Source organism: Kogia breviceps, chromosome 6 (genome assembly GCF_026419965.1).
Source record: "Kogia breviceps isolate mKogBre1 chromosome 6, mKogBre1 haplotype 1, whole genome shotgun sequence".
In the NCBI taxonomy this organism is placed as follows: Eukaryota; Metazoa; Chordata; class Mammalia; order Artiodactyla; family Physeteridae; genus Kogia; species Kogia breviceps.
This window is the reverse complement of record NC_081315.1, coordinates 73822343-74054880: the sequence shown is the minus strand read 5'-3', so window position 1 is coordinate 74054880 and position 232538 is coordinate 73822343. Positions and strand designations below refer to the sequence as shown.

The 232538-nt window shown below is 39.8% G+C and overlaps 2 protein-coding genes and 2 pseudogenes across 2 annotated transcripts; 3 read left to right on the top strand and 1 right to left on the bottom strand.

Annotated features, from left to right (window-relative positions):
- The first annotated feature begins 5285 nt into the window (after window positions 1–5285).
- TEC (tec protein tyrosine kinase) lies at window positions 5286–158441 on the top strand. Its single transcript, XM_059067278.2, has 18 exons — window positions 5286–5359; window positions 57368–57553; window positions 118859–118963; window positions 121906–121987; window positions 122648–122776; window positions 124589–124635; window positions 125692–125867; window positions 129414–129479; window positions 134082–134136; window positions 136412–136491; window positions 137688–137821; window positions 141360–141434; window positions 142188–142359; window positions 142482–142698; window positions 153296–153360; window positions 156212–156330; window positions 156414–156571; window positions 157759–158441. The coding sequence occupies exons 2-18, from the start codon at window positions 57416–57418 to the stop codon at window positions 157840–157842; spliced, it is 1902 nt and encodes a 633-aa protein (XP_058923261.1). The 5' UTR covers window positions 5286–5359; window positions 57368–57415; the 3' UTR covers window positions 157843–158441.
- On the top strand, window positions 26584–27159 carry LOC131758774 (large ribosomal subunit protein uL6 pseudogene; annotated as a pseudogene).
- On the bottom strand, window positions 60490–64509 carry LOC131758785 (small ribosomal subunit protein eS8-like; annotated as a pseudogene).
- Window positions 158442–175845: 17404 nt separating the features above from the next.
- Window positions 175846–232279, top strand: TXK (TXK tyrosine kinase). Its single transcript, XM_059067284.2, has 14 exons — window positions 175846–176070; window positions 177111–177213; window positions 177912–178117; window positions 180883–180948; window positions 185978–186032; window positions 195077–195156; window positions 196097–196224; window positions 200750–200824; window positions 210785–210956; window positions 221373–221589; window positions 224085–224149; window positions 226169–226287; window positions 227985–228142; window positions 231070–232279. Exons 1-14 carry the CDS (start codon window positions 176006–176008, stop codon window positions 231136–231138), a joined length of 1578 nt encoding a protein of 525 aa, XP_058923267.1. The 5' UTR covers window positions 175846–176005; the 3' UTR covers window positions 231139–232279.
- The last annotated feature ends 259 nt before the right edge of the window (window positions 232280–232538 follow it).

Below are 232538 nucleotides of genomic sequence, written 5' to 3'. Positions count from 1 at the left end.
TCTTTAATTATAGTCCCCTGTTCATTCCTGTTACTGGTAACTTGGGTTTTCTCTCTTTTTATCTCTGACAGGCTTGCTAGGTGTTTGACAATTTTATTGATCTTTTCAAAGAACCAGATCTTTCATTGATTTTCTCCATTGTTTTTCTGTTTTGAATTACATTGATTTCTGCTTTTATCTTTATTATTTCCTTCCTTCTGTTTGGATTTATATTGCTCTTCTTCTTTTTCTAGGTTCTTGGCAGTGGGAGCTTAGATTTTTGATTTGAGACTTTTCCTCTTTTCCAATGTGTGCATTTACTGCTATAAAATTTTCTCTCAACACTATTTGGCTGTGTGCACAAATTTTGATATGTTGTATTTTTGTTTTTATTCCATTCGGAATATTTTTTGTGTTCCCTTAAGATTTCCTCTTTGATCTACGGATTATTTACACGTAAGTTGTTTATTTTCCAGGGGTTTGGGAGTTTTGCTGGAAATCTTTCTTACTGATTTCTGGTTTGATTTTATTGTGATCTGAGAACATACACTGTGTGATTTCAATTATGTTAAATTTGTTGTGGTTTGTTTTATGGCCTAGGATATGATTATCTCGGTACATGCTCCATGAAGAGTTGAGAGATATTTTTTAGAATTCTATTTCAGTTTATATAGGGTGTTTTTGTGTGTATCTTTTTTTAATAGCTTTTTAAAGTGGTTGCTCTAGGTTTTACATTACATCTACATAATTTCTACTGATGTCATCATTTTACCAGTTTGAGGGAAGCATAGAATAGCTCCCTTTCCATATCTTACTCTCCCCCTATTTATAATTGTCCTAAATAGTGACTTACGATGAAAATCTCTTGTTTAAAATGTTTTTATACTTTACTCAATCCATTTTTAAATGACTGACTTTTCCACCAGAACATAAGTTCCACCATAACAGGGAGTTTTGTTGGGATTGTTCACCAATGTTTTCTCAGCTTCCTGCTAATGCAATGATGGGCACATTTTCATAACTGCCACCGTTGAGAAGGAGGCAGCTTCAAAAAGTTCTAGGGATAGATCATTCTAGGTAGAAGAAACAGTAAGTAAAAGGCACCAGGCCAGAATATACTTTCAGTCATACTAATAATACTGAATATAACATTCTGTATAATTTTATCTCAATCCTCATAAACTATAAATTTGTTGATATGTTGGACCCATTTGAAACACTATTTGGATTCTAATCCAAAACATAAACTGGCCAAACCCAGATGGTTTCACTCAGTATTTTCTTCATCCTACCTTTTTATCTGTCTCTTCTAAGTATAATCTGGTTTTACTTCTGTGCCTTTTTTTCTGACTCTGTAATTTAATGTTTTTACTCACTGTTAAATTAACATTAAAACATTATACAAGGAAGTTTAAAAAAAAAATGATCCATAATTCAAACGTTATTTTCCCTGGCAGCTTTGCATGGCTAAGGCTGCAAACTCGAGAGCCATACTACTTTATATTTACATCCTGGCCGTGTGACTTTGGGTAAATTACTTAGACCTCTGCCTCAGTTCTCTCATCTGTAAAATGAGAAGAAGAACTGCACGCAGTTTTCTATTAAAGCTATTGTACCTCATGCAGTTGTTGTGAGAATTAGGTGAATTAATCCAATGCACTTAAAACAGTCTGGCACACAGGAATCCCCTGAAAAACTGTTCATAATTCTTATTTTCAACCCATCAATCTTCTTCCCACATAATTTGTATTTAGTTGCAATCATAGGATATGTAAAGCACTGTGTTCTATTCTTTTTCATTTAATGTTCATAAGTTTTCCCCCACATTTCTATTTATTAACATAGATACTATTTTTAATGACAGCCTGACATTCACACCATTAATATATTTTGCTTAAACATTTCTCTAGCATTGGACATTTAATTATTTTCTTATTATGAGTCATGATCTTATACACATACTTTGTATATGATGCTATTTCTTTCTTTTGAATGATTTACCTAGCAACAATTCCCAGGAGTATAATTTTTGATTTTGTGTCCCACATTTGAAACTCTTTCCTTCCTCTATTTAGTTCCAAGGAAGCAACTAATTTCAGTACATCATGGAAGGAGAGGCAGACATATCATACCACCACAACGAAGTAATCTTCATGTAGAAATAGACTCTATACAAGACTGATAAGGTCTGCATTATTAACATGATTGTTGTCATCACTCATTCATTCAACAGACAATTACTATTCACCTAGGATGTGCCTGTATATAGGCAGGAAGAAAGTTACAAAAGGGAGCCAGAGATGTACAAAAAAGAGTGGGAGAAGCTCCAAACACAAAACACCACATTATTTGCAAACTTTCCATGTTGATGCTGTGTGTCTTCTTAGGCACAACGTGGAATCTATTTCCAAGTTTAAAAAAAAAAAAGGCATTTTCTTTTCTCAAGGAACTAAAATTATATCAACCTGACATTGCTCACCTAAACATAGAAATTTTATAGAAACTGTGTGGATATTCAGTAAGAAGGGAGTTGCTGTCTTTAAGAAGTCATAAATGCCTTTTTTCTGTATCTCAATTTTATTAAAATAAAGAAGGCAGTAATAGTGTTGTTTGAATCTTCTTCTTGGAGGAAGAGGGAGAAACCTTTTTAGGTCCACCACTACATTCCTTCTTTTGAAGAGGCTCAACCTAAAAGTTCAAGTTACATAAGCCTAACTTTGTATTCTGTTTTCTATTAAAGCTATTGTCCGTTTGACATAAGAAACAGTACATATTAAATTTTTTTTAGCCTACTACATCCTGAGTTCAGTTTTACACCTTTTCATCCATGTAGCTTAAGCTCTTACAGTCTCTCTCTCTGACAGTCTCTAACAACACGCTGCTGAAAACCAATGCAAGTACTCTTTACTACATGCTCTGGGGATCATATACAGGTGTTAACCATCTACTTACACTGTTTGACTGGTAATATAAAGAATGCTTTCTTCAGGAAACAGTATAACATTATGGAAACGACCTCAATTATCACTGATAAAGAGTTATGTTGATCTAGATGTTTTGTTTACAAATCAGTCTCTGGTTTTCTTGAGAACTAAGAGTGACAGTAAAGACATGAAGGGCTTACATGAGGATCTGGATTTGCTTTCCTTTCAATCAACCTTTATAAACTTAGAGAGCCTCATTTCCATTAAGTCAGAAATATGAGCCTCCACAGTTGCCTAGCTAACCCAGGAAAAGTGAGTTGGAAACTAGTTCTTTTAATCACCACAGTGTCAGTTAAAATCTTCAGACAGTGACTTTTATGCTTTTTTGGATCAGACCAGTTGATGAAAATTCTAAGTCCTCTCCATTATGCATATATATATATATATATATATGTGAGCATTTTTCTTGGGAGAAAGCCGACTTTATTACCATAATGATGTAACTATAACTTTTTCTCTACACACTCGTTTTGCATCCTTTCAGAAGGTTCCTGACTTCTGCTCCCTCAAAGAACACTTGCCCTGGGGGAAATTATGTTAATTAGTCAACGGAGGCAGAAGAGACTGGGCCTGGGAGGAGGCAGGATCACAAAAGAAAAACTTTACTAGAGTCTTCCTGAGACAGGCCATCATCATCACCTGGGTGAAAGAGGATTTGGAATCAGAAAGCCCTGGTTCAAACCTGTGTGCTCTTCCCATCCTCCTCCTCCCCTCCCAACCCTTTTCCTAAGGAGTAGTATGACTTTAGGCAAATCATTAATCATTAGATTTTTTTTCCTGTAAAATGGAGTCTTGTCAGACTTCTCAGGATTATTGTATGATCAAAAGAGAGATAATATAGGAAGGCACGTTTTTAGGTCTCCAACAAGCATGAAGTAGGATGATGATGATTTCATGTGCCTTTCCCTTTGCTTCATCTTCAGGCTGACTGCCTGGCCTACCATTCAGTACCCAGCTCCACCGTCACCTCCTCCGAGAAGCCTCCAGGACAACTAGATCTGTGGCCTCCCCATCCCCATCACTCTCAACACCATCACCTACTTGATTTTAGTCAGGACACTTCTCACATGTGTAATGGCTTCATTTTTTTACTTGCTTAGTGATGACTGATTGTCCTTCTCCCTGAACTAGACTACAAGCTCCTTGAGGGCAGAGCCCGGGCCTTTAACAGTTCATGGGACATGGTGGACGCTCAAATTTTGTAGGTCAGGAGAGCAGTAGTTTAGAGCAGCGGTCCCCAACCTTTTTGGCACCAGGGACCGGTTTCATGGAAGACAGTTTTTCGGGGGGTGCAGGGTGGGCGTAGAGAGGTGGAGGGGTGGAGGGGTGAGGAGGGATGGTTCAGGCAGTAACGCGAGCCATGGGGGGAATGGTTCGGGCGGCAATGCCAGCAATGGTTCAGGCGGTGGGCGAAGGGGAGCGCCGTTTGAAGCTTTGCTAGCTGGCCCGCCACTCACCTCCTGCTGTGCAGCCCGGTTCCTAACAGCCACAGGCCGGTACTAGTCTGCAGCCTAGTGGGGTGGGGGTGGTTGGGGACCCCTGGTTTAGAGCTCAAAATCAGGAGGTCCACTACGGGGATTTGAATTCTAGCTTTTATATTTATTAGTTGGGTGACACTAGGCAGGTTGTTTTAACTTCTCTGTGCTTCACTTTCTCCATAAAAATGGGGGATTCTGATTAACATATACTTCATAGAAATGTTAATACGGGTAATGTTCTTGAAAGAGTGCCTGGGATACAGTAAGTTACCTAAGGGCAATTTTCTACCCTACAGTGAATGAAGAAAATGTTACTACAGGACTAGGGAGGCCACGTGACCCGTAAGTGTATCAGATACGCTCTGCTGCTTCAGGTTTGGCAGTAAAAAGACTTACTCTTTTGGTAAAACTCGCTGCTTCGCTCCACCGCACCGCGTCACCCACCTGGTTCGCCACCATTTAGCGGAAGGGGAGGTGCGGTCCCTAATTGCGACAAGAGTCCCCGGTCATCCACTGGTGGCACTGCTCGGGTCCTCCCGGGCTGGGGGTGTCCGTGACGTCGCGGGTCAGTTCTCTGGGGCGAGGGGGGAAGGAGGAGGCCCAGCACGGCGTCCAGGAACACCAGGGACGTTCCCGCAACTTCCCCGAAACTCCGACTGGGTCGGGGGAGCCGGGAGGCCCATCCGACCCACTCGGGCCTCCAGTCTCAGAACCAGCAGACCCGTGCGAACCTGTAGCTGCCCGCCTCGGTGTGCGGGGGCGGAGCCATCGAGGGTCTGGCGATCTCTGGGCCGCGCGGGGCGGGACGAGTGGGGGCGGGGCCGGGACGCCAGGCTCGGGACGCCAGGCTCGGGACTCCGCGGCGCCGGCCGGTTTCAGCGTCTCCCGGACTCGGCGCAGCCGGCGCGCTCCAGCCAGGTAAGGGCGCAGCGGGCCGGCGGGGCGGCCCCGGGACTGCGCCACTCCGGCAGGGGACGGGTGGGGACGAGGATGCGCGCGGCGAGAGGAGGCTTCCACAAGCCCAGAGACGGACCCTTGTGGAACCAGGAAGGATTTTCTCTCCTCCGCGCCGCCGTGAGCGAAGGCGCGCCACGCCAGCTGAGGACCTGTCCCCTGCGGACCACGAAGGGACAGGTGCGCGTCCCGGCGTAGCCGCACCTTCCGGTGGCCGCCGCCGCCAGCCTCTCCCGAGGACCACCCGTCCCTTTTCCTCTTGGGTCCCTGGACGCGGGCCGCCCCGCAGCAAGTTAAGCGTTGGGCTCACTTCCCATCTTCCCCGCGGGGTTGATTCCTCCTCTCTGCTTGGGCGGCGGCGCAGTCTTGATTGAAAGTTGGCAGTATCTACAGAGACTTTCCACAGTTGCACGTGTGAGTGCCTTGCCCCACCAGCCTCACATTTTTAATCTGGGAAGTTGTGTTTGAATCTTGATAACAGGGATTCGGTGAATACATGTGTTGGGAAAACTAGGGCCTTGCCTCGGGGGTGTGCGCTTTCCCTTAGATCCTAAATTTCCTTTTGATTTGAATTTTTGGTTTTGTTTTCATGGAAGAATAACACGTTGCTGTATATCAGGTTCGGAAACAATCTCATCTATTGCCATTCTTTGGAAACTGGAAGATTTGATTCGAAGGGTAGATCTCAATGTTAAGTTGGAACAACAGGATGACTGGTGGCCAAGTGGGTTTGAAGCTTATCCAAAATAGTTAAGTGTTTTGAGCATATACCCTGTGTTTTTTCAGTGAGGGCCCATTTTTTTCCTCTTAGGAAATTCTGAGAATTTACTTGCTTCTGGATGATTCTCCCCTGAAGAGCTGGAGAGGAGAAAACAGCCCCAACAAACCAGTGGGTTTCCCAAATAAGTTTAGGATTTAGCAGGTTGGTTTGTGATGCTGGTAGCTCAGCTGGCGAGAATCACATGTAGTATGGAGCGTCATGATTTATATGGAGAAAAGAAAAGTGTGTATATTATTATCATTATGTATTTAAAAATTTTTTTTTGGCTTAGGTACATTTTCATTGTTTAGGAAAAACTTATACTTTCCCAATACTCCAGTTAATCTGATTCATATATTCTCTTGTCAGCTTTAGACGCTTACTGCATTGTTTATGTTAATGATCTGGATTTTTCCCTGAGGTTGTGTACATTTTGGTTTGTAGAACTGTATAGGGCAAGTGTTGCAAACACATGCGAGTCAGTGCAGTGCTCTACCACACATAGGTCCTTGAACTAGAATTTTCACACCTTTACAGATAGGAAAAAATATAGAATATTAATATATGCTTTAGCACTGTCAACCTATTTACCTACTTATTCTGTATCAAGATAGTCATCTTGGGACTTCCCTGGTGGTGCAGTGGTTAAGAATCCGCCTGCTAGGGGCTTCCCTGGTGGCGCACTGGTTGAGAGTCCGCCTGCGGATGCAGGGGATATGGGTTCATGCCCCGATCTGGGAAGATCCCACATTCCGCGGAGCGTCTGGGCCTGTGAGCCATGGCCGCTGAGCCTGCGCGTCTGGAGCCTGTGCTCCGCAACAGCAGAGGCCACGACAGTGAGAGGCCCGTGTACAGAAAAAAAAAAAAAAAAAAAAAAAGAATCTGCCTGCCAATGCAGGGTACACGAGTTCGAGCCCTGGTCCGGGAGGATGCCACAGACCAACCAAACCTGTGCGCCACAACTACTGAGCCTGCACTCTAGAGCCCGTGAGTCACAACTACTGAGCCCACGCACTGCATCTACTGAAGCCAGTGTGCCTAGAGCCTGTGCACCGCAATGAGAAGCCGGTGCACCACAACAAAGAGTAGCCCCGCTCCCCGCAACTAGAGAAAGCCCGCGCGCAACAACGAAGACCCAAAACAGCCAAAAATAATAAATAAATAAAAATAAAAAAATTTTTAAAAAAGTCATCTTGTTTTCTAAGCAGCTGGTTACTCAAGGGCAGGAGCTGTGTTTTATCAAGTCAGAGTGAAGCTCAGAGAATGGCAACCTTTGCTCCCTAAGTTGACCCTCGACAGGATGGCTGCTGGGGTTGTGGGTAGTGTCTGGCCACTTTTTGCTTTTGGGGAAGAATTGCTGGTCTCTCTGCCTTCCTCTGTGTATGCAGAGTGCTGGCAGCCTGTGCCTTGGGCCTCCAGGCACACCTCTGTCTACAGGTTCCTCCGGTTGACCTGGTTGGTACCTCCCTTCCCCAGCCCAGCTCTTCTAGCTCCTTGGTTTTCACCCCACTCCACCCCTTCATGGGATGCCCCTCCTAGGGAGAATCATCTTATTGTTCAGGGCAGGGAGACTTGGTCCACAGAGTTGACAGGGCTGTTGATCCTCAGCCTGGTGCACAGATGCTCAGTTAACTATCTGTTGATGACAGTGTCACTTGCTTCAGAGCCCTTACTGTGCTCTCCTATTATCCAGTCTACACAGGCAAAGTGGAGTAACTGAAGTTGAACCCAGATCAGCTGCTGTGGAGGCTAGCTGCCTTGGTTGCATTAGGGTCATAAATTGGGCATTGGAGTCTGTTAGAAAGGAGTGAAATTGGTCCATGGTCACTGCCAGTTCTAAAATTACCCTGTCCCAGGTGATTATGCCATGAGAATAGCTTTGTTAAAAAGAACCCCAGAGGAGAGAAGCTTAGTAGTTGGCTTTACCTCCAAACTTGCCTCCACCTGGGCTTGCCTTTGCATCTCTGCCCTAGCTCAACCTGTCCTTCCTTGGATTGGATTATAACTATTAACTTTCCCACTATATTTGACTGGTCAGAGCTCAGATGATCACAGCTACATGGTGTAGATGTAGAAAATGACATTTTCTTTTCTTTTTATATTATTATTTATTTATTTTTGGTTGCATCAGGTCTTAGTTGTGGCATGTGGGATCTTCCTTGCGGCATGTGGGCTTCTCTCTAGTTGTGGTGTGCAAGCTCCAGGGCAGTTGGGCTCTGTAGTTGTGGCATGCAGGTTCCAGAGTACGTGGACTCTGTAGTTTGCAGCACATGAGCTCAGTAGTTGTGGCATGTGGGCTTAGTTGTCCCATGGCATGTGGGATCTTAGTTCCCTGACCAGGGATCGAACTCAAGTCCCATGCATTGGAAGCCAGATTCTTTACCACTGGACCACCTGGGAAGTCCCTGACATTTTTTTGTTTGTTTGTTTAGGGAAAAGAAGGATGGAATTTTCCCAAATTGTTATTAGGGAAACAAAGCAAAAGCAAAAAAAAAAAAAAAAAAAGGGGCATAGAAGTCAATATGATTTTTTTTTTTCTTTTCTTCTTATTTTTTTTTTTTTTTTTTTTTTTAGTTTTAAACCTTTAATCCAAGTTGCATTTTTCCCTCTCCAGAAGCAAACACTTGTGATTCTTCGAGTTGGTTATTTTGGTGTTTATTGATTGTAAGTGATACTTATAATTTTTCAGTTTGAAGCATTATATCTGTTGACCTCCTGCTGTGGACGATGATGACTTGGCTCTCTTTCTCTTTCTTCTTCTAACCCCCAGCCTAACAACAGCTTCCCTATTTTCCCATCCTTGCAATAGTTAAACAGTAATTTTGGTTAAATCAATATTCATAGCCAGGCCAAGCACAACTTTTTCTTTTCCTTGGAGTCAGTAATTGCTTTGTTTGTTCACTGACTTAGTTTTTTTTGTACTTATCATTAATTCAACCCAAAACTTTTGACCAGTTTTCTAATTCTTACCGCAGATGAGTCAGGTATTCTGTCAATTTTATTTTCCCCAAAGAAACTGTCCCTGAGCTTCCTGGCTTACTCTAGTCTGGACTGGTTGCCCTCTACACATGGGGCACAGATGTCACCCTGAGGACCTCCCTTTGTCATCCTGGGGGGGATCCCCATCATTTCTCTCTGTATTGGATCTCCTGTTACCTGTAGTACATGCCTTTCTCTTTCTTGTAGACTCCTTTTTTTTTTTGGTATAGCCCATTCTCAAGGAATTTTCTGGTAAAGGATGCACAGGATGTCTGTTTTCCTTCCTATTTATTTTATCTATTCATATTTTGTCTATTCATTTTTCTTTTTAAAAAAATCATCCTTGTTTTTGTTTGTTTGTTTATTTTTTAATTTTTTAATTTATTGCTGCATCGGGTCTTAGTTGTGGCACATGGGATTTTTCGTTGCGGCATGTGGGCTTCTCTCTAGTTGTGGAGCTTGGGCTTCTCTAGTTGTGATGCGTGGGCTCCAGAGCGTGTAGGCTCTGTAGTTTGCAGCACGTGAGCTCTCTAGCTGTGTCTTGCGGGCTTAGTTGCCCCGTGGCATGTGGGACCTTAGTTCTCCGACCAAGGATCAAACCTGCGTCCCCTGAAATGGAAGACGGATTCTTAACTACTGGACCACCAGGGAAGTCCCTCATTTTTCAGTAAGTGCCTGAAAATAGCTGTTTTCCACAACAATTGATAGTTTGTCTGAGTGTAGACTTCTAGGATGGAAAATTTGAAGGCATTGTTCCATCACCTTCTAGCTTGTGGTGTTGCTGTTGAGAAACTCAGAATTGTTCTGATTCCTTAATTTTTGCCTGTAACCTGTCTACAGGTTACAAACCTGCTGTGTCCTTTGTGGAAGTTTGTAGAATTTTCTCTTGGCCTCCACAATCTTGGAGTTTTCATGATGTGTGCTGTAGTATGGATCTCTTTTCATCCATTGTGCTGGGTTCTTTCAATCCAGACATCTACATCTTTCAGTTTGGGAAATTTTCTTGAATTATCTTATTGATAATTTCCTCCTGTCTATTTTGTGATGTCTCTTTCAGAAATGTATTGTTCAAATTCTAGATATTTTGGGCTGGATACTAGATACTTTCTTACCTGGAAAGTTTTTTCCTTCCTGCATAGACTCAGTTTCCCCAAGTTGCTATTGTTTGTTTATTTGTTTGGGTCTCTACATTTCATGTTAGAGGCTTTCCTTGTATTTCTGATACCCTAGGTTGTCTACTCACATCTGAGTGGGGGATTAAAAAGCTTGTTGGCTGGGAACTTAACTGTTGGGTGATTTGGCTGAGTCTTTTATTTGGGGAAATTTTGATGTTAGTACCTCTTGGGCTGGTGAGGGTCCTCAGAAAAAGCTCTTCCAGTCTTTTTCCTGGGCGGTGGGAGGAGCCTGGCTGCCAGAGATCTGGGAACGAGGTGGAAAAGAAGGCTGAATGTCTCAGCATCTGCATGTTCTTATAACCTCTCCACGGTATTTCCAGTAAAACACCTGAGCTGTGCCTGACATACTCCAGCCCAGAGACTTTCTCTTTTTCACCCTCTCTGGGGTAGTTATATGTTCGTGTAATTCCTGTCGGGGAGAGGGTAGGGCAGAACCTCCAGATGTTTTTGCTGGGGTAGAGAAGGGGCCATCACCTGACTTCTCAGAGTGTCTGGAGGGACCTGGGAGATCCAGGTGCTTTCCAAGGAGGCTTTCCATTTTTATTTAATTTTAGATCAGCTCCCGTCCCCCCACTCCCCACAGAGGGTCCAATTGCCTTTAATTATTTAGCATTTTGAGATTCCATGGTATAAATCAGGTTGTTTCTTGGCTTCCCCTCATCCCACCTAAATGTTTTTACTGTTGTCTCTTCTTTCATTCTCCCCATCCTTGTGGGTTTATCCCTTTACTGTCATTTTATTGAGTCTTCAGGAGGGAGAGAAAGTAGAGAGTTTCGTTTCATTTTGTTCATTACTACTCCTTAGTGCCTGGAGTATAGCTTTCTTAACCAGCCTCTGCTGAGAGATGTGTGGTTCAGCCATGGCAGTTTGCTGCCATTTTCCCTGCCTTTACCCAGTGGAGTTGGGGCCCCCGATTCCTTCCTGTACCACTCTAAGCATCCACTACCAATTCATTACAGTGGTCTTGGGAGGCAGAACCTCTCTCCAGCCCTAGCCTGATGCTGTATAGCTTGCTGGTCATAGAGCCCTGGTTCCCACTTCTCAAATTCACCTTGTCTGGGAGGACTCATTCTGTCACCTTGGCCTCTGAACCTTTTACTTTTCCGTAAGCTCAGCTTCTGTAAGTCTAATGTTTTAGGCTGAACGGTGTGGGCCTGGTGTCATTGGTGGCCATGTGGCCCCAATGGAAATATTGTTATTTCCTTCTGGAGGCATTTGTCACATGGTTGCCTTCCCAGCAGCATCCTTTCTTCCCATTGCAAAGCTCATGCCTTTCTTGGAGTGTGCACCAAGTTCCTGTTTCTGGCTGGGCTGAGCAGAGATGACTGACCTACCCTGCTCCTCATGGATGATCACAACTTTCCAACCCTGTTTAACCAGTTGAGTCATTCTTCAGGCTTCCTTAATGCAGTGTGACCTTCCAGCTTTCTATCTCAGTAGCCTGACAACATCAGCATGACTTTCTGCTTATACACAGAGGAATGGTGACAAGAGTCAGCTTCCACTGAAGTAGGAAGAGTGTTGTTTCCACACCATCTTATCTGCCCAGAAAAAGCAAAGCTCTATACCCTCATGATGGCAGCTATGCATTGGGAATCCAGAAAATACCAGTGCTGGCAATTGCTACAGTGGAGCAGATACAGTAGTCATTCTGAAGGAGGACAGAGAAGCATAGATGGTTAGAAAACACTTATTCAGCTGGACCTATTGGATACCATTATGGACAAAAGTTTGGCCAGTGGGAATATCTGCAGTGCTCATTCCTCCCTCTGTGCTTCCACAGGCATCCTTCCCTTTTCTAAACAGAACCTTTGAAGTCATTGCAACCTCTTTTCCCAAGCAGTATAGTTTTTCTCTAATGTGCTAAGTAATTCACGTAAGTTCTTTTTGTCTTCTCAGCTGAATTGTGAACTCTCCCAGGGAAGAGCACATGCCTAGTAAATACTAGATCATTGTACCAGATGAATTTTCCAGATAGTTGTGGACAGTTGGCAGTTAAAAAAAAAAATATGGTCATAATTATCCAAGTTGTATCCAGTAGTCTAAATTCACTAAATTCTTTTTTAAAATTTTGATTATTATTTTTTTAAAAATTAATTTATTTATTTTTGGCTGCATTGGGTCTTCATTGCTGCGAGCAGGGCCTACTCTGCATTGTGGTGTGTGGGCTTCTCTTGCTGCAGAGCACGGGCTGTAGGCACCTGGGCTTCAGTAGTTGTGGCTCGCAGGCTCAGTAGTTGTGGCTCGCGGGCTCTAGAGCGCAGTCTCAGTAGTTGTGGTTCCACGGCATGCGGGATCTTCCCGGACCAGGGCTCAAACCCATGTCCCCCTGCATTGGCAGGTGGATTCTTAACCACTTTGCCACCAGGGAAGCCCTAAATTCACTAAGTTCTTGATTAGACTTTCACTTCTCTTTGGCTGTATGGACTAAAGCCATGGAGTATTATTCAATTTAAGTGTTCCCAAGTGTATTGTTTTTCATATTATTTAGAAATAATCCTCATTGAAAACATCCTTGAAAAGACAACATTAATTGTACTTATTATTATTGTTATTTTCCACCCATATATGTCTTCTTAGCATAGTCTTGTGATTGTCTTGATTTTTATGGCTAAGAAGAGCAGGTTTGGAAGAGGGAGGGAGGTGTGTGCAGATTAGTTTTCTAGTCTGCTAAGTGTTACGTTTCTAAAAGAGGAAGATGTCTTTGGATTTCAGCAACATTAGATATATTTTTCCTTTTGTAACTACATGCCATTTATTTTTTAAGGTTGAGAGCTTTGGAAATGCTTAGCTATAAAGTATAAAAATGAAAGACTTTAAATTGTCATGTACTACATGAAATGCTTATAAAGTAGAACTCCTCATAAAATATCCTACTCCCTGTACCTTTAATTTTTTTGAAGTTCTAGCCTGATTTAATGGGGAAAACTTTTTATGTCTTCTCTTTATCCTGAAAAGAGTTCTAGCAGTGTCTTTCTGTTAGGTATTTCCTTAGAAACTGTGATGTCCTCATGTATCTCCCAGTATTAGGTTTCAACCACAACTTGTGAGAGCTCCACATGACTACCCCCCAAAATAAACCGTGGTTTTTTTTCCCTACAGAGTAGTGATTTCAAAGTTTATTTTTCTGCAAATATAATTTAAGCATGCAGTAAAGTTAGTTTTTACCACCGGGGTTATTTTTGTTTCATAGAAGGCAGTTGGCTTTCTTTTTTATTTTCCTGCTTTGAGTGCTAAAAATGCTTGATACTTTAACCATGCAGAGAAGCAGAAATACAATTTAACTGAGTTATGAATGCTGTTATATATGTAAATTTATGAATGCTTTTTACTTTTTTTCTTTTTTAAGTATTGTCAACTTATTTGTCACATATTTAAACCAGTTATAGAAGCACTGCATTAAAGAATTCTTGTTCATAGGTTCTGGAATCATAGCTGAAGGTTTTTGAGGCTCAGAGCTGGTGATGCAACCCCCTTTCCTCCCCCAGACAAAGGATAGAATTCTGCCTGCCACTGCGATTCCCCAGCTCTCAGTGTGCTCTTTGGACTCTCCCTGCCATCATTTAAAAAAAAAAAAAAAAAAAAAAAAAAAAAAAGGTCATTTTATAGACATTTATTTATTCATTGTTAAAAAATTGAAACAATACTGAAGCTTATAAAAAAAGAGATTAAAAATGACACCAAAACTATTCCAGAGAGACTCTTGGTGAATCCCCTCTCCATCATCTTTATCATCATTTGACTTTCTACAAATCTTTAGCACCTTTCTAGAAGATAATTAACCTAAGGAGCATTGTGTGCAACTGTTTATGTACCTCCAAATTCTATAATCTTTCTATAATCTTTATATAAATATATATATACACATATTACACGTACACACAGTTTATGAGGTTATAATTAGTTCAGGCATAATGTTCTTTGGTAACAATATTCCAAATAGACATTTTCTTGTAAGAAAAATTGCCATTATTAATAGCTTGGTGACAGTCTGTCATGTTAGTATACAATGGTATTTTGAACCACCCCCCAGTTGTTGGACATACTTTTTTTGTTTGTTTGTTTTTGTTTTTAAGTAAGTAGTGTTGCTATATGTTTTTCCCTTTTGGGGATTGTTTCCTTGGGAAATATTTTTCAAAATACCACTCTGGGATTAAAGGATTTCTTGTTTCTGTTAATCAGTGTCAGAAGGACACAAAATAATAATTTGAAAAAGTTTCCATTACCTCTTTTTTGACCTCTTGGATCCACGGTATCTCCTTTATGTGAAGACATAAGGTTTATTTGGAGTTACTGAGGCCATGCCATGTATCTGACCAGTTGTAGGTCAATAATAAAGCCCGAGTAACCCGACATGTTTATTTGCAGAGGCTGTGTTCTTTTGATAAATGTCTATAGCCTCATTTTATTTTGTTGAATGTGTGATAGGAAAAGTTTCCAGGGATCAGTAACAAAACGTGGAGAAATTGTTATGGTATCTGTGAAACTACATTTGCCCTTAGTACCTGGTCTAGGGTTCATGACCCTTTCTGTAAGCCGGGGAAGGCATTATATGTTCAGTAGGGAATTCCAACTCTCCCACCCATTTCCCCATTCCTGGTCTGCATGAGGAAGTAGGAGGGGCAGGGCAACCTGTAACTGGAGAGAAGTTTGCAATAATGTCGTAGTTCTTGATAAAGAACTAGAGCAGAGTGAAATTCCTATTCAGGTTTTTCAACCCTGACATCCTTCTGACTAATGTTTAAAGCCTGGGCTAGATTTTAAAGTTACCTATTAAGTGGTATTGTGTTCCCATGCCTTAGGTTTTCCATCCATTAAACAAAGCATAATGACACCTAATTAACAGTCCACTTCAGAAGGATTCATGGCCTAATGCTTGTAAAGGACTTTGAGCTTTTCCTAGAGTGTTTTATATACATTCATGAGTAATGAGATGGCTTGCTCTACTTAGCAAAGGGCATCTATATTATGCCCATTTTATAGATGAGAAAAGTGAGCCTCACAGAGGATAATGGCTTGTTGAGACTCAGACGGTAGATTTAATGTAATGTCTGTGGAATTTTTCTTGGACTTTGTGGAACAAGTGGAATCTAAAATAAATTTTTCACAAGTGTATGTGTTGGGAAACTAGATTTTACAGTTTTTAAACAGATAAAATCTTTTGGGGGATAGGTTACTCCTTTGTAAGGAGGAATCATGTTTGACAAATTCACTAGAGTTCTTGAAGAACTTTAAATGATTATGGAAGCTAGGGATAAACTGTGATTTTCCAAGTGTTTTTGAAAAGACTCTACACAAAGGCTATTAAAATATATTGAGTCAGTGGGAGGCTGGGAGAATTTTTTTTTTTTTTTTGTGGTACGCGGTCCTCTCACTATTGTGGCCTCTCCTGTTGCGGAGCACAGGCTCTGGACGCACAGGCTCAGTGGCCATGGCTTACAGGCCCAGCAGCTCCACAGCATGTGGGATCCTCCCGGACCGGGGCACGAACCCGTGTCCCCTGCATCGGCAGGCGGATTCTCAACCACTGCGCCACCAGGGAAGCCCAGGGAGAAATGTTTTTAAAAGTCAGGAATAGGGAGGGGACTGGAAGACAGAACAAAGGTTAAGCATAGATGGACATTTCTCAGGTTACAAATGTGAGTAAACTATTTATTACTATTTTGAAAATAAAACATGTAGAAGAGGGAGTACACAGTGTAAACTCCAAGTTTACAGTCAACAGGAACCTTTAGGGACATTAAAAAGCCAAATTGCTGGTCTCAAGTTTATGCAAAATGGCAGGGAAGACGTAAAGAATGCACTTAGGTAAAATGAATTCATCTGTACATGCAGATGGACGTTCTGGTTTTTACTCAAGAAAGAGATTCAGATATTACTATAAACTCTTAACTGAAGACATTGATTCAGTGAAGGATTTGGAACAAAAAAGCTAGTTAAATCTTAGCTGTTGTTACACACAATTCAGAAATGCCACCTTACCCATTTTCATAATCCTTCAGCATCTAAGATAGTTTCATCAATGTATCTTAAAAACATAATGCACTTAGAAAAAAGCCAACATATTAATCAAAGCATAGAGGATTGAGTAAAGTAGACTCCTGTCCAACTCTTTGGTCTAGAAAGATAAACGCTGAGGAGACATGTGGACAGGGTGTGCCCTCTTATACCATGGCAACCTGAGCTCCATGGTACAGGGAGACCATTCATTTGCACCTTCTTTATTCCCAAATAATGCCGCAGTGGCCCCCAATAGTTAGTTGAGCACATAAGATGTGCTAGGCTCCATGCTAAACTCTTTACATTGGATTATCTCATTTAATCCTCCCAACAACCCTATAAAGTGGGCAAGATTATTTTAAACATTTTACAGATGAGGAGCCTGAAGCCCAGGGAGATTCAGGGGAATTTGGTTAGATGGTGGAGCCAGAGTTCAGAACAATACAGTCTGACTCCAGAGTGTACTCTGATAGCTCTCCTGAGCTATTCGCACTGAACTACCCTCTCCTTCTGTTATTTTCCTTCCTGGTCAACAGAGTTGGACAACCTAGAAGAAAACATAAAGGTCTGCTTCAAACAAAACCAAAAGCAACCAGTTCTTCTGGGTATCATTCCATACTCCTTAGTACTATAGATCCTTAGGTGTCTTCAGAGCAGCACTGGTGAATAGAAATATTCTGTGAGCCAGACATGTAATTTAAAAGTTTCTAGTTGCCACATTAAAAAAAGCAAAATGCAACAAGTGAAATTAATCATAATAGTATTTTTTGTGTAGCCCAATATTTTAAAAATATTATAATTTCACCATGTAATCATATAAAAATTATTAATGAGATACCAGAAACAACTCAGGAGTTTGATATGCTCAGTACAATATAATGCAATACAGTGCAATTCAATAGAATGTCTTATGCTATGCAGTGGATAAAGTAAAATGTAGTCCTACCAAACAGTTAATGGAAACATATTTACACCACTTCAGTTTTAAATTTTAAATTAAAATTAATTAAAATTAAATAAAATAAAAAAAATTAGTCCTCAGTTGTACTAGCCACATATCAAATGCTTAATAGCTATTTCTGGTGAGTGGCTACTATATTGAATGGAGCAGCTCCATAGCAAAAGTTATTCTCTGTCTCCAAAGGCCTGGGGACTCCCAGATTCTCCATCCCCACCCTATCGCTTGACTGCTCTCAGCCCCCATGTCATCTTCCCTGCCTACGTTTACAGTTGTGCAGGTTATACACTGCAGAACTCTGGGATGTCATTCACTTGGAAGATCTAGTAGATTTGTTTACTGTGACAGTTTTTTGGAAGATGGAAGTAAACTTTCTAAAGGAAGAGACACTTTTTCCTAGTTCATGCAGAGGCTTTTTTTTGAGGGGGGAGGCTGTGACTGTAGTCCTTTTATACCTTCCTAGCATTCCAGCAGTTGGCCCCAGGCATCGTTCTTATGTACGCTCAGCACTTTTCCAGTGCCCACAGCCTATGGCTGAAAGTAAGGAAGCAGCTTCAGTCAACTTCTCCTCCCCACAAAATAACGTCATGAAGCCATAGTCATTTTTCATGGTAGGTTACCTTGGAGCCATATGTCTTATTCATAATTGTATCCCTAGTGCCTGGCACATAATAGGTGCTCAACACATTCATTGATTTGAATTGTCATCTTAGAGTTCATTCAGGGCCCCTGTATTGTATCCTGAGTTTCCCTTAATGAATCTTGACCCAGGGCTGATTTATCCAAGTGCTGACTTGGCTTTCTCTTTCACCGAGTCACAGCTCACTCTTCAAGCTCACTCTTGTTCTAAATAATAAGTGTCATGATTGTTATTATTACTAATAATAGCTACCATTTATTGATCACTATATGTCAAGCATTGTGCTTAGCAGTTTATGTGCATTATATCATTTAATCTTTCCAAACAGCTCTAGAAGGTAGATACTATTCTATTTTATAAGGAGGAAACTTAGGCGCTGAGCAATTAAGTAATTTACCTGAGATCACCAGCTAGTAAGTGTCAAAGCTGAAATTTAAAACCAGTTCTGTCTGACTTCAAAGCCCTTCTGTGCTTAAGCAACAAGACTGGGCTGCTTTTTTGGTATTTGGGGCCTGACTGACAAGTGACCACACTGTCTATAGTAGACTTATTATTTGTTTGACCAGACTTCCTTCCTCTGGGGAATGTCTCTGTCCACAATCCATGTGGTTTGAGTGGGGTTGACACCAATGCCAGGGATGGTCATGTGACTCAGCTTTGGCCAATCTGAGAAGTGCCTTGTCCATCTGACCAAGTGATTGGTTCAGGGGTGAGCACATGACCCAGGCTCACTCAGTCAGGCTCCTTTTCTGCTCCAGTTTAGGAAAGGAGTCATTCTTTTCCTCTGGGATTTTTTGGCTGCTGGACTGATGTAGCCTAGAGCTCCTGGTGGCTATCTTTCCACTACATGGAGGAAGTTATATGAAGTAGGACAGAATGAACGAGGCTGGCATGCAGTGAGAAGTAGCACTGAGTTGTAGTGAGAGCACAGACAGCATCATTTGAACCCCAGGATTCAGATGTGTCTGAAGCTTCTGGGACTTCTTGGTTATGTGAGCTAATACATTCCTTTTGCTGCTGTTGTGTGCCTAAATCTAGTTATTTGCAATTGAAAACCCTGCCTAATAGACAGACTTTTCAGAAGATATTTTTGTCTTGGATTCCCCATTGCCATTCTCTGTCTACCCTTTGGATGAGCTTACTACATCTTGGGCCTTGGTGCCTACTCTTGTCTGCCCCGTGCCTGGAGGTCTTTGATCCCTGTAAACTCTGTACATGTTCCGCTTGCTTCTTCACTTTCTGGTCTATGAGCCCCTGCCTTAGTGAAGGGAGATACCACACCCAACTGAATCCCTCCCTGACACTCCCCCCAACCTGCTACCCCCATGGCACAGCCCACCCACAGGGATAAGGATTGTGCCATGAGTGGAACACTAGGGAAATCTGTTCTTTGCAGACATTAGAAAATTTACTCATCAATGTACTTTTGAATGTTGATCAAAGACTGTTGAATTCTTAACTCATCTGGCCCCTGACACTGTCTGGGATCTCAGCCAGTTTAGGCTAAGGTATTGCCTCTTATCCCCAGTTTCCTTGGCTCCCAGCCGTTCTGATCAGCTGTCTTCTTATGTACTCTCAACTGCCCTGTGATTCTGAGCTTCCATCCTTCTACTGGCTTCCTTCCCAAATCTTTCCGGTGGCCCCCCTCTGAGGGTATTGTTCCATTGTGAATCAACATTCCCACACCCCAGCCTCTCACAGAATGAAAACACTCCTGTTTCTGCAGCTCTCTCTGCTGTAGCCTTCTCACGGCTTCCCTTTGCTGCTTCCAGGTCTTACCAAAACCCTTTCTCCTTTAGCGTTCAAGCCATTCATGCAAATACCCTTCTGGTTTCTCTCTCTCTTTTTTTTTTTTTTTTTTTTTTGCGGTACGCCTCTCCCGTTGCGGAGCACAGGCTCCGGACGCGCAGGCTCAGCGGCCACGGCTCAAGGGCCCAGCCTCTCCGCGGCATGTGGGATCTTCCCAGACCGGGGCACGAACCCGCATCCCCTGTGTTGGCAGGTGGACTCCCAACCACTGCGCCACCAGGGAAGCCCTGGTTTCTCCTTTTGTCACCAATCTCTTGCTCATTCTGCTTGATAGACTCACCCGGTTCATGGTCTTCTCTTCCAGCTCTGCCATCTCTGCATTCATATGTATAACTAACTTTCTGTGTCTGTGATAAGTTGTGCAGCAGCCTTGAGGTAGTTAAAAGGAGTAGCTAATTGTGGCCAGAGTGGGATATAAGGGAGACTTCATAAAAGAGATTACCTATGATCAGGACCTTAGAAAATGAGTAGGATTTCAACAGGTGCTTTTCTAGGCAGAGAGAACAACTCAAACAAAGGCATGGGGAGGTGAAAGCGTTTAGTTGCTTGAGCTCTTGGAAATAAATGGTAGGATGGCAAGGGGGAACCCAGATGGGATTTGACATGATTATATGTACTTAAGATTAAGGAAGAACCCTAAGGAGGATCCAGTGTGGAGAATGCACGTGAAGGACCAGTCTTTATTATTTTTTATTTATAGTTTTTTAAAAAATTAATTAGTTTATTTTTGCCTGTGCTGGATCTTTGTTGCTGCACGCGGGCTTTCTCTTGTTGCGGCGAGCGGGGGTTACTCTTCGTTGCACTGCACGGGCTTCTCATGGCGGCGGCTTCTCTTGTTGTGGAGCACGGGCTCTAGGCATGTGGGCTCAGTAGTTGTGGCATGTGGGCTTCAGTAGTTGTGGCTCACAGGCTCTAGAGTGCAGCCTCAGTCGTTGTGGCGCACAGGCTTAGTTGCTCCGTGGCATGTGGGATCTTCCTAGACCAGAGCTCAAACCTGTTTCCCCTGCATTGGCAGATGGATTCTTAACCACTGCGCCACCAGGGAAGTCCCCACCAGCCTTTATTATTAAAGGGAGAAGTACTTTGAAGTTTTCAGGCATAGGATGATATTGTAATTTACAAGATTGAAACTCAGTTGGGTTGATTATAAAAAGGAGAAGAGGAGTAATTAACGTAGTTGAAGGAAGTCCATAAGACTGAGGATGAAGAGAGAAGGGAAAGTGGAAGAAAAGGTGGGAGGATTTGCAGAGCAGACTGGTTATGAGGGTGCAGGGAGCAGGGCAGAGAAACGAGGCAGAACATCTGCTGCTTAGGAGATGGGAGAGATTGAGGCCCTGCCTGGTGACAGGTGATTTGAAAGTGTAGGATGCTGGGGGAAAACAGCTGCATACTAGATGTGAATCAAAGTAGTTGGCCTTTTAATTACCTTATGTATAAAGAGTAAGATGTTTATTTCATGATGGTAAAAATGACTTAAATTATGTAAGCTTGGGAATTCCCTGGTGGTCCAGTGGTTATGATTCTGCACTTTCACTGGCAGGGGCCCAGGTTCAGTCCCTGATTGGGGAACTAAGATCCTGCAAGCCATATGGCATGGCTAAAAAAAACAAAGTAAGCTAAAGATGTTTCTCAAACTGTTCTATAGAATACTACAACTCTGGGAGATGTTAATCAGGTTCAAGGGAAATAGAATGAGTTCTATGATCAAGTAAGATTGGGAAATACTGCATTCTGTATGATTCACAGAGCCTATTCACATATTAAAGGTTTAGAGAAATGTGCACAAGGAACCAGTTTGACATTGTTTAACCCAGATTTTCCCAAATATATTTGTTTATTCAGCAAGCATGCAGTAAATGCATACTATGATAGTATAATATGGCCACAGTGATGGCCACTGGTCCTGCAGTAGAGAATAAAATCAGCCCATGTCCCTGCCCTTGTGAGACTATGGTCTGGTGTAATCTAACAGGTTTCAAGTGTTCTGGAACAGCTTGGGAAGCTTTGAGGTAAGGTGTTTAGATATTCTTGTTTGTGGTCTGCAGTGGAGCAGAGCAGATTATCTGCCAGCCTGTCTCTCTGCATCCCTGTCTCTGCATTACGCCAATACCTCCACTTCTTCTCAGAATGTTTCCGGCACCTCCTGCCTTGGGGATGGACAGAGCTGATGACAAGGTAACTTTCAGGTCTGGGAAGTTGGTGACTTGCCCAAGGCTACCCAGCTAGTTAGTGGCAGAACCAGAGCCAGAACCCAGCTCTTTGGATTCTAGGTCTTATGCTTATTCCATTCTTGGTGAGAAGGGACAATTTGGAATGCCTAAAAACTGAAAAAAAATTAGGTAGACTAACTAGGTTGAGTGAGATACTATGGATTATGCCAATTTCATCAATAATAGCAAGGGTGATTTAGATATCACCACTACCACCACCATCATTGCCATCACTAATATTGAGTAATTACTGTGATCCATGTACTGTGCTAAGAGCTTTATATGTATTTAATTTCTACAACACCTCTGCAAAGTAGTAATTATTACCCCATTTTATAGATGAGGAGACAAGCTCAGAGAGGTAAGTGGTGTATCCATGTTTACAAAGCTAGGAAGGAACAGAGCCAGGCTTCCATTCTAGGCTGTTTTTAGAGTCCACATGCTTAACTTCCTTTTATATTAGGTGAGTTTATTTTTTTCTTTGCTTCTAAAATTTCCTCTCAGAGTCAGTCTGTCATTTTTCCCTTGCCATTTCAGCTTGCCTGGCTCTTTCTCTTTGTAAAAACCTGATCTCAGGGACTTCCCTGGTGGTGTAGTGGTTAAGACTCCACGCTCCCAATGCAGGGGGCCCGGGTTCGATCCCTGTTCAGGGAACTAGATCCCACATGCATGCCGCAACTAAGAGTTCCCATGACACAACTAAGGAGCCTGCAGTCTGCAACTAAGGAGCCTACCAGCTGCAACTAAGGAGCACACATGCCGCAACCAAGACCCGGCGCTACTAAATAAATAAAATAAATAGGAAAAAAAAACCAACCCTGATCTCAGAAAGGATCAGATCTTTTATTTATTCCATGTCACGTAGCATTCTTCAAGTATTTAGTGAGTACTTACTATGTGAAGGAAGTATTTTATGAGATGAGGATCCAGTGGTGAATACACAGAGTAGGGTCCTGCTCGTGTGGAACTCACAATCAGTGGGGAGATCACACAATTAAAAAAACAATCAATAAAAATGTCCCATAGTGATAAGTATCATGTAGAAAATTAAAATCCCTGTTTTAATTTAACCAGAGTGACTGGTTATCTATTTTAGATTGTGTGGTCAAGGGAAGACCTTTTTGCGAAAGTGACATTTAGGCTGAACTACGAGTTATAAGAAGTTATTGGTTACAGAGTGAGCAAGAGGGAACAGGTGGAGTGATTTTCTCGCTAGAGGGAACATGATTTGCAAAGGCCTCCCCATGCTGTGAGTTTGCTGTGTGTGAAGGACAGGAAGGAGGCTGGTGTGGTTGATGCATATAGTGGGTCAGGGAGAGAGTGGTACTAGATGAGGTTGGACAAGTAGGTGATGTACTAAGTTAAGAGATTTTTAGTCTAAGTGCAGGGAGGCCATTAGGAAGTTTAAGTAGGACTGAGGACATAAGATGATATATGTGTTTAAAAGTTTGTGTTGACTGATGAATGGAGAAAGGATTATAAGAAGATAAGGAAGGAAGTAGTGAGACCTAGTAGGAGGATGCTACAGTAGTCCTGACAAGGGTTGATGGTGGCTGTATCAGTTATTGCCACAGTAATGCCATGCAACAAACATCCCCATAAACTTAGTGGCATATAGGAATAAGGATTTATTTTTGCTCGAGTCAGTGGGATGGTTGGGTAGTTCTGCCGTTCTGGGCCAGGCTCAGCTGATCTTGACTGGGCTTCCCTATATCTGTGATCAGCTGTTGGTCAGGTAGGTAGCTCTGCCATATTGCCTGGTTCTCCTGATGCGTTTGGCAGGGCCAGCTGGCTGTCTGTCAGCCATCTAGGATGGCCTTGGCTGAAATGGCTGGGACAGCTTTGCTGTCCTCTGTGTGTTTGTTACATCCGTCTAGTAGGCTAGCCTGGGCTTATTCTCAGGCTGGCTCAGTCATAGTCTCATGGTGATCACAAAGAAGCAAAAAGGAAGTAGAAATGAGTAAGCAGATTTTTTTTTTTTTTTTTTTTGCGGTACGCGGGCCTCTCACTGTTGTGGCCTCTCCCGTTGCGGAGCACAGGCTCCGGAGGCTCCGGAGGCTCCGGAGGCTCCGGAGGCGCAGACTCAAAGCCATGGCTCACAGGCCCAGCAGCTCCACAGCATGTGGGATCCTCCCGGACCAAGGCACGAACCCGTGTCCCCTGCATCGGCAGGCGGACTCTCAACCACTGCGCCACCAGGGAAGCCCGAGTAAGCAGATTTTTAATCCTTAGCTTGTGTCAAATTTGCTACTGTCCCTTGGTCAAGGCAAGTTGCAAGAGTACATCCACAGTTAGTATAGGAGGGCATTGCCAAAGAGCAGGGATACAGAGAGGTGTGAAAAGATGCAGAGAGGCATGAAAAATCAGGGCCATTAGTGCAACCAATCTACTGCATTAATGGGAGAAAAGTGAAGTAGAGACTTGAATATTCAAGTTTAGAATATTTTGGAGGTACAGTCTGAAGACCATGCTGATGGATTAGAATTGAGGTATGAGAGAGAGGAATGAATCAAAGATAACTCTTAGATTTTTGGCTGGGCAGCTGGGCAGATGGTGAGGCCATTTACTCAGATAGCAAAGACTAGGTAAAGAACAAATTTTAGAGTACTATCTAGCACTCTGTTTTAGCCATGTTATGTTTGAGATACTTGTTAGATAGCCAAATAAAGGTGTCAGGTTTGCAGTTGAATATATAAATGTGAGGTTCTTGGGGACAGGGCTAAAGATGTAGATTTCAGGGTTAACAACCTATAGATGGTATTTCAAGCCTTCCAACTGGATGAGGCAGCCCCTGAGGAGGAGGTATAGATGAATAAGCAAAGCAAGCCCAGGATAGAGCCCTGGTGCACACCAGTGTTTAGAAGTAAAGCAGAAAAATAGAAGCCAGCAAAGGAGACTGAGAAGGTGCAGACTCTAAGATTGGAGAAAAATCCAGGAAACTTTGGTGTCTCAGAGAACCAAGAGAATCTAAGCATTTCAAGGAGAGAATGGTCAGCTGTGTTTAACACTGTTGGGAGAGACAAGAACTGGGAAGTGACCATTGGGTCTGGCAACAAGGCTGTTCTTGGTGACTTTGACAAATGCAGTCTTAGTAGAATGATGGAGACAGAAGCCCAACTGGAGCAGTTTGAGGAAAGCACATGAATTGAGAAGCAGTGACAGCAACCCTAATCCTGTCTTTCAAGAGCTTTTGTTGTAAAGGGACTCAGAAGTGATATGGTAGCTGGAGGTGAACGTGGGTCATGGCAAAGATTTATGTTTGGGAACGTAAGTGATGCTGCTGTACCAAAGGGGATGATCTAGTAGAGAAGGAACAGGTGCACCGAAGAGGGGGAAACTGTAGGCCAGAAATGTTTGAAATGGCAAGAGAGGATGGGATTGAGAATTTAGAATAAACTTAGTCAGTGTGTTACCTTCTTCAGGGGTACTTGGGTGCTGTGTTTTATTTCTCATTTTGGAATGAAGAGGTATATTTTCCACTGGAACAGTTTCAGCCATCTCCAGGGTAGGGAAGAATATGAGTTCTGTTGTGACACTGGGCAGACTGAATGCCTCTGTATTGGGCTCATTCAGCTTCTGTTGTAGAGGAGAGACCTCTTTGGAACTACTCTATCTCTGTTGGTGGTGTTCAGTTTTTCTTATAATGAGAGAAAAGCTGATAAATTCAGTTTCTTAGATTTTGATATGGGTAGCAAGTTTGGCAGGTCCTGGGCAGAGCTAAGAAGGGAATGTGAATGAATGTGCCACTTCCTCGTCCAGGTTCCTATACCAGTATGACTTGATGTTTTAATCAATTCAGTAAATCCTAGATCAGGCACGTGTTCTGGAATTCCAGCTGAGAGGTAGAAGTTTTGCCTTTTATGCTTTTTAAGCCACTGTTACTTCAATTTGAAAGTATAATGTAAAGCAATTATATTTAATAAATGGTAATTTTAAATGTATTTTGTTTAAATTCAAGTGTACATTTGGTGGTATTGAAGCAACTATTTTCATCAGCCTTCCTGGGGTCTGTGCTTTGTGTGTGGTGGGTGAGGATGGCGGTGTGAAGAAATGCAGTACCCTGTCTTAGAGTGTCTTTACAGCCTTGGAAGATTTTTTGTTCGCTTGCTTTGAATCTGCTTTGCTGTTTCACTCGTTTAAATTATTGGTGTCTACTCATCCAATTCATATTGTGAATTGAGAACCACATCTGTCGCCACTCTGCCTTTTACAGCTTTCTGATTTGGTGGAAATAATACTGAAAAGGACATCTGCTAGGGTCTTAGTAATTCTTATATATAGCAGTCTGAGGACTGTTAATTCAAAGTTAGCAGAACTATCGTGAAGTCAAGAAGCAAGATGTAAATCAGATGAAGTCAGAATCTCAAAATGTAAATATTTCTAGTGTGAAGCTGTGGATCTTTGGAACTGTTGCTGTTTTTCGTTACATTAGGTCTTTCAGGAGGGTATATCTGAAAATACTTGGCCTATCAGAAAGCTGGTACCTATTAGCCTTCAAACATTTTTACAACAAATACATTGATTATTTTATCATTAATGTAATATTTACATTTCTGTCACATATTGGAGAGTAAGTCTTAAACTGAATTTCATTCAACTTTTGTTGAAAATGAGCTTAAAATAGTGTTTAACACTCTTTGCCGCATCTACTGTGAGAATGAAGACCATTCTCAGCAATCAGACTGTTGACATTACATAAAATGTCATTACTTTGAAGGGATGCACAGTTATTGTGAAGGGCCCTAGAGGCACCCTGTGGAGGGACTTCAATCACATTAGTGTAGAACTCAGTCTCCTTGGAAAGAAAAAGAAGAGGCTCCAGGTTGACAAATGGTGGGGAAATAGAATGGAACTGGTGACTGTTCGCATGACGTGTAGTCATGTACAGAACATGATCAAGGGTGTTACACTGGGCTTCTGTTACTAGACGAGGTCTGTGCTTGCTCACTTCCCCATCAATGTTGTTATTCAGGAGAATGGTTCTCTTGTTGAAATCCAAAATTTTTTGGGTGAAAAATACATCTGCAGGGTTTGGATGAGGCCCGGCGTTGCTTGCTCAGTATCTCAAGCCCAGAAAGATGAGTTGATTATTGAAGGAAATGACATTGAACTTGTGTCAAATTCAGCTGCTTTGATTCAGCAAGCCACAACAGTTAAAAACAGGAATATCAGAAAATTTTTGGATGGTATCTCTGTTTCTGAAAAAGGAACAGTTCAGCAGGCTGATGAATAAGATCTGAGTGGTCAGGCTATAGAAACAGCAAGATGACAAATGATTTTCGGACTCGTTTGTGATATTTTTTTTTTTTTTTTTTTTTTTGCGGTATGCGGGCCTCTCACTGTTGTGGAGCACAGGCTCCGGACACGCAGGCCCAGCGGCCACGGCTCACGGGCTTAGTCGCTCCGCGGCATGTGGGATCTTCCCGGACCAGGGCACGAACCCGTGTCTCCTGCATCGGCAGGCGGACTCTCAACCACTGCGCCACCAGGGAAGCCCCTCGTTTGTGATATTTTAAAGATGCAATAAAAGCTCTTTTGATTTGGGGGGAAAAAAAAGATAGTGTTTAACAGATGTAGCCCAAGGATCGTTACCTAATTCTGTACTGTACTCCTGTTTATTGAGTTAACAAGAAAACCTGTCTAGCTCAGCTCAGAGAGAAATGCTTTTATCAGGCTTTATTTACTAAGTTGTTATCAAGTGTTAATCTAAGAGATAGCCAGGTGAGGAATGTTTTTATGATTTCTGCCCAAATTTCTGTTGAAGATGTATCATGTAATATCTTTCATTGTCCTTTATGATCCTATAAACTAGTTTGTCCTTAGAATTTAATGACAGGGAAAGTTTTTCTTTTGATCAACTGGTGTGTATCTTATGATAAAAAATTATTATCCTGTGAAGCATTATGTTATTCTTTGTTCCCTGGATTTTGAGAAGCTCCAAATTTAATGCTCTGATTATCAGTGTGCAGTAGCATTGTAGCATCTGTGCGTTCAAATTAGGGGAATTAAACTATGAGTTAACAAAGAAAAGAGAGAAAGAAACAACATTTTTAAAAGCTTGGACCACTTTTAAAAAATTTAATTATTGTTTTATTTTGTAGTATAGTTGATTTACAATGTTGTGCTAGTTTCAGTTGTACAGCAGAGTGATTCAGTTACACATATATATATATATCCATTCTTTTCATATTATTTTCCCATATAGGTTATTACAGAATATTGAGTAGAGTTCCCTGTGCTATACAGTAGGTCCTTGTTGATTATCTGTTTTATATATAGCAATGTGCATATCTTAATCCCAACCTCGTAATTTATCCACCCCCCCCACCTTTCCCCTTGGTAACCATAAGTTTGTTTTCAAAGTCTGTGAGTCTCTTTCTGTTTCATAGATAAGTTCATTTGTGTCATATTTTAGATTCTGCATATAAGTGATATCATATGGTATTTGTCTTTCTTTTTCTGACTTCACTTAGTATGATAATCTCTATGTCCATCCATGTTGCTGGAAATGGCATTATTTCATTCTTTTTTTAATGGCTGAATACTATTCCATTGTATATATGTACCACATCTTCTGTTTTTTAAAGTAAATTTATTCATTTAATTAATTAATTAATTTTTGGCTGCATTGGGTCTTTGTTTCTGTGTGTGGGCTTTCTCTAGTTGTGGCGAGGGGGGGCTACTCTTCCTTGCGGTGTGCGGTCTTCTCATTGCGGTGGCTTCTCTTGTTGCAGAGCATGGCCCTAGGCGTGTGGGCTTCAGTAGTTGTGACACGCGGGCTCAGAAGTTGTGGCTCACAGGCTCTAGAGCGCAGGCTCAGTAGTTGAGGCGCATGGGCTCAGTTGCTCTGTGACATGTGGGATCTTCCCAGACCAGGGCTCGAACCCATGTCCCCTGCATTGGCAGGTGGATTCTTAATCACTGCGCCACCAGGGAAACCCCTGTACCACGTCTTCTTTATCCAATCCTCTGTTGATGGACATTTAGGTTGCTTCTGTGTCTTGGCTATTGTAAATAGTGCTGCAGTGAGCATTGGGGTGCATGTGTCTTTTTGAATTACGATTTCTCCAGATATATGCCCAGGAGTGGAATTGCTGAATCATATGGTAGCTCTATTTTTAGAGAAACAACAATTTAAAGAGTGTCCGTGCTTCTATTAACCATTTTACTCTGGGAGCATATGCCCCAGAGGGTGTGTGCATTGAGAGATGCAAGAACCTCTCGCTCCCTTGTCTTAGTCTGCCGAGGTTTTTCCATGAGCATCTCATAGTACTGAGTGTGATTTTAGTGGTTAAAGATAAGTTTTTCACACAAACTGCCCCTTGAGTCCAAACCAACTACTGATACTTTATCTGATACTAAATCAAATAACCAAAAATCTGCTTTTCTCTCTGCTAGATTGTTAGATTGTTTGCAAAAAGTCCTTCATAATTCCTTTCCCCGTACGTACTCCACCTTGAAGAATCACCTCCAATTCTGAAGCTGGGCTTGGCCATGTGACTTGCTTTGGCCAATGAGATAATAGCAAAGGTAAATCATTCAGAGACATGAAATGTGTTGTGTATTGGGGCTTGATCTCTCTTACTGCTCTTGGAAGCTTGAGAACTACATGTATAAATCCAGGTTGTCCTGTTGACGAGACCACATGGAAGGGAAGTGAGGTGTCCTGGCTGATAGCTTGCAAGTGCTTGAAATGTGAGTGAGGCCATCCTAGACATGCAGGCCCGAATTGCCCACCCAACAGAATCGGGAGCAATAATACATTTTTATTGTTTTTATGCTAGTAGTTATGGAGTGGGTTTTTTTGGTGGTGGTCATTCTCATCAAAAGCTAACTAATATAACTTCCAGTGCTAGTGGACATTTTTGCTGATGCTATCTATGTTGGACTTATCCAGAGATAATATGGGCATGTCTTCTGGGGAATGTTCAAGGCTAATTTTGATTATATTCAGTTTCTGCTGTACATGCTGATGTGAGAACCAACCTCCACATAAGCTTTGGTTCCACTCTATTTTATTCCTTCCTTTTGGTTTCTAATTTCTTCTTTTACTTTTAATTCTCATCTGTATATTGTTTACATGTTGTACCTGTATTTTCTCTTAAATTTCTTTTATTGAGAATAAATTCAGCTAACATAAAAACCACCATTTGAACCATTTTAAAGAGCACAATACTGTGGTTTTTAGTATTAATATATTTACAATGTTGTATAACCACCACCACTATCTAATTCCAGAAGACTTATATCACTCAAAAAAGAACCCTAGGGCTTCCCTGGTGGCGCAGTCGTTGAGAGTCCGCCTGCCGATGCAGGGGACACGGGTTCGTGTCCTGGTCCGGGAAGATCCCACATGCCGCGGAGCGGCTGGGCCCGTGAGCCATGGCCGCTGGGCCTGCGCGTCCGGAGCCTGTGCTCCGCAACAGGAGAGGCCACGACAGTGAGAGGCTGGCATACCGCAAAAAAAAAAAAAAAAGAACCCTATACTCTCTCCCCTGCCCCCCCCCCATTCTTCCTTCATCCCATCCAAACAGTAATCTACTTTTTTTCTCTATTGATTTGTCTATTCTGGACATTTCATATAAATGGAATCAATACAACATGTGGCCTTTTGTGCCTGGCTTCTTTTCCTTAGTATAATGTTTTCAAAGTTCAGTCATGTTGTACTATGTATCAGTACTTCATTCTTTTTTATGGTGGAATAACATTCCACTGTATGTGTGTGTGTATATATATATATATATATATATATATATATATATATATATATGGGGAGAGAGAGAGAGAGAAAATAAATAAATAAATAAATAAATAAATAAATCTATATATATCTATCACCATTCATCAGTGTATGAGCATTTGGATTGTTTCCACTTTTTGGCTCTTATGACTAATACCACAATGAGCATTAGTATACAAGCTTTTGTGTGAATATCTTTTCAGTTCTCTTGGGTATATACTTAAGAGTGGAAATGCTGGGTCATAGCTTAACTCTGTGTTTAACTTTTGAGGAACTGCTGAAATGTTTTTCACAGTGGCTGCACCACTTTACACTAGTAGTATTTGAGGGTCCCAGTCTTTCCATATTCTTGTCAATCCTTATTTTCCTTTTTTTTTTTTATTATAGCCATTCTAGTGTGTGTGTGTAGTAGGATCTCATTGTGCTTTTCATTTATATTTTTCTAATAACTAGTGATGCTGAGCATCTTTTCATATGTTTATTAGCTTTTTGTACATCTTTGGAGAAATGCCTATTTAAGTCCATTACCTGTTAAAATTTTGTTGTTGTTGTTCAGTTGTAAGTGTTCTTTATTTTCTCCCATTCTGTGGGCTGTCTTTCCACTTCCTTGGTAGTGTCCTTAGACATACAGAAGTTTTTAAGTTGAAGTCCAGTTTATCTATTTTTCTTTTGTTGCTTGTGCTCTTGGTGTCATGTTTAAGAAACCATTATCTAATCTAAAATTATGAAAATTTACAGCTACGTTTCCTTCTGAGAGTTTTTTGATTTGAGTTCTTACATTAAGTCTTTGATCCATTTAGAAATCATTTTTGTTTGTGGTTTGAAGTAGGGGTCTAAATTCATTCATATCTAGTTGTCCCAGCAGCATTTATTGAAAAGACTACTCTTTCCTCATGGAATGGTCTTGGCATGCTCATCAAAAGTCAGTTGACCATAGATATATGGGTTTCTTTCTGGACTCCCAATTCTATATCGTTGATCTGTGTATCTATCTTTATGTAATACCACACTGTTTGGATTACTGTAATATTGTAGTAAGTTTTGAAATTGGGAATGTAAGTCCTCCAACCTTTTTTTTTTTTTTTTTTTTTCCAAGCTTAACTTGGCTATTCAGCATTACTGTATGAGTTTTAGGATCAGCTTGTCCATTTGTACAAAAAAATAAAAAAAGGCAGTTGGAATTTTGATAGAGTTGCATTGAATCTGTAGAGCCATTTGGAAACTTTGTCATTTTAGCAATATTAGGAATTTCAATCCATGAACATGGATGACTTTCCCTTTATTTAGGTCTTCTTTAATTTCTTTCAACAACATTTTTTCAGTGCATAAGTCTCACACATCCTTGGTTAAATTTTGTTCATGTATTTTTTAAAAATTTATTGAAGTGTAGTTGATTTACAATGTGTTAATTTCTGCTGTACAGCAGAGTGATTCAGTTATACATATATATATTCTTTTTCATATTCTTTTCCATTACGTTTTATTACAGGATATTGGCTATAGTTCCCTGTGCTATACAGTAGAACTTTGTTGTTTATCCATTCGATATGTAATAGTTTGCATCTGCTAATCCCAAACTCCCAATCCATCTCCCCCGCTCCCCTCCCACTTGACAACCACAAGTCTGTTCTCTATGTCAGTGGGTCTGTTTCTGTTTCATAGGTAAGTTCATTTGTGTCATGTTTTGGATTCCACATATAAGTGATATTATATGGTATTTGTCTTTCTTTTTCTGACTTACTTCACTTAGTATGATAATCTCTAGGTCCATCCATGTTGCCGCAGATGGCATTATTTCATTCTTTTTTTAATAGCTGAGTACTATTCCATTGTATATGTGTACCACATCTTCTTTATCCATTCATCTGTTGATGGACATTTAGGTTGTTTCCGTGTCTTAGCTATGATAAATAGTGCTGCTATTATTCCTGTATTTTTATTGTAAGGTGTCTCAATTTCTAACTGGATGTACACAAGGTATAAATTATAAATCAATAAAAATAAAATTTTTAATGTAGCTTGTCAGCTATCTAATGTAGCCAGACTTTTACTATAGAAGTCTGGGAGTAAAGACACTAGATTTCTAGTCTCAAAGGTATTATTATTGTTGTTGTTGTTATATTGGTTACATTCTCTTTGCTTTTATTTATTTATTTATAAAGTGGTACTTGCTATGGGACTTTTGCACATTTTAATTTCTTAGTGATTAATAGTAACACTACAAAAAATAAGTTAAAATGATAACACTAGGAGGAAACACTTACATGACTCTTAAGTGCCACGTACTCTTCTGAGTGCTTTATGTGTACAAACTCATTTAATGAAATGAAATACTGAGTGGGGGTGCAGTTTTTTTTGGTTTTTAAAAATAAATTTATTTACTTATTTTTGGCTGCGTTGGGTCTTCGTTGCTGTGTGAGGGCTTTCTCTAGTTGCAGCCAGCAGGGGCTACTCTTCGTTGCAGTGCGTGGGCTTCTCATTACCGTGGCTTCTCTTGTTGCAGAGCATGGGGTCTAGGCACAGGGGCTCAGTAGTTGTGACTCGCAGGCTCTAGAGCGCAGGCTCAGTAGTTGTGGTGCACGGGCTTAGTTGCTCTGCAGCATGTGGGACCTTCCCGGACCAGGGCTCGAACCCGTATCCCCTGAGTTGGCAGGTGGATTCTTCTCAACTGCTGTGCTACCAAGGAAGTCTGGGTGTGCAGTTTTAAAAGTTAAAGGACTGTGTGATTGTGTGTTTGTAACCTTACCTTCTGAATGACATTGAAAAAAAAACAACCCATAATTTTAGCCTAGAGTTCTTAAAAAATTGCTATGGTGAGTAGTTAGTTTTTAAAAATTAAGGTAACAGTATTAATGAACAAAGAGAGAGAGGTAGTATTTGTCAACTCAGCTTTTTTGGACTCTGATATTTATATTATCAGTAGAGAGGTTTGGACCTAGTGATTTCTAATTATTGGAGTGCCCAACTCTCATTTTCTGTAATCAGATAACCTGAATATGAATAACCTGGGTACACCCCTGTCCTCTGTGTGGCATTTGAGAAGGATGTTGCAGGGGAGGGCTCTTTAAGGCATTAGCGAGAAACCCCACTGGAGTGTAAGCTCCAAGAAGGCAGGTCCTGTGTTTTCCCTTGCACTGTTGTATCTCTGTCACAGCACTTGGTATACAGTAGATTTTAAACAAACCTTATTTGGTTGAAAAATGAATGAACAAACAAACACAAGGCTGGAAAGGAATCATTTTGGATTTCGATTTCTTTTTGATAGTGGAAATAGCATTCTCTCCTTTGAGAGTATGTGTGCGTATTTGGATGGGAATGGGGGAGAGGAAGGATTACTGAAGTAGAATATATTTAAACAAATAGAAGCTGTTTTTACTGTTTGTTTTTCTTCAAACTCACCTTGCATTTCATGAGGCTGAGCACTTGCTCCACTGTCTTACTTGGGTGACAATTAACTCAGGCTTTACCCAGCTCAGACATCAGCTTCTCTGATTATCTTTCCACCTCCTACCTCTGGGCAGAGCCAAAGCTTGTATCCATCTGTGGTGTAGCACTTATCACGTGGTTAATGACATCATTAGCTTCTGTCATATATGTCCTTTCTCCTAGGCTGTGGACACCTTACTGGATGTGTCTTATGCTTTATTTTGTGTCCCAGAACCTGATAACATATCTGGCACTTAGCAGATGCTCAGTTAACAGTTGTTGACTGTGTAGATGTGTATCAGTTCAGAACAAAGGTATGGCAAAACCAACTGACTGTGCTTTGCTGTTTGCTGTTTTTAAGAAACTTTACAAGCATTTTTCTGATTTACACCTCACGATACTCCTTTAAGGTTGGTATCATTATCATTTTAAGGAAATAGTCTCAGAGGAGTTAGGTAACTTCCATGAAGTTATACAGCTAATGAATGGCAGAGCTAAGATTTAGAGCCAGGTAAGTCAGACTCAAAAGTTCAGGTTCCTGTAGGCAAAACATTCTCTGACATAAATTGTAGAAATGTTTTCTTAGGTGGTTCTCCCAAGGCAATAGAAATAAAAGCAAAAATAAACAAATGGGACCTAATCAAACTTATAAGCTTTTGCACAGCAAAAGAAACTATAAACAAAATGAAAAGACAACCTATGGACTGGGAGAAAATATTTGCAAACAATGTGACCAACAAGGGTTTAATTCCCAAAATATACAAACAGCTTATACAATTCAGTAACAAAAACCAAACAACCCAATCAAAAAATGGGCAGAAGACCTAGACATTTCTCCAGAGAAGACATTCAGATGGCCCATAGGCACATGAAAAGATGCTTAATATCACTAATTATCAGGGAAATGCAGGTCAAAACTACAATGAGGTATTACCGCACACTGTTCATAATGGCCATCATTAAAAAGTCCACAAACGATAAGTGCTGGAGAGGGTGTAGAGAAAAGGGAACCCTCCTACACTGTTGGTGGGAATGTAAATTGGTGAAGCCACTATGGAAAACAGCATGGAGGTTTCTTAAAAAACTAAAAATAGAGTTACCATGTGATGCAGCAATCCCACCCCTGGGCATGTATCCAGAGAAAACCGTAATTTGAAAAGATACATGCACCCCACTGTTCATAGCAGCACTATTCACAATAGCCAAGACATGGAAGCAATCTAAATGTTCATTGACAGATGAATGGATAAAGAAGATGTGGTACATATATACAATGGAATATTACTCAGCTGTAAAAAAGAATGAAATAATGTCATTTGCAGCAACATGATGGACCTAGAGATTATCATACTAAGTGAAATAAGTCAGACAGATAAAGACAAATATCATATGGTATTACTTACATGTGGAATCTAAAATATGATACAAATGATTTATTTATAAAACAAAAACAGACTCACAGACATAGAAGACAAGCTTATGGTTACCAAAGGGGAAAGGGGGTGGAGGAGGGATAAATTAGGAGTTTGGAATTAGCAGATACAAACTACTATGTATAAAATAGATAAGCAACAAGATCCTACTGTATAGTACAGGGAACTATATTCAATATCTTTTTTGTATGTGTGGTGCGTGGGCCTCTCACTGCTGTGGCCTCTCCTGTTGCAGAGCACAGGCTCCAGACGAGCAGGCTCAGCGGCCATGGCTCATGGGCCCAGCCGCTCTGCGGCTTGTGGGATTCTCCTGGACTGGGGCATAAACCCGTGTCCCCTGCATTGGCAGGTGGACTCTCAACCACTGCGCCACCAGGGAAGCCCTTCAATATCTTGTAATAACCTATAATGGAAAAGAATATGAAGAAGAATCTGTATATATATATATGTATAACTGAATCCCTTTCTTCTACACCTGAAACTAACACAACATTGTAAATCAACTATGCTTCAATTAAAAAAAATAGTTCAGGTTCCTTCTACTAAATCATGCTGCTTAGCCAGAAGTTCTAACATAAGCAGTTGGTGAAATAAGGTAACGGAGGGTGACATAGGGAAATGAATCTTTAGTATAATGTTTAAAGAACCATTGTTTATGTCTTTTGCAGCTCTGTCAGGGAACATTTAAAAATTTTGAGAGTTAACATGTCAAAAGGTATACGCCTGCCTTCTAGATGATTGAATTTTCTGTGTTTAATACTGTAGTAATATAGGGAACAGGTGGGTTTCTAAAATGTTGAGCTACATAGAATTTTAGGGCTAAAGACTACGTTAGAGCTCATCAGCTTCAGTGCATTAATCTTAGAGATGACATCATAGGGTCTCAGAGTTTGTGAGTTTTGCTTTCTGTTGCATTGTCAGCTAAAGGCAGAGAAGGTTCTTCTATACCATGAGGCTCACTTTTACATGTTAACAAGAGATTCGGAATAGTGGCGGACAAAGACCTGTCACATTGAAGAGATAGCACAGGAGAGCTTGGAGGAAACACCATCAGTTCTCAACATGAGAGATGTGTGGGACTCTGGGTTGAGTAAACTCTGAGCTGCCAGCCCCTTCAAAAAAAGAACCTCGTGCATAGGGCAGAATTAATCCTCAGGAACATTTCAGAGGAGAAAAAGATCCTGTTAGTTTTTTGTTGATTTATGGTTCAAAGACAAAGACCATGCTGATTTGAAATGCAGATGGATGTACTTTTGAAAAAGATTTTTCCTGCAGGTCTGTCCAGTGACAATAAGCGAAACTAAATATGGTGAGATGCTTCCGTTACCTTTGAGATTTGGCTTCTGAAGTAGATACCATTGAGACTTAAATAAAGGGAAATCATTAAGCCATCTAATACTTATTGCATACGTATTGTGTTTCAGGCAGTGTACCAGTTGCTAGATTATGCCAAATATTATACTTTCTTTTGCTTGGTTTTTGTTAAGACAGAGTATTCAGAGGGGGGAAAAATACTTGGAAATATGCTTTTGAGAAATTGCTGTGGAACAGAATGGATATTTATATGTCTGTATAACATGTATACACACACATAGATATTAACTAATTTATTTTGTGTGGCTATCTAAATATCAGTATTCTTATTTACGTAAAGTTGATTTTTTACAATTTCACACAGCACTGGAAAAAATTGGGCATCTATTTTATAGAATATAATTTTTTAAATGGAATTTTCAGACACACTGAAATATGTAATCATCTGTTGGCAAAACATGATATTAAGATTTAATGCTTGGGGGACTTCTTTGGTGGCGCAGTGGTTAAGAATCTGCCTGCCAATGCAGGGGACACGGGTTTGAGCCCTGGTCTGGGAAGATCCCACATGCCGCAGGGCAACTAAGCCTGTGCGCCACAACTACTGAGCCTGCGCTGTAGAGCCCACGAGCCACAACTACTGAGTCTGCTTGCCAAAACTACTGAAGCCCGTGCGCCTAGAGCCTGTGCTCTCTGCAACAAGAGAAACCACTGCAATGAGAAGCCTGCACACTGCAGCGAAGAGTAGCCCACGCTCTCCGTGACTAGAGAAAGCCCGTGCACAGCAACAAAGACCCAACGCAGCCAAAAATGAATAAATAAATGAATAAATTTTTTTAAAAAAGATTTAATGCTTGGATATCACCCCCAAAGGAGAACTGTCTAGAGTCAAAATCTTTGTATGGTTAGGGAATGCTTATGTGTGGGAAACATTTGTTTTGGAGAAGATAGTTGAAAGTAATAGGATGATGGTGAAATGAAAGTTCTGTAAAATACTAGATTTGAATTCAAGCTGTTGACAAATTCTGGAAGTTTCATGAAACCATTTCTTTAACACCAGAATGGCCTTGTTTCTTTCCAAAGATTTGTACCATGTGTATCGAATAAACGTTTTTCCCCATGCAAATGTATTTTTAATTCTATAATTGAATCCATATTGGCACATTATTCTAGTTAAAATTTATTTTAATTTCAGCCATGTACTTGGAATGCATTTCATATGTAAAGTGAAGAATATATGTAGTTAAAAGAGTCATTCTTCCATAACTAAGGCTACTGCTTTTCTGTTTAACTTCTTTTCTACACTAACAAAATATGCAAAATTAAAACTCATAGTGGAGAGCCAGTATAAAACTTCTGAACATACAGATGGCCAAAAAACACATTTGTCAACAGCTTGAATAGCAAAGATGCTCAACATCACTAAATATTAGAGAAGTGCAAATCAAAACTACAATGAGGTATCACCTCACACCAGTCAGAATGGCCATCATGAAAAAATCTACAAACGGTAAATACTGGAGAGGGTGTGGAGAAAAGGGAACCCTCATGCTTTGTTGGTGGGAATGTAAATTGATGCAGCCACTGAGGAGAACAGTATGGAGAGTCCTTAAAAAACTAAAAATAGAACTACTGTATGACCCAGCAATCCCATCACTGGGCATATACCCTGAGAAAACCATAATTCAAAAAGACACATGCACCCCAATGTTTATTACAGCACTATTTTCAATAGGCAGGACATGGAAGCAACCTAAATGTCCATTAACAGAGGAATGGATAAAGATTTGGTACATATATACAATGGGATATTACTCAGCCATAAAAAAGGAATGAAATTGGGTCATTTGTAGAGACATGCGTGGACCTAGAGACTGCCATACAGAGTGAAGTAAGTCAGAAAGAGAAAAATGAATATCATATATTAATGCATATATGTGGAATCTGAAAAAAATTGGTATAGACGATCTTATTTACAAAGCAGAAATAGAGACACGGACGTAGAGAACAAACGTATGGATACCAAGGGGGAAAGGGGAGTGGGAGGAGTTGGGAGATTGGGATTGACATATATACACTATTGATACTATGTATAAAATAGATAACTCATGAGGACCTACTGTATAGCACAGGGAACTCTACTCCATGCTCTGTGGTGACCTAAATAAGAAGGAAATCCAAAAAAGAGGGGATATATGTATACATATAGCTGATTCACTTTATTGTACAGTATAAAGTAACACAATATTGTAAAGCAACTATACTCTAATAAAAAAAATTCTGAAAATGACAGAGTGAACACATGCCATTTAAAAACTTTTATTCCCTTTTTCTGATTCAGATTAAAATCAAGCAACTTTTAAGAAAGAAAATTTTCATATATATTATACATGCAAGTGATTATAGAGACAAGAATATTAACATCTACTTTTATTCATGTGTTGGTGTATCTCTAGCCATCTGTCAAAATTCTCTTTATATGTCATATCCGCATTGAAGTGGTCCACCATACTTCGAAGAGGGGTAATTGTTACCTCTTTAGTGATTACATGTTAGTGACTTTTAGGGACTATTAGTGTTCCAGAACACTTTGTACATATCACTTTTATAACCCTCAACAGATTGTATTGTAGCTCTTTGTTTTTAAGTCACTTTTCCCTATGCCTCTCTAGAGCAAAGATCATGCCTTGCTCATCTTTGTAACCACCTCAACGCCTCATGCATAGTTCCTCATACATCATGGCGATGCAATAAATGCCAGAATGAACGATTATATGTGAATGTCTGAAACTACTCCTGTGAACAGATTGGTTTGTGAACTGAACGTGGTGAAAAGATGGATGAGTGAAGAAATGAATGAGGAAACATTTAAGCGAAGGAAGAGAGTTGACAGGGATTAGAGATAAATGAAATGAGAATGAGGTGGTCAAGAATGATGTAGTATATTAATTTTATGTCCCAGTTATCTACTGTTGTGTGACAAACTACCTAAACTTACAGGCACACAACAACAACCATTTTATCACACTCATGGATTCTGTAGGCTAAGAATTGGACAGGGCACAGTGGGAATGTCTACTCCACAATGTCTGTGCTCTTGAAAAACTTGCTACCTGGAAGCAACTTGGGCAATTAAGGTCTGGAATCATCTGAGAGTTTTCTCAGTCATATATCTGTCTCCTGGGCTGGGATGCTTTGAAGGCTGGGCTCAGAAGAAATTCTGCACTAGAACACCTATATGTGGCTTCTGCATTTGGCAGGAGCTTCTCTCAGTATGGTGGCTGGGTTCCAAGGACTGCTCCAAGAATGAGAAGTCCAAAAGAACAAGGCAGGAGGTACTTGGCCTTTTCTGGCTTAGCCTCAGAGATTACATAGTATCCCTTCTGCTGTACTATATTAGTTGAAGGAATCAAAATCCCACTCAGATTCAAGGGGAGGAGTGTCAGTGAATTTGCATCTGTTTTAAAAAAGAGCAGCATTACATATCATAGATGGTCCAGATAATGATGATGATGGGTAGAGCAAAGAACAGGGAAGTACATTGTCAGTTTACTTCATTAGTGATAGGGTATATGAAAAAGGCCCAGTTCCATTCTTTGGCGTGTAGCTGTTCAGTTTTCCCAACACCATTTATTGAAGAGACTGTCTTTTCCCCCATTGTATATTCTTGCCCCTTTTGTTGTAGCTTAATTGACTGTATGAGCATAGGTTTATCTGGGGACTCTCTATTCTGTTCCACTGATTCCAGTGCCATACAGTTTTGATTACCATAAGTTTGTAGTATAGTTTGAAATGAGGGAGTTTTATGCCTCCAGCTTTGTTCTTCTCTCTTAAAATTGTTTTGGCTATTTGGGGTCATTTGTGGTTCCATACAAATTTTAGGATTATTTGTTTTAGTTATGTGAAAAATGCCATTGGTATTTTGATAGGGATTACATTGAATTTATAGATTGCTTTGGGTAGTATGGACATCTAAATGGCATTGATTTTTTCAATTCATGAGTGTGGTATATCTTTCCATTTATTTGTGTTGTCTTCAGTTTCTTTCCTCAATGTCTTATAGTTTTCAGAACATAGGTCTTTCATCTCATTGGTTAAATTTATTCCAGTTGTAAATGGGATTGTTTGCTTCATTTCTCTTTCTGATGGTTTCTTTTTAGTATATAGAAATGCAGCAGATTTATGTATATTACTTTTCTTATACCATATTCAAAAATAAAATCAAAATGGATTAAAGACTTGAATGTAAAACCTGAAACTGTAAAGCTCCTAGAACATATAGGCAGTAATCTCTTTAACATCAGTCTTAGTAGTATCTTTTTGGATATGTTGCTAGGACAACAAAAGCAAAAATAAACAAATGGGACTACATCAAACTAAGCCTTTGCACAGCAAAGGAAACAACCAACAAAACAAAAAGTCAACCCACTGAATGGGAGAAGATATTTGCAAATGAGATATTTGATAAGGGGTTAATATTCAAAGAACTCCTACAACTTGATATCAAAAAACAAACAAACAGCCTGATTAAAATATGGGCGGAGGATCTGAATAAACATTTTTTCTAAAGAAGACATAAAACAAACAGAGGAAAAGATGCTTAATACCACTAATCACCACGGAAATGCGAATCAAATTGTATACAATGAGGTATCACCTCACACCTGTTAGATTGGCTATTACCAAAAAGACAAGAAACAACAAATGTTTTCAAGGAGGTGGAGGAAAGGGAACCCTCGTGCCCTGTTGGTGGAAATGTAAATTGGCGCAGTATAGAAAACTATATGGAGGTTCCTCAAAAAATTAAAAATAAAACTACCATATGATCCAGCAATTCCACTTATGGATATTTATGTGAAGAGAAAGAAAACACTAACTCAGAAAGATATATACCCCTCAGTGTTCATTGCAGTATTATTTACAATAGCCAAGATATGCAAGCAACTTAAGTGTTCATTGGTAGGATAAAGAAGGTGTGGCATATATGTGCAATGGAATACTACTTGGCCATAAAAAGAATGAAATCTTGTCATTTGCAGCAACAGGGATGGACCTGGAGGGTATTATAAAATAAGGCAGACAGAGAAAAGTAAGTGAAATAAATCAGACAGGGAAAAACAAATACTATATGATTTTACTTATGTGTGGAATCTAAAAACCAAAACAAATAGACAAACAAAAACAAAACAGAAATAGACTCATAGATACAGAGAACAAACTGGTGGTTGCCAGAGGGGAGGTGGGTGGGAGGATGGATAAAATAGGTGAAGGGGATTAAGAGGTACAGTCTTCCAGCTATAAAGCAAATAAGACATGGGGAAGTAACATACAGCATAAGGAATATAGTTAGTAATACTGTAATAACTTTGCTGACAGATAGTAACTAGACTTTTGTGGTAATCATTTCATAATGTATAAAAATATTGAATCACTGTGTTGTACACCTGAAACATATAATATTGTGTGCTAATTATAATCCCATAAAAAAGTCACTGGACATCTTCCACAGTAATTAGATCATGACTTATATTCATACTTTAAAAAAATTTATATATTTTATTTTATTTATTTTTGGCCACATTGGGTCCTTGTTGCTGCACGTGGGCATTCTCTAGTTGTGGTGAGTGGGGGCTACTCTTTGTTGCAGTGTGCGGCCTTCTCATTGTGGTGTTTTGTTGCGGAGCATGAGCTCTAGGCATGCAGGCTTCAGTGCTTGTGGTGCATGGGCTCAGTAGCTGTGGCCCGCAGGCTTTAGAGCTCAGGCTCGGTAGCTGTGGCGCACGGGCTTAGCTGCTCTGCGGCACGTGGGATCTTCCCGGACCAGGGCTCGAACCCATGTCCCCTGCATTGGCAGGCAGATTCTTAACCACTGTGCCACTAGGGAAGCCCCTATGATACTTTTTGAATGTAGTTTACAATTTTTATTTGTTACAAGTGATGTATGAGAATGTTTAGTATTTTTATCAGTGTATTTTTATCCTTTTAGAGATCAGGTATGTAACAGCTGGCATTTCAGTTTTGGAAATTTTTCATTAACTGAGCCTCACAAGCCTTAGAAGTAAGGGTGAATAATTCTCTGGTCTAATTTGCCATCTTGTTTTAGTATGCTCTGTAGTTTCAGTTGTGATGCTTACCTTTGGTGAGATTTCTAATGATTCTTTTATAAAAAGGCTGCAATTTGGATATACTCACTTTACCTGACTGCCCACTATTCTTTGGTACTTTGTTAACCTGTACAGAATTTTCTTTTTATTGTGCTTTAGGCTTGAAAAGCTAACTTCTGCTTTCATGAAATTTGAACAGGGGAAAGGAAAGGAAATAGAGGGAAGAAGAGGAGTTATAACAAGGACAAATGTTGCATAGACTGTGGTTTTATTTTTGGCCCCGGAAACCACATATTCCTGTTTGTTGGGGAAGAAATGGTATCACATTACTTTATCATGAGGTTCTGCTGACTCAGGGAATCATTGGGATCATTGGAAGAGCTTCTGTGATGAGCTGGGTAGTGTGGTAATAATATCCTGGAGGAAGGAGAGCCCACCCACCTTTTTCTACTTTTATTTGGCTGCCTTGGTTCATTTTTTCCCCCTCTCTCCCTTCTCTTCCTCCTTTCACCTTTTTCTATTCTCTTCTTTTTTTTTTTTTTTTTCTATTCTCTTTCTTACCAGTTCCAAAGGGTTGGATGACACGGACATGGAAAACCATGCTATTCCCTTAAACATATTTCAAAAGGTTTTATTATGGAAAATTTCAAACACAGACAAAAATAAAGTATAATGAACTTTTCTTGTATGCCTCACTCAGCTTCAACAGTTATCAACTCATGAACAATTTTATTTTGTCTGCTCCCATATCCCCCTTACCAGGTTATAAAGCAAATCACAGACATTATTTTTTCTTTCTTTTCTTTTTTTTTTTTTTTTTTTTTTTTTTTTTTGTGTGTGTGTGGTATGTGGGCCTCTCACTGTTGTGGCCTCTCCCGTTGCGGAGCACAGGCTCTGGACACGCAGGCTCAGCGGCCATGGCTCACAGGCCTAGCCGCTCCGTGCCGTGTGGGGTCTTCCCGGACCGGGGCACGAACCCGTGTCCCCTGCATCGGCAGGCGGACTCTCAACCACCGCGCCACCCGGGAAGCCCACAGACATTATTTTATCTGTAAATTTTTCAGTATGTATCTCTAAAAGATAAGAACTCTTAAAAGTACAATCACAATACCGTCATCGGACCAAAAAACTCCAGAACAACCTAACACTATTTTGTTATCATCAAATAAATCTTACCACAAACTTAAATATCACCAATATACAGTTAGTATTCCAGTTGCCACAGTTGTCTCACACATTTCAACTGTTTCATAAGACTTTTGAAGTCTTTTGGTTCCTCCTCAATCTCACTGTTTTTGTTCTTGAAATTTTTGTTAAAGAAGCTTGCTCATTCTGTAAAAAACCTGAATGCAATAATGACTTGGGTTCTTTATTCCTATTTTGAAAACAATAGGAAAATAATATGTTGACATAGATGAATGTTTCATATTAAAAACAATTTAGATTAATGTAGTAAAGAAACACATTTTGGTGTTATTTTATATATAATTTCCAAATTACTTTTATGTTTTTTCTGGTAAAAGTTGCTGAAAATCACTTTACCTACTTGAGAAACTTGTTATTCATGCCTTGTTTTCACTGGTTGTTTCCTTCTGAGTTAGCAAGAAGCAGAAAGGAAATATTTGCTGTGTATCAGAATTTCCTTCATGGGAGGAGAATTAGTGCCAGAATGTTGTCAAAGTGAATCCACTTACATTTCATAGTAAGTAATAAAAAACAAAACAAAACAAAACAAAAACCAAAAAAACCGCCAAAAGAACACAAACCCTTATGATTCAGACTTTATCATGAAAAATAAAGTGAAAATGTTTATTTTATCTCATATATGGCACCATTTAGATTATAATTGTCAACTCTTTGAACAAAGATGGAATCAAATATTAGTTGTTTTCTTGAGATTATTTTTCTGATGAAAATGCATGATAGAAATAAATTAGTCAGCACAGATCTAAAGAGGGCCATGTTTTTTGAAAGCGTTAGAAAGCTTTATCAGTTTTTGCAAGGGTGTATCCATGAGGTAGAATAAAGATTAAATCACTGTAACAAAGAAACCATCATATGTCATTTCTAAAATAAGATAGAAGTGTGTTAACCTCTCAAAGTAGGGTACCAAGTCTAGGCTGATAGGGCAGGTCTGCTCCCTGAAGTCATTCAAGGACTAGGTTCCAAGAGACTAACACACTATGTAAAGCAATTATACTCCAATAAAGATGTTAAAAAAAAAAAAAAAAAGAACTAGGTTCCATCTTGTTCCTCCCTTGCCCTTGTCTACAGTGATGTCTTGAATGCATAAAGTTGAGTCTGCCATGTGTACTTTCCGGCTGGTGGGGAGGTGAAAAATGCCCTAAATCTGGGGAGAGTAGCTTGTCTTTAAGTTGAAATTGGCACACGCATCACTTCTGCACACATCTGCTTGGCTTGACCTTAGATGGCCATATGTCACTGCCAAGAAGGCTGGGAAGTATCATCTCTAGCCCATACGTCCAGGAAGAAGGGAAGGATGGATGAGGGCAGGGGGCAAAAAGCAGTCTGCTTCAGTGTACTTTAGTAATTTAAGTGTGAGTCATTCTTGACACTTGTTGTGTTATTTCATTTTATTTTTACTAGCTAACTAACTGCAAGATCCTCATTTGCCAGTGGCATTGAGTGTGATGGGAGCAATTCTCCAACATTATTCTCATTATTGACTTTTTGAAAACTGTCATCTTTTGAGTATTTGAAGTTGTTGACTGTTGCATTCCCTTATTCAGTGAGAGAAGCAAAACCTAGTAATGTGGAAGGAATATTTGATTGGGACCTATGTGGTTAATTGATCAGTGAGTAATTTTTATGACAAGTTTTGCTTCTCTCTAGAATCACTTAACTATGAATCACCTATAGAGTAAATATATTTGTTGATGCTTTGAGGTATTGTAAGCATATCGGGTAGGGGTCCCTGGAGGAAGAGAACCCGGCTATTTTAGGCCTAAGCCATTTTGTGATCTAAGCCTGGCCACAATGCTTGCCCTTGCAGAAGAATAGGTCTCAGTAGTTAATGATTTTAAGGGAGCAAAAGAAGGTAAAAACAAACAGCTGTTAGTTACCAGGCCAGGGAGATAACTTAACCATAATATATCAGTTTACTATTTCAAAGGTAAGGATTAGCCTGAAGCACATTCTTGAGCTGTTTAGCAGAATGCACACCCTTTTGAGGGTTCAACCACCAGATCTACTGGAACCTAAGGAATGATGATTTTGACCTTTGCTGACCCTTCTGACTTCAGTCAACTAGTGCGTGGACTCCGTCAGCGTTTCCCCAATTCTATGCTGAATTCTCTTTGCTCCAGCCCCAATCTTGCTGTTTGGGGAGACACCGCTTTGGGAAATATCCTTGTTGTCCTCTTTACTTGCTGCAAGAAATAAATCCTTCCTTCTTCTCTTTGGTTTGGTTCTGTCTTTTGGCTCGATACCCACCAAGAGGCAAGTCCAGTTTTCGGGTAACAGTATTACACATGGTTTCTTTTCTCCATCCATTGTTCTTTTTCTCTCTCTTTCTTTTCTCTTCCTCTTTATCAGCCAGGAGGCCCTCAACCACAATCATAGCCAAGGACCACAGTGGGGACCTTCATTGTGAAACCCAAACTTGTCTTAAAGAGCACATGTTAAATCCGTGCATGTACCTGTATTATATGGACAATAAGAAATGACTATCCTTAGTGCAGCACTGCTCAGTCTATTTCCAGGTTCACTTGTCCCTCAGTACAACACTGTAATCACCCACCATTTGGCAGTGGGCTGGATGGAGACTACATTACCAGGAAAGATGAGGTAAGTCAGCTGGCCTCTGTAACTTTTGCCTTTTGACCTTTTGAGTCTTCTCTTATCTAGACCTAGGTTCAACAGGTCACCAGACAAGGCTACTCAAAACTTTGTAGCATGCTACAATATCAGTTGGTTGAAAGAAGACACAGTCAAGACTTTAATACAGGTTATCCCTGGGTGCCTTTGTTTCATAGGCAAGAAAGACCTGAGGGCTAAAGTGTTACTTTCTTCTACAGGTACAAAGCTGCCTGATCCTGAATAGCTGCAATTCATGATAAATGGGGAGCCTAGAATGTACCCTTTATTCTGATTGAAGTCAGCCTAGCATTTTTTCCTTCTTTGCTTGTGTTTCTGCTACTCAATTCCCCTTTTACAAAATAAAATTGGGGCTTAAGCTGAGAGTATACATTGCAGAAGAGAGCATGGTAAGATTTGTTCCTATATAGTAGCTACCCATTTTAGGTACTTTTGAATTGAAATATAATCTACAGATACTGTTGGCAGGCACACATTTGATTTCTCAGGTAAATGTCAGTCTGATGTTTATTCATGCTAGATTTCCTAAAAATTGCAAACAGGCACTAACTTTGTCGTAAACCTATGCCAAGATGTGTAATAGGCAATGTGTTCTGATGTATAAATTCCATAATTGAGGGCTTTAACTAAACTCTACTAATCTTAGGGCATTAACAAGTATTAGATTGAATTAGATGGTATTGCTGATTTTGTAGGTAAAATATTGCCGAACATCGGCAATTTCATATGGCTCAACCTAGTAAGGTGAGAATTTCAACAACCTTAAATCACTCTTTGCTCCTTCCTGTAAGGAGTTCATCCTTTTTCTACCCTGATAACTAGGCTGTTTGTTTCTTATTTACTATACCGCTTACCATCCTATCATTTGGTAACTCACAGTCACCTCTGTTCCCTTGATTAAAAATGTTATGAAAGGGCCCTTTCCACCATGTGAAGACACAGCAAGAAGATGGCCATGTATGAACCAGGAAGAAGGCCTTCACCAGACACCAGTTCTGCTAACACCACCAGAAATGTGGGAAATAGATTTCTGTTGTTTATAAAATACCCAGTCTATGGTGTTCTGTGATAGCAGGCCAAAATGACTGACAGGACCATAACCACCAGAGAAGGGACCAGAAGAGGCGGTATTGCTGTGGATTTTTTTCTTTTTGAGAATTCTGGAGTGAAGATTTGAAGCAGATTATCGTTAATGAACTGAGAAGTCATTAAGGGATAGTAGAAAAGTGACTACAGGGCAGGCGGGGGGAAGAAGATGCCCAAACTGTTCAACTTATATGGGTTTCTTCATGCTGCCAAGCTTCTTGCCTTCTTGTGATGACAAAAGCAAATTACGAAACAAAGTATGAAGAAGAAGATGAGCAGGAAGAGGAGGTGGAGGAAGAGGGGAGAGGGGGAGGGGAAGGACTGAGGACATTGTAGTAAAATGATGAAGACATAGAAGAAACTTATTTATTTATTTATTTATTTATGGCCGCTTTGGGTCCTCGTTGCTGTGCGCGGGCTTTCTCTAGTTGCAGAGAGCGGGGGCTACTCTTCGTTGCAGTGCGCGGGCTTCTCATTGCAGTGGCTTCTCTTGTTGCGGAGCGTGGGCTCTAGGAGCCCAGGATTCAGTAGTTGTGGCTCACAGGCTCTAGAGCACAGGCTCAGTAGTTGTGGCTCGTGGGCTCTAGAGCTCAGGCTCAGTAGTTGTGGCACACGGGCCCAGGTGCTCCGCGGCATGTGGGATCTTCCCGGACCAGGGCTCAAACCTGTTTGCCCTGCATTGGCAGGTGGATTCTTAACCACTGCACCACCAGGGAAGTCCCGGCAGAGAAGAAATTTAAGGAGCAAATCAAAGCATGAAATTAAGTCTAAGAATAAAATTAAAAGACAGTATACGAAAGAAAAAACTAGCCTAAACTATATAGAGTTCAATGAAAAAAAAATGTTATGAAAGGGTGTATAGAGAAGGCTGGGTAGCCTTAGTAGCCATTTAAAATATATATATAATACATATATATATAATATATATAATATATATATATTTTTTCAGGCAGAATGTTTTATGATGAAAAAGAGTTTCTAGATCTTTTGGCTAAAATTGCTAGACCATGAAACTGATATCCATTAGTCTGGTACTCTGATTTGCAACACTGGGCAGAGAATGTAACTTCTTGGTGGTTTGGGTTTCTCATTGGTGAAACACTGTTCATTACCTGAACAGTGTCCGTTACCTACTTCAGAATACTGGTGTACAAGGTAAGCAACAAGAATTTCCTGTGTAGCACAGGGAACTATATTCAATCTCTTATAATAACCTACAGTGGAAAATATTCTGAAAAAATATACCTGAATTACTTTGCTGTGAACCTGAAACTAACACAATATTGTAAATCAACTATACTTCAATTAAAAAAAAGAATGTTGGTGTTCAAAGACTGTTAAGTTTTTCAAACTTTTAACAATTAGCAGTCAGAGTAAAGAAAAGAGTGTTCTTTTTTTAAAAATAAATTTATCTATTTTTGGCTGCGTTGGGTCTTCGTTGCTGCGTTTGGGCCTTCTCTAGTTGCGGCGAGCGGGGCTACTCTGTTGTGGTGCACGGGCTTCTCATTGTGGTGGCTTCTCTTTGTTGTGGAGCACAGGCTCTAGGTGCACCGTCTTCGGTAGTTGTGGCTCACAGGCTCTAGAGCGCAGGCCCTAGAGCGCAGGCTCAGTAGTTGTGGTGCACGGGCTTAGGTGCTCCGCAGCATGTGGGATCTTCCCAGATCAGGACTCGAACCCATGTCCTCTGCATTGGCAGGCAGATTCTTAAGGACTGCACCACCAGGGAAGTCCCAAGAAAAGAGTGTTCTTGTGTTTCACCTGCAAGGAGACACAGAGAAAAGGGGCTTAACTTGCAGCTCCGAGTTTTATTTTAAAAAGATATTTGTAACCCAGAGTTGGTTCCTTTGTGATTCTTATTTCTGAATGGGTCAGTTCTTTTCGGTGTGGAAAATCATTGGGAGAGTGAGCTGGAGGACTGAAATTTTGTTTCATCTTTGTTTTCTACTTTAGAGCATCAAACCTATTATTTCTCCAGTTTTTAAAAAAAATTAATTATGTATGTATTTTTATTGAAGTATTATTGATTTACAATGTTTTTGTAAATCTGCTGTCTCCAGTTTTGTAAAAAGATTAATTAGAGAGACTGTCTCCAGTTTTTTAAAAGAGACTGTCTCCAGAGAGACTGTCTCCAGTTTTTTTTTAAAAAATAATTAATTATGTGTGTATGTATGTATTTTTATTGAAGTATTGTTGATTTACAATGTTGTTAGTTTCAGATGTACAGCAAAATGATTCAGTTATACATGCTTATATATATGTATTTTTTCAGATTCTTTTCCCTTATAGGTTATTACAAAATATTGAGTCTAGTTCCCTGTGCTGTACAGTACGTCCTTGTTACCTATTTTATTTATAGCAGTGTGTATATGTTAATCCCTAACTCCTAATTTATCCCCACCACCTTTCCCCTTTGGTAACCATAAGTTTGTTTTCTATGTCTATGGGTCTATTTTTGTTTGAATATAAATTCATTTGCTCTCTTCAGTTTTTGGTTTTGAGAGGTTGGTGTCCCTTTTAATGATGCCTTGGAAGTCAGTATCTGTTGAAATCTGGAGATTAAGTCGAATTGCTTTTAGCAATCTGCTCAAACAGGAGGCTGAAAATGGCACATCATTATGCTGTTTCCTTCAGTTCCCCCTTCCCTTCCACTGGAGAGGCTGTATGTGTAGTGGGTAATAGTGCAGGCTCTGTGGTTAGACTGTGCCTATATATTAAAATCTGGCTATTATTCTTACCATGTGTCTAGGTAGTAGTACCTACTTTAGAAGTTTTGTTGAATTAAATGATTTTCTACATCTAAAGTGCTTATTGTTTAGAACAGTGCCAACACATAGCAAAATAGTAAAAGCTTGGTAATGATAATTTTTATTATTTTTCTGTATAAATAGTAACTCTATAGGGATACTTTCTGATTCTCCTATGGTTGCTTATCCCTCTGGTTTTCATTGATCTTTTTTTTTGTTTTTGTTTTTTTTGCGGTATGTGGGCCTCTCACTGTTGTGGCCTCTCCCGTTGCGGAGCACAGGCTCCGGACGCGCAGGCTCAGCAGCCATGGCTCACGGGCCCAGCCGCTCCGCGGCATGTGGGATCCTCCCGGACCAGGGCACGAACCCATGTCCCCTGACTCGGCAAGCGGACTCCCAACCACTGCGCCACCAGGGAAGCCCCATTGATCTTATCAGAAGGTCATTGGATTGATCTTTCAGGACAATGATGTTTACTATAAGGGAAATCTACTCAGCCTCCTCCCCTATTTTGGTCTACTTTTCACAGTATTTGGCAAATATGTGTTTCATAGTTTGTAGCTTGGGGTTCATGGCCATCTTTTTGTTCACTGGACTATGGAATTATCTTCCTTTCTGATTTTAATGTTTTATTGCTTGCATAGAGTTTTAGGGAAGGAGAACAGAGAACATACACCTTTCCACTGCCATCTTCCAATAATTTTCTGATTCCCAGAGGCAGCCACTTTTATTTTAAAAAAAACATGTTAGTATTGTCAATCTCTAAGTAACATATTTCTTGCTTTTTCAATTTTAGGTATGATGTACTGACTTCCTACTAGTACTATGGAGGATATAGTTCTCTTTCACAGCATACTTCTGGATCCACACACAAGCACATTGCCTGTACTCACTTATCCTAGTAGTAAGATTATTATTTATTATTTTCCTTATTATGATGTTCCAGATGTTATTTATAGCTGAACTCTGTAGCATACTGTGATTATTTTTCCTTTACTGCACAATTTTTTGTTTTCCCTGCAATTGATTTATTATTTTTAGGTTTGCTAAGTTTTAACTAATTTATTATAAATCTTCTCCCAACACCTTCAGGTTCATCTCCTGGAAAAATTCCTTCCAAGAACCTTCTACCTTGGTCAGTTTGGCCTGGTTGCTCTCAGTCCATTGCTCAATGTCATCTTAGGATTTCCCCTCACCATCATCTGGGAATCTCCTTCCCTCTTTTGTTTTGAAACCCTTGTTTCCTGGATTCCATGTTTTTTGTGGTTTACTTCTTTATTTACATAGAGTTGTGTCCTCAAGTAGCTATTTGAGAAGGATGAATAGGAGATAAAAATTTTAAAGCCTCACATATTTGAAAAATGTCTTTATTCTCTTGTCATTGCATTTATGGTTTGGCTGAGTATAAAGTTTTAGGTTAGAAATCAATTTCCCTTGAAATTTTTCTCCATTATCTTCTAGCTTCTAATAGTGCCCTTGATAATTGCTGTTATGAATTTTGATCCTTTCTATGAAACCTGTTTTTAAGCTTGCTGAAGCTTCTTATCCCCATGATTTTGAAATTTTATGAGAATTGCCTTGATTTGGTTCTATATCAATCTGGAAGTAACCTTCAGTTTGGGGAAGTTTTCCTAAATTTCTTCTTTGATTGGCTTCTCATTGTTTTCTCCTTCTGGAATTCCTATTTTTCAGATGCTAAATTTTCTGGATGGGTCCAGAAAATTTTATTTTCTCTCCAAGTTTTAATATTATTGACTTATTTATTTTTGGGGAGATTTCCTCAACTTCATATTCTAACTCTTCGGTTGAGCTTTTCATTTCTGTCTTATTTTTTTCTCTTTTTTGGCTCTCTGCTCTTTATTTTGACTGTATCCTGACCTTATTTCATGCCTGCAGTATCTTAACTCTGATTTTATTGTTTTTGTTTTTTTGTTTGTTTTGTTTGTTTTTTTAAGCATTGTCTTTTCTCTGAACAGTCTTTGTTTCTTTCAAGTTGCTCTTTTTATATGTTGTTTCCTATGTTTGAATTCATATTAGAGTCATTCCTTAGTTGTCTGGTGATCCTTGACTTTCTGTCATACATGAGTGGGGCTCTAAAAAGTCAACTGGAAGCTTTGTGGGTGAAACTTCCTGACTACAGGGTTTCCTGAGCCATTTCTGTTGGGGAGCTCTCCTGTGTCTGCATCTTGAGGTCTTTTCTCACAGTACAGATCTTATCCGACATTGTGGAGTCAGGTGGGAGAAGAGAGCTGAGTGCTCTGAGAGCTGAAGAACCCCCTTTGCAATATGGTACTCCTAGCCTCAACTGTTTTTAGCTTCTCCCAGTATAGAGACCCTCTGTTTTATAGCCTTTAGAAAATAACCTCCAGTTTTCTTCCAGGTTCAGGGAGGTTTAGTCACCTAGCTATATGGCGTGGGAGAGGGGATTTGGGGAGTGTCTTAAACAGACCCATAAACAATTCTTTTGCTTTAAGTCCTTTACCACCACTTTTAGAGATACCAGGTTCTGCTGATTTCTGAGCTACTTGGAGGCTTTGCAGCATAAATTGGTTATTTCCAGGCTTCTTCCCAGCTGAACTGACCACATGTTTATTTGTTTTCAATAAACATGTTTTCACAAAACAATATTTTGTGTCCAAAATTTTGTTGTTATCTGCTGTCCTGGTTCCTATTTCCTTGAGAGTTAATTCCTTAGTGATGACAACAATATCAGCAGCAACAAAGAACTGATTTAATGGGATTTCAGGAGAGAGCCTAGGCTAATGTGTTCGTTCAACCCTCCATCTTTAACTGGAAATCTACAAGAGATTTTCCTTCATTTATATGAACTTTAATAGTGTTCTTTGGTAAGGTTTATTAAAACAACAATGAGCTTTTAATTGTATGGTATGGAATGATGGAGAGGGCTTCTCACTTGGAACCAGGAGACTTCTTTTCTAGTCTTGGTTTGTGTGACCTTGAGCAAGTCACTAAATTTTCTAAATCTCAGCTTCTTAATTTGTAAGATGAGTGAGATAGATTAGGTGATGGCTAAGATTCCTTTTGATTCAAACGGTATGATTCTGTATATGACTATTCACCTCTCATACAAATCAGATAAGATATTTTTTTTCAACACATTCAACATGAAATAGTTCTCCCCTGTCCCTGTGTTGAGGCCTTTTGCTTCTAGCACTGCAGATGAGCCATGCCCCACTTATGCTCCTGGGCTTTTCAAAAGTCTGCCTTCCATTTGGTTACTGGTATTGCCCACTAGTATGGCCGTTTGCACATGGCCTGTTTTCCAGGGCATATCTTGCTTTTCCCTTACACTCCATCTTTGTAAGTTGTCATCTTTACTCTGCATTGAAGATACGTTGCACAAGGATGTAAAGATGATTTCCAAATAAGTGTATTTATACATCAACAGTTTCTCAGGAACAAAAAGAGTACCAAAATTTTAGTTTAAAATAAGGAGGATCAACTTAGAATCAAAGGAACAAGAACTTTTTTCTCTGACTTCTCAGCTTAGGATAATGGGTCAATTGGGTCCTATGTCCAGCTGCTAATCTGTTATCCATAAACACCAAGAGTGGTATAAAGAGTTAGTGAAAGAGCCCAATTTCTCTTCATTTAAGATAGTGGCTCTCACATGCCGTGGAGCGGCTGGGCCCATGGGCCATGGCCACTGAGCCTGCGCGTCCGGAGCCTGTGCTCCGCAACGGGAGAGTCTGCAACAGTGGGAGGCCCGCGTACGGCAAAAAAACCAAAAAACAAACAAACCAATAGGGCTTACCTGGTGGCATTGGTTGAGAGTCCGCCTGCCGATGCAGGGGACACGTGTTCGTGCCCCGGTCCGGCGGCTGGGCCTGTGAGCCATGGCCGCTGAGCCTGTGCGTCCGGAGCCTGTGCTCCGCAACGGGAGAGGCCACAACAGTGAGAGGCCCGCGTACGGCTAAAAAAAAAAAAAAAAAAAAGATAGTCGCTTTCAAATCTACCTGCACATTAAGTCATGGTGTGCTGGACCCCACCGCAGACCAATTCAAAATATCTGGGTATGGATTCTGGACATCTGCATTCAGAAAAAAACCTTTCTATGTGATTCTAATGTGCGCTTAAGGTTGAGAACTATTCCTCTAGGAGCATAAAATCTAGGTGAGAGTTAGAATATGTACATCTCTTGCTCTAGAACAGGAACGGCAATGATGAGCTCTATGATGGGTAATACAGAGATCATGGGTACAGGAATTGGATGGTTTTTAATTAATTGGAATGATCAGGAAAGGCTTCATTAGGGAGGTGAGTTTTGAGCTAGTAGAGCTTTCATAGGTGGAGAGAGGGAATTTTCTAGGCCAGGGAGTGAATGCTAACTATTTTGACTGGGGTGTGGAGTGTTTGGGGAGCAGTGGAAGTAAAGATTGGATGTTAGGTTGCAGCCAGATTGTGGACAATGTCCAGTGTTTTGGCTAAGGAGTTTTGACTTTATCCTGCAGGTGATGGGGAGGACTTTGGGGAGGCATTGAGGATTTCTGGTGAATGAAATGGCATGATGAAAGTGGTATCTTTGAAGGTTGATCCAATGGGAATTAGGGGCATGTAGTTTGAATAAAGTGTGGCAGGAGCCAGGGGTGAATGGAAGACCAGTTGTAAAGCTACTGTCATGGCCCAGATCGTAATTCTTTGAGGTAGGAAAAGGGCATTGGAATTAAAAAATAACAATAATAAACATTTGTGTAGTGTTTTTTTTTTAACATCTTTCTTGGAGTATAATTGCTTTACAATCGCATGTTAGTTTCTGCTTTATAACAAAGTGAATCAGTTATACATATACATATGTCCCCATATCTCTTCCCTCTTGCGTCTCCCTCCCTCCCACCCTCCCTATCCCACCCCTCTAGGTGGTCACAAACCACCTAGCTGATCTCCCTGTGCTATGCGGCTGCTTCCCACTAGCTATCTATTTTACGTTTGGTAGTGTATATATGTCCATGCCACTCTCTCACTTTGTCCCAGCTTACCCTTCCCCCTCCCCATATCCTCAAGTCCATGCTCTAGTAGGTCTGTGTCTTTATTCCCATCTTACCCCTAGGTTCTTCATGACATTTTTTTTTCTCTTAGTTTCCATATACATGTGTTAGCATACAGTATTTGTTTTTCTCTTTCTGACTTACTTCACTCTGGATGACAGACTCCAGGTCCATCCACCTCACTACAAATAACTCAATTTTGTTTCTTTTTATGGCTGAGTAATATTCCATTGTATATATGTGCCACATCTTCTTTATCCATTCCTCTGTTGATGGACACTTAGGTTGCTTCCATGTCCTGGCTATTGTAAATAGTGCTGCAGTGAACATTGTGGTACATGACTCTTTTTGAATTATGGTGTTCTCAGGGTATATGCCCAGTAATGGGATTGCTGGGTTGTATGGTAGTTCTATTGGTAGTTTTTTTCAGGAACCTCCATACTGTTCTCCATAGTGACCGTATCAATTTACATTCCCACCAACAGTGCAAGAGGGTTCCCTTTTCTCCACACCCTCTCCAGCATTTATTGTTTCTAGATTTTTTGATGATGGCCATTCTGACTGGCATGAGATGATATCTCATTGTAGTTTAGATCTGCATTTCTCTAATGATTAATGATTGTGTAGTGTTTTCTTAATCAGTTTTCTCCCACATCTCAGTAACCTTGTGGTATTTACCTCCATATTTTATGAATGAAGGAAATTGATGATACTCAGAGGTTAAGCTGTTGTAAAATGACTTCAGTAATAGGGCGTTGCAAGGGTGTTTCTGAGGTGCCGGGTTGGGCGTGAAGATGGTAGACATCCTCACTGGCAGTATCAAGTTCCCGGCTGTGCTATTCACATGACTCTTGTTGCCTCTGTGGTTTCATACACAATGACTTCTTGTCAGGGTGTGGTGGAGGGCAGGAAAGAAAGGGCTGTTGTCCATTCAACTTGTCTCAGGTAAGAATGTTCAGGCCTTTTCTGAGTATCTTTGGTTTTCAGAGAGTTAAATTTTGTTAGATTTTAGAAGGCTTATTAGTCTAGGCATGGATCGTCTAGACGTGGGGCTCCAGATATAGGGCTGAGGACCTTAGGGCAGCTGTGTTGGGTAGGTTAGCTGAGTAGAATTAGCTGTAACTGGGTGGGTTTCCTCCCTCTTGTGGTTGAGACAGGAGCCATGGGGAAGAGAAATGTGAAACATGGTAGTGTAGGTATCAGAGAACATCCTCGTGGCTCTGGTGACGAGGATGCTTAGTCAAGATTACACCCTTATTAGAGTTGGAGATTGAGTGCTATCCACCACTGTGGTAATGCGTTTTGTTCACAGTCTACCGTGCCTGTGTGCTTTGTCTGTTTTGTGTACCAAGATCCTGAGGCAATTTAAATATCAGCCTAAACCAGCCATGCAGGTGATGAAATGTACTTTTCCTGCTGAGATATTTGTTTCCCTGCTGTCAAATAGCAGAAGAGTGTGCCAGCAAGCTAAGGGATGGCAGGGAGGGACAAAGGAGTGAATCATCATCATAGCAAACCTTGATTAGATTTTCTTATGAAATCCAGGGACATGGAGGAACAGGATGGGCCTGGGGAAGAAGAGGAGGTTGAGCTTTCATGCCCTGGGCATTCTTAGTCCAGGTGCATGGAGTAACATTTCTCGGCTCTAGCTGTGGTCAGAGTAAAATCTGTTTTGGTAAATTTGGAATGACAGTATTCTTGGATAATTAACATGTCGCATTTTATTTCAACTGTTTATTTTCTTACTTTAGAACCCTGAGATCTTCAATGGCAGGAGAAACAGTGATCAGAAGACCGAGATGAATTTTAACACTATTCTGGAAGAGATTCTTATTAAAAGGTCACAGCAGAAAAAGAAGACATCACCCTTAAACTACAAAGAGAGACTTTTTGTGCTAACGAAGTCCATGTTAACCTACTATGAGGGTCGGGCAGAGGTAGGAGACAATCAAAGTTTATTTTGTTGCTTTCCATGTTGATACTATTTTATAATATTGACATTCTGCATACCCTCCAAATCTTATGGAGTAAGCTTAAGGTTAATGAAGTTAAGGTAATGATTTGTTATCATTTGGATTTGAAAGATAAAGTTAAGGATATGGATAGACATTTTTCACAAGTCTGATAATTATGGGTTTAGTATACATGGGTATACATTTTATATCAGCCTACTGAATTAATGTGTTAGAGAAAAATTCCTGCATCAGTTTTAGATCCTTGTGGAATTCATTAAGTATGTTGTGTACATGGCTCTTTTCCATAAACTATCATATTATGTATAAAAGTCTTCTTTAGCACATATAAACTGTCTATGTTCATCACTTTATATGAATATTTCTTCATTATTAAGTGAAAGTTACTTAAAACTGCTTAGTGATTTGGTGAAGTTGACTGGCAACAGAACTGTCCAACTTTTTTTTTGTGATAAGCAGCTAGTGCAAAGTCCCTCTGATGGGAGCAGAAGGCAGTGGCTCACTAAGAACCTGGTCAATGAGCAGGTGGCAGAGGGGGGCCATGTTGTCAGCCAGCTCCTGGCTTTTCAGTTGTTTTAGCCTCTGGTTCTACCACTAGACGAGGTGCATGCATATATAGTGGCCTCTGACCCATCTTTTTTCTCCTGCCATCTTGGGAGTGCCTCATCTAGTACTGCAGGCCCAGCCACGTTCCTCCCTTTTGGAAATTTTCTTGGGTTCTAGGGAATGGCTGGGAGACTGTGTTGCCCTTTTTGACCACGTGCCATTGTCTAGTTGGTTATAGTAGATTGTTGGTTATCTTGATGTTTTATTTTATTTTATTTTATTCTGCTATTTTCCTAGAGCACCTTCCTCAGACATGGATTTACTCATTTTTATTTATTTTATTTTTTATTATTATTATTTTTTTTACGGTACTCAGGCCTCTCACCACTGTGGCCTCTCCCGTTGCGGAGCACAGGCTCCGGACGCACAGGCTCAGCGGCCATGGCTCACGGGCCCAGCTGCTCCACGGCATGTGGGATCTTCCCGGACCGGGGCACGAACCCATGTCCCCTGCATCGGCAGGCGGACTCTCAACCACTGCGCCACCAGGGAAGCCCTTTATTTTGTTTTTGTTTTGTTTTACTTCCACTAATTTCTCTGTATTTTGGTTCCCCCAATACAGACAGAATGAATGGCATTGCTTCTCGCTGGTGGTCCTCAACTCTGTTAATTTCTGCTGTGGCTTGTCATTGTGACCTTGTCATTGTGGAATTTTGCAGGTTCACGTAATTTAGGACTATAGTCCTTTATCCACCTTTCTAAATCCCCAAAATGCTGAAGACCCAAACTTCAAAAACTCTTTCAGTTGCAAAACCTGACCTTAGATGAAACTATTTTTAGTCTTTATCTTAGTGTGATGTGTGTGTGTGTATGTGTGTGTGCAGAATTAGTAATGTGTTTAATTATGTGGGGCTGTCCAGTTCTTGCTGGGAGTGTGTATGGTATATGTGCTAAATCTGAAAAATTCAGGATTCCAAAAGGGTTTCAGATAAGACTAGAAATATGAATTATTTTAAAATCTAAAATAAATTTTAAGGGGAAACATTAATAATTTTTTGCTGTATAATAATGATTTGTCATAATTTGAATAATATCGTAAGAAGAGAATAGGAATGTAACAGTAAACGTGGGTAAGTGTGGTCCTTTATAACCAAAAAAACCCTCAGAAACCTATATTACCTACTTAGAAATGTGGACCGATACAATTGAAATACATTGCAATTGTTAAGTCACTTTGAAGATGATAAATGATAATACAAAGTTGATACAAAGTTAAAAGTGCCCTAATTGCTTTAGCTTAAGCAGAATGAAGAGAACAGTGGAAACCCTCTTATTTGAGAACCTGACCCATTGTCTTTCCTGGCAGCAACCTCCGCCACCATGAGAACCAGAAAGGACAGAATGAAGAGATTGTCACAACATGTAACAGCCCAGGCTCTGACACTTAGCATTGATTTACTGTATAGCACAGGGAATTATACCCGATATCTTGTAATAACTTATAATGGAATATATTCTGCAAGAAACCTGAATCACTGTGCTGTACACCTGAAACTTAAACAATATGGTAAATCAGCTATACTTCAATTAAAAAAAAAAAAAAGAAGAATCCATCTCCTTTCTGGCTACTGCTGACTGGCCTGGGGATCCTAGTCCCATTAGCTAGTCCTGCTTGAACCCCCCTCCTCCCATGAGCTGGGCATTTTGATTCCTCCTGGATTCTTTTCTCGGGGACTGATGTTCATTGGCAAACTTATGACCTTCAGCTGGAAATATGGTTGCAGATTTGTTTGCCTCCCACAATTAAAAAGAAATAGTTACCTATATTAAAAAGTCAGGGCTTCCCTGGTGGCGCAGTGGTTGAGAATCCGCCTGCCGATGCAGGGGACACGGGTTCGTGCCCCGGTCCGGGAAGATCCCACATGCCGCGGAGCGGCTGGGCCCGTGAGCCATGGCCGCTGAGCCTGCGCGTCTGGAGCCTGTGCTTCGCAACGGGAGAGGCCACAACAGTGAAAGGCCCGCATATCACAAAAAAAAAAAAAAAAAAAAAAAAAAAAAAAAAAAAAAAAGTCAGGAATTTTAAGATAAGAATCTGAATTCTTGAGACAATAAAAGTTCTGATAGTACTAGGCTGAATTCCTTCTTGACAGCTCTCAGCCTAGCTCCTAGGTAAGCCCAGTAGCACTTCACTGTTATGTTTCTTCCCTGTTTGGGTTAATCTGCCCAGTTCTCTGTTTTCCTTGGATGAATGTTCTTGTTTTTATCTCGCTCGCCCTAGAAGCTGTGCTCTGAAAAGGGCTGTAATGTGGGTAACCCACTTTTTTTAGAACAATAAACACCTTTATTATATGAGCTAAGGTAGGAGGGAAGAGGATTTATTTGCCTTTCTGGGCCTTGATTTTCCTCAGATAGAACTCCAGCTCCTTTCCCTCTAGCCCATAGTGATCTGCTCAGCCACACTGGCCTGCTCTTGAAGTGATGCATGTAAGAAGCTTGTCCTGCTGGAATTGCGCCTATAGAAGACTGCTGATTTTGGCATTCTTTTTCTTTTTTTCTTCATTCATTCATTTTTGCCTGTGTTGGGTCTTCGTTGCTGCCTGAGGGCTTTCTCTAGTTGCAGCGAGCAGGGGCTACTCTTCGCTGCTGTGCATGGGCTTCTCATTGTGGTGGCTTCTCTCATTGTGGAGCACGGGCTGTAGGCATGAGGGCTCCAGTAGTTGTGGCATGGGGGCTCAGTAGTTGTGGCTTGTGGGCTCTAGAGTGCAGGCTCAGTAGTTGCGGTGCACGGGCTTAGTTGCTCTGCAGCACATGGGATCTTCCTGGACCAGGGCTCGAACCAGTGCCCCCTCCACTGGCAGGCAGATTCAAAACCACTGTGCAACTAAGGAAGTCCTGGCATTCTTTTTCCTTTCATCATATTTCTTTCTGTTTTTTAAAAAATTTATTTATAGCAGTCTATTTTATGTTGAAAGTGTTTTTTAAAAATTAATTAATTAATTAATTTTTGGCTTCTTTGGGTCTTTGTTGCTGCACGCAGGCTTTCTCTAGTTGTGACGAGCAGGGGCTACTCTTCCTTGCGATGCATGGCCTTCTCATTGCAGTGTCTTCTCTTTGTTGTGGAGCACGGGCTCTAGGGTGCATGGGCTTCAGTAGTCGTGGCACATGGGCTCAGTAGTTGTTGCTTGCGGGCTCTAGAGCGCAGGCTCAGTAACTGTGGTGCATGGGCTTAGCTGCTCCGCGGCATGTGGGATCTTCCCGGACCAGGGCTCGAACCCATGTCCCCTGCATTGGCAGGTGGATTCTTAACCACTGCGCCACCAGGGAAGCCCCCTTTTATCATATTTCTTCTGAATATTCTTTGATCGTCTTTTGTTTAAAATCTCTTCCTCCTCAGGAGTCCGCTTGGCCCCCTTCTTGTGGCCCAGGGGCAGTGCATAGTGGGACTTGTACCACTGTGGGTACGGTGCACTGTCAATGAGCATGATGCAGTTCTTCACCAGGGTCTTGACGGACCAGTTTGTTGTTGGATGCATTGTAGACAACATCAATGATCCTTGTCTTGCGTGTACTACACTCCGAGCCCCAGGAGAAGTTCCCCACGTCCAGCCTCAAAGCCCAGTACTTCTTGTTGCCCCTCCTTGCACATGGACTGTGTGTATGTGGCGGGGTCCAATCTTGGTGTTGGCAGCGGGGTGTTCCAGCTCCTACTTCCACTTCCTGTGGTAGGGCTTTATCTCGTCCCCGGTCTTGCGGCTCTTGTGCCAGTTGTCCCGAGAGATGCCTACATGTGGAAGCAGGGGGCAGGAGCCTCAGCCAGGGAGCCTGGGGCTGGGCCCTGCCAGCCCAGTGCCCTGCACCCAGAATCAACAGGTATTAAAATATTTTGTTAAAAGTGTAAGACTCTAAGTGGATTAGAAAAACCATGGGGGCCATTCTGCGGTAGCCCCCGAGGTATTTATTTTAGTTATTCATAGTTCTGTTTTTAAAAGAAATACTGGGTAGGCTACTGATTCATCTAGTAGCTATGATTCCTAGTTTCCTGGTAGTAATTCAGTGACATTCATCCTTTATTAAAACTCTCAGTTAATCACAGTCAGCCATCAATCTTTTCCTGGTTTTCTGGACCCCAGCTCCTTCGATAGGATGGCAATAAGCTTTTCCTGAAAATTTTCCTATTAAGTACAGTTTATTGTACTTTTCAAAGTATGCTAAGAAATTCTGTTCTAGATGATGAGAAATTCAGTCAAGCTGTTTCTTCCAAGTCTCATGTTGTAAAACTTGTGTTTCAGTTTCTGCTGTGGGCCATTCTTTGGTTTGTCCCCCTTACTCTTTTCTCCACTAGCTTATGTTTCTGCATCTTCTAGTGAACCGATAAAAGATCTTACTGACAATTTATATTGTTTGCTCTTCTTATAATAACACAGAACAAAGGAAACTGTGCTCTTGCTTTCTGGTCAGGGAACTAAATGGCACATGGGTTAGACCACCTGACGTTCTGCTGGATCCTCCACATGGTTTTGAGTTGGAATCCAGGGAAGAACAGGGCTGGAGTTTAATCAGGAAAAAGGCCTGTTAAATAATGGTGAGAAAACAAGGAATGGAGAGATTTTTATGTTTGGATATTTGAATACAAAAATTGCGAGTAGCATGTAAATCTGCAAGTATTGTTAGCTAAGAAATCAGGAAATTTTTATAATTGGACTTTGATATTACCAATTTTGTTGGTTTCTTGTCTGTAACACTCCTCTGTTTTGAAAACTGACAGTAGTTTATAAGGTTGAGGAATAGAGAGACTAGTGTCAGGGATCCCCAAGGCTACCCCCAGGTTAGGTAATTCACTAGGAGAACTCAGGGGACTGAGCACTGAGTTTAACTCACTGCTATGATTTATTTCAGTGAAAGAAGAAAAAGCAAAATTAGCAAGGGAAAAGGTGCCTGGGGCAATTCTGGAGGAAACCAGGAACAAGCTCGTAAGAGTCCTTTCTCAGCAGAGCCACAAAGGGTATATATAATTCCTCCATTACCAAATTGTGACAATTGTGAAATGTTTTCTAACTAGGAAACTCATTAGAGATTCAGTGGTCAAGGTTTTCATTGGAGGCTGGTCTGTCTAAGCATGTACCAAAATTCCAGACTCCAGAAGGAAAGCAGGTGTTCAGCATAAGCCAGGTTGTCTGTACAAACAGGTTAGGCCCAGTGAGCCATTCTTATCAGTGCTGGGAATGGGAGAGCCCTCCCCTCCCAAAGTGCAAGTTCCCAGATGCCAGTCAAGGACCAACCTTGTAGGCAGCATCATAGGCCTGTCATGTTAACGCTTTCCTGCACATTAGTAGTAATTATGATACAAATTATTGAGTACCAAATACAGGCCAGGCACTGTGCTAAATAAGGACATGCATTCTTTTCTTTATTCCTCAAAACAATACTGTATGAAGTCTTATTAGTACCCCCATTTCAAAGATGAGTGATATGAAGCTCAGAAAGTTTAAAAACTTACACAAGGTCAAATACTAATGAATTGGAGGGCTATTTCTTCAGAGCCTATCTTTGAAACAACCTTGATACTCTGGGGAAAATTAGGAAAAAAATCTATTAAATCTCTCTATAATACAGATGAAGTTTTATTTTAAAACTTTTGAGTATATCTTTATTACTTTCAGTTATGATTTTAAAAAAATTTCTTTATGGTAAAAGAAAATTAACATCAGACAAAACGTGGGTTTTTGTCTGATTCTGCCACTATCTAATTGTCCTTTAGAAAACAATGTTCTTCAGTGGTTTTTATAGTTTAGAAATTGCTTTCATATAAATATATTGTCTCTTTACACCTTTAACTCCTTTGCCATCACTGTTTCAACCCAACACACATCCAGTCTATTTCCAAGTCCTGTGAATTCCCTTCATTACAACCTTATTGCAGCTCCCAACTACATTCTCTTGGTGGATTACTGCCCTAGTTGATTTTACTTTTGGATCTTCATCTTTCAACTATACAACCATAAGAGGGATTTTTAAAACTTGTAGCTTTGCATCTGCTCTAGGATCAAGTTAAAACTCCTTAGCTTGGAATACAAGGTACTTGTTGCCCTTTTTCCTTGTCTTCCCTCTCTGCTTCCTCTATCCCCAGCTGTCTCCTACCTGCAGTTACTCTTTCACATTGTGCCTTTGTTACTATTGTTCAATCAACTTGAAGTGATATATTCCTCTACCAGGCTCTGTCTATCTGTCCATATCTACTTTATCTATTTTATCCATCAGAAATGTGTTGAGTGCCCTAGTAATCACTTACTCATCTTTTCTGACTCAGCTCAATCCCCACCTTCTCCGAAGCCTTTCCTGTATCCCTCCCACCAGTCGTGGAATCCCCAGCCCATCTCAGCCCTTTGTGCCCTGTCCATATTTTTATTGTGACATCTTGGTTGCTTGACTCTATCTACATATCTGTGTCCCCCATTGGACTTTAAGCTCTTTGAGGGCAGGGTTCATAGCTTTTCTATCTTCGTATTTCTGAGAGTTTAGTGCAGAGTTGAGTGCTCAGTACACGTTGGATGGCTGGATGGGTCCAAAGGAGACATGGGGAGACCTCAACCCTTAGAAGCAAGTAGGGCAGATTTATCCTATGCAAACATCTAATAAGTAGAAGGGTCAGGATTTGAGCCTTGGTATTCTGACTCTAAGTTCAGTGCTCTTCCTATAATGCCTCCCTTATCATTTTATTCCAGTTGTACTGAAATCAAACATTCTATGTGATGAGTTGTTTGAAAATTTAACCTTTTACCCAGGTTAACTGTCGGGTTAGTGGAGGTAGTTATAAGATGATGGCACGCGTCTCTTGAATATCCTAGGCAACCTCTCATATTTCTCTAAGGCCTTCTGGGTCATATAGAGTTGTTTTCTTTACCACCCCTGGAACCTGGAGACTCTAGTGATATAGGCATAAGAGCTTAATAAGGTTCTGAAATGATCAGATATTTCTCCCTTAGTTGTATCCCTAGACTAGGTGGACTCCCAGTGGGAAGCATAGGTTTACAGGACCTTTCTAATTGCTACCTGCAGATTTATATCTTCTGGCACTTTCTAGGATTCTGGGAGGCGAGTGTGGGGTGGACAAAATAGTTTCCTTTACTATAGGACAATTGGAAGTGTTTGCATCAGACTTTAGAGGTTATCAGACTATTCACTAGCTTGTAAAAAGTGGGACAGCTCTAGATGCCCTGTAGACGGTACAGTGGTTAGTGTACTAGGGCTCTGAAAATTCTCAACTCTATTATCCTAGGAAAACTCATTTTCCTTTAGGCAGTTGAGTTTCCTTTTTTCCGAAATAAGGTCATATCAACTTCCTGTCTTGTGTCTCAGTTTCCTCTCTGGTGTCTCTTTCCCCACTTTTGATTCATATCTGTTTTCTTATTCTACTGTCCTGGATCTGACCTTCCTCATCACTTAAAAGAGCCAAGATGCAGGTCTGAAGTCCTAGGGTCTGATTTACCTTCTTAATTTGTCAAATTATCCATTTTCATTTAATAATGTTCACTGTTTTTTTCCTCTAGGAAGCAGAAACCTATTTAAGATAGAAAAGGAGGAGAATACCATTTGTTCCATCCACACTCCTAAAATATTTTTGTAAGTTTTAGTTTTGCTATAGTTTCAAACTCACAGAAAAGTTGCAAGAATAGTACAAGAAACTCTCAAGTAACCTTTACTCAGATTCACAAATTACCTGTGGTTGCCCCATTTGCTCTGTCATTCTCTTGGTCTCTTCCTTGGTCTCTTTCTCTTCATATGCATGTTTTCCAAACCATTGTAAAGTAAGCTGTAGACAATCCCCTTTTGCTGTTAAATAATTCATTGTGTATTGTCTAAAAATAAGGACCTTCTCTTTTAGAACCACAGTACAATGATCAAAATCAAGACATGTAACACTGATACGGTAGTAATATGTGGTCTAGAGTCCATAGTCAAATTTCATTCATCATTCCACTGATGTCTTCATAGCTGTTTCTCAACTTCCCTTCCTTGCCCAAATCCAGGATCTAATCCCTGATCACACATTGCATTTAGTAGATCAAGACATAAAGTTTGGGGCTTCCCTGGTGGCGCAGTGGTTGAGAGTCCGCCTGCCGATGCAGGGGACACGGGTTCGTGCCCCGGTCCGGGAAGATCCCATCTGCCGCGGAGCGGCCGGGCCCGTGAGCCATGGCCGCTGAACCTGCGCGTCCGGAGCCTGTGCTCCGTAATGGGAGAGGCCACAACAGTGAGAGGCCCGCGTACTACACACACACACACAAAAAAAGACATAAAGTTTGTAAATGTCCATGGTGCAAGGAAGAGAAATGTATGGAGGAAATACTGTGCTTTGTCGTTTGTTGTAAAATGCCAACTACATCATGAACACTCAGTGATTGTATATCAGAGTCCGCAAACATGAAATTGGATTTAAAAATCATTAGAGTTGTTCTCCTTCTCTCATTCTCATGGTCATCATTAGGGGCTGAAGATCACCTTCCTGCGAAGTAAGTTATTTTAGCCTGGTCCACTGGGATGAATAGAAATCACTTATTCCTGTTTCCCTTTCTCGCTCCCCCACCTCAATTTTAACTTCTTCTTCTTCTGTGTTAAATAATTAGTAGTCATATAAAGGATTTTTTGGAGAACAGTACAGTATGAGTAATTTCTAGTAAATGAAGAGGGAGTTTAATCAAAGGTTTGGTCCTCATGCTACTTAAAAGTAGAAATAATAAAAGGATTCTAGATCTCAAAAAATACTCTTGGATCTGGCTGTGATAGTTGTGGTTTATTCAGTGATTATTTGTATCATGATGAGAGAGACAAAGGCCATAAGAAAAATCAGCATTTCTGTTCATAAATGGTATTACCTAGTTTATTTTATTCATAAGACTTAGCTCTTGGCAATTTTTAGTGTTATCAAAAAGTCAAATTTCCATCAGAGTTTTATATAGCTATTTTAGGACTGAATATATTCAAAAAGCTGTGCTGTAGGCACTGAAGGCAATTAGGAAAAAACAATTCCTAGAATGTTTGGGAAATGGCAGTATAGTTGAAATAAACAGTGTTTCTTCCCCACCCCGCTTTCCCACCTGCCTATCTTGAAAGAAACTTGTCTTAATCAGAAGTGTGTGTCACTTGTTGAATTTTTTAAAAAAGAACTGTATCTGACATCATGATTTTCGTAAGCTGAGTTTTGTTTTTCTCTGCATCGTGAACTGCTGGGCTGGGGATTCTTAGAAATCTTTGAAGCTAGTTCTGTAATTAGTAGTTTCTATTAAGTGTTTGTTGATGAGGATAGGTATGATAGCACTTACCCTGAGGAACAGTTAAAAAAGAGACCAAATTATATGAGTAGAGGAGGCATTGGTGGTAAAAGTGCAGACTATATAGATTTTTGGTGAGGGGTGGCATTGGGGAGGGATTGGGGAAGGTCTCCATTTGGCTATGGGTTGAAGTATGAGCAGAATTGGGCAGAAAGAGCCTGTTCATACAGTGGGAACATCATGTGCAAAGGCCCTGGGGTGGAAGAGGGCTTGGTGTGTCTGTGACACTGTTCTGTTCTAGACCTACATAGATTTATATGCTGATAATTACCCATTAATGGGGATGATTATTTGTTAGTAATGAAGAAGTCATACAATTTTAGAGCTGGAAGGAACTTTAAAGAATAACTTTCAAGTCTTCCACTTGTGGAAACTGAAGATAAGGAAATGATTTGCTCCAGGTCACCCAGTAAGCTGGTTGTTAAGCCTGGACCAAAACTCAGATCAGCCTCTATGACTGCACTGCCTTTGTTTAGGAAAAGATGAGTTTGGGTTGCCCAGGTAGGTGAGGGCACTTACACAGCTTAAATAATATGGTTGTTCACAGAATGGATTCCATCTAGTGACTATTCAGACCCCTTTGCTTGAAAATACTTGTCACTTTTTTGCCTTTGAAGCTTTGCTCTTGCTGTGCTTAACAGTTCTCTTTCTGTTCATCCAATCCCCATCTCAAGTCCTCTTTTTTTTTTTTAATTTGAAAAAAAATTATTATTTTTTTAAATTGAAGTATATATTTACAATGTTGTGTTAGTTTCTGGTGTATAGCAGAGTGATTCAGTCGTGTGTGTTTGTGTGTATGTATATATGTATCCTTTTTCAAATTCTTTTTCATTATAGGTTATTATAAGATATTGAATATACTTTCCTGTGCTATACAGTAGGACCTTGTTGTTTATCTATTTTATGTAAAGTAGTGTGTATCTGTTAATCCCAAGCTGTTTCTGTTTTGTAAATAAGTTCATTTGTATCATTTTTTTAGATTCCATATAGAGGTGATATCATATGATGTTTGTTTTTCTCTGTCTGACTTACTCAAGTGAGAGACCTTGTTCACCTTCCCACCCCCCAGTTGTAAATGCCAAGCCCCTTCAGAATTACTGTTAAATTGATATGTATTATTATTGTTATTGCCTCTTTAAAATCACCAACTACATAATAATCTCCTTGAAGGCAGAAGTTGTTGCATCCTTATTTCAACATACCACACAATATCTTGTACCCATTGCCTGCTCAAAAAAGTTTTTGTTAGTAATAATTACAATAGTGATGATCAGTTAGTATTTCAAGTAAGCAAAAAGATCTTTAGGGACATTTTAATAGTTATTTCCCATGCAATTTTGTTCTATTTTAGTTGTTGAGAAGATGCCTTATTTAAATTTAGAATCAAAACTATGTTTTTATTTAGTATTTATTAGTATTAATCTCTCCCCCAAACCAAAATATGGACATTATTGTAAACAGCCAGAGTATAAACTGTCAGAAGAAATCACATGGCCATTTGAGAAAGTGAAACTACATTTTGAGTTGTTTCTAAATCCATTTACAACATGGTTTAGCCACTGGTTGATGCTGGTCAGGTACATGTAGAGAATCGCCTATAGAAGGGCACTTAGAAACACCTGGGTTATTCAGCAATTCCATGACTCTCTTAAGAGAACTCCTGACGTTATTAGCCTTTGGGTTTTGTGAATATACTGTACTTCTGAGATAAATATTATCTCATGATGGCTTGATGATTGCTACTTCAGATAATTAAAAACATTGTTATAGTCTTCTTACCAAATCTCTTCATTTACCTTTTTTATTTTTAATCTTAGAGAACTGCCTATAATATTTGCACGATACCACATTGATAAACACCTGAATTGAAAAATTGCACAAAATATGTGCAATATAGTTGTTAAATAAAATTAAATGAGTAAGTAAGAGACTTAAATGAAATCTCTAGTGATTTTTAATAGACTGCGAGAAAGGAGTGCCCACCCCCCACCCCATCATCTTAGTTGTATGTGAAGACTTTTGGAAAAGTTCTGTCTTTATTCCAAGTAATCACATAGGTAGAGCTGTTCCTTAGTTTTATTTGCCACTGCAAAAAGTAACATGGATAGGTTCAATTCCCTGCTCATGAGATTGTAACATGTGAATTTTTCTCCTTTTAGGGGAATATATATATGTAAAATATTAATATTTATTTCATCTATATATATTTCCTAGCAAAAGAGAGTCTATGCACTTATTTTGTTATATGGGACTCAGTTCATTTGTTTTCATTCATTCATCATTTGTACAGAAAAGATTTAGTGAGTATGTACAGTATGGTAGGGATGGAGGAATTAAAAGATGAATGATTCTGGTTTTGTTAAGCTTACGGTCTGATTAAGTTATACTTCTGCCTTTCTGGATTCAAAATGGCAAACTTTCCTATACTGTATCCAGTCTGTTTTGAAGGGGGCCTCTTGAGACCTGGAGTTATCCTTGTGTGCCACTGTTGTTTGCACTCACCCATGCTTTTCTGGATTACCTGGGAGTCTTAACTTTCCTGACCCTTGGGTTTCCCTCTGTTCTTAGACTTTACATAGCATAGAGTTCACAAAAGTACAGGGGTTTTGCACACATGCTTGCAATGCTCTGTTCTCCATAGCATCTCCATAAAGTGTATCTGTAGATAACCAACACATTTGCCCACCATCTACTTCACAGGTGAAGACACTGGGGAACAAATAACCAAGTCAGGTACCTTCTCTGAAGTGACGTCCCATTTGACTAGCTGAACCAAGATGTCTTATATTTCTGGCTAGCATGCTGTTAAACCACACTGTGCTAGTTTAAGGAAGGGGGACTTCCTTAAACAGTGTGTTCACTGACCACTTCTATATATACGTTTCCTTCCTCCTTCCATTCTTTAGCTTTATATATAAGACCTTAGAAAGTGTGTTCTTTTAGCACTTGTTGATTTGTGTTTGTTTTTTCCTCACTGCACCCCTGTGAGGTGGTGGGAATTCTATGCATTTCAGTAAATTAGAGTTGTACAGAAAAGAGACCCACGGAAAGAACATATTACTGTGAATGCTTAGATGAAAGAAATTGAAAGGGTTAAACTGAAGTTGTAACTCTTAAAAACTTTAAAATGGGTTTGGTTAAATAGTTCATTTCATAAATACTTTGCAGAGAAAACTCACAGGTAACTTAATTAAAGATGAATTTAGTCACATTCATAGTCTATCCCAACAAGTAGAGAACAATGTCACAGTTGAAGAGAATCCCTAAAATCTACTGCAGTAATTAGTTCAACACTTTTAAAAATAGTAAATAAGTAAGTTAAACACTTACTAAAATAGTAAAGTAAGCTGATTTTTAGGTTAACTCAGTTCTGACTAGGATTGATTACAGTACAATATCAAAAAAAGCATAGGGGCTTCCCTGGTGGCGCAGTGGTTGAGAGTTCACCTGCTGATGCAGGGGATGCGGGTTCGTGTCCTGGTCCGGGAGGATCCTACATGCCACGGAGTGGCTGGACCCGTGAGCCGTGGCCGCTGGGCCTGCGCGTCCGGAGCCTGTGCTCCGCAACGGGAGAGGCCACAACAGTGAGAGGCCCGCGTACTGCCAAAAAAAAAAAAAAAAAGAAAGAAAGAAAAAGAAAAGGGTAGAGACTTGAATTTTCTTGGAAAAAGATGAGTAGCTTGATGCTGAAGATCAAATATGTAATTCAGAACTTATTTTTTAAATATATTTTTAAAAATTTTATTTATTTATTTATTTATTGGCTGCATTGGGTCTTTGTTGCTCTGCACAGGCTTTCTCTAGTTGTGGCAAGTGGGAGCTACTCTTCATTGCTGTCTGTGGGCTTCTCATTGTGGTGACTTCTCTTGTTGTGGAGCATGGGGTCTAGGCGCGCATGCTTCAGTAGTTGTTGCACAGGGGCTCAGTAGTTGTGGCTCGTGGGCTCTAGAGCGCAGGCTCAGTAGTTGTGGCGCACAGGCTTAGTTGCTCCGCGGCATGTGGGATCTTCCTGGACCAGGGCTCGAACCTCTGTCCCCTGCATTGGCAGGTGGATTCTTAACCACTGTGCCATCAGGGAAGCCCCAGAACTTGTTTTTAAACAGGGTCATTCTTTTATTTTCAGACGTCACACTTAATCACTTTCTAAGGATAAGTGTTATGACTAAAATATGTGTAGGAAACAAGACCAGTTTCCATTGGATGAGATAATGTGTTTCTTGAGGTTCTAGAATGAGCTTACCAGCAGTTTTCTATTCCTTCTTCATTATAGGGAACTTCTGTTGTGGTCTGAGGTCCATCTCTGAGCTAATCGAATTCCTGTGAGTTAGAGAGTAGACTGTGGACTATGGAGCCAGATTGTCTGGGTTCAAATCCTAAATTTGTTACTTATTAGCTGTGTGACCTTGGTCAAATTACTTAATCTCTCTGTGCCTTATTTTCCTCATCTTTAAACTGGGGCAAATAATAGTACTTCCCTCACAGGTTTTTGTCTGGAGTAAATGGATCCCTATATATGAAGTAGTTAGGACAGTTCCTGGCATATAGTAAATGCCATTGTAAGTATCAGTGGTTATTATTATAAGTAGCTTCCATTGTCACCCACTTTTGTCTTTATTGTATAACGTGTTTCAGAGTTTCTGCTCTTGCATCTGGCTTTTCCAAGATACAGACATTTTTTGCAATAAGCATAACCATTTCATTCTCCTAGTAAGTCACTAATCACAGGTGATTCGTTCTTTAAATTGATCTTTGCTGCTTGTGGTCCATTTACATTATGGAGCTCTGGTTACTGGTGGAAATGCATACCTTGGGGTAGGGCTAGTTCTCATTCTTGGCACCTCTGAGCCTGTGTTGGTGGAACTCTCATCGGGTCTGCTCTGGATGTTTCTCTCTGCATGTTTGTCTGTGGGCACATGACAGGGTGCTGATTGCGATAAATGTGTGCTGTTCAGTTTTACATTTCGTAACATCAGAGGTGGATCTACTGGTAAGCGTTAGAGCCTTTCAATTCCGTAGCCCTTTCTAAGGCCCCTGGAAGGGCCCTAGTGCTTTCACATTCATAATTTTACACTGAAAAAAAGAGTCTTCTCCCCAAAGTGTGTAAGCCTTAGGCCACTCAAAACCTGGATCTGTCTCTGCAGAGCATGTGAGACTCTATTTGTTCTAATATCTGATAATATCTACAAATTCTGCCAGTGAAATACCCCCAGGCATCTTCACTGTAAAACATCTAAAATATAAGCATATTTATAGTTTATGTTCTTAAAAGTTTTTTTTCTAGAACAAAGTAGTGTATCTACTTTAATCTGTCAAATTTATTTTCCTTTAATAAGTTTCAGTGTTGTTATTTTTTATTTATTAATTAAATTAATTAATTAATTTTATTTTATTTTTTGGCTGTGTTGGGTCTTCGTTGCTTCATGCGAGCTTTCTCCCATTGCTGTGAGCAGGGGCTACTCTTCATTGTGGTGCACGGGCTTCTCATTTGCGGTGGCTTCTCTTGTTGCAGAGCAGGGGCTCTAGGTGCGCGGGGCTTCACTAGTTGCAGCGTGTGGGCTTCAGTACTTGCGGCACACGGGCTTAGTTGCTCCACCATGTGGGATCTTCCTGGACCAGGGATCAAACCTGTGTTCCTTGCATTGGCAGGAGGAATCCTAACCACTGCACCACCAGCGAAGTCCTCGGTGTTGTTTTTAAAACTCCCACACTTTTCTTGTTAAATGTATTCCTGAGTATATTATGGTTGTAGTTACTCTTGTGAACAGGTGAATTTTCATGATATGTTGTAATTAGATATAGTTGATATATAATCAAGCTCTAGATTTTTCTAAATCTATTTTGTAACCAACCAGTATACTATGCTATTTCTAAGTATTATCTAAGTATTACAATTTTCTATTTCCAACATTGCTATAAAAGGGTTGTTTTCTATTAAATTTAACCCAAATTATGAGAAGAAAATAATTTTAAAAGAAATATTAAGAAAAATAAAAGCATTTAAATTCTAAATGGGAATACTCAAAAGGCCATGAGGAAGCCTGGGAGAGGGCGTTCTAGCAGGGGAATCCAGGAATGTAAGACCTCAAGGGAGGCAGGAGCAGCAAACAGGCTGAGGGGCTGAAGTGGAGTGGGATGGGGCATAGGGAGGATATGGCTGGAGACCTGGGCAAGATCCTGCATGGATCATTGCGGACCATGGAAAAGACTTCGGATTTCTAAAATTTTTATTAAAACAATTTAAAAAAATGTGATACGAAGATTTTGGAGGGTTGGGAGTGAGGAGTGACAAAGTTTGGCTCTTACATTCATGCATGTTAAGATGCTGGGGCACAGTAGAACATGAATTGGCAGTTAGAAGGTGTGAGGTTTAGTTCTGGCTCTGCTAGCCAGTGTGATCTTTTTTTCTATTTTTGAAACATCTTTATTGGAGTATAATTGCTTTACAATGGTGTGTTAGTTTCTGCTGTATAACAAAGTGAATCAGCTATACATATACATATATCCCCATATCTCCTCCCTCTTGCATCTCCCTCCCACCCTCCCTATCCCACCCCTGTAGGTGGTCACAAAGTACTGAGCTGATTTCCCTGTGCTATGCGGCTGCTTCCCACTAGCTGTCTGTTTTACATTTGGTAGTGTATATATGTCCATGCCACTCTCTCACTTCGTCCCAGCCCACCCTTCCCCCTCCCTGTGTACCCAAGTCCATTCTCTACGTCTGCATCTTTATTCCTGTCCTGCCCCTAGGTTCTTCTTAAACATTTTTTTTCTTAGGTTCCATATACATGTGTTAGCATACGGTATTTGTTTTTCTCTTTCTGACTTACTTCACTCTGTATGACAGTCACTAGGTCCTTCCATCTCACTACAAATAACTCAATTTTGTTTCTTTTTATGGCTGAGTAATGTTCAATTGTATATGTGCCATATCTTCTTTATCCCTTCATCTCTCGATGGACACATAGGTTTCTTCCATGTCCAGGCTACTGTAAATAGTGCTGCGATGAACATTGTGGTACATGACTCTTTTTGAATTATGGTTTTCTCAGGGTATATGCCCAGTAGTGGGATTGCTGGGTCGTATGGTAGTTCTATTTTTAGTTTTTTCAGGAACCTCCATACTGTTCTCCATAGTGGCTGTATCAATTTACATTCCCACCAACAGTGCAGGAGGGTTCCCTTTTCTCCACACCCTCTCCAACATTTATTGTTTGTAAATTTTTAAATGATGGCCATTCTGACTGGCATGAGGTGATACCTCATTGTAGTTTTGATTTGCATTTCTCTAACGATTAGTGATATCGAGCATCCTTTCATGTGTTTGTTGGCAATCTGTATATCTTCTTTGGAGAAATGTCTAGTTAGGTCTTCTGCCCATTTTTGGATTGGGTTGCTTGTTTTTTTGATATTGAGCTACAGGAGCTGCTTGTAAATTTTGGGGTTAATCCTTTGTCAGTTGCTTCATTTGCAAATATTTTCTCCCATTCTGAGGGTTGTCTTTTAGTCCTGTTTATGGTTTCCTTTGTTGTGCAAAAGCTTTTAAGTTTCTTTAGGTCCCATTTGTTCATTTTTGTTTTTATTTCCATTTCTCTAGGAGGTGGGTCAAAAAGGATCTTGCTGTGATTTATGTCATAGAATATTCTACCTATGTTTCCCTCTAAGAGTTTTATAGTATCTGGCCTTCGATTTAGGTCTTTAATCCATTTTGAGTTTATTTTTGTGTATGGTGTTAGGGAGTGTTCTAATTTCATTCTTTTACATGTGGCTGTTCAGTTTTCCCCACACCACTTTATTGAAGAGGCTGTCTTTTCTCCATTGTATATTCTTGCCTCCTTTATAAAAAATAAGGTGACCAAATATGCGTGGGTTTATCTCTGGGCTTTCTATCTTTTTGCATTGACCTATATTTCTGTTTTTGTGGCAGTACCATACTGTCTTGATTTCTGTAGCTTTGTAGTATAGTCTTAAGTCCAGGAACCTGATTCCTCCAGCTCCATTATTCTTTCTCAAGATTGCTTTGGCTCTTCGGGGTCTTCTGTGTTTCCATACAAATTGAATTTTTTTGTTCTTGTTCTGTGAAAAATGCCATTGGTAGTTTGATAGGGATTGCATTGAATCTGTAGATTGCTTTGAGTAGTATAGTCATTTTCACAATGTTGATTCTTCCAATCCAAGAACATGGTATGTCTCTCCATCTGTTGGTATCATCTTTAATTTCTTTCATCAGTGTGTTACAGTTTTCTGCATACAGGTCTTTTGTCTCCTTAGGTGGGTTTATTCCTAGGTATTTTATTCTTTTTGTTGCAGTGGTAAATGGGAGTGTTTCCATAATTTCTCTTTCAGATGTTTCATCATTAGTTTTTCACAATGCAATAGGAATATAAGAGATTTCTGTGCAGTAATTTTGTATCCTGCTACTTTACCAGATTCATTGATTATCTCTAATACTTTTCTGGTAGAGTCTTTAGGATTCTCTGTGTATAGTATCATGTCATCTGCCAACAGTGACAGCTTTACTTCTTTTCCGATTTGGATTCCTTTTATTTCTTTTTCTTCTCTGATTGCTGTGGCTAAAACTTCCAAAACTATGTTGAATAATAGTGGTGAGATGGGCAACCTTGTATTGTTCCTGATCTTACGTGGAAATAGTTTCAGTTTTTTACCATTGAGAATGATGTTGGCTGTGGGTTTGTCATATATGGCCTTTACTATGTTTAGGTAAGTTCCCTCTATGCCTACTTTCTGGAGGTTTTTTTTTTTTATCATAAATGGGTGTTGAATTTTGTCAAAAGCTTTTTCTGCATCTATTAAGATAATCATATGGTTTTTATCCTTGAATTTGTTTATATGGTGTATCACACTGACAGATTTGCGTGTATTGAAGAATCCTTGCATTCCTGGGATAAAGCCCACTTGATCATGGTGTATGATCCTTTTAATGTGCTGTTGGATTCTGTTTGCTAGTATTTTCTTGAGGATTTTTGCATCTATGTTCATCAGTGATATTGGCCTGTAGTTTTCTTTCTTTGTGACATCTTTGTCTGGTTTTGGTGTCAGAGTGATGGTGGCCTCATAGAATGAGTTTGGGAGTGTTCCTCCGTCTACTATCTTTTGGAAGAGTTTGAGGAGGATAGGTGTTAGCTCTTCTCTAAATGTTTGCTAGAATTTGCCTATGAAGCCATCCGGTCCTGGGCTTTTGTTCGTTGGAAGATTTTTAATCAGTCTCAATTTCAGTGCTTGTGATTGGTCTGTTTATATTTTCTATTTCTTCCTGGTTCAGTCTTGGAAGGTTGTGCTTTTCTAAGAATTTGTCCATTTCTTCTAGGTTGTCCATTTTATTGGCATACAGTTGCTTGTAGTAATCTCATGATCCTTTGTATTTTTACAGTGTTGGTTGTTACTTCTCCTTTTTCATTTCTAATTCTATTGATTTGAGTCTTCTCCCTTTTTTTCTTGTGAGTCTGGCTAATGGTTTATCAATTTTGTTTATCTTCTCAAAGAACCATCTTTTAGTTTTATTGATCTTTGCTATTGTTTTCTTTGTTTCTATTTCATTTATGTCTTCTCTGATCTTTATGATTTCTTTCCTTCTGCTAACTTGGGGTTTTTTTTGTTCTTATTTCTCTAATTGCTCTAGGTTACGTTAGGTTGTTTATTTGAGATGTTTCTTGTTTCTTGAGGTAGGATTGTATTGCTATAAACTTCTCTCTTAGAACTGCCTTTCCTGCATCCCATAGGTTTTGGATTGTCATATTTTCATTGTCATTTGTTTCTAGGTACTTTTTGATTTCCTCTGTGATTTCTTCAGTGATCTCTTGGTTATTAAGTAATGTATTGTTTAGCTGCCATGTGTTTGTAATTTTTACAGATCTTTTCCTGTATTCTATATCTACTCTCATAGCATTGCGGTTGGAAAAGATACTTGATATGATTTCAATTTTCTTAAATTTACCAAGAGTTGATTTGTGACCCGATATATGATCTGTGCTGGAGAATGTTCGGTGAGCACTTGAGAAGAAAGTGTATTCTGTTGTTTTTGGATGGAATGTCCTATAAGTATCAATTAAGTCCATCTTGTGTAATGTATCATTTAAAGCTTGTGTTTCCTTATTTATTTTCATTTTGGATGATCTGTCCATTGGTGAAAGTGAGTGTTAAAGTCCCCTATTATTATTGTGTTACTGTCGATTTCTCCTTTTATGGCTGTTAGTATTTGCCTTATGTATTGAGGTGCTCCTATGTTGGGTGCATAAATATTTACAATTGTTATATCTTCTTCATGGATCGATCCCTTGATCATTATGTAGTGTCCTTCCTTGTTTCTTGTAACAGTCTTTATTTTAAAGTCTATTTTGTCTGACGTGAGAATTGCTACTCCAGCTTTCTTCTGATTTCCATTTGCATGGAATATCTTTTTCCATCCCCTCACTTTCAGTCTGTATGTGTCCCTAGGTCTGAAGTGGGTCTCTTGTAGACAGCATATATATGGGTCTTATTTTTGTATCCATTCAGCCAGTTTGTGTCTTTTGGTGGGAGCATTTAATCCATTTGCATTTAAGGTAATTATTGGTATGTATATTCCTATTACCATTTTCTTAATTGTTTTGTTTTTGTTATTGTGGGTCTCTTCCTTCTCTTGTGTTTCCTGCCTAGAGAAGTTCCTTTAGCATTTGTTGTAAAGCTGATATGGTGTTGCTGAATTCTCTTAGCTTTTGCTTGTCTGTAAATGTTTTAATTTCTCTGTCAAATCTGAATGAGATCCTTGCTGGGTAGAGTAATCTTGGTTGTAGGTTTTTCCCTTTCTTTACCTTTATGTCCAGCCACTCCCTTCTGGCTTGCAGAGTTTCTGCTGAAAGATCACCTGTTAACCTTATGGGGATTCCCTTGTGTGTTATTTGTTGTTTTTCCCTTTTAATATTTTTTGTTTGTATTTAATTTTTTTTTTTTTTTTTTTTTTTTTTTGCGGTACGCAGGCCTCTCACTGTTGTGGCCTCTCCCATGTGGAGTACAGGCTCCGGATGTGCAGTCGTAGCTGCCATGGCTCACGGGCCCAGCCTCTCCGTGGCATGTGGGATCTTACCAGACGGGGGCATGAAACCATGTCCTCTGCATCGGCAGGCAGACTCTCAACCACTGTGCCACCAGGGAAGCCCCTGTATTTAATTTTTGATAGCTTGATTAATATGTGTCTTGACATGTCTCTCCATGGATTTATCCTGAATGGGAGTCTCTCTGCTTCCTGGACTTGATTAACTATTTCCTTTCCCATATTAGGGAAGTTTTCAACTATAATCTCTTCAAATATTTTCTCAATCACTTTTTCTCTTTTTCTTCTGGGACCCCTATATAATTAGAATGTTGGTGCGTTTAATGTTGTCCCAGAGGTCTCTGAGAATGTCCTCAATTCTTTTCATTCTTTTTTCTTTATTTTGCACTGTAGTGGTTATTTCCACTACTTTATCTTCCAGGTCACATCCGTTCTTCTGCCTCGGTTTTTCTAGTATTGATTCCTTCTAGAGAATTTTTAATTTTATTTATTGTGTTGTACATCACTGTTTACTCTTTAGTTCTTCTAGGTTGTTAAATGTTTCTTGTATTTTCTCCATTCTATTTCCAAGTTTTGGATCATGTTTACTACCATTACTCTGAATTCTTTTTCAGGTAGACTACCAATTCCTCTTCATTTGTTTGGTCTGGTGGGTTTTTACCTTGCTCCTTGATTTGCTGTGTGTTTCTCTGTCTTCTCATTTCACTTAACTTACTGTGTTTGGGATCTCCTTTTTGCAGGCCACAGGTTCGTAGTTCCTGTTGTTTTTGTTGTCTGCCCCCAGTGGCTAAGGTTGGTTCAGTGGGTTGTGTAGGATTCATGGTGGAGGGGACTATTGCCTGTATTCTGGTGGGTGAGGCTGGATCTTGTCTTTCTGGTGGGCAGAACTGCGTCCAGTGGTATGTGTTGGGGTATCTGTGACCTTATTATCATTTTAGGCAGCCTCTGTGCTAATGGGTGGGTTTTTGTTCCTATCTTGCTAGTTGTTTGGCATAGGGTATCTAGCACTGTAGCTTGCTGGTTGTTGAGTAGAGCTGGGTCTTAGCGTTGAGATGGAGATCTCTGGGAGAGCTTTTGCCATTTGATATTACGTGGAGCTGGGAGGTCTCTGGTGGACCAATGTCCCAAGTTTGCTCTCCCACCTCAGAGGCACAGGCCTGACACCTGATCAGAGCACCATCGCTCTGTCAGCCACATGGCTCAGAAGAAAAGGGGGGGAAAAAAGGAAAGAAAGAAAGAAAGAGTAAAATAAAGTTATAAAATAAAAAATAATTATTAAAAATTTTTAAAAAGTAATAAAAAAAAGAAAGAAAGAAAGAAGAGAGCCACCAAACCAAAAAAGAAATCCACCAATGATAACAAGCACTAAAAAGTATACTAAAAAAAAAAAAAAACACACAAAAAACGGACAGACAGAACCCTAGGACAAACTGTAAAAGGGAAACTATACAGACAAAATCACACAAAGAAGCATACACATACACACTCACAAAAAGAGAAAAGGGAAAAAAATATATATATCGTTGCTCCCAAAGTCCACTGCCTCAATTTTGGGATGATTCGTTGTCTATTCATGTACTCCAGAGATGCAGGGTACATCAAGTTGATTGTGGAGCTTTAGTCCGCTGCTCCTGAGGCTGCTGGGAGAGATTTCCCTTTCTCTTCTTTGTTCACACAGCTCCCGGGATTCAGCTTTGGATATGGCCCCATCTCTGTGTGTAGGTCTCCTGAGGGCATCTTTTCCCCACTCAGAGAGGACAGGGTTAAAGGAACAGCTGATTTGGAGGCTCTGGCTCACTCAGGCTGGGAGGAGGGAGGGATATGGAATGCGGGGTGAGCCTGCGGTGGCAGAGGCTGGCAGGATGTTGCACCAGCCTGAGGCACGCCATGTGTTCTCCCGGGGAACTTGTTCCTGGATCGTGGGACCCTGGCCATGGCGGGCTGCACAGGCTCCTGGGAGGGGAGGTGTGGATAGTGACCTGTGCCTGCACACAGGCTTCTTGGTGGCTGCAGTAGTAGCCTTAGAGTTTCATGCCCGTCTCTGGTGTCCACGCTGATTGCTGCAGCTCGCGCCCATCTCTGAAGCTTATTTAGGCGGTGCTCTGAATCCCCTCTCCTCCCACACCCCGAAATAACGGTCTCTTGCCTCTTAGGCAGGTCCAGACTTTTTCCTGGACTGCCTCCCGGCTGGCTGTGGCACACTATCCCCCTTCAGGCTGTGTTCATGCAGCCAACCCCAGTCCTCTCCCTGGGATCTGACCTCCGAAGCCCGAACCTCAGCTCCCAGCCCGCATCTGCCCCAGTGGGTGAGCAGACAAGCCTCTCGGGCTGGTGAGTGCTGGTTGGCACCGATCCTCTGCGGGAATCTCTCCACTTTGCCCTCCGCACCCCTGTTGCTGTGCTCTCCTCTGTGGCTCTGAAGCTTCCCCCCTCCGCCACCCACACTCTCCGCCCATGAAGGGGCTTCCTAGTGTGTGGAAACTTTTCCTCCTTCACAGCTCCCTCCCAGATGTGCAGGTTCGTCCCTATTCTTTAGTCTCTGTTTTTTCTTTTTTCTTTTGCCCCACCCAGGTACGTGGGGAGTTTCTTGACTTTTGGGAAGTCTGAGGTCTTCTGCCTGCATGCAGTAGGTGTTCTGTAGGAGTAGTTCTACATGTAGATGTATTTCTGATGCATTTGTGGGGATGAAGGTTATCTCCACGTCTTATTCCTCTGCCACCTTGAAGGTCTCCCCCAGTGTGAGTTGAGGAGGTCAGTTATCCAGTTTCTACCCTATAATGAGGAAATTGGATTATGTGATCAATAGAATCCCTTTCATTGCTAAATATGATTCTCAAGTCTTCAAATAATTATAAACATTCAACATGTATTGGCAGTGGTTGTTGGCTGTGCGGAATAGGAGACTTCCCCCCTCCCCCACCTCCCCCACCTTCTGCTCAGTCCTGAGCTTCACCTCTGTCTGTGGGCGGCCAGGTTCTTGTGTGTGTGTAGTGGTGTTATAGTGTTTTTTTCAACCTTCATTTCCCTGATTACTGAAGAGGATGAGCAAGCCTACCTGTTTTCATTGTCTATTGGCATTTACTCTCTGTTGAGGACCCATTTAGATATTTTTCCTCCATTGTTTTTTAAATTTTATTTTATTTATTTTTATTTTTGGATGCATCGGGTCTTTGATGCTGTGCACAGGCTTTCTTTAGTTGCAGTGAGTGGGGCTAATCTTCGTTGTGGTGCATGGTCTTCTCATTGCGATGGCTTCCCTTGTTTTGGAGCATGGGCTCTAGGCACGTGAGCTTCAGTAGTAGTAGCACGTGGGCTCAGTAGTTGTGGCTCATGGGCTTTAGAGTGCAGGCTCAGTAGTCGTGGCACATGGGGTTAGTTGCTCTGCAGCATGTGGGATCTTCCCAGACGAGGGCTTGAACACATGTCCCCTGCATTGGCAGGTGGATTCTTAACCACTGCGCCACCAGGGAAGCCCCCTCCTTTTTTAAAACTCAGGTTTTCTTCCTTTTAAAATTTATTTTTAAAAGATATAGAATATATATTCTGAATCAAACCCATTATCTGTATATGATTTGCAAATACTTGTTTGTACTTTGTGGCTTGCCTTAACTCTCTTAATGATATCTTTTTTTCTTACTGTGGTAAATACACATAAAATAAAAGTTACCATTGTAACCATTTTAAAGTGTACAATTCAGTGGCATTACGTATATTAATAATGTGCAAAAACCACACTGTTTAATTCCAGAACTTTTTTTATTACTCTAAATAGAAACTGAGAATGTTCCATGTGCACTGGAGGGGAATGTGTATTCTGTTGCTTTTTGGATGGAATGTTTTGTATATATCTGTTAAGTACATCTTGTATAAAGTATCATTTAAGGCAGATTGTTCCTTATTGATTTTCTGTCTTGATGATCTATCCATTGATGTAAGTGGGGTGTTAAAGTCCCCTACTGTTATTGCATTGTTCTCCCTTTAAGTTAGTTAATATTTGCTTTATGTTTTTAGGCCCTCCTATGTTGGGTGCATAATTGTTTATGATTCTTCATATCTTATAACAATCTTTATTTTAAAGTCTATTTTGTATGATACAAGTAAAGCTGCCGAAGTTTTCCTTTGGTTTCCATTTGCATGGAATACCTTTTTCAATCTGTTCACTTTCAGTCTGTGTGTATCTTTACATCTAAAGTGAGTCTCTTGTAGGCAGCATATATTGGGTTGGCCAAAGAGTTCATTTGGGTTTTTCTGTAACATCTTACAGAAAAACACAAACAAATTTTTGGCCAACCCAATAGATGGGTCTCTTTAAAAAACCCATTCAACCACTGTATATCTTTTGATTGGTGAATTTAGTCCATTTACATTTAAAGTAATTATTGATAGGTATGTACTTATTGCCATTTCATTAATTGTTTTCTGACTGTTTTTTTAGTTCCTCTGTGTTCCTTTCTTCTCTTGCTTTCTTCCTTTGTGATTTTATGACTTTCTTTAGTGGTATGCCTCGATTCCTTTCTCATTATCTTCTGTGTATTTACTATAGGTTTTTGCTTTGTGGTTACCATGAGGTTTATATATAACAACTTATATCTATAAGAGTCTATTTTAAGTTAATAACAACTTAAGTTTAATTGCATTCTAAAGCTGAAGGTTTTTACTCTCTACCCCTAGACTTTTTGTTTGTTGATGTTACATTTTACATCTTTTTATCTTGTGTACCCCTTAACTAGTACTTGCAGTCATAGTTATTTTTACTACTTTTGCCTTTTAACCTTCATACTAACTTTATAAGTGATTAATACACTACCTTTACTATATATTTACTTCTCCCGTGAGATTTATTCTTTGGAATATTTTCTTGTTGCTCATTAGTGCCCTTTCTTTCAGCTTAAAGAAATCCCTGTAGAATTCTTATACATCTGATTTAGTGGTGGTGACTCCTTTAGCTTTTGTTTGTCTGGAAAGCTCTTTATCTCTCCTTCAATTCTGAATAACTCTGTTGGGTGAAATATTCTTGGTTGGAAGCTTTTTTCTTTAAGCACTTTGGCTGTGTTGTGTCACTCCCTTGGGGGCTGCAAAGTTTCTACTGAAAAATCTGCTGATAGTCTTATGAGGGTTCTCTTGTACATAACAAGTTGCTTTCCTCTTGTTGCTTTTGAGATTCTTTGTCTTTAACTTTTAACATTTTAATTATAGTGTGCCTTGGTGTAGGTCTCTTTGAATTCATCTTATTTGGAACTCTCTGAACTTTCTGGATCTGGATGTCTGTTTCCTTCCCCAGGTTAGGGAAGTTTTTAGCCATTATTTCTTCAAATAAGATTTCTCCCCCTTTCTCTCTCTCTTTTCCTTCTGGGAGCCATATAATGTGAATGTTAGACTGTCTGCTATTGTTCCATTCATCCTTAAGTTATCCTCACATTTTTTCTTTTTTTTTTCTGCTGTGGGTGAGTTTCACTGTTTTGCCTTTGAGTTGACTAATTCTTTCTTCTGCTTCATCTAATTTGCTGTTGAATACCTTTAGTGTAATTTTCAGTTCAGTTATTGTATTCTTTAGCTCTGTGATATCTATTTGGTAGTTTCGTATATTTTCCATCTCTGTTGAAGTTCACACTGTATTCAACCATTCTTCTCCTCAATTTGGTGAACATCTTTATCACTGTTACTTTGAACTCTTTATCAGGTAAATTACTTATCTCCATTTCATTAAGGTTTCTTTTTCAGAGATTTTATCTTATTCTTTCATTTGGAACATATTCCTTTGTTTCTTCATTTTGCTTGACTCTCTGTATGGATTTCTGTGTAGTAGCTAAAACAACCACCTCTTCCAGTCTTGAAAGAGTGGCCTTGTGTAGGAGATAAACTTGTCATTCAACTTTGCCCCATCTCTTGGTTGTTTCTCAAACCTTTGTGCTTGTCCACGCAGCCTATTATATTTTTAATAGTACCAGTATTTGAGGATATGCTGAGAGTTGTCAATGTCCCAAAGGGGAGGATATTCAGCACTTAGATTCAGCTTAATTAATTGGAAGCCAGACTCACAGGTAACAGGTTTTAAAAATAAAGCTATGCAAATATATACAGTTCTGTGGGACTGCAAGTGTAAGACCTGCTGGCCATCAGAGCCAGGTGAACTGAAGGTGTCCCATTGGTGGCAGTTGCAAAAATTGGGGCTCCAGATGAATATATAAGCTATTTTCTGGAGGAAGCCTTTTTCTGGGATAGATCCTCTGTTAGGCCACAAAACAAGTCTTAATAAATTTAAGATGAATGAAATCATATCAAGCATCTTTTCTGATCGCAATAGCGTGAACCTAGAAAACAGTTACACAGAGCTTCCCTGGTGGCGCAGTGGTTGAGAGTCCTCCTGCCGATGCAGGGGACACGGGTTCATGCCCCAGTCTGGGAGGATCCCACATGCCGCGGAGTGGCTGGGCCTGTGAGCCATGGCCACTGAGCCTGTGTGTCCGGAGCCTGTGCTCTGCAACGGGAGAGGCCACAACAGTGAGAGGCCCACGTACTGCAAAAAACCAAAAACAAAACACAAACAAAAAACCAGTTACACAAAGAAAGCTGGAATATTCACCAACATGTGGAGATTAAACAACATGCTACTGAACAACCAGAGGGTGAAAAAGAAATCAAGAGAAATCGAAAAATATATTGAGACAAATGAAAATGGAAATATAATATACCAAAACTTATGGAATGCAAAAGCAAAACCCAAAGCAGTTCTAAGAAGGAAGTTCAGCAATAAATGCCTACCTTAATAAGCAAGAAAAGCCTGAAATAAATAACCTTATTTTATACCTCTAGGAAATAGAAAAGGAAGAATGAACAAAGCCCAAAGTTAGTAGAAGGAAGGAAATAAAGATTTGAGCGAAAATAAATGAAATAGAGACTAAAAAGATAATAGGATAGATTGATGAAATTAAAGCCAGATCTTTGAAATCTGCCTGCCAATGCAGGGGACATGGGTTCAAGCCCTGGCCTGGGAAGATCCCACATGCCGTGGAGCAACTAAGCCCGCGTGCCACAACTACTGAGGCCCGCGTGCCTAGAGCCCATGCTCTGCAGTTAGAGAAGCCACTGCAGTGAGAAGCCTGTGCACCAAAACTAAGAGTAGCCCCCACTTGCCACAACCAGAGAAAGCCCGCACACAGCATTGAAGACCCAATGCAGGCAAAAATAAAAATAAATAAAATAAAAAATTTTATATTAAAAAATATATAAACAAAATTGACAAAACTGTAGTTAGACTCATCAAGGAAAGAAGAGAGAGGAGGTCTTACAACTGATACCACAGAAATACGAGAAACAGACTACTACAAACAATTACAGACCAACAAATTGAACAATCTAGAAAAAATGGATAAATTCCTAGAAACATATACCCTACCAAGACTGAATTATGAAGAAATAGAAAACATGAACAGATTATTAAGAAGGAGATTGAATCATTAATCAACTACCTTCTAACAAAGAAAAATTCAGGACCAGATGGCTTCACTGGAAAATTCTACCAAACATTAATAGAAGAATTAATGCTAAACCTTCTCAAAGTCTTCCAAAAAATAGAAGAGGTTCTACCAAACATTAATAGAAGAATTAATGCTAAACCTTCTCAAAGTCTTCCAAAAAATAGAAGAGGAAGGAATTCTTCCAAACTAATTTTACAAGGCCAGCATTACCCCAATATCAAAACCAGACAAGGATGTCACAAGAAAAGAAAATTACAGGCCAATATCCCTGATAACTACATATGCAAAAATCCTTAGGCTGTAGACTCATTGACATAGGTCTTGGTGATGATTTTTTAAATCTGACACCAAAACAAAAGGCATCAAAAGCAAAACTAAACAAATGGGTCTTCATCAAAGCAAAAAGCTTCTGTATAGCAGGATTTCCCTGGTGGTCCAGTGGTTAAGAGTACACCTTCCAGTGCAGGAGACATAGATTCCATCCCCGATCGGGGAACTAAGATCCCACATGCTGCGGGGCAACTAAGCCCACGTGTCACAACTACTGAGCTCACATGCTCTAGAACCTGCATGCTCCGGAGCCTTTGCACCACAACTAGAGAGCCCGAGTGCTGCAACTACTGAGCCAGCTTGCCACAACTAGAGGAACCCCCGCACCACACGAAGAGCCCATGCACCACAACGAAAGATCCCATGTGCCGCAACTAACACTCAGGGCAGCCAAATAAATAAATAAATGTATATTTTTAAAAGTACCTAAGTTACTTTAAGAAAACCCAAAAAGCTTCTGTATAGCAAAGGAAATCATCAACATAATGATAAGGCAACATACTAAATGGGAGAAAATATTTGCAAATCATATATCTGATAAGGAGTTAATATCTAAAATATATAAAGAACTCATACAACTCAATAGCAAAAAAGAAAAATCCGGTTAAAAAATGGGCAGAAGGTCTGAATAGACATTTTTCCAAAGAAGACATACAGATGGCCAACTGGTACATGAAAAGGCATTCAGCATCACTAATCATCAGAGACATGCAAATCAAAACTGCAATGAGATATCATCTCACACCTGTCTGAAAGGCTGTTAAAAAAGACAAGAAATAACAAGTATTGGTGAGGGTGTGGAGAAAAGGGAACCCTTGTGCACTGTTGGTGGGAATGTAAATTGGTGCACCAAGTATAGAAAACTGTATGGAGGTTACTCAAAAAATTAAAAATAGAGCTACCATATGATCAAGCAATTCCACTTATGGATATTTATGGATATCCACTTATGGATAATTCGAAAAGATGTACACCCCTCAGGGTTCATTGCAGCATTATTTACAATAGCCAAGATATAGAAGCAACCTAAATGTCCATAAATGAGTGAATGGATAAATTGTGATATACACAGAGACAGACTCACACACACACACACACACACACACACACACACACACACTGGAATATTACTCAGTGATAAAAAAGAAATCTTGCCATTTGCAACAACATAGATAGACCTCAAGGGCATTGCTAAGTGAAAGTCAGAGAAAGATGTGTAGAGTGATTTTTTAAATATGTGGAATCACAAAATAAAAGTAAAAAAAACTTTATAGATATAGGGAACAGATTGGTGGTTGCTGAAGGTAGGGGGTGGAGGGTGGGAGAAATGGGTGCAGAGGTATTTAAATATTTAAAAAATAATAACAAAGTGATAGGGGCAAAAAAAAGGAATTACAATAAAACTTAGGATACATAGTTTCCCTTATTTTACATAAAAAAGTAAATCCATTAAGGCATTTTTTGAAAGTACAAGTGAGCTGCTTTCCATACATTCTGAGATAATCCATTGGTTCCTAAATTGCAATAAAATTTTTTTGGCACTAAGATTCATAAACATTATACAAAAGAAGCCTAAATGAAGCTGACTTAGTATGTCAACTAGTAGCTTTCATTTCCTCTATGAGGACGCTGACATACCACTAGAAATACTTTTTGTTTTGTTTTATTTAGAAGGAAGTTTAATTACATTCTTTGCTGATAGTTTCTAGTCTATGAATTTTATTTATTTATTTATTTATTTTTGTGTTACGCACGCCTCTCACTGTTGTGGCCTCTCCCATTGCGGAGCACAGGCTTAGCGGCCATGGCTCACGGGCCCAGCCGCTCCGCGGCATGTGGGATCTTCCCGGGCCGGGGCACGAACCTGTGTCCCCTGCATCGGCAGGCGGACTCTCAACCACTGCGCCACCAGGGATGCCCTAGTCTATGAATTTAAATTAACTCTACAGATAATATCCTGCACTTCTACCTCTAACTTTTGATAGTCTCTAAGACTGTCAAATATAAGAATGGGGAGTCAGTAAACCCAAGGTCTAGTGTTTATTTGGTCTGTGGAAACAGGGAGTCACATAATTACTCTGAACTTCAATGATCTTATGCATTAAAAAGGTGAGGGTGGGGTGGGGGGAGTAGCATCTGGCTTACCTATTTCATACAGTTGTGAACATCTACTTAAAAATTGGTATTGAAAATAATTTGCATCTTTAAAAAAAGCTATCATTATTATTATGATTCTGAATTGATTGTCATTGTAAGTCATCTGAAAAATCACAAGATGTAATATATATTAGGTCGTATAAATCCAGATGGCACAAAATTATGTAATTAACATCTGGAAAACTGCATGTAGTTTTGGTCATTCCTCAAGACAAAAAAACTGGAAACTAGCTGGAAACTATCAAGATGAGTCATTAAAATGTTCAGCGGAAAGGACTTCCAGTGTAAAGGAGTAGACTAAACATTATAGAATCCTAAAGACTGATGCAAGGAAAAGCCAAGAAAGGAGAGCAATGGGTCTTTAAAGCAAACAAACAAACAAACAATAGAATCCTAAAGACTGATACAAGGAAAGCCAAGAAAGGAAAGCAGTGGGTCTTTGAAACAAACAAATGAGCAAACAACCCTTGTGCTCAGTAAGCAGTCAGTCCCCCTTGCCCCCTCCTCCCAGCCCCTGGCAACCACTAATTTGCTTCCTGTCTCCATGGATTTGCCTGTTCTGGATATTTCATATAAACAGAATCATATACTATGTTACCTTTTTTTTGTATATTGCTTTCATTTAGCATAATGTTTTCAAGGTTCATTCACACTGTAGTGTGTATCAGTACCTCATTCCTTTAAAAAATTTTTATTTGAATACAATTTTTAAAGGTTACTTTCCATTTACAGTTATTGAGAAATATTGGCTATATTTCCCGTGTTGTACACTACATCCTTAAGCCTGTCTTACATCCAGTAGTTTGTACCTCCCACTTCCACACCCCTATATTGCCCCTCCCTGTCTCGTCACTGGTAACTACTAGTTTGTTCTCTGTATCTGTGAGTCTGATTCTTTTATGTTATATCCACTAGTGTGTTGTATTTTTTAGATTCCACGTATAAGTGATACCATACAGTATTTATCTTTCTCTGTCTGACTTAATTTCACTTAACATAATGCCATACAAATCTAACCATGTAGCTGCAAATGGCAAAATTTCATTCTTTTTTATGTCTGAATAGTGTCCCATTATATAGACCACATCTTCTTTATCCACTCATCTGTTGATGGATACTTAGGTTGTTTCCATGTCTTGGCTATTGTAAATACTGCTGCTATGTGCATGTATCTTTTCGAATTAGTGTTTGTGTTGTTTTTTTTTTTTCAGATATATACCCAGGCCTCATTCCTTTTTAGAACTACATACTGTTACATTATAAGGATATACCACATTTTGTTTATTCACTTCTCTGTTGATGGCTATTTGGGTGGTTTCCACCTTCTGGCTATTTTGAATGGAGCTGCTGTGAATATCCAAGTACAAGTTTTTGTATAGACATATGTTTTCATTTTTCTTGCTGGGTCATTGGGTAACTGTGTTTTAACGTTTTGAGGGACTGCTAGACTGTTTTCCAAAGGGGCTGTGACATTTTACATTCCTACCAGGAGTGATTGAGGGTTCCAGTTTCTCCACATCCTCCTTAAGACACTTGTTAAAATCTCTCTTGTTGATTGAAGTCCTCCTAGTTGGTGTGAAGTGGCATCTCATTGTGGTTTTGATTTGCATTTCCCTTATGGCTAATAATGTTGAGCGTCTTTTCATGTAGCCTATTGCTTTTTAAAATGCATATATGCTTACCGCCTTTGGTTAGGCAATAAAGCTTGTCTGGCAGGAACTTCATTTTTACTTGATTTTTTAATGAAGGGGACAGTGGTGTGATAGCAAATGTTTAGCAACTGGGGGTCAAGGGGGAAGCCCATATTTTTAGTGTTTGCTACTTTCCGTGGTTTACGCACTCCTACCGTGGCAGATTTCCAGCCATCAACATGATGTTGAAAGCGGAGCAGGGAAATGGTGTGCACAGTAGGCTCTCATGAGCTGGTACAAGCTGACTCCAGCACATTAGTGGAGGGAGGAGTGGGTGAAGTGAACCTCATTAGGGCTGTCTGGTGTGTACAGGCTGGGCCCTGCACATCTGTAGGGGTGCCATTCACATGTTAGTCTAAATAGAAGAGCATATAATGTTCATTGAGTGTCTACCACATACTTAATCTTCACGACAGTCTTCTGAGGCAGGTTTTACTATCTTATTTTCAGAGAAATCCAAGGCTTAGGGAACTTTATTAACTACCTCAGTGATTCACAGCTAATAAGTGTCAATGCTGGGGTTTAAGTCAGGTCTTTCTTACTTCAGAGTTCATTTCAGTTTACCAACTGTTTTGGAGAGATGGAGGGATCTCTAAGGCCACCCCCCAGGTTCGAGTAATTGCTGGGGGGACTCATTGGACTCAGCATATTATTGTACTCATGACTCATTTACTACAGCAAAAGGATACAAAGTAAAATCAGCAATGGGAAAAGACACATGAGGTGAAATCCTGAGGAAACCAGGCATGAGCTTGCAAGAGTCCTTTCTCAGCGGAGTCACCTTGAATGTGCTTAAACCTCCAGCAATGAGTTGACAACACATGTGAAATATTGCCTACCAGGAAGCTCCTTAGAGACTCATTAGGGGACTGGTTGGTTAAATAGGCACCCTTTGCCTAGCATGAACCAAAATTCCGGACTCCAGAAGGAAAAGCAGGTGTTCAGCATAAATCAAATTGTCTGTACAAACAGTTTAGGCCCAATGAGCAATTCTTATCAGTGCTGGGAATGATGGGACCTTCCCAAAGTCAGAGTTCCTAGATGCCAGCCCAGGCCAACTGCAGAACCAGCAAGTAGGCCTTTCTAAGAGTAGCAGTCTTGAGCCTGCTGTGTTAACTCTTTTCTGTATGCTAACCAAATGCAAAAATAGGAAAGAAAGTTGAGAAAGGGCAGAGACCATGTCTGCTTATCAGTACAACCCCCTTCCCTTCCCAGCGCCTGCATCAAAGTTGATATGAGCTGGGTTTCTAATAATGGTGCGCTGAGTTGTGCAAATCCTCAGTGATACTCAGCCCCTGCGTGTGTGCGTGTGTGTGTGCGCCGTCTGTAAGGCCTCTGTGCTGGAAGGGCTCTCTGGATTCAGCCAGAACCTCCAAATCATGATTAATTATAACTGCTTAGCCCAGACAGTCTCTGTGTAGCTTCACAACCCCCAACTCTGACTTTTCGGTGACTGTTCTCTCTTGAAAGGCCTTCATTTGAAGTACTGAGGTCTGCTATTTGTATCTCCAGTGGAAATATTGGTTCTTTTGTTCCAGTGCCCCAGACACCTTGCCTCAGACTCACTTTTACTTCTGTGAACTTTGACTAAAAGTGGAACAGTTTCCTCCACCTGACTTCCTCTGTGTCATGGTTACATGTTGGGGTCGCACCTTCTTTTGTTCTTATGGGCACAGACTGACTGAATTGTCTACACTGTGTCCAGTTATAAACACATTCACGGGGGCTCTGCTTTAGAAGAACAGTAGTGGAAGAGAGCAGACCAGGCTGACTAAAACTTGGTTCCTTTCATTCTGAGTCACCAGACAGACCAGTCCAAGAAAGAAAACAACTTACCTTTCTTTGGCCATTTCCCTCAGTTCTCAAGTGAAGTAGTTATTATCCTGCCTATGGCTTTACATCATTATTTTTCCACTAATTAATGTTATGGCTGGGAATGTTCTTTTTTGGAGTTAAGAAAAGCAAGCTTTCTAACTAAAACAAGAAGCACTGATTCTGATGTTAGATGGCCAGTGTTCCAGTCCCAGCCTCTGTCACTCAGTAGCTCATATGAAGCTGGACAAGTGAACTTAACTGCTCTGTGCTGCAGTTTCCTCATCTGTGAAATGGGGACAATAATAGTTACTACCTCACAGGGTTGTTGTGGGAATCAGTTGAGAGAATGCCTCTAAAACATGCACTAAATGAGTTTAAAACACAATCTGCCATATAGTGAGCCTTGAAGAAAAGTTAGTAACCTTGCTGTTAGTGTTAACCCTTGGTATAGAGAAATCATTCTTTTTGACTGCTCTTGTTGCTCTGAGGCAATAAAATTCCTGACCCTCTACCCCACACTCCTTTAAAACTTTATTTACTGACAGCAGAAAATTTAGGATAATTGAAAGGAGTTCCATTGTGGTGGATGAAGCCTGCCTACCTTCAAACAAGCCATGGTGGGCTGGAGCCAGGCAGCCTGGGGTCCACCTATGACTCTGGCTGTGAGAGGAGGAACACCTACTGGGCTCTTGATTCTCGGGGTGTCTGGGGAAGGGGATGATTCCGCCTCTTCCATCTGCCCAGAATGTAGCCCCTTCCAAAGTCTTTCTCCAGTCTCAGAGCTCCCTCCCACCACACCAGACTCTCAGAAAGTTCTGCTTCTCCCTTGCTCCTCTCTCCTTATCCTCTGCCTGACCCGTCTTTGTCTGTTAGACCCTGCTTCCTTGTTCTTACAGTGCATATGGAAGTGATCTCCCTGCCTCTTTGATGGCCCCCTAGCCCTTCTTGTTCATATAATGAGGAATGGCGTTTATCTCCTGGGGTGAACTCCACGGTTTTCCTGCTTCCTTCCTGGCTACTGGTTCTTGTTTCCTTCAAGAGTCAGTGTTCCTCGAGGTTCTGTTCTCAGGCCGCTTTTCTCACTCTGCACTTGCCTTAGGAGACATCATCCATTCCAGTGGCTTTGGGTTGGCATCTATGTGCGAATGATGTCTCCACTATGTTTCCCAGCCTGATGTCTATTTTGAGGCCTCAGTTTCCACAGGCATCTCAAATTCAGAATGTCTGAAAAGAAACTCAGGATGTTCCTACCATCCCTACCTCAGTAATTGTACCGTGGTCTACCCAGCTGCTTGTGCCAGATACCTGGAAGTCAGTCTGACCTTACCCCCTCCTTCACCCTCTCTCATGTCTGGACTCTCAACAGATTTTGTTGATTCTATCTTCTAAATATAATCTCAGTCCTGCCACTTTTTCCCATCTCTACTACCACCATGATCCAAACCACCCCTGCCTCTTCTTGGATGAATACAGTAGCCTCTGTATCAGTTAGGATGGAGTTAGGCTATATATCACACAAACCCCCTAAATAATAGTACAATAGCTTAAATAAAATAGAAATTTTTTTTCTCTGTCAAGGTGGAAAAAAGACTAAGACTGGAGGCAGGCTGTCCTAAACTGGTATGGTAGATCCAACCCAGGGATCTTGGAGCCTGTCTTTCCCTTCTATCAACCTAGCTTATATCTTTTATTTTGGCCCAAGATTTTTGGTGGTGCTGTAGCCATCTTTTCTGAATTGCAGGTTGGAAGAAGGAAGGAAGAAAAGCAAGAAGGTACTTCTCCCACCTGAGTCGATTTCCCTTAACAGCCTTCCCTTACGTTCCATACAGACTTCTGCCTGTATCTCATTAACTAGAACTTGGCCACATGGCCGTACTTCACTGCAAAGGGAGCCAAGAAATAGTCTTTTATTCTGAATATCAATATGCACAACTAAAAGTTAGGGTTCCGTTACTGCTGAGAAGTGGATATTGTGGCTAGACAACTAGGGATCTCTGTCACATCCTAATAGGCTCCTTTATCTACTCTTGTCCTCGCCAGTCTGTGGTCCATAATGGCCACAGTGATCTTTTAAAAACACAAATACAATCATGTTCTTCTCCTGCTTAAAACCCTTCGGAAACTTCTCATTATTCCTAATTTAAACCTCAGAAGTCCTCAGCAGGCCTTTGGTCCAATAGCCTACCCATCTGCCTACATTCATCTGCAATTCCTTCTCTTCCTCACTTGTAACCTTCCAGCTCACCAGTCTTTGTGTTCCTTAAAGGCTCCTTTCCACATTAGAGCATGTGCTTTAGCTATGTCGTCTGTCCAGAATCCATGCATCCCCTCCCTTGACCGGCTAGCTTCTTCAGGTTTCAGCTTGAATATCACTTGCTCAGTGCAGCCTCTCTGATCTTCCAGGTTAGATTACTTTTCCATGTATACTATCATCTTGTGCTTTTCACTTTTTACCACCTATCTCTGTTCAATAAATTATTAGTACAATTGTTTTTTCAGTCTCTGACTCTTAACTAATCACAAGGCAGGTGAAAGCATTGCTTAGCCCAGTACTTGGCCTGTGGTAGATAATAAATGATTGTTGAATGACTGAATGGGATTGAGAGGTTCAAGGATGGGTATGACGAATTTATTCTGTATCATGTTAAAGAGATATAAATGAAAGACATAGAGAGAAGTGTCTTGCTATATAGTCAGAGATACTGAATCAGGCCCAAGTGAGAAGTTGGGACTAGAGAAGTGAATTTGAAATCATCAGATCTAATCCACTTAATTCTCTTTATCCCAGAAGGAGTTAGCTTCCCAAGGGGATGTGCAGCAGGCTTTAAAGCAAGACAGATTTGCTCTGAATCCTGGATCTGTCATTTACCAGCTGTGACATTGGTCAGTTGATAAAACTCTCTGAGTCTCAGTTTCTTTATCTGTAAATGGAGAAAATACCTACCCTGCAAGGCCATTTGTATGCAGACAGAATATTTCAAACTCTTCTGTCTGTTTGGGCCAAAAAAAAAATTTAAGAAGGAAGATATATCTACTTTAAAAACAGAGGCAATGGAAAGCATTATCCTTTTTATCATTTCCTGGTTCCTGAATGCACATCCTTTTTTTTTTTGCATGTTAAGTTTTATTAAGTTTCAAATACAAAGCATTCCAAAAAGAGAAAAACAATTATACCTAAGTTCTATGTTCAACTACCAGTTAAACAAGAAAAACATGTTATTCTATTATTCTGTTTCTTTTACAACCAGTATAAAGTCAGAAGAATCAAGACAGATTCTTTTTCCAACAGGAGCAGAATTAAGTCTGCTGGGTCAACAAACTATTTGCCAAACAGCTGTCTGGTCATTAAGCGTTCTTCAATTTAGTATTCATGTTTACTATGATTAATCTCTATGTTCTACACTGTCTTCAAGGTAACCTAAATAAAATCTCAAGAGCCAAAAGGTCCATGGAAGCATAAACCCAAGTATTTAGATTACAGAATGATTGAGGAAGACAGCAATGTAAGTGCAATGGTTTTTAAAAGTTGGTCAGTACTCTGATGTTCTGCTGAATGCACATCCTTTTGCACAGTGAAAATCAAGATTGCCTTCTGGGCATAGGAGCAGAGGGCTTTGGGACTTTATTGTAAGTTTTTTTGTTGTTGTTGTTTTTTTTTTTTTCAATTTACCAGATACTTCTGTAGTGCTTACCATATGTCATGGGTTTTTTTTGTTTGTTTGTTTTGTTTTTTTATTTGATTATTGATTTTATTCATTCATTTGAAGGTTTTTTTTTTTTTAGACATCTTTATTGGAGTATAACTGTTTTACAATAGTGTGTTAGTTTTTCCTTTACAACAAAGTGAATCAGTTATACATATACATATGTTCCCATATCTCTTCCCTTGTGCATCACCCTCTCTCCCACCCTCCCTATCCCACCCCTCTAGGTGGTCACAAAGCACAGAGGTGATCTCCCTGTGCTATGTGGCAGCATGGTCTAATGTGCTTTGCAGGTATTAACTTTAATCCTCTGAACTTTATAAGGTAGGTGCCATTATCATTCCCATTTTACAAATGAGGAAACTGAAGGACAGGGAGGTTGAGTACCTTACCCAAGGTTGTAGACCCAGCACGTGGCAGAGCCAGGAATCCAGCCGAGACTGTCTGTTTCATACTTACATTAGTCTTTATTTTCAACAGAAAAAAAATTAGCCCTCAAGAAAGCCAAAGAAACTGGTAAAAGTATGCCTTTGTAATACTACTATTATACTTTGAAGGAAGAGAAATTTTTGGCCAAAGGTGTTCTCTGCTGTTGTGTGTGAAGGCTGTGCGTTACCAGAGGTCAACTGTTTCTAACGTAAAAAGGAAGTGTGTATATAGTCACTTGCTGATTCATTATTGGTTTCATACTGTAAGACAGCTAAAATAGCCTCAAAAGGCAAAAATAGCACAGTCACATGAAGCATCAACCGTCCTTTTTAAAAACAGAATTATCAGACCTATGAAGTAAAGGTTAATCTCTTTTTCTGGATGAAAAGAGTGGATGTTGGTAGATACTGGTCATTTCTAGTATATCCTCCTGTAATTTTAGGGAATTGATATTTGTCATGACCCAGGGAAGAATCTCATTCATGCCATTTTATTTTCTGAGATGCAATCAAATTTGACATCAGTTCTCAGAAGATCTTTCCTAGAGTCTAGAAGGTAGGTGTGAGGGTCTTTCCTTTAACAGAACTAGTGACTTTTCCTTTATTTTCCCTAAGGACTAATATTTTTTAAAAATAATATTAATAGCTAATTTTATCAGGCATTTACCATTTGTCAGCTTTGTTTTGAGAGCTTAACATGAATTGACTCTTTAATTCTTACAACAAACTTATGAAGTTGTGCTGCTATTATTCACCCTAGTGAAAGGAACTAAAGCACAGAGAGGTTCAGTAACTTGTCTAATGAGACACAGCAAATAAGTGGCAGAGCTGAGATTCAAACTCAGGCATTCTGGCTCCAGTCTTTGCTCTTAAGCAGTAAGCTCTTGTTAGAGTCCTGCTGGTTCTTAGTCTGAAGAGGTATGAGATACGTAAAACAAAGTAAAAATGGTTTGTCCTTTTATTTTTGTTTTTCAAAAGCTACCCCGGTTTCTTCCTCTAAAGAAGAATAGCACACCAAGTAACAGAGCTAGGCTTAGTTTTCTGTTTTTAACCACCTGGATCCTTGCATGCCAAAATATAATCATTCAAGGCCATGGTTCCTCATTGCCTTGAAGATTAAGTGCAACCCCTTAGCCCTATATACAGAGCCCTTCATAATCTGGTCCTTTCTCACCCTCCCAGCCTCCTCTCCTGCCTCTTCCACTTGTCCTCCTCAGTACATCTGAACATACCAGGTACACTGACATCCCTAGATCTGCTGTGCTGTTTTGTAACCACACACCTTTGCTTATGATGTTCTAGTTGTTGGTGATACTTTTTCTCCTTTCTTTGCTTGGAAAACTCTTGTTCATGATTCAAGGCTCAGTCAGCTCAAAGAGACACCTTCTCCGTGCAGCCTTCTCTGACTCTTCTTCTGGAAGAATTAACCTCTTCTTCCTTTGTGTCCCACTGCATTTTGTTCGGGAAAGAACTTTTCACACTGCCTTATGAATAATCATCTCTTCCCAATCAGTTGGAAATTCCTGGGAACAGCAGCAGATACTACATAAATGTTGACTGTGAGAGCTGGAGGGGTAAGGAGGTGTAGGGGAGATAATAGAAAGGTCTGAGGATATGTGGGTTAATTCCAGACATTGTTTACTATCATGTGTATGGAATGTAAGACTTTGATTTGGGGACATAAACTATTCATTGTGACCTACTTCCTTTCATAACTAGGAATGAAAAGTTTACAAATTACAAAGTGCACAATTGCGATATCCATGAAACATGCAACAATGAAATAACTATCAATTTGGCAATTGAAATAGTGTGTGGTTTAAAATAATTGAGCCTACTCTAAATTAACTGTCTGATGCTTTAATTTGGTTAAGTTAAATGTAATTATAATTCCAACATTTTCCTGGGTTGTCCACACCAAATATTGATTGAGTTCTGGCTGTGCTGGATGCTGGTGGTGAGCACACCGGGTGGGTGCTGTTCCCCTACCCATCTACTGTGGACATCAGGTACCCAGCAAGAGTTTCACAAATGATAACTGCATTTATGATATGCAGAAGTTAGAAAAAGTACAGGCTGCTTTTATTTCAGCGTGTGAGGTATGTGAGTAGGACCAAAATGTTCTAAAGGTACAAATCTATTAAATGGAACTATGTGAAATTAGTAGTATTTGATCGTTTTTGACAACAAAAATAGCAGTTTCTTGTGGTTTGACCTAATATTACCTTATTGAATTGATGAGAAAAATCACCTTTCTTTCTGAATCCACTTAAAAGCCTGTGCTTGGTAATATGGAGGTTTCAGATATACTCACTGGAGTTGCTACAGTAACTCCTACAAGTTCCTTGAAAGCCTTGGGAGGCTGGTTGCTGTCTAGGTGGTGTGATGTGGTCCCTCAGAGAAAATCAAACAGATAATGCCCCATCACAGGTGCTGGTGGGCTCACAGGGAGTATAGCCTGGCTGTTAGGCTGTGAGGAGCTTGTATTTGGCGTTGGGGAGCATCTCTTGGAATGGCCATATATTCTGCAACATGGATTAATTTTTACTAGATTATTTGAGGGTTAATTGTATTAGCAATAGCAAACTAAGAGAGATGACTAGTTTAATTATGGCCCACACCTGTGATAGTCAATGAAGAGTAGAGCAGTACAGGCTAGAGTTCTGTATCTTCTTCATTTGCCCTTGATCAGTTGGTTTAACCTCAGTGCCCCATTTACCTAATTGTAAAATGCAGATGCTAAATCACTCATTACTTGAGCAAGATCAGTAGATCTATAATTAAATTTGGAGCACTTAGAGATTGATGGATGCAGGGAGCTGTATAAACATGACCTCTAAGAGCACTGTGTGAATGTCAGGGATTATGTTGATTCTTCTTCTGAATCCAGTGTAACGCAGTACCAAAAGGATAGCTAAAGCTTTAGTAGTCGTAGTTAAGCAATTTGCCCATTTGTACTTTCTACCCGTTTATAATGGGCCCCTTCTATATTCTCACAAAAAATTTTTGTAAGTAGATCCAACTACTGCTTTCATCAGGATTTTAAAAAATGTGATGGGAAGAAGTATTTTTTAGACTTTTCAGACATACTCGAGAGTAGACAGAATAGTGCAGTGATCCCCATGTATCCAGCACTCAGCCAAATAACCCCCACTCATACTCCCTTCCCCCACTTCCATTATCTTGTAGCAAATCCTTCCCACTCTCATTATCATATAGAAATCATACCATTTCTTCTACAGATCCTTCAGTATCCATCTCCAAAAGACAGTCTCCATCTTAAGTAGAGCCTTTATACTATCATTACACCTCAAAATATATCAACAGAACTTCCTTGATGTCATAAAACATACCCAGTTAGTGGAAGAAATTTGAATTTTTTTTTTTTTTTTTTTTTTTGCGGTACTCGGGCCTCACTGTTGCGGCCTCTCTTGTTGCGGAGCAGAGGCTCCGGACACGCAGGCTCAGCGGCCATGGCGCACGGGCCCAGCTGCTCCGCAGCATGTGGGATCCTCCCGGACCAGGGCACGAACCTGTGTCCCCTGTCTCAGCAGGCGGACTCTCAACCACTGCGCCACCAGGGAAGCCCAGAAATTGTTTTAAAAATAATTTTATCTGTAGAATGTTTGCAATTAAGAGGTTGTTTTACCAAAGTTTTCCGTAAATTAATTGTAACACAAAGTGAATATTCCTATAGAAACCATAGTAAAAGCAGTGATTGGCACCCGTTGGGCCTCCAGAAACCCATGGAACTAGGCAACTTTGTATATTTCTCTTTGGATATCTTACTGTGGGGAGAATTGATGGGCAGTTCATCTTTCCTTAGGAGAGGCCTCAATCTATGATACACATTTTCTCTTTGTTGCTGGTGTTCTCCTGGTGATTCCTTCTCCTAAAGCCCACCTGCTCACTCTCCTCCCCTTCACCCCCAGCCCCTAGGCCCCAGTAGAAGCAAAAGGAAGGAACTTTTCCTAGGACGACCGATTATCTTTATAGGAAAAAAAGGAGGGATGTCGCTTTCTCAGGGGCAGCAAGCAGTCTAGGGAAGCTACTGTTATAGGCCATTGGATATTTTAAAGGTATTTAGAAAACGAACTGCAGGGCGATCCCTTTAACACTGGAGAAAACTAGAGAAATATTGTATATGGTCCACTGGAAGCTTATTTAAAGACCAAGTTAATGCTCTGGTCTTGCAGGACCCTAGCAGAGCTTGGTTCAGTGTTAAAGAAATCACATCTCCAGTTCATACTTGTCTGAAAACACCTTTGTGGCCACTCACATCACATAAGCAGAGAGAAAGGTTTTTCTTTTTTTTTTTTTTTTTAAATCAATCGGACACTTGACAGGACGTAAGTAATCCTTTCAAATCTCCAACGGTCTAGGGCATTATTGACATTTTTGTCGCTGATGTTTTTTTTGTTTTTTTAATTAATTAATTTATTTATTTATGGCTGCGTTGGGTCTTCGTTTCTGCGCAAGGGCTTTTTCTCTAGTTGTGGCAAGCGGGGGCCACTCTTCATCGCTGTGCGCGGGGCCTCTCACTATCGCGGCCTCTCTTGTTGCAGAGCACGGGCTCCAGACGCGCAGGCTCAGTAGTTGTGGCTCACGGGCCCAGTTGCTCCGTGGCATGTGGGATCTTCCCAGACCAGGGCTCGAACCCGTGTCCCCTGCATTGGCAGGCGGATTCTCAACCACTGCGCCACCAGGGAAGCCCGAGAAAGGTTTTTCTTAGTGGAGGAACTGGTCTGGTGTGGACGTGTGGAGGTCAATTTCCCAAGAGGCTATGAGCCTCCCAGCTTTTTCCCTGCCCAGGACCCCAGTCCTGCGTGTATATCATGTCACGGGTCAGCCTCCTAGTGTGAGGCTGTGGGGCAATTGCCACAGGGGTTTCCCACTCCTGGGGTTGTGATTTCTCTGGATTCATCAATCCCTTTGGTCATGATGGGGATACTGGGGAGTGGGGATGAGAATCGTACCCCTACTCGTGCTGCAGCTGTGGGTTCATACCGCATGCAAAAGCCACAGAGTTTGCCTTGTGTGTTGGCATTACTAATTGCCTCTGCCACCTACCACCCATCCCAGAAATGGAATTTTCTATTTTGCCCTATTTGCTGTCTGTAATTCTCACCCACCAGAAACTCATAAAGCTTCTCTCTCCCAAGTTCCTCTTAATAAGAGATCACGTTCGTGTGATTCTAGTTATTTCCACTTTCTTAAAGATATAAAATGTCATTTAAAAAAACCCCTGAACTCACGAAGTGTCTACTGGAAAGCCTCAGAATGCACACGCATGCGTGTGCATGCAGACACACACACACACACACACACACACACAGGCACACAGGCACACAGAATCCCTAGTACAGAAGCAAAGTTCTACTAGTTACTGTTAATCATAGAAACTTGAGAACTGAAACCTAGGTTAAAGGACCTTCCTTCTCTCTTTTTTCTCCGTTTCTTCTCTTTTGCTACTTAAACACACAGACAAACAAAAAAGGCAGAGATTTGCAGAGACATATCGAGGGATTACCATCTCTGTGGTTGAGGAGGGGTCCCTTGATAGAGTTGTGTCTCTGAGGATTGTAACGTGACAGTTACTCTGTTAATTGGTATTCACACATGCAGCAGTGTGCTTTGATTGAACAGAGGGGCAGAGGAAGGGCCTCTTAGGTCCTGGTGATTTGTGGCATGCCTATGCCCACCTGGGATGGCATATGTCTGAGAGAGCAGGGGCAGAAATAAAGCTAGCTGAAATTATTCTCTGAAACAGCACAGTCACAGAAAAGTGGTGGCTGTGACTGGATATTGTGAAATCAGACCTAAGGGAGGCCTCCTGTCCACTTAGCTGAATCACCTCCTGTTCATTCATGTCCTCATTCATTCATGCACTTATGCAAAAAGTTGTTAGGCACCTGCCACGTGCCAGGTGCTGAGGGGGAGGTGGGTGTGTCTTCATTGACCTTCTAGTTGGTGACCTTTACCATGCCTGCCTCAAAGAAGCAGATGATGAGAAAGGAAGAAAGAGGAGGGTAGGACCGGGCACCAGCTTTGGGGGAAGGTATTAAATTAATTTTATTTCTTAACCAGAAATTCATTTAGTACTAGATGAATCAGGTGAATGGATAAGTTGTTTCTAAATCAGAATAAATACTAAGTCAGAACCTTTATTTAATTGAGAGCTGATTGATTGCCTACTTCCGGCCCATTATGAAGTTATGTTGCTTAATTTTTATACCTGTTTTTTTCTTTTGTCGTTGCTGTTTTCCTTTTTTAAGTCTATGATTTATAACACTAAATTATTAGCAAAGAATTTCTTCGTTTCCAAATGTTCCCAGATGTCAAGGTCCCTGACGGCAGTGGCCTTATTTTTTTCAGCTCTATTGAGGTTATAATCAATATATAGTCAACTGCATGTATTTAAATTATATTATTTGAGGAGTTTTTTTTATGGTTGTATAGATTTCCTACCTAGAATTCTCCTTTATATCTCTCAGTGAGGTTTTCTGTTTTTCTTCATATATGTTCTACTCATTTCTTATAAAGTTTATTCCCAGGTATTTAACAAATTTTATCAAAATTGTAGACTTTTTGTCCTTTTATAGGACATAAGAAAAAGTAACTTTTCCCTTAACCATTCCTATTTCTTACTGAAATAAGAAAAGTATCCATCAAATTTCTACTGTTTATACTGTAATAGGAATTGAACCAGAGACAGATCACATAAGGAGACTATAAGATTTTCAGCAGTTTAGAGTATCAAATTATTCCTCCTGCTGGAACAATGAGTATTGTGACTAGCACTAGAAATTTACACACACAAATATATAGTTTGAATATAATTACAAAATATTTTTTATCCCAAAGTAGAAAATAATTTACAGTAAATATTTTCTGGGGAAAAAAAAACCAGATACAAATCTGCCTATGACACTTATGACACTTATGTGACTTTTATTATTTTATTATTTTATATTACTGAACTACTGTCATTTTCACGGTGTAGCTACCTGTACCTAAACATGTATATAAGCATCAATATGACTAATATAACATTTGAAACTCACTAAATTCATTGTGTATTTTATAATACAAGCAGCAAAGAAAATGCTATTTTTAGTATTTAAGGAGTTTTGATATATGTATACACTTGTGAAACTATCACTACAAGAGAATAATGAACATATCCATTACCCCCCAAAATTTCCCCATGCTTTTTGTAATTCATACCTCCTCTTTCATTCCCACTATCCCAGGGTAATCATTGATCTGATTTTTGACACTACAGATTAGTTTGCATGTGTGAGAATTTTAGAATAAACTCATATAGCATGTACTATTTTTAAAAAGCTAGCTTCTTTCACCTAACATATTATTTTGAAATACATTCATCTTTTGTATCAATATTGCATTTCTTTTTATTACTGTGAAGTATTTCATTGTTTGTCCAGTCACCTGTTGATGGACATTTGGATTTCCAGTTTTCTGTTAATACAAATAAAGCTTCTGTGAATATTCTTGTACAAGTCTTTGTGTGGTCAGATGCCTTCATTTCTCTCGGGTAAATACAGTGGCCATATTTTTTCATCTTTGTGTCTCTTGTGCTTAGCACATTTTCTAGCATATATTAGATGCTCGGAAAATATTGTCCTAAGTAGTTGCTGGACTTTTCCTGCATTTCTGTGGTAATCAATAGATAGGACCTAATTACTTTAAAAAATAGCTTCTCTCTCTCTCTCTTTTTTAAACATCTTTATTGGAGTATAATTGCTTTACAATGGTGCGTTAGTTTCTGCTTTATAACAAAGTGCATCAGCTATACGTATACATATATCCCCATATCTCCTCCCTCTTGCATCTCCCTCCCACCCTCCCTATCCCACCCCTCTAGGTGGTCACAGAGCACTGAGCTGATCTCCCTGTATGCGGCTGCTTCCCACTAGCTATCTGTTCTACATTTGGTAGTGTATATATGTCCATGCCACTCTCTCACTTTGTCCCCCCTCCCTGTGTCCTCAAGTCCATTCTCTACGTCTGCATCTTTATTCCTGTCCTGCCCCTAGGTTCTTCATAAACTTTTTTTTTTTTAGATTCCATATATGTATGTGTATATATATATATATATATATATATATATATATATGTTAGCATATGGTATTTGTATTTTCTCTTTCTGACTTACTTCACTCTGTATGACAGACTCTAGGTCCATCCACCTCACTACAAATAACTCAATTTCGTTTCTTCTTATGGCTGAGTAATATTCCATTGTATATATGTGCTACATCTTCTTTATCCATTCATCTGTTGATGGACACTTAGGTTACTTCCATGTCCTGGCTATTGTAAATAAATAGAGCTGCAATGAACATTGTGGTACATGACTCTTAAAAAATAGCTTCTTAAAATATTGTTTTATTTCAAGAGAAAGAGTGCTTCTGCTATGATCCTAGTTCCCTAGTTTGCTCTGCAATATTTTACACATTATAGCTTAATTGTCTACTCCTAGATTTTTTGAGTTCTTGGAGTATTTGTTGAATTCCTCTGAGGAGAGAGTGGAGAAATATTGCTATGTTACCTAAAGACACAATGTAAAAGCCAGTAAAGTATTTAAAATATCTCCATTAAATCCTCTGATCTATTTGTGGGAAAAAAGGGTTTAAGTGCTGAAAAATTTTAGAAATCTTTTATCTAAAGGCAAAAAAATTATACTAATAACATATTAGTGATTGCGATGGGCCAGATATTGTGTCGAGTGCTTTATGAACGTATCACAATTAATCCTCACAATAATCTAGGAGATAAGTTATATTAATATCCCCATTTTAAAAATGAGAAAGTAGAGACTAAATGAGGTTAATTAATTTGCATTGGGCCACAGAGCTGGCATTTAAATGCAGGTCTGCCTGACAATGAAGGTGTGCTCTCAGCCATTATGACACATTGACTCTGCTGTGTTAAAATATTAAACAATACTCAGAATATTTTGGCATGTTCAGTAAGTTAAAAAAAAGTCCATGTAGGTAAGTAAAGAGAGCCTAGAGTCTAGCAATATAGTCAATTGTTGTACATATTATTCACATAAATATTTTTCAAAGTTAATTGACTTGACAAGTTTCTTTCCTAATAACTTCTGACTTTGTATTTAAAGTCACTTTTGGGACTTCCCTGGTTGCTCAGTGGTTAGAATCCACCTGCCAATGCAGGGGACCCTGGTTCGAGCCCTGGTCTGGGAAGACCCCACAAGCCGCAGAGCAACTAAACCCATGTGCCACAACTGCTGAGCCTGTTCTCTAAAGCCCATGAGCCACAACTACTGAGCCCATGTGCCACAACTACTGAAGCCCATACGCTTAGAGCTTGTGTTTCGCGACAAGAAAAGCCACTGCAATGAGAAGCCCGCACACCACAATGAAGAGTAGCCCCCACTTGCCGCAACTAGAGAAAGCCTGCGCGCAGCAACGAAGAACCAACGTGGCCAAAAATAAATAAATAAATAAATCTGTGACTCTGTTTTAAAAAAAAAAAGGAATTAAACTAGGTAAATCAGTTTTAGACTTATTTGAAAATACTTACATTAGTAAGTTTTGCTTTCAACTATAATAAAACATACCTGGTATTAGTTTTTAAAAGTTCCCCTGGGTCGCAGAAGGGAGTTGGCATGAGGGTTGCCAGAAATATAGAAAAATCATAAGTGATCACTCAGGGGGAATAAAAACTTTAACTTTGAATACAGTGAAAAACTATCTCCAGAAACCTTATAATTATCTATATCAGCACAATCGTATATGAAGATATTATGTGATTTTGAAAATGAAATTTTTTACCTTCAGATTCCTTATAATTTATCCTGTTTTTATTCTGGATGTTACGTTAGAAACCATAATCATTACAATTAAGCCATGCTTATGTATGTAACTATTGGCTTCTTAATATTAAAATACTCTTTTTATGTGTTTGTTTGTTTAGTGTAAAAGCACTTTGTAAAATGTAAAGCCACTATGTCAGTTATTATTGTGAGCTGATTAAAAGGGAGGAAAACAATATTAGGATGCCATGTTTTTGGTTTTGCTTTCTTCTGTTTTTCACTAGAATTTCGTACTTAGCGAAGAGGGGACGTTTCATCATAGAATCACCAAGTTGGAAATGACTTTATTTTATTTATACTACTTCTCCTGATACCAGGAAGATCTACATCAAAATTTTTCCCAGTATCCACACACAAAAAAAAGTCATATCCATCTTGAGATTTTCTTTCTTTCTCATGATTCATGTGTCCTGCTGCACTTGAGGCCCATTCTTTTAACTCTTTCTTTTAACTCTTTCTTTTAACTCTGTTCTGAGTAGAAAGGGAAAAGAACCTTTGTGTATAAAATAGACCTTTGGCTCTTTGGAGATTTTTGGTAGAATACATCATTTTCTTTCTTTTTTCAAGGGTTGACTAGAACTTTTTTTTGTTGCTGTTTTTTTTTTTAACATCTTTATTGGAGTATAATTGCTTTACAATGGTGTGTTCGTTTCTGGTTTACAACAAAGTGAATCAGTTACACTTATCAGTTGTACTTATACATATGTTCCCATATCTCTTCCCTCTTGCGTCTCCCTCCCTCCCACCTTCCCTATCCCACCCCTCTAGGTGGTCACAAACCACCTAGCTGATATCCCTGTGCCATGCGGCTGCTTCCCACTAGCTATCCACCCTATGTTTGGTAGTGTATATATGTCCATGCCACTCTCTCACTTCATCACAGCTTACCCTTCCTCCTCCCCATATCCTTAAGTCCATGCTCTAGTAGGTCTGTGTTTTATTTCCATCCTACCCCTAAGCTCTTCATGACATTTTTTCCCCTTAGATTCCATATATATATGTTAGCATACAGTATTTGTTTTTCTCCTTTTGACATCACTCTGTATGACAGACTCCATTTTGAGTTTATTTTTGTGTATGGTGTTAGGGAGTGTTCTAATTTCATTCTTTTACATGTAGCTGTCCAGTTTTCCCCGCACCACTTTATTGAAGAGGCTTTCTTTTTTCCATTGTATATTCTTGCCTCCTTTATCAAAAATAAGGTGACCATATGTGCCTGGGTTTATCTCTGGACTTTCTATCCTTTTCCATTGATCTATATTTTTGTTTTTGTGCCAGTACCATACTGTCTTGATTACTGTAGCTTTGTAGTATAGTCTGAAGTCAGGGAGCCTGATTCCTCCAGCTCCATTTTTCATTCTCAAGATTGCTTTGGCTATTTGGGGTCTTTTGTGTTTCCATACAAATTGTGAAATTCTTTGTTCTAGTTCAGTAAAAAATGCCAGTGGTAGTTTGATAGGGATTGCATTGAATCTGTAGATTGCTTTGGGTAGTAGAGTCGTTTTCACCATGTTGACTCTTCCAATCCATGAACATGGTATATTTCTCCACCTATTTGTATCATCTTTAATTTCTTTCATCAGTGTCTTATAATTTTCTGCATACAGCTCTTTTGTCTGCTTAGGTAGATTTATTCCTAGATACTTTATTCTTTTTGTTGCAATGGTAAATGGGAGTGTTTTCTTAATTTCACTCTCAGGTTGTTCATCATTAGTGTATAAGAATGCCAGAGATTTCTGTGCATTAATTTTGTATCATGCTACTTTACCACATTCATTGACTAGCTCTAGTAGTTTTCTGGTAGCATCTTTAGGATTCTCTATGTATAGTATCATGTCATCGGCAGTGACAGCTTTACTTCTTCTTCTGATTTGTATTCCTTTTATTTCTTTTTCTTCTCTGATTGCTGTGGCTAGAACTTCCAAAACTATGTTGAATAAGAGTGGTGAGAGTGGGCAACCTTGTATTGTTCCTGATCTTAGTGGAAATGATTTCAGTTTTTCACCATTGAGGACGATGTGGGCTGTGGGTTTGTCATATATGGCCTTTATTATGTTGAGGTAAGTTCCCTCTATGCCTACTTTCTGCAGGGTTTTTATCATGAATCGGTGTTGAATTTTGTCAAAAGCTTTCTCTGCATCTATTGTGATGATCATACGGGTTTTCTCCTTCAGTTTGTTGATATGATGTATCATGTTGATTGATTTGCATATATTGAAGAATCCTTGCATTCCTGGAACAAACCCCACTTGATCATGGTGTATGATCTTTTTAATGTGCTGTTGGATGCTGTTTGCTAGTATTTTGTTGAGGATTTTTGCATCTATATTCATCAGTGATATTGGCCTGTAGTTTTCTTTCTGTGTGACGTCTTTGTCTGGTTTTGGTATCATGGTGATGGTGGCCTCATAGAATGCGTTTGGGAGTGTTCCTTCCTCTGCTATCTTTTGGAAGAGTTTGAGAAGGATAGGTGTTAGCTCTTCTCTAAATATTTGATAGAAGTTGCCTGTGGAGCCATCTGGTCCTGGGCTTTTGTTTCCTGGAAGATTTTGAATCACAGTTTCAATATCAGTGCTTGTGATTGGTCTGTTCATATTTTCTATTTCTTCCTGGTTCAGTCTTGGCAGGTTGTGCATTTCTAAGAATTTGTCCATTTCTTCCAGGTTGTCCATTTTATTGGCATAGAGTTCCTTGTAGTAATCTCTCATGATCTTTTGTATTTCTGCAGTGTCTGTTGTTACTTCACCTTTTTCATTTCTAATTCTACTGATTTGAGTCTTCTCCCTTTTTTCTTGATTAGTCTGGCTAATGGTTTATCATTTTGTTTATCTTCTCAAAGAACCAGCTTTTAGTTTTATTGCTCTTTGCTATCGTTTCCTTCATTTCTTTTTCATTTCTTTCTGATCTGATCTTTATGATTTCTTTGCTTCTGCTAAATTTGGGGGTTTTTTGTTCTTCTTTCTCTAATTGCTTTAGGTGCAAGGTTAGGTTGTTTATTTGAGATGTTTCCTGTTTCTTAAGGTAGGATTGTATTGCTATAAATTTCCCTCTTAGAACTGCTTTTGCTGCATCCCGTAGGTTTTGGGTCGTCGTGTCTCCATTGTCATTTGTTTCTAGGTATTTTTTGATTTCCTATTTGATTTCTTCAGTGATCACTTCGTTATTAAGTAGTGTATTGTTTAGCCTCCATGTATTTGTATTTTTTACAGATCTTTTCCTGTATTTGATATCTAGTCTCATAGCATTGTGGTCGGAAAAGATACTTGATACGAATTCAATTTTCTTAAATTTACCAAGATTTGTGACCCAAGATATGATCTATCCTGGAGAATGTTCCATGAGCACTTGAGAAAAATGTGTATTCTGTTGTTTTTGGATGGAATGTCCTATAAATTTCAATTAAGCCCATCTTGTTTAATGTATCATTTAAAACTTGTGTTTCCTTATTTATTTTCATTTTGGATGATCTGTCCATTGGTGAAAGTGGGGTGTTAAAAGTCCCCTACTATTATTGTGTTACTGTTGACTTCTCCTTTTATGGCTGTTAGTATTTGCCTTATGTATTGAGGTGCTCCTATGTTGGGTGCATAAATATTTACAATTGTTATATCTTCTTCATAGATCGATCCCTTGATCATTATGTAGTGTCCTTCTTTGTCTCTTGTAATAGTCTTTATTTTAAAGTCTATTTTGTCTGATATGAGAATTGCTACTCCAGCTTTCTTCTGATTTCCATTTGCATGGAATATCTTTTTCCATCCCCTCACTTTCAGTCTGTATGTGTCCCTAGGTGTGAAGTGGGTCTCTTGTAGACAGCATATAGATGGGTCTTGTTTTTGTATCCATTCAGCCAGTTTGTGTCTTTTGGTGGGAGCATTTAATCCATTTGCATTTAAGGTAATTATCGATATGTATTCTCCTATTACCATTTACTTAACTGTTTTGGGTTTGTTCTTGCAGGTCTTTTCCTTCTCTTGTGTTTCTTGACTAGAGAAGTTCCTTTAGCGTTTATTTTGAAGCTGGTTTGGTGGTGCTGAACTCTCTCAGCTTTTCCTTGTCTGTAAAGGTTTTAATTTCTTCATCACATCTGAATGAGATCCTTGCTGGGTAGAGTAATCTTGGTTGTAGGTTTTTCTCCATCATCACTTCAAATATGTCCTGCCACTTCCTTCTGGCTTGCATAGTTTCCATTGAAAGATCAGCTGTTAACCTTATGGGGATTCCCTTGTGTGTTATTTGTTGTTTTTCCCTTGCTGCTTTTAGTATGTTTTCTTTGTATTTAATTTTTGATAGTTTGATTAATATGTGTCTTGGTGTGTTTCTCCTTGGATTTCTCCTGTTTGGGGCTCTGTGCTTCCTGGACTTGATTAACTATTTATTTTCCCATATTAGGGAAAATATAATCTCTTCAGATATTTTCTCAGTCCCTTTCTTTTTCTCTTCTTCTTCTGGAACCCCTATAATTTGAACGTTGGTGACTTTAATGTTGTCCCAGAGGTCTCTGAGACTGTCCTCAGTTCTTTTCATTCTTTTGTCTTTATTCTGCTCGGCAGTAGTTATTTCCACTATTTTATCTTCCAGGTCACTTATCCGTTCTTCTGCCTCAGTTATTCTGCTATTGATCCCATCTAGAGTATTTTTAATTTCATTTATTGTGTTGTTCATTGTTGCTTGCTTCCTCTTTAGTTCTTTTAGGTTCTTGTTAAATGTTTCTTGCATTATTGTCTACTCTATTTCCAAGATTTTGGATCATCTTTACTATCATTATTCTGAATTCTTTTCCGGGTAGACTGCCTATTTCCTCTTCATTTGTTAGGTCTGGTGGGTTTTTACTTTGCTCCTTCATCTGCTGTGTGTTTTTCTGTCTTTTCATTTTGCTTATCTTACTGTGTTTGGGATCTCCTTTTTTCAGACTGCAGGTTCGTAGTTCCCGTTGTTTTTGGTATCTGTCCCCAGTGGCTAAGGTTGGTTTAATGGGTTGAGTAGGTTTCCTGGTTCAGGGGACTCGTGCCTGTGTTCTGTTGGATGAGGCTGGATCTTGTCTTTCTGGTGCGCAGGTCCACGTCTGGTGGTGTGTTTTGGGGTGTCTGTATCCTTATCATAATTTTAGGCAGCCCCTGTGCTAATGGATGGGGCTATGTTGCTGTCTTGCTAGTTTGGCATAGGGTGTCCAGCACTGTAGCTTGCTGGTTGTTGAGTGAAACTGGGTCTTGGTGTTGAGATGGAGATCTCTGCGAGGTTTTCGCTGTTTCATATTACATGGAGCTGGGAGGTCTCTTGTGGACCAGTGTCCTGAAGTTGGTTCTCCCACCTCAGACACACAGCCCTGACGCCTGGCTGGAGCACCAAGGGCCTTTCATCCACACAACTCAGAATAAAAGGGAGAAAAAATAGAAAGGATAGGAAAGTAAAGGAAAGCAAAGGAAGGAAGGAAGGAAGGAAGAAAGAAAGAAGATTTAAAAAGTAGTATAAAATAAAGTTATTAAAATAAAAAATAATTATTAAGAAGAAAAAATTTTTAAAGTAAAAAAAAACAACGGGACTGTCAGAACCCTAGGACAAATGGTGAAAGCACAGCTATACAGACAAAATCTCACACAGAAGCATACACATACACACAAAAAGAGAAAAAGGGAAAAATATATATATCGTTGCTTCCAAAGTCCACCTCCTCAATTTGGGATGATCCGTTGTCTATTCAGGTATTCCACAGTTGCAGGGTACATCAAGTTGATTGTGGAGCTTTAATCCACTGCTCCTGAGGCTGCTGGGAGAGATTTCCCTTTCTCTTCTTTGTTTGCACAGCTCCCGGGGTTCATCTTTGGATTTGGACCCGCCTCTGCATGTAGGTCACCCGAGGGCGTCTGCTCTTCGCTCAGACAGGACGGGGTTAAAGAAGCAGCTGACTCGGGGGCTCTGGCTCCCTCAGGCCATGGAGAGGGAGGGGTACGGATGCTGGGCGAGCTTGCACCAGCCTGAGGTGCGCTGTGCGTTGTCCCGGGGAAGTTGTCCCTGGATCACGGGACCCTGGCAGTGGTGGGCTGCACAGGCTTCTGGGAGGGGAGGTGTGGAGAGTGACCTATGCTCGCACACAGGCTTCTTGGTGGTGGCAGCAGCAGCCTTAGCGTCTCATGTCTGTCTCTGGGGTCAGCGCTGATAGCTGCAGCTTACGCCCATTTCTGGAGCTCCTTTAAGTGGCATGCTTTATCCCCTGTCCTCGCATACCAGCAAGCAAAGAGGGAAGAAAAGGTCTCTTGCCTCTTCGGCAGCTCCAGACTTCTCCCAGACTCCCTCCCGGCTAGCCATGGTGCACTAGACCCCTTCAGGTTGTATTCACGCCACCAACCCCAGTCCTCTCCCTGGGATCCAACTGAAGCCCGAGCCTCAGCTCCCAGCCCCCGCCTGTCCCAGTGGATGAGCAGACAAGCCTCTCGGGCTGGTGAGTGCTGGTTGGCACCGATCCTCTGTGCGGGAATCTCTCCGCTTTGCCCTCCGCACCCGCTTACCGCGCTCTCCTCCGCGGCTCCAAAGCTCCCCCGTCTGCCACCCGCAGTCTCCGCCCACGAAGGGGCTTCTAGTGTGTGGGAACCTTTCCTCCTTCACAGCTCCCTCCCACTGGTGCAGGTCCCGTCCCGATTCTTTTGTCTCTGAGTTTCTTTTTTCTTTTGCCCTACACAGGTACGTGGGGTGTTTCTTGCCTTTTGGGAGGTCTGAGGTCTTCTGCCAGGGTTTAGTGGGTGTTGTATAGGAGCAGTTCCACGTGTAGATGTATTTCTGATGTATCTGTGGGGAGGAAGGTGATCTCCATGTCTTAACTCTTCCGCCATCTTCTCTCCTCCCCTGCCTAGAACTCTTTTAAGTCTCTATCATGGTTCTTTGGTACCTCTGTGCCTTGCTGGTGGTAGGAGAAAGGAAGCCAGAATCAATCTTTAATCAATGTGGCTGAGTGAAGAAATGATCATGATGGAATACAGTGAATGGCAGTAGTAAGCTTTGGTGCTGTCTGTCTGCTGAGGGCTGCAAGATCTAGGAATTCTATTTTATATTTTATTGTATATAACGTATGTTTTGTCTGTATTCTCTGGATGGTCCCTTGTCACTAAACATGCCACGTCAGCAGCCATCTTTGGGTTTGTATGTATGGTCTGTTTTAATTGTTGTGTCCTATGGAGAAAGAACAGAGGCTGATTGAACACTAAACAATTTAGTGGGACCAAATGGAGGCCTAATGATAGGCTGACAGCGTGTGTGCCAACAGATGTGCGCACTTCGATAGTTGGAAGTAAGAGAGGGGAGGAAGAGGCCGTCACATGGCACACAGTACTTCAAGCCTGAGGGCGCTAGACAAACTGGTTTGGGGAGAGGGATTCAATCCCAGCAAACACCCCAGCCGTCACATTCAAGTAAGCTGTTAGTTTAAATCTTATTTGTTGTACAGTTTGTTTGCATTTAACTTGTGAACTCTTAACAGTCTTATAGTTGTTAAGAGTTATAAGCATGAGAAGTTTCCACTGAGTTTATGTTTGTACTTAGTTAAGTGGTATCAAGCTACTAAAGTGTACGTGGCACTTAAGAATTCAGGGTTGGAATTAAGAGTTCAGGCCCTGGTTTGTTGTATGACTTTCGGCCAGTTAATTATACCGTTTAAGTCTTGATTTCTTCATCTGTAAAATGGGGTGACAAGAGTTCCCATAATTATGTGAAGATTCATTGAGTTACCATGTGAGAGGTGCACATAGTGCCTGGCTCACAGTGAATGCTCTGTAATTGTTAGATTTTGACATAAAATAATTTTCTTTTTCTAAAATAAGAGTCCAGAAATATTCAGGCTTGAGAGACCGGGAGTCAGGTAAAAGCTTTTGTGATTTTTTTTTTTTTCCCCCCCGGTATGTGGGATTCTCAGTGTTGCGTCCTCTCCCGTTGCGGAGCACAGGCTTCGGACGTGCAGGCTCAGCGGCCATGGCTCACGGGCCCAGCCGCTCCGTGGCATGTGAGATCTTCCCGGACCGGGGCACGAACCCTCATCCCCTGCATTGGCAGGCAGACTCTCAACCACTGCGCCACCCGGGAAGCCTGCTTTTGTGATTTTGAGAGATCTGGGATCAGTTCTGGCTCAGCCTCTTAGCCAGTCTTGTTACCTCTCAGATGCTCAGTTTCCTAACAATTTCCCGGGGTTGTTGTGAAGACTAATTAATAGTAAATGCTGCCATTTAGGGAGTGGCTTCCCTGTGCCAGACACTGTACTGAGCACCTACGTACCTTATCTTTATTCCTGCTTATAGCTTAGTGAAGTGAGGAGTATTATCCTATTCCTGAAGACAGAGGAACTGAGAGAAGGCAGAGCGTGGCTGGACTCAGGATCTGCCTGCCTCCAAAGTTCATGCCCCTGACCTGAGGTCCCTTTGCAATGCACAGGTGATTCATCCAGTAGATTTCTTCTGTGGCAGGAAGCTGGGAATAGCCACATTAGGAACAAAAGTTGTGATATAAGGGAAAGGGAGGGATCCTTGTAATACTGGAGGGAAACTCTTACTGCGTGTAATGGGTCTCAGGATGCCTTGGGAGAGGGGTGTGGAAAGGAGGACCTGAGGCTGGGTGTTCTGTAGATACACCTGGGGCCAGCCCTGGATATTTGTATACCATTATAAAAATTAAGTTTAATTTAGGATTGTTATTGATATTTTAAAAAGTATTTTAATTCTGGAAATTAACGGAAAACTGTGTATCTTGTAAGACTTGCCCAGGGGCAGGATCTCTTTCACCTAAATCCCAGTTCTACTTTCAGTTGATGTGTGGTTTTAAGCAAGTCATATTTCATCTCTTTGTCTAGTTTCCCCATTTAAGCTGGTTTACAAATGGGTGAAATGGCCATTACTTACCTCTTCCTAATTTGGTCTCAAATAACCATTTTGGTGTCCTTTCCTACACTTCCCCTGAACCACCCTGAACTTCAGCCACAATGAATTTCTTTCTGTTCCCTAAATCAGTGCTTTGTTGTTTTTGCTGCCTGAGTTAACTTCTCCACTTTCTCTAAAGAAAAGCTCCTACTTATCCTTTAAAAACCAAAACATCAGTTCCTCCCCAAAACTGCCCCAGCTTTTCCTGGCCCAATCACTGTCTCACTCCATAGCATACCATGAGTGCATGACTTCAACTTTATCTGATTGTGAATCACTCCCCTCTTCCTCTTCCACCTACCATATGCTTGTGAATTCCTCTTGAGGGGACCCTCAACCCCCTTCCATAACATTGAAGCTGCAGCACATAGTGCTGTGCTTGGTGTCTGATCAGTGTTTGCTGGCAGGATAGGTCAAATAATGAATGGCCAACTTAAGTGTGAACCTTTATCTACAAACGTCATAGCCAAGTATTTGGATGAATAAGCCAAAATATTTGCATAACACAATGTATTATATATCATGGAACATGTATTTAGGGGGCATAAACCAGCCCAGTATACCAGTCATCTCAAATTTTCCTGTGTGGATTGACTGGCATCTGACAGCTGCTTTTAGTCACAGGGGCAAGTGGTGAGTGGAGACAGGCCTCTCAGAAGCCAACCATAGTCTGCTGCTCAAGAAAGAGAGCCAGTAGGTGATAAATGACCCCAGAGCAGTGTCTGGAAAAACTCCATGATGTCAACAGGGATTTTCTCCAGAGTTGGGGGATTAAGGGTCATTTGATTTTCTTTGTGCTGTTAGTATTTTCTAAGGTTTCTACAGTGAACACGTGTGACTTATTAATTGGAGGATGGCGCTCTGGCAGTTTCTTTTGTACACTAACTGGCAGAGGCCCAGGAGCAGGGTAGGTGGCCCTGTCTGACCAGATCCTTTGGCACTGTGCAGCAGGTTCTTTACAAGCTGGCCCCTGCTTACCTTTCCATCCTGCCTCATGTACCCTGTCCTTCAGCCACACCTTTTTTTTTCTACTTATTTATTTTATGTGGCAAACACTCATAGATATGATACTACAGGTCACTCTTCTAAGCACTTTGCAAATACTAACTCATTGAACTCTCATAACTATCTAATAGTATCTATGAAGTGGCTACTTTTATTATTCCTATCTTATAGATGAGGCAGCCTAGGTCATTCTGGAATATGTTTTTCATCCCATGTGCTGTGCTGTTCATTCCCCCCCATGATATTATCGGAATTTCTTTTCTGAAATTATCATGTAAATCTTGGTTCCTCTGTGTTCTCTTAGCATCTTTTTTATATTCAGTACTTAGAACGTTGGTTGATAAAGTTGCTGTGTATGTCTCTCCCACAGGTAAACTTGGGCAAGTGACTTAATTTTTGTTCCTTCCTTCTGTAAGATGTGTCTAATAACTCTTATCTCACAGAGCATCTGAGGATTAAATGGTGCAATATTTGGACTGTATGCTCAGGGAATGAGCTTTTCCTATATGTACTTGATATATTCCTTGACACAGTTGCTGGCACAGAACAGGTGTTGTCCTGTGGGAAACTGAGTGGAAGGGACAGAAGGAAAGCCTGGGTGACTCAAAGTCAAGGCCACTGCAGGAGAAGAGAGTGGAGCACCCCTGAATGCCTCATAACAGCTTGAGCAGAAGACAGCTGAGCGAAGGCTGTTGGGTTTGGTCATTGGTGGTGTTTTTGAGAACAGCTTTAGCAGCTGTGACGAGAGGGGAGGCAGATTGCAAGTGGTTAAGGAGGAGTGGGTGGGAAGGAAATGAAGACTGATGGTGTAATAGTCTCTCTCTCAGCAAGGGAGGAGCAGAGTTAGGGCAGTAGCAGGGCCAGAAGAAGGTTCTTGGTATGGATGGCAGAGGCCTGAAGGTGCCTATAGGCAGGAGAAGTAAAAACCTTAGAAGAGCGTGGGTGGGGAGAATGTTCCTCTCCCTGTTGTGGCTGAAGCTCAGGCCATGCTCAGAATCCAGGTTGCCCCCTCAGGGACTTGGCTCCTGTTTTGTTACCTGTTTGCAGCTGGGGCATCCAAGGTCTGGGGAGCTTTAGGATCCCAGCTTTCAGTTGGGATCCTTGGGTAATGTGTTTAACCTGTCTGAGCTGCAGTTTCATCATCTGTAAAATGAGAATTTTGTGAGCATGAAAGGAAATGACATCTGTTAAGTGTCACTACAGTGTCCTTAGCTGTTGTGTCCTTTTAACCTTCTCATAGAGGCAGGATGAAAGAGAAGAAAAAAGGGTAAATCCTAGGGTGCTTTAGACCTGCAGAAGGAAGAAGTTGGGGATGTGCTCCTGGGACAGCTGTTCTCTTCTCCATGAAGTAGGGGAATTGGAAGGGTTTGTAGCTCTGATGAGACTGGTGGGCTCCATGGAGGCCACCAGGTTCTCTCCACTAGAGATACACAAAAGACCTGAGGACAGCAGCGAAGGCCTGGCTAAGCACAAAGAGGACAGTTAGGATTGTTTTCGTGACCTTCTGCAGCCAGGCATGCCTGAGTCGAAAAAGGTGTGGGTAGAACTGGGGGCTGACGGAAATGCCGGGGGTATGGGGATTCGTGTGCAGGGGGTGGGAGGCAGGGAGAGAGAGACGGGGAGAGAGGGAGAGTGGGAGGATGCACTGGTGAAATGACAGCCAGACGTCACATGGGAGCTGGTGGCCTGGGAGGGTTGGCAGGTCTGAACGTCATATGGTGACAGGATGCAGAGCTGGTTACTGGGAGCAGGATAGGGACCCCAAAGATTGTGGCCAGAGGGGAGTTTCAAAGTATTAGATGAAGCAATTTTGAATGACTAGGGCCATGGGAGGGCTGGGTCACCCAAAATAATACAGTGTTCTTCATCTTCATTTCTCTACTTTTCTTCTGTTCTTTGTCATATGACTGTCTACACCCCCTCCTAAAGTAACCTTAGTCTTTATACAGCTTTTTGTGTGGAATGTATCAGTTAATATAATTCAGTAAACATTTTTTATTTCTTCATTGTATTTGTAATAATTTTTAACGGATATGATATATCAAGTTATCTTTGCACACACTACTTTGTATCTTCCGGATTTTTCCCTGGGATAAATTCTCAGATGTGAGATTACTGTGCTCAAGAGTGTGAATGATTCGGAGGAGGGAGTCTTGGTATGTCATTAGTTACTTGCTGTAGGGAGATTTGCATTGAGCAGGGAGGAAGGGCAATAGGGAAGGAAAAAAAAAGAAAAAAGAAAAAAGAAAATTCAAATACAGACTCTGATTGGAGGCTTTATGTGAGCGCCCTATGTCCATCTCACATCCTCCTGAGTTCTGTGTGTTGGAGTGGAAGATGTAACTGGTGGAGTTTGCATTTGCGATTGAGTGTTTGGTTTGGTCTCTGATGCTTTGTTTTTCAGGGGAGAGGGCGTGGCTATCATCAAGAAGTTGAAGAAGTTACAGTGTGTGTCTGAGAGGAAGGCACAATCAAAGGGACTCTCTTTCTAAACATATCTAGAGCTTTTGGAGGAGGGCAAGGACAGCAATTTTTTTTTTTTTTTTTTGTGATATGCGGACCTCTCACCGTTGTGGCCTCTCCCGTTGCGAAGCTCAGGCTCCGGACGCGCAGGCTCAGCGGCCATGGCTCACGGGACCAGCCGCTCCGCGGCATGTGGGATCTTCCCGGACCGGGGCACGAACCCGTGTCCCCTGCATCGGCAGGCGGATTCTCAACCACTGCGCCACCAGGGAAGCCCAAAGACAGCAGTTTCATCTTTGGCAATTAAAGGATTTAATTATTTTGATTACAGTTCTCATAGTGTTAGTATTTTGAATAATTTTAAGAATATAGGGAGACATGCTTTAGATAATTATTAAGGAAATTGTAATAGTTTGAATCAATGATTTTTTTAAAAACAGATATTATTATTAATAACATTTTTTCCTTAACTTATGATTGGAATGGTTCTCCTTTTTTTTTTTTCTTTTAACAGAAAAAGTACAGAAAGGGATTTATTGATGTGTCAAAAATCAGATGTGTGGAAATAGTGAAGAATGATGATGGTGCCATTCCCTGTCAAAATAAATATCCATTTCAGGTGAGCTGGCATATTTTTTCAACAGTGAAATTCTGGTCTTTTAGTCATGCTTATTATTTGACGTTAGTGTTTCCTGTCATTGCTTTGTTGATTGATTTCTTTCAGCTTTGTTGAAGTATAATTGACACATAAGAATTGTATATATTTAAGGTGTACGATTTGATGTTTTGATATATGTAAACATTGGGCAATGATTGCTACAATCACGCCAATTAACATATCCATCACTTCACATAGTTGCCATTTTCTTTTCTTCCCTTCTTTTTTTGTTTTGTTTTTTTTTGGTGGCGAGAATACTTAGTTACCTTCTTAGCAAATTTCAAATATGCAGTGTTGTTAACTGTAGTCCCCATACTGCACGTTAGATCTCCAGAACTCATTCATCTTGCATAACTGAAACGTTGTACCCTTTGACCAACATCTCCCCATTGCCCCCCTTCACCTGCCCCTGGCAACCACTTTTTTGCTCTCTGTTTCTAAGAGTTTGTTTAAAATTCTACATCTGAGGTCATGTAATATTTCTCTTTCTGTGTCTGGTTTATTTCGCTTAGCATGATGTCCTCCAGGTTCATTCATGTTGTTGCAAGTGGATGGATTTTCTTTTTTAAAGCTGAATAATATTCCACTGTGTGTGTGTGTGTGTGTGTGTGTGTGTGTGTGTGTGTGTATCAATTATCTTTTTTTATGCATCTGTCTGCAGACATCTCCTCATGTTTACCAACCCTGAGGCTCTCAGAACCCTCTCCTTTTTGGGTTTTCATAGAGGCTTCATTACATGGGCATGATTGTTTACATCATTGGCCATTGATGACTGAACTCAATCTCTAGCTCCTCTCCCCTCCTCAGAGGTGGGGGGTAGTAGGACTGAAAGTTCCAACCCTCTAATCACACGGTTGGCTTCCCTGGCAACCAGCCCCCATCCCTAGGGGCTCTCCAGTAGTCACCTTATTAGTATAACAAAAGACACCCATATCATTCTCAGCACAGGAAATTCCAAGAGTTTTCTAGGAGCTCTGTGCCAGGAACCGGGGTAGAGACCAAATATATATTTCTTACTGTGAATCACAGTATCACAGGTATGAAAGTCATGGGCCAAATGAGGCAACTACAGCCCCACATCCCTCTTAGAGCTTTATCTTTACTTCTTTATCACATCTCATTTTCTGTCTTGTAGTAAGGTATTTGATTTATTTTTGTATCTCATGTAGTCCTAGCAAAATGCTAGTTGAATGAGTTAATCACTGAGCAGAATATAGCAGTATTTGTTCTATGGGGTTCCCATTGCTGTTTGACCACACTTATTTGATTAAAGTGAAAGAGAAGAGATTGTCAACAAAAAATTAATCAGTCGATCTAAGAAAGAAATGGAAAATTTTATTCAATCCAAAGTTGAGGATTATAACCTGGGAAGAGAATCTCAGAAAGTTCTGAGAACTATTCTGCCCATTAGAAGTCAAGACACAGTTATGTAAGTTTCTTGAGGCAGAGGGCTGGCCATCGACGTATTATTGACAGTTTACGTATTCCAGATCTAAGTGGCATCACAGTGGGTCATGTGACCCCTTACAAGATCAGGAAGGAATGCTGTCTTTTAAGGAGTTGTCTTATTGCTGCTAGCAGAATGTTGCTCTTTAGGGTTGAGCAGGTATTTCTGCTGATGGGGAGGTTTGGTGATGCATAATAGAGTTATACAATGCATAATAGAGTTATACAATGCACAATGCGGGGAGAGAGGAGGCCAAAGGGCAGAGAAGAATTTTTTGTTTAAATTTCTCTTGTCTTGCCATAAAAATATGACTTTTACTCCACAAGATTATCTATTGAATATGGTCAGGAACAACCAATTATTGATGAAAGAGTTATCTGTGTTCAATCCAGTGACATGGTGAAAGGTTTCTAGCCAGATTTGTTTTTTGTTTCTTTTTTTGTTTGTTTTTGGCCACAAGTGGCTTGTGAGATCTTACAGGACCTTGGTTCCCTGACCAGGGATCCAACCCTCACCCCGCCCCCTACCCCAGCAGTGGAAGCACGGAGTCCTAACCACTGGACCACCAGGGAAGTCCCCAGATATTTTTTTAGTCAATTGAGGTGTTTCTGCCTTGTGACTGACCATCAAGGGTAAAGTGATAGACCAAAGACAAAATTCTTGGGTTAGTTTCCCATGCTTAATTTTATTCTTAATATTAAGAATAAGACTGTTTAGTTGCTCACCTGGAGGTACCTCTGAAAGAGGTACTGTGGTTAAAAGTTTGGGCTCTGGACTCAGGATCCTGGCTTTCTGGATGACCAGCCAAATGCTGATGGGCAGGTAACTTAAGGGACACCATTTGCAGTACATTCTATGTGAATAGTGCCTCTGGGAGTTATCTAGAATTGGATTGTCTTGGATAGGCCTTAGTCTCCTCCTCTGTAAAATGGAAATACTATACCTTGATGGTAGGATTAGTTGAGTTAATGTCTGTAAAGCACAAAGTATAGAGTTGGGGTGGTCAGTGCTTAATTAAGCTACCTACTTCAGTTATTTATAGTGGCAAAAGGAAGGTATAGGAGTGATATTGAAAGAGTAGTCCATTCATCTCAAATATTATTCAGAAAAATATTCGATTGGAATAGTCCCTGTTATACCAAGTTTACTTAAGGAACTTTAGTTTATTAGATCGCAAGAAATAACAAGATTGGCAAAGCATCCTGGCCTCTGTATATATATTTTTTCTGTAAAAGCACAGTCCTTTGTAAAATGTATATCCCACTGGATGGAGACATGAAGAAATAGATGTGTTTTTGTAAGAAGGGAATCTAGGTTCTTTGTATCGGAAGTAATTGACTTTTGGTCAATCATTTCAGAATCCTTTATTGATGCCTGTGGTACCAAGGGCTCTGTGCTAGGCAAGAGTGCTGTGTCTAAGCTTTTCTCACCTGTTCCATCTTTTGTCTTATTTCAGGTTGTGCACGATGCTAACACTCTCTACATTTTTGCACCTAGTGCACAAAGCAGGGACCGATGGGTGAAGAAATTAAAAGAAGGTAAAACTCATATAATGAAATATAAATCTGTCCATAATTTCAGAATATAACATTGTTGTCACTAAGACAGAGATACGGCTAGTATATCTTGCATTTATAATATTTTAATCTACAATAAGTGTTTTCCAAGAACATTCTCTGTTACTGTAAGTGACACATGTTGAAGTTAACTTCCTTTTTTATAATCTGGTTCCTTCTATTGGCATATACATAGTTTTTAAGAAGAATTTGCTTTCATTTAATGTGTAATACGTTTGGAGGTGACTAAGCACTGGGCTCTTATGGTAATAGGATTTGGTATTTTCTAAGAAATTGCCTATGTAGTCAACATTTGATGTGGATGAATTGACTTGTATGTAAAGTATATTAATCAGTGATTTGACCTGCATAATCCTCATCACTTTTTCTGCAGAACAAAATGGTGGTGGGCTGACTTTTGTGTTTATCCATCATGGTGTAGCAGAGGTCACTTCTGTTAACAAGGGTGCCTCACCAAAAAAAGAGGTGAAGGAGAACTCTATGGATTTTCTGAATGCTGGATTATATGTTATGAGGGTTTCCTCATAATAAACATAGTATTGAAGAAAGAATGATCAACAGGAAACATTCTGTTATCTCTGTTTTATTTCACTCATCATTTAATGTGTCTATGAATTACAGAAATAAAGAACAACAATAATATTATGATTAAATATCATCCTAAATTTTGGGCAGACGGAAGTTATCAGTGTTGCAGACAAACTGAAAAACTAGCACCTGGATGTGAAAGATATAATCTGTTTGAGAGTAGTAAGTATTAATTTTATTCTGTAGTTATATTGTGCTCAGGATGTACATACTGTTGATATTATTGGGAGAAAGTGACATGATTTTGATTTTGATGTTGGTTAAATATGGCCTTCACTTTCTAGCACAGTGTAAACATAGGGTAGGTGTATTTTTGTAAGAATAATTTTATTTAGTTAGCAGTAGGACCATCTCATGGAATCAGAAGGTCTGTTTTGGGGAGTTTTGGGGAGTTTTTATCACAATATGAAAGCTTACTAAAAATGACTCTGTTAAAAGTGTGAGCCTAATGTAGCACCATCAGCAGCTTTTCTCTTCTCTTTTTTTAAAGCTTTACTGAGGTATAATTAACAAAATTGTAACATATTTAAATTTTGTAGTGAGGTGACTGGAAATACTTGTCTATGCATTGGAAAGGGTTCTTCCCATTGAGTTAATAAACACATCCATCACCTTGCATGTTTACGTGTATGTGTGTGTGTGTGAAAACATTTAAGTTCTACTCTCTTGGTAAACTTCAGTTATACACTACAGTGCTATCAACTATAGTCACCATGTTATACCTTAGATCCTCAGACCTTATTTATCTTTTTTTCCTGCTCTCTATATATTTTAATTGAGTTATAATTAACATACCTTATTCATCGTATAACTGAGAGCTTGTACCCTTTTCCTAACATCTCTATTTCCTCCACCCGCCATCCCCTGGCAACCATTTTTCTACTTCCTATTTCTGTGAGTTTGACTTTTTTTTTTTTAAGCTTCCCCATGTAAGTGATACCATGTGGCATTTGTCCTTCTTTGTCTGGCTTATTTCACTTAGCATAATGCCCTCCAACTTTCTCCATGTTGTCACAAATGATAGGATTTCCTTCTTTTTCCAAGGCTGAATAATATTCCATTCTCTCTCTATATATGCCATATTTTCTTTATCTAGTCATCTGTTGATGGATGCTTAGGTTGTTTCTATACCTTGACTATCGTGAATAATGCTATTGTGAACATGGGAGTGCAGATATCTCTTTAAGGTATTGATTTTGTTTCTTTGTGTATATACCCAGAATTGGGATTGCTGGATCATATGGTAGTTGTATTTTTAATTTTGGGGAGAACCTGTATATTATTTTCCATAGTGGCTGCATCAGTTTACATTCCCACCAGCAGTGCACAAGGGTCCCCTTTTCTGCACATCCTTACCAGCATTTGTTATCATTTGTGGTTTTTATAATTGCTATCCTAATATGTATAAGGTGGTATCTTATTGTGGTTTGACTTGCACTTCCCTAATGATTAGTTATGTCGAGCACCTTTTAAGGTACCTATTGGCCATTTGTATGTCTTCTTTAAAAAAAGGGTCTGTTTAGGTCCTTTGTCCACTTTTAATTGAGTTATTATTATTATTTGTTTTAACTATTGAGTTGTATGAATTCCTTGTATATTTTGGACATTAACCCCTTCTCAGATATGTGCGTTGCAAATATTTTCTCCCCTTCTGTTGGTTGCCTTTTCATTTTGTTGATGGTTTCCTTTGCTGAGCAGAAGCTTTTTGGTTCTGATGTAGTCCCATTTGTTTACAGTGAACAAGACATGGCCCCAATCCCTGTGGCATTTACAGTCTATTCAAGAAGGCAGAAATACAAACCAGCTTTAATAGCATTTAAAAAAATCTGTTCTAAAATAGTATTACAAGCAAAATGCACCAGAGTGAGAGAGTCTGAGTGGACTTCTTGTTATGGGTTCATTTTTACTTTTCCTTAAAACTGTCAATCATTGGTAGATGGCATCTTGACCTATTTTTGTCATTGTCATTTTCAGGTATAAGAAAAGCACTACCTCGAGCACCAGCACCAGAAATAAAGAAGGTTAGCTGGTCTTTAACGTTTGGAAACATTTGCAGTTTATAAAGTATGTTTATGTTCATTCCTGTCATGCTGCTCCCTGCAAGGATCACTTCGGAAATGGATAGACTATGGCTCACTTGATTTTTTTTTTTTTGGTGTCAAATAATATCAATTTAATTGTATCAGATATTATCATCTGGCATTCTGCCTCTATTCTGGCTTCAAGAATTATGCAATTCTCGAATTGTATCTGATCTCGAATGCTTGATCCAGCATGAATCTGATATGAGTGACTTTGGGTGGGATACTTCAGCCTTTGTTTCCTCAGTTGTAAAATGGAAATTATATACTCTACTTCATGGGATTAGTATTAAGAATAAATGAGAATGCAGATGAACTTATTTACAAAACAGAAACAGACTCACAGATGTAGAAAACAAACTTACGGTTACCAGAGGGGGAGGGGGATAAATTAGGAGTTTGGGATTAGCAGATACAAACTACTGCATATAAAATAGATAAACAACAAGGTCCTACTGTATAGCACAGGGAACTATATTCAATATCCTGTGATACACCATAATGAAAAACAATATGTAACTAACACATTGTAAGTCAACTATACTTCAATTAAAAAAAAAATGAGAAACAGTATGCTAGCTAGGTACTAAGAGTGTGCCTTGCACACAGCAGGCACAAAGCAGTGCAGATTCCTTTGAGTGGGAGGAGACCTGACAGAAGTAGTTCTGCTTTTCCCCACTGAAGGCCATTAAATGGTGGGTCTGCCTTTAGTCCTCCTGGTTTCTACTCAGGTTACCCTTGCCTCTCCCTGGAAAGCTAGTCCTGACACTGAACAGAAGCCATTTGATGTTTAAAGACAGGTTTTGCTCTTGTCCTAGATTCTGAAACCCATGAGAGGTCCAGTAGCATCAATATCATCGAACTCATGGTGTGGGTTCACCAGATTATCTAAGGCAAGACTTTATACTGTGGAGACGTGCGCATTGCTTGGTGTTTTACTGCACACCCAGTTTCAAACAGAAGATTAAACTATTATATGTTACCTCCTTTTCTTAGCGAAGGCCTCCCCCACCAATTCCACCTGAAGAAGAAGGTAATAGTGAAGAAATAGTTGTAGCCATGTATGACTTCCAAGCGACAGAAGCACATGATCTCAGATTAGAGAGAGGCCAGGAGTATATCATATTGGAGAAGAATGATATTCATTGGTGGAGAGCAAGAGATAAATATGGGTAGGTATTCCCTCTCTGTGGATGATACACAGTGGGTGACTGGGAGTTAAATACTGAGTGAGAAGAGGATAACCTGTAACTGTTATGTAATGAGACTAGTTCAGCGGCCATAAATGAAAATATATGTTATTACTTTGCAGTAACACAATGTATTCTTAGTAGTGACTCAATAAATATAAATGAATCAACCACTCCTTTCCAGAAATTAGAATCCATGACACCGGTCTCTTTCTCATCCATTATATGTCTAATTGGATTGTTTGATCTTGGGGGAAGTTACGTTTTAGGTCCCTTCCGCCCGCACTCCACCCCCAAGGTAAAGTAATCTTAGATTTGTCTAAGAGAGAGAATGTGTATGTGTGTGTGTATGTGTGTCTGTCTTTCTGTCTATATGTATGTGCATATGTGTCTGTGTCTAAAATACATACATACAAGAAATTTAAAAACAAACATTATTTATGCAAAATAATTTAGGATTTAAAGAGAATAGTCCTTTCAATCTTATTATTGGTAAATAATGGGTAAATGTGGATAAACATAGGGGATCAGTCTTAGGCTTCATTAAGAAAGCTCTGTATCCTGTGCTTACCTCTGAAATATAATCCTGTTTATATTCTGAGTTCCTGTGGATAGGAAGAGGAGGACTTTTTTGTCCTGGTTGGAGCATGTCCTCCCTCCAAGTCTGCTTTCTCACCTCCTGTCCCACCACAATTCCAGTTCTCTGTTCTCAGGTCACTTCTGGAGAAGCAGTGGAAGCCTCTGGTTTGGGCAGGGTCTGTTTCTCCTGCTCGCTTCTCAGCAGTAGTAGATCTCCTGAGTGCTGGTTTGCTGTGCATTATTACCTTTCTGGAAACCTTTTAATCTATGTTTACTGTAGAAGATTGATTTTTATTTTTTATTATAGACATTTTCAGCTATCCAAAAAGTACATAATAGTATAATGGAGCCTCTTGTCACTTGACTTCAGAAATTACCAACATTTGGCCAGTCTTGATTTTAAAATCTTCCCAACTGTTTTTTTCTCAAGTATTTAAAACTAAATCCAAATCGTCAAGTCATTTCACCCCTAAGTCTAAGTGCTAAAGATTTTTTTAAACAACTGCTGTGTCATTATCATACTTAATAATAAGTTAAAAAACATCATCTGTAGGCTTTCCTGCAACATTTTCAGGACTAGAAGAAGAGTACAAATAAAAGCCCAGATAACATATGTTTAAATATTTAGAAGTTATAAGTCAAGCTAACAAACTGGTAAATAAGATACAATTTATCCTCCAGCTTGACAAACATACCTTCAGAATGACAAGGAAGGCAAGGTTTGGTTTGGAGTTCCATGCCAGAATGTGATAGTGCACAGAGGGCCAGCTCCCTGGGGTGTCTCCCTTCTCTCTTCCCTTCTGCCCTGGACTCCATCTCACATGTACCGTGTGAATCTCCCAGCCATACCTCCAAACTCTGTCCACACGGTTTGCAAAAGCCACCCCCCAACTTGGTCACTCCTTGGACCTGGGCTGGAGTGGGTGCACACAGTCAGCATCATTTGCTTTTCAAAGGATGAAACCCATTGGAAAGGCCCATGTAGGGCTTGGTAGTGGGCAGAGAATTCTGGGGCCCTAGTTACGCAGATGACGGTCCAGAGGAAGGCTGAAGGATCATGGGCTTTAGCATCCTCTCGAAAGTGTGAGGTCAGAGCAGGGGCCCTCTGGTCCAGGTCTAAAGATAGTACCAACTCTGTAATTCTGGTTTCCCTTAAGTAGCTCTAATCTGTATTTTACAGTTTAATCAAGGTTAAAACAAGGTCCACACATTGCATTTTGGCTGATAGGTCTCACATCTTTCTTTTATTCTGTAACAATACCTAGCCTTTTTTTTTTTCTCATTTTTGATTTATTGATAAAACCAGGTTATTTTCTCTATGAAATGAGCTACAATCTAGATTAAGCTGTTTGCTTCCACATGGTGTCATTTAATATGTATCTGTGGCCTGTATATCTGGTTGTTCCACTTCTGATGATGCCAGGTTTACTCATTGGTTCAGGTGTCAACATTATTCCTCTATCATAAAGTTCTTTATCAATGTTTCACCTAATGATTTTGGCATCCATTGATTATTGTTTAGTTCCATTATTTCATTAGGGATAGCAAAATGGTGATTTTTCTAATTCTGTCATTCCATCTGCATTTATTAAATCTCTAAAGAACTGCCTCATGAACCAGTTCATTTAGTTCATGCAGGAAAGGCAAGATACATTTTAGATTCTTATCTTTTACCAACTTTTCAGAATAATGAGTTGATGACCAAGCTTCCTCTGTTGATAACAATGGTAACCAATAATGTTTTGTGTTATTATAGATGCTTATATATTTGGTTTCAGTCTATTGCAGTCATTATTGTTTTTGCTTGAATTGTCCCATCGTGGGTCAGTGGTAGCTATTTTTGATTGGGGACGCTTTAGTCTTTCTCAGCTTCCCTGCTTTCTGAATAAAATAAAATAGCTCAAGTTCATCTTGTATTTTTCCTGGCTAAACCTGCAATTTGCCATTTCCCCAAGGAGTTCTGGCTCCTTGTAGTAAGAAGCAATATTTAGAGACAACAGTTGGAGTGCTTGGATTCTAATTGCTGCTGGATTATTGTTGCTTCTAGACCTTTCTCAGTGCAACAGAGCTACATATATGCACTGGTTGTGTGTGTGTGTGTGTGTGTGTGTGTATGTTATGAGTTCTTACTAATAGTTCAAATTCAAATTTAAGATTACAAGGTTTTTACTCAACTTAGAAATTTTATATATGTATCTCTTTTATGCTGAAATTCTTGGCTCCAACCAAGATTTTAACTGATATGATTGCTCCTTAAACTGTAATATGCATAGGAGATAGGAGTCATCTGGGGTAAAATCAAAGATTCCATAGGCCCACATAGGCCTTCTCAGTTCCGAACCCATACCCAGTGCATTGGAGGCACAGAGCCTTAACCACTGGATCGCCAGGGAAGTCCCGGAATTTGCCTTTTTAACAGGTGACCTGATGATACTGATGTAGATGTCAGGCATTACCCTCTGTAAAACAATGCACTACACAGACTGTTGAGGTATTGGAGTGATGGGTGTTTTTATCCAACACTTCAACTTTTCTGAAGTAGTGGTTTCTTTAAAACATCCCAAGAAATTGTGAATTCAAAAGAAGCATCATGGAATATTAGGAAGGGCTCTGCACCTAGTCACAAATTCAGAATTCAACTTATGGCCCTGTTGCTGGCTAGCTTTGAGACCTTGAGAAAGTCTCTCAACCTTTCTAAGCCTTAGTTTCCCCACCAAAAGGTGGGTACAGTAATGCCTGCCTACCTCAGAATTTTTGTAAGGATCAAATGAGGAAGTCCTTTTTAAAGCATCAAATACTATAGCTATATTTACTTATTGGGGGTCAGCTAGTCTTTCTTATAAGCTTTAGGCAATTTTATACTTTATTCCGGAAAGGTAGAAATTTTTCTTTTAGTACTCTCTTAGTAAAATAATTTCAGTTTATCTAAAGTATTTTTCTTGTTTCTAGGAGTGAAGGATATATCCCAAGTAATTACGTGACAGGAAAGAAATCAAACAACTTAGATCAATATGAGTAAGTAAAAGGTTATTTTGTGAATGTGGAGAACTAGAAAATGTTTTTATTTTCCTAATTATGTAAGACATTTTGGAGATTAATGGTTATCTTTCATTATCTTTAGAAGGATATACTAACTTATCCTTAACTCAGTTGTCTAGGATGGTAAATAGACGTTGTGAGAATTAGTTTCTATAATACACTTTACCTGAAGGTACTATGTGTGAATAGAATTACAGAAGTGAATATAATTGAATTGAATTTAAACGAATCATAGCTTTAGCTGACTTTGAAATACAGCTCATTGTTCATTCATTCAAGAAATCAAAATACAGCTTCCCAGAGTGGCCTTTAAAAATTTTTGATTGTTTCTTTTTTCTAACTATAATAACAATATGTGATTATTGTTTTAAAATTCTTTGAAAATATGGAAAATGTTAGTAAGAGAAATTATTCAGAAATCAACTAGAGTTGACCTCTGTCAACATTCATATTTTCCTTTCAATCTTTAGAATCATGCTGTATATACTGTTTTATATCCTGTTTAATTCACTTAACAGTATATTATGAATGTATTTCCTCATGCCATTAAATGTACTTCGAAAACATTTTAATAATTGCATTATATTTCATTCAGTCGTGAATTCTTCAAATGTTTACTGAGACCTTAGTGTGTATCAGGCACTGTGTGAGGCCTTAAACGGTACAACCAGACATATGGTACATGGATGTGCAATGATTTATATAATCATTTCCTTATTTGTGTGGCATTATGTTGTTTAGGCATCTTTACTATGTAAAAATACTGGGATACCTCTTCCTGCTTATTGTCTTAAACTAGATCTCTAAAAATCTGCTTACTGAGCTAAAGCCTAGTTATGAACTTCTTAAGACTCCTAATCATGCTGTCAAATTACTTTTCAGAGAAAACAATGGACTGCTGTTTATATGCTCACTAGCAGTGCATGGCCAGGTTTTAATGAGAGGCTTATATATACCAAATATATATGAGCCTTTTGTGGTCATTCTGAGGTGGTGTACTGATGCTTCATTCACTTCTTTAAAAACAACACTGTCACCACCACCACCAACACAAAGCTGTTTCCTCTGTCCGTGTTACTTCCTATAATGTGCGTGTACCTTAAAAGTCTAGAAAAGGATTAACAGATTCAAAAGTCCTAGCACTCGGTGGTGTGACCCCTCAAAGTTGTTTTAGAAGTAGGTGAGGGTATAAAGAGCATGTAACTAAAATAGTGGTTTTGTTCTTGAATAAGTTTTAGGAGAATAGAGTAAAACCTTAGAATTAGGGAAGATGCTAAAAGGTAAAAACTTAGACCTGATTTTAAAGGGATCTGACCGAGAAGTACCTGGTGATTTCAGGAGGGATGTGCTTGGAAACCAGATAATCCTCATCTAAGTGGGAGAACTCCCCTTATCACTCATGGGATTACACATAAGGGTTTTAGGAAGTTTATGATTCATTGCCATGCAATTTTGGGGTGCCTGACTCCACCTTGGTATGACCAAGTGAACTTGCTGTGGGAGTCCCCTCAGCCAGCTGCCCAGGGATTGGGGATTCCACGTGACGTGGTGCCAGCCCTGACTGGATGAGAAAGGAAAAACCTGTCCTCAGTGCTGACAGTCACTCCTGCTGTCTTTCCACTGCAGTTTGTGTTGGATTTTGCTAAAGCCCATCCTGTAACACGTCTTAAATGTCTCCAGGGTTAAAAAGCCTTTTGCCAGCTGCTGAATCAAGAGCCCTTCTGCTGTTTGTTTGGGGGCAGGAGGAGTCCGGGCAATGACTGTCCACTGGGCTGGGCTCAGGACTGGCAGCCTGCAGCTCACAGGGCCGTCAGTACCCTAGTTCCCACCTCCACACCAGGTCCCAGTTGGGGGAGGACAGGACCATCGGAAGTGCTGCCGGAAAGAAACTGGGCTCATTGTTGTGGTCAGTAAGATGTTCTTGATGGAAGCACGCTAAAGGAAGAAGGTGACAGGAATTCAAGGACGCTTAGAACAGGAAAAGTCTAGGACAAGGCTTTGCGTGGGTGATCCAGGAGGCAAGGGCCAAAGTGAGAACCGGCAAAGATTATATAGCTCGTTGGTTGGTTGGTTGGTTGGTTGGTTGGTTGTCTTCAATTTTTTGTTAGTTTATACTTGTTGCCTTCTTTTTCTGATTTACCCAACCCACCGTCTCCAAGAATCTTGGCCAGGATCCATCCTTTCCAGAAGGTTGTCCCCAAAGCTGCTTTCCCCTCTATTCAGATAGCACTATGAAGTCCTGTCCCTCTGGAGTGTTTGAAGTGACTAGCCAATCTGAAACCCTCATTTCCATTAGGGTTTTGATATCTAAGAATGGAATGACAAGTTACTTACAAATCCTGGGCATTCTTTCTAGAAGTATATACTTCCTTCATAAGGGGAAGCTAACTAACCTCCAACAGGCATTCCTGTGCCGGGCTCGTGGGCGATGCACGTGGGCTGGCATGTGGGCGGCAGCTCTCCGGCTCACCACGTGTGCATCGTTCTTCCCGACAGGATGCGTTCAGCAGAGCCACGCTTGTCTTTCCCTCCTTGCCTGGTGATAGGTATCATGGAAGAGGAAGAGAAGCCACAAAGAACTGTTAGGAAATACTCTCCATGAGATGACTCATCTTTTGATTTGTTCACTACTCCTTCCTCGTTTCCTTCCTTCAACAGACCCTTCAGGGTCTGAGTGTATATCCTAGGGAGGAAAACATCCTTTCTGGGGAAACGGCAAATACCATACAAATGACCACTTAGAATAGGATTTGTGCTGTGGAATTTTTTTTCTTTCCTTATTTCTTTTATCCCTTCCCAGGAGCTTGACTATATACCAAGTGAGGAAAGGACCTTTTTCTTTCTCTTGAGTATCGATTTTCTCTTGAGAGCCACAATCTAGCTTTACTGATTTCTTGCATCTGAACGTGAACCTGAGCCTCCATCGTTTACTCTCACTGTGAAGATGTGGGCTTGGAACTCCCGTGATTAATAAAGAGAATTTTATTTTTCAATCTTTCAGGTCCTGCTGGTTTATAATGCATAATGAGAGCTGCAGCTACCTTTCCTAATTAATTTTTTTGATTGTTTTTGGTATCCTGACAAATACTTCTTCTATCAATGGGAAAGCTTTAGGGACAGAATCCATTCTGTTCTCTTTTATTTTATTTCTCAGTTGCATTCAGAAATTGATCAGAATTTAAATTTGCAATTTTGTTGAACTTGGTCTCAGTTCAAAAAGTGGGGTCCACAACAATGAGATCTTAATACCCACAATTCTGAGGCCTGGTTAATCACTTCAGGCTCCAAATAAAAAAGTTTTTGGCTTGTGTTGAGATTATAATTTGTGTTTGTCCACTCCACCTGCATAAAAGAATCCAGACCAAAAATGATCTTGTATTTTTTTCTTTCTATTTTTCCCTTCCTCAGTCAGGGAAGTCCTTTGTATTCACTTGTCTTGGGGTGTTTGCTGGGCCAAAAGCAGATGCTGTTTCTTTTATAAAAGCCTGAGGCAGTGGTGGGAACTTCCCAGGTTTAGAGGGGCCAAGCTGGTTTCATAACATTGGAATCCTTGGGAAATAGGACTGTGATGGAGGGTTCTCTGCCGACTAAAGTCCATCTAGAACAAACCACACAAAACAAAACAAAAACCCCAGTTTAAAGCTGACAGTCTGAGTTCATCTTCTTTGGCCAACTTGCTGATAATCCCCTGGAGAGCATGGGCTGCGGGAAGCAGGGAGAGGGGAGTACCTCTGAGGATGAGGTGGGAGATGGCAGTATCCATCTTTCCTTAGGAAAGATTTCTCAAAGGTTAAGCAGGGGCACCCATATGCAGGGGCTTGGCACAGAGTGGTGGGAGGGCAGGTGCCACTGCTTGGCCCTGGCGGGATTCCTACAGTAGACCTTCGGAGAGCTGCCAGGGGTCGGGGCTGTGCTGGAACCAGTAGGTCTGGAAGACCCAGGAGGCCTGCTCTTCTGTTTTGCTCTGTTTCTTTCAGTACCTGGGACCTTCGTGAAATTTGTGGGGGAGGCTTCATGATGATTTGAGATGAAATCTACTGCCTGTTGGTGGGATGGGGGCTTGGGATTAGATTTAATTGGAATCCAAGACAATAATGTGGTGACATTTCCTGTGTATTTGAGTCAGTGGGGTAAAATTCATTCTTGCTATTATTATAATAGTTAAAAATTGGAAATGATTTTTATGTTAAATAATGAAGAATAGCTTAAATAAATGATGGCGCATCCAGACCGTGATGCACAGGACTACATTGCTTTGCAAAGGTGTGTATCGTATACTGTTATATGAAAAATTCAGGTTCTGATATAGCAAGTGTAGCTTGACCTCACTTTAATAAAGAAAATAAGAATGTTGACATACATATGTGTCTTCATAAAAATATGGGTAGAAAAAGTCTGCCTGTATGTGTATCCAAATGTTACTAGTGGTTGTCTATATTATTGAGATTATGAATGAGGTCTTGTTCTTATTTATTGTTTGTTAATGATGAGTAATATTATCAATACCTTGCTAATCCTAAAAAGAAAAAAGAACAATTTAAAAAACCTGAGGCCTTAAACCTATCTTTTTCTGTTCAGATGGTATTGCAGAAATACGAATAGAAGCAAAGCAGAGCAACTCCTTAGAAGTGAAGTAAGTGTTTGTACTTGTCTTGTAGGTTTGGTTTCAGCACAAAATCAATTTTAACGAATCCGTGATTAGTAATTCCACCTACCTCTGTTTCTAAAGCCCAAAAAATACTATGGCGTAAGTACAAGTTTTGGTTTTTTGAAATCATTTAAAAGTGAAGACTGCTCTGTTAGTTTCCTGGGGCTGCTGTAACAAAGTACCACAGACTGAGTGGCTTAAACAGCACAAGTTTGTTGTTTCATGGACCTAGAGGTTAGAAGCCTGCAATCCAGTGGGCTGGAGGGAGGCTGGGGGCTGTGAGGGAGGGATCTGTCCCAGGCCCCTCTCCTTTTCTCCCCGTGGTTCTTCCCTCTATGCATGCCTGGCTCTGTGTCCAAATTTCCCTTTTATAAGGACTCCAGTCATATAGGATTAGCCGCTCCCCACCCCATGACCTCATTTTCACTTGATTCCCGCTATAAATCTACACAGAAGGTCACATTCTGAAGTACCAGGGGTTAGAATTCCAAAGTATGTTTTGTGAGGGGAAAATAGTTAAACTCATAGCAATAAGTAATAGCTATATGTGGATAACATTTCTTTATTGTTTCTTACTGATTTATCATTTGCTACCTTGATATTAGTACTTACATGTGTTTTTCCTTTTTGCTTGAAGTTCTTTGTTTTAAAATAGTTTACATCAGTGTTAGGTGCTATTTTTTATAAATTAAGTTTTAACACAATATTTAGTTGTCTTTAGAAATGTGCTAAAATTCTTACACTTTACAAAGAAGTAAAGTGGAAGGATGAAATCTACTATAGAGGAAACTAAGTGGACTTAATGAGGAGACCACCTGAGTCTAGCTCTGACTTTTCTAGTGTTTTTTGCATCTGTAAGGTGGAAAGGTTGGATCAGATGATGACCCCTACTGTTCTCTGCATTTATGATCTAGTTATTCTGTTTAATAATTGCTCCCAGTCTTTTAAACCTGTGCTTTCTCATTTTATCTCCTGCTTAGTATCCACAGTGGAGGTTTACTTGGACACTTCTTTCTGTAGTTTATGTTACGAGAGCAATAGCAGGTGACTTTGCTTGATTCAGATGACACGTCACCTCTCCCTGCCCCTCTGCCAATACAGGATTCTTACACGCCTCCCTTGTGACCTCACAATGAGAGGCAGCTCTAGGGAAGTGGGTAGCTAGAAGGCCTGGGGTCCAAATCCTGGCTCTGCTACTTACTAGCTGTTAGAGTTGGGGCAAATGTCCAACTTTTCTGTGCCCCATTTCCTTACCTGTAAAGTAAATAGGCAAGGAGATAACAATAGTACCTACCTCATAGGACTGTTTTGAGGACTGAGTACCTCCACATATTAGAACATATTAAAACAGAATAAGTGTTCAATAAACATGTTTTATTGATCAATTAACTGTTATGATCATTGTCCCTAATTGTTCTTATCAGATTTATTTGTGGGACTTTATTTCATTCCATTGTCTTTCCTAGGAATAAGAAGAAAATTTATTTTAATCTGTTAAACACACTTTCATTTTAAAGCAATTTCAGTGCTAGAGATTGACTATGGCATTATTGGTGGAGAGGTATTTGAGGTTCCTAGCTTCTGTTTCTTGCTCTTAGGCTAAGAACCTGATGAGGATTTAGCTTTTGGTCATTCAGTGTGTTGCTGCCTTTTGGTTTTCTATGCTTAAGTTGCTTGTGCCTCTGTCTCTCCTTTCGTAAAGAGTGATATTTAACATCGATTTCCAGGGGAATTAAGGATTTTTAAAAATATCTTTCTATAAAGAGCACTGAGATATTTACAGGAAAAATGCTATGTGGATAGAAGATGATATTGAGTCGGGATTCAAGGCTTATAGCAAACATGAAAAATGTACGAAATGAAACCCAGTCATTAAGAAATACATTTTTCAGTAACTGTGTCCCCACATGTCCAGGACATAAAGGAATTGCAAAATTTTGTCTGTTAGTTCTGGAAGGACCCTGAGAGATTGTCTTGTTGAAATGTCTCGTACTAGTGTGTGTGAAGAGTTGTGATTGTGGGGAATTATGAGTGTGCTTTCTTTAACTAATCTCACGGTTCAGTAATGTGAAGTAGAAGGTCACATGGATGGGAGACGGTCACGTGGATGACTTACCTGTTGGTAAGTTGTGCTTCTCCAAAGCAGATTTTCTCGGCAGAGGATAATAATCATAAAATCATAAGATTGGGTTCTTGGATCTTCCTTGTGGCATTGGTATTTGTTACTGGATTGAAAAAAAATTTTCTTCTTGGATTTTAGGATAAAGAAGGTGGTTTTATGGTAAGAGATTCCAGTCAACCAGGCATGTACACAGTCTCCCTTTATACAAAGTTTGGAGGGTAAGTAATATCTCTCTCTCTCTCTCTCTCTCTCTCTCTCTCTCTCTCTCTCTCTCTCTCTGCTTAAATTCAGAGTTTTTATATGAAGTTCTTATATAGTTTATATGGATTCCTAATTTTCAAAAAATAAGCTACAATTCAGCATTAAAAAAATCTGAACTTGATTTCTAAAGTCTATAACATTTTTATATTCATATCTAGTAACTTTCATCATTTTCCATATATATATTTGTTCTGAATGACTACAGAAACTTTAGCAACATTCCACAGATAATTACTTTGCACTGTGCTAGGTACTAAGGATACCACACTGAGCCAAGAAGACACAGACCCAGCCCTCCAGTAGCTTAGTGAGGGCTTCTTTCAGACAGGCAAACAGGCAGTGATGGTATGTGTGAGTGACTGCTATGCAGGGAGGGCAACATGTGTGTGTGTGTGTGTGTGTGTGTGTGTGTTTGTATGTCGGGGTGGGGGTGGGTGGTACATAGCCCAGACACATCTGAGTTAGGCATTAACGTTGTCTACTGACATCCAATGTGAGACCTGACGGGTGAGGCAGGCAAAAGTTGGAGAGAGGGAACTGTGTTTCTGACACAGGAAATTGCCTGGACCTGGAAGTGAGGGAGCACTTGGTGAGCTGACAACAGTGTATTGTAGCTGGATTGTAGAATGGGAGGGGTAGGGGGAAGGGAGGAGAGAGAAGCCTGAGAGGTAGAAGTGGAAGACACGTCATATCCATGTCAAGGAGTTTGAGCTTTATCTTCACAGTGGCAAGAATTCTCTGGAAAGGATTTTCAGCAAGAGATGACTCAGGAAGACCTAAGATACCTAAAATAGAATGTGTACCTGATTTGTACGTCTAGTTTATTAATTTTAGAGGTCTTCTGGACATTTGAAACACCAACAACAGGGACAAAAACCAGTATCCAGCTAATAGCTATTTTAAGACTTTTAATTGTTGGTAAATGGAGTTTTGGTAAATGTTCTCTTTCACGATCTCATGCAAGGGACCAAGTATCAGTTGTCAGTGACCACTTTATAACTTCCATCTGTTAATTTGAAAGGTGAAGCTAAGAAGAACATGGGGAAAAATAAAATTTGTGGGGGCCATATGTAGGGATGCTGGTAGAAAACATCTTAAGGGTGAAGTTACATTATTCCAACTTGGTTCTAACACATTCTGATTTTTGTTACAGAGAAGGTTCATCAGGTTTCAGGCATTATCATATAAAGGAAACAATGACATCTCCAAAGAAGTATTATCTGGCAGAAAAACATGCTTTTGGTTCAATTCCTGAGATTATTGAATATCATAAGCACAATGCAGCAGGTAAGTGAGCTGTTAAAACCTATTTCAAATATAAAGTAGTGATTAAAATGATTAGACATTGTGACGAATTCTTCCTTGAGCAGGTTTATGTTGTAGTTAATTGTAGAAAGTGATTGATTTAAAATTACTGCATATTAAGGAAGTGATATATACAAAGAGAAATCAGAAATAATAACTCTAAAGAAGCCCCGTCTTGACCTTAAAACACAAGTTATCCTTATCGTGTGTGGCAAACGTTCACATCTGCCACATAAAATACAAGGTCTACATCCTTGGTACTGACAAAGGTTCTTTGCTTGACCAAACTTTAGTCAGACTCCTGGACCATCTCCTGGGCCCATCTGTACACTTTCTTATAAAATCCAGTTTTGTCAATAACCCTGCTAAGTCACTTTAACCAGAACCCCTTACCCTTGAGATTTGATGTCTAATCACCCTCAATAACTGGTCGGGTTCCTCGCCTTCCACCGTCCCCCTGGGTAATGTCTGGGTACCCTGGCTTATTTCAGCAAGAATCTTGTTTGATTAGTTTGGCCAGAACCACTCTAAGCCCTCCCTGTGTTGATGTTTCTTTTAGTAATTTTCTATCCACTGATTCCCCACCCTTCTCCTTGGCTGTGAGTTCTCATTTGTCCAGGCTGTATTTGGAGTCGGGCCCATCTCTCTCCCCCACTTTAAAATCCCATTGCAGTGATCCTTATACCTATCACAGTGGTCCTGAATAAAGCCTGCTGGACCATCTTTAAAAGCATCATTGAATATTTTTCTTTCTTTAACAGTACCAAACTAAAATCCAAGGTATGTCTGTGTCACAGCTGTCACAGAAGCTGCCAGATGAGCAGCTTAGGTTTAGGCCTGTGTTAGAGGCTTCCAAAGACTAGCATAAGAGTGTCCCAGACACGTCTTCCATCTTCCCAAATCTTTGCTACACTTAACTACCAGAGTGGGAATAAACCAAACATCAAAAACAAAACCAGAAACCACATTTGTGCCCTTGGAAGCTCCAGAGGATGAGATAGAAAGAGTTCTAGCCTTTGACTTCAAAGATGGTTAGCCAAGTGTCCAGCCCAGTTTATGGAAAATTAACTTTTGAAATTTTATCGAAGGCCTTTGCCAAGTCTGTTGCTATTTGTGACTCTCTTCACATCTCTCAGATAATGATAGGAACAGTTACTGAGATATAATTTACACACCATAAAGTTCACCCACATGATGTGTACAACTCAGTGGTCTCTAAATTAGTATATTTACAGAGTTGTGCCAACTATCACCATAATCTGAGGTCATTTTCAGCATCCCCTGTGAAGAAATCTTGAACTCATTAGCAGTCACCCCTTAACCCCTCCACCAGTCCTGCCCTAGGCACCCACTAATCTACTTTCTATCTCTACAGATTTGCCTATTCTGGACATTTCACGTAAATGGAATCATACCATATGCAGTCTCTTCTGACTAGCTTCTTTGAGCATAATATTTTTGACATTCCTCCATGTCGTAGCCTATATAAGTACTCCACTCCTTTTTATTGATGAATAATAATCCATTGTGTGGATTTTGTTATCCATTTTGTATCATTCATCAGTTGATGGACATTTGGGCTGTTTCTACATTTTGGCCATTATGAGTAATGCTGCTGTGAACATTTGTGTACAAATTTTTGCATGAAACATGTTTCATTTCTTTTGGGTACTAACTAGGAATGGATTTGCTGGATCATATAATAACTCTGTGTTTAACATTTGAGGAACTGATTTCATATCAATTTGTCCCCTGAAGAACTTTTTCTTATCTTTTATTCTAGTCTTTTTCAGCATTCACATTCCCCTATTTCTTTCCTTTTGTTCTTGTGTGAATTTTTATGCTTCACCATTATCTCAATTCACTCATTTCAGAAACATGTATTAAGTGCCTACTGCATGCCAGGAACTATGCCAAACTGTAGGGATATTATGGTGAACTAGATGGCTATTGATCTTGTCTCTCCCAGATCTTACCATATGGTAGGGGAGACAGAGAAGTACATAACAATATTAAATTACTATGAGATATGCTGTATTAGAGGGAATACATAGTGCTACAGGTGTTTATAGGAGAAATACCTGGGATTTCTTATTTAGTACTGTAAGCAACTTAAGTTAAAGGATTTAAGGTACCTCACTGATTTCTAGTAGTTGTGTTATTCCCAGTCGTTAATATTGTAGAGCCCAATTTTAATGCTAAGATTACAAATGCTGAGTTATGTCAGGTGAATCACTTTAATTTTAGTAGACTACTGTAATTCCATTTCATAATTCAAATCTCATACTGAAAAGAACATGAAATAATAATTGATAATAATAGTTGGAACCCTTTTAACATCCTTTAAAGTGTTTGCAAGATGTTGCAATGTTGCATGCATTACCATGCTAGCATAGTGCCTGATAAACACTGTATTTAAAAAAAAAATGTTGAATGAATAAAAACGTATATTTTATTTATTTATTTATTTTATTTTATTTTATTTTATTTATTTATTTATTTATTTTTTTTTTGTGGTATGCGGGCCTCACTGTTGTGGAGCACAGGCTCCGGACGCACAGGCTCAGCGGCCATGGCTCACGGGCCCAGCCGCTCCGCGGCATGTGGGATCTTCCCAGACCGGGGCACGAACCCGTGTCCCCTGCATCGGCAGGCGGATTCTCAACCACTGCGCCACCAGGGAAGCCCAAAACGTATATTTTAAAAATTGTCGGCTCAGAGAGTAGTGAAACCAGGCAGGACCCTGTGGGGGCCTTGCTGGGTACAAAAGCTCCTCTGTGTTTCCAGTTTCTTGTTGGAAAAAAAAAAAAAAGGCTTTAATCTCCTAAGCCTTCCCCAAGCTCCAAAGAGCAGGCTCAAGCAGTTAATGATTAGAGTCACAGGACTCCTAATTCCTCCTGAAGGGATGTAGATAACAATCTGATCCATATCTTTGAGTTGCTCTGCAGAAACTAAGACCCCCATCCAGGTGGAGGATGGTGACTACATGCTGACAACAAGCAGGTAGACCCCAGGCTGGTTGGAACCAGAAGGTTGATGATTGAGATTCCTGAAACACCACCCTGTTACCTACCCTCGGCCAATCAGAAGAAGGTCCACGAGCTGATCACTTGTCTTACTACCCTCTCCCCTAACAATGCCTTTAAAAACCCTTGTCGAAGGCCTCTGGGGAGTTTGGGTCTTTTGAGTACAAGCCCCTACCCACCCACCACCCACCCACCCCCCGTTCTCCTTGCTTGGCCCTGCAATAAACCTTTTTCTGCTCCAGACTCCGACATTTCAGTTTGTTTGGCCTCACTGTGCATCAGGCACACAGACTGGGTTTTGACAACAGTAGGATCATCTTCCTTCCTGCCTTCCTTTATTTTTTGCTAGCATATAGCAGAGGGCTATATATACACAAAGAAGATGAGCACTAAGTGAATAAATGAATGAATTTTGTAAGTGAGTTTCTAGTTTCGCACTTTACTATGCAGAATGATTGAGTGAATTCAACTGTAGTACTCTTTTTGATTTCTAGGACTTGTCACAAGGCTGCGGTACCCAGTTAGCACAAAGGGGAAGAATGCACCAACCACTGCAGGATTCAGCTACGGTAACTCCTTTTGTAGTTGCATGGCAAATTTTCCTTGAAAAGAACCCATTATCACAAGACCAGTTTAGATGTGTAGAATTCCACATAGTGGAACTGTTTTTATATAAGTTTACCATGTGAGATGTTAGATGATTACACTTATAGCTGTAGTAACCCTAGGTTTTCTGTTTTCATCATTATTCATTATTTGGTAGAAAACTGTCTGTCAGTGAAAAATAAGCATTACCATGTTACTTCTAAAATAAATCAAAGCCTTTCCTGCTTCTCACTGGGCTTGGTTGGCTACTCACAGGAAAGTAAAGATGGAGGTAATAGAGAAGACATGCAACTTGATTGTCTTTGTGCTACTGGTGAAAGCCTTTTAAACAGGTTAAACTCTTTCCAACTTGATGGAATTGAAAAAGAAAAAAATACTTCAGGGGGAGGAATGGTAAAGGAGGAAGTATTTGTTTAAAAAAGAAAAAAGTACCTTTAACTTTCAAGCTCCATTATTATTAGCTTATTGTGCAGCATCTTCTTGCTTTCTTCAGTTCACTTTGCTTTTATTGTGACAGCTGAGAAGGGGTCCATCCTCCCCAGAGGGAGGAAAGCCACCTTCTGTCGCTTATGGGCAGGTTGCAAGTCTGCTATGTGTTGGTAATTGTATTACCTTGTAAGTTTTAGATTGACCTTGGTTATAGTTTCTTTGTTTCTCACTGATTCCTACTGTATTCTCCTGATTAAATTTTATCACTTTCCCCCTCTGTCTCACAGAAAAATGGGAGATTAACCCGTCAGAGCTGACCTTTATGAGGGAGTTGGGGAGTGGACTCTTTGGAGTAGTAAGGCTTGGCAAGTGGCGAGCTCAGTACAAAGTAGCCATCAAAGCTATTAGGGAAGGTGCCATGTGTGAGGAAGATTTTATAGAAGAAGCTAAAGTAATGATGTAAGTTTCTATGTTTTTGCTGGTTCCCCTTTTTGTATTAAAAAGTGGCCCCTTGCCAGCTAACACCCCTGGTGGTTTCTTTCCCTGCAGTAACTCTGTGTATTGCATGACTTCCCTTTCAGGAAACTGACACACCCGAAGTTAGTACAGCTTTATGGTGTATGCACCCAGCAGAAACCCATTTACATCGTTACCGAGTTCATGGAAAGGGGATGCCTTCTGAATTTCCTCCGACAGAGACAAGGCCATTTTAATAGGGATGTGCTGCTGAGCATGTGTCAAGATGTGTGTGAAGGGATGGAGTACCTGGAGAGAAACAGCTTCATCCACAGAGACCTGGTAATCGCAAACCACCTGCCTTCCCATCACCAGCCAAATTCCTTTGTAATCTGGGTCAACAAATGAGCAATGACGTGTTCATACCCAAGTTTTGTTCTCAACAATATATCACCATTACTTTTATTTACTTATTTATTTTTAATTAAAAAATTTTTTTTTGTGGTACGCGGGCCTCTCACTGCTGTGGCCTCTCCAGTTGCGGAGCACAGGCTCCGGACGCACAGGCCCAGTGGCCATGGCTCACGGGCCCAGCCGCTCCGCGGCATGTGGGGTCTTCCTGGACCGGGGCACGAACCTGCGTCCTGTGCATTGGCAGGCGGACTCTCAACCACTGCACCACCAGGGAAGCCCTCACCATTACTTTTAAATGTGGTAAATTTAACTTGCCCCATAGTTTTAACAGAAAGATCTTTATTAAATCTAATACATGTAGTATATAATTACATAGGTACCTGTTTATTAAATCATACATAATTACATAGGTAATATTTCCAAGTTAGTTACCATGCATTACATTTGGTCTTCATAAGAATCCCATGAGATAGCTAATCATAACAGATTTTATGACCACATTGTCTTATAGATAAGAAAATTAGCATCAGAGAAGTGAAATGACATGCATATGGTGATAAATGGGAAGTTAAGGGTTGACTCATCCTTTGACTAAGTCCTAAGCTGTTTTCCATCTCACACAGTAGAAGCTGAAACTATAAAAGAAATACTTTTGTTCACTTTCTTCACTGGAAAGAGATGGAGTCGATGTTAACTCCAGAAAATACTAGAAAAAGTAATCTATTACTGGTTCCAAATTATTGTGATGGAGGCGCTTCTTAATTTTTCCTCTCTCTTACTCTGTCTCCCTCTCTGCTCCACTCTTTTTTTCTTTCTCTTTTTCTTCTCTGCCTATTCTTCCCAAATGTGTCTATTTTCAGTATGTTGGTAGAACTGTTAGACCCTGTTAAAGTATACAATACTCTATTATTAACTGTAGTCATCATGCTATATCTTAGATCCTCAAAACTTATCTTGTAACTGAAAGTTTGTACCCTTTGACCAACATCTCTATTTCCCCTAACCCCCCAACCCCTGGCAATCACCAGTATAGTCTTCCTTTCTGTGAGTTCCATTTTTCTCCCCCTTAGAGTCCATATATAAGTGATAGCATATAGTATTTGTCTTTCTCTGTTTGGTCTGTTTCACTTAACATAGTGTCCTCCAGGTTCATCCATGTTGTTGCAACTGATGAGATTTTCTTCTTTTTTTTTTTATGGTTGAATAATGTTCCATTCTATGTATATATATACATACCACATTTTCTTTATTCATTCACCCATTGATGGACACTTGGGTTGTTTCCATATCATGGCTATTGTGAATAATGCTGCTATGAATATAGGAGTGCAGATATTTCTTTAAGGTACTGATTTTGTTTCCTTCAGCTACATACTAGGAAATGAGAATGCTGGATCATACATATGGTAATTCTGTTTTTAATTTCTTGAGGAACCTCCATACTGCTTTCCATAGTGACTATACCAATTTGCGTTCCCACCAACAGTATACAAGAGTTCCTCTTTCTCCACCTTTTCTTTTTTTTTTTTTTTTTGCTATTTCTGAGATACACATTTTAAAGTAGTAACTAGAATTATGACTTATAACATTATACCAGAACATATAAGATTTTTAGGAATTTCATGTAAAGTCTGAAACATTTATATTAACATATTTCCATACAAATAACCCAAAGAAAGTTTAGCAGTTTTTTTTTTTTTTTTTTTTGCGGTATGCGGGCCTCTCACTGTTGTGGCCTCTCCCGTTGCGGAGCACAGGCTCCGGACGCACAGGCCCAGCGGCCATGGCTCACGGGCTTAGTTGCTCCGCGGCATGTGGGATCTTCCCGGACCAGGGCACGAACCCGTGTCTCCTGCATCGGCAGGCGGATTCTCAACCACTGCGCCACCAGGGAAGCCCTAGTAGTTTATTATTTTTAATTTCAGAATTTTATTTTATTTTTTTATACAGTAGGTTCTTATTAGTCAATTTTATACACATTAGTGTATAAAATCCCAATCACCCAATTCAGCACACCACCACCACCACACCCCTGCAGCTTTCCCCTCTTGGTGTCCGTACATTTGTTCTCTACATCTGTGTCTCAACTTCTGCCCTGCAAACCGGTTCATCTGTACCATTTTTCTAGGTTCCACAGACATGCATTAATATATTTGTTTTTCTCTTTCTGACTTACTTCACTCTGTATGACAGTCTCTAGATCCATCCACATCTCAACAAATGACTCAATTTCATTCCTTTTTATGGCTGAGTAATATTCCATTGTATATATGTACCACAACTTCTTTATCTGTTCATCTGTCAATGAGCATTTAGGTTGCTTCCATGATCTGGCTATTGTAAGTAGTGCTGCAATGAATATTGGGGTGCATGTGTCTTTTTGAATTACGGTTTTCTCTGGCTATATGCCCAGTACTGGGACTGCTGGATCATATAGTAATTCTATTTTTAGTTTGTTTGTTTTTTCTTTTTTTGTGGTACGTGGGCCTCTCACTGTTGTGGCCTCTCCCGTTGCGGAGCATAGGCTACAGATGCGCAGGCTCCGGACGTGCAGGCTCAGCAGTCATGGCTCACCGGCCCAGCCGCTCCATGGCATGTGGGATCTTCCCAGACTGGGGCACGAACCCGTGTCCCCTGCATCGGCAAGCAGACTCTCAACCACTGAACCACCAGGGAAGCCCTATTTTTAGTTTTTTAAAGAACCTCCATACTGTTCTCCATAGTGGCTGTATCAATTTACATTCCCACCAACAGTGCAAGAGGGTTCCCTTTTCTCTACACCCTCTCCAGCATTTGTTGTTTGTAGATTTTCTGATGATGCCCATTCTAACTAGTGTGAGGTGATACCTCATTGTGGTTTTGATTTGCATTTCTCTAATAATTAGTGATGTTGAGCAGCTTTTCATGTGCTTCTTGGCCATCTGTATGTCTTCTTTGGAGAAATGTCTATTTAGGTCTTCTGCCCATTTTTGGATTGGGTTATTTGTTTCTCTAGTATTGAGCTGCATAAGCTGTTGATATATTTTGGAGATTAATTCTTTGTCCGTTGATTCGTTTGCAAGTATTTTCTCCCATTCTAAGGATTGTCTTTTCATCTTGTTTATGGTTTCCTTTGCTGTGCAAAACCTTTTAAGTTTCATTAGGTTCCATTTGTTTATTTTTGGTTTTATTTCCATTACTCTAGGAGGTGGATCAAAAAAGATCTGCTGTGATTTATGTCAAAGAGTGTTCTTCCTATGTTTTCCTTGAAGAGTTTTATAGTGTCCAGTCTTACATTTAGGTCTTGAATCCATTTTGAGTTTATTTTTGTGTATGGTGTTAGGGAGTGTTCTAATTTCATTCTTTTACATGTAGCTGTCCAGTTTTCCCAGCACCACTTATTGAAGAGACTGTCTTTTCTCCATTGTATATCCTTGCCTCCTTTGTCATAGATTAGTTGACCATAGGTGTGTGGGTTTACCTCTGGGCTTTCTATCTTGTTCCATTGATCTATGTTTCTGTTTTTGTGCCAGTACCATATTGTCTTGATTACTGTAGCTCTGTAGTATAGTCTGAAGTCAGGAAGTCTGATACCTCCAGCTCTGTTTTTTTCCCTGAAGACTGCTTAAGCTATTCAGGGTCTTCTGTGTCTCCATACAAATTTTAAGATTTTTTTGTTCTAGTTCCGTAAAAAATGCCATTGGTAATTTGATAGAGATTGCATTGAATCTGTAGATTGCTTTGGGTAGTATAGTCATTTTCACAATATTGATTCTCCCAATCCAAGAACATGGTATATCTCTCCATCTGTTGGTATCATCCTTAATTTCTTTCAACAGTGTCTTACAGTTTTCTGCATACAGGTCTTTTGTCTCCCTAGGTAGGTTTATTCCTAGGTATTTTCTTTTTGTTGCAGTGGTAAATGGGAGTGTTTCCTTCATTTCTCTTTCATATTTTTCATCATTAGTGTATAGGAATACAAGAGATTTTTGTGCATTAATTTTGTATCCTGCAACTTTACCAAATTCATTGATTAGCTCTAGTAGTTTTCTGGTGGCATCTTTAGGATTCTCTATGTATAGTATCATGTCATCTGCAAACAGTGACAGTTTTACTTCTTCTTTTCCAATTTATATTCCTTTTATTTCTTTTTCTTCTCAGATTTCCATGGCTAGGACTTCCAAAACTATGTTGAATAATAGAAGTGAGAGTGGACATCCTTGTCTTTTTCCTGATCTTAGAGGAAATGCTTTCAGTTTTTCACCATTGAGAATGATGTTCTCTGTGGGTTTGTCATATATGGCCTTTATTATGTTGAGGTAGGTTCCCTCTATGGCTACTTTCTGGAAAGTTTTTATCATAAGTGGGTGTTGAATTTTGTCAAAAGCTTTTTCTGAATCTATTGAGATGATCATTAGGTTTTTATTCTTCAGTTTGTTAATATAGTGTATCACATTGATTGATTTGCATATATTGAAGAATCCTTGCCTCCCTGGGATAAATCCCACGTGATCATGGTGTATGATCCTTTTAATGTGTTGCTGGATTCTGTTTGCTAGTATTTTGTTGAGGATTTTCGCATCTATATTCATCAGTGATATTGGTCTGTAATTTTCTTTTTTTGGAGTATCTTTGTCTGGTTTTGGTATCAGGGTGATGGTGGCCTCATAGAATGAATTTGGGCGTGTTCCTTCCTCTGCAGTTTTTTGGAAGAGTTTGAGAAGGATGAGTGTTAGCTGTTTTCTAAATGTTTAATAGAATTCACCTGTGAAGCTATCTGGTCCTGGACTTTTGTTTGTTGGAAGATTTTTAATCACAGTCTCAATTTCAGTGCTTGTGATTGGTCTGTTTATATTTTCTATTTCTTCCTGGTTCAGTCTTGGAAGGTTATACCTTTTTAAGAATTTGTCCATTTCTTCCAGGTTTTCCATTTTATTGGCATAGAGTTGCTTGTAATAGTCTCTTAGGATTCTTTGTATTTCTACAATGTCTGTTGTAACTTCTCCTTTTTCATTTCTAATTTTATTGATTTGAGTCCTCTCCCTCTTTTTCTTGATGAGTCTGGCTAATGGTTTATCAATTTTGTTTATGTTCTCAAAGAACCAGCTTTTAGTTTTATTGATCTTTGGTATTGTTTTCTTTGTTTTTATTCCATTTATTTCTGCTCTGATCTTTATGATTTCTTTCCTTCTGCTAACTTTGGGTTTTGTTTGTTCCTCTTTCTCTAGTTCCTTTAGGTGTAAGGTTAGATTGTTTATTTGAGATTTTTCTTGTTTCTTGAAGTAGGCTTGTATAGCTATAAACTTCCCTCTTAGAACTGCTTTCGCTGCATCCCATAGGCTTAGGATCATCATATTTTCATTGTTATTTGTCTCTAGGTATTTTTTTTTCCTCTTTGATTTCTTCAGTGATCTCTTGGTTATTTAGTAATGTATTGTTTAGCCTCCATGTGTTTGTGTTTTTTACATTTTTTTTCCTTGTAATTCATTTCTAATATAATAGCATTGTGGTCAGAAAAGATGCTTGATATGATTTCAATTTTCTTAAATTCACTGAGGCTTGATTTGTGACCCAAGATGTGATCTATCCTGGAGAATGTTCTGTGCGCACTTCAGAAGAAAGTGTAATCTGCTGTTTTTGGATGGAATGTCCTATAAATATCAACTAAATCTATCTGGTCTGTTGTGTCATTTAAAGTTTCTGTTTGCTTATTTATTTTCCTTCTGGGTGATCTGTCCATTCGTGTAAGTGAGGTGTTAAAGTCCCCCACTATTATTGTGTTACTGTCAATTTCCTCTTTTATAGCTGCTAGCAGTTGCCTTATGTATTGAGGTGCTTCTACATTGGGTGCATATATATTTATAATTGTTATATCTTCTTGGATTGATCCCTTGATCATTATGTAGTGTCCTTCCTTGTCTCTTATAACATTCTTTATTTTAAAGTCTATTTTATCTGATACAAGGATTGCTACTCCAGCTTTCTTTTGATTTCCATTTGCATGGAATATCTTTTTCCATCCCCTCGCTTTCAGTCTGTATGTGTCCCTAGGTCTGAAGTGGGTCTCTTGTAGACAGCATATGTATGGGTCTTGTTTTTGTTTCCATTCAGCAAGCCTGTGTCTTTTGGTTGGAGCATTTAATCCATTCACGTTTAAGGTAATTATTGATATGTATGTTCCTATGACCATTTTCTCAATTGTTTTGGGTTTGTTTTTATAGGTCCTTTTCTTCTCTTGTGTTTCCCACTTAGAGAAGTTCCTTTAGCATTTGTTGTAGAGCTGGTTTGGTGGTGCTGAATTCTCTTAGCTTTTGCTTGTCTGTAAAGCTTTTGATTTCTCCATTGAATCTGAATGAGATCCTTGCCAGGTAGAGTAATCTTGGTTGTAGGTTCTTCTCTTTCATCACTTTAAGTATATCATGCCATTCCCTTCTGGCCTGTAGAGTTTCTGCTGAGAAATCAACTGTTAACCTTATGAGAGTTCCCTTGTATATTATTTGTCATTTTTCCCTTGCTGCTTTCAATAATTTTTCTTTGTCTTTAATTTTGCCAATTTGATTACTGTGTGTCTCGTTGTGTTTCTCCTTGGGTTTATCCTGTATGGGACTCTCTGTGGTTCCTGGACTTGGGTGGCTATTTTCTTTCCCATGTTAGGGACGTTTTCGACTATAATCTCTTCAAATATTTTTTCTGGTCATTTCTCTCTCTCTTCTCCTTCTGGGACCCCTATCATGCAAATGTTGTTGCGTTTAATGTTGTCCCAGAGGTCTCTTAGACTGTCTTCATTTCTTTTCATTCTTTTTTCTTTATTCTGTTCTGCAGCATGGTGGAGAATTCCACCATTCTCTCTTCAAGGTCACTTATCCATTCTTCTGCCTTGGTTATTCTGCTATTGATCCCTTCTAGTGTATTTTTCATTTCAGTTATTGTATTGTTCATCTCTGTTTGTTCTTTAATTCTTCTAGGTCTTTGTTAAACATTTCTTGCATCTTCTCTATCTTTGCCTCCATTGTTTTTCCTACGTCCTGGATCATCTTCACATTTTTTTTTTTTATTGTGAATTCTTTTGCTGGAAGGTTGCCTATCTCCACTTCATTTACTTGTTTTTCTGAGGTTTTATCTTGTTCCTTCATCTGGTACATAGCCCTCTGCCTTTTCATCTTGTCTATCTTTCTGTGAATGAGGTTTTTATTCCACAGGCTGCAGGATTATAGTTCTTGCTTCTGCTCTTTACCCTTTCTTTTTTGACAGCTTTTGTCATCTCGTGTTTTTGTTGGTAGTCATTCTGACAGGTGTGAGGTGATATCTCATTGTGGTTTTGATTTGCATTTCCCTGATGATTAGTGGTGTTGAGTCCCTTTTCACATACCTATTGGCCATTTGTTTGTCTCTTTTTTTTTTTTTGGTCCTGCCACATGGCATGCGGGATCTTAGTTCCCCAACCAGGATTGAACCCGTGCCCCCTGCACTGGAAGTGTGGAGTCCTAACCACTGGACCGCCAGGGAATTCCCTTGTGTGTCTTTTTTGATAAAACGTGTATTCAGTCCTCTGCTCATTTTTCAATCGAGTATTTGCTTTTTTGCTCTTGAGCTGAATGAGTTCCTTATATATTTTAGATATTAACCCTTTATCAGATATATGTTTTACAATTTTTTTTCCCATTCTGTAGTTTGCCTTTTCATTTTGTTGATTGTTTCCTTTGCTGTGAAAAAACTTTTTACTTTGGTGTAGCCCTCGTTATTTATTTTTGCTTTTGTTGCCTGTGCTGTGCTGTCAGATCCAAAAAAATCATTGCCAAGACCATGTCAAAGAGCTTTTTCCCTATGTTTTCTTCTAGGAGTTGTATAGTTTCAGGTGTTACATTTAAGTCTTTAATCAATTTCAAGTTAATTTTTTGTATGGTGTAAAATTAGGGTCCAATTTCATTATTTTACATATAGATATTTGCATTTGCCAGCACCATTTATGGAAGAGATTATCCTTTCCCCATTGTGTGTTCTTGGTGCCCATGTTAAAGATTAGTTGACCATATATACATGGGTTTATTTCTGGGTTCTCTGTTCCATTGGTCTATGTTTCTGTTTCTGTGCCAGTACCATACAGTTTTGATTACTATATTTCTGTAATCTAGTTAAAAATCAGGAAGTGTGATGCCTCCCGCTTTATTCATTTTCAAGATTGTTTTGGCTATTCAAGGTCTTTTTAGTTTCATATGAAATTTAGATTGCTTTTTATATTTCTCTGAAAAATGCACTGGAGTTTTGATAGGGTTGCATCAAATATGTAGATCATTTTCGGTAGTATGGACATTTTAACAATTTTAATTCTTCCACTCTGTGAACACAGGATATCTTGCTGTTTATTTGTGTCTTCTTCAGTTTCTTTCATCAGTGTCTTATAGTTTTCAGTGTATAGGTCTTTCACCTCCTTGGTGAAATTTATTCCTATGTATGTTAATGTTTTTGATGCTATTGAAATTTACTTGCTTTCTTAATTTCTCTCAGTTCATTGTTAGCGTATAGAAACAAAACTGATTTTTCTATGTTTATTTTGTATCCTGCAACTTTACTGAGTTCTTTTATTACTTCTAACAGTTCTTTAGTGGAGTCTTTAGAGTTTTCTATATATAAGATCATGTCATCTGCAAACAGAGAAAATCTTACTTTTCTATTCCAATTTGGATGCCTTTTATTTCTTTTTCTCACCTAGTTGCTCTGGCTAGGACTTTCAGTACTATGTTCAATAGAAGTGACAAGAGTGGGCATCCTTGTCTTGTTCCTGATCTTGGAGGAAAAACTTTTAGCTTTTCACCTTTGAGTATGTTGTTAGCTGTGGGCTTGTAATATATGACTTTTATTATGTTGAGGTACATTCTTTCTATACCTAACTTGTTGAGAGTTTTTAATCATGATATGAAAGGATTTTGAATTTTGTCAAATGCTTTTTCTGTATCTGTTGAGATGATCATGTGATTTTTATCCTTCCTTCTGTTAGTGTGGTGTATCATGTTTTTGATTTGCATATGTCAAACCATCCTTGTATCCCAGGGATAAATACCACTGGATCATGGCATATGATCCTTTTAATGTGCTGTTGAATTCTGTTTGCTAACATTTTGTTGATGATTTTTTCATCTATATTCATCAGGCACATTGGCCTGTATTTTTATTTTCTTGTGTCCCCTTATCTTGCTTTGGAGTTAGGGTAACGTTGACCTTATAAAATGAGATTGGAAGTGAATCTTTTAAAAATTTTTGGAGGAGTTTGAGAACTTAGGATTGGTGTTAATTCTTCTTTAAATATTTGGTAGAATTCACCAGTGAAGCCATCCAGTCCTGGGCTTTTCTTTCACAAAACTTTTAAAGATCACATTTTATGACTGGGGCAAAGGACTTTGCAAAATAGAAGATGATGTGATATGTGTAACATTAGTTATTATTATGCTCAGTGATAATAAAGAACATCTCTTTGTCATATTGAAACTTGTGAATTTAGCACCTTTCTCTTTTTTGACTTTTAAAACTGATGGAAATCTGTTGTCTATGTGGGTATGAGAGGTTACACCTCTCTACACATACCACACCTTGGTGAAGGCAATTTTGATATGTTTGTGCCTATGACACTGACATCATTAGGGTAGGTTTTTGTCATCCCTTAAGGGAAGATTTTGATGCTTTTGTCTCCTGGGTGAAGAATCCTGGTGATTATCAAGTAAAGGCATCATAAGGTATCTTTATAGGAAGATGGAGATAATCCAGGGAACGGGTATTAACTCATACTTTAAAAGAGACTCATAAAATACATTCAACAGGAAATAACCTCGTGTAAATGGAATTTGCCTTGTACAGAGAATAAAATTCAGAAGCATAAGGAAGAAAAATACATTCTTAGTCTATGGGTTATGGCATGTAAAAAGATTGTCATCATGTCTTTCTTCTGAGAAATACTATGTCTTTTTCCAAACTATTTTCTTGAACCTTGTAACCTTAAAGAATGGGGAAGGAAGTATAAGTAATCTAGAATTGTATTTGTCATAAATGACAAAGCAAACTATGTTACATATGGTTGTTCTTTTGACTCTTTGGGTTAGAGAAGACCAATCATTGAGCAAAGCCACTGGGTAAAAGATTGTTCACCCATCATTTTGATGCTTGTGTGTTATAAAGCTTGCCTAGTAAGAACCTGAATTAAGGACTTTACGAGATGTTGTCACTATCAATAAGAAAATCAGATAGTTTAATAAGAATAGAAATGGGTGGGCAAAAAGCTGATTGACCCTCCTCTTAGTCCTCGTATAGATATGACAGTTGGCAAAGATTATGTAATAATGCCTTTTTTCACATGAGACTTTTGACCTGTCTTTCTATCCATTCTTTCATATAAATGTTGAAGACATTTCCATAGGGGTTAAAAAAAATTTATAAGAGACACCACCTCTGCAGATGTTGACTGGGTTACACTAAATTTAATATAAACAGAACTTATATTTTCTACTTTTATTGTGGAACTTTGCAACTAATATACCATTATAATGTTGTTTTCCAGGCTGCCAGAAATTGTCTAGTAAATGAGGCAGGAATTGTGAAGGTTTCTGATTTTGGAATGGCTAGGTAAGGCTGAGTATATGTGAACATTTTCTATAAATTTTGGATTAAATTAATGTAAGACTGTGGCCTTTTCCTTGAAAGTACTTGACTTTTTCTTTTCAGTTTGTGTAAGCTTCTTCTTCTGACGCCTGTTTAAGAGCTATTTTGAAATATCTTTTGTTCCTTTAACAAAACATTAGAAGTACCCATCATTTTAAGTCCACATCATTTTTGTACAGATTGATTTTTCTGCTTCTTAGTGTTTTTTGTATAAGTTTAGAAAATAGATTATCTCTATTTTAAAAGATTTCTTTGCTGAATTTGTCTTTTTACTGTTAGCTTTGGCTTTTTCTCAGGTAAACTGTTGAGAAATTATGATTACTTAATACTTCATTATGTGGCTTTAGTTGATATTCACATTAGCTTATAGAATTGATAAGCATGGAAATAATCTGCATTGATAAAGCAGAAAGGAAACCCTATTAGATGTCCTGAGATAAAATAAATATATTAAAATAACACAGTATATATTGTGTTAATTATTGTTAATCATTCTCTCCACTAGGTGGTAGTATAGCCCATTAAATACACTACTTTCTTTTCTCCCTGGTGTGGATTAAGTTTCTAGAATCTTGTTTTGATAGAAATGTGTTTGGGGTAAGTTTTTAGAATACGCAAATCTGTAATGTTTTTATTCTCTTAATTTTTGTAATCTTAATAGGGTGTTAGAAAAGTCATTTAAAAAGTATTTCATTTGTCCTTTCCTTCTCTCCTTCCTTCATCCATTCATTTATCTGTACACCCATCCATACAAAATTAGGTGCCTGCTCTGTGCCAGGCACAACACTAGAGATTGAACCCTAGCAGAGGATGACATTATCCATGTGAGTCCCTGCCCACGTGAAACTTAAATTCAGGAGGAGAGAGAAACATAAGACCTGAGAACCACTAAGAGGGGAGAGCACAGAGTGAGGTGACAGAGCAGGGGTCCGCAAACCTCGGCTTCTGGACCACATCTGACCCAACACTTAAGTTTGTATGGCCCGTGAGCCAGCCACGATGTTCACATTGTTTAATGGTTGGGAAAAAAGAACTTTAAAAATATTATGACATGTGAAAATTATCTGAAAGTCAAAAGCCAGTGTCCATAAATGAAGTGTTAATAGGACACAGACTCATTCACAGATGTGTTGTCTGGCTGCTTTCACTCTACAAAGGCCTGCAAAATCTAAAACACTCATGGTCTGGCCTTTTACAGAAAACGTTTGCCGACCCCTGTGATAGCGATAACTTGGGGCTGGTGGGGCGGGTGAGTACTGAGTGATGGCGCGGGTCAGGGGTGACAGTAGCGACTTCAAATCTGGTGCCTCTCGAAGGCCTCTTTGAGACCAGCATATCTGAAAAGAGACCCAAAAGGCAGGAAGTAGTCAATTAGGTGAAATAAAATATTCCAGGTGGCAGAACACCGAGTCCAAAAGCTTGAAATTCGGGATGAGCTTGGCCTGCTCAAGAATCAAAAGGGGGTCAGGGTGGTCAGCCCATGGCCAGCAGGAGGAGCGGTTATAAGGCAGGCCAGGCCAGGACTCGCCCCTGATGAAACTTGGGCCGAGGGAGATTCGAAAGCCATTACTGTCCGAAATGAGACCAGAACTGCTGGCTGTTAGAGCAATAAGGACCCAGTGCTCTTTGTTTTTTGTGAAGATATTCTGTATCTAACAGGCAGGCCTCCAATTTCAGGTTTGATTTTCATATGTTTGGCTTTCAAAAAACCTGTGCTTTTGCATCAGCTCCTTTGAAACACACTTTCTACACTCAGTTCAGACTCCCCTGACTGACAAACGCCCATGGTGGCACTGTCACCATCTTTGTCTATACAGCGAAGGAAGTTTGTGCAATCATTTGAATATTTTCCCATAGAGCTTGCAGAAATTAACCTAGTATGTTCCTATAATACATAAACACCTTCCTCTTGTGAATACATACTGAGCACATTACAGAAAGGGCTGAAGAACCCATATTTAGCACCCCAATTAAGATCCTCCCCAGGGGTAACCAGTGTTACCAGTTTGTGTGTGTCCTTCCAGAAGGATATAAGTATGCTCCCATAGAGAAATGACATAGTATTGTTCTGAGTGTGTGTATATAGAGGATGAATGTCATGGTATATACATATATACACCACCATGTGCGTACATCATTTTGCAATTTGCTCTTTTTATTTGCTATAGTTTTAAGTTGTGCTCTGTGGAATCATGGGGGCAAAAGCACATGTGCTTCAAGTGCTTTGCACCACTTCCTTTAGAGCAGCTCTGCTTTAGATGTTTTACATGTGGGACCTTTGGGTAAAATTTTTGTTTAAAGAACAGAACTGCTTCTTAAAAAGAAAGTTTGCAAACTCTTTTATTGTATGCTGCCTCCAATGCCTTATAAAAAAGAAAAACAGAAAAGTGAAAGCGCAGATAGAATGTTACAGTGCCTGCTTCTCAAGCACTTAGAGGAAGAGGGCAATTGCAGAGGCGTGGCTGCAGAGGCAAACAGCCAGCTTCAACCGGATGCCTGTTGGACTTCAGTCAACTGTGCTTTTTTTTTTTTTTTTTTTTTGCGGTACGAGGGCCTCTCACTGTTGTGGCCTCTCCCGTTGTGGAGCACAGGCTCCGGACGTGCAGGCCCAGCGGCCATGGCTCACGGGCCTAGCCGCTTCGCGGCATGTGGGATCTTCCTGGACCGGGGCACGAACCCGCGTCCCCCGCATCAGCAGGCAGACTCTCAACTACTGCGCCACCAGGGAAGCCCCAACTGTGCTTTTGATTTTAAGGAGGAAAAAAATTAAAGAACATGTACAAAATACAGACCGTAACTCAGTGTCTTACTCTAGGTATGTTCTGGATGATCAGTACACGAGTTCTTCCGGTGCTAAATTTCCCGTGAAGTGGTGTCCACCTGAGGTGTTTAATTACAGCCACTTTAGCAGCAAATCAGATATCTGGTCATTTGGTAAGAGTCATGCTCCTTTTCCCCTCAACTCTGCCCTGAAGAGGAAATGAGTGTATTGTTTGGCAATCCTTCTCCTCTTCCAGGTGTCTTAATGTGGGAAATATTCACTGAAGGCAGAATGCCCTTTGAGAAAAACACCAACTATGAAGTGGTAACCATGGTTACTCGCGGCCACCGACTCCATCAGCCGAAGTTGGCGTCCAGATATGTATACGAGTTGATGCTGAGATGTTGGCAGGAGGTATAACATTTTTCGGGTACTTTTTTCTTCAATCTCTAAAGCATTGAGGGATCTGGGCTTGGTAGATTCAAACTGTGTGGTCTTTATAGCCTAGTGAATGAGTGCATGTTTTATATGATTTCAAACTCTTAAGTAGACAGCCAGTCTTCTCAATTCAGTCTGAATAATGGGAAGAAGATGTGAAGAAGTGGAAAACACTAATAATTAAGATAGCAAATTCAGGCTGCAGCTCCCTTCCCAAGTGGGGCTCCCGCCCCAGTTGCCTGAGCCGGGGGCTCTGGGGATAAGCCCAGAGAAGTAGCTGTTCTTTCAGTGGATCTCTAGTGTTGTCGAAGTATTACTCTTTCACCAGAGAAGTTTTTTTTTCTCCAAGCCTCAACTTCCTCAGGTCATTTACTCTCAGTCTTCGGAAGTTTTCCTTCGCCCCATGTTAAAATGTCACCTCATAGAAGAGATTAGGCACCAAAATGACTTTTGAAAGATAACAGAACATTAGCTCACAGGTATGATGTGCTAGGCACTGTGCTAAGTGCTGTCAATTTAGTTCTCGAAATAACCCATCAAAGTGTGCATACTTTTATTATGACCACTCTGTGGATGAGGATATCAAGTTGTTGCTTGCCTAAGGCCACTTAACTACAGAGGAGCAGAGTCCTGTCTGACTCCAAAGTCCATGCCCTGGTCATTTGCTATCATGCCTCCCAAGAGCATTGATTGGGATGGACAGAGGCCTTCTAGCCAAGAAGTGGTGTTAGGGGGAGTGCGGACAATGTGAGCAAAGGTAGGGTGGTGGTAATGAACTTGGTGTGTGTGTACAAGGGTAGAGATTGTTCTGATTGAGCATAGGGCTCATGTGAGGGTTTTTGTGGGAAATAAAACTGGGTAGCAAGGGCCTGGGGGAGGGGCAGGTTATAGAGGGCCCTGTGAGTTAGCAGGAGTTGATTTTGCAGGCAGTTAGGATCTCTGTTAGGTTCTTGAATGGGATGCCAAAGCCATGTGGCAGAAAGGTTAGTGTAGCGGCAACACTTGCAGGATCGATTAGACCTGCTTGGAGATGCATGTGTGTTCCCCCCTGAAGCAAGGAGTCCCTTACTCTGGTATGCAATGCCATCTGAGTTGGAGCAGTGAAAAATCATTTTGGGGATGGATTCTGGAACCCACAGCCTCTACTTGATTTTGAATTGTAGAAACCAGAGGGAAGGCCTTCCTTTGAAGATTTGCTGCGCACGATAGATGAACTAGTTGAATGTACAGAAACTTTTGGAAGATAAGTGCTGTGACCGGATGATGTGATGGCTTCCAGATTCCAAAGCACGAGGAAGAAATGGCACTTTGTGGCAAACTTTTAATTTATTTAGCACTTGGATGTGTAGATTGTTTTACTTATAAAGGGGAAACACCGAAAACATTTGCTTCTAGACCAGCCGTAGCTCTGTGACCGAATCTTCTGGATTATGGAATGCTGCCTTAGACATGATGGTTAAAAGCACCCACTTTTATTCATTCCACAAGTACTGGAGTGCCCACTATGTGCCAGGCACTGTGCCCAGGCACCAGGGTCTGCCCATTTTAGGGGTGCATGTGGGATCATGTTAGCCGGTGCCAGTGGAAGGCCAGGGTAATTGGGAGAGGGAAGGGTATCCGAGCCACATTCCAGCCACCCCTCGCTTCCCTGTGACTTCTACAGAAATCTGGGCTGGGGCATTGTCTAGAATATGGGTTCCGGATGGATCAGGAACCCACCTTGGATAAATACCCATCTTTTGTTTTGAAACATCTGTTTTCAGGACTGCCATTAGTAGTACATTAAAACGTATTTGTATGCTGTACATATTGTAAATATATATAATATATAAAGTTATGTATTTATAAGAAACATGAGTCGTCTTTTTCGTAATTTGATTTTTATTGGAGTATAGTTGATTTTATGAGTTGTCTTTTAATTGAAATGTTTAATTCTGTAATATATGAGCCAACCCTCTTAGGACTAGGGATTTTACCTTACAGCTGTCAATTCCTTTTTCCCTGAGGATCAAATATTCCCTACTGAAGAGAAAAATGTCTGGACCCTTCTATCACGAATGCCCCCTCCTCACTTGGGTAGCCATGTTTGAGGTGCCTGTCCAGCTTACGCCCCCAGCAGGGGCTGTGTTTGGGCTAAGTGGACCTGCCCACGGTATTCACAGCTAATTGGAGTTGGATGGAAAATTGAGCCTAGGGGCAATCAATCAGTTTCTGTGTCTTAAGAATCTGTCCCTGGACATAAATGTGAACGTGTGCTCTGTACAGAAGGATCAGATGATGATCACCATAAAGGCTGTCCCAACTGCATGCAAGACCCAGGAGCAAGCCAAGTTCTGGCAGAATTCAGGAAGCAGCCAGGAAAAATGGCTGACAGCGTGGCATCTGAGCTGTTTCCCAGATGGCTTTCAGGAGGCCAGGTTGGACTTGGGTTCCTGCATCAGAGAGATTGTCTTTTATAGCTTCATAGTAGACCCTGCAATTGAGTTTATTTGAGTGGGTTTCTGACCCTTATAATTTCTGACCAGGACACCATCTGAGTTAGAGCCTCATTTACTCATGAGCCCAGGGAAAAGAAAGACGGTCTCCATCATGAAAGCAAGGCTGTGTATTGCCCCACACTGTATTGTTGGTTTTGTGGGCATAGAAAGCCCAGAACGACACAGGGCCTTTCTTCAGGAGTTCGTCTGTTCTGGGGGGCCGTGGTCTCCCCCCATGCTGTGGAGCATTGTGTGAACACCCTTTACATAGCGTTCACATAAGTAGTTCTTACGTGAAGAAGCTCCTTAATGCCCAGCCACTAGTTGTCTCAAGTCAACAGCATCCCACAGAACATTCTCCAGGAACAGCCAACAACAACTGGTTAAACCACAGTGTTGCCAAGGAAACAGCTCACAGGTGGGCAATGCTGGGTTCAGGAGTTTACCCCTCTGGCTTACCAAGCAAGTAACGGGCCAGAAGTTGTGCCAATGGCCTCAGAACAGCACAGATACTATTCCCTGGCTGCCTGTTTCCTCGAGGACTCCCCTGTAGACCTTGGGACATGAAACAGGCATCTCTGTGGTTTGTGTTTGAAGCATTAAGAAGTCTTATCCATTCACGTGGGGCCCAAAGGAACCTGTGTACAGCAGGACTCAGGATCCTAGAGGAATTATTATGAACTGAGGCCTTTACATTTGATTTTTTTTAAGTTACATACTCAAGGCCCACTTCCTCTACCATCTTCAAGTCTCATTAACAAGGGAATGGCTTCTTTTGTCACACGCCAGGTTGCTTGGACCCGGATAGCATGTCCTCTGCGTGTGACTTCTTATTTCCCTATGTTTCCACTAAGGATCTAGAGGCAAGAGCAGGCAAAGTCAAGGTGAATGACCCATGTACCCTCTTTTGTTGATTGCACTGGCTTGAATATTATAGCAGTGGTACTAGAACCATTTAACTCACTAAGAGCTTTGATGGTTAAAAAAAATATTATACATGCTGCGTTTATAGAAAATCAAGACCTTTTAAGGACCACAGGCTGTGGCTCTGAGTAGCACCTTCATATGACCATGGAGAATCATCTTTCCGTTCTGGTCAGTTCATCCCCTGAAGGCTGTCTTCTATCCTTCCCTGTCTCCCTTATAATGGAAAAAAATAAAATATTTATCCTAAGTCTTGTCACAGTCTGTTTGCCACCTTCCTTCTCATCTTCTTGTTTAACTGTACCCCCATCACAAAAAATACACACCTGTTAAGTAAATTATAGCTCATTCAAGGGGTTGGCTGTATGTGAGCCGTGCCCTACTGTCATTGTCATACCTTCCTCCTTCCTTCCCTCCCAGCCCCATCCCATACTTCCCTTTTGACCTTGAGGAACTGTGTTTAAAGTGCTAGGTGGCTTTGAAGAGAGAGGAGAAAGTATTTGGGAATATCTTCTTTAAAAATCTTTAAATATTTCACTAGAATTTTTTTTTTTAAGTTTTTATATAGAACCATAGCTACGGCTAAAAGAGAAGTAAAAATAGAAGAATCCACCCAGAATGTGTAAAGAGATCTTAATCTATAAAGCAGGGAATAGGAGGGGCAATGTGAATCTGCTGTGTCCTCAGTGCAGTGGTTCCCTTTGGTTTTAGTTACTTTTTGGTTATTTTTCAGTGGAATGAAGTGAAACTCCTAAGTGCGTTTTTATTGTTGATGATGTTTTGTTTGTAGTTCTCCGCTGTGCCCCAGTCACCTGGGGATGGATTAGTTTTCCCTCCTGCCCCGCAAAATAAACTTTCCTCGTATGGTGCCTAAAGTGTTAGTACTGAGTAACAGGACAGAATATTCTAGACGTGGTACTTCAAAACTTACAATCTAATTCTGTTTCTACCACTAACGGTGTCCCTTATCTTATCTGTGCCTCCAATTCTTTCTCTGTCCAGACAGAGCAATTTGAATTCATGCTCTTTTTAAGGTCCCTTTTACCAAAATCTTGTGATTTCTTGAAAATGGTGTTTGTTGGAGTCACCCACGCGCTCGGGAATGAAGAACTAGCAGCTAGCCTCAAAGATCTGGATATAGATTATTGAGCTTTCTCTTATATAGGCCATCGGGTTGTCATTCACACACTTCTCTGAGGTTTTTAGAACAGGAAAATAGGTGGGGTTAACTTTGCCTGTGAGAAACGTCTTGGGTGAGCTATGATTTCAGTTAAAAGATGTGTTTTTGTGACAGGAGCATCGCTGAAGACCTGAAGGCTGTTTTGTTTGCTCCCCGCACAAGTGCAGCCATGATTCTTTCCACCTGTAAGTAAGATGGCTTTGTCCTTTATCTTCAGGGCTTGTTCTGGGCATGGTACTTAGTCTTGAATGCCAGAAATTGTGAAGTGTGGAAGGTAATTTCCCCAGATGTTGTGACAGGGTTTTGTTTGTTATTTAAATACCCGTGGTGGTGATGTAATTTTAGAAAATGTTCAGCATTAAGGACACAAAATAGTGTCCTTAAATCTACCTGTGTGTATAGAAATGCAATCAGTTTGAAAAGTATTTGTATTTAGAATATTTAGTGTAAAGATCTGAGAGCAAAAGTCTAGGAGACCAAGTTCCACTTCAGGATTTGCTGCAACATTAGTGGGTCACCTTTGGTAACTTCTTTAGATCAGGTCCCCATCTGTACAATGGGCACTCTCTTTTTGCCTACCTCCCAACAAGATATAATAGAGAAACAATAGATTAAAATGGCAGGCTCTTCATGAACTTAATTTTGGAGCTGCTTTGGAAGACTATTCAGTCCCATGTACAAGTTTTGGAAATGCTTGTTGATTTACCTCGAAGACTCAGAGAGCCTTATCTGCAAATAATTAAAAATCTGGAAGAAAAATACTGATTTTAATTCTGGATGACTATGGAAACAAGCTTCAACAAAGCTCAGTCACATCAGAATAAAGCAATCAAGGCCGCTGACAACCGTTTTTGCACTTCTGATTTTTAAGTGGCATTAGGAAAAATTTTTTGCAATTTTCAAATGTCATGTGTTTAAACCAAATCACCTCATAGGACCCAACACTTGTTGGTAGGATTCGTAAAAAATAAACCAGGCTACTCCACTTGTACCTACCTGAATTATAACTTACAGTCTGGGTCCACACATAGATCAAGACGGGGTGCTCATTATCAGAAACACAGGCCAAGCAGAGCAAAGCAGAAAGAGCTAAGAAGCAGTAACCCATGTCCCCGCTTCCCCCAACGGCATGACAAAGATGAGCAGTGACTTAATAAGAACCTTTTCATTAAAAGCCATGTGGGCATCTGTTCTTCATTTCTCCTGAGGTCAGAACTAGAGAAAAGGCTATAAATGATAACAGGAAGGATTCAGTTATATATAAAATAAACAGTGAGGGTTGAGACAAGGATTAGATTGCCCAAAGGATTGAATAAGAGGCCACCTATTAGTGGGGATATTTTGAGGATTATTCTGTCTGGCCTGGAAGGGCATGGGTTTGATGAACTATCACTGTCCTTTCCAGCTTCTGATAATCTGATTCAATGGTAAGACTCACCCCTTCATTTCTTCCACAGATTACACTTAGATGTGGCTCCATTTTCTTTCTTTTAAAAAAAAAAAATTAACTAATTAATTTAATTTATTTTTTATTTTTGGCTGTGTTGGGTCTTTATTGTTGCACATGGGCTTTCTCTAGTTGCAGTGAGCCAGGGCTACTCTTCATTGCAGTGCATGGGCTTCTCATTGCATTGGCTTCTCTTGTTGCAGGGCTCTAGGCGTGCAGGCTTCAGTATTTGTGGCTCACAGGCTGTAGAGCACAGGCTCAGTAGTTGTGGTGCACGGGCTTAGTTGCTCCGTGGCATGTAGGATCTTCCCGGACCAGGGCTCGAACCCGTGTCCCCTGCATTGGCAGGCGGATTCTTAACCACTGCGCTACCAGGGAAGCCGTGGCTCCATTTTCTTCTGGGTAAAACACAATGAGTGTTTACTGTTGACCAGAGAAAGCTAAGAGGTGCCCCAGGGTGTGTCACTACTAATCAAAAAAAAATGTTTATAGGTGTTTTTCGGGCCAGAGTCATTTGGGAAATACATTGGTTGTTTTAAGGGCTGTCATAGAAGTCTGGCCTCATAGGCTGCTGTAGGGCAGGAGGAGATCCTTGTGGAAGGTGCGACATTGATCTTACTGACTGGTGGGCAGAGCCTGGGAGTGGTACTAGGGCACTACTCCTGTGAGGGTCAGTTTGTGAAACACAGTTGGTCATTTCTCCCAACTAACCACTGCTCTGAGGACAGACCCAGCCCAGGAGAATCATTTAGGGGATGGGAACCAGGGAGATGTGCTGGGGGTTCGAAAAGCTGACCACCTCCCTTCCCTCCATCTCATCATCACCTAAATTCTCTGTCTTTTCTTCCCAATTTATAAAGTAGAAGGAAAAATAATAATTGGGTGGTTCTTAAGTGTTGGTGTGCCTGAAGTGTGCTTTAGGATACTGTTAAAATGCAGTTTTCTGGACTCATAATTTGATCTGGGGGGTGAGGTAAGGACCTCTTGGTCACACTGCCTTTCTCGGGTCTCTGCTTTCAAAGCCCTCTCTCATTCTTCGTTGTGTTTGAGTCCCGCGCCAACCCCTTTAAGTTAGTATCTTCTGTTATTTCTTTTACAATTAATACAGCGATAACGAGGGTGGCTGCACAGGCATCTCTAAGGTGGCCCCAGTGATGTCCCCCTCCAGCTGTTCACACCCTTGCACGATCCCTCTCCTTGGATATAAATGGAGTATGGTAACGGGTGGATGGAGTGTTACTGGAAGGTTAGGTTACCACAGACTGTGGCTTCTTAGTGCTCTTGGGATCCCTGTCTCTTGGATAACCTGTGCCATGCTGTGAGCATTCTCAGGCAGCCTGTGGAGAATCCCCATCACCAGGAACCATGCCACCAAGGCCAGCGACAGCCATGTGACTGAACTTGAAAGTAGATTCTCCAGAAAATCCCAACTCGCCTTTACTACAATTTCGTGAGCTTCATGAACTTCTCAATTTGATTCAGAGGCGCCCAGTTAAGCAGCGCCTGGACTCCAGACCCACAGAAACTGTGAGAGAGTAAACAGTTTCTGCCTCTAGATTTGGAGCTAATATGTTTCCAACAATAGATACCTAATTCAGTGGCAAAAGCCATGGACCAGAAAAAGACTTGGCCACTTTTACTGCCACTTTGCCTCAGGCTGGAGTTGGTCCCCTTTCTCAGAAATAGGTTCAGTGTTAATACGGACACTAGTATATGTGTCTTTCCTTTTGTTTCTAAACCACTTCACTTCTATCCCCCTGCAACTGCCTGAAACCTGTAGCAATAATGCTAACAGCAGTCACCATCTGAAACTGCTGTGAGGTTTCCATGCCTTCTTGTATGTGACCGGCAGATGCCCCTTCTGTGCAGTGAAGCCCACTGGCTGGCATCTGTCCCCTTCCTGCCCTCGGAGGGTGGGGTTCTGCCCAGTGCTGGCTGCCAGCAGGTCTGGTGGCCAAGCACCTACATCCCAAGCTGGCCAGGTGTCTTGGTTGTGATGTCTGTGAGCTGCTCGTGAACTTGGAGCTCACAGGCCATAGTCTCCTAGGAAACACTGCTCTGAGACCTGGGGATGGAGGAGAGGTGGGCAAGATGCCTGCAAGGTCCACCTCACGCCAGCTCAGGACTGGGAAGGAATAAAATTCCTGTGTGGAACAAACAAGGGCTTCCGGTGCTGGAATGTTTGGTGCCTGGGGCTTTGCTGGCTGAAGCTGTGAGCAGAGGAGTGATCAGTCTTCAGGGAGACTCTGCCTTTCCCTTCAGCATCTTTGCTCCTGGGATCCTGTCTCCCCTGGTGCCCAACACTCCATGCAGCTCCCCAGGCTTCCGGAGTCTCTGCACCCCTTCCCCACACACAGCAGCCCTCAGGCCCACCCAGGCCAGCACCGTTCTTCTCCACCCAGATTATCAGTTACTGTCCCATGAGCTAAGCTGCCTGTTTGCTGTTAGGAACCAACAAATCCCTAATGGAGTTATTCCCCTTACCTGAAGGTTTCACAGACAGGATAATGTCCAGAAGCCAGTTTGGGATCTAATAATGGGTTGCTAACTTATTTTGTCAATATATTCAAAAACACTAACATCTCTGGTGACTATCATTTCTTAGAAGAACGGACATTTTAATATCAAAAGGAAACAGTGTTCTTTCAGTAATTCTGTTGAAAGGAGTGCCCTTTTAATATCAAAGGAGGCACACACACAAAGCAAGGATAATTTAATGCTTCAAATATATAAAGAGCATAAATTCAGAATCAAGGATATCTTTAAAAATTTTTTTAATTTAAATTTTATTTTATATTGGAGTATAGTTGATTTATAATGTTGTGTTAGTTTCAGGTGTACTACAGCAAAGTGATTCAGTTATACATATACATATATCAACTCTTTTTCAGATTCTTTTCCCCTGTAGGTTATTACAGAGTATTGAGTAGAGTTCCCTGTGCTATACAGTAGGTCCTTATTGATGATATGTTTTATATATAGTAGTATCTATATGTTAATCTTAAGCTCCTAATTTATCCCCCTCCCAACTTCCCCCTTTGGTAACCATAAGTTTGTATCAAGGATAACTTCTTAAATTGAATAAATGTTTCCGTGAAAAACTCAGTGTATTTCTCTCTCTCTCTCTTCTCCCCTGTCCTTCCCTCTTTCCCCATCTCCCTCTCTTTCTATTTTCTTTTCTTTCTTTCCCTCATTGGTGTGGATTCTTGGTTTGGTGTCTTTTCAGAAAGTCTTTTCTGGTGCCTGCTTACAGGCAGAAATTCAGGTTTAAAAAAAAGCTAGCTATGTGTCACACCTCCCAGATGATACGGGTTAAGTCCATTAAGTCCATTAACATGTATCTGGTCTTCAGAAGTCCCTTCAGTAGATCCAGTGGTGGGAATTTATTACAGTCATGGGGAGGTTTGACCTTGCTGTAAATTTCTGGAAAAAAATAAGGCGCTTCTTGTAGTGAACTTAGAGGATCAGTTCCAATTGCCCAGAGCCATTTTTCCAAAGCCACAGGTTTTCCACACTTTTCCATTCCCTGAGCCATTCAGCTGTGAGCGCAGCTGCCCTGGAATTCCTCGTCCTAAAACCGCAACCTGGATTGTGTGCGTTGGGCCACTAGCCTAGTGGCTCAAGGCAGTTCTTGAAACGAGCCAGTTATGTTTTCAAATAAAAATCACCAGCCTTTTGCCAGTTATTATAAGCAAACTCAGGAGGACTGAATTTCGCCTGAAGCACTGATTCCTAACGAAACTCTGCCATCGTAAATGCCACGGGATGAACGTGAGGTTACACAGATACAAAACTGAAAACATTCGAAACGGAGGGAACGCCACCAGCTTCGCTTCCCAGACGGCGGTGACCCAACAGCCCTTCAGCTACCGTTCATCTGCTGGACTGAGAGCGGCGGGGACCTGTTCGGAGAAGTGGTGCTTCTCCCATTCGCTCACTTCCAGCGCCCCCTGGTGGAAACCCGTCCCTAAGCCGAGCCCTGCTGCTGCCACGCACACAAGCGGAAACCTGTTAGGAGAGCTACACGGGTGGGAGAAGGGGGAGCAGGCCTTCCCAGGAGAGTACTCGGACACTAAATAAAATAAGAGGTTCGACTCCCTTACCCAGAAGGGACGTGCCAGTTCCTAAAGGTCACAGAGATTACGCAGGGATGTGATGCCCTTTTCCTGATTTGCTGGTACAAGATAGATAATTAAAGATATTGGCAAGGGAATAAGAAGCAGATGAAAAGAATAGCGCAGGTGGAAGCCTGGGAAGGGAAGCTCTGGCTCTTTCCTGCGATAATCCTCAACCCTGAATATAACCTTCTAGCAGGCAAATAGTCATTGCCCATCTCTGGGGCATTTTAGATTGTCTCTGGCAAAGACCAGATATGCATAAGTTTCTGCCTTCATTGGGGATTTTTTTTTTTTTTTTTTTTTTTTTTTTGCGGCACGCGGGCCTCTCACTGTTGTGGCCTCTCCCGTTGCGGAGCACAGGCTCCGGACGCACAGGCTCAGCGGCCATGGCTCACGGGCCCAGCCGCTCCGCGGCATGTGGGATCTTCCCGGACCGGGGCATGAACCCGTGTTCCCTGCATCGGCAGGCGGACTCTCAACCACTGCGCCACCAGGAAAGCCCCATTGGGGATTTTATAAAGGCGAAAAAGGGCTTTCTCTCTGCAGGTTAATGAGAAAAACAATTCAGAGAATGGCTTCTGTAACCACAGCAGGCGTGTGGCAGTGACTCTCCATTTACCCACTCACGTGGAAGACCTGTGATGCTGTAAATAGAAAATGACCACAAATCTAATAATCACTGCTCTCTGCTTTGGCATGAATCATTACTTCAGTCTGTAAATAAAGAGGCCTAGTGTCTTGAAGAGTCACGCCGAGCAAGGAACACCAGGAAGCTCTTTGGCTTTCACAACTTGTTTTTTACTCACTCATCAATTATTTATTGGGCAGCGACTAGTTGCTAGCAACTGTGCTGGGCAGAATTGAGCCATAAACAAGGCAGAGGTTGTCCTCGCTGCTCACAGCTATTCTTGGTCTTCAGGGGAGATAGAACAAAACTGTCATAATTAAAGCTGTGGCAGAGTAGTACCTTTATTTGAAGGCAGTTGTCTTTGCTACTGAATGAGGACAAATAAATACTTCTGAAAAAACTTCCTCCTAAATTCCAGCTGCAGAAGAGAGTAAAGATAACCGAGACATTGCTGTTGGGTTTATAGTCCACTCTGTTGGTGTGTAGTCATGTATGGTAAATTCAGTGAAGGGGGGGAGCCTTTTCCTAGTCCCCAGATATCATTCCTGCTGACAAATATCAGCAATTTCTCTTTGAAAGTTCTATATGTTTAATTTAAGGTATAATAATGGTTAATTTTATGGGTCAACTTGGCTGGGCCATGATGTCTAGGTAGTGGGTTAAATGTTACTCTGGATGTTTCAGTGAAGATATTTTTTGTGTGAGATTAACATTTAAATCAGTGGATATTTAGTAAAGGAGTTATCAGACATAATGTGGGTGGGCCTCATCTAATCAGTTGAAGGCCTTAATAAACCAAAGACTGACCTCCACTAAGCAAGAAAAAATTTGGCCAGCAGACTGCCTTTGGACTCAAACTGCAGCTCTTCCCTGAGTCGCCAGCCCACCCCGTCAGATTTTGGACTCACCAGCCCTCACAATTGTGTGAGCCAATTCCTTAAATCAGTTTCTCTTTCTCTCTCTGAGCACTCTGACAAATACAGGTGTCATGCTTACAAATGTGAAAATGCCTTTAAAAGAGGCACCACTGTACATGTTCACTGTTATATCAGTTTACTATCATATCATTTTCACCTTACCAAGACTAAGCTTCAGAGCACCTCCGGAGATCTGTGTTGATAGTGGGGAGAGGGCCTCTTAGGAAAAAGGTTGGACATTAAATGAGCAACTGCTCTGTTCTAGACATTTCATCTCTGCTGTCTTACACAATCTTCTCATCCACAAGGACTGTCTCATTATTATGCTCATGGACTCAGCCAAGCTCTGTGGGCTTAAATTCAATCTCAGCTGCTTTTTAGGTATGTAGCTTTGGACAAATGACTGAACCTGTCTGTTACTCAATTTCTTCATCTGTGAAATGTGGATAATTACAGGACCTATTTCAGTGTGTAGGGAGTGAGTTAGTATAGGATAGTAAGATCTTACTGTAGTCCCTCCGTATGGTAAATGCTTTGTTGGTAGCAGTGGGGAACTGCCTTTCCTAGAAGGTAGGTTTTATTTCTAACATTTTCCAGATGAGGCTCCTGAGTAATTGCCCCAAATCATATTGTCGCTACAAAAAAATGGAGTCATGATTTGACTTCAGGTTACCCTGACCCTAGTGACTGCTCAACCCCATATGCTGTCCTTATACAGAAAAGAAACATTTGAACACCAGGTTTTAACCATTTTATTTAACATCTCGTGGATTGATGCTTGATTTTGGATAAGCTGCTGCTGCCTTTTCTCCTTCCCACCTTCCTCTCCTCCCGCTCCTCTTTCTTCTTTTTTACTATATCTGGAACAAAAGGTAGACTTATGACCTATTACAAGCTCCGGAAACTGTCTTCTTCAACTTTACTGTTCCACTTAGTCAAAAGGACGTGGTCAACCTAGCTTTCTCTGCGGCCAGCATCGAGCTGTGAGATTCCATGTGGTAGAATGAGTTACTGACAAATAGAGCCTAAATGTAACGTGATGGTGTAGATATTGGGGAGGCGTTATTTAACAGCTATCTACTGAGTTCTTGCTGTGTACCAGACTCTGATGCTGGATGCTATGGACAAGACAAAAAACCATGAGACTCAGACCATGAAATTGAAGAGTTCACAATCTAGCTCAGTGATTCTTAACAAGGGGTGATTTTTGCCCACAAGGGACAGCTGACAATTACTGGAAACATTTCTGTCTTCACACCTGGGTGTGGGTGGGAGGTGGGTATTAGAGGAGTGAGGCACTGTTGGTACTGACATCTAGTGCCTAGGGGCCAAGGATGCTGCTCAACATACTGTAATACACAGGACGGCTCCCGCAGCAAAGCACTCATCACTCTAAGGTGTCAATAGTAGTGAGATTGAGAAGCCCTGTGAGAGATGAAGGCTACACAAAGAAAAGTAAATAACCATTGAAGATGGTACCTAATTATGAGCCACAGAGCAAGACAGATAGCAGTGCTTTGGGGGCTGAAGGAAGATTAGGTGGGAGTGGATTGCAGTGGAAGCCTTTTTTAAGCTGGGGCCAGAAATGTGCCAGGTGTCTGTGAGAACAGTGAACAGAGAATAGAAGCTGGTGTAATAGGAATTGGTGAACACTAAGAATCAGGGTGGGGCTGGCCAGATTACGGGAGGCCTCGGAAATAAGGAAAGATATAATCTTGTTGCCATATGTAATTGAGAGTCTAATTTATTTTATTAATTTAATTAAAGGAGTGAAGGAGTGGAGAGAGTAGGGAAGGCTGACAGCTGGGGGAAGAATGGTCCAGGCAGAACAAAAGCGAACAGCCTTGGGTGAGAGCAGTCCTGGTCCAGAAGCACTGCGGGGGCAGTGTGGATGGGGTGAAATGAGCGCAAGCACATTGGAGAGACGGTGAGAGGTACCAGGAGGCCAGGTCATGGACGGTTTAAGGACGATTGTGAGAAAATTGGCTGTAAGGCACAGTGGAATGGAGAGCCATTGTGGGTTCGTGAGACAAGGAGTAGCATGATCTGACCTAGGTTTTAAATTAATTACTGTGGCCGCTGAAAAATAAGCCATAAAGGGAGGGGGGGTGGGATTAAGTGTAGAAGCAGAAAGAAGTTAGGAGGCTATTGGTATAATCCAGGTAATGGAGACTTAGACCTTGGTAGTAACAGAAGGGTGGGGAAAAGCAGTAACATTGTGTGTGTATGTGTGTGTGTGTGTTTTAAATTGCGGTGAAATGTAATTAACATAAAATTCACCATTTTAACCATTTGTAAGTGTAGAGTCCAGGAGCGTGAAGTCCAAGCACATTATTGTACAATCATCACCATTACTCATCTCCAGAACTTTTTCATCATCTCAAGCAGAAACTCTTGGATACATTTTTAAGGAAGAGTCAGCATGCTCTCCTGATGGATTGGACTGGGGTGTGAGAGAAAGAGAGGAGTCAAAGATAACTCCAAGATCATTGGCCTGAGCAACTGGAAAAATGGAGTTGCTCTTGACAAGATGGAGAAGAGTGGATAGACGAGTTTGGGGAGGAGGAAGAGAGGAGTTCAGATTTCTTCTTGTGAATTTGAGGTGTCCACTAGACATCCAAGTGGAGAATTTGAGAGTGCCTTTGGCTATGCAAGTCTGGGATTCATTGGAACTGGGGTAGAGGTGTACATTTGGGTGTCATCAGCATATAGATGGCTTTTAAGACACAGGAAGGAATGAGATAATCAAGGGAGTGAATAAGGCAGAATAAAGAAGAAATCAAAAGCTTTGGGGCAGCCTAGCATTAGACCCAGTCTAAGAAGTTAGCGAGGAGAAGAAAGCAGTAAAGGAGACTGAGAAGAAAGAAGACCTGGAGGACATAGTGTCAAATGCTGCTGAGAGCACAGGTAAGATGAGGCCTTAGAATTGACCATTGTTGGTAGCAGTGCATAGGACCCTGGTGACCCTAACAAGAGCAGTTTGGGGAAGTAGTAGGATCAAAAGCTTAACTGGGATGGGTTAAGAGAAAGTGGGAGGGAAAGAATTGGAGGCAGCAAATAAAGACTGCTAATTACTATAAATGGGGAGCAAAGCTGATGGAAGAAATCAAATCAAGGGTAGTTTGTTTTGTTTTGTTTTTAAGGGGTAAAGTAGCAGTATATTTATATGCTATTGGGAAGGATCCAGTAGAAAGGGGGAAAAGGGTGATGTAGGAGAGGGAAGGAGTATTTAAAAATTTTTGAATTTGAATACCTCTACATGGGACTTTGACACAGCATTTTGCCACAGTCCATACCATTCTCTGCTTGCTTCTGTCACTTGTATAACCTACATTGGACTTCACATTTCTTGGCCTGGAAGGATGCATATCTGTACGGGGCTCTAAGGCAACACTGGAGTAAATTGGTAAGAATGCAAATTAGAACCACTCCTGCCAAGGTAGACGGAGCCCCCAAGTGCTAATGTATCCTGTTTGGGGGGAGTGTTTTTGGCAATTTGCTCATGCAGAGGCCACCAGATGAAAACTGACAGTCAGAAGCAGTTGAGATCCAAAAGCCTAATAATACACAATGTAGTGAAGATTTGCGGAACTCTATTTTGGTCCCTGGAAATCAACTTTGTGTTTCTTGGCGCAGGCTAAGGAAGAAAGTTATTAAATCAGGGGTGAGTGATCTCACAGCAGTGAGAGCAAAAGAGAATCTTTGCCTGGGCTGGACTGGAATTGTATCTCCAGAGTAGAAATGAGATGTTTACCCCTGGACCACCAATGTGTCTGTAGCCCAAACATTGAATAACGGCAATATCCAAACCGGAGAAAGGCAAGTAACTAATGCATGAATCTAGGTTTTGAAGGTGAAAGGAAAAGGAACCAGTATATATTGATTACTATGTTGGATATCTTTATTCTTATCCACCCTATTCTACCCTGGAAGGATGACCTGTGGGGATTAAATGTGGAAACCAGCCTCCATCGTGGCTCAGTGAGCCCAGCCTCTTGGTATTCATTCTTCTCCACCTTGCACTCTATCCTGGAAGAGTAATCTGTAGGGCTTGGTTCAGCATGCTTCTGAGCCCTCTGGCTTCTGGTTACACTACACCCATGGGGAGCCCTGGAAGGAAGCTGTGGTGAGGTTACCTTGAACTGGCTGTGTCCCTCTACAGCAGATCATTGCTCCTGTAAAATGGTCTCTGCTCTACTTAACTCTCTCACTTTCCTGGGCCTTTTGGACATGGGGATGGTGACAGTTCCACTACTGCTGGACCCACGTGTCTGCACATTCTTTATCGTTACTTTACCCCCTTGTATACCTTTGTAATTAGTCTCTTTGTAAATAAACCCTTCTAAAAGTATTTTAATTTAAGTGTGTCTTGTTTTATATTATAGGCCTGACTGATACCATAATTGGTATCATAAGTGGCTCTAGGAAACAGAGTCAAAATTGGATCTGGGAATTATTTGGTCATATAATTAGAGGTCCAGGGATAGCCTTATTGCTGGGAGAAATAACTCAATTTTCCATTACTCCAATTATCATTGGTGGTAGCGTGGGATGAAGGGCAAAATGTTGGCTATATGGAGCCTCTGAAAGTCCCATTGTGAGAATCACAGCACAAACCCTCAGAAATTTGGAGTAATGACTTGATTCTGTGCTGATAACTATTTTTGATTTTTTCTTTTTTTTTGGCCGCACTGCGCAACACGTGGGATCTTAGTCCCCCAACCAGGGATCGAACCTGTGCCCCCTGCAGTGGAAGTGCGGAGACTTAACCACTGGACTGCCAGGGAAGTCCCCACTATTTTTGATTTGAAAAGTAGCTCCTGGCTTCCTACTGGTGAAGACTGAATGCTCCAACCATGCCATGAAATGTTTATGCGATCCAAACTGAGTGAGCTGAGTGTTATCTGATTCACTGAACCAAAAAATTGGGCATGTGTAGGAGTAATCCATAATAATATGGAAATGGTGTATGTGAAAGTGGGCCCCTGTAGATCCAGAAGGCTCAAGAAAACTTCGTGAGCAGGTGACATTCACATAGTACCTGTTCTTTCTGCTTCTTCTTCAACTCACACCCAAGACCTCAAGAGGAATTTCCCATCGGGCCTGATTTACAGATAGATCTGCATCCCAAACCCACATGAGCAGGAAATGAACAGCCATCATGCTACAGCCCTATTCAGAGGTAGCCTGAAAGATGGTGTTGAAATAACATTCTCCTTGAACTTCAAGAAGTACATCAGTTTATTCACTTCATTAGGGACAGTTAGTCTGAGGCATCGATCTACATTGACTCATATGCAATGGCAAAAATGTTGGCCTGCTAGTTCAGGAACGTGGAAAGAACAAGATTGGGAGGTTGGTGAAAGATCTGGGGAGGAATGTGTTTGAAACTCTTGGAATGGGGACAAAATGAGAAGATGTAACCAGAGGTCTACAAGATGATCCATTTTGTGGAGTCAGCCTTTTCTTAGTTTCATTGGTGCTGGCACAATGGTTCTCTGAATACTCTTACCATGTCTCCCGTAATTCAGAAGGAGCTGGCTTAATAGGACAGAGGAATGGCCTGCAAAAGGCTCAATTGCTATGACACCTGGGAGACAACATCTTGCAAAGTTGGAGTGGTGTCCTATCGTATACAATAAATGCCTTAAGCCAACAGCAGATATGGTGTTGTTTCCGTATAGCCAGGATGTCTGAGTCTGGGAACTGAGGAGTAGAGATTGGAGTGGCCCCTATCACCACCTAATAACCCACTGGATGTTGTTATTCTCTTACCCTGTGACTTTGGGTTTGGTGAGTGTGGAGATTCTAGTGCCCGAGGGAAGAATCCTTTTGTTAGGGAACATTGGAAGTTGAGGTTGCCCTCTAACCATTTTCGGATTCCTTGTATCAGCGAGTTGATAGGCACAGGAAAGGGTCAGTGTAGCTGGGATGAGTATCCTGATTACCAGGAATTGGGTTCATTCTTCACAATGAGGACAATGAGGACTTTGAAACTCAGGGAATTCACTAGCTTCATTTCTTAAAATTCATAATAGTCCTGGTCAGTAGAAAACTGTAACAACCCCATTAAGACAATACCAGCTAAGGACCCAAATCCCACAGGAATGAACATTTGGGCAATTCCATTAGATGAAGTGCCTCCTTCGGCCAAAGTGTCGGCAGAGGCAAGGGGGCACAGGAATGAATGGTGACAGAAGGTATCTGTGATCAGCTTAGGACTCAGGACAGCTTAAGAGGTGGAAATTGTAGCAGCTATGTCCTATGTTACTCTTCTTTTCTCCTCGTTTCCTTCTCTACCTGACTTAAGAATCCTAATGGTGGTTAATGTACTAGGTTTCAGGTGGGAATATGATCAAATTGACATCACCTGGTGATAATATAGTAGCTCTATTTCTTCCCTTGTTCTGAAGACATAGAGTGGATGCTGAGGGGTAGATTGTACCGGGTGTCTTCTGCTTGTACCCCTCTTCCATGTTCCAGGACTTTAGAGAAAATATCTGATTTAATCTTCTCAACAAGCCTATAATGATAAAAGGTCTTCTTGATTACCCTCTTACTATTGATATATACCTGGCATTGTTCTGTGTGCTTTATATGAATTCATTCAATTAATCCTCATAGTAGCCTTACATGCCTAGTATCCTACTATTCCCATTTTACAGATGAGGGAACTTAAGCACAGAACAGTTAAGTAACTTGCCCAAACCCACAAAGTTGGAGATTAACCTCTGCCCCTTAAAGGCTTCTCAAAGGGGGTAGGTATGATTATCTTGTTTTCACAGATAGGAAAACAAAGAGATAGAGAAGTAAAGGGACCTATCCCAGATATAGTCAGTGCCCTCCCCCCTAACCCCAGCTAGAATTCATCCTTAGATCTTTCTAACCTCAAAGCTAATGCTCATGTCTAATGTACTCTGCTTCCTTAACAATGCTTCATTTTCAGGGGTCAATATGAGAAAGTGCCGCTGTGAAATGCAGATTCTATGAACATAAAACAGCTTTTGATAAATTCAAAATTTATGATTTGAAAAAGGCAAATGGTCTAACTTAAATAAAGATTAAACTTGACAGTAGAAGTGTAAGCATGACCCAGATTTACTAGATAGCTAGTGCTTTCTTTAAATATTCAGTTTATGTTTGGACCTAATCCGTAGAAAATTTGAGAGCCAAAAAGGTATAAATGTATTTTGATATATAATATATAAGAATAAAATAAATATGTTAAATTATATTATTATATAATATATTATATTAAATATATTTATATTACTTTATGTAAATATATAAAATATATATTAAATATTTTTGAAGAAATGTGATGGACCTAACTCAAAATCCCTGCTAACAGATTTCCTAGGAGAACATTGTTTCTGGAATCATATCCTTTTGTATACTTGTCAACTGACATTAGCCCTGGTCAAGGTAAAGAGGAATACAATGGTCATTTATCATTCACAGACTGAGGAAATGCATGAAACCAGACCCAGGAACAAGAGCCTGAGAAGGGAAACCACAGTGGCCGGGGTGCCAGTAACTTCTTTTTGTGTTAGTGACAGTTTTTCATCTTCTACTAGTGAAGAAGGGCACGGTCAAGACCTTGCATATGCTTTGCAATACTTTCTGTCACCCGTACCCTCAGGGATTTCCTCCTTTGGACTAGCACCAGCAGCCTCCTCTATCCAATATCACGGACGCACGGCTTTCTAACAGTTGAGAATGATCTGCTTTTCAGATAATACCATCCAGTCGATTTTCTGCTGTTGCTGTTCCGTGCAGAAGCGGTAAGTCTTCTTCCGAGGGCAACTTCTCGGAAATTAATTCATTCCTTTTCTTTATTGTCTGTCGAGTCTCCACATCTCTTTGTATCTGCTGTTGCCTCTGCCTGGGAAACCCTACTCCCATTTTCTTCCTGTGAATGGCCATTCATTTAAAGCTAGCTGTAAGTCAAATGTCAGGTCTGTGATGCTTCCTTGATCCTCTTGGATTTAATTGCTCCTTCCATTGTGTTCCCAGAGCACGCAGCTTGGTTCTTTATTTAATACTTATTTCATGTACGCTATTTATATGTCTGTGTTTCACTCTGTAATTTTTACCTTTTAAGGGTAAGAATCCTGTCTTGTTTATTTGAGCATCTCCCCCAAACTATCAGTGTGTTTTACACTTTGGTGCCCAGCAAATGATGTATAAGGATAAAATCCAGTGCACCATGATAATAATAAGAGCCAACATTTAATGGGAGTGTTCTGTATGTCAGACTGTGCTAAGAAGTTTGCATATTTCAGCTCAAGTAACTCTCAAAACCACCCATTTTTTTAACAATCCCCATTACACAGATGAGGAAGTTGAGGCTTAGAGAGCTTACATTGCTTACCCAAGGCGACACTATGAAAATGGTAGATCTGGGATCTAAACTCATGTTCTTATCGCTACACCATGTCTATTTATAACAATAGATACCATCGAATGAGGTGATGCATGTAAAATGGTAAACACTGTGCCTGACACAGAGTAAGATCTTCATTATCATGATTATAATTGTACGCCCTTAATGTGCACCAGACTCTGTATTGGGCACATGATATGTTTTCTCAATTTTATTTCATAACAACTCTATACGCTCTTAGCATCTCTAGTTCCCAGATTTAAAACAAATGAAGTTCTGAGAGGTAGTACCTTGTCCAAGGAAATGGAGTTTGGAAGTCTTCTAAAAAAAAAAAACAATAGGAAGGAGATTTTTCTACTAGTTTGTGATAATCTAGTTGATTCATAGATAACTTGAGTACAAATAATCATTTGTAACATGATTATTTTTCAATGTCAGACAAGTGAGGACACAAATAAGCCTTAGCAAAGATGAAGAACTTTCAGAAAAATACACACAGCGTCGCAGACCATGGTTCAGTGAATTGCCAAGTAAGAAGCAAGTGAGTATCGTTTTGATGGGGGTGAAGGGGTAGAGGACGGTGGCATTTTTAGGGTCTGTGCCTCATGAGGTACCGTTTGCTCCCATGCCCAGAACCTAGTATCGTGGTTGGCACATAATGAGTTCTCAGTAAACATTTAGTGAATCGATGTCCTAGAAGAAAGTGAAAGACAAAAACCAACCAACCAACAAAAACAGTTAAAATAGACTACTCTGCTATATTTTGGCAGAACTTGAAATTGGGAACAAATGTATTCTGGCTACTGCCATTTTGAGGCCAGGATTAATTTTCAGTTCAGTGGCGGAGAATCAGTTTTCTTGGGAAGTGTGTTAAACCCAAACACAAGCTTACGCACACGAAAGGGAAGAGCTGTTTTTCTTTTTCCAAGAGAGAAAAATCCTTGAAGTGAAACTGTTAAGGAGGAAATAAAATTTTAAGAATAGTGACATGAAAAAAATTCAGTGCAATGCTGGCGAGAGAATTGGTGATCATGAGAATTTACAAAATGATGAGTGTGTTGCCGGATCTGGAAGTTGTTCTATAGTTAGTCATTTCCTACGTTTATCCCACCTGGGCTTCTGCTTTGGTGCAGCTGGCTGGGAGAAGTGAGGGGACAGGCAAATATGCTCTATCCCAATTCTTTTTTAGTACAGATCACTAAAACAATAGCACAACGACTCACTCTTTAGTTTTTGCAGTCCAACAGGGGCCGAGTGCAGCCATCAAAACGCAAGCCGCTGCCTCCCCTCCCACCCTCTGAGTTTGCTGAAGAAAAGATCCAAGTCAAGGCACTGTATGATTTCCTGCCCAGAGAGCCCTGTGATTTAGCCTTAAAGAGAGCAGAGGAATACCTGATCTTGGAGAAGTGTAATCCTCACTGGTGGAAGGCAAGAGACCGCTTGGGGTAAGACTGATGGCTTAGTTTTTACCAAATCTCTCATCTATCATTCTCTGAAGACGTCTGAAGCATGACATAGACTCCACTTAGTGTCTCATTTAATCCAGGTTTATAACTCTTCCTCGTAAATGAAACAGAAGCTGTTCCCACACCTCCCCATCTGTATGAAAGAGCATTATAGCACCGTGATTTCAGGCAGACTCTCCAAACTAGGTACATGGGCTTTATATCCTGATGCTGCCGCATACTGTTGTATGTCCTTGGGCAAGTCACTTACCCTCTCTGTTTCCCTCCCTCCCTCCCTCCCTCCTTTCCTTCCTTTCTTTCTTCTCAGTTATAACTGACATATAACATTGTTTAGTTTTAAGTATATAGCATAATGATTCAATATTTATATATATTGTGAAATACTCACTACAAGTCTAGTTAATGTTCATCACCATACATAGTTACAATTTATTTCTTTTTTTTTTTGTGGTACGCGGGCCTCTCACTGTTGTGGCCTCTCCTGTTGTGGAGCACAGGCTACGGACGCGCAGGCTCAGCGGCCATGGCTCACGGGCCCAGCCGCTCCGCGGCATGTGGGATCTTCCCGGACCGGGGCACGAACCCGTGTCCCCTGCATCGGCAGGCGGACTCTCAACCACTGCACCACCAGGGAAGCCCCAATTTTTTTTCTTTTGATGGGAACTTTTACGAACTTTTATTTATTCTCTTAGCAACTTTCAAACATGCAATACGGTACTATTAAATACAGTCACCATTCTATACATTATATCCCCAAGACATATTTATTCTGTAGCAGGAGTTTTATACCGTCTGCTCCCCTTCACCTACTTCACCCCCACCCACCCCTGCTTCTGGCAACCGCCAATCTGTTTTTTCTATCTATGAGCTTGTTTGTTTCTTCAGTTTTTCATTTTCTAAAAGATTTCACATGTAAGTGAGACCATATAGTATTTGTCTTTGTCTGACTTACTTCACTTAGCATAGTGCTCTCCAGGTCCATCTGTGTTGTTGTAAATGACAAGATTTTCTTCTTTTTATGGCTGAATAATATTCCAGTGTGGAGATATATACCACATTTTTATCCACTCATCCATCAGTGGATACTTAGGTTGTTTCCGCATGTTGGCTATTGTAAATAGTGCTGCAATGAACATGGGGGTGCATATATCTTTTTGAGTTAGTGTTTTCATTTTCTTCAGATAAATACCTAGAAGCAGAATTGCTGGATCATATGGTAGTTCTAGTTTTAATGAATTTTTGTTTCTTTATTTGTAAAATGGAAATGATAGTTCCTACCATACAAGTTCTTATTCTAATTTATGCTTTCTTTGGCGATTTGAATTTTTTTCCTGTTAAGCTCTGAGATAGAAACAGAAACAATATCTTATTCATTTTCATATTTCTACAATGACTAGTTTTGGAAGTAAACATTGAAATAGTTTCTGAATTAAATTGGAAAGAAGAAAGACTCTGGGATGCAATAAGACTTCTTTGTGTCAGCTGCAATAGATTGCTAATGCCAGACTGGAATCCTGTGTAGAGAAGAATTCTGAGGAGTATGTGAGCTTTCTGGAAAGAATGCTGGCATTGATTTCTGATCCTTGTCAAGATTTGGAGATTATAAGTGTCTAAGAATCAGAAGTACATACATACCTCTTTGTTTATATTTTCCTGATGATTTGGCTGTGTTACCAGTTCTTGACTGAGTCTCAACATGTGATGGAAACTTTTCAGTGGGAAAAGAGGTATGATGTCCCAGTGATCACAGTAAGTTAGTAGGTTCAGGGCTGTGTAATTAGCTACTGCTGCAGGTGGCCTATTGGCATGACTCAGACTTAAAGAGAAACAACAACAATTTTTAACTTCAAAGTTAATAGCTGAATATAGTTTTTTTTTTTTAGTATTCAAACATGATAAATAGTACCCAAATTCTGCTTTGCCACACCTCCAAACCCAGTCTCTTTCCCAAAAGGAAGCACCATTATTCATTTGGTGAGTACTTGTCCAGATCATTCTCAATGAAATCTCATGCACATATTGAAACATATGGTATTGTTTGCAGATATAATTTACCTAAATCTGACCAAACTTTATGCATTGCTCTGCAACTTGCTTGTATTCCTCAGTAATATGTCTTGGAGATCTTTTCATAATTTTAAATTTCAGATTTCACTGGTGAAGGTATAGGAAAAGAGAAACCCCTCCCCTGCCGATGAGTGTATAAATTGGTACATTTCCATTCAACAGCAATTTACTGTATCTACTGAAAGATGCACATACTCCGTGACCCGGCAGTTTCCCTGCTTGGTATCTGTCTTAGAGAAATACTTTTACTTATACACAAGAAGGCATGTTCACGTATTTCTTTCCAGCTTTGCTGTAATAGGGGTGTGGCTAAGCTAGAATATCTATTCTGTGGAATACTCTGTGGCAATTAAAAAGAATTAAGTCAATATCTTTGTAATTGGTATGCTTTTAATCTAGTCACTATGATGTCCCAGTGATCACGTAAGTACACCTTTTCCTCTTTGCAAAGATTTTTGTCAGAAAACGTCTTAAGCTATTCACATTATGTCAGAAACTTAGTATTTATCATGCAGAGATTGTAGTTGAAATGAAAAAACTTTTCTTTCTTCTTTCAACAATTTAATTAGTCAAATGAATTTGATTTCCCCCTGCATCCTTGAGGTTTTTAAAAGGATTTTTGCCACAATAATGCCACAAATGTGCCAAGCATTTTGATTTTTGCTTTGTCTTTGTAGGAATGAAGGTTTAATTCCAAGCAACTATGTGACTGAAAACAAACCAACCAACTTAGAAATATATGAGTAAGTGTCCTCCAAAATATGTCCTATGGTTAATCTATGAAAATTATGCACATTTGGGCAGCTTATAAGTATACATAGCGTTTTTGGTCTGTAAGACCAAAGTAAGGAAAAGAAAGTAACACGGTTGGCAGCTTTAGCCTAAGACATCTTTGATCCTTATAATGGTTGATTCAGAAACTTCTTTTTCTTAAAATCACTTTTGTATGGCCAATTAAATAAATTTTTAACAGTGACAATGTGAAACCAAACACTCATCTTGCACTTGTTTTTTTTTTTTTTTTTTGGTGGTACGCGGGCCTCTCACTGTTGTGCCCTCTCCCGTTGCGGAGCACAGGCTCCGGACGCGCAGGCTCAGCGGCCATTGCTCACGGGCCCAGCCGCTTCGCGGCATGTGGGATCTTCCCAGACCGGGGCACGAACCCGTGTCCCCTGCATCGGCAGGCGGATTCTCAACCACTGCGCCACCAGGGAAGCCCGTTGCACTTGTTTTAATGCATGTCCTAAATGGAAAAGTTATTATTTGAAAAATGGGGACCTCCCGGGTGGTCCAGTGGTTAAGACTCTGCACTTACACTGCAAGGGGCATGGGTTCGATCCCTGGTCAGGGTACTAAGATCCCTCATGCCGTGCAACGTGGCCAAAACATTTTTAAAAATTAAACATGGCATTAATTGTGCATAAATTAAATTAGACTTAATATTATAGACACATTACTGTATTTGGCTCATGTCTGGAAATGTTTTAGAAATCAACGAAGATGAGAAGTAGGCTAATGTTGTAGTTTGGAAGAACTTCTGGTATGTTACTAGAGTTCTGCTTAGAAATACATTCTTGCTACCGTTATAGATTTAGAAGACGGAAATCTTAGCAGTCACTCTGCAGATCATCCTGCCCCTCATTCTGCAGATCAGAAACTAAGGTTGAGATATTAAATTTATTTATTTTTATTTATTTTTGGCTGCATTAGGTCTTTGTTGCTGCGCGCGGGCTTTCTCTAGTTGTGGGGAGGGGGAGCGGGGGCTACTCTTCGTTGTGCATGGGCTTCTCACTGTGGTGGCTTCTCTTGTTGCGGAGCACCGGCTCTAGGCGTGCAGGCTTCAGTAATTGTGGCTCGCGGGCTCTAGAGAGCAGGCTCAGTAGCTGTGGCGCAGGGGCCCAGTTGCTCCGTGGCATGTGGGATCTTTCTGGACCAAGGCTCAAACCCATCTTGAACTGTGAAATGAATAGGAAAGGCATTTACAGTTTGGTCCACCTTGCCTAGTATTACAGGTGTACTACATTCATAGATACTTCAGTCTTTTAGTCAATTTATTTGTTCAGTCTTTTTTATTGTGCACTTAGGATGTACCAGATGTTAGCTGTTCCAGGCCTTGGAAACACAATACAGAATACACAGAAGCAGTCCCTGCCTTCATGCAACTTACAGCTTCATGGGAAAATAGACATTAAACAACCTCGAATTCACAAATAAATATATCATTTAAAATTGTGATATTATGAAGGAACAGTATGGGGCACAGGGAGAGGGAAGGGGATATAATTTAAATGAGCATGTTGGGTGGGGAAGACCTTTCTGAGGAAGTGACTTGAGGCCTAAAGGGGGCAGGAGGGAGTTAGGGGCCGAGGGGGGAAGGAATGCTGTGTCCACATGGGCTTCTGACATTTCGGGGGAACCTTTATTCAGAGAAATATTTATGGCTACTTTGGTTTGAAATTAATATCCAAATTATCAACATTACAATGTAAAACCCTGGTTTTCAGGAAGCCTTCAGATTTAACTTGTAAGTCTTGATATACTACGCATAAATCTAAAAAAATTAAGAACAATCACCTTAATTCATACTCAACATATGAAATGTCTTTAAACAATCCATCCTATTTATAAGCTCAGTTAATTAAATTTCTGGAAACATCTAACTTGCATTGATAAACTGAATAAATTCAGTTTTCTTTTTAAGTATTGTACTTCACATGCCTGACAGGGCAAATTTGCAATTGTAATAGCCCTTTGTAAGTTCTTACACGATCTTGGAAGTATAATAAGTTAAACAGATATATGTGGTAAATCAGATTCTCTTATCCATATGAATGTCATTTTAAAAATTGGTTAAATTCCCTCAAACTTCAAATAACAAGTTTAAGATTAATTATAAATTTTAAATCAAAGACAAAAACCTGATATGCCAGATTCTCTTAAAATTATAGATATTTTAAATAGCAAACTGATTATCCTGAGCTATGGAAATATGAGTCTGATTTATCTAATTGTCTCTACACTGAGTGCTTAATCTTCTCAGGGTTAGAAAGTCACTAAGTGAAGCAGATTAACCTTCTCAGACCTAATAGAGTTTCTAGGGCTAAAACTCAAGACCACAATACTGTTACTTATGGATCAGAAATCTAAGACTGGCACATGGGAGGCTTACATATATATAAGATGTTTGTACTCAACCACATGAGTGTACTCAACCACTGTGAGTCCAGTCCTGGTGAGTTTGAGCCAGGATTTTTAAAAATATGTCAGTAGAAGGCCCACCACAATCCTGTGTATTGGGGCTTCTATTGAAATTATTCAATGTTAGTGTTTTTTAATTTTTTAAAAATTTATTTACTATTTATTTATTTATTTTTGGCTGCGTTGGGTCTTTGTTGCTGTGTGCGGGCTTTCTCTAGTTGCGGTGAGCGGGGGCTGCTGCTCTCCGTTGTGGTGCGTGGGCTTCTCATTGCAGTGGTTTCTCTTGTTGCGGACATTTCTCTTGTTGTGGACCATGGGCTCTAGGTGTGTGGGCTTCAGCAGTTGTGGCTCACAGGCTGTAGAGCACAGGCTCAGTAGTTGTGGTGCACGGGCTTAGTTGCTCCATGGCATGTGAGATCTTCCCAGACCAGGGCTCGAACCCATGTCCCCTGCATTGGCAGGTGGATTCTTAACCACTGTGCCACCAGGGAAGTCCCTCAATATTAATTTTATAATCAGTGTTGTCTCAGTAAAGGAGTTACAGCCTTACCTATTTGAAAAAAGCAAAACAGAACAAAAACTCTTCTAACTTTTACCAACTGATTTAAAGAGATGAAATTCTGAAATACCATGCTCCCACCTCCTCTAAATTGCATTCATCCTATCTTTTGCTGCCTTAAATATATCATTATAATAATGTAGATGGAATTCTGCATTATTTTAAAGGGTCTTAAATTCATCATATACTTCTATCTAGCTCTTTTGTTACTACTTTGAAATCATTCTAAGTATGACTTCCACATGGATGGATTTTTAATTTATATTTAGTCAAAATTAATATATTTATTTTATTTATCACTATAATAAATAACTACAAAGCAACAAAATTAACACCAACACAATAGCAGGTAAAGAACATTATTTAGAAAAAATCAATTTATGTTAATCTCTCCCCTTTTGAGTATCATTATGCAGTCTTGGCTTTTTACAGCTTCAGTTATTTCCGTTATTTCAGTGAGCTATAATCATCATTCTCCTTTTAGCACCCATATTTCAGAACTTAGCCAGTGGGGGGCCCCATTAAATTGGTTCCCTGTGTCTTTAACTCTGCCTCATTTATTTTGAAAGAATTTCTTCTTTCTACAGCAAGAGGTCTCAGACTCATCTTGAAATTCCCTTCCACAATATGAATATTCTCTTATCCATATGAATATCATTTAAAAAATTGGTTAAATTCCCTCAAACTTCAAATAACAAGTTTAAGATTAATTATAAATTTTAAATCAATTTTAAAAAGTCATTAAAAAGTACTGAATGATATGCACAGTTTAACATCACAGTTACTCTTGTTTCCAACTAGCAGTAAGTAGTCATATAGTCATATTACTTTGATTAGAATCATCTGTAATCATCCCCTATTCTCTGTGGTTCATCTTTTTAAAAGACTGTTTTCAATTTGAGGGCATTAGTATTTAAAGAACCTGACCATTCTAATTTAGTGGCAACTTTTTATTATTGAAGGTTAGGGGAAGTCCACATGATGAGATAGGTTCCGTCCTCCAAGGCAGGTATGAGTTTCAATCAGCCACCTTTGGACTCCCCCCACTTGACTTAATGCATGGTTATATATGCACTCTTCCTTCCACTGTCCACAAAATTGTTATTTCTGGTAATATTAGATTAACTGCTTTTTAAAAATTTGTTTTGAAATGAAAGCTTTTCCATTTTTCTGTCTCTCTCCTTTGTTCTACTGTTTCCTCTCTCTTTCCTGTACCACATTTGCCTACTGATTGTGTAGTTATACCAAACCATATGTTTATATTACAGTGTTACTTAATTATGATTACTGTGTGTAGCTCTGGTATTTTAAAGTAATTTAATGATGGGTTCATGCAGAGATAACAGCAAGGTCGGAGGTGGAAAAGGGCTTGGTGAGTTTGAGCCAGGAAAACTTCCCAATGTGGCCCAAGCTTAGTGAGTGAGGGGTGAAGGAGGACCACCATGAGGCCCGTGAGGGATTGGGGCAGGGTGATTTGTATATTGGTTCTGTTTATGTTTTCAAACCACTGACTTTACCACAAGGTAACAAACTTAGGAGAGTCAAATAAGTTGGTGTGAGTTTTAAGTTCAGAAAGATAACATAACACATACATACGCATGTAAACAAGATGTTCCTGAGAGGAAAGAAATGGCTATTTTTTAGTTTGTTTAACCAAAGCTCCATAAGGTGTTTATTGAAGATGATGACTTCCTAACCACATACCTTTTATGGAAATTTTCAGGAGGTTAAATCATTCAAAATTATATACTAAGTGTGTGTCAGAAAGTTGAATTGAGATGTGATAGAATGAGTGAGATCTTGGCTTGCAATCAATAAAACTGTATTAAACTAACTGACACATTACAGTATGTTATTGTTTATCTGAGTTAAAAATCACTCCGTTTTCTAAAAGCAGTTCTGGATAAAGTTTTTAAAAATGAAGGAAATGGAGCAGCTTGGGTTTTTTGTTTGTTTGTTTTTCCTGGAAAGAAATGGAACATAACATTTAAAAATTATTTTTATTACTTTTACAGGTGGTACCATAGAAATATCACCAGAAATCAGGCAGAACGTCTTTTGAGACAAGAGGTAATTCAATTTATTTGTGAATAAATTTGTGAATATTTTCAAAGTTTCTGAGAGAGGCACATTATAAAGATTTTACCCAGCTAAAAAGTTGTATTACTTGCTGGTTTTGTTTTTTTAGTTCTAAAACATTGATACAACTTCATCTCTACTACACATTTTCTAAGTTGTAAACTAGATACCTTTGTATCAAATCATGTTTTTCATTGATTTTCACCATAATTTCAGAAATGTCTTTCTCCTGAAATGATTTCAACTCTAACATACTAAAACTCCTTCATTCACTCTGAAGTGCATTCTGCCAGAAGGGTCTCTGTTTGAATTGCCTGTATACCTTTGCATCAATGACAATCCAATATATAGTCTGCCCTCCTGAGATTAGCTTAGACTCATGAAAAACACAGATATAGAAAAATACACAGGGCTGCACTTTCATTCTTTGGGAACAAAAGGAAGAGTGGAGTAGCCAAAATATCAAACTCAGATCAAAACTGCTCATCTAGGTCAAAACAAAACAAAACTGCGTATAGTTTAAATTTCCAACTGACGGTAAATATCAACTGTGGGTAAATGTACAGTCAGAACTAGAAAGTAAGTGAGAAGTATATGTGTCATTATGACCTAATGTCGGATGTTGAGGAAATCTAGAAATATGAGCAAGAAAGAATCAGTTCTGTATCTCAAAACTCAGTGCCAGTAATGGCTCAGGACACAGGGATGGTCCAGTTATTAGCTGGGGGATAGGCTGAGCACGAGGGACACAGACCAGCCTCAGGTGGTGGTGGGGACAGAGGCTGGAGGTCTGGCCTGGCCTCACTGGCTGTGAGGAAATGGAGCATAGCAGCAAATGCAATATCTGCCTGGCATGGTGAAATTATACATTAGTGGGTGCAGAATGGACAAAGATGATGTAATGACAGGAAGGCAGAAGTCGAGAAGGAAAGTCGACAAGTAGGTACACAGTAAGCAAGCTGGTCACAGGTAATATGGCCTGAATCTCTGGGCTGGGCAGGTTCTACGTGAGGTTCTACATCTGAGAGGAAACCAGAACAGGGCAAATGTCTGACCTCCCTACAAAGGCTAGAATGAGGAATTTTGTAGCAAACCTTCCCATACCTACAACCCAGATGTCGTAAATATCAATAGTAACATTTGGTCATAACATTCTTTAACAAAATAAGACATTACAGATACAGTTAAAGCCCGCCCCCTCCCTCATATTTCTGGTCCTCACTCACTCGGCAGAGGCAACCACAGTAGAAGGGTGTGTTCCCATTTTGTCCATGTGTTTAATTTTTATCATATGTGTGTGCATAGACAACATATAGTGTTATTTTATGTGTTTTAACATTTGACATCAAGGAGATCATATGTGTGTTGATTTTTAAATTAAACATTATATTTTCAGTTTAATTCATATGGGTACACATGGATCAAACACATTCCTTTAACTGCTGTATAATATTTCATGATATGAGTATATAAAAATGTATCCATTTCACTATAGATAAACATCCAAATCATTTCTAATTTTTTAATATTACAAACAGTGCTGCAAAGAACGTCCTTGTCTATGTCATTTTGTACACAAGGGCAAGGGGTTCTTTCAGTTACACCCCAAAATGAAACCATCTGGTCAGAGGGTGTGTGCAGATTTAACATTACTAGATACTGTGTATTCAGATCATGATTCAAAGTACATGTACTAATTTATACTCTTACAGGGAATGAGAAAAACTGGTTCCCTACATTCTTGCCAACAGCTGGTAGTTTTACACTTCCTTTTTTTCTAATTCATTGAACGAGAAATTTTATATATTTAAAAAAATGTGCATTTCCTTGGTAAACAGTTCGACTGAGTAACTTTTCATGTGTCTTTTGGCCAGTTGTGCTGCCTCTGCTGTTACATGCCTGTTAATATTCTTTGTTCATTTTTCTATAGTGTGTTTGCTTTTCTACACTGATCAATATGTATTTTAAAAATATATTCTGAATACCAATCTTTTGGCAGTTATGTGTTACAACTATATTTTTTTGGTTTCTGGCTTTTTATAAAACTTTAGTCTGTTTTAATATACAGAATTTTTTAATGTTAATGTCAAATTTCTCAATATTTTCCTGTATGATCTCTGCTTTTTATTTACTGTAAGAGAGTCCTCTCTCTCCTGAAGTAATAAAGGAATTTTATAGTTTCCTTTAAATGTTTTAAAGATGTGCTTTTCACATTTAGATCTTTAATCTGTCTGAAGAGTGTGTGTGATATTTTAAATATATACATATTTTTCCTCTATATCTTAAAATATTTTTGTAATTTACATATTTTCTAATTTTTATTTTTAAAAATATGCCTGGTTTAAATCCTATTTGGTTATGAGGCATTTAAAATATATATTGCTGGTTTGGGTTTCCTAATATTTTATTTAGCATTTGTCCTATTAAGTTCAAAGTTAGCCTGGCTTCTAATTTTCTGTTCTCTTTGTCTAGTTTTAGTATAAAAGTTATACTAGCATCATAAAATGAGTTGGAAAATAAATAAATAAATAAATTTAAAAAACGAGTTGGGATGTGGGGTTTTTATCTTTTTTTCCAGTCTCTGGAATTGTTATATTAGAAGTTATTTGTTTCTTGAAGGTTAGATATAGCTTTTGTAAAATAGTCTGGCAAGCTGCATTTTTAAACAGATAGATATTTGATTACAATTTAATTTCCTTTTCTGTTTGTGTTTTTTTGGGGGATTTAATTTATATTTACCTAAGGAATTGCCTATTTTATATTTATTTTCAAATTTATTGCATAAATTATTTATAGAAGTATTTTATAATTTTGTTAATTTCATATTTCAATAGTCAATACATTTTTATACTTCAAAAATCAAAAGGAAGGACTTTGAATTTTCTTTCATCCTTGTCTCCAACCCATCAATTTCCCTCTCCATAGACAAACTACTATTATTAGTTTGTTTTGTGTCCTTTCACAGCTATTTACTACACATACAAGCAAGTACAATATATCAATATTTTTCTTGTGTTATTTTTACGCAAATGGTAACATTATTATACTTTTCTGTACATTACTTTTTTTCACTTAATAGTATATTTTAGGAATCTTTCCACATCAGTACGTAAAGTGTCCTCATTCATTTTTCACCTGCATAGTATTTCTTAGCATGAATGTGTCACAATTTATTTTTTAAAATTAATTAATTAATTTATTTATTTTTGGCTGCATTGGGTCTTCGTTGCGGTGTGCGGGCTTCTCATTGCAGTGGCTTCTCTTGTTGCGGAGCATGGGCTGTAGGTGTGCAGGTTTCAACAGTTGTGGCTCGCGGGCTCTAGAGCCTGTGCTCAGCAGTCGTGGCACTCAGGCTTAGTTACTCTGCGGCATGTGGGATCTTCCCAGACCAGGGCTCGAACCTGTGTCCCCTGCATTGGCAGGTGGATTCTTAACCACTGTGCCACCAGGGAAGCCCCTGTCACAATTTGTTTAACCGATCCTTCATCACAGAAATTTAAGTAGTATATACTTCTTTACTAGTAAAACAGTCCTGCCATAGGTGACCAACACATTTGTCTTCTTTCCATTTATGTGAGAATATTTGTAGGATAAATCACCGAAGGTGGAAATTCTGGGTCAAAGAGAATGCACATTTCCAATTTTGTTAGATATCACAATGCCCTCTATAAGAGTTGTATCAATTTATATATCTGTCTTACATTTAGACATGTAAGAGAGTACCTATTTTCCCACAACCTCTTCAGCAAGCGTTTTAATGAAACATTTGGAACTTTGCTCTCTGACATCTCATCTCAGTGTGGATTTAATTTGCTTTTCTCTTATTCTGGGAATGTTAAGCAGTTTTTTCTATATTAAAGTCTGTACATTTGTATTTCCTTTTCTGTAGCTGTCCATATCCTTTGCAAAATTTTCTGTGGGTTTTTTGATGCTTCCCTCACAATTTGTAGGACCTAGGTAGCTATATTAAGGAAATTAACTCTTTGTGATATGTGGCAATACTTTCTCCAATTTTTGCTTTGTCTTTTTTTTTTTTGCCATGAATAGTATTTGAATTTTTAAGACAAATTTTTGTAAGACTTCAGGGTTTTTGTCAGGTTAGAATTGCCTTGTCCACTCCAAGCTTATAAAAAAAAATTCCCATGTTTCTTGACTACTTTAGTGGCTTTATTTTTTATGTATACATGTTTGATCCATTTGTAATTTTTCCTATTATCATGAGGTTTGGATACAAGTTAATTTTTTTCTTTCCCAAGTGTCCTTCTTGTCTGCATTGATTTGAGATGCCACTTTTGTCATAAACACAAAAAACTATGTCTGGACTTACTACATGGTTTCATTGATCAGCCTGTCTATTCATGTTATGCCATTATAATGTTTTAAACACTGAAGCTTTCTCTGGTGTGGCTAGCCTCCTTTCTTCTTTTTTAGAAACGTTCTGGAGATACATATTTTGTCCATATGAACTTCAGAATTACTTTGCCTCATTTTAAAAACTTGCCTGTTGGTTGCATTAAATTTACAGATTAATTTAGAGAAAATTGTTCATGTATTACAGATCAGTGGGGTTTAGGGACCAATTTGTTCCAGGACCCGTATATTAATTATTCATATAGAAAAAAATTAAAATTAGATCCCTACATCAAGCAAAAACAGATCTTGGATGGATTTAAGACCTAATAAGGAAAAGCAAATACTTTTGTATTTTTAGGAGCATTTTAAGGTTTTCTTCACTTAGCCCTTGCACATAGATTTTTAAGTTTATTTTAAGGTATTTTATATTTTTGTTGCTATTATAAATGGGCTTATCTTGTTATTTTTACTTTTGAAATCTCTTGATTTCTGTGACTTAGTTTGTAATTGATGACTTAGATGAATTCAAAAAATTTTTGTAGTATTTTTTCAGGTAATTCTCTTGGGTTTCAGGTATGTAATCTTATCAGCAACAAACAGTGATTATTGCAACCCTCTTTTACAATTTTAAATCAGTGTTGCTAATTTCTGCCTTATTTAATTGCACTGGCTAGTATCTCAGAAAAGAATTAAATACCAGGGCTGACAGTGGGTATTTCTTTTTTTCCTGGTTTTAGTTAGAATGATTTCTACATAAAACATGATGCTGGACTTGGGACTAAAGTAAATAAGGGCTATTAAAGAAGTACACATATATTCCCATTTTATAAAAAATAAGAAAATCCTGATAATATAAGTTGAAATTGTCAAATGCTTCTTCAGCATCTATGGAGTTGTTCATGAGATTTTTCTCCTCAGATCTATTAAATGATGAATCATATTAATAAAATCCCTAATATTAAATTACTTGTACATTCTTGTATGTAATCCCTCTTGGTCATGGTGTATTATTCTTTTATTGTGCTACTGGATTCAGTTTGTTAACATTTAGTTAGGATTTTTGCATTGATATAAGTGAAGACTGGTTAGTTGTTTTCCCTTTTGTACACAATCTTTGCTGTGTTGTTGGTATGGATGTTAAACCACTTTGTATAATTTAGAAGTTTTTCTTCTTTCATATGCTCTGGAATTATTTAATTAATCTATCATTTCTTTAAGATTTAGTAACATCACAATGTGTAACTATGGTGCTTTTTAATGTTGTAGCTCTTTTAAAACCTTATCCGTGTTTCAATTCAATTGGTCCAGTAAGATTTCTAGCTTTTCTGGAATCAATTTTGATAAATTTTATGTTTTGCTAGCGAATTACTCATTTTATTCAAGTTTTCAAATGTATTTTATAAAGAAGATTCTTTAATTTTTTTCTGGATCCTTGTGACTTATTTTTTAATAGATTCCCCCCATTATTTATTGATTAGGTTAAGTAGTAGTTTATCTATTTTATTGTTTTTCCCTAGACAACCAGACTTTGAATTTAATTACTTACTGTATTATATTTTTGTTTTTATAATTTATTATTTTCTGCTTTTGTCTTTATTTTTTTTATAATAATGCAATTGACAAGGAAATTTAGTTATTTCTGATATATACATTTTAAAGTAATAACTAGAATTATGACTTATATCGTTATACCAGAACATATAAGATTTTTAGAAATTTCATGTAATGTATTAAACATTTATATTTCCATACAAATAACCCAAAGAAAGTTTAGTATTAGTTGTTTTTGTTTGTTTGTTTGTTTGTTTGTACTGCAGGCTCTTATCAGTCATCAGTTTTATACACAGTAGTGTATACATGTCAATCCCAATCACCCAGTTCAGCACACTACCACTCCCACCCCACTGCGGTTTTACCCCCTTGGTGTCCATACGTTTGTTCTCTACGTCTGTGTCTCAACTTCTGCCCTGCAAACTGGTTCATCTGTACCATTTTTCTAGATTCCACATACTTGCTTTAATATACGATATTTGTTTTTCTCTTTCTGACTTACTTCACTCTGTATGACAGTCTCTAGATATTTTCTTCTACTTTACTTGGGTTTATTATATAATTCTTAACCTAACTTCTTGAGTTGGCTCTGTTTATTTTGTATTCCTTTCATTTATTGATATAAATAATGAGACTGTGAATTTATTTCTGAGTATTGCCTGGCCTATATAACAGAGGTCCTGATATGTGGTGTTTCCTTATTAATTTCTAGATTTTTGCATTTTTATTTGAATTTCCTTTCTTAATTGAAATATGGTTGACATACAATATTGTATTAGTTTCAGGTGTACTGCATAGTGATTTGATACTTGCATACATTATGAAATGATCACTGTTAAGTCACCATCTGTCCCTTTACAAAGTTATTACAATATTATTGACCGTATTTCTTATGTTGTATATTACATCCCTGTGGCTTATTTATTTTATAACTGGAGGTTTGTAATGCAGTCCCCTTCCCCTATTTCATGCCCTCTCCCAACCCCCTCACATGTGGCAACCACCCATTTGTTGTCTGTATCTGAGTCTGTTTTTCTTTTGTTGGCTTGTTTGCTTTGTTTTTTAGATTCCACATATAGTTGACATCATATGGTATTTGTCCTTCTCTGTCTGGCTTATTTCACTTAGCATAACACCCTCTAGGTCCACCCATGTCACAAATCGCAAGATTTCATTCTTTTTTTATGGCTAAGTAATATTCCATTGTATATCTATATATACCACATCTTCTTTATCCATTCATCTGTTGATGGACACTTAGGTTGCTTCCGTATCTTGGCTATTGCAAATAGTGCTGCTATGAACATTGCTGTGCATATATCTTTTCAAACTAGTGCTTTCGTTTTCTTTAGGTAAATATCCAGAAGTAGAGTTGCTGAATCATATGGTAGTACTATTTTAAATTTTTTGAGGACTCTATATACTATTTTCCATAGTGGTTGCACCAATTTATAATTCCACCAATAGTACACAAGTGTTCTCTTTTCTCCACATCCTTGCCAACACTTGTTATTTGTTGTCTTTTTGATGACAGCCATTCTGACAGGTGTCAGGTGATATCTCACTGTGGTTTTGATTTGCATTTTCCTGATGATTAGTGATGTTGAGCATCTTTTCATGGGTCTGTTGTATATCTTCTTTGGAAAAATGTCTATTCAGGTCCTCTGCCCATTTTAAAATAGAATTGTTTGTTTTTTGATGTTGAGTTGTATGAGTTCTTTGTGTATTTTAGACACTAGCCCCTCTTCAGATATATCTTTTGTAAACATCTACTTCCATTCAGTAGGCTGCCTTTTCATTTTGTTGATAGTTTCCTTCACTGTGCGGAAGCTTTTTAGTTTAATGTAGTCCTATTTATTTTTGCTTTTGTTCCCCTTGCCTGAGGAGTCAAATCCAAAAAAATGTTGTTAAGACTGATGTCAAAGAGCATACTGCCTGTGTTTTCTTCTAGGACTTTTATGGTTTCAGGTCTTACATTTAAGTCTTTAATCCATTTTGAGTTTATTCTGGTATATGGTGTGAGAAAGTAGCCCAGTTTGATTCTTTTGCACATAGCTGTCCAGTTTTCCCATTGCAATTTATTGAAAAGGCTATCTTTTTCCCATGGTATATTCTTGTCTTTTTTGGTCACAGATTATTTGACCATATAAGTGTGGGTTTATTTCTGGGCTCTCTGTTCTTTTCTATTGGTTAAAAAATTTGACCAGAAAATGAGGCTTGTTTCTTGGTAAGCATCTGGAAAGAGAAGGAGAAGATGTATTATGTTCATCTTGAGGAGTCGTATCATGCTGTTTGGATTGTGCAGTTCTCAAGCAACCCACCAGCACTTGATAAGTGTAAACTTTCACGGGTCTGCCAAGATTCTGAGATATTTTCCTCTTCATGAGTGTAAGCACACTTAATAAGGGGAAAACTTTTTTTACGGTATCAAACTAAACCAAACAGTCCAAACTTTAAGCTTATTTGAAAGCAATTTTCAGCTTTAGTGGAGTTTCCCAAAGAATGTCAGTGGAGATCCAATTGACAAAGTACCATCAAACTTATTATAATATTCTTCCCTCCTGCCATTTCTCTTTCTGCCTCTCCTGTATCCCTAGAGCAAGCAGAATGACTGTCCTCGCTCTTCTCTCCAGACTCTCCCAAGTCTATTCTCTTTCCATCCACATCATGAACTCTGGTCTCTCTTCCCGTTCCTCATCTTCCCAGATGTATTCCTCCTTGCCTCCTACACCCCCACTTACCATGTTCTTTCTTTTCCTCTAAAGAACAATCCTATCAGTCTGTCCCGGAGTTCTTCTTATTCATCAGCTATTTTTATCTATTATCTTGATCAGTAGAACAAAAATAACTAAATGGTTGGGCACAAGGTTGTCAAATGCAGAATTCTTAGAAAAATCAGGAGCAAAGTTTTAAAATACTCACGCATTGCAAATTCTTGTCCCAATTATATTTTATTTTATAGTTATGACATTTAAGTCTATAAAGGGTTTAAGAGATAAGATTGTGTGTACTTATAAAAACAGTATCATCCTTTTATAGTAAGTCAGTATAGCTTTGGTTTTCATTATTGAGATGTTTGTCTTTCTTCCTAATAAGGAATAAACTTGTACAATGAATGAATTGTTTTGCAGTCTAAAGAAGGTGCATTTATTGTCAGAGATTCAAGACATTTGGGATCCTACACCATTTCTGTGTTTATAAGAGCTGAGAGGTAAGCAGCTGTGATTTTGGTCTCTCTAGAAATAGCAATCCCTGGGACAGTCATTGTTATGGAGACACCATCACATAGAGAATGTAAGCGAGAGCCTAACAGAGAAAATTGCTGGCCTGGAACTTGGGACAACTAATTGGTTCAAATTTTATCCCCTAACAAGCTCTGTGTGTGACATTGGATAAGTTACTTAAACTCTCTCATCTCCTTTTCTCGAGCATCAAGTGAGGAGATTTGATCAGTTGTAGCAGACACTGCTGGTGCGATTCTCTCCTCACCTTGGTTTACCCCAGGGTTACCCTGCAGAGAGCTCTCTTGTACTCAGAAAGCTTCCTGTTTCTTTCTGCCTGAGAATGTTCTCTGGCTGTGGGTTCTTATGGTCCCCAGGGGTGGAGTGGAAGTACCTGAGAGTTAGCTTCCTAGGAGTGACCCTCCATCCATGAGGAGTGGAGGATAAGCCCTTCAGCTCCTTTGCACTTTAGTGGGAAGACTCTGAGGTATGTTCCACAGACTCTCATCGCTTCCTAGAGGGATTAAGCCCCAGCTACCCATAGCAGGCCTGCTCATCAATACATCCGATACTGGTTTTCCTCACTTCTTTGTCTCACATCTCTCACAGTGCATTTATTCATTCATTGAACTGATACTTGATCCAATAAATGCTCATAAGTGTCCATTACGAGCTGTACGTTTTTTGGACACTAGACTTGTCACCTAGACAACTTTCGCTGAAGTTATGTTTGAATCTAAGACCCCAGTACCATAGCTGAGGAATTTTCCTGGGATGGGGAGGCACCTGTTTAATTTAATCCTATCTGCTCTTCAGTGTGTAGTGTTACTAGGATACGAGTTTTAGAGGTGGAGTCCTGTTGCTTAATGATTGACTTGGTTCCAAAGTGGTCTTTTGCTTGTTTATGAACTCACATTTTACTGATTGTAGAAGTATGGAGGCTACCATCAAACATTATCAGATTAAAAGGAATGACTCAGGACAGTGGTACGTGGCTGAAAGACACCTCTTTCAATCAATTCCCGAGTTGATCTGGTATCACCAGCACAATGCAGCTGGTAAGTCAGAAACTTCAGGCTGGGAGAGTTGGGGAGCCAGGCCCCACAGAGGCAATACATCTTTGGTCAGACACTTAACAGGAGCAAATATCCCTGTAGAAATGTTTAAGAGTCGAAATACAACCTGTCTTCTGTGCAATTCTCCTTATTGATGCGTGTTTGTTTTTCTAGTCAGGGGGCAGGAGGTAGGTTGATTTTTTTACATTTCTGCCAGGTTAGAAAAATGATAGATGACAAAGAAGCAAAAGGCCATTTAGTCATTAGCTATTTGTTCTTGAAATCTACATGCAGCTAAATGTAATAAAATTTGAAATGTCCTAAAGACTCATGCTTCTTTCTCTTTGCCCCTGTAAATTTGCTCTTAACTTTAGAAAGTTGTGATAGAAAATTGCCCTTAAATATCTCTCTGTTCTTTCTTGTATGGAAAACAGAAAATGTTTTACACAGGACACAGCCTTACACAGTTACAATTTGACTTGAATATACCAGAGGCCTATTTAACCCCCTTCCCCAGCTGTAATTTGCAATAATGGCTATTTTTACAAACCTATCATCTATGGAAAGATATAGAATTCCAGAAAGTTCCACCACAATTACAATCACAGATCTGGTCTTCAGCCCTCATCCAACCTGTACTGGACTACTCTGAGCCCATGGGGGAAATCTCCTTACCTCAGCGTTATAGAATTTGGAACCCACTATAACTTTCATATTCTTTTGACTTCTTAACGTGCAGTACTTTTTTTAGATTTTTCTCATGAAAAGTTGTGATGACCAAACAAATCCCTTTGGGAAGTGGTCACTTTTCCATTACACTGGATCTAAATATCAGGAATAAATCCAAGGACGTTTTTATTCACTTATGGAGTGAGTCCACCTGGATATTCCTGTTGGTCACTGGGCGTTTGGTTAGAGAGGAAGTGGCAACATGTCTGAGTGGGGCCAGTGAGGACATATTTGTGGCTAGAGATAGAAACCCTTAGAATCAGGAGTTTTCTTCTTCACACTCTTCTTTCCCCTTCCTTCAAAGAAAAAATTTAAGAAACGGAGTGGTTGTGGTGACTTTAAAAAAAAATACCAAGGCGGGTCAGGATGTGCTGACCTGAAAAGATGTTAGTGATAAGTTGCTTAGTAAAGAAAAAAAGGTGCAAACTGTATATTTATAGTCTTACTTTTGAAAAGTAAATATACACATTCACACACACATAGAAAAATCCTGTTAAAGTTTAGGTAATAACTTTTAAACTAATAAGATTATAACAGACTACAAACTGTTAATGTGGACCTCTGGGGAATGAGACTGGGGATTAGGGAAACTTATTTTCTGCTTTGTAGATTGCCCTAGGGTTTAAAAAAATTACAATGTATATAAATTATTCTTATAATGTAAAAATACCACTCAGATAACTTTTAAAATTAAAGCTAGATCAAACAATAAAAAAAAGAAAAACAAGGGTTGAGAACTTCTAACTATGGCGGCTGTTTATTAGGGAGAAAAGAAAGTAGAAAAGAGATAAGACAAAGAGAAAGAAGGATGATAGGAGGAAAGGCATGGGACTCAGAAATAGTTGATATTTACTGAAGACTTACTTTGGACCAGACCCTATTTTATGTATATTTATTTATTTCATCTTCAGAGAAATCCAATGAGGTAGATACTGTTGATGTCTCTATCTTACAGAAGAGGAAACTGAGTCATGAGTTGTGCTCAAGGTCACACTGTTAATAAGTATTTGCACTGAGATTTGAATTCACAGAAATCTTTGAAATCATTGGAGCCGTAGAACCTACTGGCTCCAGAGTCTGTGTTTAATGACTGTCATCTCCTCCAGAAAGAGGCAACTTAGATCATTGGAGGATCCAGTTTAGATGAGGCTGTGAATTGAAACCCATGACTATCCCATCTACTTTTTGACTTCTGATCAGTTTAGCTCATGACAGTCCATCTCTTTACCAGAAGTAAGGACAATGCAAAGAGAGTGACAGACGTGTTTTTTTTTTTTTTCCATCAGAGAGACAAACCATCACTAAACCACTGGTAGTTATCCACAGAATAAAAATATTTGGCAAACAAAAACTTTGAAGTTAGAGGAAGGTGTTAGGGTCTTAAGGAAATTCCTATTATGTTCTTTATTTTGATCATGTGTTATAGAGTTCCAACTTCATGAGGGCTCTAACCCCAACTAGGTGTTCAGAGTCACTGGTAAGCATCCTTTCCTGTTTTCTGTTCAAACTTTCACCATTTTCCTCAAGACCCCCTTTCTAGTATTATCCACTGCCTATCAGCAAATTGCCTAACCATCTACTTCATTAAGAAAATTGAAGTCTAAGGGGTACAAACTATTATGTATAAAATAGGTTACAAGGATATATTGTACAACACAGAGCATATAACCAATATTTTATAATAACTATGAATGGAGTACAATCTTTAAAAACTGTGAACCACTACATTGTACACCTGTAACTTACATAATATTGTACATCAGCTATACTTCAATTGCATGATTCTCCTGCCTGGTAGACACAGATACCTGCAATCCCACATGCCCTGAACTTCAATGAGGAAATGGAGCTCTTCATCTTATACTACTACTTTCCTTCCAAATTTACTCTTCTTGATGTATCATCATCAGATAATCGTGTCATCCATCATCTTGCCAACTACAGGGGCTGGAAACATGGAAGTCAGAATAGATACTTCCATTCTCCTTGCACTTCTGATTAATTATCAAGTGCAATTAATTTCATATACTATATATGTCTCATGTAGGTCCCTGCCTGTCTACTAGTACTGCCCTAATCATTGTTCACTTAGATAATTACAGTGGCCTCTTCACTGGTCTTGTTGCCTTCAAGGTTGACTTCCCCTCATCCATCCTCTATACTGATACCAGAACGTTGTATCAATATGTAAATCTGACTACACCACTCCCTTATTTAGGATCTTTCAATGGCTCCCTCCCACCTGCAGGAAGATGTAATGCTCCTTTGCACAGCACACAAGGCCTTGACCACAACCAGAATATAACCTACCTCTCATGTATAATTTCTTGCCTCTTCTTCCTCTCACTCTTTGCTCAAGTAGCTCTTCCTGCATCATACCTCTAAGTATCAGTATCATCTCATGCTGCTACCTCTGCCTACAATGTGGACTCCTTTTGTCAGATCCATCTCAGGTATCATCTCCTGACAGAAGACTTCTTTGAATCCAACAATGTGTGAGGTGCTCTTGTGTCCCAGAGTACCTTGCATATCTTCATCACAGAACTTACTCCTTTTACATTGAAATTGCCTCTCTCTGCCTGTCTTCCCTCACTGAGATGGAGCCCCTGTGTGCAGAGTCCTCATTTTCCTCATCTTTGGTCCTCTGGAATCTTTGGGATCTATTAGAGAAGTGTCTTTCACACAATGGGCACTTAATAATGCTTCCTTCTGTTCTTATGTTGGCCAAGTTTGTTCCTGTCTTCCAGCCTTTGCATATGCTGTTCCATCTGCCTGGAATGCTGTTCCTCCTGATCCTTGTAAGATGGCCACTCATCAATCAATGTCAGCATAGCTGTCATCTTGTCAGAAAGGCCTTCTGTGGGCACTCATTCCGAAGAAGCTCTATTTCATCTATTTCACTCATCATCTGCTTTTTCTTGTGTGTGCAAGCACTTGTTTATTTTCTTTCTTCCCACTGGAATGTAAGCTTCATGAGAGTGGGGACCATCACTGTCTTACTCACTGCTGTCTCCCACCATCTAGATAATGCTTGGCACAAAGCAGTCTTTCAAGAAATGTTAGTTGAAGAAATAAATAATAAATGTTTGTTGAACAAAAACTGAAATTGACTATATGGAATACTACATGTGGACCCAATCAAAAGAAGTCTCATTACTTTACCATGCTATTAAAAAAAATAATAAACTACTCTCAAGAGGAGGATGGGAAAATGGGTACACTTAAACACTGTTGGTGGTTGAATAAATTAGTACAAACATTCTAGACACTGTTTGATCAGGAAGTCACATTTTAAGGAATTTATGCCTGAGGCAATAATTTGAGAGGTGCATACAAATATATGTTCAAAAATATACAGCATGTTTTACAATAGTGAAATCTTGGAAATAATTTTAAGGTCTATTTATAGTCATCGACATATGTCAATTACATTTTGAGTGTAAAAATCTTGGAGCAAAACATTTACATTTCTGTGAAACATATCAGATGTTTCAAACAGGCATAAGGAAATTTTGTGAAGATGTTCACCAAAGTGATAACAGTGTACCCCTGGATACTAAGATTTTGTAAGGGACCTTTATTTCATCTTTGTATTTTCTTGGATTCTTTAATTTCTGTTCAATGAGCAAATACTATTTTGTGAAAAGTGTTTTTCTAATGGGAAAAATAAGCAAACAGACTAACTGTAGAATGCTTTTTTGTCTGATCTATTTAAGGAATGGCATCATATTCTAGTATATTTGGCTTTTTTTTTGTACTAGTAACTAGGATTGAAATGCTGACTTTTTTTTCTCCCCAGGGCTCATGTCCCGTCTCCGTCACCCAGTTGGACTGATGGGCAGTTGTTTGCCGGCCACAGCTGGTTTTAGCTATGGTAAAGTATGCACGTGTGCTCAAGTAAAAATCAAATCCGGTGAAGAACCTACCCCAAGTTCCCTCTATGTTCTTTAAATTCTCAGCTCTTTTGAGGTAGAGTCTGTCTAGATACATTTCTACTCAAAGTTTAAATCTCCCTTCTGAGATGTTTAAATATATGCAGCTCCTAAGGGCATTTAAATTTTGGGGGAAAATGTTTCACTTTTACTTCAAATTTCATTTTACATTATTTGGAACCCTTTTGATAAATTACAGTTCTTTTTATTTGAACGTTTGGGTTGTTGCTCTCTGATTATGTGGGTGGTTGGGAAATGACTTCTCCCCAAGAGAACCTGCTAAAATGAGTTGCCAAAATTGTCCTTGTCACCTTTTTTTTCGAATAGAACTTGGACCAAGTTTGATTTGAACTATTTTCTAGTGAATGTGATAGTTGCAAATCTGTGAGAATAAATAAGAGCTAAAGAATCCTGCTTTCTAATTTGGTGATACTTTATTTCCTTAAATTTATCTCATTAGGGGGACTCAGAATACACTGAAAAAAAAAGATAACACAATTACTGTGTAACAGATAAGCAGGACTCAGGGTCTCTGTGAATTGGGATGGAAAGGTGATTTCAGGGTGTTATGGGTGCCTAGATTATTCCTCTGCCCCATAAATACCATATGTTAAAAATACTCTATCATTAGCCATTTATCTAAGTTAAACATGGTCCTTTTTAATTAAAAAATAAACTTTTCAATTTTTCAATATCCAGAAGAGTGCACAGTTCATAAGTCTAGAGCCTGAGTAATATTGTCTGGTTTTGACTACTTTATATAAATGAAATTGGACACCGGGCATCCATGTCTGGCTTCTTTCTTCCATCCTTCCACATGTGAATTCACCCACGATGTTGGGTGTGGTTGGTCCACCTGCATTGAGGTGAACTGCAACGTTGCATGGCTATACTGCAGTGGATTTGCCCATCCTTCTTCATATAGCCTTTTGGGTTGTAACCAATTTTTGGCTCTTCTAAATAATATTATTATGAACATTCTTGTATGCCTTTTGATAATGTTTAATATACACATATACCCCGACAATGATGGAAATATACTTAAAAGTAGAATTGCTGGGTCGTAGAGTATGAACATACTCAGATTTAGTCAGTTTTCTAAAGAGTTTATACCAGATTATACTTTAATCAAGAGTGTATGGGCGTTTCAGCTGTTCCACATCTTTGCCCTTGCCAATATTTGATATTCTTGTGGTTTTTGTTTGGTTTGGTTTGGGTTTTGTTTTCACTTTAGCCAATCTGGTACATGTGTAGTGGTATCTCATTTTGGTTTAAATATGCATTTCCCTGATGACTAATTATGTTGATCAACTTCTCATAGGTTCAGTGACCATTTGGATATTCTCTTTTGTGAGAGAATACACTATTCAAGTTTTTTTTTAACCCTTAAAGAATAGGATTATCTGCCTTTTCCTGATCGATTTATTCTTATTTTGAATAGGAATTCTTTGTTGGTTATATGTTTTAAGAAATACTTTCTCCCCATCTGTGGCTTACCTTTTCATTTTCTTAATGGGGTGCATTTGATAAATAGGATTTTTATGATATATAATCGGTCAATATTCTCCTTTATAGTTATATTCTGTTGAATAAATCTATGCCAGTCCCAAGGTCATGAATATATTCTCCCACGTTATTTTAAAAACACACCTACCATTGGGAAGAGGAGTACCTTTCAAAGCCTGGTACAAGGGGTCGCTGGCCATTACAATTCTTTTAAATGCATTATTTTAAAGTCCCAGCAGATGGTGGTGTTGCTATATAAAAGTGGTTACTAAAAAGTTAAGATTTAATTCTCAGAGTTTTCCAAAGGGTTATTTTAAAAACAGTTCTTTTTTTCTTGATTTACTTCTGTAGAGTGAGAAATATTCAGTAATGCAAGCATCATTTCAAACATACACTTAGATATGGGTTAGAATCTTAATATTGAAAATATTTATCAGATGAATTGATTAGACTTTGCGAAAAGGAGAAAGGGCAGGAAAGCCCTTTAGGGGTGGGAGTGGGCAAAGGAACAATAAAAGAAACTGAGATGGGGGGACCCCAAATTTTATCTAATCTCACAAGTTTACTCACCAGGATAAAAACAGACTGGGGGCATACATATTTAGGTTCCAGGTCTGGTTTCGGCAGGTTTAGTTTAGAAAGGCACAGAACTGTTTCATCCTGGGTCTCTCTGGAAAGAGAAAGCATGTTTTGATATCCATAATTCCTCTCCAAGTAAGTGAGGTTTGTATTTTTATACTTGAATTCTGGAGCTATACTTTTTTTTTTTTTTTTTTTTTTTTTAACATCTTTATTGGAGTATAATTGTTTTACAATAGTGTGTTAGTTTTCCCTCTACAACAAACTAAATCAGTTATACATACACACATGCTCCCACATCTCCTCCCTCTTGCATCACCCTCTCTCCCACCCTCCCTATCCCACCCCCCCAGGCGGTCACAAAGCACAGAGGTGATCTCCCTGTGCTATGCAGCAGCTTCCCACCAGCTATCTAATTTACATTTGATAGTGTATATATGTCCCTGCCACTCCCCCACTTCGTCACAGCCCACCCCTCCCCCTCCCCATATCCTCAAGTCCATGCTCGAGTAAGTCTGTGTTTTATTCCCGTCCTACCACTAACCTCTTCATGACATTGTTTTCCCTTAGAGTCCATATATATGTGTTAGCATACGGTATTTGTTTTTCTCCTTCTGACTTACTTCACTCTGTATGACAGACTCCAGGTCCATCCACCTCATTATAAATAACTCAGTTTCATTTCTTTTTATGGCTGAGTAATATTCCATTGTATATATGTGCCACATCTTCTTTATCCATTCATCTGTTGATGGACACTTAGGTTGCTTCCATGTCCTGGCTATTGTAAATAGAGCTGCAATGAACATTTTGGTACATGAGTCTTTCTGAATTATAGTTTTCTCAGGGTATATTCCCAGTAGTGGGATTGCTGGGTCGTATGGTAGTTCTATTTGTAGCTTTTTAAGGAACCTCCATACTGTTCTCCATAGCGGCTGTATCAATTTACATTCCCACCAGCAGTGCAAGAGGGTTCCCTTTTCTCCACACCCTCTCCAGCATTTATTGTTTCTAGAGTTTTTGATGATGGCCAATCTGACCGGTGTGAGATGATATCTCATTGTAGTTTTGATTTGCATTTCTCTAATGATTAATGAGGTTGAGCATTCTTTCATGTGTTTGTTAGCAATCTGTATATCTTCTTTGGAGAAATGTCTATTTAGTTCTTCTGCCCATTTTTGGATTGGGTTGTTTGTTTTTTTGTTATTGAGCTGCATGAGTTGCTTATAAATTTTGGATATTAATCCTTTGTCAGTTGCTTCATTTGCAAATATTTTCTCCCATTCTGAGGGTTGTCTTTTGGTCTTGTTTATGGTATCCTTTGCTGTGCAAAAGCTTTTAAGTTTCATTAGGTCCCATTTGTTTATTTGTGTTATTATTTCCATTTCTCTAGGAGATGGGTCAAAAAGGATCTTGCTGTGATTTATGTCGTATAGTGTTCTGCCTATGTTTTCCTCTAAGAGTTTGATAGTGTCTGGCCTTACATTTAGGTCTTTAACCCATTTTGAGTTTATTTTTGTGTGTGGTGTTAGGGATTGTTCTAATTTCATACTTTTACATGTAGCTGTCCAGTTTTCCCAGCACCACTTATTGAAGAGGCTGTCTTTTCTCCACTGTATATCCTTCCCTCCTTTGTCAAAGATAAGGTGACCATATGTGTGTGGGTTTATCTCTGGGCTCTCTATCCTGTTCCATTGATCTATATTTCTGTTTTTGTGCCAGTACCATATTGTCTTGATTACTGTAGCCTTGTAGTAGAGTCTGAAGTCAGGGAGCCTAATTCCTCCAGCTCCATTTCTCGTTCTCAAGATTGCTTTGGCTATTCGGGGTCTTTTGTGTTTCCATACAAATTGTGAAATTTTTTGTTCTAGTTCTGTAAAAAATGCCAGTGGTAATTTGATAGGGATTGCATTGAATCGGTAGATTGCTTTGGGTAGTATAGTCATTTTCACAATGTTGATTCTTCCAATCCAAGAACATGGTATATTTCTCCACCTATTTGTATCATCTTTAATTTCTTTCATCAGTGTCTTATAGTTTTCTGCATACAAGTCTTTTGTCTCCTTAGGTAGGTTTATTCCTAGATATTTTATTCTTTTTGTTGCAATGGTAAATGGGAGCGTTTTCTTAATTTCACTCTCAGATTTTTCATCATTAGTGTATAAGAATGCCAGAGATTTCTGTGCATTAATTTTGTATCCTGCAACTTTACCAAATTCATTGATTAGCTCTAGTAGTTTTCTGGTAGCATCCTTAGGATTCTCTATGTATACTATCATGTCATCTGCAAACAGTGACAGCTTTACTTCTTCTTTTCCTATTTGGATTCCTTTTATTTCTTTTTCTTCTCTGATTGCTGTGGCTAGAACTTCCAAAACTATGTTGAATAAGAGTGGTGAGAGTGGGCAACCTTGTCTTGTTCCTGATCTTAGTGGAAATGGTTTCAGTTTTTCACCATTGAGAATGATGCTAGCTGTGGGTTTGTCATATATGGCCTTTATTATGTTGAGGAAAGTTCCCTCTATGCCCACTTTCTGCAAGGTTTTTATCATAAATGAGTGTTGAATTTTGTCAAAAGCTTTCTCTGCATCTATTGAGATGATCATATGGTTTTTCTCCTTCAGTTTGTTGATATGGTGTATCACATTGATTGATTTGCGTATATTGAAGAATCCTTGCATTCCTGGGATAAACCCCACTTGATCATGGTGTATGATCCTTTTAATGTGCTGTTGGATTCTGTTTGCTAATATTTTGTTGAGGATTTTTGCATCTATGTTCATCAGTGATATTGGCCTGTAGTTTTCTTTCTTTGTGACGTCTTTGTCTGGTTTTGGTATCAGGGTGATGTTGGCCTCATAGAATGAGTTTGGGAGTGTTCCTCCCTCTGCTATCTGTTGGAAGAGTTTGAGAAGGATAGGTGTTAGCTCTTCTCTAAATGTTTGGTAGAATTCGCCTGTGAAGCCATCTGGTCCTGGACTTTTGTTTGCTGGAAGATTTTTAATCACAGTTTCAATTTCAGTGCTTGTGATTGGTCTGTTCATATTTTCTATTTCTTCCTGGTTCAGTCTCGGCAGGTTGTGCATTTCTAAGAATTTGTCCATTTCTTCCAGGTTGTCCATTTTATTGGCATACAGTTGCTTGTAGTAATCTCTAATAATCTTTTGTATTTCTGCAGTGTCAGTTGTTATATCTCCTTTTTCATTTCTAATTCTATTGATTTGAGTCTTCTCCCTTTTATTCTTGATGAGTCTGGCTAATGGTTTATCAATTTTATTTATCTTCTCAAAGAACCAGCTTTTAGTTTTATTGATCTTTGCTATTGTTTCCTTCACTTCTTTTTCATTTATTTCTGATCTGATCTTTATGATTTCTTTCCTTCTGCTAAATTTGGGGGTTTTTTGTTCTTCTTTCTCTAATTGCTTTAAGTGCAAAGTTAGGTTGTTTATTCGAGATGTTTCCTGTTTCTTAAGGTATGATTGTATTGCTATAAACTTGCCTCTTAGAACTGCTTTTGCTGTATCCCATAGGTTTTGGGTCGTTGTGTCTCCATTGTCATTTGTTTCTAAGTATTTTTTGATTTCCTCTTTGATTTCTTCAGTGATCACTTCGTTATTAAGTAGTGTATTGTTTAGCCTCCATGTGTTTGTATTTTTTACAGATCTTTTCCTATAATTGATATTTAGTCTCATAGCGTTGTGGTCGGAAAAGATACTTGATACGATTTCAATTTTCTTAAATTTGCCAAGGCTAGATTTGTGACCCAATATATGATCAATCCTGGAGAATGTTCCATGAGCACTTGAGAAAAATGTGTATTCTGTTGTTTTTGGATGGAATGTCCTATAAATATCAATTAAGTCCCTCTTGTGTAATGTATCATTTAAAGCTTGTGTTTCCTTATTTATTTTCATTTTGGATGATCTGTCCATTGGTGAAAGTGGGGTGTTAAAGTCCCCCATTATAATTGTGTTGCTGTCGATTTCCCCTTTTAAGGCTGTTAGTATTTGCCTTATGTATTGAGGTGCTCCTATGTTGGGTGCATAAATATTTACAATTGTTATATCTTCTTCATGGATCGATCCCTTGATCATTATGTAGTGTCCTTCTTTGTCTCTTGTAATAGTCTTTATTTTAAAGTCTATTTTGTCTGATATGAGAATTGCTACTCCAGCTTTCTTCTGATTTCCATTTGCATGGAATATCTTTTTCCATCCCCTTACTTTTAGTCTGTATGTGTCCCTAGGTCTGAAGTGGGTCTCTTGTAGACAGCATATATATGGGTCCTGTTTTTGTATCCATTCAGCCAGTCTGTGTCTTTTGGTGGGAGCATTTAATCCATTTACATTTAAGGTAATTATCGATATGTATGTTCCTATTACCATTTACTTAATTGTTTTGGGTTGTTCTTGTAGGTCTTTTCCTTCTCTTGTGTTTCTTGCCTAGAGAAGTTCCTTTAGGATTTGTTGTAGAGCTGGTTTGGTGGTGCTGAACTCTCTCAGCTTTTGCTTGTCTGTAAAGGTTTTAATTTATCCATCAAATCTGAATGAGATCCTTGCTGGGTAGAGTAATCTTGGTTGTAGGTTTTTGTCCTTCATCAGTTTAAATATGTCCTGCCACTCCCTTCTGGCTTGTAGAGTTTCTGCTGAAAGATCAGATGTTAACCTTATGGGGATTCCCTTGTGTGTTATTTGTTGTTTTTCTCTTGCTGCTTTTAATATGTTTTCTTTGTATTTAATTTTTGACAGTTTGATTATTATGTGTCTTGGCGTGTTTCTCTTTGGGTTTATCCTGTATGGGACTCTCTGTGCTTCCTAGACTTGTTTGACTATTTCCTTTCCTATATTAGGGAAGTTTTCAACTATAATCTCTTCAAATATTTTCTCAGTCCCTTTCTTTTTCTCTTCTTCTTCTGGGACCCCTATGATTCGAATGTTGGTGCGTTTAATGTTGTCCCAGAGATCTCTGAGACTGTCCTCAGTTCTTTTCATTCTTTTTTCTTTCTTCTGCTCTGCAGTAGTTATTTCCACTACTTTATCTTCCAGGTCACTTATCCGTCCTTCTGCCTCAGTTATTCTGCTATTGATCCCATCTAGAGTATTTTTAATTTCATTTATTGTGTTGCTCATCGTTGCTTGCTTCCTCTTTATTTCTTCTAGGTCCCTGTTAACTGTTTCTTGCAAATTGTCTATTCTATTTCCAAGATTTTGCATCATCTTCACCATCATTATTCTAAATTCTCTTTCAGGTAGATTGGCTATTACCTCTTCATCTGTTAGGTCTGGTGTGTTTTTATCTTGCTCCTTCATCTGTTGTGTGTTTTTCTGTCTTCTCATTTCGCTTATCTTACTGTGTTTGAGGTCTCCTTTTTGCACGCTGCAGGTTCGTAGTTCCTGTTGTTTTTGGTGGCTGTCCCCAGTGGCTAAGGTTGGTTCAGTGGGTTGAGTAGATTCCCTGGTTGGGGGGACTAGTGCCTCTGTTCTGGTGGATGAGGCTGGATCTTGTCCTTCTGGTGGGCAGGTCCTCGTCTGGTGGTGTGTTTGGGGATGTTGGTAACCTTATTATGATTTTAGGCAGTCTCTCTGCTAATGGATGGGGCTGTAGACCTGTCTTGCTCTTTGTTGGGGATAGGGTGTCCAGCACTGTTCTTTGCTGGTCCTTGAGTGAAGCTGGGTCTTGGTGTTGAGATGGAGGTCTCTGGGAGATTTTCGCCATCTGATATTACATGGAGCTCGGAGGTCTCTTGTGGACTAGTGTCTTGAGGTTGGTTCTCCCACCTCAGGGACACCGCCCTGGTGCCTGGCTGGGGCGCCAAGAACCTTTAATCCACACGGCTCAAAATAAAAGGTAGAATAAATAGAGAGGAAAGAAAAGGAAGGAAGGAGGGAGGGAGGGAAGGAAGGAAGAAAGGAAGGAAGAAATGAAGGAAGGAAGCAAGAAAGCAAGGACGGAAGGTGCAGAGGAAGAAAGGGAGGAAGGAAGAGAGGAAGGGAGGAAAGAAGGGGGAAGGAAGGAAGAAAGGAGGGAAGGAGGGAAGAAAGGAAGAAAGAAAGGGAGAAGACAGAGTAGTATAAAGTATAGTTATTAAAATAAAAAATAATTATTAAGAAGAAAAATTTCCTTTTAAAAAACAACAAAAACAACAAAAACAAACAAACAAACAAACAAACAAACAAAAAAAAACAGAAAAATGGGTCGGTCTAACCCTAGGACAAATGGTGCAAGCAAAGCTATACGGACAAAATCTCACACAGCAGCACCCACATACACACCCACAAAAAGAAAAAAAAGGGGAAAATAATAGTATATCTTGCTCCCAAAGTCCACCTCCTCTACTTGGGATGATTCGTTGTCTATTCAGGTTTTCAACAGATACAGGGCACTTCAAGTTGATTGTGGAGCTTTAATCCGCCGCTTCTGAGGCTGTTGGGAGAGATCTCCCCCTCTCCTCTCTGTTCGCACAGCTCCTGGGGTTCAGCTTTGGACTTGGTCCCGCCTCTGCGTGTAGGTTGTCCGAGGGCGACTGCCCTTCGCTCAGACAGGACGATGTTAAAGGAGCAGTTGATTCGGGGGCTCCAGCTCACTCAGGCTGGGGGGAGGGAGTGGCACGGGGGCGGGGCGAGTCCGTGACGTCAGAGGCCGACGTGACGCTGCACAGGCCCAAGGCGCGCCGTGCGTTCTCCCGGGGAAGCTGTCCCTGGATCCCGGGACCCCGGCAGTGGAGGACTGCACGGGCTCCCGGGAGGGCCGGTGTGGAGAGTGACCTGTGCTCACACACAGGCCTCTTGGTGGTGGCAGCAGCAACCTTAGCGTCCGACACCCGTCTCTACTGTCCGTGCCGACAGCCGCGGCTCGCGCCCGTTTCTGGAGCTCCTCTACGCGGTGCTCTTAATCCCCTCACCTCACACCCGAGGAAGCAAAGAGGCAAGAAAAAGTCTCTTGTCTCTTCGGCAGCTCCGCGCCCGGTTCTAGGGCTCCTTTAAGCGGCGCACTTAATCCCCTCTCCTCGCGCCCAGGCAGCAAAGAGGGAGGAAAAGGTCTCTTGCCTCTTCGGCAGCTCCAGACTTCTCCCGAACTCCCTCCCGGCCAGCCGTGGCGCACTAGCCCCCTTCAAGCTGTCTTCACTCTGCCAACTCCAGCCCTTTCCCCGGGATCCGACTGAAGCCCGAGCCTCAGCTCCCGGCCCCGCCCGCCCCGGCGGGCGAACAGACAAGCCTCTCGGGCTGGTGAGTGCCGGTCGGCACCGATCCTCTGCGGGAATCTCTCCGCTTTGCCCTCCGCACCCCTGTGGCTGAGCTGTCCTCCGCGGCTCCGGAGCTTCCCCCTCCGGCGCCCGCAGTCTCCGCCCGCGAAGGGGCCTCTAGTGTGTGGGAGTCTTTCCTCCTTCTCTGCTCCCTCCCACTGGCGTAGGTCCCGTCCCTATTCTTTTGTCCCTGTTTATTCTTTTTTCTTTTGCCCTACCCAGATATGTGGGGAGTTTCTTGCCTTTTTGGAGGTCCGAGGTCCTCTGCCAGCGTTCGGTGGGTGCTCTACAGGAGAAGCTCCACGTGTAGATGTATTTCTGATGTCTCTGTGAGGAGGAAGGAGATCCCCGCGTCTTACTCTTCCGCCATCTTTAATCCGTCTCTCTGGAGCTATACTTTTAAGCCACAATAAGAGTATTAAAAATGGTTACAGGTCCTTTCCACTCATTTATAAATTTTTAAAACCTCTCTGAAAAAGAAGAGAATAGGTCGAGAAAATTCCTAAACCTTTTCAAGCTCTAAAAATTTAACATGTTTTTCCTTATTTGTAACGTGGATGTTTTACTTTTCCAGAAAAGTGGGAGATAGATCCATCTGAGTTGGCTTTTGTAAAGGAGATTGGAAGCGGCCAGTTTGGGGTGGTCTATTTAGGCCAATGGAGAGCACATGTCCAGGTAGCTATCAAGGCCATCAGTGAAGGCTCCATGTCTGAAGAGGATTTCATTGAAGAGGCTAAAGTGATGATGTAAGTACATACAATACCCAGATAAGTATCGTACAACATCCTGGTATCATGGAAAGAACACAGATTTTGGAGTCAGTCACAACTGGATTTGTGTCACAACTCTGCTCAAGCTAGTTGTGGGACCTGGGCAAATTATTTGACCTCTGTGTGACTTGGGTGAGTTATTTCACTTTTCTAAGCCTCAATTTTCTCACCTGTAAAATGGGGATAACAATACCTCACTCACTAGATCAGCGTGTGAATTGAATGAGATAATCTTTGAAAGTGACAAGTAGGTGTGTTCTTTTCATCTCAATAATAGGTGCTTAATGACTACATTTTTTTCCTTCTCCCAGAAGCAAAAATCTTGATTTTGTCTAAATAGTAATATAAGGATATACTATTTGCTTTCAGAGAATTCAAGAATCATGAGGTCTAACAGAAGTGGCTCTTTGCAGATCACTGGATGCTGCTCTTATCTTCTGGGATTTCCCAGATTCAGCCTTTTGCCTCAGTTGAACCTGTGGCTATGGTTTATGTCAGTAACCTGGGCTAGACCAGGATATGCCAATAATTTGGCACATTTAAAATCAATATTCTTTAAGTACTTTTTGAACATTTACTTAGAGGAAGAGCAATGTGGTAAAGAAGGAAGACTGCAGGTGGCATTACCTAAATTCTGTTTTATTATCCAAAGCAATTTAGTTCTGTTCCAAATTTGCAGACCCTAGTTGACAAAAACAAAAGCAAACTCCCCAAAACCAGTGGTGATTAACTTGATCCATTATTTGAAGGCAGAGCAATGTGTCTCTTGGGGCTCTCAACCCATACTCCAAGTACTATCAAAATATTCTTTCCATCCACTTAGAATAAAATGAATTCTGAGAGAAGTTAATGATAAACACAACTTTCCAGTGATATCAGTTTCTCAAAGATGTTTTTGTGCCCCTTGGTTACCCTACTGACCTTTGCTCCCTGATACTACTTGCATCAGACCATGCTTTTCCTACATCTAAAGGACAGGCAGAAATTATATTCCTGTGTGTTGGATTAAATAGGTACAATAAGAAAAGAATGAAGGGGAGACATATGATTCAGGGAAAGTTGAAGTCTTACTAGAATCCCTATCAAAAAGAAAGAATTAGAATTTAAATCCCCCTTCTGAGATGTTTAAATATATGCATCTAGGGACTTCCCTGGCAGTCCAGTGGTTAAGATTCCACACTCCCAATGCAGGGGGCACGGGTTTGATCCCTGGTCGGGGAACTAAGATCCCGCATGCCGCATGCCGTGGCCAAAAATTAAAATAAATAAATAAAAAATAAATATATGCATCTCATAAAGGCAATTTAAACTTTTGGGGAAAAGGTATCACTTTTACTTCAAATATCATTATACATTTTTAGGATCCCTTTTGATAAACTACAGTTTTTTTTTATTTGAATGTTTGGGTTGTTGCTCTCTGGTTACTTGAGTGTCTGAGAAATGACTGCTCCCCGAAAGAACCTGCTAAAATGAGATGTCCAATATCTATGACAATGTGAGAAGTCTAGAAAGACTCAAGCCTGGGCCCAGGATCTCTGAGGAAGATATTTTGAGGGCAATGGAAGATGCATGGAGTGTGGAGAAGAGAAATAGTTCCTGGCAGTTTATGGAGGCAGGAATGAGGCTACAGGCTTATTTTTAATTCATTTCAGGTGGACATAATGTGTTCTTGGGTTTGAACACAGTTCATTTTTTTTTCCTGATTTTTTGATAACGAGGCAGGAAAAGTCCCATTCTAATGTCCTTTTGCAAATACATTCATCTTTAAAAAGTTAAATAGCTGACGTACATTGGGCTCTATCTGCCAAGAATATACAGCTTGGCATACTACCTTCTGTTTTGTAAGCATACAGCTTAAATGTCACCTCTACCAGGAGATCTCCCCTGTCTACCCTGTTTAATTGGCAGTCCCACCCCCAAATGCTTTCTGTTGTATCACCTTGTATTAGTTCCATCAAAGCACTTGTCACTACTCCCAAGCTTCACATGTATTTGTTTTGTTTCTCCCCCGGTAGAACATAAGCTCCATGATAATGGGACCTTATTTATCTCTCTTCTACAACCAGGTGAGTGCTTAAAATAATGGCTAGCATGTAGTTGGTGTTCAACAAATATTTGTGGATTATTGAATGAGTTAATGAATCTTCGCCACATTTCTATGATGTAGGTTCTATTAAGACCCCAATTTTAGAGATTGGTTCAAGATGGTGGAGTAGAAGGACGTGTGCTCACTCCCTCTTGCGAGAGCCTCAGAATCACTGCTGACTGCTGAACAATCATCGACAGGAAGACACTGGAAAGCACCAAAAAGATACCACACTTCCAAAGACAAAGGAGAAACCACAATGGGACAGTAGGAGGGTGCAATCACGATATAATCAAATCCCATAACTGCTGGGTGGGTGACTCGCAAACTGGAGAACACTTATACCACACAGTTCCACCCACTGGAGTGAAGGTTCTGATTCCCACGTCAGGCTTCCAACCTGGGGTTCCGGCAACGGGAGGAGGAATTCCTAGAGAATCAGATTTTGAAGGGATTTGATTGCAGGACTTTGACAGGACTGGGGGAAACAGAGACTCCACTCTTGGAGGGCACACACAAAGTAGTGTGTGCATCGGGACCCAGGGGAAGGAGCAGTGACCCCATAGGAGACTGAACCAGACCTACCTGCTAGTGTTGGAGGGTCTCCTGCAGAGGTGGGGGTTGGCTGTGTCTCACCATGAGGACAAGGGCACTGGTAGCAGAAGTTCTGGGAAGTACTCCTTGGCTTGAGCCTTCCCAGAGTCCTCCATTAGCCCAACAAAAGATCTGGGTAGGCTCCAGTGTTGGGTCACCTCAGGCCAAGCAACCAACAGGGAGGGAACCCAGCCCCACCCATCAGCAGACAAGCAGATTAAAGTTTTACTGAGCTCTGCCCACCAGAGCAACACCCAGCTCTACCCACCACCAATCCTTCCCATCAGGAAACTTGCACAAGCCTCTTAGATAGCCTCATCCACCAGAGGGCAGACAGCAGAAGCAAGAAGAACTATGATCCTCCAGCCTGTGGAACAAAAACCACATTAACAGAAAGATAGACAAGATGAAAAGGCAGAAGGCTATGTACCAGATGAAGGGCTATGAACAAGATAAAACCCCAGAAAAACAACTAAATGAAGTGGAGATAGGAAACCTTCTAGAAAAAAGATTTAGAATAATGATAGTGAAGATGATCCAGGACCTCGGAAAAAGAATGGAGGCAAAGATCGAGAAGATGCAAGAAATGTTTAACAAAGACCTAGAAGAATTAAAGAACAAACACCTAGAAGAATTAAAGAACAAACAAATAGAGATGAACAATACAATAACTGAAATGAAAAATACACTAGAAGGAATCAACAGCAGAATAACTGAGGCAGAAGAACGGATAAGTGACCTGGAAGACAGAATGGGAATTCAATGCCGCAGAACAGAATAAAGACAAAATGAAAAGAAATGAAGACAGTCTAAGAGACCTCTGGGACAACATTAAACGCAACAACATTTGCATTATAGGGGTCCCAGAAGGAGAAGAGAGAGAGAAAGGACCGAAGAAAATATTTGAAGAGATTATAGTCGATAACTTTCCTAACATGGGAAAGGAAATAGCCACCCAAGTCCAGGAACCTCAGAGAGTCCCAGACAGGATAAACCCAAGGAGAAACACACTGAGACACATAGTAATCAAACTGGCAAAAATTAAGAAAGCAAAAAAAATTCTTGAAAGCAATGAGGGAAAAATGACAACATACAAGGGAACCCCCATAAGGTTAACAGCTTATTTCTCAGCAGAAGCTCTACAAGCTAGAGGGAGTGGCATGATATATTTAAAGTGATGAAAGAGAAGAACCTACAACCAAGATTACTCTACCCAGCAAGGATCTCATTCAGATTCGATGGAGAAATCAAAAGCTTTACAGACAAGCAAAAGCTAAGAGAATTCAGCACCACCAAACCAGCTCTACAACAAAATGCTAAAGGAGCTTCTCTAAGTGGGAAACACAAGAGAAGAAAAGGACCTACAAAAACAAACCCAAAACAATTAAGAAAATTTTAATAGGAACATAACATACTGATAATTACCTTAAACGTGAATGGATTAAATGCTCCAACCAAATGACACAGGCTTGCTGAATGGTACCAAAACAAGACCCATCTATATGCTGTCTACAAGAGACCCACTTCAGACCTAGGGACACGTACAGACTGAAAGTGAGGGGATGGAAAAAGATATTCCATGCAAATGGAAATCAAAAGAAATCAGGAGTAGCAATCCTTGTATCAGATAAAATAGACTTTAAAATAAAGAATGTTACAAGAGACAAGGAAGGACACTACATAATGATCAAGGGATCAATCCAAGAAGAAGATATAACAATTATAAATATATAAGCACCCAACAGAGAAGTACCTCAATACATAAGGCAACTGCTAACAGCTATAAAAGAGGAAATCGACAGTAACACAATAATAGTGGGGGACTTTAACACCTCACTTTCACCAATGGACAGATCATCCAAACAGAAAATTAAGAAGGAAACACAAGCTTTAAATGATACAATAGACCGGATAGATTTAATTGATATTTATAAGACATTCCATCCAAAAACAGCAGATTGAACTTTCTTCTCAAGTGCACATGGAACGTTCTCCAGAATAGATCACATCTTGGGTCACAAAAGAAGCCTCAGTAAATTTAAGAAAATTGAAATCATATCAAGCATCTCTTCTGACCACAATGCTATGAGATTAGAAATCAATTACAGGGAAAAAAATGTAAAAAACAGAAAGACATGGAGGCTAAACAATTCTTTACTAAATAACCAAGAAATTACTGAAGAAATCAAAGAGGGAATAAAAAAATACCTAGAGACAAACACAATGAAACCACAATGATCCAAAATGTATGGGATGCAGCAAAAGCAGTTCTAAGAGGGAAGTTTATAGCAATACAAGCCTATCTCAAAAAACAAGAAAAATCTCAAACAATCTAAGCTTACACCTAAAGGAACTAGAGAAAGAGGAACAAACAAAACCCAAAGTTAGCAGAAGGAAAGAAATCATAAAGATCAGAGCAGAAGTAAATGAAATAGAAACAAAGAAAACAGTAGCAAAGATCAATAAAACTAAAAGCTTGTTCTTTGAGAAGATAAACAAATTGATAAACCATTAGCCAAACTCATCAAGAAAAAGAGGGAGAGGACTCAAATCAATAAAATTAGAAATGAAAAAGGGGAAGTTACAACAAGAAATATAAAGCATCCTAAGAGACTACTACAAGCAACTCTATGCCAATAAAAGGGACAACATGGAAGAAATGGACAAATGATCAGAAAGGTTTAACCTTCCAAGACTGAACCAGGAAGAAATAGAAAATATGAACAGACCAATCACAAGTAATGAAATTGAAGCTGTGATTGAAAATCTTCCAACAAAAAGTCCAAGACCAGATGGCTTCACAGGTGAATTCTATCAAACATTTAGAGGAGAGCTAACACCCATCCTTCTAAACTCTTCCAAAAAATTGCACAGGAAGGAATACTCCCAAACTCATTCTATGAGGCCACCATCACCCTGATACCCAAACCAGTCAAAGATACTACAAAAAAAGAACAGACCAATATCACTGATGAATATAGTTGCAAAAATCCTCAACAAAATACTAGCAAACAGAATCCAACAACACATTAAAAGGATCATACACCATGATCAAGTGGGATTTATCCCAGGGATGCAAGGATTCTTCAATATATGCAAATCAATCAATGTGATACACCATATTAACAAATTGAAGAAGAAAAACCATATGATCATCTCAATAGATGCAGAAAAAGCTTTTGACAAAATTCAACACCCATTTATGATAAAAAGTCTCCAGAGAGTGGCATAGAGGGAACCTATGCCAATATAATAAAGGCCATATAGGACAAACCCACAGCAAACATCATTCTCAATGGTGAAAAGCTGAAAGCATTTCCTCTAAGATCAGGAAAAAGACAAGGATGTCCACTCTTGCCACTTTTATTCAACGTAGTTTTGGAAGTCCGAGCCATGGTAATCAGAGAAGAAAAAGAAATAAAAGGAATCCAAATAGGAAAAGAAGAAGTAAAGCTGTCACTATTTGCAGATGACATGGTACTATACGTAGAGAATCCTAAAGATGCTGCCAGAAAACTGCTAGAGCTAATCAATGAATTTGGTAAAGTTGCAAGATACAAAATTAATGCACAGTAATCTCTTGCATCCCTATACACTAATGATGAAAAATCTGAAAGAGAAATTAAGGAAACACTCCCTATTTACCACTGCAATAAAAGGAAGAAAATAGCTAGGAATAAACCTACCTAGGGAGACAAAAGACTTGTATGCAGAAAACTATAAGACACTGATGAAAGAAATTAAAGATGTTACCATCAGATGGAGAGATATACTGTGATCTCAGATTGGAAGAATTAGTATTGTGAAAATGACTATACTACCCATAGCAATCTACAGATTCAATGCAATCCCTATCAAATTACCAATGGCATTTTTTACAGAACTAGAACAAAAAATCTTAAAATTTGTATGGAGACACAAAAGACCCTGAATAGCCAAAGCAGTGTTGATGGAAAAAAATGGAGCTGGAGGAATCAGACTCCCTGACTTCAGATTATACTACAAAGCTACAGTAATCAAGACAATATGGTACTGGCACAAAAACAGAAACATAGAACAATGGAACAGGATAGAAAGCCCAAAGATAAACCCACACACCTAGGGTCAACCTAGGTGTCATAGATTGACCTAGGGTCAATCTATGACAAAGGAGGCAAGGATATACAATGGAGAAAAGACAGTCTTTTCAATAAGTGGTGCTGGGAAAACTGGACAGCTACATGTAAAAGAATGAAATTAGAACACTCCCTAACACCATACACAAAAATAAACTCAAAATGGATAGAGACCTAAATGTAAGACTGGACACTATAAAACTCTTAGAGGAAAACATAGGAAGAACACTCTTTGACATAAATCACAGCAAGATCTTTTTGGATCCATCTCCTAGAGTAATGGAAATAAAAAGAAAAATAAACAAATGGGACCTAATGAAACTTCAAAGCTTTTGCACAGCAAAGGAAACCATAAACAAGATGAAAAGACAACCCTCAGAATAGGAGAAAATATTGCAAAGGAATCAATGGACAAAGGATTAATCTCCAAAATATATAAACAGCTCATGCAGCTCAATATTAAAAAAACAAACAACCCAATCCAAAAATGGGCAGAAGACCTAAATAGACATTTCTCCAAAGAAGACATACAGATGGCCAAGAAACACATGAAAAGCTACTCAACATCACTAATTATTAGAGAAATGCAAATCAAAACTACAATGAGGTATCACCTCATAGCAGTTAGAATGGGCATCATCAGAAAACCTACAAACAACAAATGCTAGAGAGGGTGTGGAGAAAAGGGAACCCTCTTGCACTGTTGATGGGAATGTAAATTGATACAGGCACTATGGAGAAAAGTATGGAGGTTCCTTAAAAACTAAAAACAGAATTACTACATGACCCAGCAATCCCACTACTGGGCATATACCCAGAGAAAACTATAATTCAAAAAGACACATACACCCCAATGTTCATTGCAGCACTATTTACAATAGCCAGGTCATGGAAGCAAGCTAAATGCCCTTTGACAGACGAATTGGTAAAGGAGATGTGGTGCATATATACAATGGAATATTACTCAGCCATAAAAAGGAATGAAATTGGGTCATTTGTAGACGTGGATGAATCTAGAGACTGTCATACAGAGTGAAGTAAGTGAGCAAGAGAAAAACAGATATCGTATATTAACACATATATGCGGAACCTAGAAAAATGGTACAGATGAACCGCTTTGCAGGGCAGAAATAGAGACACAGATGTAGAGGACACCAAGGTGGGAAAGTGGTGGGTGTGTGTGTGTGTAATGAATTGGAAGACTGGGATTGACATTTATACACTAATGTGTATAAAAGGGATGACTGATAAGAATGTGCTGTATAAAAAAATAAATTTTTAAAAAGGGTGGGCTGAGACGAAGTGAGAGAGTGGCAGGGACATATACACACTATCAAATGTAAATTAGATAGCTAGTGGGAAGCTGCTGCATAGCACAGGGAGATCACCTCTGTGCTTTGTGACCACCTAGAGGGGTGGGATAGGGAGGGTGGGAGAGAGGGTGATGCAAGAGGGAAGAGATATGGAAACATATGTATATGTATAACTGATTCAGTTTGTTGTAAAGGAAAAGCTAACACACTATTGTAAAACAATTATACTCCAATAAAGATGTTAAAAAAAAAAAAAAAGAAAAATAAAGACCCCAATTTCATACATGATAAAAAGGAAATTTTGAAAACTTATGTAATTTGCCCACAGTTCCTCAACAAAATATTGGTAATGTCTAATTGTAATCAAAACTGTTAACTGTCTGAGTACAAAGTCCATAGTCTTAGCTAACATAATAATCAACAAATATTTATTGGGCAACTACTATATGCCAGATCTTATAGTAGGGGCCATAATTGTTAACCAAAATTGTTGTCATCCTGTGTAGTTTTTCCAGTGCACTAGCAGAGTAACTTCAAATCTCTACTTAATTACCATATTTTGGAATATAGCCTAAATTGGGGGCCTGTACTCATGGTGTTTCCAGCGTACCTGCTAAAAGATTATTTAGGAAAACGAAAGAAAACCAGTCATTTTTTCAGCCCATAAATTTCTACTAAAATTTAAAATTTTATCTTTATATTTTTACCATGGTTTTTACTTTTTATAATACATTCACATACATTATCTCATTTAATATTCACTGGAAGAAAGAAGGGCAGGTTTTATTACCCTTATTTTACATGTGAAAAAACTGAGGCTTAGAAATTTTAAATAAGTTGCTCCTGGTCATGCATCAGTAGGAGATAAAACAACTTGAATTCAGCTCTTTTGTTTAGGAGCATGACATTTTCTTTAAATTATTATAACACTGCATTGCTTTTAAAGGATCCTTTATTTTAGTTGATCAGCTATGGGTTTGTGTCTCTGGATGTAGCTTATTAGTTGCAGTGCATATAGGAAAATATGTGAACTAATTACATTTATAACTGTAAAAATATATAAATAATTTTAATTTCTCTAAAAACTGAATACTACAGTCGAGAAGAAACAATAAACTTTTGAAGTATAATTGACTAAAAAGATTATTTTAAGGGGCTTCCCTCATGGTGCAGTGGTTAAGAATCTGCCTGCCAATGCAAGGGACACAGGTTCGATCCCTGGCCGGGAAGATCCCACATGCCATGGAGCATCTAAGTCCATGTGCCACAACTGCTGAGCCTGCGCTCTAGAGCCCGTGTGCCACAACTACTGAGCCTGCACTCTAGAGCCCGTGAGCCACAACTACTGAAGCCTGCGAGCCACAACTGTTGAAGCCAGGGCACCTAGAGCCCGTGCTCTGCAACAAGAGAAGCCACCGCAATGAGAAGCCCATGCATCACAACAAAGAGTAGCCCCTGCTCGCCACAACCAGAGAAAGCCCACGCGCAGCAACGAAGACCCAACACAGCCAAAAATAAGTTAAAAAAAAAAAAGAGGGCTTCCCTGGTGGCGCAGTGGTTGAGAATCCGCCTGCCGATGCAGGAGACACGGGTTCGTGCCCCGGTCCGGGAAGATCCCACGTGCCGCGGAGCGGCTGGGCCCGTGAGCCATGGCCGCTGAGCCTGTGCTCCGCAACGAGAGAGGCCACAACAGTGAGAGGCCCGCGTATCGCAAAAAAAAAAAAAAAAAAAAAAGATTATTTTAGTGTGTGTACTTTAACAGGCAGTATTTGAGGACTTGTGTGTGTGTTTGTGTGTGTCTGTGTATGTGATTACTAAATACAGAGAAGGGTTTCACGTTAGTAAATGTTTTTCAGTCTTCAGCTTAATCTAAAAATTTCCTTTAAATGCCTTTATTGTTTAGAATTTAATATTCTTTTTAATGCACATCAATCACTCTTTCCTCCCTCCTGTCTGTCCAGAATTTTTTGTCTAAGCAGCTGCAGTTGGGGAGGTTGAAACTCAAGGAACAGGAACTGGGCAAGGAGCAGCAGTACTGAGGAAGCAAAAGGCTTATAAAATGGAAAAGAGAATGCACAGTGATTTAAGAAGTACTGCGTAAACTCTCAACCCCACTCTCTCAGCGCATAAAGTTGGAAAGGAAACTGTTCTACTTTCTCTGTGGTTGGGTTAATTTTAATCATAGCTTGATGATGAACATTATATGGAGCTGGTAAATATCACCAGTTGATTTCAAACACTTCAGAATGCAAAAACGATTCGGGTCTGTGTTTTTCTTCAACAGGAAGTTATCTCATTCAAGACTCGTTCAGCTTTATGGAGTGTGTATACAGCAGAAGCCTCTTTATATTGTGACGGAGTTTATGGAAAATGGCTGTCTGCTTAACTATCTCAGAGAGAGGAAAGGAAAACTTAGGAAGGAGATGCTACTGAGTGCATGTCAAGATATCTGTGAAGGAATGGAGTATCTGGAGAGAAACTGCTTTATCCATAGGGATTTAGTAAGTATGGTACAAATTTGCAGATTATGTATATATTATACTTGTATTCAGAAGGACATGATAAGTTAGGACTTTCAATACTTTGAATAATGCATTCTTTGACTTAATTTTTAAACATTTTCCTATTTGTGTAACCTGTTGCGAAATGTAGCTTTATTTTTAATTGCTCATTGATGCTGGAGCCAAGTAAGGTGTTACTCTAAATATGCCTTGAAGTACTTAATCACCACACAAATCAACTAACTAAAACTAATTTACTTTTCTTTCCTCTTCCCCCTCTCTTCTTCCTTCTCTTCCTTCTATCTTTCTTTCTTTCAACCAATAATCAAATATGTATTGAGTGCCTATATATGCCACGCATTCTGCCAGGTGCTGGTACAATGCTGAAGAACCCCAGTGGGTCTCACCCAGGGGTGAAACTGCCTCAGGTGGAGGTGGTTTGGTTCTTGCAGTATCACAGCAGCACTACTGGCATTATTGGGAAGGAGTCAAAATGCTACACCATCCTGTTACATAATGCTCAGAACAGCTCTCCAAACAAACAAAGAAGATTGAAGCTTGACTTGCCCCAAAAGCAAATAGCTCTGCTTACCTGCCTTGCTACCTCCCCTTGAAAAACATTTTCTACCTGCTCCATATTTATTCATGATATTCACACTATTCCTTCTATGTCCTTCCATGTCTCATTTCTAAGTTCCCAAATTAAATCCAATGAGAATTTGAGAATTTCTGAGAAGTCCCTGATACTATCATCTAGAGGTAATCCTGAACTTCCATCAGCCATCACCAGAGTGACCATATTATTTATCATTCAGGCTGGAATATTTTGGGGAGAGAAAGGAGGCATAATTTCATTGGCACTAGCACACCATTGCTTGCTCTACACATGACTTAGAACTGTCAGAGCATTTATTATTTACTACTTCCTATAATAGTTGTTTACACAAATATTAGACTCTAAACTCCTCGACATCAAGGCATAGACTTCTGAGCTGCAGTTCAGCATCATGAGAATACAAGTTGCCAAGCAATGGCTCTCAAACTTAGCTGTGCATTAGAATCACCTGGGAGGTTTAAAAACATCACAGTACCCAGCCCATACCCCTGACCAATGAAATCAGAATCTCTGCGGGTTGAATCTAGTCATCAGCATTTTTGAAAAATTTCCCTGGTGAGTCCACTGTGCAGTCAAGATTGAGAACCCTGCTCAAGAGCTAGTTGAAATCTGGCTTTTGTTTCTTACTAGCCATGTGACCTTGAGTCAGCTAGTTAACTAGTAAAGTGGTGTTAATTATAGCACCTCCCACATATGGACTTGTTGGGAGGATTACATGAATTAATATGCGTAAGCACTTAAAACAGTGTCTGGCACATAGAAAAGCTCAGCAATGCTTGACCATTGTTTTGCATGCCTCATGGCACATTCCCCAGGGTCCAGCCCATAGTAGCCATTGAGCACATTTTTGACTGTATCGATCTGGTATCAATTCCACCTAACTCACTTTCCTGGTCTCTGCAGTTTGTCCTTCCTGATAAGGATTAGAATTCAAAAGTCAGTCAGGTGACAGTTCTGGTCATTCTATTTGCTCCAGGTGGCTTCCTGCAGACCCTCCTAGTCTTGGTTTCTTCCTTGATTGCTTTCCTTTGAGTTCTGTTTACTCCACCTACATGCCACTTAAAATATGTCAGCCAACTATGAGTCTTTTCTCGGTCGAGGGTTTGCCTTGTGGTTTAGCTTTGAGATCATTTGCTGGCACTTGTCAACATCTTCCAAACTGGCCCCTTCTGGCTTCCATTTCACGTTTTTTGCTTTTGTTTTTGAACTAACTGAACCACAAATTAGCTCAAAAGAGAAAAATTCTATCAAACCATTGGCCTACATGAGGCTAAATGACGAAGTCAATGATTTTCCTGACTAAGCTGACTGAAAATGGATTGTTTTGGCATCAAATAGATTGTTTCTGAATTATATAGTACTATATTTTTAGTTCACTGTGGTAATTTAATAAATATGAAAATATTGTAAAGAGTTATGTTCAATGAAATGTAAGTTTTAAAATACAATTTCTTTGTTTTTATTAGCAATTATATATAATGACTATCCCAAAGATATATAATGACGATCTGTTACTTTTCATGCATATTGGACTTTCCTCTTTTTATTTATGAAGATAAAATTTTAAATATACACTATTTTTTATACCAAGATGCACTTATCAAGGATACTTCTTAAGAAAGATTACACATTTTAAAAAGGAAAAGTGTTAAAATTTATTTTCATTTTTTGTCATTTCTTCGAAAAGTCATTAAAATCCATCACACGAGGGCAGATACATTAAATCATATGTAGCATCGATAGGTATCACCATGAAATAACATGGCTGTTCATATAGAGAGGTAGTGCTGGGGTCCAAAGAAACTAAGGAAAGGGAGAGTAGAAACTCTGGAAAGAGAAACTTTGTATTCACACATGGGTTCTTTTCTTCTCCCTATAGGCCGCGAGGAATTGTTTGGTCAGTTCTACAAGTATAGTAAAAATTTCGGACTTTGGAATGACAAGGTACATGATATTCTTTTTTGTTTGTTTACTCACAGGAGGGAATCTTACATTAGTCTATAGACAAATCGAAGATGTTTTCAGCTTTGTTTTTTTTTCTCTGAGGGCAGTGTTGATGTGGTTGTATGGCCTGCTGACCCACTTTGACTTTAGGACATGCACCAGTGTTAGCTGTGAGGAAACGGGCTGTGGGCTATTCTGATCTTCTTTCAGGCGGTTATTAATAAAACTATGTCATATCTTAAAATTCAAAAGAATTTCTCAGTCTACTTGTCATATATATAAGGTTAAGAAAAAAGCTTTCCTTATATATGTATATTTCTGAAATAGAAAAAGAATAAATTTATTTTCTCAGCTCTGATTTTTCTGTCATCATCATACATTTCTCTTATCAAGTGTAGTAGCTGACTCTAAGCCTACAGCACAAGAGTGTGAATCATCTGACCTTATTTTCAGCAACTCAGTGCAGTTTACATTTTGCATCTCCTTTCCTTCAGGTTGCTAGAAATTTCATCCCAGTGATTTCAGGGTTTCTCCCTGACACTCTTCAGGGTCACAGTCCAAATTCTGTGTGTCTCATGGGGCCACACACTGAAGATGGCCTGACTGGTCCCTGTTGTTATCCATTGACACTGGCTTCCTTACAGCCACCATCCTCCTCTTTTGTCTTTGGCTGGCCATCCACACAGGTGGCCGCTGACTCATCTTGAATTTCTGCCTGTGAGATTCCTTCATGTCTGATATTTGCCATGACTAGAGCTCTCCACGTGGCTAAGGTCCCATCTGCCTTGGCACACCCATAACCATTTGTCCTCTGGAATCTTTCTGTGTTTCCCAGGTCTTGGCCTGGGAAAGAGGACACAGGTTCTGTTTTGCTCTTGAATCCCACCAACTGACTGTAGGGCAGTGGGGTCTTCTTTCGCTGCAGTGTGACTAGGTCAGCCCTCATAGGGTGCAGGGTACAGGACCCTACCTCAGCCACCCCCTAATGTCTAATACTCCTTCCCTTTCCTTTCGAATCTCTCCCACACCCCCAGCACAAGGGATATTTTTGTAGCAGAATGGATGGTGGTGGTAGTGAGATATCATTCGTATTCACGAGCCATTCTCCCAGATACTTTGTTCATAACTCAGTCCTTCTTCTTCTCTGGAAAGTCTAGACTTTTGAAACTCAAAGCTATAAAAAAATAGCTCTTTTCCTTTTGTTTTCTGTTATTCATTCTTTCCTCTAGTAGAATGACCTCTGGCTCAATAAAGGACTTAAAGGTGTGGTGAGTTAAGGTATGTGGGAAACAAGTGGGTGTGTGGGGAAGCATTAATAAATATATTAATTTTATATTATATATATATAGTATTTCAAAAATACTATATTGCATACTCAAGGAGCTACATAGCACACGCTAGCTAGCCTCTTTTTTCTTCAGATTCCCACACTTGGATGTTACTGTCTATGATTTTAAAAAAAGAGAGAGGGTTTAACTTTGTTGTTGTTGTTATTTTTTTTAAAGGAGATGATAGTTGTTCCTGATTTATTTCCATTTGAATAAAGGCATTAGAGATTTTACACACCAAATGTATTACATTCAAATACTTTTATTTTTCCCCTTCTCTGTCCTGCAAAAATTATATGTATATAGAAAGAAAATAAGTCATCAAACTTCGAATTTATTCTTTCACATATATTTATCTTTTTAAAAAAATAACCTTGGTTGTTAGCGCATTCAGCATGCTTCTTTGCAGAATTAAGAATTTATCATAACTAATCAGTGGGGCATGTTTTAGACTGAAGAATTGCTATGGTTTTCTGAGATCCAAATACAATAAATACAACTGAGGCTTGGTTTAAGGAGGAAACTCTATAAGGGCTACTTTCTCACTTTGATAGCAAGAAGAGAAGGTATACTGAACCTTTCTGTGGTAAAATACTTTGTATTTTAGAAATCAGAGTTAACTAAAAGGATTTGAAGTAAACTGAACTTAGAGGTGATTAATACAATGTGCTCTGAAATCTGATGGCCCTAGGTACGTTTTGGATGATGAATATATCAGTTCTTCTGGAGCCAAGTTCCCAGTCAAGTGGTCCCCTCCTGAAGTTTTCCATTTCAATAAGTATAGCAGCAAATCTGATGTCTGGTCATTTGGTGAGTGAATTCGATGTTCATTTGTTGGAGCTTGATTTAATAAAATAGAGATTGCTCTTTTTAAAAAAAGTATTTATTTTTTATTGGAGTATATTTGCTTTACCATATTGTGTAAGTTTATACTGTACAGCAAAGTGAATCAGCTGTATGTATACATATATCCCCTCTTTTTTGGATTTCCTTCGCATTTAGGTCACCAGAGAGCACTGGTTAGAGTTCCCTGTGCTATACAGTAGGTTCTCATAAAATAGAGTTTGCTCTTTTAACTTTGATTTCTTAATATGATGTAGCTAAAGGTCTTCTTATAACTGTGTTTCTGTCTTAGGTGTTCTAAACACATCAGGCTGTCTTTGGCAACTGGTGTCATACACCTTCTTACATTAAGTTTGCCTTTTGGATCTTTTCCTTTCCCACTGAGCACTTGCTGTAAAACCATAACAGAGTCTACTGATCTAGAAAACAAACTCAGCCAGCTTTCCCACACCACAGAGACTTGCAAGAAAAGCTGATCTTACGGCATCATTGAATCTTGAGTGTAATTAATAAACTTCATTGTCTGGCTTTGAGTGATGCTATCTCATTTACATTATCACCTTCCTATTTTGTGAAATTAGACATAGGCTTCCTTGGGATCTATCAATTGCTGTTTATATTGGGTAATGTTCTTCATTGAAAAAGAGATACTGTGGACCTCTGTCCCGTGGAGTTTGTTCTTTGAGTTGACTTTCAAAAAATGGCAACAAATGTATAATAATCTATCTATTCTCTTTCACCTGTACCTTTCTGGGTGGCTTCTTGGCTTTGGAGAGACATCTAAACCCTCAAAGGATGTGAATATTATTGCCCCCAATAAGGTTAAGCTTGTATTGATCTCATTAGCTGTCCACTGACATGTGGTAGTTTTGGCAGGTGACATTATAAGCTCTACTGGAGAGCAGTTAAGTTGTGAGACCAGTGGATAACAACACAAGGATCTCAACAGGTGGTTGTAGAACATTTAGAACTCCTTGAGTTTTACTTGACCACTTGTCTTTCTTCCTCACTGTACAGTGAGCTTCTTGAGCACATAAACTAGTTTCAGTCTTAAGAATCCTCTGGCTCCAGCATAGGCCTGGCCTCTGATCAATACCTAATACATATTTGTAGAATAAGTGAATAATTAAATGAACTCAAATTGGGAGCCTTGAAGGAGTTTCATCAATCAATGATTTTTGAACACCTACTTATAAACAGAGCCCCTGCCAGATTTTCTGGGACTCTACCCAGCAGTCTTTCAGTGGGAAGATGGGAACGCATGCCATCTACTGGCTGGTAAACTCTTGCCTTCAGCAGGCAGCAGGGGAATCACACAATTCTGTCATTTTCTATGGAATGGCAAAGTTTCATTGATTTCAGGGTGTGGAGACATGAGCAGTACTTTGAAATGAAGATGCTGTCAGCATTTTTCTTCCAATAAGGAGGCAGTCATGACCAATGGAAAAGGGAAGGCATTGTTTTCACTTGGAATATATTCAGTTCATAGGCCTCTTCAAAAAGTAAGATGCACAGGGTCTGCTTCCTAGATAGAACTGCTGTCATTCTGGATGATTGTAACTCAATGACTGCAGGAGGAAAAAATGGGTTGTAATTTGAAACAGCTGTTTCAGTTCCAAGTAACCATTTCTCTAACCTCTTATTTTCATGCATTTTATTTGCAGGAGTTTTGATGTGGGAAGTTTTTACAGAAGGAAAAATGCCTTTTGAATGTAAGTCAAATTTGCAAGTTGTGGAAGCGATTTCTAGAGGCTTCAGGCTGTACCGACCTCACCTGGCACCAATTTCCATATATGAAGTCATGTACAGCTGCTGGCATGAGGTGAGTGTCCCTTACTTTCCTGCAAAGGTTGGCAGTTCCAGCATCTGAGAGTAGATCTGTTTATCACCCACATTACTCCAGGACTTCGTCATGGCAGGAAAAGGTGTCTATTTCTCGGTAATGACCCCTGAGAGCCAGAAGTATTTCCACTACAAAATCATTAATCCATTTTGTTTTTAACAATGGCCTTTCATCTGAGGAATTCATTGCATTTTCCAAGTCTTATCTTGCTGAAGTTGGTTCCTGCAGAAACTCTCGATGTTACTAAAGCCTCAGTGAGACGTTTTACTCCTTTTAAGAACTGCTGGGTGGAAACTAAGGGTAGAATCACGCTTGTTCAATTTCCACATTGAAAGAGAAGGATGGTGTTTTTATTTACTTCACTCTAATTTGTCTTGCTTTTCCAAGGCTAAAAGTAATGGGTTTCATCTCTCCTATGGCACTCAAGACTCCTGATAGAGAGATTAAACGAGAATAGGGATGAAGGCAGAAAGTGTGCCAGGAACTTCTACTGGTAAAATTATCTCCTGGGAGGCCAGTTTCTCCTTTACTTGAAGTGCCAAGCTTGAAAATAAAGCCAGAAGGTTTATATCCCACCTCTGTCTTTTCTGGGTACTGACTCAACACACCACTCCCCTTCATCAGACTCCTCTGTGATTTTGACAGTTCTCTCTTTCCAGCTGACTGTTTCAGCCCAGAAAAAACTACAGCTGGATGAGGATTTCCTCCTGGCTGAAAAAGAAATCACTTGACTCCCAATTCACAAACGCTAAAAAAATTCAATATTTCAAGAGCGACATGGTTGTTTCCATTCCAGAGAAGTATTAATTTTATAAAGATCCCCAGTGTATGAAAATACTTTGCATATGATTACCTGTTCTGCAAGGAATCTTGAAAGACAAAAAAAATATTAAGGGAGCTGTTAGTAGCAAACAGATGTCTTAAGAGCATCTTTGCAATAACAATGTAAATAGCTTAGGAATATATATTGTATATATTATATTGTATATTAAGCAATATACTTGTACATGCACATACAATATAATACTTATTGAGATTTTACATATCTGTGGAAAGGAGACAGAGAAAGGAGTAAATAAGATGCTGACAAGAGGACGAAGTAAACGAGGCGCTTATGCACCTCTAGATTCAAATGTGATTATGTTAGCAGTGATACACTTGTTTCATAGGCTTTACTACCTGCACAACCTCAGCACCATCAAAAAGCTCCACTATTTATTCTTTTTAGTTGTTGTTGTTGTTGTTTTGCGGTACGCGGGCCTCTCACTGTTGTGGCCTCTCCTGTTGTGGAGCACAGGCTCCGGATGCGCAGGCTTAGCGGCCATGGCTCACGGGCCCAGCTGCTCCGCGGCACGTGGCATCTTCCCGAACCGGGGCACGAACCCGCGTCTCCTGCATCAGCAGGTGGACTTTCAACCACTGCACCACCAGGGAAGCCCTCCACTATTTATTCTCGAAGTCTCAAGGAGGACTCTCATGGGTGCTCACATATCCTTCTGCTCTGTCCTTTAATTTTTTAATTTTATTTAGAAAAAAATTTATTTTATTGAAGTATAGTTGATTTACAATGTTGTGTTAATTTCTGCCGTACAGCAAAGTGATTCCGTTATACATATATATATGCATTCTTTTTCATGTTCTTTTCCATGATGGCTTATCACAGGATATTGAATATAATTCCCTGTGCTATACAGTAGGATCTTGTTGTTTATCCATTCTATATATAATAGTTTGCATCTGCCAAACTCCCAGTCCATCCCTCCCCCACCCCCTCCCCCTTGGCAACCACAAATCTGTTCTCTATGCCTGTGAGTCTGTTTCTGTTTCATAAATAAGCTCATTTGTATCATTTTTTTAGATCCCACATATAACTGATATCATATGGTATTTGTCTTTCTCTGTCTGACTTACTTCATTTAGTATGATCATCTCTAGATCCATCCATGTTGCTGCAAATGACATTATTTCATTCTTTTTTATGGCTGAGTAGTATTCCATCGTATATATGTACTGCATCTTCTTTATCCATTCATCTGTCAATGGACATTTACGTTGTTTCTTGCTCTCTCCTTTTATTGATGCCTTCTGTTTACAAGACACTAAAGGTGGTGTCTCCCCACTAACTCTGCTGCCAGGGACCTCTGTGAGAATGTGGCTACCATGAGTAGTTCTATTTTCCATGCATTTCCAAGATGCCGTGGAGCTTCCTCTTGGAGCCAAAGTCAAACCGCAGCCCACTGTGAAGTAGGAAAAAGGCTCCAATCCTTAGTTTCTTGGTTGGAGATTTTGTTGACTGAGCCTTAAGACAGCACAGTCTGTGCTCCAAGACCTGCAAAGTCCCTCATGAAAACATGCCTTTTGCTTTTTGACTAAAATCCATCTTTCTACAGGGTGTCAGGTGTAGTGAATAAATGGGGCTGAGCTTGGGGGCTTGCAGCTCTAGAGGCCCCCCTCTCCCAGCTCTTCCTTTACTCTGTGTATCAAGTCATCCAAATAGATCTCTAGGGCAGTACTGTCCAATGGAACTTTCTGTGATGATGGAAATGTGCTATGTCTGTACTATCCAATATGGTAGCCATACCTGGCTATTGAGGAATTGAGAAGTGGCTAGTGTGACTGAGAACTGAATTTTAGAATGTATCTTCTTTTAAGTAATTTAAATTTAAATAGTCACATGTGGCTAGTGTTTGCAGCTGTAGCTATTTTACTTTTGGCGTGCTCTCTACCCTTATATTTTCACACTCATGCCTTGCTCAACTGCCATTCATGTCCTGCATATCAGCCAAGATATCTTTCTCTTCCATTTGTGGTGACCCAGCCTGGATCCAGGTCCTGCCAGCAAGTTCCAGAGCTGGTGTCTTAGTGAGTCTTAAACTGAGCTGACCACCTCTACTTCCCTTTTCCAGAAACCTAAAGGCCGCCCAACATTTGCCGAGCTGCTGCAGGTTCTCACAGAGATTGCAGAAACCTGGTGACCTGAAGAGAATGCCAACCCAGAGGATCATGGTGCAAGATTGTCACAAAAGGAAACCCTGGGTGGGGTCACTGATGGTGAATATCTTCCTTTAGAGTCACTGGCTCCTGGAAACAGTTCAGAGATCACAGGCTTTTCTAACTTTTTAAAGCTTAAGAATATTCTGACAATAATTTTTCTACGTGTTTTTGAGAGTGATTTCTAAACTCTAATTTTTCTGTAATATTCTTCATGTCCCATATGTGAAGAAGGGAAAAATGCTCCATAGTGGTCTTTATGGTGGCTGCTCTTCACGAGAAGAGCCTAGAGAGCCCCTGAGCATACCTGAAAACCTGATCCTTTACTGAGGAAAAGACTGAAGAGGAGGAACAGTCTTTATTTTAGTGGTCCATGCATGGAAGATGAAAATAAATTCTGCCTGCCCCTGCAATAAAGGAGCCACCCCTACAGAATCTCATGCTTTTGAACTGTACGTATCTTTATGAAAAACGCACCTTTACAAACCACATGAATGCGGGCATTCTGGAACTGTCTTTCATAATCTTCCCTATGTTATTTAACAAATTATTTTTGCACAGATCTGATTATTTTGGAGACAGTTTCCTGTGTTCCAGTATTGAATACTGTTATAGGAGAAAGTTCTTCTTTGAAGAGGTCCTGGTGATGATTCTATTTCTAATGAGATCCATTGTCCAGGACAATTGAGAACCCGAATCTCAATTCTGAGATTTCACACTTTGTGCATGTGAACTTGGACGATTGAAGAAGCCTCATTTTGTCATAGGAAGTACCTCCAGTACCTGTTCTAGAAGAGGACTTTCTTTTTCCACAAGAACAAGAGGAGGGCTTCCCTGGTGTCACAGTGGTTAAGAATCCGCCTGCCAATGCAGGGGACACGGATTCGAGCCCTGGTCTGGGAAGATCCCACATGCCGTGGGGCAACTAAGCCTGTGTGCCACAACTGAGCCTGCGCTCTAGAACCTGCAAGCCACAACTACTGAGCCCACATGCCACAACTACTGAAGCCCGCATGCCTAGAGCCCGTGCTCCGCAACAAGAGAAGCCACCACAATGAGAAGCCCATGCACCCGCTCACCGCAACTAGAGAAAGCCCCGCACAGCAACGAAGACCCAACACAGCCAAAAATAAATAAATAAATAAATAAAATAAATTAAAAAAAAAAAAAAAAGAACAAGAGGAGGCAAAAACAAGATATTCAAATATTATACCAAGTTCCATTATTTCTGAAGTCCAGGGTATTGGATTCAAGATGAAAGAACCAGGAATCAGGAATCACAATTAAATCTTAATTTTTCATGTACCATTTGTAGGAATGATTGGAAACGGATCTTTGTCATCCTGAGTGCTTTGGAAGTACATAGGAAAAAGGGTGCTGCAGA

Bases quoted from the DNA above. Each gene is read 5' to 3' on its own strand.
- TEC (XM_059067278.2), top strand. From the start codon at position 57,416: ATGAATTTTAACACTATTCTGGAAGAGATTCTTATTAAAAGGTCACAG. The intron at 136,492-137,687 runs GTAAGTAATATC...TTTTTGTTACAG, and splicing joins CTTTATACAAAGTTTGGAGG to AGAAGGTTCATCAGGTTTCA. The intron at 153,361-156,211 runs GTAAGGCTGAGT...GTCTTACTCTAG, and splicing joins TCTGATTTTGGAATGGCTAG to GTATGTTCTGGATGATCAGT.
- TXK (XM_059067284.2), top strand. From the start codon at position 176,006: ATGATCTGCTTTTCAGATAATACCATCCAGTCGATTTTCTGCTGTTGC. The intron at 196,225-200,749 runs GTAAGTCAGAAA...TTTTCTCCCCAG, and splicing joins TCACCAGCACAATGCAGCTG to GGCTCATGTCCCGTCTCCGT. The intron at 221,590-224,084 runs GTAAGTATGGTA...TTCTCCCTATAG, and splicing joins GCTTTATCCATAGGGATTTA to GCCGCGAGGAATTGTTTGGT.